Source organism: Bactrocera dorsalis, chromosome 1 (assembly GCF_023373825.1).
Source record: "Bactrocera dorsalis isolate Fly_Bdor chromosome 1, ASM2337382v1, whole genome shotgun sequence".
NCBI classification, from domain to species: Eukaryota; Metazoa; Arthropoda; class Insecta; order Diptera; family Tephritidae; genus Bactrocera; species Bactrocera dorsalis.
In genome coordinates this window covers 76,865,002-77,108,793 of record NC_064303.1, presented here as the reverse complement: position 1 = coordinate 77,108,793, position 243,792 = coordinate 76,865,002, and the positions used below count along the sequence as shown (strand labels likewise).

Here is a 243,792-nt window from a genome sequence, read left to right as displayed (position 1 = left end):
AACTATTTAAATCTTTTTAAAGTATATTAGAAGAACTGAATTTTGACCTTTCAATACCCAATAAAAGGATTTAATCCTGTTAACTCTCAATCACTAAATGTTTCTTATCATTTTCCATTGAAAACAATACTATGATGCTTCAAATTACAAAACCTTTCATCAAATACCTTTAAATTTCACAAATTTATTTAATTTTAATTGTTTTTCATTTTTATAAGTGGTCTTAAACGATGCAACAAATCCCTCCGTTTACATATTTTTTTGGTAAGATTTCAATCTGGCCATAGCTCGTTTCCAGTTTCAGTAGGTTTTGACCAGAGATAAAGAGATGTCCAACTCCTCTCTCACTGGAAGTGAGAGAGCAATTGCTAAACGTCAAAACCTACTAAACTCGATTAGCTGTCAAAGTTCAGTAGGTTTTGACGTTTAGCAATTGGAAACGAGCGATAGCCAGATGGAAATCTTACCAAAAAAATATGTAAACGGAGAGATTTGTTGCACTTACAAAAAATGTAAAACAATGAAAATTAAATAAATTTATGAAATCTAAATGTATTTGATGAAACATTTTGTAATGTCAAGCATTATAGTATTATTTTCAATGGAAAATTATTAAAAACATTTATTTTAAGAGCTAAAAAGCTTAAAACCTTTTATTGGGTATTAAAAAGTCAAAAGTCAGTTGTTTTAACATGCCATACAAAGATTTAAACAGATTCTCTTTGTATTAAATAACCACTAAGTAGTAATTTTTATTCTTACTAAATGTTAGGTGTTTTAATTTAAATGTCCAAAAATTAGTATTTTGTCCAATCTGGCCATAATGGAAAATGTTATAAAAAATGCTTATTTTGAAGCGCTCTCACACTGGAATAAGTTGGACATCCCTTTATTCCTGGTTTTGACGTTAAGCAATTGTTCTCTCACTTCCAGTAAGAGAGTAGTTAAACATCTCTTTATCTCTGGTAGGACTGCAGTAGATTTGACAGTAGAATGGAAGATAGAGAGATGAGGAAGAGTGGTGATGCCACTAATATGTAAAATTATTCAGAGCTCTAACAAACTTGACGTTATTTTACAAATAAAAGCATAAAATAGTTCTATTATATCATTTGTAATAACAATTGATAATTTAAAACAAAAATATATACCTATTTACTTATTTTTTGCATAAAAAAATTCACTTTGAACAAAATATTAAAATTTCATTGAAGTGCAAGGTATTAGTATGGCAAAATGGAGAGCTGTGTTGTCTTGTGTACATGCGTTCATGTAGTACGTTGGACAATGCCGTTTCCAGTTCACTGTCGTGCTGCCATGTCGTGTCGCGAGCATTGTGTTCAGCATATGATAGAGCTATAGTGGTTTGTTTGGCAGCACTGAAAATTCATGCCACTGAACAGATGATAAGCAAAATGAAATCCCACAAAATCCCACAGAAATCAATAATACTATGTTCAGACCGACACTTAATCACACGATTTCGGCTGTTGAATGGATTATCCCACTAATCTTAAAAATTTATCAAGATTTCGCCATACAAAAATGACAGTTCAAAATCACTTCATTGAAATGATTTGAAACTGATCCACGCTAAATCTGTCCGTGCGACTCTGTTTTTGCGCAATCTACTTGTCAGCACTGGAAAAATACTAGTCAGCACTGGAAATCTGTTACATTGTCACAGCTGATTTAGACACTGCAAAGGGAAAAAAATGTAAACAAACAAATTTTTTTTAAAGCAATGAATCTAATTTCACCTGAAAATCGACCAAACAAATGAAAAAATGCATCCATTATTTCTATTATATGGAAAATATTAAAAAAAGACGGCTTTTATTTCAAAATACTATATGACAATCTTTTCTTTTGATAAATATTAAGCGATGTGAATTCTTGAATGACAATAACAGCTGTTTTTTGATCTTTCTAACGGCAGTGAGAACACTGTTGGATTATGAAATGCTTAAGTGTAATCTAATCTTTGAAATTTTCGGTCTGAACATAGTATAAGGTTCTCTTGATAATAAAAGCCGTCTTTTTTAAATATTTTCCATATAATAGAAATGATGGATGCATTTTTTCATTTGTTAAGTCGATTTAAAATTTAATTTCAGGTGAAATTAGATTCAATGCTTTAAAAAAAATTTGTTAGTTTACATTGTTGTTTTCCCTTTGTAGTGTCTAAATCAGCTGTGATAATGTAACCGATTTCCAATGCTAACAAATAGATGGCTCAAATTTAAAGCCGCACAGAAAGATTTAGCGTGGATCAGTTTCATTTCAATGACGTGATTTGGAACTGTAATTTTTGTATGGGGAAATCTTGATAAATTTATAAAATTAGTGGGATAAACCACTCAACTGCCGAAATCGTGTGAATAAGTGTCGGTCTGAACATGGTATTAAATTGTTGAGAAAGGTAAGTTTTAAATAGATTTTATAATTCCTATTTAAATAATAAAAATTTGTTACAGTTTTATGTTAAGAATGAATTCAGAAGGTGCGCCAATTCACATTCGTCATGCGCAATAGCCATTCACAACAAATTGACCGCATCTGCTGTTCAAAGTGGCCATACACAACACACATGTGCATTCGATCAGTATGTGTGCGCATGCGGTTTATTCGTGTATGGGCTTGTGCGCATACCGATCCATGTTCGCGAAAATGTTTGATTTTTTACGATCGGTGTGCGCACATTTGTGTCGTGTATGGCTCTGTGTGCACGCAAAACCTCATTTCTCTCGTGTCGCCGAACTGTGAAGATCGCGGACGAACAATGGCAAGTGTTAAGGGGGTAGCCTACTTTAGAGGCTTCAACAAATCGTTTTTTTTTGGGAGGGAGAGAAATAATTGATTCAAACGAAATTTCTAGGCTTTATAGTTATATATTTGAACATCTTTCACAAATTTCTTGGAAACGGAATCTTTGATGTTCTGCCTTTGGGAAGCAATTGCCCGGTGCATCTCGCATGTGCATTTGTCGGACGGCGGGCAGGATGCAGGTCGCAATTTCTATCGGAAACAAAGAATTCAAAGAGATTCATATTTTTTAATAATTTATCTAGTTAACATAAGAAAATTCCAAAAATAGTGTAAAATTTTACAATTTTTTTTTTAATTGAAAAAAGTGGTTTCTGACCAAAAAAATTTACTTTATGCTGTTTAAAAATATGTTCAAACATCACTTTTCTTAGTTTTTTTTAGTTTAAATAAAAAATAATTTTATGCCAAAGATAATAAACTTTCCCCCAATTTCATACAATGTTTGGATTTTTTTTATCCTTTTCGTATCAGAATTTATTGATCTTATAAAAAATGAATTAGCAATTTGGCAAACGAAAAATGATAAATATAATAATGAAATTGAGAAAAATAAAAGTTGGAATAACTTATTAACGAAATGCAAAGAAATAGCTAAAAGTGCTACATTAGAAATAAATTCAAAGAAATTTTCCGCTTGCCTGTCGCACCTGTGCACATGTGTGTCGTACATATACGGCCCCTTTCATATATCACTAGATTCTGCAATGGGCCCTCTCGTATATTTAAAGAGATTAAATATATATTTTTATGAACAAGCGGATATTTTATTCCACAGTATTTTATTGCTTAGTATTGTTACAAAAGTAGTATTAAGTTGTATTTGTATTGCTATATGCATCCCTTATTATGAACAATAGCTGTAGGTATATGGAATAGCATTTGTCTTGTTGTAGACATCTGGCGCCGCGGCTGTCTGCTTGTCGAAACAATAGACATCTGGCGCCGCACTGTCTGCTTGTCTACTTAAACAATTGCTGAGTCTGGCGTCGTGGCTGTCTGCTTGCGTCTGGCGCCGTATAGCAGGTAATTTCCAGACGCAATATTCTAGAAGGACACGTCGGCATCAGCGAGAAGTGCGTGGCTATATAAGCCGTGGCAGCGCCAACGTAATCAATCAGTGCTAAGAGTAAACTGTTATAGTGTAGACGAGTTGTAAAATAAAGAGTTGTTGAATTGAATAGTTTTTGGTTTTATTCGTCAATCCAGAGATACGAACCTAGCAAAGTAAACCAGCAAGCAGTAAAATCGTAACAGTATTATCAAATGTCAACGTATTTACATATCGTCACCCGAAATGCAAAATAACGTATCATCAAAAAATTCAAAATTGAGTTTTTTACTGATTACGATTCACCATATCATATTACATATGTGTCACAAATTTTAAGCTTATGAGATCAAAAATACCCAAGCTATATTAAAAATTCAAGTGCTTGATTTCGTTAAACATAATAACATATCATCACTCATGTATGTACATATAACAGAGTTAGGCTGTTCACGGTAAGGTGGTTATCGGGTTATGTGATTATTAGATTAAAAATAACCTCTATGCTCCGTGAGCACCCTATGTTGTATGGTTATTTGCTTATTTTTACACAAACAGCTGTTCATTGTTTACAATTTTAGTTCAATGATATTCCAACTTATAAAATGCCTAAACAAAGTTTAAAAAGCAAAATAATCGAATTTAAAATAAGTTCCGCTATTAGGGAAATGGACTTTATTGAAGGTATGTGCTTATTAAATAATCCGAATTTTAAGGGTTCAAAAAATTCTTTGTATAAAATTTGCAGACATCTTGCATAATTTGCTGATTGTAAACAAAAAACAGCTGTTAATAGCAGAATTTCCAATAAGAAAATCTAAATGGAAATGCCATTCGCTTGGTTTTATTTATTTTTTGTGCTGCCATTTAGTAAAATTCCAACGACTTTCTAACACTGGAAATAAGCAAACAACCACATAATCTGTAAACAAGGGCCTAGGTTGGTCAACTTTGGTTATTTTGTCATAACGCATTTTGTTGTTGTTTACTTAATCACATAACCACATAACCCGTTAACCACCTTATCGTGAACAGCCTAAGTGTTTGTTTTTTTATATCGAAGTTAGCCTTCATTTATTGTTTATGTTTATTTTTAATGATTAAGTTCAATGTGCTTTGGTTAGTTTAGGCTACATGGTTGATCGGACGTGGACTACTATATACATATACATATGTAGCCCTTTGTGACGCCATAGAAAAGAAGAACCCCTGTGTTTGAACTTATAAATTAACAAAACGCTTCCCGCCAGTTTGGTGGGATATCTGAAGGTATGCGCCCCCAATGATTAAGTCTTGACCTTCCTAACGCAAGACAACCAAGAAGGAAGTGTTGAGTTGTTTCCACCTAATCTTCTTCCATACAGCTTCTGCAGGTGGCGTCTGATAGGATTCCCAGCCTTACTGTGTAGAAGCCAATAGGGCAATGACGACAGCGTGTGTAAAAATTGTGGCCCAGCGCTGACCAAGCTTTCGCGACGTCCAGCCATTCAATAATGGAATAAGATACGGGAGCACAGATCCGCTCCCATTCTACCGATAGCGGTTCTAGGGTGCTTCATGAGCAAGTTTCCTGCGATTCCACTGTGGTCTGGCGCTCATATAATTCTTATCACAAAGACACTCGATGCTATTGATAGCGAGGTTAGGTCTTCGATCAGCTTTGAATTCCCTCATTGTTAATGAGTTCAAGGCTGGAATCGCCGCCCTGCTATCTGAGCCCATGGTCACTTCTCTGAAGGAGACTGCACTCCAGGGTAGTAAATCTACTGGAGTTGATAGAGAGCTCCTGACAGCAGACCCCTCCACCTTTGACCCATCCGTGAAGAAGCTCACTGTCCCTTTTCTCCAACGGCTTCTTCCCACCGACAACTCCCTCGGTATATGGGTAGAGAAGGAGCCGCCAGAGTTCGGTTTAGCGACTCCATGATCCAAGTGATTAGACCCGTGCTTTTTTAGGAATTCAGCAGTCTATGCTTTTACAAAGTTTAACAATAACCAAAAAGAAATGGCAACGTCTGCAGGACCTAGAAGCTTTAATTCCAGCAGACTGTTATTTTTTATGATAATATACCTTTTGAATAATTAGTTATTTAATAAATAATAATTAAACATTATCCTCATATTTTAGCTTGAAATATTTAAATTTTTTCTAGTACTTACATATGTAATATTAATAATAAAAATAACATGAAATATGAAAAACTTGAAACTGTTTTTATTTAAAATTAAAAAAAGGATTAATATTCAAATTTTTCATTTTAATACAAATTTAGATTGATCATACTGTTACAAAAGTAGTATTAAGATGTATTTGTATTGCTATATGCATCCCTTATTATGAACAATAGCTGTAGGTATATGGAACAGCATTTGTCTTGTTGTAGACATCTGCCGCCGCGAAACAATAGACATCTGGCGCCGCACTGTCTGCTTGTCTACTTAAACAATTGCTGAGTCTGGCGCCGCGGCTGTCTGCTTGCGTCTGGCGCCGTATAGCCGTATGTTCTGGTAATTTCCAGACGCGATATTCTAGAAGGACACGTCGGCATCAGCGAGAAGTGCGTGGCAGCGCCAACGTAATCAATCAGTGCTAAGAGTAAACTGCTATAGTGTAGACGAGTTGTGAAATAAAGAGTTGTTGAATTAAATTAAACAGTGTTGATTTTATTTGTCAATCCAGAGATACGAACCTAACAAAGTAAACTAGCAAGAGTAAATTCGTAACAATTGGTGTCAGAAGTGGGATTGTCAAATAATCCAAATTCAAGATGGTTAAATTCGGAGAATTGAGAATTCAGCAATTAAAAAAGGAACTGGAGGAGCGTAATTTGCCGATAAGCGGGCAAAAGGCGGATCTGCAGGCACGATTACGTGAACCAATGGAAGCGGATGGAATTAATGTGGACGAGTTCGAATTTGTTGGGCCAGAAACTTCTACAAAGGTAGAAGAAAAAGTAGAAGAACAACGAACGTCATCGAGTGTGGACATGAACATGCTGTTAGTGGCTATACAGAAAATAGCTGAAAATACAGAAAATGCAGTGCAAACAGGAAATCGTCTGGCACAGCAAATCGCTGAAAATGCAGAAAAGGCAGTGCAAACAGAAAATCGTCTGGCACAGCAAATAGCCGAGAATGTAGTGCAAACAGAAAATCGTCTGGCACAGCAAATAACGCAAATAGCTAAAAATACATCACAGTTAGAGTCTCGCCTTACACAACAAATGACTGAAAATAATACGCAGTTAGAAAAGCGTTTGGTACAACAGATTACAGAAAATAATACACAAGTGCAAGAGAAATTTTCAAAATTTGAAGACGAACTAAGCACAATAAAAAATGACGAAGAAAATTTAAGATCAGAATTTCTTCAACTGAGTAATCGTATGCGAGAACTGCAACTGCATGGCCCTGCACCATCAACAAATAATCCAAGACTGAAGGCACCCACATTCGATGGAAGTATTCCATTTCAAATTTTCAAACTTCAGTTTGAAAAGACAGCAGTGGCCAATAACTGGAATGCAGTGGACAAAGTGGCGTCCTTGTTTGTATCATAGAAAGGACCTGCGGCAGAAATCCTTCAGACTATTCCAGACTGTGAACGGGACAACTATGAGGCATTGATGAGTGCGATAGAAAGACGATATGGTAGTGAGCACCGGAAACAAATATACCAGATCGAACTGCAAAATAGGGGTCAGAAGATGAACGAGTCATTGCAAGAGTTCGCAACTGAAATAGAACGACTGGCTCATTTGGCAAATGCAGATGCACCTGTGGATTACATTGAGAGGGTAAAAATTCAATGTTTCATAAATGGAATTCGTGATGTGGACACCAAACGCGCCACATATGCCTTGCCAAAAAGAACGTTTGCTGAAACGGTTTCGCACGCCCTCACACAGGAAACAGCTTCCCTACTAAGTAAACCAGCACACAAAGTACAAAGGGTTGAAATGGAACAACCGGCGCTGATGGAAGAAATGTTGAAGACTCTGAAGGCAATTGCTGCACCGCGAGTAAATACAACAAGCAGATGTTTCAACTGTGGAAAAGCGGGTCACTTTGCCCGAAATTGCAATATAAAGATAAACCCATCAAAACGGAAACAACCAACAGATAACGAGGACGGAGCATCCACATCTCACAAGTCGTTAAACTAAAACGGAACAGTTCAAAGGGGCGTGAGCTGGTTCCCACAACTATTTGCCCCGCCATCTCGATATCACAAATAGGTCGCCATGACAACAATCTTACTATCAACGGCATCGTAAATGGACGACTGTCAACGCTTACTTTGGATACTGGTGCCACACATTCAATTATCCGACCGGATGTGGCAAGAGGAACGGTTGAACCATTAGTCGGTTGCAAGCTTCGAACGGCCACCGGAGAGGAAGCAGCTGTCGCGGGAAAAGTGTTTTGCGAAGTAATGATTGGTACCCTGGAAGTTAATCACACCTTCATCGTAGCAGAAATCACGGATGAAATTATAATGGGAGTAGATTTCATGATTGATCACGGGGTTACTTTGGATTTAAACAAGCAAATGCTGTTTTGCCAGAACATGGAGATGCCTATAAACACCGGATATGTGACCAACGTTGAAAGTAAGAGGGTGATTGTTGATGATAATCAGAGTATTCCACCAAAATCTGAGGCGATTGTATGGGCCAAAGTGAATGGAGGAGGTGGGACTGAAGAGTTGTGGATTGTGGAACCAACAAAAATAGATACACTCATATTGGTAGGAAGAACGCTTGTGAAAACTAGAGAAGACGCCACCATTCCGGTCAGAGTAGTGAATGAATTCAACACGCCTATAAGTCTGAAGAAAGGAGCAGTAATTGGACAGTGCCAGAATATAAGTGCAATAGCACGATGCGAACGGTCACAACAGAAACCTACTATTGAGCCACAGCAGATAAGTCCTACACTCCTAAATAATTTGCTGAACGAACTGCATGGAAATGAAAAATTAAAAGCAGAAAAACTATTAGAACAAGTAAGGAAGGGCTAAGTTCGGGTGTCACCGAACATTTTATACTCTCGCATGATAAAGTAATAATCGAGATTTCATTATCCGTCAGTTACATATTTGTTTATTTTGGTTCATAATGTATATATTGTATTATACAGAGAAGGAATCAGATGGAATTCAAAATAGCGTTATATCGGAAGAAGGCGTGGTTTTGAACCAATTTCGCCCATATTTCGTACATATCATCAGGGTGTTAAGAAAATATTATATACCAAATTTCAAAGAGATCGGTCGAGTACTTCCTGAGATATGGTTTTTGGTCCATAAGTGGGCGACGCCACGCCCATTTTCAATTTTTAAAAAAAGCCTGGGTGCAGCTTCCTTCTGACATTTTTTCCGTAAAATTTAGTGTTTCTGACGTTTTTTGTTAGTCGGTTATCGCACTTTTAGTGATTTTCAACATAACCTTTGTATGGGAGGTGGGCGTGGATTTGATCCGATTTCTTCCATTTTTGAGCTGTATATGGAAATACCTGAAGGAAACGACTCTGTAGAGTTTGGTTGACATAGCTATAGTAGTTTCCGAGATATGTACAAAAAACTTAGTAGGGGGCGGGGCAACGCCCACTTTTCTAAAAAAATTAGATTAAAATATGCCCCTCCCTAATGCGATGGTTTGTGCCAAATTTCACTTTAATATCTTTATTTATGGCTTAGTTATGACACTTTATAGGTTTTCGGTTTCCGCCATTTTGTGGGCGTGGCAGTGGGCCGATTTTGCCCATCTTCGAACTTAACCTTCTTATGGAGTCAAGAAATACGTGTACCAAGTTTCATCATGATATCTCAATTTTTACTCAAGTTACAGCTTGCACGGACGGACGGACGGACAGACGGACGGACGGACGGACAGACAGACATCCGGATTTCAACTCTACTCGTCACCCTGATCAATTTGGTATATATAACCCTATATCTGACTCTTTTAGTTTTAGGACTTACAAACAACCGTTATGTGAACAAAACTATAATACTCTCTTTAGCAACTTTGTTGCGAGAGTATAAAAATACGCATCCATATTTGCAAACGAAGGAAACACAGGAAGAACCGGCATTGTCAAACATCGCATAAATACTGGGGACGCTAAACCAATCCGACAAGCTCCGCGTAGGGTTCCACTAGCAAAACGTGAGGATGCTAACAAAATTATTGAAGACATGCACAAAAACGGTGTAATCGAACCTTCAATAAGTCCATGGAGCTCACCTATCGTCTTAGTTAAAAAGAAAGATGGTAGCACCCGTTTCTGCGTAGATTATAGGAAGTTGAATGATGTCACAAAGAAAGACAGTTATCCTCTACCAAGAATCGACGATACATTAGACACCTTGTCTGGAGCGAAATGGTTTTCTACATTAGATCTACAAAGTGGATATTGGCAAGTCGAGATTGATGAATGTGACCGTGAAAAGACCGCTTTCAGTATGGGCGACGGGTTATGGGAATTCTCGGTGATGCCATTTGGGTTATGTAATGCGCCTGCAACGTTCGAGCGACTGATGGAACATGTGTTAAAAGGACTCAACTGGAAGACATGTTTGGTGTATCTTGATGACATTATCATTATGGGAAAAAGTTTCGATGATCATCTGAAAAATCTAGAGGAAGTCTTTCAGCGAATAGCATCAGCCGGATTACGCTTGAATCCCAAAAAGTGTTCATTATGGAAGAAGCAGGTCACATATCTCGGACATAAAGTGTCAACTGAGGGGATTCACACCGAGGAAGGAAAAATAAAAGCAGTCAAAGATTGGCCTCGACCCACCAACATACATGAACTCCGCAGCTTCCTTGGCTTATGCACGTATTACCGCCGTTTTGTACCTGGATTTGCGAACGTGGCTAGAAGTTTACATGATTTAACAAAGAAGAATCGCCCGTTCGTATGGCAGTTGGAACAAGAAAAAGCGTTTGAGCAGCTTAAAGAACTACTTTGTACGGCGCCGATGTTAGCTTATCCAATACCTGGAAAGAAATTCATCCTGGATACAGATGCGAGCGCCTATGGAATTGGAGGTGTCCTGTCTCAGCTCATCGACGGACAAGAAAGAGTAATTGGGTATTACAGCAGAGTGCTCGGGAAACCAGAGAAAAACTACTGTGTGACGCGAAAAGAACTACTAGCTGTGGTGGAATGTGTAAAACATTTCCACAAGTATTTGTATGGACAACGATTCTTGCTGAGGACTGATCATGCAGCATTAAAATGGTTATTACAGTTTAAGAATCCGGAAGGCCAAATTGCACGATGGATCGAAAGATTACAGAATTACGACTTCGAAACAGAACACCGAAAGGGGATTCACCACAAAAATGCGGATGCATTATCACGTCGCCCTTGTCCACTGGAATGTAAACATTGCTCCAAATCAGAGGGAAAAGAAGGTATAATCGACGTGCGATTACTGAATATAGAACCTGAAGATGATTGGACTCCTCACCGCATCAGAATCAATCAGCTGGAGGACCCTGATCTTGCAAAGCTGATAATAGCCAAAGAAAATGGGGTACGACCACCAAAGGAACAAATAAGTAGCGAGAGTCCAACTGCAAAAGCATATTGGGCCCAATGGAACAGCATAAACCTCGTTAATGGATACCTTCATCGTACCTGGGAAAGTGAAGATGGCAAACAGTCTCGTCTGTTGATCATAGTACCGAAGTCCATGATCCCGAAAGTGTTGAAAGAATATCACAATGGACCTAGTGGAGGGCACCTTGGGATTACAAAAACTATAGAGAAGATTAAACAACGGTTCTACTGGATCGGTTGTCGAGATTCCATAGCAGAATGGATAAGTAATTGCGTAGAGTGCATGGCAGCTAAAGGTCCTAAAGCCAAAAGTTGCGGTAGGCTACAACAGTACAACGTGGGATCACCATTTGAACGAGTCGCAATGGATGTTGCAGGTCCGTTCCCAACCAGTACGGCTGGTAACAAATATCTACTGGTTGTCATGGACTATTTCAGTAAATGGCCAGAAGTATATGCCTTACCAAACCAGGAAGCGAAGACCGTAGCCGAAGCGTTTGTAGAAAATTGGATAACAAGGTTCGGAGTGCCCGTCGAATTACACTCAGATCAAGGCAGAAATTTCGAATCTTTCATTTTCCAAGAAGTCTGTACATTATTGGGCATCCACAAGACACGGACAACAGCGTTACACCCACAATCAGATGGGATGGTAGAGAGATTCAACCGAACGCTCGAAGAACATCTGCGGAAAATCGTTGATAAAGACCAACGGAATTGGGACAAGTGCATCCAGATGTTCCTGCTGGCGTATCGTTCAGCGAAGCACGAGACAACTGGTTACACGCCGGCAAAGATTATTTTCGGATCTGATCTGCGACTCCCTGCTGATCTTAAGTTTGGAACGAATCCTTCAGCTGTAAGAAATGATGGAGATTATTGTTCTGCCTTAAAGGAAGAAATGAATGAATTGCATCTAATGGTAAGACAGCATACGCATCTGATGAGCAATAAGATGAAGGACCGGTTCGATCAAGCGGCAAATTCAAAAGGTTTTGAAGAAGGTGATCTGGTCCTGTTGTTCAATCCACTTCGAAAGAAAGGCTTGTCCCCGAAACTGCAGACAGCCTGGGAAGGACCCTATATGGTGATGAAACGACTTAATGACGTGGTATACCGCATACAAAGAAATGGAAAAGCACGATGTAAAATGAAAGTAGTACATTTGGAGAGGCTCGCCCCATTTGGTTCAAGAGGATTTGTGCCTAATCGGGACGATTAGGCTTTAGTGGAGGGCAGTGTTACAAAAGTAGTATTAAGATGTATTTGTATTGCTATATGCATCCCTTATTATGAACAATAGCTGTAGGTATATGGAACAGCATTTGTCTTGTTGTAGACATCTGCCGCCGCGAAACAATAGACATCTGGCGCCGCACTGTCTGCTTGTCTACTTAAACAATTGCTGAGTCTGGCGCCGCGGCTGTCTGCTTGCGTCTGGCGCCGTATAGCCGTATGTTCTGGTAATTTCCAGACGCGATATTCTAGAAGGACACGTCGGCATCAGCGAGAAGTGCGTGGCTATATAAGCCGTGGCAGCGCCAACGTAATCAATCAGTTCTAAGAGTAAACTGCTATAGTGTAGACGAGTTGTGAAATAAAGAGTTGTTGAATTAAATTAAACAGTGTTGATTTTATTTGTCAATCCAGAGATACGAACCTAACAAAGTAAACTAGCAAGAGTAAATTCGTAACAATACGTTAATTTGTTTCAGAAATGAAAATTCAAAATAACATAAGACACCTACTACAAAAATTGCTTAATTTTTTCTTTATTTTTTTCTAAAATATACTTATAGTTTCATGTTAATTCAGATTTGAAAATTTTGTTTCAATATCTCAAGTGGTTTTCTTTTTATACGGTTTTTGCTTCTCCTGTAAACCTACGAAAAGTGATGTTACGTTATTTTGCATTTCAGGTGACGATATATTGGTTAGAATTGTTGGAAATGTTATTTAAGCTTTGACTACCGAATGAAGTATTGAAAAATATTGGTTTATTAAATTTATAATTAGACCAGAAAAAGAACTTTACCTCATGTATGGATTATTCAAAACATTTACTACTGTGATGAAATTGAAAGGTAAATTTTTATTTTATACTTCGCGTGTTTTTCGAATCGGTAATCGGTTTCTTTCTCTAAGTTGGTAGTACTGTTAGTGACATCTATGCTAAATTTCATGTCAAAATATTATTAGTATTTGAGATACGCGTCGTTTTGTGAGGCTCTAAAAGTGAATTCTTCTATTTTTACTATGTCTGAATTTATTGAAGAAAGAAGTGCTATAATGCACCATCTTATACTGCATTGGTTATTCGTGATCAATTCGCCGCATTTTCAACTAACATCGTGCCGCAACCACCGTATTCGCCTGATTGTAACACAGCCAGTGAAAAACGTAAAATCGTGGCCGGAGTCAGCTGGCACGACCTATCTTATGGGCGCGCAATGTAACTGAACAGTGAAAAACGCTACTCCCTTCTCTCTTTGACGTGGAATGACGCGAGAATTCACGACATTTGGATTTTTGTCGCAGCAAACGTGGCAGCTGATTGCTCTCTCACAACGCAGGGTTGCCAATATCAACATACTGCAGTAATTATCAACTTTTATAGTTCAATCTGTGCAATATGTTTGCAATTTTCTTAAAATAACTCAAAATCAGAGTCGAATGATATTATTTATAAATATATAAACTATTTTTAATAGTTTGTTTTCAGTTTTGATATTTTATATTGTAAAAAATTGTAATTGAAAACAAAGATGTGCTCAAAACTATATATACGTATTGGGCAATGGCAACATTGTTCAAATGAAAACAAAGCAAAGATGGCTGATTTCTGCGTTTTTACCACGTTTTTCACTGTTCACACATTTTGCCGATGAGGAAGGAAAAGGAAGGAAGGCAGTAGCGTTTTTCAGTGGTTGTGCTATAATTCTGGCTATTCAGCAAATTCACATGACCGCTCCCATTTGACACCGTTTTGACACAGTTGAGGATATAAAAGCTGAATCGAAGAAAGCTCTGATGGCCATCCCGACGGAGGATTTTTGCAAGTGCTATGATGACGGGAAAATTCGTTGGCATAAGTGTACTGCGGCGGGAGGGGATTACTTTGAAGGAAATGAAATGTACAAAATTCACCTTTCAATTTGACCACAGTAGTATATTAAGTTCTTTAGCGACGTCATTGCTGCTTACGCGGTTATAACCGAATCACCAACAGAGCGTCGAATACTTTCAGAGCTGGAGTGTTTTCGTCCATTCGGACAACATGAGCCTAGCCAGCGTAGCCTCTGTCTTTAAATTCGCTGAACTATGCCAATGTTGTCGCATATCTCATATAGCTCATCGTTCCATCGCATATGATATTCGCAGTGGCGAGCGCGAAGGACCATAAATCTTCCGCAAAACCTTTCTCTCGAAAACTCGCAACGTCGACTCATCACACGTTATCATCGTCCATACCTCCGCACCATATAGCAAGACGGGAATAATGAGTGACTTATACAGTTTGGTTTTTGTTCGTCGAGAGAGAACCTTCCTTGTGTTTGTTGACGTGCCGATGTTAGGACCTTGAAACGTACGCACGTCTACAACATTGGGGACGTGCTTTTCGTTTATTGCAACATGATCGATCTGGTTGGTGACTTTTCGTTCCGGAGACGGCCAGGTATCTTGATGAATTTTCTTATGCTGCAATCTAGTACTACAGATAACCATATTTCGGGACCCGGCAAAGTCGATTAGCTTCAACCCATTTGGGGATATTTCATCGTGGAGGCTAAATTTATCGACTGCAGTGCCAAAGATACCTTCTTTGCTCAGCCTGACATTATAGTCGCCAAGCACGATTTTGACTCTTATAGGTGTGCTCCAAGCGCTCATAGAGGGCATCTTTGGGTTGGGCGTGGGAGCAAATCAGCGATATGTTGAAAGACTTCGCTTTGATGCGGATTGTGGTTAGGCGTTCATCCACTGAAAGAATCGTTTCAGGCCACTCCCAAGTGAATAGCAATCAGAGAACTTTCCGCACTTGCGTGGACTTCTACATATGCCTCCATCCTCCAATGACCTGATCTGTCGTTTTTTTTAAATAATTAATAATCATATCAACTCAATCTTAAAACAAGTTGACATTGATTTTAACAATTCTGGGCCGAATTTGAGCAAGCAGAGATTCTTTCATATTATATATATATTGTTTTTGTTATTATATTTATTTAAACCAGTGACAGCGTTTTAATAGAAAAATAAAATAAAATAAATTTCTGGTAGCACTTTTGGATAAGGAACCGGTGACTTAAACGATAGCATATTTGTGACTCGCATTTGGGGTATAATCATGAATTTCTAGGTATAATCCCTATCCTTTATGCCCCTTTGTTCATTTGCAAAATTAATTATCTGACTAAATGAGTTCAATAGACAATTTGTACAAATGAGCCTCCCCCGACTTTAACACATACTCCACATCGACTCAAACTTACATCACTAACACGCAACTTTCACCACAGTACGCTTACAACACACATTCTACACTACTCATGAGAGCACTACACACTGACACCTACACACATGTACACCAACAGCCATCACACCATCCGATTCAGCTCCAACGGGAACCAAGAAGGACCGATGAACAGGTCTACTCCTCTCAGTTCGTTTGCGACATCAACAGCGATCGGTTCGACACCTTTTCTGCGCGTCCCACTTCTAATTCCCCATCATCGAGATCCACACCGCAATATAATTTACTTAAGATCTATTAACAATTTTAAATTCTTGTACAATTAATACGAGTCGTTTTGAGTTTTTCTTGTCATTAAAGATCTGTTGGTGTCTCCCGGACACAATAGTCACACTCACTCGATAAACTGGGTTATTTTTTCTTTTATTTCGCTACTGGTTTTATTGGTGGTACAAAAACCAAAAAGGTGAGTGCATGGAAATCGGTCCTTCGAGCCTACAGAAAGGCACATTGATTAAAACAGTGAAGAAAGCTACAAATGTGAGTGACAGTAAAAAAAAGGTGCGTGGAGTCCCTACGCGCGGATGAAGTTATACTTCTTAGTGATATTCCAAAAAATGCATATCAATCATTTTGTATGAAAGAAAACTAGCGAGAGGGAAAGGATAAAAATATGCGTTGAAATCTTACAACGAAATCAAATTTGATACGGATACTGGAGGCTCGTTGTCGTTCATAAATGTTTCTGATAACATCAAGATGTTTGACTGTTTAAATACTCTATCTGAGAAATCATCAACATGAGTACGAAGACTTTGACAATTGAATGATATTATTGAAAAACATTTCTTGTGCTAAGAAACTCGAATAATTATTTTTCTAAGGTGATAATTGGATTTTGACGTAATTTTATCATTTCATCTCGCAAAGCCCGACATGACCTGTCATTGCTTTCAATGCCATGATAAAATTTTTTCTGTTTGTTCACTGGGATAATGTAAACTCCTCCAATGGCAACATCTCTTGACAGTGCGACAAAAACTAACTGTTGAAATTGAACTTTTTCATAATAGTAAACAATTGTCAACCAACAAGCTGGTGCCAGTGGAAAGTGATTTCTCTTAGCTGACGTTATTCATTAAAATCACCACTCAGAAGTCGTTTTATCGGTTGTAAGCGAACGATTTTCGAAGAAACATCATTTCTAATATGCCACAAGACAAAATTAGAAATGAAGTTCTTAAACCTCACGCTGTCAGACAAAACGATACACCTCGTCATCGCGGGTTAATTTCAAAAAAAATGTGATTTTTCAAAGGTCAATGCAGAGTATTTCAACCAAAAGTCACATAAAATAGTTGAGAGTTCGCAGAAATGAAAGACAAACGAAAGAAAAAGAAGTATAACTTCAATAATGCACAAGCATACAAACATAGTCACCTCGTCATCGCGGGTCGATTTGCAAAGAAAGTAAATGAAGACTGACCAGAGAACTTAAAAGTATAGAGAAGGTGCAGCTTCGACTGCGAACATTTAATAGATTCAAATTAGGGAATTCACCGCATTTGTTAACATTGTAGGTCGGAATTCGCCTCGCAATTTTAACATTTTTTACATTTCTCTCACATATTCTAACCGAGAATATGAAGAGACAGAAATATACATATGTATTTATAAAATGATTTCTTTGATATTCCATAGGATGGAAATATGTATGTAGAACTTTTTTATTTTTGATTTATTATTTTTCAAATTATTTAATGTTAATTTGATCTTATTTTATAATAACTCGTTTTAAATATATAAAAGATTTACCTAAACATTATGATGATATTTTTATGATTCATAAGCAATGTACGAATGTAAGCAATTTCGTTTTGCCGTCGGGATTTCAATTTCTCATGCTTCAATTTTTGCTTTCAACCAAAAAATCGCTTGTATGTATATGCAATATATGTATGCCTTTGCGTTTTGCCGTCGGCATTTCCATATTGACATGCAAAAGTAATTATGTATTTCATTGTTTCGTTTTGGCCCAATTTTGTATATTAAGACAAGTGTCAATAATTGCGCCAAAATCAAATAAATATTTACATATTAAGTAAAAATCTTCTTCTTACATGTTCTTTGTATATATCATATGTAAACAAGTATTGAGCTTTCTCCTACTAATATATTGGGCAAATTGACAAGTGTCGATAATTGCGCCAAAATCAAATACATACATATATTATATATTCATATGTAAACATGTTTTAAACTTTACATAAAATTGAAGTGTCAATTATTGCGCCAAGGATAGAAGATGTATGTATGCCTTTCAACATCGTATACTCTACAAATAAATATTTTTCTTACTAAAAGAAATTAAATTTATCACAGCAATATTATGTATATGTATATTATGTATATTGCTGTGATAAATTTAATTTCTATTGGTAAGAAAAAAAAGGTACATGTGGAGTCCCGACGCGCAGAAGAAGTTATACTTCTTGGTGATATTCAGAAGCATATGCTCATATGAGTGTATGTATACGCATGTGCGCGTTCAGAAATTGAAATCATATTTTCTTCACTTATCAATATACTTATTACATGTGCGCGCATTGACTTGCATGTTCATACATTCATATATACTTATATGTACATATATTTGCATACATTGCCAAACAAATAATGCACAAGCATACAAACATACATAAGTGTACACATATGAATATGTCTTCTTCTTCTTAATTGGCGTAGACACCGCTTATGCGATTATAGCCGAGTCAACAACAGCGCGCCAGTCGTTTCTTCTTTTCGCTACGTGGCGCCAATTGGATATTCCAAGCGAGGCCAGGTCCTTCTCCACTTGGTCCTTCCAACGGATTGGAGGTCTTCCTCTTCCTCTGCTTCCCGCGGCGGGTACTGCGTCGAATACTTTCAGAGCTGGAGTGTTTTCGTCCATCCGGACAACATGACCTAGCCAGCGTAGCCGCTGTCTCTTAATTCGCTGGACTATGTCAATGTCGTCGTATATCTCGTACAGCTCATCGTTCCATCGAATGCGATATTCGATGTGGCCAACGCGCAAAGGACCATAAATCTTTTGCAGAACTTTTCTCTCGAAAACTCGCAACGTCGACTCATCTGTTGTTGACATCGTCCAGGCCTCTGCACCATATAGCAGGACGGGAATTATGAGTGACTTATAGAGTTTGTTTTTTGTTTGTCGAGAGAGGACTTTGCTTCTCAATTGCCTACTTAGTCCGAAGTAGCACCTGTTGGCAAGAGTTATCCTGCGTTGGATTTCTAGGCTGGCATTGTTGGTGGTGTTTACGCTGGTTCCAAGATAAACGAAATTATCTACAACTTCAAAGTTATGACTGTCAACAGTGACGTGAGTACCAAGTCGCGAGTGCGACGACTGTTTGTTTGATGACAGGAGATATTTCGTCTTGCCCTCGTTCACTGCCAGACCCATTTCTTTTGCTTCCTTGCCCAGTCTGGAGAAAGCAGAACTAACGGCGCGGGTGTTGAGGCCGATGATATCAATATCATCGGCATACGCCAGCAGTTGTACACTCTTATAGAAGATGGTATGAATATGTCACCAAGAAAAAATTAATCTTCACAAGACAATATGGCAGCCAAATTGGCGAAGAACAAGTGTAGTAAATTTTACAACAAAAACAGGCGCAAATTCCACAAGCGCAGGCGCTTCATTCATAAAAACAGAGGCCGTAACATCTCCCCGAGCATGCCTTTGCCAACAAGTCGTCTTTTCGCGACGATGGCAAAAGCTAAAAATCATAAATTGCACAACTTTCTGTTGCTTCTCGTAAAAATCTGCGTCGATATGTATTCACGATCATACGTATACATACATACATATTTACGCATGTTTGTAGGGGAAGCTGCTACAGCGGCAAGGGGTGACAATCGGAGGCCATTACTTTACTTATGCCATAGAAATTCTATTGCTACGAATATGGAAATGACAACGAAATAATGCAAATATGCATTTTTCTAAAGGTCATTAATTTTTTTGAAGAAATGAAAGGAATGAATGATCCTGAGAAGTATAATCTTAACTTTTCAACGGCCAACGCAGAGTATTTCAACCAAAAGGAATTTATTCATTAAAATCACCACTCAGAAGTCGTTTTATCCGTTGTAAGCGAACGATTTTCGAAGAAACATCATTTCTAATATGCCACAAGACAAAATTAGAAATGAAGTTCTTAAACCTCACGCTGTCAGATAAAACGATATACCTCGTCATCGCGGGTCGATTTCCAAAAATGGAAATGAAGACACACAGAAATGATACTGTGAAGTATAGTCTTAATTTTTCAACGGCCAACGCAGAGTATTTCAACCAAAAGATACGCAAAATAGTTGAGAATTCGCAGAAAGACAAACGAAAGAAAAAGAACTATAACTTCAATAATGCACAAGCATACAAACATACATATGCGCACACATGTGAACATGTCACCAACCAAAAATGAAACATTGTTCTACAAAAACAACAACAACATAAGCATGGCAACATTGTGTTGTGTTGTTGTGTCGGCCGAACAAACGATCGCCGATTGTCACCGCTTCGCTTGCTGCTCGAACATATTCAGCAAGGTTGCGCAACCTGAAGGTTGCGTTAGATTCATATTGAGCAAGGTTGCGCAACTTGCATTTAACGCCACCTGTGAACAGCGATCGCAGTTCAAAACTGTGATCGCAGTTCGAACCTGTGAATTGCGATCACAGTTCGAACCTGTGATTTACGATAGCAGTTCGAACCTGTGAATTACGATCACAATAGCAAATAGCAGAAAAGTAACAACTTTCTTCAGGGTATTGTATATATCGTATATGCTATTTTTCGTCATAGCGGTTTGAAGTTTTGAGTGTAACGCTCTTATAATTTTTAATAATGGCAGGAAATGTATCAAGGAAAAGAAGTGAAGTATAGCAGATATTTGAAGTGGTAGATGAAATGTAAGCAAAATGGAATTATGGAATATTTTAATTTGTCTTAATTAAAGTTTTAATTTTACTTATTGTTAAAACCAAATATGAAAGTTTTTTGTGATGAAAACAAGAATTGTAACTAATTAATTTCAGAAAAAATTATGGAATAAAAAAATTACGGGGTTTTAATATTTTCCCAAAGATTAGGAAACTCCCGTTAATTATTAGATCTTGAAAATATTAAAAGCGGGTATTCTAAACAAACAAATTATCACCACACTAATGGTAATTCCTTCTAAGAAATGTGTGAAACCATCATACCAACATACAAATGAAGTATGCTATACGGTCTAAGTGTCAGGTAGCCGAACCGCTCCAACATTTGCGAAAATGTAGTGAAAAGAAAGACGGAAAAACTTGACTCGAGTTACAGGAGCCAAAAGAGAATTTGCCGCCAATAACGACAAAATGTTTTCGTCGTTCCCACGACAGTCGGGTCTACGTAAGTGGAACAGATCAGGACTTTTATTCGGCCAAATAGTGTCAAATTGGCAGAATCTGCCGCTACAACAACAACAACGATGTTTTAACGTCGACTTAGTTGCGATCGCAATAGCAATATAAAATCACAGTGATTTAAAAATAGCAATCACTGAAATCACAGATATCGAAAAATCACCATATCGCTCATCTCTAATATCGACGCAGATTTTTGCGAGTCACGGAAAAATATTTTAGACAAATATTATAAATCGACAACTTCTATATTGCCACTTTTGTCACTTCTTTCTGTGAAGAAGCATCAGAAAGATGTTCAATTTATGATTTTTAGCTTTTGCCATCGTCGCGAAAAGACGCTTGTAGGCAAAGGCATGCTCGGGGAGATGTTACGGCGTCTGTTTATATGAATGAAGCGCGGTTGCTTGTGGCTTACCCGCCTGCGTTTATGAATGAAATCGTTTTTGTTGTAAAATTTACTACATTTGGACTTCGACAGATCGGCTGCCATATTGACTTGTGATGCTTCTGCTATTTGAGGAATTGTTGTTTTTCTAGACAAATGCTTCAATTTTTTGTTGGTGACATATTCACACGTGTATGCATATGTACATATGTTTGTATGCTTGTGCATTATTTGTTCGGAAGTGTATACAAATATATGTACATATAAGTATATATAATATGAATGCATGAACATGCAGATCAATGCGCGCACATGAAATACATTGATAAGTGATAAAATCATGATTTGAATTTCTGAACGCGCACATGCGTATATGTACATGCAATCATATGAGCAGATAATAAGATTATGATATGAGAATGCATACATTGGATTCCTAAGTTGAAAAATTGAAGCATGAAAATATCACAAAGTTGGGAGATCATAAGGAGCAGCATGCATATGTTTATGTCTTCATATTCATATTCAATGCATGCATATGTTTACATATGTCTTCATATTCATATTCATGCATACATATATTTATGTCTCTTCATATTCTTGCGTATGTGAGACAGAGAACATCATGTATTTTGTACACATTTTCTGGTGTCAAAATGAAACAAAATATAAACAAGCAAATCGAAATTCTTCGTTGCGAGTCTCTTCATATTTTCTGCTTCGACATGTACATACATATGTATATGCCACTTCATCATATGCCGTGAATACATATTCTCTTCATATTCTCGGTTAGAATATGTGAGAGAATGGTAAAAAATGTTAAAATTGCGGGTCGAAATCTGACTCACAATGTTAACGAATCCGGCGAATTCCCTAATAAAAATCTATCAAATGTTCGCAGTCGAACCTGCACCTTCTCTATACTTCACGTTCTCTGGTACATACCCCGACTGAAGCCCCAAATAAAGAAGTGCATTTTCATGTGCAAAATCTGCACTATGCATAAGTAGAAAATGCGATCGCAGATTATGGCAGCCCATCCAACTGAACCTGCAATTTTGCTCTGCCTTTCATCATTGCAGGTGTAGATTTTGCTGGGCCTTTTATGATAAAGGCATCCACGCTAAGGTCTCCTACCCTCATGAAAGGCTATGTGGCTGTTTTTGTCTGCTTCACGACAAAAGCAGTACACCTTGAGCTATGTACGAATCTGACGACGGAGGCTTTTCTCGCGGCATTTGCTCGCTTCGTCGGACGACGAGGTTTTCCATAAAAAATCATGAAAGACAGTTTGTGGACTCCACAAAACATGTCTCACCTGACATTGTCCAAAAATACGCTCCTCAAGGTATCAACTGACTGTTTATCCCCTCCCCAGCGCTCCTCAAATGGGTGGCTTATGGGAATAAGCTGTAAAAAGCTTCAAATCTCATTTTAGAAAGATAGCTGGCAACCACAAATTTTGTTATGAAGAATTCACGACACTCTTAACTAGGATTGAAGCCGTTCTTAATTCACGGCCTCTCGCTGTACTCTCGCAAGATCCCTCATACTTTACTGCCCTCATGCCAGGGCATTTTCTTAAAGGAGCGCCCATTCTGGCCACACCTAAGCCAGGCGTGGAGTCGCTTTCCTTATTAAATTGTTGGGAAAGAATTAAAATTCTCCATCATGACTTCAGTCGCCGATGGAAAGATGATTATTTAAAGGACCTCCACAGAAGGTACCGATGGAAAATCACAGAAAATGCGCCTAAGCTTGGAGATTGTGTCTTAATCAATGACGATTGTCTCCCTCCAACTGAATGGCGGCTTGGCCGCATAGAAAAGCTCTACTACGGCTCCGACATTCATATTCGCGTAGTCGATCTCCGTACCCAAACGGGAACACAAACCAGGCCGCTCGTTAAGCTATGCTTTTTGCCAACCGCTGATGAAACCGAAACTAACGTAACCGTAATAAATAAACAAGGAAATAAAAAATAAATAATGATAAAATGCTCCAACATCCCTAAGTGACAACAAAAACCAAGAAAAGGGAGTCGATCCACATGACGACTCACTCGTGCCGCATTTCGTGGCACCAATGCCCATATGAATATATATATGTACATATATGTTAATTAAAATAACATCTATTAACAGATAAAAATGGATGCCGAGATGCCAACTGCGCCTACGCCCACAGTACCCGCCCTCGAAGGCTACACCAGTCGCAGCGCCGCGAACCACCCTAGCCATCGCAGCTCCCCGAGCAGTTTCAACGGCTCCGAATAACGACACGCGATCACTGGCTTCGGAACCACCACAATCCCAATGCGCTTTATGTCGCCGTCGACATCGGTTGCCACATTGTGGCATCTTCAAGGGGATGAGCCCTCAACAACGCCAGCAGGTCGCTCAGGCACATGGCCATTGCCTAAATGGTCTGGCGCCCACCCATCTTACGCAGGAGTGCGCAACGGGCTATCAGTGCCAGATATGCATGCGGCACCACCATACTCTGCTACACCGCACCGCCGTACTCGATGGCGGGCGTCAAGATGCTCCTCGCAGCCGTAACGCCATCAGGAGACCCAAGCGATGGCAACCGCGCAGGCCGGCATACTCAGCTGAGGACGCACGTTCCTAGCGTCACCGCAATCCCACACCGAACCGGAGGCGCCAGCCTAGGCCGCAATCGCGCCGTCCAACAGGCCTCAGTAACGTGGTAGCCACGTTACAGCGGCTACTAGGCTAGATACTCGCCTAGGGGGGCCAGGATGTACAAATGAGCATCCTCCCCCGACTTCAACACACACACCACATCACCACACCGACTCTAACTTACATCACTAACACGCAACTTTCACCAAAGTACGCTTACAACCCACATTCTACACTACTCATAAGAGCACTACACACTGACACCTACACACATGTACACCAACACCCATCACACCATCCGATTCAGCACCAACGGGAACCAGGATGGACCGATGAACAGGTCGACTCCTCTCAGTTCGTTTGCGACATCAACAGCGATCGGTTCGACACCTTTTCTGCGCATCCCGCTTCTAATTCCCCATCATCGAGATCCACACCGCAATATAATGTACTTAAGATCTATTAACAGTTTTCAATTCTTGTACAATTAATAGGAGTCGTTTTGAGTTTTTCTTGTCATTAAAGATCTGTTGGTGTCTCCCGGACACAATAGTCATACTCACCTGATAAACTGGGTGATTTTTTCTTTTTTTTCGCTACTGGTTTTATTGGTGGTACAAAAACCAAAAAGGTGAGTGCAAGTATTTCCACAATTTATTAGTGAATTAATACTATTTTGAAAATAATTGATACAAAATAAATGCGCAGGAGATAAATAATTGTAAAGGGTGTCCGAAAATTAATGCAAGATTTAAATTTACCGCTATTTCAGTCAATCTCTTTACAGCTGATGAAGTTTTTACACTTCAGCTGCCAAGTTTTCAATATTTTAGAAATTTTGTTCAATAATTGATACACTTCGTTTTATCGTGTAACTGTACAATTCTACTAAGCCTAAACTGTCAGGTCAACAACTGTCTAGTTGTTGTTTTTAAGGGTTGTCAAAATTTTATTAAATAAATGGCGCCAAATCTTTCGATAATTTTGGGACACCCTTTATAAGATTGAACTCTAAATTATGCATGTGTCATAGGTATAAGGAAATTTAACAGAAAATGGTGAAGTCAGCACTGGTAAACGAATTCGCAAAACAGCTGATTCCAGTGTTTTCTTTTCACGATGTACTCATCGAAACATCCAGCAAATGAAATCCAGCTGTCATCAACTGATACGACCTTGGTGATTGATCTTTTAATGCATCGAAATATTTGAATGAATACATTGATATCGAATTCGCTATATAATTATATATCAGTCGAAAAGGCAGTAAAAGTTTTCAACAAAATTGTTGCTAATATTTAACACACTTTAGCGCATAGATCTTGATAGATTATTAAAAACTGTGCAGTATGTGTAATAAATTTAAAAATGTTACGCATTGCTTATTTGATATGGATGGTTTATTACTAGGTGAGTATGTGTGTTTAAACCTTTGAAGCAACTACTACATAATTTTGGAAATTCAAATAATTAATATAATTATTTTTTATAGGAAGGGGATCAAAATTAACAGCGTAACTGAACTACTTTTTATTGTTTTATAACGACATCATTTCTTACATACATGCATTTTATATATTAGTTATAGAGACGTTATTTAATTTCGTTTGAGAAATTATTAGGTTATTAATTCCATTAGTGCGGCAAAAATAAAAAGGTTGTGTCACAATATAAATTATTAGAAAATAATCAGATTTTACCAGCAAGAGTTTAGAAGTTGGTATGTATGCTGAAAAAAATAGATTAACTACCTACCATATATCCGAGCCATTATAAAGATTTTCCAAAAATTAAGACAGAACAGGTACAGGTCGAACATATTGTCAATAATATAACTTTTTGAGCAACCCTTGATCAACCTCCCTTACTCAATAATCCATAGTATATTTGCTATTATCATCATGCTCCGAATATTTTATTTTTATATTATGCAGCCCCAAATTTATTTTTTGGTATATTAATCCTTAGATACGGAAAAATTGTATTCGCAAGCCACTCAGGAAATTCTGGATCTGTATGGTAAAACTTACACTTGGGACGTTAAAGTAAGTGTTATGGGGTTGCAGACCCAGCAAGTTGCTGAAGCTATAGTTGCTGCTTATAAATTACCTATAAGCTGGGAAGAATATGCACAAAGGCAACGCGAGCGAACAGAATTTTTAATGACAGAAGCTGAATTAATGCCAGGTAATATCCAAATCTAATCATCTATTTTTTTTTGTTGTAGATACTGAAGTGGTTTATGAAGAAATTGTAAGGCAAATAGCTGATTCTTTTCACAAGTCTTACCCTCGTGATGTGCGAATAAAAATGCTTGGCTCAACCGAGCAAAAATCGGCTGCAATTGCTGTCAATGAACTAGAATTGCCCATAACTGTCGAGGAATACCTGAAAATATTTACAAATAAATGTAAAGAAATGTTGGGAAATTCTCCGTTAATGCCAGGTTAGATCATATACGACCTTTTCAAATAGGTAACTAGATCAGCCGTTAGACATTTTACTTTCATTGAATATTTGTATAAATGAAGCGATGTTTTTTTATGACGCAGTGTTTAGATAAGAAAAATATTTCAATCTCTTCTATTGATAAAAAATATTTATATTATAAACTTTACATCATTTGTTGACTCATTGACATTTCCTTTTCGAATTGTATGCAAACCATTAACAGACATACATACGTACATATGTATGTATAATATTTGGCTGACTTTTGGCCAAACAATGTAATATTGATCTATAGTATTCAACATTTGAATTTTTAATATAAAATCAAAAATATAAAAATCATCGTTTCACTAAAAAAAATTATTTTTCTTTTATCCTTAAACCTTATTCACTAATTTGTTTTATTTTTTGCCGTTCTTTATTATTACCGGTTTTTTTGTCAATTATACACAGGAACATGCACAAAATATCAACTTAAAATTAATATTCACATAAATGTTAAATATTCTATTATTCCCTTGATGAATTCTTATCAAGTTATATATATGAAAATATCAAATAATGTTGCATGAAGTAAGCAAGTTTACCAAATAGGCAACACTGTGATAAAATGAAATACTTATAACTCCTGAGTAATAATGCTTCTAATTGTAGGTAAATGGAAAAATTCAAAAGTATACAAACAAAACGAATCTAATTTTAAACAAATATCTTTTAATCCAATTAAAATACACCTTGTGCCCATAAAATGTTTAGAATGTAAATACAAGAATATTTTTCAATGAAATTTATTAACATCTAGAAAGTTTATCCAAGTTTACATATGTACATACGCGAATTATACTGAATTAGTTGTAACCTCTTCCAAATAGTAAACCAACGTTTTCGTACCACTATGTTTACAAAACAATAATTTCTAAGTTGTTCCATCCGAATATGTGCATGAAAAATAATTATTTTCATTACAATTATACATTTTGTTTTATATATCATTATGAAATTTATTATCAACGGTAGTAATTATTTTCATACATATATACACATAAACTATCGATCGATTTAATCATTGTGTTCTTATAATAATTTATAGGTGCTGAGCGATTGCTGAGGCATCTCCATGCTAATAAGATCCCCATAGCACTGGCTACTAGTTCTGGTGAGCATATGGTTGAAATAAAAGTTACTCATCATCGCGACGTGTTTGAACTCTTTCATCATCGTGTTTGCGGGTCTACTGACCCAGAAGTTAAAGCAGGCAAACCTTCACCTGACATATTTCTTATAGCTGCTTCTCGGTTCTTGGACAAACCTGACCCATCAAACTGTCTTGTGTTTGAAGACGCCCCAAATGGCGTACAGGCAGCCTTAAGCGCAGGGATGCAAGTTGTGATGGTACCAGATAAACTAGTAACGGAAGAGATGCGCAAGGGTGCAACTCAAGTGTTAAAGTCTTTAGATGATTTTCGTCCCGAAGATTTTGGCTTGCCACCTTTTCCAACAATTGGTTAATTAATAAGTTAAAGCCATAAACTTATATTTATATTTAATAGAAGAGCTTAATAAAACTCAAATTTATATGGTTGATGTTTCTTTATTATATTTTATTATTTAGATAAATGTTCACAGTTTTGGCTTGTAGTCAAAAATATATAAATTTACGCTTTTGCTACAGCTTCCACCTGCTTTTGAATTTCTGGTGCCGATTGATTTGTCAAAGGAACGGAAGTTTCTTTACCTAGAACTGTGAACAAATAATTATAATTATATATCGTTTGTACTATCTTATGATCTTACCATATCGTGCCCATAGCCGCGGCTGAACCCCTGAACATTCTCGAATTAAAATTGGCAATTCTGGGTTGTTCTTCTTAAGATTTGGATAAAATTTCTCCACGTATTCCCTAAAAAATGATTGCTTTTTATTTATATACGTATGTATATAGAAAAGTGTGCTCTATACTAAAATAAACAATGCAAATAATACTGTATAGTTATGAAGAAATATTTACAGAATATTCGTCCCTATTCCCGTTGTCGTTTCTGAGTTGCTGTCGTTGTTATCGTTTTTCGTTCCGAAATCAAATATAATATATAGTAAAGTCAAAGAAAAGATATAGAAATTTTAAATTAAAATTAAGAAAGTATAATAACGTCCAAACGCGTCATAATAGGCCCCTATTATGAGTTGCATTCGATCTTCGACAACGATCGAAAATGCTGGTCGAACGAATTTGCATTTGGTATTACGACGCTCATTCGATGAAGATTGGCGTTATTGTGAATTGCAATCATTTTGAATGTTCACGATAGTATACATCTGACAGATAAAACTAACAAATATTTTATAAATAAAGAAAATATAAATATAAGTTAAAATAAAATATGACTAGGACTGAGTTGTGGTTTGGCGATTCTTCAGAGGAGGATGAAAGCTTACTGGAATTGGCTAGAAATAGAAAGAAGCTAAGGGACGCTTCCAACCCTTTGGAATTGGATTCCGCTACGTAAGTACAATGCTATTTGTTAGAGGTTTCTACATGTTCAACATTTAGGAAATTTTATTTGTAGATTTATAAAAAACTTCCGTTTGTCGAAAGAGGCGTTTGTTGATTTGCTGTCCGCTACAGAGGAGATGCTGCTGCGATGCAAACGAGCGAAATCTATTCCCAATATACTAAAATTGACAACAGCTTTACGATTTTGTGCTCAGGGATCGTATCAACTTAGTATAGGGAATGAAAACATGCTTGGACTTGCACAGCCCACGGTGTACTATCTGAGGTACTCGATGCCCTGGAGAATTTCATTTGCCAAAGATGGATAAAATTCAATTATACCGAGGCTGAAATGCAACAAGCAAAATCACATTTTTATAGTAATACCAGATTTCCTGGGGACTTTCGGCCTGCATAAAATTAACAAAAATAGTATAAATTAATTATTTGTTACCATAAAGCAATAAATAAACGAAAAAACCTACATTTTCACAAATTTCCATTCACTACGCTACGCTGTCGATAGGTAAATTCTGTTCGACAGCCATTTCGATGCTCAACGAAAATTTCGACAGGGTCGAATTTGACATTCGATTTTCGATAGCCAGCGAATAGCGAAGATCGAATGCAACTCATAATAGGGGCCTATTTCAACTTGTTATTTGATGTTTTGCATTTTGCGAATTAAATATAATAAGACGTCGTTTGTGCTGTCGTCGACGTCATGTAACGGGAGGCCCAGGAAACGTGCTGTTTCGACGGGGTCGGACCAAAGGGAGGAATGGTGTTAGATGAGTGGGGTTCGTAGGGTATGCAAAGAGGTGGCCAGTTTCATGCGGAGACTCATTGCATGCGGGACATACATTGGGTATGTCAGGGTCTATTCTGGATAAGTAGGAGTTTAACCTGCTACAGTATCCAGAACGAAGTTGCGCTAGGGTCACTGGGTGGCGATTTGACTCCTAGAACGCCATTCACGGGAAGGGAGTCGGTGAAGGTGTTAATGGCTCCGCTGTGAATGGCGGTCAGTACTTGTCGAAAGTCTGTTGCGTCAAAAGTCCGGTCGGCGTACTGTACGACGTCGTCGACGTAGTCAAGGAATGGTTGATTTCTGCGAAAACATCCCAACAGGAACTGCTTGGAGAGGAGTACATTATGCTCCCTGACTGGGAGCATGCGCATCTGACTGTGGAGGTGTTCAATGGGAGACATCAAAAGGCATCCCTTCGTGGTCCGGAGTATTCTGACAAGTCTGTAGTTTCCTCATCTGCGTGCCACTGCATCCAGGCGACCATATAGGTGCTGCGTAGTTAAGGACCGGTCGGCCGATTGCCTTGTATGTTGCCAACAACGTTTCTTTGTCTTTTCCCTATGTGCTGCCGGCTAGCGACTTGAGGATTTGCGCGTTGCGGCTCTGTACCTTGGCGATAATCGTATGGGGAGAGAAGGAGCATAGACTATCGAATGTTACACCTAAAATCTTAGGATTATTGACAGTCGGAATTTTGACGCCATCGACTGCAATATTAAGTTCAAGTCTATACTCCTTCGTCCAGTATGTAAATATGGTCGCTGTGGATTTGGTGGGGGAAAGTGTGAGGTTCCGTGCAGTGAGGAAACGAGAAAGGTCGGTGAGGTAGTTGTTTACCTTCGAACACATGTCATCGATTCCATTGCCCGACGTCAAAATTGTGCAGTCATCAGCGTACGAGGTTATGGAAACCCCCTCTGGTGGTTGCGGGAGTTTCGAGATATAGAAGTTAAACAGTAGCCGGGAGAGGACACCACCTTGCGGAACCCCCTGTTTAATTCTTCTCAGTTTAGATGTCACACCTCGAAATAGTACAACTGACTGACGACCGTTCAGATAGTTCATGGTACACCTCTTTAGCTCTGGAGGGAGCGTAGTTTTTTCAATGTCCTCCAATATCGTTGTGTGGTTGACCATGTCAAAAGCTTTTGACAGGTCCAACGCTGCGAGAATCGTTCTTTCGCAGGGTGGTTTCTGGTTGAGGCCACGAATCCATCCAAGCGTTTATGACGCTAAGTGCTTTTGTGGTGCTATGCACTTTTCGGAATCCATGCTGGTGGCTGGCTAGGCTCAGGTAGTGAGTGAAAGTCGGGAGTAGCAAGACCTCAAGTGTCTTCACTACTGGGGAGAGGAGAGTTATCGGTCGATAAGATTCCCCTTTGTTGGCGGGTTTCCTAAGTTTCAGTAGTGGGACCACTCTTCCGATTTTTCACACATCGGGTATTTTAAGAGTGGTCAGCGATAGGTTGAGGACCTTGGTGAGATATCTTATCCCCGTCGAGCCTAGATGCTTTTGCATTAGCATGTTGATTCCATCAGGGCCAATGGATTTGGAAGATTTTGCCTTGTTGATGACACCCTGAACCTTCTCATCGATGAAAGTAAGTGGCGCGCCGTCGTTTGGCATTTTGCGCAGCCGTCGGTTAACACATCGTTTAGCTTTGTCTACCGAAGGGTGCAGTGTAAACTGCCGGCTAAAATAGCTCGCGCACTTCTTCGGGTCCGAAGAGGCATGACCATTGAATTGAACTTCAACTCGGTCGTCATGTCTCTTCGGGTTAGACAAAGCTTTGACAGTAGCCCAAAGCTTACTCACACCGGTGGAGAGGTTGCAGGACTTCGGGTGCTCTATCCATTTCGTCCGCTTATGGTGGCTTACCGTACGCCGACTCTCCAAATTGAGATCCCTTATTCGGGGATCCCCGGGATCGGCATGGCGTAAGGTGTCGCGCTCGTTAGCTAAAACGGCTGCTTCGGCTGGGAAATTGAGGCGGATTTCCGCTTTCTTACAGCTGGGATGAAGCGAGCGATAGCTGCTGCGATCGCCTTGCGGAATTAACGTTCGCCAACGCATACATCCTGTATGTCAACATGTAACTGGGGGTGTATATATTAAATATTTCGAGCTCGACATCGCCTGATCGGATAGCTATACCCTGACATTCTAGGGTAGTATCCCTGCGGTCGATGTCTTCATCGAATAGACGATACTGCCGTTGCAGTTAAATTGAAGTAGCCGGGTTTGTCGTGGGTGTCCGTGGCTGATCCTGGGGGTGAGGGAGTGACGTGTGGGTGGTGGTTGTTGCAGCTGCAGAACCCGCAGGGGCGGTTGTCGCGCTGGGGTGTTGGTAGGCGACGCCGGGTGTTGTGAGTTGCGGGTGCAGACTACTGCAGCATGGGGCAACGTGCGATTCACTCCACTCACGTGTGGTGCGCAGGCCGGAACACGTCGGGAAGTGACACCAGTCAGTACAGGAATTGCACTTGACTGATGTAACGTTCCGACGTATGACGGTCTGACACACGGAACAGACTGTGCGAGGGACCAAGAGCTGCTGGTTGGTTCTCGCACGAAGATTGAAGCGGGATGAAGGTGAAGGGGAAGGGGGGTGGATCTGTTCATGAGCCGTTTGAGTCGTCTTGGTGGTCCATCTCTAGAAGTTAACATGATCCTCCACCTGGTCTCCCATCGGAGTGGAGGTTTTCGTCTTCCTCTGCTTCCCCCGGCGGGTACAGCGTAGAATTTCTTTAAGAGCTGGAGTGTTTTCGTGTTTTCGACCATTCGGTCAACATGACCTAGCCAGCGTAGCCGCTGTCTTTTATTTCGCTGAACTATGCCAATATTGTCGTATATCTCATATAGCTCATCGTTCTATCGCATATGATATTCGCAGTGGCCAGCGCGAAGGACCATACATCTTCGGCAAAACCTTTCTCTCGAAAACTCGTAACGTCGACTCATCACACGTTATCATCGTCCATGCCTCCGCACCATATACCAGGACGGGAATAATGAGTGACTTATACAGTTTTGTTTTTGTTCGAGAGAGAACCTTCCTTGAGTTTGCTGACGTGCGTTTTTTGCTCCACAGAAGCGGGTGCGTGTCTTGGCTGCAACAAGATAGTGCTCCGAGTCGATGTTAGGACCTTGAAACGTACGCACGTCTACAACATTGGGGACGTGCTTTCCGTCTATTTCAACATGATCGATCTGGTTGGTGACTTTTCGATCCGGAAACAGCCAGGTGGCTTGATACATTTTTCATGCTGGAATCTAGTATTACAGATGACCATATGTCGGGCCTCGATGAAGTTGGTCAGCCATAACCCATTTGGGGATATTTCTTCGTGGAGGCCGAATTTACCGATGTTGTGCAAAAGATAACTTTCTTGCCCACCCTGGCGGTGAAGTTGCCAAGAACGATTTTGACATCATGGCAGGGGCAGCTATCATAGGTGCGCTCCAAGCGCTCATAGAAGACATCTTTGCTCACATCGTCCTTCTCTTTCGTCGAAACGTGGGCGCAAATTAGCGATATGTTAAAGAACTTAGCTTTAATGCGGTTTGTGACTAGAGTGCATCCACAATGCTGAATGACAGTACTCGCTCCCACCACGAATCCCACATCAAATTTGCGCTCCTTTATATGGCCACTGTAGTAAACGCCACAAGGACCTACTCGCCTTAGTCCTTGTCCCGCCCATTGCATTTCTTGGACCGCGGTGATTTCAGCCTTCACTCTAACGAGGACATCAACCAGCTGGGCAGCGGCAATTCCCAAGTAAGGGACTGGACATTCCAGGTGCTTGCCCTTAAATCGTTGTCACTAGTGCGTTTGGCATAATCGTCATCAAAAGGGGGGTCTCTCAACCGAGGCTGTTTACGCTTTTTCATTGGTAGACTTTTTTTACGTGGCAGGTCCCAAGCCAGCATACAACCCTGTGGAGGGGATGTTTCGCCTTCTCACTTCAGCTCGCCTTCAAACGGATGTTTTTTAACTACCCAGAGAATACTTGGTCAAAGTCTGGTAGTCTGGAGCTGCTTGAGCCATATGTAAAAGAATTGTTTCTGGCCACTCCCAATTGAATGGCAATAAGAGAATTTTCCTCACTTGCGTGAACTTCTACACATGACTCTATCCATTAGATCATTATTCGACAAAACCATGAATAGGTTGCAACCAAATTTGGTATCTTATTAACTTATGGGGAAGGTCTTGTACTCCCTTAGTTATATTAACTTATTTTAATGGTGACAACGAAACTTATAACTATTAAAATGAGTTTCATTAAGGTACAATTTATATAGAGTAAAGCCGTCATCAACCTACTTCTGAAAAAAATAATTCGAGCTGCAGAACTAAACAGAGAAGGTACCATCTTCTATAAGGGAGAACAGCTGCTGGCGTATGTTGGTGATATTGATATCATTGGCCTCAACAACCGCGCCGTTAGTTCTACTTTCTCCTGTGAACAAACAGTCGTGGCACTCGTGACTAGGCACCCACGTCACTGTTGATAGTCATAACTTCGAACTTGTAGATAATTTTGTCCATCTCAGAACCAGCATCAACACCAATAACAACATCAGCCTCGAAATCCAACGCAGAATGTCTCTTGTCCACAGGTGCTACTTCGGACTAAGTAGGCAATTAAAGTCCTCTCTCGTCAAACAAAAACAAAACTCTATAAGTCCCTCATTATTCCCAACCTGCTATATGGTGCCGATGCATTGACAATGCAACATCTGATGAGTCGACGTTACGAGTTTTCGAGAAGAGAGAGCATATCATAAAATATATTTATGTTCAGATCGACTGAACGATATCAATCTAGTGCTGGTATGGAAAACTTTTGCATTTGACAAGATATATTCAGGAAATTTGGTATAGATTATTTTCTAAGGCAACAATATAATCTCCGAAGAAATTGTTTAGATCGCTTAACGGTAGCCTATAGCTGCCACATAAACTGAATGATTTGAATCAAATGCTTACATGGGAAACTTCCTTATTTGACGATATATCTTCACGAAATTTGGTATGAGTTATTATTCATAGAAATAATGTAAAATCATAAGATATTGATCAAATCGGCTCACTATAGCATATAGCTGCCATAAAAACCGAACGATCGGAATCAAGGGCTTGTATGGAAAACTTTCGCATCACGAAATTGGCATGGATTACTGTTTAAGGTAATAATATAATCTCCGAAAAAATTCTTCAGATCGGATTACTAGCATATAGCTTCCATACAAACTGAACACATAGTTACTAAAAGAAATGCACCTGTGAAGGGTATATTAGCTTCGGTGAAGCCGAAGTTAACGTTTTTTTCTTGTTTTTGCTAAAGAACACTTGATACACGTTTCATTGTGATATTTCAATCATCAGGCATCCGGATTTCAATTCTTCTTCCTGATTCATTTATATATATCGTCGGCTTAACGTGCAAAGGTGCTAACGACTAGAAAAATTGGTTAAAAAAAAAGTATATAAGCGCGACGAACAAGCTTAAGATTTACGTAAGTGAAATAGTTATAATTATAAAGTGCTAAAGTAGTTATTCAAATAATTTCAATAAAAACTATTTATTTTTTATTTTTAGGATGAATTTCAATTCAATGGATAGTGATAAAAGCAGTAACGAGCATTGCAGCGATTATGGCAATGACGCAGATGATGGAGTTTTAGGACTGGTGCCTTATGGCTTTAATAGCGATTCGGATAAATCACTTGACCTTCCTTCTAAATCACAAACGCGCAAAAGAAGAGGAAAAATGGTTAATCCAGCTTGGTTCGCAGCAAAAAATAAAAAAAACAGATAGAAAATGGGAAACTTTATCTGGGGAAAAAGAAAGAGAATGACCTGTGGAATCATCGAAGAGTTAGAAATGCAAAAGTCATTGGAGAGCGATGTAGCTGTAAAAAAGCCACTAGTTCTGCTGCTCTCCACTGTGCAAAAATTACTGAAGACCAAAGACAAGCATTGTTTAAACAATTCTGGCAAATGGACTGGAAAGAGAAACAGACTTATGTACATAAATACATTGATCCAAGTAACAACTCCTGCAAGAATGCGAAATCGCAAAGATAAACACAAGAGCAGAAGGAGTGGAACATTTCAATACCATGTAAGAGTCGAGCAAAAAAGTGTTAAAGTTTGCAGAAAATTCTACTTGAACACTCTTAGCCTTGGCAGACGTACGGTGCTAAATTGGGATAAGCAGCCTACGATTTCAAGAAACACTACACAGAACGCACCACAACAAAATTGTAGCATTGCACGTGAATCTCTAAATTCGTTTTTCAATACTCTGCCAACCATGGAATCACATTACTGCGGTGCAAGAACTCAAAAAAAATATCTTTTGCCAGAATGGTCGTCAAAAAAACAACTCTTCGAATTTTACGTAGAGGATTAGTGTAATGCACATGGAAACCCCCACTCTCTATTTCAGCATTTTATAACGCCTTTGCGGATCAAAAGCTTGGTCTATTCTTCCCTAAAAAAGGTCAGTGTGAAATCTGTGCGCGACATACTGTGGGAAATATTTTGGATGACGTCTACAATCTTCACCAGGCAAAAAAACATGAAGCTAGGGAAGAGAAACAAAAGGACAAAATCGAAGAAACCTTCGTGTTTACTATTGATCTGCAAGTGGTCTTAATGGCACCAAAATCCCAAGTAAGCAGCCTTTATTACCGCACGAAGTTGCAAGTCCACAATTTGGTGTTTTACAATTTGATAAATCATGATGCTTATTGCTTCATATGGAACGAAGTAGAAGGTGGATTATCTGCCGAAGAATTTGCTAGCATTTGGGTGTACTTCATCGAGAATAAAATAATTGCAAATCTTACCGAGAATGCAGCTGCTACGAAAATTATTCTTTATAGTGATGGATGTACGTACCAGAATAGGAATGTTTCTATGAGTAACGCTTTGCTCAATACATCTATTAAACATTGAGTAATAATTGAGCAAAAAATACTAGAAACGGGGCACACCCAAATGGAAGCTGACAGCGTACATTCAGTTATCGAGCGTGTTATTAAACACCAAATTGTTAATGTAAAGGCAGAGTATATTCAAATATGTCAGAATGCTCAAGGGCATACATTTTTTAAAAACAATTCGGCCTGGTCGCGGAAAGGGTGAATCAAAAGTCACCGATATTCGTGCGATTAAATACACACCGGAAAGGGAAATATTTTATAAATTGCGTTTTCCCGAGCCATGGAGCTATTTACAACAAAGAGTGGACAGAAGTGTTGTGCCAACGGATTGGTCTAATTTGCCACAGCTTCACCAAGAAAGAAGAAAATTAATAGCAAGAAAATACGCAGATTTGCAATATTTAAAAACTTCTTTGCCAAGAGACTACCATCAATATTATGACGACCTGCCACATGAGTGATATCTTCTTATTTTTTAATATATTTTTTTTTTGGTTTGTTTAATTTATAATTTCCAAACAGCAATGAATTAAGACTGAACTGATATATTAACTTTTTGTGATACCTTAAAGTTTAAGGCTTAAACAAAGATTTTCCATTTAAGTACTTATGTATTCCTTTAAACGACAGCAACAAAGTAAGACTGTATAATATTTTTTTGTGATAATAAAATACGCCATTTGCAAAAAAACTGCAATATTTCTTTTTCGAAAATGTGCTAAGTCCTTACTTAAATGAAATATCACAGTTGACAAAACTGCGTTAGAAAAATAAAAAAAAATTTTGAACTTCAATTTTTATTCAGTTTTTTTTTATTTTATTTAATAATTCAAAAATGGCACTTAGCACCTTTGCACGTTAAGCCGACGATATACTATGAGCAAAAAATAGTTAGGCATAATTTTGAAACTCTTAATTTATTTCTATGACGATCTCCTCAAAGTTGTTAAATCAATTTCCGAAATAGCCTTCAATGCGCGAGTTAAGGAACGTATTCCTTATAGTAGTAACAAACAACAAAACAATTTTTTGTTTCAGTAAATAGAATGCATCAAAACAACATTGAGTTGGAACAATTGAAATGCACTATGACTACAACAAACAATCTTAAACAAAGAAGTATCAAAAAAACATTGAGTTTGAATACCACGACAACCTTATATAAAAACAAAGAAAACGTATCTAAGCAAACAATATATGTTGGGGATTGTTTTAAAATGAAACGCTTTATTTTGGATTATTTTATAAAATGATTTATTTAATACACCGGTTGGAAAACGTAGGTTTAAATACTCAGTACGTATATTACAAAATTAGTTTAATGACCAATGCGCACGTCCGTATGGTATGGAGTTTCAAAATCAAGTGTCTGTATCAGAGAGCTGCAACGATCACATTTTTTTCAATCATACCCGATCATTGACTCAGATTTTTTGTGACGGAAAACTTTGCTTCAACAAAAATGAACGATCGCAAGCGAGCGTGCTCAAAGCGAACAATCAGTTTCAATCACTGTTGCTTGTTTCGTAATGATTTTTCTCGATCGAACGCCTTGTGTGAGCAGCAAAGAATGTTCGAGAATGCTGCTTGCATTCCGATCGATCACAATCATACCGTTTGGTCATACCGGGTGGTTCCTGCCAGCAGCGCAGTCGCTGAGCGTTCTTTTTCTTTAGCTGGAAATATTATAACTGAAAAAAGAAATAGGCTCGGACCATATTCAGTTGATAATTTATTGTTTTTAAATTCATTTTTTAAAAGTTTTAGCGATTAAGAAACCAAGTTTATTTTTATTATTTATTTTAATTTGTTGATCTCAATGAAGAAGTGATAAAAATTTAAAATTTGTGTTCCCTAATATTTTGAGCATTACCTTTGTTTATTAATTTTAAGCATTAATTGAATTTTAGTTTGAAGCGTTAAAAATGAAGAAATATATGCAGTAATGTTTTGGATTTTATGCATCGCAACTTGTTTCCGTTAAAACACACAAATATGTACATACAAACTATGCACATACATATTTGCAGGGCAATTCTCGATCTGATTGGTTCAATCACAATCAATTCAAACGCACAATTGATCGATGTATGAGTTTTCGTGCATCATTGGACTTGATCGTGTTTTCCTGTACAATCATTTCCAATCATCATACCGGAACAGAACAATCAGTTTCAATCAGTAAGCAGAGCAATCAAATCAATTGATCGAACTCCTTCGTTTTGAGCACGAAACTCGATCGAACAATTTTGTTGCGAACCGCTGTGCTGAGTTGTGACCGTTTTGAGCGAGGCTGATCAAACAGGATCGATCATACTCAATGCAGGTCTCTGGTCTGTATTTTCAACTGTCGCTGTCGGCGTTCATTGCAATCCCACATATATATGTAAACAAACCTAAACAAATAATTAATCTGTATGTAGACAAACTATCAACTATTTAGTAATAAGTAAATATACTAGTTAGTATAAATAGAAGTAAGAACGATGTAATAAGTTAGTCTTAAGAGTATAAATAAAGAGTACACATTTCGGTGCAGCTCAAAATATTGGGTTCAAAAAAGTCTTGCGTTCTTTATTGTTCTTTATTGAATTTTTTTTATTGAAATTGAAATGAATTTTTGATGACTCATGCCCAGCTCTTGACCGATGCTACTGCTGCTACTATGCCGGTCTCTTTCGACCAATTCAGCGATATTATCGCAATTTTCGACGACAGGCCTTCCGGAGCGTGGCGCATCTTCGACCACCTCTACACCAGAATGAAAACGTTGAAACCATCGTTGTGCGGTGGAAATGGAAATTGTATCGGGTCCATAAACTGCACAAATTTTATTGGCGCCTTGAGATGCATTTTTGCTTTTATCAGTAGTAGTGCTGTAAAATATGCCGTATTTTCTCTTTATTTTGCTCCATGTTTGCGACGCTATAACTCACGAACGACTTAAAAGAAACGACAATCAATCAATCAAACACGTGTTAGCGCGTGAAATGAGCTTTCCAAAAAGGTATAGCATGACCCGATGCGACGAATAAAACGAGAACTACGCGCTTTCAGCGCCAACTAGCGAAAATACCGCAAGACTTTTTTGACTATATGATTTAATTGAGACGTTTTATGAGAATTTTCTCAAAAAGCTTCGATATTATCGGTAGAAGTGATATGGGCCTGTAAGAAGATAGATCATATCCAGACTTTTGAATTAAAATAACATCAACAATTTTCCAATATGTTGGCACGAATTTAAGATGAAAAATATCGAAATTCAATGGTTTTATCCTCTTATTTAAAACTTTGGCATACTAGGAATTTTTTTCCATTTTAGACGACAAAATTTGTAACCGTTTCATGTCATTTTTATATTTACTTCAAATAAACGCGCTCGTTTCTATTTCGATCCCAATTACTGCAACGACTACACGAATTTAAAAAAGAATACAATGTATAATGTCTTCGGCAATGGAATTTTTGTTCGTAACCCATAATTGACGTGGACTTGAAGGCTGATATATCGAAATGATTATGGCGAAAATTGGGCGATCATCATTTGCATTCGAAGTAGCTATCACATCGTCCATCGTTTGATTCCAGCGATTATCATGTTCAAGCAATTGTAATTGTTGGCTTGCTTCTCAAAAGTTGCACACACCGTACCATTCACACTACGCAATGACTCAAATGAAGTTGAATCGCATACATTAATCAATAGCAACCGAAGGTAAAAGCAATGTTCTCGAAGCAATTCCCACGACAGCCGGTTCCACGCACCGGAATTGAATCAGATTTTATCCGACTAAGGGCGGTTTTTTCGGCGATCTAACCCCTTTGGGATCGGTGAGTATTAATTTGTGTTTGTCGTCATTGGAGCAATGCCTTGCACCAGGGTTGCTCGTGCAAAACGGCTCCATCCAAAATCCACCTCGGTCAGGTGCAATACATGCAATGGATGGAGCCATCTTAAGACCTGTTATGGCCTTAAGACTCATAGGGAGTTGACCACGCGTTACATGGCCCCATGTTGTCTGCGCAATACTGCGACAGAAGCCTCTACGGCTGTACAATCTGCACATAGTTCGCGCGCCGGTCCCCAGGAGCTCAATCAGGCAACATAACTCCCCCTCTGGCTTGTCGCCCTCCAACCTTCATCCCGCTTCAATCCTCGTGCGAGAACCAACCAGCAGCTCTTGGTCCCTCGCACAGTCTGTTCCGTGTGTCAGACCGTCATACGTCGGAACGTTACATCAGTCAAGTGCAATTCCAATACTGGCTGGTGTCACTTCCCGACGTGACGTGAGTGGAGTGAATCGTACGTTGCCCCATGCTGCTGGAGTCTGCCCCCGCAACTCACAACAGTGTCGTCGCCTACCAATACCCCAGCGCGACAACCGCCCCTGCTACTTCTGCAGCTGCAACAACTACCACCCACACGTCGCTCCCTCACCCCCAGGATCACCCACCTTCATATTGCACAACACCGTGCAGTATCGTCTAATCGATAAAGACATCGACCGCAGGGATACTACCCTAGAATGTCAGGGTATAGCTATTCGGTCAGGCGATGTCGAGCTCGAAATATTTAATATATAGTATACAGCTTCACATTTCCCGGGGATCCCCAAATAAGGGATCTCAATCGGCGTATGGTAAACCATCATAAGCGGACGAAATGGATAGAGCACCTGAAGTCCTGCAACCTCTCCACCGGTGTGAGTAAGCTTTGGGCTACTGTCAAAGCTTTGTCTAACCCAAAGAGACAGGACGACCGAGTTGAAGTTCAATTCAATGGTCATGCCTCTTCGGACCCGAAGAAGTGCGCGAGCTATTTTAGCCGGCAGTTTACACTGCACCCTTCGGTAGACAAAGCTAAACGATGTATTAACCGACGGCTGCGCAAAATGCCAAACGACGGCGTGCCACTTACTTTCACCGATGAGGAGGTTCAGGGTGTCATCAACAAGGCAAAATCTTCCAAATCCATTGGCCCTGATGGAATCAACATGCTAATGCTAAAGCATCTAGGCTCGACGGGGGTAAGATATATCACCAAGGACCTCAACCTGTCGCTTACCACTCTTCAAATACCCGATGTGTGGAAAATCGGAAGAGTGGTCCCACTACTGAAACCTGGGAAACGCGCCAACAAAGGGGAATCTTATCGACTGATAACTCTCCTCTCCCCAGTAGTGAAGACACTAGAGGCCTTGTTAGTCCTGACTTTCACTCACTACCTGAGCCTAGCCAGCCACCAGCATGGATTCCGAAAAGTGCACAGCACCACAAAAGCACTTAGCGTCATAAACGCTCGGATAGTTTGTGGCCTCAACCAGAAACCACCCAGCGAAAGAACGATTCTCGCAGCGTTGGACCTGTCAAAAGCTTTTGACACGGTCAACCACACAACGCTACTGCAGGACATTGAAAAAACTACGCTCCCTCCAGGGCTAAAGAGGTGGACCATGAACTATCGAACGGTCGTCAGTCATTCGTACTATTTTGAGGTGAAACATATAAACTGAGAAGAATTAAACAGGGGGTTCCGCAGGGTGGTGTCCTCTCCGCGCTACCGTTTAACTTCTATATCTCGAAACTCCCGCAACCACCAGAGGGGGGCTCCATACCCTCGTACGCTAATGACTGCGCGATATTGACGTCGGGCAATGGAATCGATGGCATGTGTTCGAAGGTAAACAACTACCTCACCGACCTTTCTCGTTTCCTCACTGCACGGAACCTCACACTTTCCCCCACCAAATCCACAGCGACCATATTTACAAACTGGACGATGGAGTATAGACTTGAGCTTAATATTGCAGTCGACGGCGTCAAAATTCCGACTGTCAATAACCCTAAGATTTTAGGTATAACATTCGATAGTCTATGCTCCTTCTCTCCCCATACGATTATCGCCAAGGTACACAGCCGCAACAAAATCCTCAAGTCATGGGGAAAAGACAAAGAAACGTTGTTGGCAACATACAAGGCAATCGGCCGACCGGTTCTTAACTACGCAGCACCTATATGGTCGCCTGGATGCAGTGGCACGCAGATGAGGAAACTTCAGACTTATCAAAATACTGCACTCCGGACCACAACGGGATGCCTTCTGATGTCTCCATAGAACACCTACACAGTGAGACGCTTATGCTCCCAGTTATGGAGCATAATGAACTCCTCTCCAAGCAGTTCCTGCTGGGATGTTTTCGTAGAAATCAGACCTGCAGCCATCTGCTTGGAGCGGAACCGCCTCCTAGGAGCATCAAAAGGGCTTCCTTGACTACGTCGACGACGGCGGAGCGGAGCCATCAACACCTTCACCGACTTCACTTCCCTTCTCGTGAATGGCGTTCTTGGAGTCAAATCATCACCCATAGCAGACGAAGAGCTCCAGCTGCCGCGAGAAACGCGAGTGACCCTAGCGCAACTTCGTTCTGGATACTGTAGCAGGTTAAACACCTACTTATCCAGAATAGACCCTGACATACCCAATGTATGTCCTGCATGCAACGAGTCTCCGCATGATACTGACCACCTCTTTGCATGCCCTACAAACGCTACTTATCTAACACCCTCCTCCCTATGGTCCGACCCCGTCGAAACAGCACATTTCTTGGTCCTCCCGTTAGATGACGTCGACGACAACACAAGTGACCTTTACCATCCTAACGGGGATAAGATATTCCGTTAAAACAACAACAATGTTCTCGCAAACGGATCAAAGACGCAAGTTGAGAAAAAACTCGTCAATGTTAATTTTGTACTGTATTCTCCGTGTTGAAATACACTCTTTGGCCATTCTCCAAATTAACTGCGATACGCACAACAGTCGGAAAACGTTCATGAATTGCAAAAGTAAATATCCTATAAAGCGCTTTATTGCAGTTCACGTATCGACCGTAAGACCAATATCCGCCATGTTGCTTGCTTTGACGTACTTACAAACTAAAATACGTTTGCACGTACGATTACACCAAACTGCAATACTTAACCTTGATATGACTTTTGAATGTGAACTAGAAAATAATGGTGAATATAGTACGATCCATGTGTTGTTAACTTCGATATTCACTCTTCTAAATTGAATGCTGAATGTTCTGCCATTGTCAACTTGTGAGCGACACTAAAAGAGTAGATATCCGTCATTTCTAGTTTGTGTTTTCCGAAAGAAAAGCACGTGGATAGTGTTTCGTGCATTAATTGTCAGACATACAAACCGAAGTGGGATTGTGGTGTCCGCAAGGTCCATGAACCATATTGGTTTTCACCACTTCGTATAATACTGGATATTTCTCTGTATCAGGAATTTCCGCAGAAATGATTTCATCAATTTGATCTGGTGTAACCCCATCCATCATCCAAAGAAGAATGTGTGCGTGCGGCAAACCTCTCTTTTGCCACTCAACAGAGTACATCTAGCATCTAACAGCACCACATATACGTTGCTTCAAGATAAAGGCCATCAAACATCGTAACTGTTGTTTGAAAAGTCGTGCTGTGACATCGTGACGATCTTGCTGATTGATCACGATTCAATAATTCCGTAATCTGTGACCATTTTGCATTGCAAGTGAATGCAACAAAAAAATCCGCCCGTCTATAATTTCGCACGTACATGTATGTAATCGTGCATGTGCTTTGGACTGCCAATATTTAATGTACATATATTGATGCCAAAAAGAACACCGACCGATATTAGCCCAACCTCTTCATGGCATCGTAACAAATTTCAATCTGTAATTGATCACTTTGTGTGAAACATACAGACCGAATAATTTCAATTTCACACTGAATAATTTTCAATAATTTTTCAGCCGTTCTCGAGCCTTAGCGTTACTAACAAACAAATATTCATTCGTTTGTATGGGAAAAAGAAATGGACTATTTTAGGGTTTTTCCGGCAATTATCCGAATATTTCGACGTGAAAACTATCCTTGAACTTCAAAGAACATTAAAAAAAAGAATTGGCCAAATTTGTCTAGGCGTTGTTGAGTTATGATCTTAGCAACATATATTGCGATTCATTTTTATATTATAGTCTTTTCATATGCTGTGAGTATTTTTGCGCTTCTTCTCTTTATTAGTTAATATTCGTGTAAATAACCGGAACCGTTTTTATTATTATTTTTATTTTTTTATATTGTAGATCTCTTCCCTCTGACATAAATTTCTGCATAAGTTACATTAACATTGGCATGAAAGCCACTACACTGACCTTTACTTGCCATTGAACTACTTTACTTTGACATTGAACATTATATTGATGTCCAACGGCATGACATTAGGATATACTGTTTTTGCTTATTTTTTTATTTTTATTAACTTTCCTTTTATTATTATGATTATTATTAATTTTTAATAGTATATTCGTTTAAGGATCGTTTTGGTATATCCTACAGACTGCACCAGTAAAATTTAAAAATTAATATATTGGACTTTAACAATTTTAAATATTTCAATATTAAATTAATACCATCACATTTCAACGGTTGCTTAGTAACTCAATCATCCTTCCCTAATAACTGCTGCAGAAGGTCATGTCCATTATTTCACTCCCAACGTATAGGAGCGTATTCGACATTGATTTATTGTTTGAGTGAGGGTAACAATGCCACTTAGATACATACCAGAGACCTGCATTGAGTATGATCGATCCGGTTTGATCAGCCACGCTCAAAACGGTCAAGCTCAGCACAGCTGTTCGCAACAAAATTGTTCGATCGAGTTTCGTGCTCAAAACGAAGGAGTTCGATCAGTTGATTTGATTGCTCTGTTTACTGATTGAAACTGATTGGTTGGTTCCGGTATGATGATTGGAAATGATTGTACAGAAAAAGGCGATCAAGTCCAACGATGCACGAAAACTCAGACATCGATCAACTGTGCGTTTGAATTGATTGTGATTGAACCAATCAGATCGATAATTGCCCTGCGAATATGTATGTATGTACAGTAGAATCCCGATTATCAGGATCAAATAAAACCAGGGGTATTCCGTATAATCGAAAATCCGAATAATCGATTTCAAAGCAAATCAAACAATATTTAAATTACATATAATAAAGTTTTATTATGTAATAAGTTTTACAAGTGTAGTTTAGATAATATGACGATGTATAAAAACCGAGCTATAACGATAAATAATATATTACATAATGCCTATGTAATTTAAAATTTTGGTTTGAAATAACTTGTTATTGGTTTTTGACGTAAAGAATCACATCGTTTCATTGCGGCCAAGCCCCTGATGCGTTTCAGTTGTAACAACTGAATGGGATCCGATTGACAATTAGAGCCGAGACGAATGAGTCCGGATAATCGGATATTCGGATAATCGATGGTCGGATAATCGGGATTCTACTGTACATATTTGTGTGTTTTAACGGAAACAAGTTGCGATGCATAAAATTAGCCAAAACATTACTGCATATATGTATTTCTTCATTTTTAACGCCTAAAACTAAAATTCAATTAATGCTTAAAATTAATAAACAAAGGTAATTTTTAAAATATTAGGGAACACAAATTTCAAATTTTTATCACTTCTTCATTGAGATCAACAAAAACTTAAAATTAAAAGAAGGTAATAAACTTGGTTTCTTAATCGCTAAAACTTAAAAAAAAAAATGAATTTAAAAACAATAAATTATCAACTGAACATGGTCCGAGCCTATTTCTTTTTTTAGTTATAATATTTCCAGCTAAAGAAAAAGAACGCTCAGCGACTGCGCAGTAACCACCCGGTATGACCAAACGGTATGATTGTGATCGATCGGAATGCAAGCAGCATTCTCGAACATTCTTTGCTGCTCACACAAGGCGTTCGATCGAGAAAAATCATGACGAAACAAGCAACAGTGATTGAAACTGATTGTTCGCTTTGATCACGCTCGCTTACGATCATTCATTTTTGTTGAAGCAAAGTTTTCCGTCACAAAAAATCTGAGTCAATGATCGGGTATGATTGAAAAAATTGTGATCGTTGCAGCTCTCTGATACATACGTATAATAAATAACACAGTACAACAGCTAATCTGGGGGGGTGAGAAATTGCAAGTCAGGGTGATGGTACTAGGTCAGTATAGTAAAACCCACAAAGGGTTTGGCGTTCGTATGTGTCAGTTTTTTTTATGACCTTTTAAATTTTTTCCTTATCTTGATGTTTTTTCGCTTAGTTGTAACATTTTGGCAAAAACGTAGTTTAACATAACTCGCGAACCACTTGTTCGATTTTGATGAAACAAATTTAGAAAAATTAAAATTTAAAATTTAGTAAAACAAAATGAAAAAAAAAAACGATTTTGCCAAAATGTTACAACTAAGCGAAAAAACATCAAGATAAGGAAAAAATTTAAAAGGTCATAAAAAAAAACTGACACATACGAACGCCAAACCCTTTGAGGGTTTTACTATACTGACCTAGTACCACCACCCTGACTTAGAATTTCTCACCCCCAGACAATAATCCCAAAAATGTTCCACAGTGTAATATATTCACTTGGGGCCAACAAAAACGCAACACAACTTGTGCCGACTAACTGCAGCTATATAATTGTAAATTTGAAACTTTCTATAAGAGCGGAGATGCAAAATTTTTACAAAGTGGATTTAAATTTATATGGAAAATAAAAACTTGCCAAAAAGCTACAACTAACGCAAATATAAGGCTGCACGATTTTCTTGACCTAAAAAGTACCAAAATTATAGTCAAAATTATTCACAACATATTACATGGTTGACGAAAGCAAAGTTAATCTGCTAAGCTCAAAAAATCTGCTTTGCGTACTCCATTCAGGTAATGAAAGTTTCCAGGATAAATTTGTAGTAAAGAAAACTGTCTTCTTAAAGACAAATGATTTGGAATAATGAATGCACAAAAAGGAGCCAGTGGTTAACGATTTTTTTTTACCCGCAATTGAAGATATTTATACGGATCGCCTAATCTTCCATCGTTCGAAATGTTTAAGATAAGGTTGGAAAGAAATCATGCATATATTATATGATCTATACAATATTGGCAAAATTCCCATTTCGTTGGCGCCGCGATCTGAAGGTACCGTACGAAAGAGGAAGTTCTCCTGATTAAAAAATTGATAGGTATCGCAAACGCTTAGTTTACGGGATATTCAAATTAAGGACATAAGTTTAAAGTTCAAACATTTCAACTATTAGCTATTCCACTATTTCATTTAAGAGGAGAGCCTGGTTTAGAGGCTTCAAAAAATCGATTTTTTTGAGGATTTTTTTGGGAAGGAAAGAAATAAGTGATTAAATCAAAACTTCGGGGAAACTTTAGTATACGATCCCACGATTTCAGGGTTAAAAGTGGTATGGTTGGATAGAGCTGATGCTCCAGATTAAGAAAATATATAATTGTTGCCGCCGCAAACTTATAGTTTCCGAGATATTTGCATTTAAAGTTGAAAATTTTGCAAATTTTATCTTGCAATTTCTCGATTGCTAGTAATTATTTAATTCATATTATGCCTTTTTTATGCACTTATACTTCATTGCATTGTTTCTACATATTTATTTTTTAGTAATTATTTAGTTATTTGCTTAAAATAAGCATTTTATATTTTACACAATTTTCATTCCATGCACAATAACAAAAGTATTCCGTGTTTACAGATATTAAGTGTTGCCATAATTACACATATATCAAACGAATAAGAATGGATATAAAAACTCAAACGCAGAAAACTATCTGAAATAAATTTTCCATTGTAATAAGAAAAGTTTTAAGGCTTTATTGGCGGCCTTCGGCCGCGCTTCAAAAAAAAAATAACCCTGGCCGATCCAACACCGGGGTGTTTCAAGTTTTTTTTTAAATTAAAACTCCTTTTCGCGTTGGCGGCCTTCGGCCGCGCTTCAAAAAAATAACCCTGGCCGATCCAACACCGGGGTGTATCAGGTTTTTTTTAAGTAAAACTCCTTTTCGCGTTGGCGGCCTTCGGCCGCGCTTCAAAAAAAATAACCCTGGCCGATCCAACACCGGGGTGTATCAAAAATCTTGATATATCAAGAAAAAGGGCAATGATTTATGTATTTGGGGTATAGTCCTATTTTTTATTCATTTTTATTCGTTTGATAAATGTGTAATTATGGCAACACTTATTATCTGTCAATACGGAATACTTTTGTTATTGTGCATGAAATGAAAATTTTGTAAAATATAAAATGCTTATTTTAAGCAAATAACTAAATAATTACTGGAAAAAAAATATGTAGAAACAATGTAGTGAAGTGTAAGTGTATAAAAAGTGCATAATATGAATTAAATAATTACTAGCAATCGAGAAATTGCAAGATAAACTTTGCAAAATTTTCAACTTTAAATGCAAATATCTCAAAAACTATAAGTTTGCGGCGGCAACAATTATATATTTTCTTAATATGGAGCATCAGCTCTATCCAACCATACCACTTTTAACCCTGAAATCGTGGGATCGTATACTAAAGCCGACCCAAAACTTCTAGGGTTTATAGTTATATATTTAAACATCATTCACAAATTTTTTTGAATATGAAATCTTTGATATTCAGCTTTTGGGAAGCAAATGCCCGATGCACTTCGCATGTTCATTTGTCGGACCGCGGGCAGGATGCAGGTCGCAATTTCTATCGGAAACAAAAAATTCAAAGAGATTCATATTTTTTAGTAATTTATCTTCTTGTTAAATAAAAAAGTGGTTTTACACCAAAAAAATTTTTACTTTATGTTGTTTAAAAATATGTTCAAACTTGACTTTACTTAGTTTTTTTAGTTTAACTAGAAGATAATTTAATGCCTAAGATAATAAACTTTGCCTCAATTCCATACGACGTTTAGTTTTTATTATAATGCCCGCAAATTAAGAAAAATCGTAAAAATGAAAGACCGACAAATCGCGCTTTCTGCCCAGTCGCTCATATATGTATCTGCTAGACGTTCGGTCACTATTTTCCTTCTAGCTTCGAAAAAAATTCAAATTCTCATCTAAAACTTTGAGGACACATTCTTAGATTATTTTTTTAAAAGATTTAAGAAAAAATCGATTTTTTGAAGCTTCTAAATCAGGCTCCCCCCTTAACACACTACGCCCATTTTTCACTTAAAATTAATTAAATTAAACTGCAAACATTTAAACAAATTCACATTTTACACTTTTTGCAGGTTTTTAAGTAAGAAATCAATAAAAAATCAATTTTAAAAGTACTTTTTACACTCGTTGTCAATCATATACATTTTATAATATTATAATATAGTATTACTTATATGTGTTTATTAAATATAAATCACATATTATTCATATATATAGAAAAAGTGATCACATTCTCAATTATAGCTTGCAAAATTAGAGATTTTTTTTATATTTAATAAAAAAAAATTACGTGAAAATACAAACAAAGAAAGCGCTGTCATTGAAAATTAATTTATATTTAGTTTTTAAGTTGTGGCCACTCTCATTTTCCTTACAATTGGAAACAATTTAACCTCTTTGACTATGAGTGTGCCAAGTGATTTTTAAATTAATAAATTTAGCTAAAAGAAAACAAAATAAAAGTGAAATGTGAATTTATATCAATGTTTAAACTGTATATTTCAATATACAAAGTGGAAAAATGTAGTTGAACATTGTGGTGTATCAAGTGTTATTTATACAAATTTTTGAATTTTTAAAAGCGAATATTTTGAAAAATATAAGTGTTAGCAACATTATTGTTAGGTTAATTTTAGAATAGCATCCTCTGATTTCGGGATGAAATTGGGTATGAACGGATAGAGGATGTTCTACAGATCAAGAAAATATATACATGTAGTTGCCGCCGCTGACTTATGGTTTTTGAGTTATTTGCATTTATAGTCCAAAAATTCAACACGCGTTTTAGTGTTTCTCTTATTTATAATGAATTATACACTTATATTTTTAACTTTTATATCCACTTACACTTCATTAATTCGTTTCTACCCATTTATTTTATATTATAAAGTGCAAAAATAACTTTTATTCAATATTTCACTTTCGTTCAATTATTTTTGTTCACATAATAACAAAAGCGTTGCATTCTAACTAATAATCAGTGTTACCTTCCGTACATATTTCACAGAAGAACCAAAATAAATAAAGAAAACAAATAATACTTCAATGACAGGAAATAAATAACACATTAGTTTTTAGCATATACATAACATAGTATTCCTTTCTGTATTGGCGCCCTTCGACCGCGCCTCAAAAAATAACCTTGGTCGAACCATCAGTTCTTTCAGGTTGAACTCTTTTCTGCACTGGCGGCCTTCGGTCGCGCTTCAAAGAAATAACCCTGGTCGGACCAACAACTGGTCGTGCTCAGTCCTTTCTCCCTGAACGCCTTCTGGCCGATCCAACACCGGGGTGTGTCAGATTTTTTTGGAGTAAAATTCTTTTTTGCGTTGGCGGCCTTCGCGCTTCAAACAAAAATAACTCTGGCCGATCCCACAGCGGGATCTTTGAGTAAATCTGTTTTCTGCTTTTTACTCATGATATAGCAAGAAAAGGAATAATGATTTATGTATTTGGGGTATAAACCTAGTTTTTATTCATTTTTATTCTTTGATAAATGTGTAATTATGGCAACACTTATTATTTGTTTAAATTTAAAATGCTTATTTTAAGCAAATATCTAAATAATTACTGAAAAATAAATATGTAGAGACAATGTAGTGAAGTGTAAGTGTATACAAAGTGCATAATATGAAAAAATTAATTACTAGAAATCGAGAAATTGCAAGATAAAATTTGCAAAATTTTCAACTTTAAATGCAAATATCTTGAAAACTACAAGTTTGCGGCGGCTATAATTATATATTTTCTTAATCTGGAGCATCAGCTCTATCCAATGATACCATTTAAATCGTGGGATGGTATACTAAAACCGGCCCGTTCATTATTTAATTCAAAACAAATGTGTAGAAACGAATTAGTGAAGTGTTAGAGGATATAGAGTTAAAGATTTTAGATTAAAATGCATTTACATGCATTTTATTTATTTTTTAATTATGAAATGCAAATATCTCAGAAACCCTAAGTCCGTAGCAATTATATACATATATATATTTCCTTGATCTGGAGGACCCCCTCTATCAGTTCATACCCATTTTAAACCCGAAAGCGAGCTATGCTATTATTAATCCCAGCCTTATTGGGAAGGAGAAGCTCCCCTATCAGCAAATACCCCATTTATACCAAATTCGTTTTCAGTTCCCAACCCGAAACCAGAAGATGCTATTCTAAACCCAACCCAAAATTTTTGTCTACAACTTATTTGCACTACGAGAACAAACAAATACAATAAAAATGCCTTAATAGTCCCCAAGTTCATAAACAAATTGCTTCTCTATCCGCCGATACAGAGCCTAAACAATTGTAACCGTACCATAAAGAGTATAAATAATATAAACCAAATCCTGTTATCCTGCTTTGGTTGGTTTCCCGGTATAATAATAAATGTTTGAAATATTTATGATTCGTATATATTTTGGAAGAATTGTTTTAAAAGTCTACTGATAGTATTATATTATAAAAGTATTTTTAATCTTATTAGTATTTCAGAGAAATATAAAAAGCAGATAAATCCACAACTATTATATAACTTTGAACTTGTCATTTTAGCATACCTTGCTCCTTTTGATGCTTCACCCGATTGACAAAGGTGTATACGTAGCTCCTTTAATTTTGGAGACACTTTAGTCAAACGAGCAATAGAAGCACGCATTTTTTAACTCTGGTTGTTTAAACAAATATATGTTCAATATAAATGTTATGTCTGCTTTGTGACTGCGAACTGTTGTTTATATTTTTGACATTTAGAAGCAATTTTGATTGAACAACTTTGTAATAGAGATGTGTCAGATTTATCAAGCACCAGTTTCGTATTTCAAAGAATTTTCCGATAAATCGTATATCTTGGAACTCACTCATGAATTATATCACTGCCCTGCAAAACAGTTATCTGTTAGCAAACGTGTATGCGACTACTCATTGTTCACTTTTGCAATCGTTAAACTATTTCCTTTCATTCAGAGGGTGGGAAAAATAGATTAGATAAGTAATGGCAGAAACAGTGGTGAACGTAGAATCGTGGCCCGTGTCAGCTGAAACGACCTATTTTATGGGCGCGCAATGTAACTGAACAGTGAAAAACGCTACTCCCTTCTCTCTTTGACGTAGGATTACGTGAGAATTCACGACATTTAGATTTTGCCAGTTTCGATATACTGTAGTAATTATAAACTTTTATAAACAAAGATGGCTGATTTCTGCGTTTTTCCTACGTTCTCCACTGTTCACATATTTTGCTCGATGAGGAAGAAAAGGAAGGAAGGCAGTAGCGTTTTTGACTGGTTCTGCTATAAGTGAAGTGTTACTAAGTGAAAAGTGCATAATATAAGAAAAAATGTTATTCGCAATATACAAATTATCAATTTAAAAGTTGTAATTTTTTTAACTTTAAATGCAAATATCTTTAAAACTATAAGTCAGCGGCAACTATATATATATTTTCGTGATCGGAAGAACGTCACCTTTCCAGTGATACCCATTTTATCCCCGAAATCCGGGGATGCTATTCTAAATCCCAGCCCCGGCAATTTGCACAAGAAGCTATCCACTGCTCCATCTTGTGGAGTAGCTCCTTTATGGTGTGGGGACCAACCCTTAATAAAAGGTTCCGGTCCTACCATGTTGGTGACGCTACAGAGCGGGCAAGCTCATCAGCCAGTTCATTCCGGCTTTACCTTTGTGACCTGGCGCCCAAATAAGGTGCACATAGTTACGTTCTGATAGACTATTCAATCGTGCCGTGCTCTGAATGTTCGCCTTGAGTGACGTTTGGCTATCGTTTAGTACAGCTATTTGTTCATTGCGATAGTTGCGTTGGAGGTTTCTTTCCTAAGCGGTGAGGGTCATCTTAAACTTCCTAGTGAGTTTTACCCTTTAGGTAATGCTATCTCTAGGGAGAAGAACCAGTGGTGTGATCCCACTTAGCTCATTCATACGTTGAGAAGAGATTACCTTCCCTTTGCCAAACCCCTATGCTGTCGATTGGAGTAGAATGTGTTTGACGACTTGACCGATTACTGGGTGTAGCGGGTTGAGCTCCAGCAAGACTTCAAGTGCCGCCGTCGGACATGTGCGCATGGAACTCGACATGCAGATAAGGGCGAGTCTTTGCAGCTTCTATAGTTGAAGTCCTCCCGAGCGGTGGAGCCCAAGCCACCGCTCGATAAACAAGACGATAGTTGTTTTCAACGGGTTTAATCCGGTACACTTGCACCTTCCCTTGGCCAGGCCTGGTCCCCTTTGTACGATATCGTAGAGAGTGCCCTCAAATTTTCGTCTAGCTATGATAACAATGTCGTCCGCATATCGTTGTCAGCGGCTTTCATTAATAGTTAGCAAAAAAGTAGTTCGTCCACGACAAGGCTCTACAGCAGGAGAGTGCCTAGACGAAATCAGTTGTGAGGTTTTCTCAGAATAGGGCTGTATATTTGTTACTAATTTCTTACTTTTAACAAATTCAATTCTTTTAAATAAAAATCAGTATTTTATATATTATTTTTCTTTATTTAATTGGCCATCAATGTCCAGTCGTTTTTAGTAAACTTATTTCAATCGTTTTTCTCGATTCTTTGGTCGAATGTCCTTTTAGCAGAATTTTGGTGTTCTTAACCACACCATTCTCCATTAAATAGGAATCTTTTAAGAGCGAGCGTAGGTGTGAGGCTTCATCATCCATCATAAGGTCCTGTAAAAGTTTTGTTGTGCGACACCAAAAATAGAAGTATTTAATTAACGAAGCATGCTAAAAAATTAATCGCGAACCAATGACCTATCGAAATCAATTTATTGTACAGAAAACTTTTGTATCTAAAAAGATATCTTCATAAAAATTTAGCAAGAAACGCTGAAATCTTCGAAGAAATAATCAATTTACTAATTTACGAGTCTTTCCCGGTCGATAGGTTGGTGAAATATGTTTGTGCAATCTGTTACCTCCATTTTACAAAGTGGATTGTTAAATAAAAGTCCCAATTTAATTCCTATACACTTATTTTTATTTCTAATTGGAATCTGTTTTGTTCTCGTATTGCGGTCATCCCGAACAGACATATATTCGGTACCAAACAAATAGCATTTATGTCTTTCATTTCGTCTTCTAGGATGTACTAAGAGCATTGTGCAGCTCGCACCTCAGGATTCAACTTTCGGAACAATCAGTCTTCTGACTGTTCTCTTTCTGTGATGCTAAATGCGTCCCGCGCGCCACAAACAGTGCTGATATGCTTGCATCTTGCGCTTACGTTGACAGACGCTTATCCAACTGCACCTCAATTTGTGATGAAACCTCTGCAATTTGAGAAGTTACCTGCGTCGATATTTGAATAGACACTTATGTTGACATCTGCGAAATTTGCGTAGGAATCTGTTACATTGCAGCCAAAATCTCTTTGAGAATTTGGAATTTATTGGACAATTCCACTTTTGACACCAACTTACTTATTATACTCCGGTCCCATAATTGGGAATTGCGCCACTGCCCAGCAGAGTCTTGTGGCATTTACTACACTGGCCATATAAAGGAGCGCAAGTTTGGTGTGGGATTTGTGATGGAAGAGAGACTCCGAGTAATATTATTCACTCCGGTGGAACGTCTAGCCACAATCAGTATCAAAGCGAGGTTCTTCAACATATCGCTGATTTGCGCCCACGCCCCGACGGAAGAGAAGAACGATGTGACCAAAGATGCCTTCTATGCTTGGAGCGCACCTAAGAGAGCTGCCCCCGCCACGATGTCAAAATCGTGCTTGGCGTCTTTAACGCCAGGGTGGGCAAAGAAGGTATCTTTTGCGTAATAGTCGATAAATTCAGTCTCCACGAGGAAACCTCCCCAAATGGGTTGATACAGATCGGCTTCGCCGGGGCCCGAAATATGGTTATCTGTAGTACTAGATTCCAGCATAGAAAAAATCAAAAAGCTATCTGGTTATCTCCGGATCGAAAAATCACCAACCAGATCGATCATGTTGTGATAGACGGAAGACACGTCTCCAGTATTTTAGACGTGCGTGTGCTCCGTGGTTCTAACATTGACTTGGACCACTATCTCGTTGCAGCATAGATTCACACCCGCCTCTGTGCAGCAAAAAACGCACGTCAACAAACACAAGGAAGGTTCGACGTCGAGAAGCTGCAATCACAACTGACAGCAGACGATTTTCGATTCGACTTGCACTCCTGCCCTTTGACAAACTCCTTACGTACAGCTGCAACCGAAACTATTGCTTTTTGGAAAGTGCAAAAGAACAACTGGTACAGGAGTGCCGTGTCGCAGCGGAGAGAAAACAGGCTGCCTACCTCGCAACGTTACGATCGACCACAACACGTGCGGGATGGGATAGACACCGAGAGTTGAAGAGGGAAGCGAGACGCGTTTTGCAGACAGAAAAAGAAAGAGACCGAAATGCGTGAGTACGAAGAGCTTGATAAGCTACCCGACAGGGGAAATGTCTGAAAATCCTACAAAAAGACAAGACCCGAGTTACTCTTGTAGAACCCTTTAAGGTGATCTAGTGACAGATGCCCATATCATATTAAAATCATGGAGGGAACACTTCTCCCGCGTGCTGCATGGCAACGATAGTATAACGCCAAGAAAAGGCGAACCCGAATCCCCAGTCGATGACGATGGAGCAGACGTTCCATTGCCCGACCATGAAGAAGTTCGAATAGCAATTACCCGTCTGAAAAACAACAAAGCGGCGGCCCATGGGTTGCCTGCCAAGCTATTCAAACACAGCGGCGAAGAACTGATAAGGATCATGAATCAGATTCTTTGCAAAATATGCCGAACGATTGGAATTTAAGTCTGCCCTGCCCGATCCACAAAAAGGGAGACCCCACAATCTGCGCCAACTACCGTGGGATAAGCCTCCTCAACATCGCGTACAAGGTTCTATCGAGCGTATTGTGTGAAGGATTAAAGCCCACCGTCAATAAACTGATTGAACCTTATCAGTGTGGCTTTAGACCTGGCAAATCAACAACTGAATCAGCTGTTATTAAACAAACAGCCGCCACACTCGGGACTAGGCACCCACGTCATTGGTAACAGTCATAACTAACGAAAACACTCGAGCTCTGGAAGTATTCGACGCAGTACCCGCCGGGGGAAGCAGAGGAAGAGGAAGATCTCTACTCTGTTGGAAGGACCAAGTAGAGAAGCGACTGGCGCGCTGTTGTTAACTAGGCTATAACCGCGTAAGCGTATTCTATGCCAGTAAAGAAGAAGAAGTTGCTTTGCGAATTAATACTCAGTCTATTGAACAACAATTATATTTCTAAAGCTTTATAAAAATAAGACATCAATTTGGGCGAGGTGTGTAAAGTTTCAGGAGAGACCCAATCATATCAGTTTACGGAAGGATGAGCATAAAGAGTTGCGAAAAAATCAATGAAATCCTCCGAAACTTGATGTTCATCGCAGAATCATGGTTAAATTCTCCCCTCCTTATTTTCGAAGAACTCGGACAACCACTTTTTAAAAGCCTCTTTTGAGTTCAACTTTATACCAACAAGGGCGTTCGCCATGGACTGGAACCGGTGGTAGTCACTTGGCGCTGTGTCCGGGCTATATGGTGGATGCCATAAAACCTCCATCCGAGCTCTCGTAGTTTCTGACGAGTCATCAACGAAGTATGTGGCCTGGCGTTGCCCTGGTGGAACACTACACCCTTACTGTTGGCCAATTCTGGACGCTTCTGGTCGATCGCCTGCTTCAAGCGGCCCAGTTGTTCGCAGTAGATGGTAGAATGAAGCGTCTGGCCATAAGGAAGCAGCTCATGATGATGGAAGATTCCCTTCCAATCCCACACACAGAAAAACATTCCTGGCCGTCAATCCCGGCTTGGCCACTGTTTGGGACGATACACCGGCCTCCAGAAGGTTTTTTTGCGTCAAATCGAGGCATCCAAACATGGAACTTTTTTGATGTATCCAGCCTTCTGCAGATGGTTTAAAATGGTTTGGTGACTAACTCCTATCTTTAGTGCGATGCCACATGCCGGTCTAACTCGATGTTTTCCATGATTTGATCGGTATTAGTCGTCACAGGTCTTCCGTCGGCTAGTTTATACCTGGTATCGTTTTCATTCACTCTGAATCGTCGAAACCATTACTCCGCAGTTCGAAGTAAGAGAGTACCATCCTCCAAAACACCATTAATCTCACGGAACGTTTCTCTAGCGGAAGGAAAACTTTAAAATAGCGATGGCAATAGCAATACGTTTGACTGTTAGTATTCTAAAAATTCTATCCTGTCGAGATGCCCCGTAATTAGTATTCCATATATTGTAAGCAATAAGCAATATGGAGTCTCCACAGACAATAGGCACGGCAATACAGTTAGTAAGACATAGATTTTATCAGAGATAAGGAGTTCAGTAGGTTTTGACGTTTAGCAATTGGAAGCGAGCGATGGCCAGATTGAAATCTTACCAAATAAATATGTAAACGGAGGGATTTGTTGCATCGTTCAAGACTACTTATAAAAAATGTTAAACAATGAAAATTAAATAAATTTGTGAAATTTAAAGGTATTTGATGAAACGTTTTGTAATTTGAAGACTCATAGTATTATTTTCAATGGAAAATGATTAAAAACATTTAATGATTAAGAGCTAAAAGGCTTAAATCCTTTTATTGGGTATTGAAAGTTCAAAAGTCAATTGTTCTAATTTACTTTAAAAAGATTTAAATAGTTTCTCCATATAATAAATAACCACTACATATTAATTTTTATTCGTACTAAATGTTGGGTGTTTTAATTTAAAATGCCCAAAAATTTTTATTTTGTTCGATCTGGCCATAATGGAAAATGTTATAAAAAACGCTTATTTTGAGGCGCTCTCACACTGGAATAAGTTTAACATCCCTTTATCCCTGGATTTTATCCTGTCGAGATGCCCCGTTAGAACCAAGATCTTTGTAAGTACAGTAGATTCCGGTTTTAACGACTTTCAAGGGACCGACGACTTTACGTCGTTATACCCGGAGGACGCAATAACCAGAAGGAGCAAAAAACAATTTTTTTGTTTATTTTATGGTTGCCATGTTCGTAATAGGTTTTTAAAATAAAACAAATTAATTTTTAAATCAAAACAAAAAATTTAATTCAATAACCTTGGTTTTTCAAAATAGGTCGTATACATACATATAACGGATATTCATAAACTTAATATAACTAGATTAATTTCTTTTCTTTTACTTTTTATTCTTAATTTAAATAATCAGTATTTTTTTTAATTTAAACGAGAGATGTTGTGCGTTAAACTCTCGTCATTAAAATTCGAATGGACAAATCTATTTAGCAGTTCTGCAGCCTTCAGTGCCTCCAAAACGCTAGGTGCTGACTCATCTTCATTTCAATCTTCGTTGTCGTCGCTATCCTGTCCATCATCTAATATATTTTCAACAATTCTGTCTTCGCAAGGTTCCTCACAAGTCGCTACACCATTGTCAATAAGAACATATTCAATCAAATTTTCAATTTTAAATTGCTTAGCGAAAAAATTTGCTTTTTCTTGAAGCAGTGGACCACTTAATGGGATTCCTGGACTGCGTTGCAATATGAACCACTGTATATGTAACAATGCTTTGTCCACTTGATCTTGAGTTGAAGCTCTGACGCGTTTCGGCTTTAAGATATTACTATTAAATAACGTTTTAATTTTTTCTTTATTTATTTTTTTTTTTTGATTGTGGCAATTGTTGTATGGCCTACGCAGAATTCTTTTGCCAGAGTAACGTTGCGCTCACCGGCTTCCAGGTGCCGAATAATTTGCATTTTTTCTTCAACAGAGAAGCACTTTCGTTTTTGAGACATTTTGCGGGTGTAATGCGCAAGTGTCGAGCTTAAACTGAATGACTTCCTTAATGCGCATTTTGTGCATTTTACGCATTTTGCGCATTAGCTCACATTTGGCGAATTTACGCATTCAAAAAATGGAAAATTGGAAAAAAGCAGAAAAAGCTATAAATATAACGGGACATCCTATCGAATAGACTATGTGGTCTGCACACGCACGCTGTAAACATTTGTGTGACGTCAGCATTGCACTTCGACTATCTCTCTCTAGCAGCAGCGTTGCTAAGGCGACGGCTAAAACTGACAGAGAGTAGTGAGAGTAGCTGCTATGCACACAAGCAAGGGTGCCGATCACTGATAAATACATACATTTCTAATTGCGTCGTTTGATGCTTAAAATTGTTGGCATTATTTTGCTGAATTTTTTTTTTCGTCGCTATATCCGGTTGAATTCTGAAAAATTTCGTCGGTATAAGCGGTTAGTCGCTAAAAGCGGAGACGTACTAAGCGGAGGCTCTTTCATATAAGTTTGTATGGGGACCAACCAAGCCATCGAGTTTTTGTCGCAATAACCGGACGGACACTATAAGCGGAGTCGTTATAACCGGATTCTACTGTATTTGCATTACGAATGTGCCCTAGTGAACTCGTTATAGCTCTAAGAATTTTTAACTGGAACGTCTGTATGTTGACAGTTTAAATTTACTGCTTTTATTTTCATGCTAGTTATGCAGTTGAAATGTCTGCTATATAGAAGATACGAGTATAATAGATATATAAAGAGTTACGTCTAGCTATAAGCTGTAACTTCAGCAGTTTGACAGTGCAGTTTTCATTTCTATGAAAATTTCGAAGAGGCAACATATCCCATCTGCACATAAGCCGACGGTATTTTCAATTCTGTAATATGAAATTTAGAAGATCGTGTATTAAGACGGTTGCGTTATATTATAAAAATAAGTACATTTTCAAAATAACATTTTTCCAAAAAATGAATATTTAGTTTAATATTGTTAATTTACAGCAAAATTATGCAAATTGGGTTGAGAATGAGCGAAGTCTTAAATTTAATAATCTTATACAAACATAAATCAAAATATCATTGCTCATTTTAAATTTATTATTTTAATTGGTGTATAAAATTTATGCCACAATTATTATGGTTCAAGAGTTCAAAACGTGTGCTACATCAGCTATCTACCCGACGACATTTCGCAAATGATAAAATAAATTTTTCAAGAGCTCAAAGCATGCGCTATATTAGCTCGAACCCACCTACCCTATGCCATAGATAACTTGATACGAGTCTCTTTGGTTCGAGAGAGAGCTGTCAAAACTCGCATTTTTATAACATTTGCCAATGATGCCACTGCTGAAAAAGATTAGCTTGGGCATTTTATAAACAACTTTTGGGTATTTTGCAGTTTCCACATTATCACTGAGGTATGCAAATAGCGCGTTACCGATATTATCTTTGGGTGCTCGGTTCCCCAGTAGGCCTATATCACCCATATATGTATATGAACAATTTTACAAACTACGAAAATCTAATTTTACAAAACTTCAGCAACGCACTAATTTTCGCAGTTCGTTTTAGCGGTGCTCTTCTGGTATCACGCCTTTTTCACTAACAGCTAGTTGACGGCACCCTGATTGTGTTTTGTTGCCAGCTCAGAGAACCGATCAGGGTCCTCTTCCAGCTGACAAGCGAGAGAGCAAGAAAAGAGATTCTGATCAATTTATCTTACGCCTTTGCGCAAATGATTATATTAGGTTGTCAAAAAAGTCTTGCGGTATTTTAAAGCGCGTAGTTCTAGTTTTATTCGTCGCAACGGGTCATGCTATACCTTTTTGGAAGGCTCATTTCACGCGCTAACTGCTTAATTGATTGTCGTTTCTTTTAAGTCGTTCGTGAGTTATAGCGTCGCAAACATGGAGCAAAATAAAGAGAAAATACGGCATATTTTACAGTACTACTACGATAAAGGCAAAAATGCATCTCAAGCCGTGGAGTTTATAGACCCGACACAGTTTCCATTTCCACTGCACAACGATGGTTTCAACGTTTTCGTTCTGGTGTAGAGGTGGTCGAAGATGCGCCACGCTCCGGAAGGCCTGTCGTCGAAAATTGCGATAAAATCGCTGAATTGGTCGAAAGAGACCGGCATAGTAGTCATCAAACCGTTATAAACCATTTGAAGAAGCTTGGAGTCACTAAGAAGCTCGATGTATGGGTGCCACACGAATTGATTCAATAAAAATACCGCAAGACTTTTTTGACAACCAAATATGATGATAGCAAATGCCCACATACAGATTTGGCAATGGCAATAGCAATAGATTTGACAGTTAGTATGCTACAAATTCGATTCTGTCGAGATGCCCCGTAATCAGGGAACGCGTTTGAGATAAAAATGAGAGCCAATACAAGTTTCGTATCATTTTATCCATGTCCATGGCAGAATTGTTGCAGCAATACACAAATTAAAGAGCGAAAATTTAATTCATATCGGAATTGTACAGTTGTGTGAACAAAAAGAGGTAAAAATATTTTGCAGGTCTTAGAGTTTCGCATTAATATTTGTCGTTTTCAAATGCCTCAGTTTAGTCCTCATTATGTCCCATTTAATATTCATTAAATTTGGAGCATTTTCGCCAATTTTGTTGTAAAACCTTTGGGCTGTTGGTTTCTAAAAGCAGATCGTAAAATGTAAAATGATGAAATGACACAAAATATATCAATATTACCTCAAAATGGTCCGGATTCTCTTTTATTGCGTCCACTATATTTATCAAATGGTCTTTCGTTTGGCTTTCAGACCAACGAAATGTGCCGTTTAGCCTTAATCTTTTTTTCTATTAAATAATCAATTTAATATTGTTACAAAAAGTAGTATTAAGTTGTATTTGTATTACTATATGCATCCCTGATTATGAACAATAGCTGTAGGTATATGGAATAGCATTTGTCTTGTTGTAGACATCTGGCGCCGCACTGTCTGGCGCCGCGACTGTCTGCTTGCGTCTGGCGCCGTATGTTCTGGTAATTTCCAGACGGGATATTCTAGAAGGACACGTCGGCATCAGCGAGAAGTGCGTGGCTATAGCCGTATGTTCTGGTAATTTCCAGACGCGATATTCTAGAAGGACACGTCGGCATCAGCGAGAAGTGCGTGGCTATATAAGCCGTGGCAGCGCCAACGTAATCAATCAGTGCTAAGAGTAAACTGCTATAGTGTAGACGAGTTGTGAAATAAAGAGTTGTTGAATTAAATTAAACAGTGTTGATTTTATTTGTCAATCCAGAGATACGAACCTAACAAAGTAAACTAGCAAGCAGTAAATTCGTAACAATTGGTGTCAGAAGTGGGATTGTCAAATAATCCAAATTCAAGATGGTTAAATTCGGAGAATTGAGAATTCAGCAATTAAAAAAGGAACTGGAGGAGCGTAATTTGCCGATAAGCGGACAAAAGGCGGATCTGCAGGCACGATTACGTGAAGCAATGGAAGCGGATGGAATTAATGTGGACGAGTTCGAATTTGTTGGGCCAGAAACTTCTACAAAGGTAGAAGAAAAAGTAGAAGAACAACGAACATCATCAAGTGCAGACACGAACATGCTGTTAGTGGCTTTTAAGCAAATAATAGCTGAAAATATATCACAAATAACAGAGAATGCAGTGCAAACAGAAAATCGTCTGGCACAGCAAATAGCTGAAAATACATCGCAGTTAAAGTCTTGCCTTACACAACAAATGACTGAAAATAATACGCAGTTAGAAAAGCGTTTGGTACAACAGATTACAGAAAATACTACACAAGTACAAAAACAAGTGCAAGAGAAATTTTCAAAATTTGAAGAGGAATTAAGCACGTTAAAAAATGAAGAAGAAAATTTAAAATCAGAATTTCTTCAACTGAGTAATCGTATGCGAGAACTGCAACTGCATGGCCCTGCACCATCAATAAATAATCCAAGATTGAAGGCACCCACATTCGATGGAAGTATTCCATTTCAAATTTTCAAACTTCAGTTTGAAAAGACAGCAATGGCCAATAACTGGAATGCAGCGGACAAAGTGGCGTCCTTGTTTGTATCATTGAAAGGGCCTGCGGCAGAAATCCTTCAGACTATTCCAGACTGTGAACGGGACAACTATGAGGCATTGATGAGTGCGATAGAAAGACGATATGGTAGTGAGCACCGGAAACAAATATACCAGATCGAACTGCAAAATAGGGGTCAGAAGATGAACGAGTCATTGCAAGAGTTCGCAACTGAAATCGAACGACTGGCTCATTTGGCAAATGCAGATGCACCTGTGGATTACATTGAGAGGGTAAAAATTCAATGTTTCATAAATGGAATTCGTGATGTGGACACCAAACGCGCCACATATGCATTGCCAAAAAGAACGTTTGCTGAAACGGTTTCGCACGCCCTCACACAGGAAACAGCTTCCCTACTAAGTAAACCAGCACACAAAGTACAAAGGGTTGAAATGGAACAACCGGCGCTGATGGAAGAAATATTGAAGACTCTGAAGACAATTGCTGCACCGCGAGTAAATACAACAGGAAGATGTTTCAACTGTGGAAAAGCGGGTCACTTTGCCCGAAATTGCAATATAAAAGTAAACCCATCAAAACGGAAACAACCAACAGATAACGAGGACGGAGCATCCACATCTCACAAGTCGTTAAACTAAAACGGAACAGTTCAAAGGGGCGTGAGCTGGTTCCCACAACTATTTGCCCCGCCATCTCGATATCACAAATAGGTCGCCATGACAACAATCTTACTATCAACGGCATCGTAAATGGACGACTGTCAACGCTTACTTTGGATACTGGTGCCACACATTCAATTATCCGACCGGATGTGGTAAGAGGAACGGTTGAACCATTAGTCGGTTGCAAGCTTCGAACGGCCACCGGGGAGGAAGCAGCTGTCGCGGGAAAAGTGTTTTGCAAAGTGATGATTGGTACCCTGGAAGTTAATCACATCTTCATCGTAGCAGAAATCACGGATGAAATTATAATGGGAGTAGATTTCATGATTGATCACGGGGTTACTTTGGATTTAAACAAGCAAATGCTGTTTTGTCAGAACATGGAGATGCCTATAAACACCGGATATGTGACCAACGTTGAAAGTAAGAGGGTGATTGTTGATGATAATCAGAGTATTCCACCAAAATCTGAGGCGATTGTATGGGCCAAAGTGAATGGAGGAGGTGGGACTGAAGAGTTGTGGATTGTGGAACCAACAAAAATAGATACACCCATATTGGTAGGAAGAACGCTTGTGAAAATTAGAGAAGACGCCACCATTCCGGTCAGAGTAGTGAATGAATTCAACACGCCTATAAGGCTGAAGAAAGGAGCAGTAATTGGACAGTGCCAGAATATAAGTGCAATAGCACGATGCGAACGGTCAGAACAGAAGCTTACTATTGAGCCACAGCAGATAAGTCCTACACTCCTAAACAATTTGCTGAATGAGCTGCATGGAAATGAAAAATTAAAAGCAGAAAAACTATTAGAAAAATACGCATCCATATTTGCAAACGAAGGAAACACAGGAAGAACCGGCATTGTCAAACATCGCATAAATACTGGGGACGCTAAACCAATCCGACAAGCTCCGCGTAGGGTTCCACTAGCAAAACGTGAGGATGCTAACAAAATTATTGAAGACATGCACAAAAACGGTGTAATCGAACCTTCAATAAGTCCATGGAGCTCACCTATCGTCTTAGTTAAAAAGAAAGATGGTAGCACCCGTTTCTGCGTAGATTATAGGAAGTTGAATGATGTCACAAAGAAAGACAGTTATCCTCTACCAAGAATCGACGATACATTAGACACCTTGTCTGGAGCGAAATGGTTTTCTACATTAGATCTACAAAGTGGATATTGGCAAGTCGAGATTGATGAATGTGACCGTGAAAAGACCGCTTTCAGTATGGGCGACGGGTTATGGGAATTCTCTGTGATGCCATTTGGGTTATGTAATGCGCCTGCAACGTTCGAGCGACTGATGGAACATGTGTTAAAAGGACTCAACTGGAAGACATGTTTGGTGTATCTTGATGACATTATCATTATGGGAAAAAGTTTCGATGATCATCTGAAAAATCTAGAGGAAGTCTTTCAGCGAATAGCATCAGCCGGATTACGCTTGAATCCCAAAAAGTGTTCATTATGGAAGAAGCAGGTCACATATCTCGGACATAAAGTGTCAACTGAGGGAATTCACACCGAGGAAGGAAAAATAAAAGCAGTGAAAGATTGGCCTCGACCCACCAACATTCATGAACTCCGCAGCTTCCTCGGCTTATGCACGTATTACCACCGTTTTGTACCTGGATTTGCGAACGTGGCTAGAAGTTTACATGATTTAACAAAGAAGAATCGCCCGTTTGTATGGCAGTTGGAACAAGAAAAAGCGTTTGAGCAGCTTAAAGAACTACTTTGTACGGCGCCGATGTTGGCTTATCCAATACCTGGAAAGAAATTCATCCTGGATACAGATGCGAGCGCTTATGGAATTGGAGGTGTCCTGTCTCAGCTCATCGACGGACAAGAAAGAGTAATTGGGTATTACAGCAGAGTGCTCGGGAAACCAGAGAAAAACTACTGTGTGACGCGAAAAGAACTACTAGCTGTGGTGGAATGTGTAAAACATTTCCACAAGTATTTGTATGGACAACGATTCTTGCTGAGGACTGATCATGCAGCATTAAAATGGTTATTACAGTTTAAGAATCCGGAAGGCCAAATTGCACGATGGATCGAAAGATTACAGAATTACGACTTCGAAACGGAACATCGAAAGGGGATTCACCACAAAAATGCGGATGCATTATCACGTCGCCCTTGTCCACTGGAATGTAAACATTGCTCCAAATCAGAGGGAAAAGAAGGTATAATCGACGTGCGATTACTGAATATAGAACCTGAAGATGATTGGACTCCTCATCGCATCAGAATCAATCAGCTGGAGGACCCTGATCTTGCAAAGCTGGTAATGGCCAAAGAAAATGGGGTACGACCACCAAAGGAACAAATAAGTAACGAGAGTCCAACGGCAAAAGCATATTGGGCCCAATGGAACAGCATAAACCTCGTTAATGGATACCTTCATCGTACCTGGGAAAGTGAAGATGGCAAACAGTCTCGTCTTCTGATCATAGTACCGAAGTCCATGATCCCAAAAGTATTGAAAGAATATCACAATGGACCTAGTGGAGGGCACCTTGGAATTACAAAAACTATAGAGAAGATTAAACAACGGTTCTACTGGATCGGTTGTCGAGATTCCATAGCAGAATGGATAAGTAATTGCGTAGAGTGCATGGCAGCTAAAGGTCCTAAAGCCAAAAGTCGCGGTAGGCTACAACAGTACAACGTGGGATCACCATTTGAACGAGTCGCAATGGATATTGCAGGTCCGTTCCCAACCAGTACGGCCGGAAACAAATATCTACTGGTTGTCATGGACTATTTCAGTAAATGGCCAGAAATATATGCCTTACCAAACCAGGAAGCGAAGACAGTAGCCGAAGCGTTTGTAGAAAATTGGATAACAAGGTTCGGAGTGCCCGTCGAATTACACTCAGATCAAGGCAGGAATTTCGAATCTTCCATTTTCCAAGAAGTTTGTACATTATTGGGCATCCACAAGACACGGACAACAGCGTTACACCCACAATCAGATGGGATGGTAGAGAGATTCAACCGAACGCTCGAAGAACATCTGCGGAAAATCGTTGATAAAGACCAACGGAATTGGGACAAGTGCATCCAGATGTTCCTGCTGGCGTATCGTTCAGCGAAGCACGAGACAACTGGTTACACGCCAGCAAAGATTATTTTCGGATCTGATCTGCGACTCCCTGCTGATCTTAAGTTTGGTACGAATCCTACAGCTGTAAGAAATGATGGAGATTATTGTTCTGCCTTAAAGGAAGAAATGAATGAATTGCATCTAATGGTAAGACAGCACACGCATCTGATGAGCAATAAGATGAAGGACCGGTTCGATCAAGCGGCAAATTCAAAAGGTTTTGAAGAAGGTGATCTGGTCCTGTTGTACAATCCACTTCGAAAGAAAGGCTTGTCCCCGAAATTGCAGACAGCCTGGGAAGGACCCTATATGGTGATGAAACGACTTAATGACGTGGTATACCGCATACAAAGAAATGGGAAAGCACGATGTAAAATGAAAGTAGTACATTTGGAGAGGCTCGCCCCATTTGGTTCAAGAGGATTTGTGCCTAATCGGGACGATTAGGCTTTAGTGGAGGGCAGTGTTACAAAAAGTAGTATTAAGTTGTATTTGTATTACTATATGCATCCCTGATTATGAACAATAGCTGTAGGTATATGGAATAGCATTTGTCTTGTTGTAGACATCTGGCGCCGCACTGTCTGGCGCCGCGACTGTCTGCTTGCGTCTGGCGCCGTATGTTCTGGTAATTTCCAGACGGGATATTCTAGAAGGACACGTCGGCATCAGCGAGAAGTGCGTGGCTATAGCCGTATGTTCTGGTAATTTCCAGACGCGATATTCTAGAAGGACACGTCGGCATCAGCGAGAAGTGCGTGGCTATATAAGCCGTGGCAGCGCCAACGTAATCAATCAGTGCTAAGAGTAAACTGCTATAGTGTAGACGAGTTGTGAAATAAAGAGTTGTTGAATTAAATTAAACAGTGTTGATTTTATTTGTCAATCCAGAGATACGAACCTAACAAAGTAAACTAGCAAGCAGTAAATTCGTAACAATATTAATAATACAAGCCAATAATTAATTGTTATGAATTTACTTACCGCTTCCATTTCTTTTAAAACACCAAAGTGACGCTTCCAGCTGATTGCGAATTGCGCAAAATGCTATGGTTGCCACTGAAAACGGTCTCGCATATTTGCAAGATTGTCGTAAAATAAAATGCATGTAAAACTTAATAGCTATCAGAGAACGTTTATCATAGAGAAGGTTCACGGCGCGGAGATCGTAAAAATATTTTTGGCTAACTCGGTCGAGATAGAAGAGTTTCACCACTGCCAGCTCGGCAGGAGAAATTTTAACATTTTCGCTTGAACAGCATGAAATAAAAATTATGCTCAAACTATATATTGCTTTAACAGACGTAAGTATGTTCACTCTTTTGCTTATATTTTTATACCTTTACATACATACATATGTACTTATGTATATGCAAACATGTGTATTCGTATGAATTCTTTTTGTGCATATCAATGAATGCATGTACAATTGAATACATTTGAATTAAATTACTGTTTGAAAGCAATATTCGTAGTTTATGTGAATAAAGCCTATTTTTTAATTATATTTGTAACTGATATATTCATACTTATGTGTATACTTCATTACAAATGTATGTATATCAGAAATATTATTAAAAAAATGAAAAATGTATATTACAGTAGTGATAAATGTACATTAATCATACATTTTATTATTCAAAACTTATACATATTTACATGTATGACGATCATACATAAGTATGTATGTGTTTATGTTCGCTTTCGCGAATTCAAATCATATTATCACTTATCAATAATAATATGTGCGCGCTCATTGTACATACATAAATATGTGCGTATGTCAGGGATGGGCACATTAGCCCTCAGTGGCATTTTGCCCGTGCGGGCACGAGTGCACATTTTGAGGGCTAGGTGAGGGGATCATCGCGGGCAAACATGAAGAGGGAAGTGAGCGCAACGTATTTTACCACTACATATTTACAAATGAGAGCAACGTATTTTCTCACACCATGTTTACAAATGAGAGCGCACGCATATATGGGAAGTTGCACTGTGGGTAATAATTATAAAATTGCCTCACAATTTTAAATTTCTTTGTAACTACTATAAATTTATAAAATGTAAGACAAATAACAAAAAGTATAATAAATATTTGATTTTAGTAATCATTTTTTTAATATGTCTTTATATCAGCATTTAATTTTGTTTATTTGAAATAATAAATTATATGTTTGGTTTAATCTCATTTGATATAGCTACACGCATTATTGTACCAAAATTTAAATCAGATAACCTACTTCTTATTTTAGATATAATTTTCGAAGCAAAAAGTTTCAAACCAGGTTATTTCTTTAAACTTCCTTATAAAAAGTAATTTCAATAATAACTTCAGTTTATGAACCACTGTTTCTTCAAACACATCTGACCAAATGAATCTTATGAGAGCGCAATGTAAATAATTACCCAACAACCCTTCTACCACCCGCCAATCCTAGAATTTCCAACGACATAGGGTTGTCAGGCTCGATATACTGTAGTAATTATAAAAATTGTCTTCAATATATTTGAAATTTTCTCAAAATAACTCAAATTCAGAATCGAATGCTATTATTTACAAATATATAAACTAATTTTTATAGTTTGATTTCAGTTTTGATATTATGTATTATAAAAAATTATAATTGAAAACTTAGATGTGTACAAAACTACATATGCGTATTGAATAATGGCAACATTGTTCGAATGGAAACGAGAACAAAACGCTTGCCCCTCGTAGCGAAATGAGAAGATGTTTATGCCATTAGCGTTTGTATTCTATTTGTGTGCTTAGCCACTCTCAATTAATAATGCCATACCGCGCAAATATATTTTTATTTGATGATTTCTTATATTTTTGAAAATATGTGTTCCCATTCTATAGCGCATATTATTATTTTAATACATTTCCAGAGGCAACTTAGATTTTTAAAATTTAACAAAACAATTATAGAAAAAAACCTCAATTCTTTGAATATTTTGATAAAACAACCAAACTGAAAATATCACAAATCATATATTTATATAAGCATTTTCATTAAATGGAACTGCAATACGTTTAAACACAATATATATAATGGTCATAAGTATCCTTTTTTAAACATATATGCAGATATGCATATCGCTCATTTGCTGCAAGACCGGCATAAGTCAAAAAAATCGATTCTCCAGAAAACGCGTTTAAAGTTTTCAACTGACTATAACCTTACACGGTGACTCCAACCTTACACCTCTTCTCAAGCGGAGCATATAAGAGGTATTCATATGAATTTTTCACTCAACATGATGTATGATATAACGAACAATTCTGCAGCATTAACTCAAAAATCACGTTTTTTGATTTATGCCGGTCTTGCAGCAATTGTAACTAAAATGAATTTTACATGAATTACATGAATTGTACAGTGGTGTGAACAAAATAGGAACAACCATAAGGTGTTGTGAAGTTTTAAAATATGCTGTTTTCTTATTAAATAAAATTGTTTTTAGATACAAGTATAACATATATATATTTTTTCCTAACAGTGATTAGAATTTCCAGCATCCAAAGGTAAATTAAAACAGATATTAATGCGAATCTCTAAAACGTGCAAATTATCTTTACCTCTTTTTGTTCACACAACTGTACAATTCCGATATGAAGTAAACTTCCACTCTTATAGTAGAAACACTCAAAAACGCTTCCTTCCTTCCTTCCTTTTCCTTCCTTATCGGCAAAATGAGTGCACAGTGGAGAACGTGTCAAGAACGTAGAAATCAGCTGTTCTCTTTTGTTTACATTTCATTTGTTTGACATTTCATACAATTCAACAATTTTTGTGTAAGCAGCAACATGGAAGTGGAGAATATTGATCAAATGCTTTTAGAATTGTACGAATTGTACTCTTTATATAATTTATATAAACAGTATAAAAACAAAAAACGAACGAGAAGGTACAAAATTCGCCCAATCAATCAAAACTGGGGCGTTAGCGGTTACCAGATAAAAACTTTTCTGGTAATGAAAAACAGGGAACCAGAACAACTTTTTTTGCATACAAGGATGCCGCCGGACGTTTATAATTTGCTTCTGAATTTGATATCGAAATCCTTGAAGAAGCCAAGGCAGCGGATTGGACCCGAAGAAAGGCTCTCGTTGGTATTACTGTAAGTTGATTTGTTGTGTTTTGCGAATTAATATACGTATGCATGTATATACATATGTACTTCTCTTACAATTGTTAGCTATTTGTCACAAGGCGTGTCGGTGCAGAGCATTGCATGGAGCTATAAGTTAGGAAAGTCAACAGTACGCGAAATCATATTAGAGACGTGTGAAGTAATCTGGCAGCTACTTTCCCCAATTTATGTAAGCGAGCCAACAGAGTCTCAATACAAGGACATTGCAAAAGATTTTTATAATATGTGGAACATTCCGAATTGTGTCGGTGCAATTGATGGTAAGCACGTTGCAATTAAGTGCCCGGCCAATTCCAATTCGATGTTTTACAATTATAAAAAATTCTTTAGCATCGTTTTGATGGCTGTATGTGATGCGAAATATACGTTCACAGCAGTTAGTATTGGCAGCTATGGAAGTCAAAGTGACGGAGGTACCGTATATTAAATTGATTAACATTATAATATAATGCATTTCTGTTATTATTTATGCAGGAATCTTTCGACTTACTCCATTTGGCCATGCATTAATACAAAACACTCTGCCTTTGCCACCACCTGTGCCACTGTCTGACGTGTCACCGGAACCTTTTCCTTACTTTTTTGTTGGAGATGCCGCATTCCCATTACGAAATAATTTAATGCGCCCATTTCCTGGAGCTAATCTAACACACACGAAACGTATTTTCAATTATCGATTGTCACGCGCTCGTAGAGTCATAGAAAATTCCTTTGGTATATTGACTGCTCGGTGGAGAATTTTGAGAACAACGATTGAATGTAATCCAGAAAATTGTGAAAAAATTGTGTTGGCTTGCATAGCCTTACACAATTTCATAATGTTGAATGATCACAATCGCTGGTATTGTCCGGAGAACTATGTAGATCGAGTTGAAGGACATAACGTTGTTCATGCCGGTGAGTGAACTTCAGTGCGTAGAGGTCCTTCAAGTGCGTTTAATTTACGCGAAAGACTTGCTAACTATTTTATAAATGAAGGATCTGTACCATTCCAGAACAATATAGACTCTATCACAGGAGGACCATATGCTCCTGGAGAACCTTATTAAAAATAATCACCTTTTTTTAAATTTATGAGATTATTTATTTCATTTCATTAATTTTTTTAATTAATAACAATTCATTTCATTTTTTTCATTTTTTCATTAATAACAATGTTTAAACTTATTTACTAATGGACTAATGGATAACGAAAATAAACACATAAATAAATATAAAATTATAATTTAAAAATAAATATATCTTTCTTTCTCATGTTTACTCATTCTGCACATCAAACACAGCCTGTAATGCCTTTTCCATAGCTCTCGTTTGCTTTGCCTCGTCCATTTTGTTTAAAATAGAAGCCATTAATGAGGTGAATGATTTTACTGCTGGATTTGTACTCTGTTGTTGTTGAGTCTGCTGGGTAGGTTGAATAGATTCTATTTTATGTTTGAAAACCTCGATGGCTTCAATCATCTTCTGGTCAATCTCGCTAGAAGTTGGCCCAGATGACCCTCGCTTTCTACCCCTGTTGTTTGCAACTTGCGTATAGCAGGATGGTGAGGGAACCGAGGTTGATGCCGAAGGACTCGGGGATGGTATACTTTGCGCCACGGGGAAAGGAGGCGATGGCGACTGCGGCGATATTCCTATTGGCGACAAGGGCCATAATGGTGGTGATTCCTCCTGCGCATCTCCTTGTACCACTGTTTCGTCTGTTGATTGACCCGTAGCAGTAGCAATATTGTTTACACAAATATTGTGTGAAAATCTAATCCTGTAAATTTAAGATTTTGTTTCAAATACAAGTATGTATATTCATTTAATAAACTAAAACTTACGGTCTCGGCAAAATATGTGGTTTGAGGAATTTCATTGAGTCTAATGGATGCCACTGTCTTTGAAATTCAGTCCCGCTGCCTGAGGGGGCGTTAGCCTTCCGCGCTTCCCTCCCGTACCGGTCCCTAAGTGTCAGCCATCTACGGCGACACATTTCTCCTATAAAAATATAATTATTTATTATTAACAACATAAACAATAACATAACAAAGCAACTTACCACTTGCGTTCAATTCCCTCCCAATTTCGTTCCACACGCCATCCTTTCTGGATTGCAGCTTGTAAAATTTATTGCTCTTATCGTACAACTCACTTCTACTTTCCACTAAACTAATAAGTTTTTCGTCATCCATTTTTTTATTTATACGCACAAATTAAAAATCCAACAAACTCTTTGATTTGACGTTTGTTTTAATGACGCTTGTTTACATTTGAACAATGTTGCCATTGCCCAATACGCATATATAGTTTTGAGCACATTTATGTTTTCAATTACAATTTTTACAATATAAAATATATAAACTGAAAACAAACTATTAAAAATAGTTTATATATTTATAAATAATAGCACTCGACTCTGATTTTGAGTTATTTTAAGAAAATTTCAAACATATTGAAACACATTGAACAGATTGAATTATAAAAGTTGATAATTACTCCAGTATATTGATATTGGCAACCCTGCGTTGTGAGAGAGCAATCAGCTGAGACGTTTGCGACGGCAAAAATCCAAATCTCGCAGATTCTCACGTCAACGTCACGTCAGAGTAGCGTTTTTCACTGTTCAGTTACATTGCGCGCCCATAAGATAGGTCGTCCCAGCTGACACGACCCACGATTCTGCGTTGTTCACTAACCAGCCTTTTAAATTTGTGTACAATGTCAGTATTGCCGCAACCACTCTGCGATGAACATCAAGTTACGGAGGAATGTAATTGATTTTTTTCGCAACTTTTCTCAACTTGTTATGCCCTTCTCTCCGTAAATTGATATTCCCCTCATCTAGCCCCCGTGCGCACTTTGCTAACTTTGCGGGCTAAAAATGTGCCCATCCCTAGCGTATGATATTAGCACACAAATAACGCATACACAACATACATACTTCTATGCGTTCACATGTAGATATGCTACCCGCAAAAACTACAAACATTGCTTTACAAAAACAACAATCGTTTGAAATAGCTCATACATACTTATATGCGTACACATACAAATATGTGCGTATGACCTTCCCACACAAATAATCCATACACAACATACATACTTCTATGCGTTCACATGTAGATATTTCACCCGAAAAAATTACAAATATTGTCCTACAAAAAACAACAATCGTTTCAAGTAGCATCAGCAGCGTCCCAAGCCAATAGGCATGGCAGCCAAATAGTCGATGCCCAAATTTGTAGAAAAACACACAACAACAACTTTTTCATTCATCAACGCAAGCGCACTTTCAACAGGCAAACTTGCTTCATTCATAAAAGCAGACACCATCACATCTTCCCGAACATGCCAGCGTGTTTTCGCGACGATGGCAAAAGCTAAAAATCATAAATTGAACAATTTCTGATATTTCTATGAGAAGGAAAAATTAACAACCCCGCAAATATAAGTGTATTCAAATATATTAGAATAAAATTGACAACATAGTTTATTAGTTGATTTTAAAGTCAAGAAATATGTCAAAGAAAATATTCAATATTTCTCTGATTTATGTGTACAGTGATTCCCGGTTAAGTAGTACTCCGCTGAAATGAAAATCATCTCTCTTAACTACCTATATCTTGCTGCATCTCACGGTTTGTTTTTTTTCAAAAATATAGAAATTATTGTTTTAAGTACCACTCGCTTAAGTATTCGCACTCGCTTATGTGCCATATTATATTTTTATTTTTACAAACCACAAACATTTGTATCTTTGATTGTGGCACATAACCGGGATTGACTGTGTTTGTCAAGGAATGTAAAAAATATTTTTACGCGGCTTGCAAAAATCTGCGTCGATATGTATGCAAGCTCACATACAAACATACATATCTACGCTGGTTTGTATGCGAAGCTGTTTCAGCGGCAAGGGAAACAGTGGCAATTGGCATTCGTTCGTTTGTGTTTTCGGCACAGCTCGGATTTTCTACCAACAACACAATGTTGTTTGTCGCCGCGTCGGTCCTTCGACACATTGACTCTTTTACAAAATGTGAGCTTCACCATTGGTTGTCCGCGTCAACGGAAATTTCGCATGAAGCATTGAGTGTACATATTTGCATATAGACAAATTTAGAACCATTATGCGTATGGTTTGTCATATTTGTTTACATGCACTTATAATTATATATGTATGAGCACATGTGCGACCGCTAGATCTTTTAAGATGATATCAAAACTATTAATGACCAAAGCAAATATATACATACATATTTATGTAAATAAATATATGCTTTATCAAACCTATACAAATGCATATTTAGGTAGTAATATGAATCTTTCTATATTATATACTCATGTATATGTAAAGATTTTAAGGAATTCGTCATAAAATAGGTCATTTTTAAGATATATATATGTATGTATGTATACTCATGTACTTTGATATCAAATATACATATGTATACCGATCATCTATAAATTATATGCAAAGTCGTTTGCGCATAGTAAATATGCGAATTTGTAGGCGTAAATTTGTTTACATTGGAATTAGCATTATTTTTCTCATTTAACACTGAAAATGCTCAATTCTGCTATTTTCGTGATGAAACACGCTTATAATTTGTCTGTGGTGAGACTCGCTCATCTCTGCCGACTACCCCTTCGAAAAGTTACGATATTTGAAACGTGAACCTTCTCTATGATAAACGTTCTCTGCAGCTATTTTACGATATTGCGAATTTGCAATGTTGCCATACGTTTATGACGTGAAATGAGTACCACTAATATATATTTTCTTTAAACATATTGCAGTTCCATTTAATGAAAATGCTTATATAAATATATGATTTGTGATATTTTTCAGTTTGGTTATTTTACTAAAATATTCAAAGAATTGAGTTTTTTTCTATAATTGTTTTATTAAATTATAAAGATTTAAGTTGCCTCTGGAAATGTATTAAAATAATAATACGCACTTTAGAAAGACAACACATATTTTCAAAAAAATAAAAAATCATCACGTAAAAATATATTTGCGCGGTATGGCATTATTAATTGAGAGTGGCTAAGTACAATTCATTTATTGTGGAATGGGAAGACAAGTATTTATGTCAGGAAAGCTCTGGCTGTATACAATATCAGCTACGTAAAAAACGTGTTCAGATGAAGAAATACAATATTCAAAGGCATTATGTATGAAAATATTATCGGTATACAGGAGATTTCATTAAAGAATACATTTTGGAAGCAGCTGAAACTTTAACCAAAGAACATTCTCCGAAATATTTATTATACTTTTTATATTTCTTTTACATTTTATAAATTTATGGTATTTATAAAGAAGCTTACAATTGTTAGGCAATTTTACAATTGTTACTCACAGTGCAACTACCCACATATACGCGCGCCCTCATTAGTAAACAAGGAGTGATATGTTTACATGCGATGATCCCCTCATCTAGCCCTCAAAATATGCTCGCGTGCCTGAACGGTGCAAAATGCCACTGGGGGCTAATATGCCCACCTCTGGTTAATAACAATTGAAAACAAAACCCCATCAAGCCTGCATTTAAACGAAGTCATCGATTCTTTTACGAAAACTAAAGCTATAAAAAATTGTAAATATAATTGTTATTTGTTCAGTTGGTAGGCCCAATCTTTATATAATTAACTCTTGAATCTGCTCTATTTCGTTATATCTAGTTTTAATTGTATTTTGTTGTAACTGTTTAATATTTTTATTATCTGCCACAAAACAGAAATTAAATTGCTTAGCAGTTTTAAAAGATTTGCATATTTCATATTGGGTTAGTTCGTAAACGCAGTAATTTTGTGCAACCCTGCTGCATTCTTGCCGGCTGTGGTTGCTACTGCACAATCATTGCGATTCTACTGCCTTGCCATTGCGATTGTGCTGCGAAGAATTTTTTCGCATTTACGAACGCCAGAGAAATGGAATTTTTAATTAACGTAATTATTGATAACCAGGAAACTCAGAGTGAGAATATTTTATTGAATTACAATAAAAAAAGGATTAAACAAGTAGAGAGAAGAAATCTTTTACTAAAAAGTGATTTAAAAAATTCGTGGGATCTCAATGTAAATAAGGCCTATTATTATTATATAATCATATTAATAATTAAAGTCATACATATGTAGAATTAGAAATCATTTTACTCGCTCTTCCATTTCGCCTTTGGTTCTACGCAGTTTCAAAAAAATTACTGCAATGGCTGCGACAATTTGCCGAAGTGCTGCAAACTGCATGCATTAAAAAACTTTCCCTGCAAGACGGAGGTAACAGATTGCACAAACACATTGAAACATTTTCAGCTGTTCACTAACACTGTTACATTTTCTGGAATTTTCAATGGAATGGGAGAATACGTAAGTAAGATAGAGAAAAACTATCGACATTATAAACATATTGTAATGTTAACTTGTTAGAATAGGAGAGGCGAATACCCAATATTTCAAGAAGAATAAACGAAAAGCGCAGTTTATTTTGGATTTTAAAGAGGTAAGTTCGCTATTTGATAATATGATATTTTATAATTAATTTCTAATTTATATATATATATTATTAATTTCTTTTATATAGAGAAAATGAAAGAGGTTAACAAGGAGAAAAAGGTAAGCATTGTGAATTTAATGTTGTGTGTATAATTAAAAATTTTACTATTACAGAAATCATTTGGACCATTGGTAAAATTCAAATCTATTGCGTGCAGCAACCAAATAATGGAGTATGTTTTAAATTATTAAAGTTAAATAGTGTATATTTAATTCAAATATTTGTTATAGATTGTGCATTTTATTTTTATTTTATTATTAAATAAAGAGAAATAATAAAAAAACTGAGTTTTATTTAAAAGAATTTAATTTGCTAGAAGTAACAAATGGGTAACAGATAATTTTGTTACTGCTTGTTCTTCCTAACATGCTTATATGTTAAAGGTAACAAACTGATAACCAAAATAATAACACTAACAGATATTCGGGTAACAAATACTTTTTGTTATCCATAACACATGGGTAAGCTAAGCGCTAACAAAATAATTTGTTACCCGTAACATACTGTGAAGAGATTTGCTAACAAATGTGTGTATTCGGTTAGAACAAGGCAGCATGCGATATTTGCCATTGGTTAGAGCGAGATAACCATTGAACATCAAATAGCTATGTGTTACTTTTTTCCCACTCTCTGAACAAAAGTAACAAATATTTTAACGAATGCAAAAGTGAACAATAACAATTCGCTTACACGTTTGCTAACAGCTACCCGTCTTGCAGGGTTTGACGAAGAGCAGTATTGCCGCAGGTTTTTTTTGACGAACGAGTTGCCCCTGCAAATATGCAGTGCAACCAAGTTACTGCGTTTACGAACTAACCCATTTTTATATTGTTGCGAATTTACTCCTTACTAGTTTACTTTGCTAGGTTCGTATCTCTGGATTGATAAATAAAACCAAAAACAGTTAAATTCAATTTAACAAAATCTCTTTATTTCACGATTCGTCTACGCTATAGCAGTTTACTCTTAGAACTGGATGATTACGTTGGCGCTGCCACGGCTTATATAGCCACGCACTCCTCGCTGATGCCGAAGTGTCCTTCTAGAATATTGCGTGTGGCAATTACAAGACCATAATGCTATACGGCGCCAAATGCAGCTATTGTTTAAGTAGACAAGCAGACAGCCGCGGCGTCAAATGCAGCTCTTGTTTAAGTAGGCGCCCAATGTTTATAATAAGGGATGTATATAGCAATACAAATACCAAACTTAATACTACTTTTGTAACAATATGTTAAAACCTAATCAGTTAACATAGCAGTGGGGCCCCATTTTTCAATTTGATCAAGGCCCTTGGCTGCCTACCTATGCGACTGGGTGAAGTGCTGTCAAAAACGATGGGAAGACAGCTGAAATGGTCACTAGAAATTCCGATTAGTCCCCAACATCGAACTATGGCTAAATAGAGCGCATGGTGAAGTAGATTTACTCCTAACCTGAATACTCACTGGACACGGCTGTTTCAAATCATATTTAAAGCGATTCAAACACGAAGACAACGATATATGCAATTATTGCAGAATGTAGAGCAGACATTGTGCTAAATACGATGAAGAAAGCAAATTTTGAAAAACGCTTTCGGGATAGACACAACCCCAGAAAATGTAGTGTTTCAAATGGGGGAATCACTAGATAAGTGGAAAGCAATGTGCGAGGTGGCAGCCAAAATATAGAAAGACCGAAGAGCTGGAAAGCAACAAACAACTAAGACGCGACACGCAAACCATGACTGGAGCAGACAAGAAGGGTTGGGAGGTTATGAGACAAACCAAGGTAGGGCAAAATGCAGCTTGTTACTGAGTGCATTAGGACCATCACGTACGTATGAGTAATACTCAACCCTCCTCCCGACGTAATAATTGACGGTGATACCGAGGGGATCGGTACAAGACAGTAGGAGGTTTAGTTCGGATTAAGGTTCCACACTGTTATGGGATTCAGGCTTTCGATACTTCCCTATGGTAAAAAATATGTATATTTAGTTATTTAAGATAATTTGAAAAATTGTATGTATATAAAGGCTTGAAATATGAAAATAAAATCAGAATGAAATATTTCTCACTAGATAATCTGTCTATCAATTTTAGTCCCTCAACAAAACTAACCGAAAATAATAATTCTTGATGAAGCTTGATAACTGCTTATAGTTTTGTGAATGAATGGTTATATACATATTACGAATATGCACATGATTTAATACCACCCATACACATATAGTGGCCATACCCCTTAACTGATGTATATGCTATTAGAAACCGAGTCAGACCCATAGTGGCTTAGACAAAGAAATATTTTCCGGCCTTTGGCTCCCTTTAAATTAAAAATTAAATCTTAATGCATACCTACCATTTTAAATTAATTGCATTAAGCTTACATATATCGTCACCTGAAATGCAAAATAACGTATCATCAAAAAATTCGAAATTGAGTGTCTTATTGATTACGCTTCCTACTTCAAATTACATACATAATATTACATATGCTCAACATTTTCAGGTTCTGCGGTCAGATATGAACCACTTTTAACCAATATTAAAATTTTGTTTCACTCATGTTCCATTTTATTTCGTGTTTCATTCATGCCACTGTAAATTTCCGAAAATGTTGTTACGTTATTTTGCATTTCAGGTGACTATATGCAACTACATTGTAGTAGCTAACGCTGTGTTATTCTAGACAAAACTGTTCTTATGTATTCAATATATTGGCAGTCATCATTGGGTAATACCATAACTCAATAAATAAATATTATATATTGTTTAACTGTTTCCAATCTTATGAAAAATAAATACGTAACAAAATCACACAATAGTTAAAAACTAACACATATTTGTTCTATTGTATATAAAACAAATTTTATCAAATCAAACTTCTTAATATCAATTTATATTAATATAAAGTTGCCTAACTGAAAAAATACACCGAGTTCAAAACGTTTCGAAGATCAAAGTCCCCCTTTTTCGGCATCTCTCCCAAGGTTCTGTTGAGCCTGCGTTTTGAAAGGTCGTCCGCAGATCCATCATTAAGCAGGTCACTATAAATATGTTAACAAATTAACAAATGTTATACTAAAAAAATAAGAATTTGCATAAATTTTTTAGAACTCACCATTCTCGAAAGCTATATTTCGATCTCATAAATGCTGACAAATCTTCTAAAATAGGTTGAGAATGTAAAGATACAAATTGTTCTCTGCAAATCTGATTCATTTCGGGGACTGTGCATGCATGGGTCCAAAAACAGTCATGTACAGATACAAATGTAAGCCCCTTTTGTTCGCAATAAAGGGAAGTGAGCATCATATGGGAAGAGTCTAGAGAATGTATGAAGTTGGGCGGAAATGCATTTTTTTGTTTCATAACATTCGGCTTTTCATACATATCCATAGCCATTGTTTCAGAAACTCGTGCAGCTGTACGCATGGTCTGTTTAACTTCCTGTCGAATATATGGTTGCACGACTGGTAGACCAAGCGGCGTTACCCACTCCACATTTTGTCCACAAACGCCTGATATTAGTCGAGCGCATTCCGTAAACCAATCCTGTATTTCGCGTGTTGATGTAAACATTTCTCGTAAGCTTTCGAAGGTCTTCGATGTTAAATATGTGGAAGCCGGCCATACCCATTCTTTGGGAAAACTTTCAATATCTTTTAACTGACGTGCTATTTGCAGTCGTGCACCATAGCGGGTAACTCCATACACAGTAGTCATAACAGTTTGCTTAATAACTTTGCGGCGGACAAAACCCTCTAATGCTTGCGCTACTTGGACTCCGTTTGATGCATCTGATTTGCGAGATTTCTCTACAAGTGCAGCAACAGCACTATAAACATCTTGCGGTAAAGGTGAAGGAAACAGATTAACACTTTTGGCTCCAGCTTGATCTCGCCCTAGCGCAGCATAGTGTTGCAGCCCATTACAAGAACCGTCCTGATGAATTGGAAACCGGCTTAGGAAACCTAAAAATTTTAATTTTATGGATTTACAACAAATTCATTATTAATAAATGTAAAATGTATATGTATATTCAGCGGTATGTCTACTTGTATATACATTAGGGTGCTTATGATTATTTTAGAGAAACGAAAATTAGTTGCTGAAATTTTAGTTTGAATGAAAAAACGAAAATTCCTATGTTAAATGTATGGGAACCTAAAAATAAAATAGCGACTTCTTAGAGTTAAGCTACAGCGCCTTGCTTGAGGGAGGATTTTTTGTTTGTCAATCACTAACATTTGATGGGGTAAGAGTTGGAAAAAAAAAATTCAAAAATTTTTTGAAGCACCCTAATATACATATATATATTTTCTTTAAGGTATTAATGGCGCCTTTACAAATACAATAGTAAGAGCATTGTTTCCTTATGAATAAATTTTGATTCGTGTTAGTTAAAAAGATTCTAAATATAATTTGAATCGTGTCACAATTTCGTCGAATAACGAGTCTCAAAAATAATTTAACACTGAAAATATAATATTTCCCCACAAATTGAGATAGTACGTGTTTGGTAAACTCTCTAGCCACGCTTGAGATAAACAAACTTAAAGTCGATTTAAGGGTTTTTAATAAGAAAAAAAGTTGGTTTATGAAGAGCTTTATCTTTATTTACATAAATTTCTTAATTTCGCATAAAACGGCCGATACTGCTGCATTTCACGTTCGATATTTGTACAAAGTACATCAATCGTCGCTGGCTTAATGGCATAGACAATAGACTTGACGTCGCCCCACAGGAAATAGGGCCAAAAATATTCAGATATCATTGAGCGGTACCGATTCCCATTCACAGTAACGTTCGCAGAAGGGCGTAAACGGACCACTGCCATTCCCACAAAACGCCATTAAACGAAAATCTATAAAGCGCCATAACTAAGCACTAAATTAAGACATAAAACCGTATTTGGTACAGGGGATCGCAGTTGCAAGTGGGCTACAAATTTTGAAAAAACCTCTAATAGGTTTAATGTACATATCTCCTTAGCCTCTTAAGATACCATGTTCAAATTTGCTTGGAATAAATTTTATAAAAACCCGCCCTCTACCCATATAAGAGTTCTGCTAAGAGCTCGACAAATCAACAACTAAATGCTCCGGAGTCATTAAACTTTATAGCAAGGATTGGTCTATTTGTTGAGGTTAAAAATATAAGGCGCATCAAATACAAATTAACTAACTAACTTATGATTTAAGTTCTGAAGATACGAGTATGAGTGTGTGAAGAATATTTTCTCACCTTCGCGATTATTTGAGCGATAAACTTTAGCTATTTCCATACAACAAGCTAATGTTTGCCATGGTTCATCTGATTGGGCCCACCACATTCTGCCAGTTAAAGGATTATCAGCAGAATCAATAATATCATCCATTATTTCCTCAGCAAAAAGTAAACGTTCATGGACGGAATCGCGCTTCATTAAGCCCGTTAAGTTAATACAATGCAATTTCAACCAGCTGAAACCATCATGTCCAAGAGGTTGTGCTTGATCAAAAACAAGCATGGAGCGTGCCAAGTCTGATCCCAAATGATTAAGATGAGGTGGTATCGGATAAACTCGGCCGCGAAAGTCCATATTATGAGGCAGCCAAAACACCCTATCTCGATACTAAAATTAAAAGCACAAATCAATAGTTTTTAGAAATTTCAATTATATTTAAGGATGCTTACATGAGATGCTAAAGAAAGACGATATAAGGTATCACACCATAAACTATACATCTCTCCTTGTTTTCGGCGATGTGCTAGTTTGTCTTTAAAAAGTTTCGATCGTACGGCTGTACTTAATGCTGTGTTTTCTCCATGGTATAAAGGTAATGGAGGCAGTGAGCTTGGAGGTTGAGGTACATCAAGTTTATCGTCGCCACCATTTTGAAATACTTTTATAATAACGTCGAGAATCTAATTTAGAAGGATTATAAGTTAAATTTTTTCTTTTATATCATACGCTGCACCATTTAGTTTTAAATACCGATGAAGTGGCTAAAATAAATTTCCTATATTCAAAGCAATTTTTAACTAATTCCGAGCAGCTATTGAAATAAAAATAACCAACGTCATTTTACAAAAATAACGAGCCATTAACATTTTCAAAACAAAGAAATGTAACTCAAAGTTAACAGATACACAAAGGTAGAGGAAATTTGATAGCAAATCTAAAAATTAAAATAGATTGTACATTCAAGGATTTTGGTTAATTCCTCGTTGTTGTTGTTGCAACAGGTACCTAACCCCCGTTAGGATGGTAAGGATTAGATAAGTTGTCATCGAGGTCATCTAACGGTAGGACCAAGAAATGTGCTGTTTCGACGAAGTCGGACCCTAGGGAGATGGGTATCAGATGTGTACGGTTAGCAGGGCATGCAAAGAGGTGATTAGTATCACGCAGGAACTTATTGTGCGTTGAACATATGTTTGATATGTCAGGGTCAATTTCGGATAAGTAGGAGTTTAACCTGCTAAAGTAGCCAGAACGAAGCTGCGCAAGGGTCACTCTCGATTCTCGCGCTCTTCTTTTGCAAATAGTCTGACTCCAAGTACGCCATTCACTGAGAGGGAGTCGGTGAAGGTGTTAATGGCTCTACTGTGAATGGCGATCAGTGCACGTCTGAAGTTTGTTTCGTGCAAAGTCACTGTAGATTTAGTGGCGGGGAGAGGTTCCGTGCAGCGAGGAAGCGGGAAAAGAGAGATAGCCGTTTACTTTTGAACACACGCACGTCATTATCGTACATTCATCAGCGTACGAGGAGATAGAAATTCCCTGTGGTGGTTGAGAAAGTTTCGACCTGTAGAAGTTAGACGGTAACGGGGAGAGGACATCACCCTGCGGAACTCCCCGTTTAATTCTTCTCAATTTAGAGTTGTTACGTCGAAACAGTTCGGCTGATTGTCGACCGCTCAGGTAGTTCATAGCCCACTTCTTCAACCCTGGAGGGAGCGAAGATTTTTCCATGCCCTCAAGTAGTGTTGTGTGCTTAACTGTGTCAAAAGCTTTCGAAAAGTTCACCGCTACGAGGATCGTCGCGGAGTGGTTTTTGATAGGACTCTGCTTTGTTGTTTCCAAGGTTTCAGCAGTGGCGCCACTTTCCGATTTTCCACACATTGGGTACTTGAAGAGTGGTCAGTGACAGGTTGAAGACCTTGGTGAGGAAGTTAACTCCCGCCGACACTAGGTGTTTTAGCATCAACATGTTTATTCCATTAGTTCCAATGGACTTGGAAGATTTTGCCTTACTGATGACACTCTTCTCATCGGTAAAAGTAAGTGGTGCGCCGTCTTTAGGTATGTTGCGCAGCCGTCGGGTAACACATCGTTTGGTTTTCCCTATCGAAAGGTGAAGTGTAAATACCCGATTAAAATAGCTCGCTTGTGTCCAAAGAGGTATGTCGATTGAATTGAATTTCAACTCGGTCATCATATCTCTTCGGGTTAGACATTGCCTTGATAGTCCAAAGCTCAAGGGCTTGGCCCAATGCTGGCTGGCTTTACTTGCTTTGCTGTGTCAAAACTGAATAGAACTATGTTGGAGCATATGAAACGAGACCAAATGTACTCTTGCTTCTAGCGCTTGAAGTTTCAAATAGCTCTATGTTCTATTTGCCAGCGCTTTTGACAATAGATTTTGTAACTATGGCTTCCAGTCGGTACTTTTTTCTATTTGGCACCCAACATTTTATCACATAACTATTTACGACAATTTAAAATATTTAATAAAACAAATTGGTCAATAAACTAATTTTATATAACTAAGTGTTTAATCCTACAATGTTCCGCCAGTTTTATTAAATAAATTACTTTTACATACTAAAAGAAAACTAAGGCGTTTAATTTAAATATTGTTACCCACAAGTGGTGTCAGAAGTGGAATGCTAATCCCTTCGCGTGTGCAAGTTATAGTAATAAAAAATGTTCCAGAAAGTGGCAGAAGTGTCGAGTGATTTGGACTTTGTGTAAACTGTAAAGAAGTTGTTCGAGTGAACGTGGAGCGAACTTGGATCGACCGTTTTTTTCAAAGAACGTTCCAGAAAGTGGCAGAAGTGTCGAGTAATTTGAACTTTGTGTAAAGTGACCGGTGTCGACCGTTAAGGGCACCGTTAACTTATAATACCGTTCTAGAAATTTGTACAGTGATGGGTACTCTTAACTTGGCGTGGTGTAACCGGTGTCGACCGTTAATGGCACCGTTAACTCAAGCCCTTGTGACGCCGATTCGGCGTTGTTAAGCGCAGTGGAGAGTGAGCAGCGATTCAGATTATGCGGCAGCAGAGAGTGAGCAGTTTAAGCAACTAGCATTGCCTTCAGTTGGCGAGAGCGTCGAAATAGACCGAAAGGCAAGTGTTTGGCGATACAGATTTTGCGACAGCAGAGAGTGAACAGTTTAAACAAGCAGCATTGGTACAGTTGGCGAAAGCGTCCAAATAACTGTGTTTGCGATTGAGTCGATATATGCAGAGTATATGTGTGTTATTACACACGGCAACTTTTGTTGCGGCAATTCTTGGTTTATAGGCGAGGGGCGACGAGGAGAGGAGAATCACGCCGAGTTTCCAGTGTTCAGCAACACGCTTTGTGTTCTTATTCGTAACAGTTCGCTGCGATGTTTTTCGGCATTCGTGTTCTTTCTTTCGTAGTACATAGTTGCATTTGCGTTTATTTTTCTGAAATTAATTGTTCAATTCACAACCTGTCGTAAAGCATCGTAAAATCGTGAAATTATAAAAGAACAAGTGTAAAAATTTATAATTTTACGATTTTACGATGCTTTACGACAGGTTGTGAATTGAACAAATATTTTGAATATATTTAAAAAATTTAATTTAATCTTTTGGTAAGTAATTTGCAAATATGTATACAAATATACACAATATAATATAAATATTTTAGAAAATGGAGTTTGACGAAAATATCGAATTAATTAAAGATATTGTGAAATGTATGGAGGAAGCTATACAAATTGATTTAGACGATAGTGCAAAGGGTGATATATGTGAAGGTCTGTTAAATAATCTTTGTTTTAATTTTGAATTATAAATAAAATGTATTTCTTAATTGACAGAACTGATTAATATATGTGATAGAGTGGCCCAAATACCTATAAGGAAAATGAAACGACAATGGGTTAAAGTAAAGAGTAGACAATGGGTTAAAGTAAAGTGAAATGGAATGAGAAAAAAAACTCAAACAGAGTTGCGCAACACAAATTGCTCGTGTGAATGTAGTGGGAAACAGCAAACAAGAATCGCCCGAGAATTAGCAACATAAGTTGACGCGTGTAATAACAGACTATGCGTTAGTGAGCAGCGGAGCGGTGTTAAACACTAGCTAATTAGAATCTATTCGCAAAGTTATCTATAAGATTGTACCATTTTTTTTGTTTCGATAGCCTCTAAGAAAATTATAAATCAAATTGTAAGTTAATTCAAATGAGCTTTGAATTAAACAAAATTGAACTAAGTGGTCAAAAAGTTTAATTGTGAAAATTAATGTTGCTGGCGATGGGGTATGGGCGAACGGTCTTCACTCTACGCGATCTCGAGGAATCTCTTTCAACTTTTAGTGGTACGGGGCAACACTCAGTCGAGGAGTGTCTCGATGATTTTGAATCTAATGCCATGGCAGTTCGTTGGGGGGATTTACAAAAGTTTATATACGGGAAACAATTATTGAAGGGTGCCGCGAAAATTTTCGTTCGCAGTCAACGGGACATAACTAGTTGGAGTACACTTAAACAACGTTTGTAAAAAGAGTTTGGAGTAGTAACATCGTCAATCGAAGTACATCGGGCACTTCGAAATCGGCGAAAGCGCCCAAATGAAGATTATTGGGAGTATCTTCATAGCCTTATGGACATAGGTAGGCCAATAAAGGTAGACGAAAGAAGTATCATTGAATATTTTGTAGAGGGGATCCCAGACACCAGACCAAACAAAGCTAACTTGTATCAGGCTAGTTCGATAGAAGGATTAAAAGCTCAGAGCCTTGTTTATGAAAAAGTTCAAAACAAGCGCAAAAACAATAATTTTGTTACTAAAGATCAGGGACCTAAAAGGAAAAGCTGTTGTGTGGAGAAGCGGGTCATTTGGCGAATACTTGCAAACAGCCACGACTATCAAAGTGTTTTGGGTGTAATCAGCATCGTATTGCAGAGTGCCCAAAGAAAAGGACGGAGGTAAAAAGTGAGGATGCAAGGGTAAATACGCTTGAAATGATGGCGTCCCTTAGCAGCGTAGTTTTTAAAGAATTAACTATTAACGGGTTTATGTTGTCAGCATTGCTGGACACTGGTTGCGATCTATGCCTCATGCGTTACGATGTGTTGATGAAGTTAGGGAAGATTGATTTGTCCAATGACATAAATAATCTTTGTGGAATAGGAAATAGTATACTTACAGCTATTGGCAGTTTCATAATTAAAGTTAGCGTAGATGGAGTCAAAGTGGTAATCCTACAATGTTCAGCCAGTGTTATTAAATAAATTACTTTTACATACTAAAATAAAACTAAGATGTTTAACTTCGATATTGTTGGCCCACATACATATATAATAAATTAACGTTTTACAAAAAACTAGAAAAAATTAAATTTAAAAAAATACAATTACTAATGTTTTATTTGGCGTTTTGATCCACAAGATATTAAGTAAGTGGCAACCGTGTTTTGACAGCGTTCAAAGCGCTTATTTGGTCATAAAAATATTCAAAGTATGAAAAGACAATGAAAGCAAGTAAACCCAGTCAGCATTGGGCCTGGACCTTGACTCCCGCCGTTGAAGAGGCTTCAAGATTTTAGATTCTCTATCCATTTTGTCCGCCATATGGTAACCGAATCTTCAAATTGAGATCTCTTATTCGATGATCATAGGGATCGGCATGGCATAAGGTGTCGCGCTCATTAGCTAAAACAGCTGTTTCGGCGGTATTCTGCGATTCTTCCAACCGGTAGTCCGGTGAATATGCACTCTGTAAATTCTGTGAAGCCGACCAGTTAGCTTTATTAAAATTGACGAAGGTGCGGTTGCCCACAGAAATAAAGTCGGAAGGTTTCTCGATCGAGATACTTATAGGCAAATGGTGTGATGCGAGAGTTAGCATACTATAGATCGCCAGGTTATACTATTTATCAGACCGCCAAGCAATAGTAATATCAGGTACCCATTATTCTAGTGGGAGCTACGTCATTCATTGTGCAGAATGTCGAATCGTATATCTGTTCCGCCAGCTCCATGCCTTTACGACCATTTCAAAGACAGGTATGCCAACGTGGTCGCATTATTATCGCTGTTCGAAGGAAATTATCACATAGCACTACAAAACTCTCCCATGCATTTTTCTCAGCTCAGCTTAACTTGTTCACAAAGTTAATGTCGCTATAATTTTGCAATTTTTTGATTTTGTGGTCCAATGAAAATACCTACATATATACATATATTACAAAACAATAAAAGGAACTAGGTATGAAAACAAATTAATAAATACCAGCTTTTATTTTAGCTTCACTTAATTTTGCGAAGACAGTTTTAAGATGAAGAAAGTCTTCATTTTCAACATCCAATTTCTTTACAAACTTTTTCGTGTATCCCAGCTTTAAATGTAGTGGTTTTTCCTGGCTATCTGATGTTACTCTCGAGATGGCCATGCTTGATCAAAGTGATTGGATTCCCGACTGACCCATTCACAAATATAACAAGGATATTTTGTGCAGCCACCTTGCATGCCAAATAAAATTGTCAAAACTTTTACCATAAGTCAGCGATGGCTTAGTTGATCAAGCAGAAAATTTTTCTCATTTCATACGATTCTTTCTTGTTAACCCCATATTCGATTGAAACTGATGATAACAGATTTTCATTGTATATAACACAGCTTTTAAGCCTAAGGGTGACATTATAGACTATATTAGGAACACATGAATTTATTTACTTTTTTTACAAATGTAAATCACGCATAAGATCAGCGTAATCTGAATTTGAAACCAAGGAGGTTTGCGTTGATTTTGATTTACAAGGACGGAGTTCTTTCTCTAATAAATACGTTTACGTTTATGTTTTTCTGCGATTTAAAATAGTCACCAGATAAGTTTGTTTGACAAACCATAGCAAACAAGGCATAGACAAGTGCAAAGTAATAGATTGTTGAACTTACCAATTATTTACAAATAAATTCTTGTTCGTACCGCACTATAAAACCTTTCAAAAATGTTGTTATATATTTTTACAACTGTTATTATTTTAAAGACCACGCCGATGATTTTGATCTATAACTAAGGCATAAATATAGCAATTTATAGTTTGTTGCACATTTTAGTTTAAGTTTATAACGATTTTTATCAAATTTAGCAGCAAACACACAAAAGATAAACAACAAGTGTACTTTATTGGTAAATTAAGTTCGTGGCAATTTTTTGCAAAAATTTTGTTTTATAAAAAGTTGAATAAATTTTGTTGATTTTTTACCGATTATTGAAAATAAACATTTGTTCAACTCGGCATTACACGTACTCTTTCGTATTGTATCGGAAATATTGTCAAAGTTAAAAAAGGAGAAAAAGAGTAACAAAATTTAAGTTTGTTGCACAAAAGTATGAAACATAGGTTTTTAAACTTAAGTAAAAATTTTGGGGGCGTTTGGCAAATTCCAAAATTGGCTTCTCGTTCTAATCGACAAAACCTACAAGAAAAATAACCCACATATTTCGGACTTCATTCTTTTTTCTGGCAATGTGTTATATATAAATAATAATAATATTCCTTGATCGAAACCAAGGTAAAGGCTATAGAACAACTGGTACGATGAGGAGTACCGTGTCATAATGGAGAGAAAGCAGATTGCCTACCTCGCAACATTACATCGACCACAATGCGTGCGGGATGGGATAGATACCGAGAGTTGAAGTGGGAAGCGAGACACATTTGCAAACAAAAAAGGAGAGGCCGAAATGCGTGAGAGCTTGACAAGCTGGCCAATTATGCTCGAAAATTCTACGAAAAGATGCGGCAACTAGCAGAATGTTTCAAGACGTAAACATACTCTTGTAGAATTCCCAGATTGATTCTACGCCCAGAGCGTACTAAAATTATGAACACTTCTCCAGCTTGCAGAATGGCAGTGAAATTAGAACACCAGGAGATGGTGAACACAATCCCCAATCGATGCCGATGGACCGAAATTCCATTGCCCGAACATGAAGAAATTCAAATAGAAATTACCCGTCTGAAGAACAACAATGGATTGTCGGCCGAACCATTCAAATACGCCGCGGAAGAACTTTTAACCCTTTCAGCCCCGAAGTTGCTTATAAGCAACTTTTATATATGTTTGACATCGTTTAAAAAGTCAAATACACAAAAACTTCTTTAAAATACACATCTTATAGATCAACTTCATGATCATGATTAACCCTTTTAGCCCCAAAGTTGCTTATAAGCAACTTCTATATATGTTTGACATCGTTTAAAAAGTCCTTTGGGGCTGAAAGGGTTAAGAAGCTTGCATCAGCTTCTTCGTAGAATATTGTCGGACGAAAATATGCCCGACGACTGGAAATTAAGTGTGCTCTGCACAACCCACAAAAAGAGAGATCCCACAATCTGCGCCAACTATCGTCGGATAAGGCTCCTCAACATCGCATATAAGGTTCGATCGAGTATATTGTGTGAAAGGGTAAAGTCCACCGTCAACAAACTGATTGAACCTTATCAGTGTGACATTAGGCCTGGAAAATCAACAAAGGAAGACCCTTGAAAAGAGGATCGATACACACCACCTCTTCGTCGATTTTAAAGCTGTTTTTGACAGCCGTAAAACTAATAAGGCTGTGTAAAAATACGTCGAGCTCCGTCAGGATCGGGAACAACCTCTTCGAGCTTTCGATACCAAACGAGCTTTTAGACAAGGCGATCCTCTATCGCGCAACTTCTTCAATTTAATCTTGGAGAAAATAATTCGAGTTGCAGAACTAAATAGAGAAGGTACCATCTTCTATAAGAGTGCAGAGCTGCTGACGTGCGCCAATGATATTAATCTGTTTTCTCCAGATAAGGAAGCGAAGAAAATGGGTCTAGCGAGGACAAGACAAAATATATCCTGTCATGAAACAAACAGTCGTCGCACTCACTCAGGATCCGCCTCCCTCGTCTTTGTTAATAGTCATAACTTCGAAATCGTAGATAATTTCGTCTATATGGGAACTAGCATTAACACCAACAACAACGTCAGACTCGAAATCCACGACAAAGCGGTTTCTAAGCCAATAAAGAAGAAGAAGAATCTCAATTTCGATATTCGTAGCCAAATATTTCAACTTCGAGAAAAGGATACCTTAGTCAGTAATTTGTTCATCAGTATTGAATTGATATCTCACTTACCTCTGTATTTACGCGCCATGGTACACTAGAGAGCTGATTCAGAGAATCAAGAGCAGGATAAATTTGCTGTTGACTGGTGGAATTTATGCGATTCCATTGCTGAATGGCCTGTTTGTAGTTGTATGACATTTTTGTATTTATTTAAATATACGAAATAAATATTAATGTGAATATTCAAAGTATACACTTACCTGTTGAGGCAAACGTATCAGTTCTGATTTATTGAGTAAATAGCCTCCATTATTCGGTGTACTCCAAGGTTGTGGTGGGCATAGCATTGGTACCAGACTCGAATCAAATGTTAGTGTTTGCTGACGTGACATGCGCAATAATCTTTTTAAAAAAATCATAAATGTAAAAATTTTCAAGTTGGAATTCAATTGATTTGAATAAAGATTTACTTCGCTAAAACAGGATGAGGTTTAACTTCTTCTTTTACTAAGCGTCCTTGGTTGCGGAAAAGTGTATAGAAGGCGGGTAAAAGATTCTGCTGTTTGCTTTTGGTTTTTTTACGCATAATATGAGCATCTATTTTAATGTCACGCATCAAAATATTGTACAGAAAACGCCCAACACCAGACTGCACAATTGTAGGCCAATTTACATATTTCACATCCATGGTGGGCCCACTATTTCGGTGATTGTGCACCAGCCGTTGCCACATTTGCCGCGCATTATCTTTAGTATTTCTCTTGGTTAATATATCACAATAACATCTATATATTTCCCCAATTTTTTCCAATATACCATTTTTCTTTTTCATTTCAATTTGATATCTAAATGAAGATAAAATGCATTTTATTATATTTAGAATTTCAGGAGTGAACAAACTAAAAGCTAATTCAGCGATTAACTATACTACAAATATAAAAGCTATTAAATATGCAAAGATATTTGGTAACGTTGACGCGGGAAACATTGCTGAAATAAGCCCTATTTAGATATATGTTTGATTATCGAAAATGAAAGTTAATTGTATTTGAAATATGTATGTCTGAAAGTTCATTTAAATAACCAAATACTTACGAGTACACCGAAAATATTAATAAATATCATATAACATCATTTACAGTAATACCGTAATACTATTATTACCTTTGCTGTACTTTTTGGCCAAGTTCCTTATAAAGTTGCCCTACTGTTGGGCTAAACGTTTCCGATCCCTCTGCCAACTTAAAGATTTCTTTTATTAAAATATCAGTATATATAGAGGTATTTAGAGCCTTAAGGTATGTGTAGTAATTCATGAAATTATTCGGTTTGTAACGGATTTGAGCTCGTAATGTATTTAAGTCTCGCGTGATAGCAGCATTTATTTGAACACGCCATAGCTTTTCAAGATCTTTCAGTTTTTCACGCTGAAATTTAAATTGAAATACGAAAACAAATTGATATATAAAGAAAAACAAATTGATTGTATCTTCTAAGTGTAATATCTTACATATAAAAAGGAAAAGCTATTTCGTTATTTACCATCAGAACGTCCGAACTATAGCGCGGATGTTGTGTTTGTTATACAATTTTTAACTCAATAATGGCTGAACCGGTTTAAATAAAAATTGATGAAGACGTAGGTTACAACAACCAGAGGATGGGCATAAACTAGCTACTTTTTATAGTTTTATGTTAAAAGTCAAAATAATTCATTTATAAATAGTTCAGTCATTTAAGCTTAAATTAGGTAGGGTATACCTACCATATGTAGGTTTTGAGACAATATACAAGTATTTACAGACTTACAGCTGCGTATCTCGAATTCCGAGGTAAACTTACTTAATGACTGGACTAAAAAAAAATTAAATTTCAATTCATAATCAATTGTTTAATGTTCGTGTAAAAATCATTTGAATATTTTTTTACTTAAAAAAAGAAACAAAATAACATCACACAAGCTACTACTAAGGTACAACTGTGAAGTGTGTTTAACGTAGGTTCCTACTGTCGAACAGCTTAAATCTACGGTGCTCAGAAGCACAGTGGATCAATACAATGATTTTTTTGATCAATTTAGATTTGTTGGACAGCATTTATGGGCTTGTGGTCAAACTAGCTTCAGTTTTTACGCTCTCTACAATAAAGATATACGAACATATAGGACGACTTCCATTTTAATCCGCTTTAATCTTCATATGGAATGTAGATCAAGCTCGTCTTCACGTCGGGCATACTTGATAACGTTAAATCACCTGCATTCTTCACGGTACTCATTGGCTTGACACGGACATAGCATGGACTATTAATTGGATCTGTCGCGGTTTTCATTCACCTAAGTATGCAAGCATGACACCCTGCAGAAATGCCAAGGTTGCTTCCACCCTGTTAAAACCCTGGCAGGCCTCGGAGTATGATTCGATCGCTTCCCGTCATCATTAAGCTGGTGTGGTAGGTGTAAATTGAGATGACTCCTCTTTGCGCTGGACAATAACGACGATGAAAATTCGTCAAGGTTTAAAGAAAGCAAATGATTTAGAAAATCACTTTCTAATTCATTATACAAATGAAAAACACGCAAAGTTTCAGTGAAATATTAAGAAGCAATTGAATTCAATAGCAAAGAAACTAAACAAAAGATGCCACAGTGTTTTGCACGATATTTTCTTTTGCACGCGATTTGTATAGAAATTGGATTTTTTTATACTGCATATGGATGGAGTCATGTGTAGAAGTTCACGCAAGTGAGGAAAGTTCTCTGATCTCCATTCACTTGGGAGTGGCCAGAAACGATTCTTTTACATATGACTCAAGCAGCTCAGGACTTCCGGTCTTTGAGCAAGTATCCTCTGGGTAGCCTAAGAACATCCGTTTGAAGGCGAAGCATCCCCTGCAAAGGGCTGGGTTTGGGACCCGCCACATAAAAAAACACCCCCAATGAAAAAGCAACAACAGCCTCGGATGAGAGACCCCCCTTTTGATGACGACCATGGCAAACGAAATAAGGACTACGAATTGAGGGCATGCACCTGGAATGTCCAGCCTCTTAATTTGGAAGGTGCCGCTTCTCAGCTGGTAGCTGTCCTCGTAAAAATAAAGGCTGACATCACCGTCGTCCAAGAAAAGCGATGGGCGGGACAAGGACAGAGACGAGTAGGTCCTTGTGGCATTTACTACAGTGGCTATATAAAGGAGCGTAAGTTTGGTGTGGGATTCGTGGTGGGAGAGAGACTCCGCCGCCGAGTACTATCATTCACTCCGGTGAATGAACGTCTAGCTACAATCCGCATCAAAGCGAGGTTCTTCAACATATCGCTGATTTGCGTCCACGCCCCGAAGGAAAAGAGGACGATGTGACCAAAGATGCCTTTTATGAGTGCTTGGAGCGATGTCAAAATCCTGCTTGGCGATTTTAACGCCAGGGTGGGCAAAGAAGGTATGTTTGGCACTACGGTCGGTTGAGGCTGACTGACTTCGCCGGGGCCCGAAATATGGTTATCTGTAGTACTAGATTCTAGCATAAGAAGATCGACCACAACACGTGCGGGATGGGATAGGTACCGAGAGTTCAAGAGGGAAGCGAGACGCATTTGCAGACAGAAAAGGAAAGAGGCTGAAATGCGTGAGTACGAAGAGCTTGATAAGCTGGCCGACAGGGGTAAAGCTCGAAAATTCTATGAAAAAATGCGGCGGCTTACAGAAGGTTTCAATACCGGAGCATACTCTTATAGAACCCCCAAAGGTGATCTAGTCACCGATGCCCAGAGCATAGTTAAATTATGGAGGGAACACTTCTCCAGCCTGCTGAATGGCAGTGAACGTACAACGCCAGGAGAAGGCGAACCAGATTCCCCAATCGATGACGATGGCGCAGACGTTCCATTATCCGACCAATGAAGAAGTTCGAATAGCAATTGCTCGCCTGAAGAACAACAAAGCGGCAGGGGCCGATGGATTGCCGGCCGAGCTATTCAAACACGGCGGCGAAGAGCCGCTGATATGGAGCATGCATCAGCTTCTTTGTAAAATATGGTCGGACGAAAGCATGCCCAACGATTTGAATTTAAGTGTACTATGCCCAATCCATAAAAAAGGAGACCCCACAATCTGCGCCAACTACCGTGGGATTAGGCTCCTCAACATCGCATATAAGATTTTATCGAGCGTATTGTGTGAAGAATTAAAGCCCATCGTCAACAAACTGATTGGACCTTATCAGTGTGGTTTTAGACCTGGCAAATCTACAACCTACCAGATATTCACCATGCGCCAAGTCTTGGAAAAGACCCGTGAAAGGAGAATCGACACATACCACCTTTTCGTCGATTTCAAAGCTGCTTTCGACAGCACGAAAAAGAGCTGCCTTTATGCCGCGATGTCTGAATTTGGTATCCCCGCAAAACTAATACGGCTGTGTGAGCTGACGTTGAGCAACACTAAAAGCTCCGTCAGAATCGGGAAAGACCTCTCCGAGCGGTTCGATACCAAACGAGGTTTCAGACAAAGCGATTTCCTATCGTGCGACTTCTTCAATCCACTTCTGGAGAAAATAGTTTGAGTTGCAGAACTAAATAGAGAAGGTACTATAAGAGTGTACAACTGCTGGCGTATGCCGATGATATTGATATCATCGGTCTCAACACCCGCGCCGTTAGTTCTGCTTTCTCCAGACTGGACAAGGAAGCAAAACAAATGGGTCTGGCAGTGAACGAGGGCAAGACGAAATATCTCCTGTCATCAAACAAACAGTCGTCGCACTCGCGACTTGGCACTCAAGTCACTGTTGACAGTCATAACTTTGAAGTTGTAGATAATTTCGTCTATCTTGGAACCAGCGTAAACACCACCAACAATGTCAGCCTAGAAATCCAACGCAGGATAACTCTTGCCAACAGGTGCTACTTTGGACTGAGTAGGCAATTGAGAAGCAAAGTCCTCTCGCGACAAACGAAAACCAAACTCTATAAGTCACTCATAATTCCCGTCCTGCTATATGGTGCAGAGGCTTGGACGATGTCAACAACGGATGAGTCGACGTTGCGAGTTTTCGAGAGAAAAGTTCTGCGAAAGATTTATGGTCCTTTGCGCGTTGGCCACGACGTATGTCGCATTCGATGGAACAATGAGCTGTACGAGATATACGACGACATTGACATAGTTCAGCAAATTAAAACACAGCGGCTACGTTGGCTAGGTCATGTTGTCCGGATGGATGAAAACACTCCAGCTCTGAAAGTATTCGACGCAGTACCCGGCAGGGAAGCAGAGGAAGAGGAAGACCTCTACTCCGTTGGAAGGACCAAGTGGAGAAGGACCTGGCTTCGCTTGGAATATCCAATTGGCGCCAGGTAGTGAAAAAAGAAACGACTGGCGCGCTGTTGTTGACTCGGCTATAATCGCGTAAGCGGTGTCTACGCCAATTAAGAAGAAGAAGAATCCGCCAGAAACGCCCGGATTTGTGGAAGAACAAAAATTAGCTTTTGCACCACGATAACGCCCATGCTCACACATCGTTGCTTGTGCGCGACTTTTTGGCCAAAAACAACACACTAATGATGCCGCAGCCACCGTATTCCCCAGATCTGGCCCCCTGTGACTTTTTCTTGTTCCCTAAACTGAAGATGCTCATGAAAGGACGACGTTACGCTTCTCTTGACGAGATAAAGACGACATCGAAGGAGGAGCTGAAGAAGATAAAAAAAATGATTTTTTGAAGTGCTTCGAAGATTGGAAAAACCGTTGGTACAAGTGTATAATATCTCATAGGGATTACTTTGAAGGGGACAAAATAGATATTCATGAATAAATAAATAATTTTTGAAAAAACACACAATTCGCGATACTTTTTGAACACACCTCGTACACCTAATACCCGATAAATTTTGGTAGTACACCTTAAGACAGGAGCCAGTTGAGGAAGGTGCAGAAAACGCATGAATAGAATCGTGATTATCAGGCGCATCAACTAATCTGCAGCGCTGTTTTCCCCTCCCTTTGGAAAAAACTTAAAGTGGCGCAACTTGATGCCAGAAGGCCACACTGAAGTGGAGAAAAAAAAAGATGGGGACACACCACAAGTTTATCCTCTTAAGATTATTAATATCGGTATCTTTCTTAATTAATTTATAACATAGAAGATGCTCTCTATCAACATTAGCATGTTTAGCAACAAAAGATATAATATCTTCCCCAGTGACTGAGTTCTTAAAGGAAGATAAGTGAATCCATTTCTTGGGTATGACGACATCAAGATCACGATTAGCATTAACACCAACAACAGTTGAAGTGGCTGGGGATTTTTTGTTCCTAGTACTCACTTTTAACTTCAAATTTCTATTAGCAGTAATTGAAGTAGAAGATTTCAGGTTAACAGAATCATCAACGGCGACAGATTGAGCAGCATTGACAGCGACAGGGGGGCGAGTTGGTTTAGCAGCAACTGTTGGATTGTTATTGGCTTTCGAGTGAGTGTTGATATTCCTACACTCACATATGTATTGGCATTATTACGGGGCATCTCGACACGATAGAATTTAAAGAATACTAGCTGCATTGCCGTGCACATAGCCTGTGGAGACTCCACATTGCTCATTGCTTAACGCTCCGTCTCGACAGGATAAAATCTATGTCTTACTAACTGTCAAATCTATTGCTATTGCCATTGCCAAGTCTTTATGTGGGCATTTGTTATCATAACATAATCATTTGCGCAAAGGCGTAGGATAGGTAGGTTCGAGCTGATGTAGCGCATGCTTTGAGCTCTTCAAAAATTTATTTTATCATATTGCGAAATGCCGTCGGGTAGGTAGCTGATGTAGCGCATGTTTTGAGCTCTTGAACTGTTTAAATCTTTTATGAGGAAAATAAAAAAAGGATAAAGATCCTTTACAAACGTATTTTCTGGGACAAATAAAATAATAAGAAAAGGGTAAAGATCTTTTGTTCACAAATGTATTTCTTGGGAAAAATAAGATAATAAGAAAAGGATGAAGATCCCTTTTTTACAAATGTATTTCTGAGAAAATAAGAACTAATATTTTTGGACTACTATATAATAATTCTGGCATAAATTTTATATACCAATTAAATTAATAAATTTAAATTGAGAAATGATTATTTATGCTTGTATAAGTTTATTAAATTTAAGACTTCGCTCATTCCATAATTTTTCTGTAAATTAACAATATTAAACTAAATATTAATTTTTTGAAAAAATGTTATTTTGAACATGTACTTTATTTTTATAACATAACACAATCGTCTTAATATTCGATCTTCTAAATTTCATATTACCGAAATGAAAATGCCGTCGGCATATGTGTAAATGGGATATGTTGTCTCTTCGAAATTTTCATAGAAATGAAAACTGCGCTGTCAAACTGCTGAAGTGACAGCTTATTGCTTACAATATATGGTAAACTAATTAGTTTGCCATATATTGTAAGAAATAAGCAATATGCAGTCTCCACAGGCAATAGGCAGGGAAAACCAGTTAGTAAGACATAGATTTTATCCTGTCGAGACGGCCCGTAATAGACATAGAATACTATCTAGTTTGGCATGTATAGTAAGCTAGAAGCTGTCACTTCAGCAGTTTGACAGCGCAGTTTTCATTTCTATGAAAATTTTGAAGAGGCAACATATCTCATTTGCACATATGCCGACGGCATTTTTAATTTGGCAATATGAAATTTAGAAGAGCGAGTATTAAGACGGTTGTGTTATATTATAAAAATAAAGTACATTTTCAAAATAACATTTTTTCAAAAAATTAATATTTAGTTTAATATTGTTAATTTATAGAAAAATTATGCAAATTGGGTTGGGAATGAGCGAAGTCTTAAATTTAATAAACTTATACAAGCATACATCAAAATATTATTGCGCATTTTAAATTTATTATTTCAATTGGTATATAATATTTATGCCGCAATTATTATATAATAGTCCAAAAATATGAGTTCTTATTTTTCCCAGAAGTACATTTGTAAAAAAAAGGATCTTTCTCCTTTTCTTATTATCTTATTTTTCCCAAAAAACATTTGTAAAAAAAAGGATCTTTATCTATGTTATGCTTTTCTTTTTTCCAGAAATACAATTTGTAAACAAAATGATCTTAATCCTTTTTTTTATTTTCCACATAAAAGATTTCAAACGTGCTCTACATCAGCTACCTACCCGACGGCTTTTCACAAATGATAAAATAAATTTTTCAAGAGCTCAAAGCATGCGCTACATCGAACCTACCCTACGCCTTTGCGCAAATGATTCTATCATGATAGCCCACGTACAGATTTGGATATGGCAATAGCAATACGTTTGATAGCTAGTATTCTATAAATTCTATCGTGTCGAGATGCCCCGTTAGACGAAGCAGCGATTGTAGAGTCGCTTGTACCAACTGCAGTCGCAGCAGTGAGAGGGGTTGGCAGCAGAGATAACATTCGAAGCTGGTGCAGAGAACTTGCCATTATCGAATAATTTCTTATGAACAGTGCAGATCTCTGATTTCAGTTCGTTAAGCTTAGCGATTAACGAATTACGATCATCACATAATTGCTGTATTAACGCGAGCGCCTCCGCTTGTTCACTTCTCAGTGAACTTACTTCCAATACAAGAGAATTGAGCTCTACATTTTCTTTATTATGATTGTTATGCTCCAACAAAGGTTCAGTTACTTCCTTGTTCGATTGTTCAGCATTTTGTTGTTGCGAACTTAAAATATGAGTGCACTGTGCACTGTGAATTTCTCGGAACTACCGCGCATACTTTACAATAAAAAGCATTTTTAGATTTCTGCAAAAAATCCACATCAGCCTGTGATAAATTCACACACGACAAGTGGAAGAATTGATTGCATTTAAGGCAACTGATCTTGGGCTGGGCACGGTCAACTCTATGCCCGCAAACATACGGCATTAAGAAAGATAAAATAATAAAACGCGGTGCAGAAAAAAATACGTCAGTACACGGTGACGACTGATCACGACTTTTATTCGTTGCAACAATAACTTGAATTATTGCAACAATAACTTGAATTATTATTTTTTATCAAGTATCAAATATTCCAAAGTTATAAGTGGATTATTACAACACATGAAATTAATTACGAGTAATTTACATGCGGATTGATTAGTTTATTTGCTGTCTATTTAAGCTGTTAAATCTTGTTCTTTATATATTGGCATAAGTACTTACACAATAGTCAGCATTAGCAAATTCATTTGAACTTTCAATTGACTTTATTGTTATGCAGCCATCTAATTCAACTTTCAGCTGTTCACGTGCCATCCTTTCTAGTTCAGCACTATTATAAACACATTTTGATTTCATTACATTTGTAATTGATGAAGGTACAACAGATTGGTTTAAGTTATTAAGGAGTTCGTTATTATAACTTAGAACTGGCGGTGTATATATAGGAGTAAAATCTGGTCGTATTCGTCGAATAGCGTCTAAAGCAATATCTCTTTGATCAGCAATAAACACTGATCGATCCATTATTTGATTTAACGTTATTCCCTGTATAAAAAGAAGATTTGAAGAACTATACAACAATTATTTCAATAATTCTTACATTTTGGTTTGCCATTTGTTCAAACTTTTTAATTTGATTAATATTTTCTTCCGATGTATCAATGCGCCCCAGACATTCAAAAATAGCGGCATAAGTTTGTTCATTAAATTTCAATTGATCTTCTTCGATCAATGCAAAAATATCGTTAAATCGCTCAAATGAAGCCTTTTCGGCTAGTCCATGTAATATAATATTGTAAAATTCAATTGTAATAAGACTCTGGGTTTCCAACTTTTTTTTTGCTCTTTGTCTATATGCTAACAATGTGGAGATTCCCCGATTAATCATCCCAGCTGAAACACATACATTAAGGTACGACTCCAAATGGATTTGAAGAGCTTTTTCCTTTGCAAAGCGCTCTTGCTCCTCGTTATTATGTATTTTAGACTTGAACCTAAAAATAGTCAATAGGTTAAATATTTTAATAGCTGGAATAAATAAAAAGAAAGAAATTACCTAGATTTTGGCTTTGTGATAACAATACTTTCCGTACTCTGAACGTTTTGATATTTAGAAGAGTTAGTTTCAATATTCTCTGAAGAAATATAATGTTCGCCAGACTCTAAAGGACCCAAGGGCTCTTCCACGTCATTTTCCTTTGGAACCATACAACTGTAAAGCATAGTAATATCTTAGTTTGATTGCTAAATATAATCAAAATTGCCAGAAACTCATTATTATCATTGTTTACTAAGTAAAGCCAACCAGCAACGCTTGACGAGTTCGAAGACAACAGTCAGGGCAGTATAGCCGAAATGCTGCATTGGGAGTCGAAAATTTACGTTAAAGTGTGGAGATATGCAAAACGGAGCCGTGGTGACCATTTGGTCGAAATTTTGTTCATCATATATGGGCTTAAATTATCTACCTTATAAAAAAAATAAACCATTCCATTCGACTACCGTAAAAAAAGTGATAAGTTAGAATTTCTAACTACAAGTATATCAAATAATTTACCTGAAAGTATCAATTGGTGTTTCAGAAACTTCTTGGCATTCATTTCCCATACTTTCAAGTATGTCGCGATAGCTGTTGAAACTTTTTATTATATTATTAATGTCTTCAGTTTTATTTATAAGATGTTTCGTATAGTCTTCCTTTCCGAAAAATATCAATGGCTTGTCATCATACATTCCCGATTCCAATATTGTACGATCCATTTCATCTATATTAATTTGTTTGTAAATTGTCGGTTCTATATTTATTTTGGGTCTCTCAGCAACTGTTGCATTTTCTAATATAGGTGTCAGAGGAATTTTGGTTTTCAGTTGCTTGCTTTCTTTAGCCCATTTTTCAATTATTTGAGCCTGCGTTCTAGCAATAAACTCTTGTAATTTTTTCGCTTTCAGTCTTTTAACCCGCGATTTTCGCTCACTGGCTGACATATCTGTCACTAAAGGGTAAAATAAAAAAATCATAATAATTTAATAACAAGTTGATGTAATTTTAACAATTTTAAAAAATAAAAAAAATACGTTTGTATAAAAAGTATCGCAAATTTTTACTACTTATATTCGATTTTCGATTGTTTCGTTGCGTTATGTTGGTCCTCATATCACTTACTTATACTCACGAGGTCGGGCATTTCAAATGTTTAGTTAATTTTTAAACTCTTGCAACATGATTCAACAGAGTATAAAAATTTTGTTCACGTGATGGTTGTTTGTATGTCCTAAAAAGAATCAAGTCCGTCTTGGTACACGTGTTTCTTGGCAAAACAAAGTAAGGACGAGTAAATGAGGGTAATCGGTCCATCGACACACCCTCAAAGAACAGTTAATCGAAAACTTATATAATGCCATAACTCATCTCTAAAGTAGGTAATGAAACTGTAATTTTGCACAGGTAATTTCAGGAGGAAGGGGCATCTGTGGGTTAAAAATTTAAAAAAGAAGTGTGGCCCCGTTACCTAACTATTATCTTTTCTTTTTTCAGTACAACAACCATTCCCTGATGAATATATTCGAATAAAACTTTGCGAAAATAGTACCTTTGTCTAAATCGGACCATAGCTATTCAAGTCCTTACATTCCGAATATGTGGACCCCAGTGCGCATTTCTGATTTTTTTGCCGAATGTATCGTTTTACTGTGAGTTGTGTTATTGAAATTCGGGGAAAATGCTTATTTGAAAATAATTATAATAATAATATACTCTTGTATCAAAAAAGGGTTAAATCGGTTCAATATATCTTTCAGCCCCATTTACCTAATATAAAGCTATTCGAACTTCCAGTTGACTTTATACTTCATATATACAATGAGGAAGTTATTTTAATGGAATTGAGAGAGCGTATTTTTCTAATAGTAAGGTATCTCTGTACTTAAAATTAATAAAATCGGAAGAAACTTTGCCATAGACTCCATATAACTAACAAAAAAACTACTATATTTTCATCCTGGCAAAGTTGCAAGAGTATGAAATGTTCACTCGAACTTCCTTACTTGTTTACAGTTGTTTTCTTGGAAATGTTTTGGTTCGTCATCGATTTTTGCTTATTCCAAAAAAAAAATGGATCAAAGAACATGTATAACATTTTGTGTAAAAAACAAAATTAAGTACGCTGAGGTATTCCGAATGTTGACTGTGGCATGTGCTGAAGTTACCTTGAATAAAAGCAATGTTTGTCAGGGGTACAAAATGATCTCAGAGGGTCGAGAAGATGTGAATAAAAACATTAATGAAGTGAAGAAAATAGTATATGACAATCATCACGAGTTCTTTTCAAAGGGACGTACGGTCAATAAAGAATTTGGTCCAGAAAGGGCCGCATTTACATTTTGCACCATGATAACGCCTCTTCTCACGCATCGTTGCTGGTACGCGAATATTGGATCAAAAATAACAAATAAATGTTGTCGCAGCCGCCGAATTTCCATATATGGCCCACTGTGACTTTTTTTTATCCCAAAACTGAAGAGGTCCATGAAAGGACGACGTTACACTATAATTGAGGAAATAAAAACTGGATTGAAGATCGTAACTCCTCCACAAGATCAATGATAAGATTGTTCAAAGATATTTAACATATTGCCGAGAAAAAGAAATTGTTATTTAAAATTAGTTTAGGCAAATATAATACATATACTATATAAATGAATTTTCAAAGCTACTTGAATACATTGCCGAGGGCAACAACTGTAATTCGTAGTCTGTATTTATTCTCTGTTGCTTGTAATATCGATACTTCTTCTCCTTGACTTGTGTGCTTGGTGTTACTGCAGATTTACGTCTACCTAGTTTACCATCAGCACCATGCCAACAACATAAGCAGTCGGTCGTCGTACCTCATTCTTGCTGCTTGAAAGCTTTTGTCTCAACTTACACTCAGTATCTTCACACTGTGTTTTCAACTCCAAAGCAATTAGGATATAATCATTTGGAGTAGTAAACGCGGGCTCATATACTACTGTAGGCAAAATATAGTAAGACTTTTTAATTTAAATTTTGCGCGAGCTATTCAAACACGGCGGCGAAAAACTAATAAGGAGCATGAATCAGCTTCCTTGTAGAATATGAAAGAACATTTGGTCATAAGAAAAGTGAATGCACGATTGGTTGTAAAACTACTTAAGTTTTCCGAAAACAGCTTCGCGTTAAAATCTGTGAAACAATGTGTTCAAAATTGAACATGTTCGTTGCTACCAAAAGACGGACAACAATATTATATTTAAACCTTTCATATATTTTTCACAAATGTTAAATATGATAAAAATCTTACTATTGTAATAAATTATACAGTCCACATATGTATGTACATATATTAGATAAGGTAGAGGCAGTACAAAGCGTACATAAATAAACACATAAAAATATGTGCATCTATATGCAACACACATACATATATGAAGCACGTATGCATCCATATGCGTTACGCATGCACTTAAATATACAACAATATAAACATATTAATTTAGGTTTGGGCAATTGATTACAAATGCAGATGCGCACTTGAAAACAACCCAAACCATGCAACATAAATTATATACCCTGCGAACCATCAGCGGGTAAAAAACGAGATAATCAGTGGGTAACATGGGGGTAAACGTGGGAATATTTAACCCACTCACGTACGTATACATGTGATCATACAACAAAAAATAACCCAAAAATGTGCGTTGGTGTTAGTGCACAGAGAAAAAATGTGTAGTTGCATTGAAATATTTGTCACAAGCGGGTAGCCGTGGTTGGCTGGGTAATAACACACACACACACACATGTATTGCATTGTATAGTTGAAAACAACCCCATGTGGTGTGCAGTGCATACACATATGTATATTGAATTAGATAAGTAAGACTTCAAAAATAGTATATAAGGCCTACAAATTTAAAAATAAAATTAGAATGAAAGATTTCTCACTCAACAAAAGACTTGTTCATTTCCCCCCACCAGTGATAAGGTTGATAAAATATTTGTTGAGGATGTCATGAAACGTACTATTACTGGCGATGAATTTTGAATCTATGGTTGCGACCCGGAAACAGACGATCAATCGGCCGAATATCTTGACAAAGGTGGGTCGAAGCCGAAAAAATCACGTCAAAGTAGGTCAAAAATTAAGGCTATGTTGAGAGTTTTCTTCGATTATCGAGGTTTGGTGCACTTCGAATTGCTTCCGACGGACCAAACTGTCAACAAAGAATACTATTTGAGTGATATGCGTGCTTCGCGAGAAGCTATTCGTAAATAGAGGGCGGAATTATGAGCCGACAACTCTTCGTTTTTGCATCACGATAATGTACCGTCGCACACTTTCTTGATTCTTTGTGAGTTTTTCGCCAAATTTTCAACCAATATCCTGTTCACTTTATTTAGCTCCGTGTGACTTCTGGCTATTAAGCAAACTCAAAGTTTGGTAGAAATGATACTTGTTTTTAGTATCAAGTTTTTCGGGACTTTGTACAAGATTATTTCTCAAATTGTTTAGATATTGATATTTGTCCGTAATCGCTGCTAGTGCAATTTACCAGCACCAGCAGTTAAACAAGCAACCAGCCCATCACGTGGTCGCCAATATGCTTAACTGTCGGCTACAAATATCTAGGATTCATCTCTTGATTTAGTTTTCTCCAAACTTCACTCTGCTATCTAATACAAACATATTGTGTTTGCTTCCATCCGTGAATATCACGTATTTCCAGAAAGACAAATTTTTTCCATTTTAATTGTGGACAAACTGCAATCCCAAGTTTTTATTCTTTTTATAAACAAAGGATTTATTTCGAGCAATTCTTCTATTTTGCCCATCCCTTCAAAGGAATCTTCGAATGGCGTTACAGTTTATTTTAAAATGTTTTCCCAGCATGTCACGCAGTCGAGGATCAATCTTACTATTTTTGACAATCCATCTCTCTTGACGGTCACTTTTGAGCCAATTTTCAACTCGATTTTCATTTTTAAATCGGTGAATGATTTTCAACTGTTGTTTGAACTTCTTTTTACATTTTTATAATTTATGAAGATATAAAACAGCGCAAGAACGTTCATTGAAGTAAGCAGACCAAAATAACAGAGGATTCCAGGAAAGTTCCGTTAACTATTGCAGCTCTGCTAGGGTGAGTCATTTTCACTGTGACACGATTTTTTCTCTTATTTAGTTAAAAACTTATTTCAACAAAAAATTAATGAAATATGAAAATGGTTTCTTATTTTTGTAATTTAAGTTAAACGAGCTTATCAAATTCACCGTAACTTTTGCCTAGATTTGTTCACAGTTAAGGTGATGTAACAAGATGGACCATTTTCACTTAGCCACTTTATTTGCCTTTTCTGCAGAACTATCCAATTTTTTTGGAATCTTATTGTATTTGCTTTGTGTAATACATATGCTTCTTGTAAGCCACTGATTGTGTTGTGTTTAATTTTCCCGTTAATTTTTCAAAGAAAATCGCGTATTATGTTTAAATTTCCTTCATTTTATCCCCCAGTAGGTCTTTCGTAGTGACATTACTAGTCTCATAGAATGCCTCTTCCAGCCGTATTTGAATTTGTGGGTATAGCCATAAGGACGCCTTTTAACATTTTGTTTAGCTTTCCGTTTCCACGGAATCGATGTTCGCTTAATTTATGCGAATTATTAAAATAAATGCGTATAATCTATATGATTTCGTCTTACTTTTTTATTTATTTTCGTCAGCTCTTTTTTTATGCTGGGAAGGACCAATATAACCCTGCTCGAAGGACCAATGTACAATACCTTATATCAAATAGGCACGTATTTTGCGAGAGTTTACTAGTTCTAGGCCAACTCCGCTAAATCACATTATGGTTAAGAACTCCAAATTATTTTAATTAAGTCACACACATTAACATAACCGGTTTAAAGTGAGATGAAAAGTCAAAATGGACATTAAAACGTAATCCCGCCTATATTGAGGATAGGGGATGACTCCGTTAACTTTTAGTAGTACTCATTTCCATTCATCATGAAAAGATATACGATCCAGGAACGAGTCGAAATTATTAGAATTTACTACCGGAATGCGGGGTCAGTGCCTCAACTTTAAGAGCGCTTCATCCAATTTCGTCGAGGATGGAAAAATTTGAATCCACAGCGATAGTACAAAATTGAGAAATACCCAAATTAGTTTCTCAAACGTTGGGCATCTCTGCGATGTCAATGTGGCGAATTTTGCTAAAATATATTAACCTACATTCTTACAAGATCAAATTGACGCAAGAACTGAAGCCGCTTGACCACCATAATCGTCGTATGTTCGTGAATTGGGCTGAGCAAAAACTTGAAAATGATCCGGATTTTCATTGAAAAATCATCTTCAGCGATGAGGCATATTTCTGGCTGAATGGTTTCGTCAATAAGCAAAATATGCGTTATTGGTCAGACAGCAATCACGTTCTCCATGAGTCACCATTGCATCCCGAAAATGGGCCAGCGGCGTCATTTGGCCGTATTTCTTCCGTGATGATGAAGATCGACACGTTACTGTGAATGGGAATCGCTACCCCTCAATGATAACCGAACACTTTTGGCCCCGAATTGGATGATATGGACTTGGGAAGTATGTGGTTCCAACAGAACGGCCCCACAAGCCACACAGCGAATGTTACAATCGATTTATTGAAAAGCAAGTTTGGTGAACGTGGCCGAAATGGCCCAGTCAATTGGCCGCCTCGGTCTTTACTTTTACAGGAATAAAGAATTTCATTGATACCTAATCCGTTTTTGTTTTATTTAAACAAACTTTTTTAGCGCTCTTATTGAAAAAGTGTATCCAATTTCGTAAATTTTCGTATTGGGACATAAGGATACGCCCCAAATTTAGTTGAAATTAGTCACGCCACGCGCTTTGTCTAATTTTTACATAGTTTTCTTAAAAATTCTAGGTGCCATCTTACCATAAGATCTGATGCTTCTGACGTATTTTTTAATGTCTTATCGCACTTTTAGGGACCATTTTATAGTAATTGGGCAAGGTTATTATACTATTTCACTGATTTTCAGTGTATTAGGAGATACTAAGGAAATAATTCTCAGTAAGTGTCGATACACAATATCACGTTGGTTTGAAAGATTTCGCTTGTTGAAAATTACGATCCCCTGTATCAAGTGACTGTATTACATTTATTATATTCACTAATCACTGCCGTTGGAGATTTATAAAACAGCTGACATAATAAAATCACATCGTTTAATTTTTATTACAAGAAAACATTGTAGTGTCGTATAAAAGTCTTGTTTTAAATACTCGTATTTTCCATTTAATGGAGATAATGGACGGATTTTTTTTGGTTTGGAGAGTGGATTGCCAGGTGAACTCAAAGCGTTGCCTTTAATTTCTATGTTTGCTTTTGTCTAATACCGGAATTCTGTAAGCAGTCTATAGTCAATATTTGAGAAATTTTTACGTAAAGTTTTAATTCAAATTTGAGACAGTATTTTGTGACTAAACACTAGAGATCGTGTTTACTATTCACAACTTCTTCTTCTTTGCTGGCGTAGACACCGCTTACGCGATTATAGCCGAGTCAACAACAGCGCGCCAGTCGTTTCTTCTCTTCGCTACGTGGCGGCAATTGGATATTCCAAGCGAGGCCAGGTCCTTCCACCGGAGTGGAGGTCTTCCTCTGCCTCTGCTTCCCGCGGCGGGTACTGCGTCGAATACTTTCAGAGCTGGAGTGTTTTCATCCATTCGGACAACATGACCTAGCCAGCGTAGCCACTGTCTTTTAATTCGCTGAACTATGTCAATGTCGTCGTATATCTCGTACAGCTCATCGTTCCATCGAATGCGATATTCGCCGTGGCCAAAGCGCAAAGGACCATAAATCTTTCGCAGGACTTTTCTCTCGAAAACTCGCAACGTCGACTCATCGGTTGTTGTTATCATCCAAGCCAATGCACCATATAGCAGGACGGGAATTATGAGCGACTTATAGAGTTTGGTTTTTGTTCGTCGAGAGAGGACTTTACTTTTCAATTACCTACTCAGTCCGAAGTAGCACCTGTTGGCAAGAGTAATCCTGCGTTGGATTTCCAGGCTGACATTGTTGATGGTGTTTACGCTGGTTCCAAGATAGACGAAATTATCTACAACTTCAAAGTTATGACTGTCAACAGTGACGTGAGAGCCAAGTCGCGAGTGCGACGACAGTTTGTTTGATGACAGGAGATATTTCGTCTTGCCCTCGTTCACTGCCAGACCCATTTGCGTTGCTTCCTTGTGCAGTCTGGAGAAAGCAGAACTAACGGCGCGGGTGTTGAGACCGATGATATCAATATCATCGGCATACGTAAGCAGCTGTACACTCTTATAAAAGATTGTACCTGCTCGATTAAGTTCTGCAGCTCGAACTATTTTCTCCAGCAGGCGATTGAAGAAGTCGCACGATAGGGAGTCGCCTTGTCTGAAACCTCGTTTGGTATCGAACGGCTCGGAGAGGTCCTTCCCGATCCTGACGGAGCTTTTGGTGCCGCTCAACGTCGGTTTACACAGCCATATTAGTTTTGCGGGGATACCAAATTCAGACATCGCGGCATAAAGGCAGCTCTTTTTTGTGCTGTCGAAAGCAGCTTTGCAATCGACGAAGAGGTGATGTGTGTCGATTCTCTTTTCACGGGTCTTTTCCAAGATGGTGACTATCTGGTCAGTTAATGATTTGCCAAGTCTAAAGCCACACTGATAAGGTCCAATTAGTTGACGGTGGGCTTTAATCTTTCACACAATACGCTCGATAGAACCTTATATGCGATGTTGAGGAGGCTACTTTTCTATGGATTGGGCATAGCACACTTAGATTCCAATCGTTGGGCATGCTTTTGTCCGACCATATTTTACAAAGAAGCTGATGCATGCTCCTTATCAGTTCTTTGCCGCCGTGTTTGAATAGCTCGGCCGGCAATCCATCGGCCCCTGCCGCTTTGTTGTTCTTCAGGCGGGTAATTGCTATTCGAACTTCTTCTTGGTCGGGCAATGGAACGTCTTCTCCATCGTCATCGATTGGGGAATCGGGTTCGTCTTCTCCTGGCGTTGTGTGTTCACTGCCATTCAGCAGGCTGGAGAAGTGATCCCTCCATAATTTAAGTATGCTCTGGGCATCGGTGACTAGAACACCTTGGGGGGTTCTACATGAGTATGCTCCGGTCTTGAAACCTTCTGTAAGCCGCCGCATTTTTTTGTAGAATTTTCGAGCATTACCCCTGTCGGCCAGCTTATCAAGCTCTTCGTACTCACGCGTTGCGGCCCCTTTCCTTTTCTGTCTGCAAATGCTTCTCGCTTCCCTTTTCAACTCTCGGTATCTATCCCATCCCGCACGTGTTGTGGTCGATCATAACCTTGCGAGGTAGGCAACCTTTTTTTTCTCCGCTGCGACACGGCACTCCTCGTCGTACCAGCTGTTCTTTTGCACTTTCCGAAAACCAATGGTTTCAGTTGCAGCTGTACGTAAGGCGTTTGAAATGCCGTCCCACAGTTCCTTTATACCGAATTGTTGACAAGTGCTCTCAGAGAGCAGGAGTGCAAGCCGAGTAGAAAATCGTTCGGCTGTCTATTGTGACTGGAGCTTCTCGACGTCGAATCTTCCTTGTGCTTGTTGGCGTGCGTTTTTTGCTGCACAGAGGTGGGTGCGAATCTTGGCTGCAACAATATAGTGGTCCGAGTCGATGTTAGGACCTCGGAGCGCACGCACATCTAAAACACTGTAGACGTGTCTTCCGTCTATCAGAACATGATCGATCTGGTTGGTGGCTTTTCGATCCGGAGACAGCCAGGTAGCTTGATGAATCTTCTTATGCTGGAATCTAGTACTACAGATAACCATATTTCAGGCCCCGGCGAAGTCGATCAGCCTCAACCCATTTGGAGATGTTTCGTCGTGGAGGCTGAATTTACCGACCGTAGTGCCAAAGATACCTTCTTTGCCTACCTTAGCGTTAAAGTCGCCAAGCACGATTTTGACATCGTGGCGGGGGAAGCTCTCATATGCAAGCTCCAAGCGCTCATAAAAGTCACCTTTGGTCAAATCGTCCTTCTCTTCCGTTGGGGCGTGGGCGCAAATCAGCGATATGTTGAATAACCTCGCTTTGATGCGGATTGTAGCTGGACATTCATTCACCGGAGTGAATGATAGTACTCGGCGACGGATTCTCTCTCCCACCACGAATCCCACACCAAACTTGCGCTCCTTTATATGGCCACTGTAGTAAATGCCACAAGGACCTACTCGTCTCTGTCCTTGTCCCGTCCATCGCATTTCTTGGACGGCGGTGATGTCAGCATTTATTTTCACGAGGACATCAACTGGGCACCTTCCCAATTAAGGGACCGGACATTCCAGGTGCATGCCATCAGTTCGTAGTCCTTATTTCGTTTTCCATGGTCGTCATCAAAAGGGGGGTCTCTCATCCGGGGTTATTGATAAACAGATGGCGCTAAATCGCACATGAAAATTTCGAGTAGATTAGATTGAATTATCCTCGGGGACGAGTGTCATGGCGAAATCTTGCTAAATCTAGTAGATTAATGAAATAGCCTAATTGACAGTGTAAAGCCTAAAGTGATTAAGTGTAGGTCGGAACATGGTATTAGTCAGTGCACCTTATATGTTTTCGTTTAACGACATTTTGTGGTGGGGCTTTATTTCGCCCATTTCCAATGTTAACTTCCTGAGACATTTAACTGGTCATCCTAATCATTTTTATACTCTATAACTATATCTGTTCATTAGTTTTAGTTGTCACAACAACCGTTAGATGAACAAAACTATTATACTCGGTAACAATATGGTATGTTACGAAAGAATAATTTAAGTTAAATAAGTGAGGAAGGGCTAACTTTGGATGTAATCGAACATTTTATGCTCTTGCAACTTGCAAGATCCAAAGCCCGGAAAGTTCCTTGAAGTGCTGGCAGAACTTTATGTTACATAGAAAATGTTGCGAAAGAATCAAGCAACCTTTATTTGATGGAAAAGTTAATAAATTACATATTTGGTATCTTCTTGACTTTTGGTATATTGAAGGCCATGCAGTTGGGCTTAAGCCGGTATTCTGCGAGCAGTCTCAAGTCTCTAACAGAGACGAATCTGTGGTGAAATCTATTTAGTGACTGTTTGGTATTCTGGCGAGTTTGTCTCTTCTCTAATTGAGCAATATCAGTCTCTAACTTGTTATATGCTTTGCATCAAGTCATAGAAAAACAAGAGCAAAATGAGACATCCTGACTAGCAGAGTCACTAAATTACAATTGTCTCAATTAAAGACATGAGACAATCGTGACAAGCAGAATGCCGGCATTAGTTATATTGCTATATTTTATTTCGCGTATGTGATATTAACTCGAACAATCTAATCTAACTTATTGAGCTGATATGGAACTCGAAAAATAGAGGATCGTAATTCATTACATTAGGGATATAAGGTGTAGACCAAAATCTATTCGAATTCAGCCCAAAACGACATAAGGGGTATTCTCTTGCTCTTGCAAAACCCTTGCACGGTGCAAGAATTGCATATATTTCCTCTTGGTGCACCGGCGCAACAACAAACACACGCAGAAAATTATTTGCAATGCCAGTAAAATATGTCAGACCAAAACCCATGTATATTTGCGTGCAATGTCACACAAAAATATAATTGCAACCCTGTTTTAGCTGTCATTTTACATAAAGACATATTACGTCGTTAAATTGTTGAGGACGGTAAGTTTTAAATAGATTTTATAATTTTTATTTAAATTATAAATATTTGTAACAGTTTTTTTGTTAAAAATTGTTTAAATGAGTTAACCCTCCCCCCACTCTACCCGGGAGAAACTGGCGCACCCTAAGGACGGACTCACATACACCACATCCGATGGCACCATACACTCACATCACCACACAACACCAGCACAACTCACCACACATGTACCCACTCAACAAAAAGGATGGACATCGGGATGGAAGGCTAGATTCGCTACCAACATTCGCCACGTCAACATTTCGTCACACAATCATCGCACTTCACACGTTTTCCGCATATTTACATCCATCGACAGCAATCCTGCGCGCTACGCTCAGCCCCTTTTAATAAAAATCATCGGGATACTGTTTTTGTCCGCTCGCCGTGGTTTTTAATAGTACATTCGCACGTAGCGAGCACCTTCAAATATTTTACATATTTTGTAATTAAGTGTAAAATAACAAAATTTATTTGCTAATTAAATTAACCTTTTTAAAATAAAATATGGCATTTTTCCTTGCCTCCGTTTAAACAAAAATGTATGCAGAAGGTGCGCCAATTCACAATAGCCATGCATAATAGTCATTCACAACAAATTGACCGAATCAGCCGTTCATATATCACTAGATTCTGCAATGGGTGCTCTCGTGTCCTTGTATATTTCGGTATAGTATTTTTGCAATCTGCAATCTTGCAAGAGCAAGAGAGTACCCCTATAATTTTTATGAAAACTTGTACATTTATTTTCATTAAAATATCAGGCATTTTGATCAACATGAACGGTTTAAATACTGGGGGAAAGACGGAAATTATGTTATGGTGTAAATTAGGGACAGAATGATTGCATTAATTTAGTTTATAGTCGAGAACATATTTTGAAGCAATTTTATATATAAATAGTTCTGACCGATATATTCGGCATAACACCTTTTAGAATAAATAAAATCTTTATAAGTATTATATAGGAGTTAGGGGTAGTATTGATTCGTTTTTAATCTATTTTAACCAATACTCCAATTAACAATCCTCCTCTCATACAATCACTAATCATATGGAGTAAAGTCAGCCGGATGATCGAAAATCGTGGTATTAGTTATAGGAGGGCTAGGTCATGTTTTCGCTCAATTTTTTCCATTTTAGGGGCAAGATAAAACACTATTACTCAATTTTATAAAGATTACTAACATATTGGTCGAAAATCCTTATATTAGGTACCATATATGCGGGCTAAAGGAAATATTGATCTAATTCAACCCATTTTTGACACACATACATACCATTATAAGAAAATAATTTTATTATATTATATATCTTACAAAGTCAACTATAGGTATTGGCATACACATGTTCAGTACCTAGAGCCTTGAACAGTTTGGCTTCGAATTGGACAATATTTGTTATAAGGTGGCATACTTCAAAGGCACTACTCGTGCAAAGTTTTTTCTCGTTATACTAATAGTATTTTGATTTGTAAATCAGAAAATGAAAGAATCAAAAGGAATTTAGAATTGTGTTACATGGGTAATACGGGTCCGATGGGCGGAATCGAATTCACACTGTGACATAGAATGTTAAAATAATGTCATGAACCGAGTTTGGTTGAAATCGGCCGAGCAGGTCCTTTATTTAGTTATTGCACTATCGCGCTTTTAGTTTTTTTGCACTGATTTCAGAGTTTTCCCATTTGTACAATGACACAACAACAAAACATACGCACAAAAATATTTGCAATGACTGTAAAATATGTCAGACTAAACCCCATGTTAAATTTCATGCAATTACACTTAAAAATATAATTGTACCCCTGTGCCAGCTGTCATATACATATATATATTGTGCTGTATATTTCGCCGAAAAATTGTTGAGTAAGGTAAGTTTTAAATAATTTTTGTAATTTCTACTTAAATTATAAAGATTTAATACAAATTTTAATAAAAATGAGTGGAGAAGGTGCGGCCCCAGCTAAAAAAGAAAGGCAGCACCCTAATAAGAAGTAGAAGGAGAGTGTTTAGATAAGAAAACTGTAAGATATTCATCCTTAATTTTCCAATAGCTATCAAGGTCTAAAAAAATCAAATCTTTGATTTTTAACAAGTAAAGAGAGAATAATGGAAACATGTTTAGAAGTTCACACAAGTGAGGAAAGTGATTGTCATTCACTCGGGAGTGGCCAGAAACGATTCTCGTATATATGGCTCAAGCAACTGACGACTTCCGGTCCAAGACCAAGAATCCTTTGGGTAGCCAAAGAACATCCGTTTGAAGGCAAGCTAAAGTCAGAAGGCGAAACATCCCCTCCACAGGGTTGTGGGCTGCATTTGGGACCCGCCACGTAAAAAACGCCCCAAATGAAAAGGAACAAAAAGCCTCGGAAGAGAAGCCCCCCTTTTGATTACAACCATGGCAAAAGAAATAAGGATTACGATTTGAGGGCATGCACCTGCAATGTCCGGGCCCTTAATGGGGAAGGTGCCGCTGCCCAGCTGGTTGATGTCCTCGTGAAAATAAAGGCTGACATCTCCGCCGTCCAAGAAATGCGATGGACGGAACAATTCCCACGACAACCGGTTCCACGCACCTGAATTGACTCGGATTTCATCCGACCAAGGGCTGTTGGCGATCTAACCCCGTTTGGATCGGTGAGTACTAATTTGTGTCATTGGAGCACCTATAGCAGACGAATAGCTCCAGCTGCCGCGAGAAACGCGAGCGACCCTAGCGCAACTTCGTTCTAGATACTGTAGTAGGTTAAACTCCTACGTATTCAGAATAGACCCTGACATACCCACTGTATGTCCTGCAGGCAACGAGTCTCCGCATGATACTGGCCACCTCTTTGCATGCGCTACGAACCCCATTCATCTAACACCCTCCTCCCTTTGATCCGACCCCGTTGAAACAGCACGTTTCTTGGGCCTCCCGTTAGACGACAACACAAGTGACCCTTACCATCCTAACGGGGATTAGATAACCGTTAAAACAACAACAACATGGACGGGACAGGGACTAAGGAGAGTGTGGAATTTTTTACAATGGCCATATAAAGGAGCGCAAGTTCGGTGTGGTTGAGAGACTCAGAGAAGTGAGACGCTTTGCATACAGAAAAAGAGAGAGGCCGAAATGCGAGAGTATGAAGAGCTTGACAAGCTGGCCGACAGGGGTAATGCTCGAAAATTCTACGAAAAGATGTGGCGATTAACAGAAGGTTTCAAGACCGGAGGTACTCTTGTCTAACCTCCAGAGGTGATCTTATGACTGATGTCCAGAGCATACTAAAATTATGGAGGGAATACTTCTCCCGCCTGCTGAATAGCAGTGAAAGTATAACGACAGGAAAAGATGAACCCTTTTCCCTAATCGATGACGATGGAGCAGACGTCCCATTGCGCAACTATGAAAAAGTTCGAATAGCAATTGCCCGTCTGAAGAACAACAAAGCGGCGCGGCCGATGAATTGCCGGCCGAGCTATTCAAACACGGCGGCGAAGAACTGATAAGGGTCATGCATCAGCTTCTTTGTGGAATATGGTCGGACGAATGCATGCCCAACGATTAGAATTTAAGTGTGCTCTGCCCAATCCACAAAAAGGAAGACCTCACAATCTGCGAAAAACCACCGTGGGATTAGGCTCCTCAACATCGCGTATAAGGTTCTATCGAGCGTATTGTGTAAAAGATTAAAGCCCACCGTCAACAAACTGAATGGAGTGTAGCTTTAGACCTGGCAAATCAGCAACCGACCAAATATTCACCATGCGCCAAATCTTGGAAAAGACCCGTGAAAAGAGAATAGACACTCATCACTTTTTCGTCGATTTCAAAGCTACCTTTGACGAAAAGGCGCTGCCTTTATGTCGCGATTTTTGAATTTGGTATCCTCGCAAAACTAATACGGCTGTGTAAGCTGACGTTGAGCGACACCAAAAGTTCCGTGAGGATCGGGAAGGACCTCTCCGAGCCGTTCGATACCAAACGAGGTTTCAAACAAGGCTCTTTCGTGTGTCTTCTTCAACCTACTTCTGGACAATTCGTAGGCAATTCAGAAGTAAAGTTCTCTCTCGATGAACAAAACCAAACTCTATAGGTCTAATTATTCCCGTCCTGCTGTATGGTGCAGAGCAGAGACCTGCATTGAGTATGATCGATCCGGTTTGATCAGCTTCGCTCAAAACGGTCACAACTCAGCACAGCGGTTCGCAACAAAATTGTTCGATCGAGTTTCGTGCTCAAAACGAAGGAGTTCGATCAATTAATTTGATTGCTCTGCTTACTGATTGAAACTGATTGTTTGGTTCCGGTATGATGATTGGAAATTATTGTACAGAAAAACACGATCAAGTCCAATGATGCACGAAAACTCATACATCAATCAAGTGTGCGTTTGAATAGATTGTGATTGAACCAATCAGATCGAGAATTGCCCTGCAAATATGTATGTGCATAGTTTGTATGTACATATTTGTGTGTTTTAACGGAAACAAGTTGCGATGCATAAAATTAACCAAAACATTACTGCATATATTTCTTCATTTTTAACGCTGAAAACTAAAATTCAATTAATGCTTAAAATTAATAAACAAAGGTAATGCTTAAAATATCAGGGAACACAAATTTCAAATTTTTGTCACTTCTTCATTGAGATCAACAAAAACTTAAAATTAAAAGAAGGTAATAAACTTGGTTTCTTAATCGGTAAAACTTTTAAAAAATGAATTTAAAAACAATAAATTATCAGCTGAACATGGTCCGAGCCTATTTCTTTTTTCAGTTACAATATTTCCAGCTAAAGAAAAAGAACGCTCAGCGACTGCGCTGCTGGCAGGAACCACCCGGTATGACCAAACGGTATGATTGTGATCGAGCTGAATGCAAGCAGCATTCTCGAACATTCTTTGCTGCTCACACAAGGCGTTCGATCGAGAAAAATCATTACGAAACAAGCAACAGTGATTGAAACTGATTGTTCGCTTTGAGCACGCTCGCTTACGATCATTCATTTTTGTTGAAGCAAAGTTTTCCGTCACAAAATATCTGAGTCAATGATCGGGTATGATTGAAAAAATTGTGATCGTTGCAGCTCTCTGGTGCAGAGGTATGGACGATGACATCATTGGATAAGTTGCGAGTTTTCGAGAGAAAACTTCTGCGAATGATCGCATTCCATGGAAAGATGAGCTGTATGAGATATACCAAGACATTGATATAGTTCGGAGAATTAAAGGACAGCGGCTACGCTGGCTAGGTCATGTCGTCTGAATGGATGAAAACACTCTAGCTCTGAAAGTATTCGACGCAGTAACCGCCGGGGGGCAGAGGAAGAGGAAGACCTCCACTCCTTTGGAAGGACCAGGTGGAGGAGGACCTGGAATCTCCAATGGGCGCCACCTTGCGAAAAGAAACGACTGGAGGACTGGGGTTATCTCGGCTATAACTGCGTAAGCGGTTTCTGCCTCACGGTATTGTGGTCGATCACGACGAATGAGTGACAAAAGACGCTTCATAACACCAAGGTAAAACACAGCATTAATCTTTAGACCAAGTGGGACGAACTCTCGGTGTACAATACCCTCGGAATCGTAAAAACAAATCAGCATTGTCTTTATTTTTGACTTCTGAAGACGACTTTTTTTGGCTCGACATCTGATCGTCACAGAGGTCCACACGACCTTCTTGGTATCGTTTAAACCACTCATGCACATTACTGCGGGACAGGCACCGATCACCACAAACTTTTTTCATCATTTGAAATGTTTCAGGAAACGTTTTCCCAAGTTTAAAACAAAATTTAATATTAGCTCATTGTTTAAAATGCTGCTGTCACTTTTTGATCGATATCGATTGTAGTTATCTAATTGTCTTAAAATTTTTACGAAATGTCAACAAGAGATCAAACTTTTTATTTCATATACCCACCAATAGGTGGAGCCACCAGAAACAGTTATATTGAAAAAGTTCTGTTTCTTTTGCGACAGACCTTGTATTTCTATGCTATTTCAGTACATTCAGCAATCGGTGCTCTCGTGCTCGTTTTTATATGTAGGATTAATCTTGAGCGAATTTGGTTATTTTGGATTGAATGGTTTGAGACTAGTGCGTTAAACCTACATACATATGTGCAACATGTTACAAGCGAATAATAAAGATAGACCTTTCACATCCTTATTGAGTAAGTCTACTTATATATAGTAGTCAATCCACATGTCCTGAATCTCCTCCGATTTTAGCATATGAACTTTATTTCATAAAATGTTTATATATTTACATAATTACTCACCTTCGAGAAGCTCTACATATTTGGAATAACGAGGTTTTACTACACGTTTTTTCTTTTTCCTAAGTACTTCATTTACAGTTGAAGATTGTGAACGAACTCCTGCATTGACAAGCAATTTTTGCCTCTTATTTACGCTAATACCTGAAATAATAAAATTTTTTAAATAAATAATTAAGTGTTTAATGCACTTGCAGAGATTTAGAATAAATATCCCCTAATTCAGGGTTAATATATACTATATAACACTACATACTTATACTCATATAGTGCACCTCCCACTGGAGCCCAAAGCCTCATATATGTAAGTATACTTATTTATAAATATTATAGAGGAAATTTTCCAGATAATGATATCTATTTTTAGTTTAGCTTATAGATTTTTAAATTTATCTTAATAAGGTTCGTAAATATTACAATTTTGAGAAACTTTCGATTTTAATGTACTTAACTTTATACTGTGTACTTTTTATCCGTTAACCATAGCGGAAGATTAATCAACTTTTGTCGCCCTAAACTTTTATGTTGTATTTTCTATCAATAAAACTCACACTAAAATTACACTTGGAACATTTTTGGGATTATTGTCTGGGAGGTGAGAAATTCCAAGTCAGGGTGATGGTACCAGGTCAGTATAGTAAACCCTCAAAGGGTTCGGCGTTCGTATGTGTCAGTTTTTTTTATGACCTTTTTTTTCCTTATCTTGATGTTTTTTCGCTTAGTTGTAACATTTTGGCAAAAACGTTTTTTTTTTTAATTTTTTTTCTAAATTATAAATTTTAATTTTTCTAAATTTGTTTCATCAAAATCGGACAAGTGGTTCGCGAGTTATGTTAAACTACGCTGTTGTACTGTGTTATTACAGTAAATAATTATTATAATATGAAAAATGCACAGTTTGTCCGCGTGGATATAAGTATACTATTTTTATTATTACACATACAGTTTAAAAAGAGTATCATTATACATATACATATCATTAAACATGCTTACTTATTTAGTTTTATCAATAGTTAACTTTTTAGAGCGGTACGTGGACGCTCAAGATCGGTCAACTTAGCTGAAGGTTTAACTTCCTCGCACGTTTGGCGCGATTCTACTGTAGATTGAACATACATATGTACATAAACTGGCACATGCATTTACATGCAAAGCGCATCCAATAATAATAAAAATGCATGGATAAACAAAAGTCAAAAATTTACAGATCAGATAACATTAAACACACACACATGTATTGAATTGTACACTTAAAAACATCCCATACAAATATATACACATACATATGTATGTATACACATATTTAGTTATTTAAGATAGTTTCCTAAAATAGTATACATGTAATGAAAATATAAAATAAAAATTAGAATGAATGTATTCAGAAAGATCTTTGCTTTTTCCTCACAAGCTGTAAGAATTTAAAGATTCTTTATTGAGTTCAATGTTTAATCTGTAAGAGCCAGATAAAGAGCTCGGCCACATTAAAAAGTGTTGTATTAATAAAACAGGCAATATATAAAAAAGTCCCGTCCAAAATACAGGCAAATTAAAACAAAAGATATATATGTACATTGTACAGTTGTGTTCACGAAAATAATAGTGCGACAGCACATAACACTCCAATCTTATTGCTGACATGTTCTATCTTGCAAATTGAACATTTCTACAATACTTTCGTAGAACAGAATATTGTTAACAAAAAAACACCAAAATGCCGTTATTTTTATTTTAATTTGCTTTCTTTATGATATATTTCAATATTTGCACCAAAAGTCTCTTGCTCATTAACATAGTAGTGCTTGACGGGAATAATTGAAAAAAATTAAAATTTTTTTTTTTTAATTTTAACTGACATCAGAAAGTGTATTAAAATAATATAGTAATTCTGTGATATAAATTTATTGTTTAGTGGGTTGAAAAAAGCATTGCTCAATCAAAAAGCGAGAGTTAATTGGTAACTTGAGAGATCAGGGCAAAACATATAAATAAATCGAAGAAATTATTGGTTGCACTGCTCCGATGATATTTAATGTTATTCACCATACTATCAAGCCGGAAACTTGTGGTGGTAAGCGCAAGACTACATTTCTGGAGGTCCGACGAATTGTGCGATACAGCAAAGCAAAGCCTTAGGCGTCGTCAAAAATAATTAAAAATGAATTGAATCTACTGGTCAGTGCTGTCACAGTTAGCCGAAGGCTAATGTTGTTGTTGTTTTAACGGATATGCTAATCCCCGTTAGGGTGGTAAGGGTCATCTGTGTTGTCGTCGAGGTCATCTAACGGTAGGCCCAGGAAACGCGCTGTTTCGACGGGGTCGGACCAAAGGGAGGAAGGTGTTAGATGAGTTGGGTTTGTGGGGCATGCAAAGAGGTGGCCAGTGTCATGCGGAGACTCGTTGCATGCAGGACATATATTGGATATGTCGGGGTCGATTCTGGATAAGTAGGAGTTTAACCTGCTACAATACCCAGAACGAAGTTGCGCTAGGGTCACTCGCGTTTCTCGCGGCAACTGGAGCTCTTCATCTGCAATAGGTGGTGCTTTGACTCCAAGAACGCCATTCACGGGAAGGGAGTCGGTGAAGGTGTTAATGGCTCCACTGTGAATGGCGGTCAGTACCTGTCTGAAGTCTGTAGCGTCCGAAGTTCGGTCGGCGTACTGTACGACGTCGTCGACGTAGTCGAGGAATGACCTCTTGATGCTCCTAGGAGGCGGCTCCGCTCCAAGCAGATGGCTGCAAGGGTGATTCCTACGGAAACATCCCAGCAGGAACTGCCTGGAGAGAAGTTCATTATGCTCCTTTACAGGAAGCATGCGCGTCTCACTATGGAGGTGTTCGATGGGAGACATCAAGAGACATCCCGTCGTAGTCCGGAGTGCTGTGTTCTGGCAGGTCTGTAGTTTCCTCATCTGCGTGCCACTGCATCCAGGCGACCATATCGGTGCTGCGTAGTTGAGGACCGGCCGGCCGATTGCCTTGTAAGTTGCCAACAACGTTTCTTTGTCTTTTCCCCATGTGCTGCCGGCTAGCGACTTGAGGATCTTGTTGCGGCTCTGTACTTTGGCGATAATCGCGGTCGTATGGGGAGTGAAGGAGCATAGACTATCAAAGGTTACGCCTAAAATTTTAGGGTTATTGACAGTCGGAATTTTGACGCCATCGACTGCAATATCAAGCTCAAGTCTATACTCCTTCGTCCAGTTTGTAAATATAGTCGCTGTGGATTTGGTGGGGGAAAGTTGGAGATTCCGTGCAGTGAGGAAAGGTAGCTGTTCACTTTCGAACACATGCCATCGATTCCATTGCCCGACGTCAATATCGTGCAGTCATCAGCGTACGAGGTTATGGAGACCCCCTCTGGTGGTTGTGGGAGTTTCGAGATATAGAAGTTAAACAGTAGTGGGGAGAGGACACCACCCTGCGGAACCCCCTGTTTAATTCTTCTCAGTTTAGATGTTTCGCCTCGAAATAGTACGGATGACTGGCGACCACTCAGGTAGTTCATGGTCCACCTCTTTAACCCTGGAGGAAGCGTTGTTTTTTCCATGTCCTGCAATAGCGTTGTGTGGTTGACTGTGTCAAAGGCTTTTGACAAGTCCAACGCTACGAGGATCGTTCTCTCACAGTTTATGACGCTAAGTGCTGTGGTGGTGCTGTGCACTTTTCGGAATCCATGCTGGTGGCTGGCTAGGCTCAGGTGGTGAGTGAAAGTCGGGAGTAGCAGGGCCTCAAGTGTCTTCACTACTGGGGAGAGGAGAGTTATCGGGCGATAAGATTCCCCTTTGTTGGCGGGTTTCCCAGGTTTCAGTAGTGGCACCACCCTTCCGATTTTCCACACATCGGGTATTTGAAGGGTGGTTAGTGACAAGTTGAGGACACTGGTGAGATAACCTACTCCCGCCGAGCCTAGATGCTTTAGCATTAGCATGTTGATTCCATCAGGGCCAATGGATTTGGATGATTTAGCTTTTGTGATGACACTCTGAACCTCCTCACCGGTGAAAGTAAGTGGCGCGCAGTTGTTTGGCGTTTTGCGCAGCCGCCGGTTAACACATCTCTTAGCTTTGTCTACCGAAGGGTGCAGTGTAAACTGCCGGCTAAAATAGCTCGCGCACTTCTTCGGGTCCGAAGAGGCATGACCATTGAATTGAACTTCAACTCGATCGTCGTGTCTCTTCGGATTAGACAAAGCTTTGACAGTAGCCCAAAGCTTACTCACACCGGTGGAGAGGTTGCAGGACTTCAGGTGCTCTATCCATTTCGTCCGCTTATGTTGATTTACCACTCGCCGAATCTCCAAATTGAGATCCCTTATTCGGGGATCCCCGGGATCGGCATGGCGTAAGGTGTCGCGCTCATTAGCTAAGACAGCTGCTTCGGCTGGGAAATTGGGGCGGATTTCCGCTATTCTTCCAGCCGGGATGAAGCGAGCAGTAGTTGCTGCGATCACCTTGCGGAATTGACGTTCGCCAACGCATACGTCCGTAGGAATGGGTAGAGCGTTGAAGGTGCTCTCAGTGAATTCTGTGAAGCCGACCCAATTAGCTTTTTTGAAGTTAATGAAGGTACGGTTGTCCACAGAAACGAAATCGGGAGGCTTCTCGATCGAGATAATTATGGGCAGATGGTCTGATGCAAAAGTGAGCATAGGTCGCCAGGTTATGCTGTTTATCAGGCCACCGCTAGCAATGGTAATATCCGGCGAGCTATTACAGGTGCCCATAACTCTGGTGGGGGCTTCGTCGTTCATTGTGCAGAATGTCGAATCGTCAATCTGTTCCGCCAGCTCCATCCTCCTACGATCATTTGACAGGCAGGAATGCCAAAGATCGTGGTGCGCGTTAAAGTCGCCTAGTACCATACGGTTTTCACCACGAAGTAGCGCACCTATATTCGGGTGATATCCTGTAGGGCAACATGTAACTGGGGGGATGTATATATTAAATATTTCGAGCTCGACATCGCCTGACCGGATAGCTATGCCCTGACATTCTAGGGTAGTATCCCTGGGGTCGATGTCTTCTTCGATTAAACGATACTGCACGGTGTTGTGCAATATGAAGGCTAGGCCACCACCACCATCTCGCTCGCGATCTTTACGTAAAACGTTGAAACCTGCACAACTCAGAAGATCTGAGCGGCTGTTTAGCTTGGTTTCTTGGACCGCAGCTATCGATACACGTTCCCGATTCATAAGTGCAACTATCTCCTCGATCTTGCTCTGGAGTCCGTTGCAGTTAATATGAAGGAGTCGGGTTTGTCGAGGGTGTCCGTGGGTGATCCTGGGGGTGAGGGAGTGACGTGTTGGTGGTATTTGTTGCAGCTGCAGAACCCGCGGGGGCGGTTGTCGCACTGGGGTGTTGGTTGGCGACGCCACTGTTGTGAGTTGCGGAGGCAGACTCCTGCAGCATGGGGCAACGTAGGTGACACTCCACTCACGTGTGGTGCGCAGGCCGGAACACGTCGGGAAGTGGCACCAGCCAGTGCAGGAATTGCACTTAACTGATGCGACGTTCCGACGTATGACAGCCTGACACACGGAGCAGACTGTGCGAGGAACCAAGAGTTGCTGATTGGTTCTCGCACGAGGATTGGAGCGGGATGAAGGTTGGGGGGGGGACAAGTCAGAGTGGGAGCTGTGTTGCCTGTTTGAGCTCCTGACCGTAGAGGTCCTTTGTTGGCCACTCTGATTGAGTGGCGGCGCGGCGCGCGAACAGTGTGCAGGTTGCACAGCCGTGGAGGCTTGTGTCGCAGTATTGCGCAGACAACACGGGGCCACGTAACGCGTGGTCCACTCCCTGTGGGTCTTAAGGCCTGAGCAGGTCTTAAGATGGCTCCATCCATTGCATGTATTGCACCTGACCGAGGTGGAGTTTGGATGGAGCCTTTTAGCGCAGACGCAGCAGAAAAATTCCTCCGGGCCCGGGTTGGACTCAATGCCAGCACGAGTCAGGAGGATACGGAGCAACCCTGCTGCAAGGCGTTGCTCTAATGACGACAAACATAGATTAATGCTTACCGATCCAAACGGGGTTAGATCGCCGAAAGGACAGCCCTTGGTCGGATAAAATCCGAGTCAATTCCGGTGCGTAGAACCGGCTGTCGTGGGAATCGGAATTATTATCGGATTAGCCGAAGGCTAATATAAGCTAATTTACATGCAAGGAGTCCGAGAAAAGTACCCCTTTGACGAAGAAGCACGTCAACGCAAGAATAAAAGATTGCGAAAGACCATATGTATTGGCCCGTCCAAAAGTAGCACAACATTTTATTTACGGATGAGATAAAAATTTTTTTTTTTTTTTTGTGGTATACGTATAGGCTCCAGGCAGTGTGTTCGTTGTCCCCCAAACACAGAATACCACCCAAGGTACATCGCAAAGACAGTTAAGTATGGTGGGCTAAAGGCTATGGTGTGGGCTTGTTTGTCGTATGCTGGCGATGGTCCAATCTCTTTGATCAGTGGCATTATGGAACAAGCAGTGTACATTAATACATTGAAAGATGTAATGCTACCGTATGCTAATTGGAAAATGTTAAAATGGACATTTCAGCAGGATAATGATCCTAAACATACGAGCAAACTAGCTAATCAGTGGTCTGCATCTGAAAACATCTACTTGATACCACGGCCAGCACAATCTTCGCACCTAAACCCTATCGAAAACTTATGAGGCGATCTCAAGAGAAGTGTAGCAACAGCAAAACCATCGAAAAACACAGAGCTTTGGCAAGTGTTTAAGGAAGCATGGGCTCAAATGTCTGTGAGGACCTTATGATTCCATGCCACGTCGATGCCTAGCTGTTATAAACAACAACGGATTTACAAAAAAATATTAGATCTTAGGAAACATATTAAATATGATATATTTACTGTTACTTTCATATTCTTAGTTTTATCGTCTTTTTTAATAGCCACTACTATTTTCTTGAACAGCATAATTTTCCAATTTTATTTTAATTTAATAACTGTATGTAAACTAAAAAAATGTATGGTAGATAAAACTGTAAATATATCATACATTAACGAGATATATACAAAAAATGCGAAATTCTTGGAAAAATCGGGTTTAGAGCTCCGTACTACCTCGCCGGTGTGAGTTACGACTTTGTTGCAGTGGTCACTTTTGTAGAGTGAACAATTCTGAGAAATATGCGTCTAAAGTCAAAGCGATGCCATAAAATACCTCAGATCTGTAGGAATTTAAAGATAAAAATTCACGAATGTAGTGTATTTTCTATAGAAAATTTTTACAGGCCTTGGTCCAGTTCTTAATGTTAATATTAAGGGCTAAAATTTTCAGGGATTTTTTTTAGCGTATTTCCAAGAAAATTTCGTGACGGGACTGAAAAAAATTAATAGTTACAACAATTTGAGAATGCATAATTCCCAGCTTAGTGAAAGACTTTTCATTTCTTCCCACGATCGATAAGGTTTGATAGAATCTTCATTGAGTTTATAAAATTTTTGGTCCTTCGAGCCGGATAAAGAGCTCGGCCACAATTAAAAAGTCCTGTATTAATAAAACAGAAAATATTTATATAAAAAAGTCTTCTTCAAAATACAGGCAAATTAAAACAAAAAAATCTAAAACGGTTGTATATTCCCACATATTATAATGATCACATAAGCCGTTTTAACAGAGACTAAACGCAGTGATCTCTGCCATCCAAAGGAATATTCTGCGCCTGTGAGTCGAGGCACAGCAAGGTCAACTAGGCGACCGAATCAATATACGACGACGATTTCTTTGGAGAACACCCAGCAGTTACACAAATATGAAAAGTGTTGCGGAAAAGTCATGGGCATAAACAGGAACTAATATTTGATGCCCAGGCAGATTTATCCGAAAGGGTGTTGCACACGTCCAACACTTTTCCAACAAAGCCATTGCGAAATGACATGAAAAATGACCGAATAAATTCAGATACACTTGATTTTGATCATGGAATCTCCATATTCAAGAGGAAAATTCAACAAAGTAATGGATGATCTCCACAAAATCATTACAATAAAAATGATGACATAAAACTTTTGAAATTTGTGTTTCTTCAAATGCACAATTTCTACACAAAGTACTTTAAAGAAATTTCTCTTGAAGTTGAGAAATTGTACTTTGAAATAACGGTGAGTATTTCAAGAATCTGGAACATTGTAAAACGAGATTACAAGAGGGAGAGTCCGAAATTACTTATAGTTCTCTTCATGTGTTGTTAGAAGATTTTACTATAGAAGAAGAGCCAGAAAATTTTTGGTTGACTCGGATTAAAAAAAAAAAAATACAAAAGTTCCAATCTTTCATCTATATATCTATCTTCTGAAACTGAGGAAGAAACAGCAAAAGTATTAGAGGAAGACAGAAAAGAAAATGAAGTTTTAGAATAATCCATTGAAGAATTGCATGAATCTTCAATAGCTGAGGGAAAGCCAACTGAATTGGTACCTTGGCATTTACCTCTTTCGGCAGGCTCACATTTTGGAGAAATATGGGAAAGTGAAGTCCAGATTAAATCGTTTAAAGATAAGGACGAAGCTGAAGTAATCGACCACATTTTAGAAGATGATGCTGAAGCATATGAGAAGAAAGAGGAAGTTCAGGTTATGAACAAACCAGCACAATTGCCGAAAAAGCCCAAAGATATTTTAGTTCAGCCAAATCCTAATCTCACCAAAAAAGGAAAAGATTTTGTAAATTATGAAAAGCAGCCAACAATTATAGCTCGCAAAACTGCTAAAATGCAGAACCAAGCGGAAGATGATTCAAATGATTCTGCAACCACAAACAAAACGTGCGACTGGTGATAGACGAAGTAGATGCCCACCAACATCGGGCACAAAAGTCAAGACATGGAAGCATCGATATTGAAAACACAAAAGGAAGACTAAATTTAGGAAAGTTAAGTTTACGTATTAAAATACAAAGACCACTAATTTTAAATTATTTTTTCCCTCGGCAATATGTTCAAATATAATTGATCGCGCTTACTTATTTAGTATCAGCAAAGCTGAAATACTATTAAAAATTAATATATATTTTCAGCTATATTAAACATACATATATATGTATATTAGGGTACTTCAAAAGTTTTTTTTTTAATTTTTTTTCAACTCTTACCCCCGCAAATGTTTGTGATTGACAAACAAAAAATTCTCCCTCAAGCCAGGCGCTGTAGCTTAACTCTAAGGAGTCGCTATTTTATTTTTAGGTTCACATTCAGTTAACGTATGAATTTTCGTTTTTTTAATCAAACTAAAATTTCACCAACAATTTTCGTTTCTCAGAAATAACCATCACATATTCAGAAAGTTCACTTTTCAAACTTTAAAAATTACTGCGACCCTAATGTACATAAACGGACACATGCATACACATTGTGAAGTAGACGTCTTTTTTGTGTTCTTCAAATTTCTGAGTAGATTGTTGTTTATTGGGGGAAAATTAATATAACGGGTGATTTTTCTGAGGTTAGGATTTTCATGCATTAGTATTTGACAGATCACGTGGGATTTCAGACATGGTGTCAAAGAGAAAGATGCTCAGTATGCTTTGACATTTCATCATGAATAGACTTACTAACGAGCAACGCTTGCAAATCATTGAATTTTATTACCAAAATCAGTGTTCGGTTCGAAAATTTTTTATCGACAAATTTTGTTCAGCGATGAGGCTCATTTCTGGTTGAATGGCTACGTAAATAAGCAAAATTGCCGCATTTGGGGTGAAGAGCAACCAGAAGCCGTTCAAGAACTGCCCATGCATCCCGAAAAATGCACTGTTTGGTGTGGTTTGTACGCTGGTGGAATCATTGGACCGTATTTTTTCAAAGATGCTGTTGGACGCAACGTTACGGTGAATGGCGATCGCTATCGTTCGATGCTAACAAACTTTTTGTTGCCAAAAATGGAAGAACTGAACTTGGTTGACATGTGGTTTCAACAAGATGGCGCTACATGCCACACAGCTCGCGATTCTATGGCCATTTTGAGGGAAAACTTCGGACAACAATTCATCTCAAGAAATGGACCCGTAAGTTGGCCACCAAGATCATGCGATTTAACGCCTTTAGACTATTTTTTGTGGGGCTACGTCAAGTCTAAAGTCTACAGAAATAAGCCAGCAACTATTCCAGCTTTGGAAGACAACATTTCCGAAGAAATTCGGGCTATTCCGGCCGAAATGCTCGAAAAAGTTGCCCAAAATTGGACTTTCCGAATGGACCACCTAAGACGCAGCCGCGGTCAACATTTAAATGAAATTATCTTCAAAAAGTAAATGTCATGAACCAATCTAACGTTTCAAATAAAGAACCGATGAGATTTTGCAAATTTTATGCGTTTTTTTTTAAAAAAAAGTTATCAAGCTCTTAAGAAATCACCCTTTATAATCATTCGCACTTACCTTTTGTGTTTTTTCCGCGCCAATTTGTAAAAATAATTAAAATTTTTACCGCTTACAGGAGCATGCAGTTAACTTGTATTTTTTTATTATTCTGCTTTTTTTAGTTTGTCATCGATAAGCTGTTCCCTTTTTACTTTTGCTTTTGGCATTGCCAACCATTTTCGTTTTAAGTTAGACAGTAAAGCTAGGGACTGAACAAACACATCGAGGTGGGTGTTCCCAAACTATTTTTTCGCTGAGGTCCGGCGAACACCAGATAATCCTTTTCGAAGGATTTCTAAAATTATGAGAACGCCGTCTAATGGTAAAAATGAGGAGTCCGTCGCTGATGGACCAAATAAGAAATGTGATACTGCCGAACAAGTAGGCAAGGAGAATAAGCCTGAGGAATTGCAATATGGAGAAAAGGCCAGAATTTTTAGCAAACTGGGCAAAAAAAATAGAATTGGAGAGCATGGTGGCGGGCCAAAGGCACATTAACCAAGCTATGCGCGAACTTGTGAGCAATATAGTAACGTTACACTAAAAATCGGAAAAAACCCATTGAGAAGAGTGATGATAGGAAAATCATCTCAAATCCCTATTGATAGCGATGATACCAAAAAAAAAAAAAATACGAGAGGTATAAGGCTTTTTAACACCAACAAATAAAACCAAAAAAAGTTTTTGAAAAGGCGCATTTATTGTATAGTGGAGCAGCTAAACACTCGTTCGAAATGCCGTTGGACCGTACAAAAAGCTGTATTGAAGCAGAAGGAAATCAATCCGAAAATCCATTTTTTCTGTTTTTTCTGTTAAGTAATGAGAATACAAAACAAAAATATAAAATAAAAATTAGAATGAATATAATCTCACTCTAGAAAGATTTTTACTTTTCCCCCACCAGCGGTAAGAATTTAAAGATTATTTTTTGAGTTCAATGTTTGATCTTACAAATCAAACAGTACAAGTGCAGAACAGTACGAGACTTAAATTCGTAAAATCATTTACGACCACGATCGCAAGAAATTTTATTCATTAGACGATCTTTACACACTTCTAGCAAAAAAGGCTTCTTTCACTTGAGCAATTTTTGGTGTACATATGTACTTGTATGGCTATATACGATGTTGGAAAAACGTATATGTACTAGACTTAGATAATTTCAGAAGAAATATAGCTTTGAAAATGTACGCATTCCTGAAATAAGTATGCTTCTAAGTTGTTATAATAAATATTTTCTACAAAAAAATCTGGATTGTTCTGTCAGAATTGATCCGTTGCTAGCCTCTTGCCTTTTGCAACTCTTATTGCATACGAGTTATTAAAAACTCATCGTATAACTATCAGGGGTGTTGTGGAATCCAAGACAGAATTGCTTAGCTGTCAGAATTGCAAACCAATTCTGATTTTCAATGGTGTCACAGAATCTGATTGGATTTTGTCTTTTCGAACATACGCAAAACCAATATTCGAATCAGCTGTCTACTAATATGACGAAACTAGCAAATGAATATATTTGGAAGCAATCATACTAAATTTTGTAATGAGTTCCGAATTAAAGAAAGATTTTAAGAGATAACATTTATCAAATGAATAAAAACGCATTTGGGTGTAAATTACCTCGTAAATCTTCTTTAAGGGGGGAGCCTGCTTTAGAAGCAGATATATGAGCGCAGGATAGACGTCGTATGGAATTGGGGCAAAGTATATTATCTTAACCAAAAAAACTAAGAAAAGTTAAGTTTGAACCTATGTTTAAACAACATAATGTTAAATTTGTTTGGTCAAAAACCATTTTTTTCAAATTTTATTTTTTTTTTTAGAATTTTACACTTTTTTTGGAAATTTTCTTAGTTTAACTAAAACATAAGTTATTAACAAAAAGTAATCTTTTTGAATTTTTTTTCCAATAGAAATTGTGTTCTGCATACTGCCCGTCGTCCGACATATGCCCAAAAAAAATCGATTTCAAGCCTCTAATGCAGGCTCCCCACTTAAATATCCGGTTTTTTTTTCAAAAATTCAATAATTGAGACATTTTGTGTTTTATGCTTATGTTTTCCCCTATAGAAGTAAAGATAAATTAATTTCAAATAACAAAATAATTTGATTTCTTAACTTACATTTCAAATCTGTGTGGGACTATCTTCTTGATTTGTTTCTGACAGCAAAACCGATAAAATTGGTTTCCGTGACACCCAAAACCGATACAAATTCTGTTTCGAATATCAAACCAATAATATTTGAATTCATGACACCTACTGCTTTTTTTGATCGGTTTCAATTCTGATTCCGACAACTATCAGATTCCACAACACCCCTGTATTATTCTGTAAGCAATATATAAAAGTTATGAAATAACTCTTATTTTGTAAACGGAAACTATAAATCAAAATATAACGATTATTTGGTGGAAAAAAAATTATATTTAAAAGTTTTTGACATTTTTGTATACTCCGCAAAACTACAAAAATCCGACCCTTTTCTCATAATTATTTTAGTCAAAAATGATGCAATAACTTATTTTCTAAGCCTTGTTTTTGCCAAACTTGCTTAAGAAAAAATTATAACAACTTGTCGGAAGCTATGCAATGTATGCCGTACGCTATTTCTCGTACATCTATATTTATCATACACAATCACTCACACTGAAAGTCGGGCAAGCCCGAAACAAATTTTCTACTTATAATAAATTTGTAATGAAAATAGATATTAAACTTAACCTTTTTTATTTTATTACAAAACTACAAAAATATATATTTAAGGTAATGTAGAATAAAGCGTATTCAACCAAAACTGATCTAAGGTTATTTTTGCGTCTCACATTGAAAGTCGGGCTAGACGCCAAAACAATCAATTACTTAAAAGTTTTGAAACAAAAAAAATATTTTATATATTTTGTCACACCACCTTTTTGATTTCCTATTACTTGCAGTTTTCTCGGCACTGATTTCACCAGATTTTTGGATACATTCGGACTAATCTTGTTTCTCTCTAGCTTTCTTCAACTGGTCCTTCGATGTGCATATCCTGTTCTGCTTTATGCGTCCTAATTCGTACCACAAATACTCAATTGCATTAAGGTCAGGACTTTGGGGAGGCGTTTTGATAACTTTTGGCCAGTTATACATCAACCAACTTCTTATATCAAGTCCTGAATTTTTGTGGGTAGTTGTCCCGATAAAGCTGAAATCCACAAAATGCAAATTCCCAACTCCTGACTCTGCCATACACCCCCATGCCATAACTGAGCCACCGCCGTACTTCACAATTTTCCATATATTTTTGGCATTAAGTCTTCTGTCCTATCCAAATAAATTTAATTTACTCTCGTCTGTAAATAATATTATACCTTAGAATCATAGAAGTGTTCATATTTTCAAATAGGAACCGCAAGGCAGCGGTACTAGTAACCGTCCGGTCAGTGTCACATTGACCGCACGGCGTGGTGATGGTAGGGCAATGCAGCAAAGTGGAGAAGCGGCCAGATCACGCCGCAGGAGCCCCCCAGCTCCAAAAGGGTGAGGGGCAACAACACCAAGGCCACCGGTAATCAACAATCCGGACCGGCTCCCCACCGGGTGAAGGAGATGCAGTGCAAGTATGCGGATGCCGTTAAAAGCATTCGCATGGCTGTACTGCCTCAGAACTATCCGGCGGAGGCGCTGAAGGCGGAGGAGATTACCGTGCTCCTGAGGTTTTCAGAGGAGAGAACTTCGCGGCGTCTTTCTTGGGGGTAGAGTTTAAGGGAGGTATGCTGCAGGTGGAGTGCAAGGACGAAAGGTCTGCCAACTGGCTGCGGGAGTTTGCCCCAAAGCTGGGAGGCTGGAAGGGTCGTGCCCTATGCGCGAGGAGGGCGGAAGATTTGCCTGTTAAGCATAGCATGACAATGTTCCTCACCGATGCGAGGACAGACCCTATAAGTACGCTCTAGGACTGGTGCAAAATCAGAACTTGGGCCTCAGCATCTCGTCCTGGCGCGTCGCGAGCAGCAGGATGGAGGAACTAGGTGGCATGAAGAGATGGAGGCATCGACAAACCGGCCGTGTCAGTGGCAGCCCCGGTTGCAGTGGCGATGCAGGTGGACGAGATGGCGGATCAGCCCTGCGGAAGCGGGACTGTGAAGGCAGTGCCAGCGACGACCACCGACGTCCCCGTTGACGGCCACTACGGCCAGGGAGCAGAGCTGCCCTCCACACAGGAACTCCTAGACGGGTTAGGTGACCCATTGGATGGTGGCGCGATGGACGGCGGGGAAGAGGAACTGCCCTTCCTCGAACCGGTACCATAATGGCCGTCCATACGGAGATTGCCCAGGTGAACCTGCATCACGCGGCGGCAGCTTCAGCTGTAATAACGAGCAGGTTCACGGCGGAGAAACTGGGCATACTACTGGTCCAAGAACCTTGGGTCCACAAAGGAGAGGTAAAAGGCCTTAAAACGGAGTCAAATAAAGTAATCTGGAATCTCTTTAGCGAGAGGCCTAGAACATGCACAGTTGTCAGGAATAACATTGAATTCTTCTGTATTTCAGAGTTCCTGACGCAGGATCTGGTGGCGGTGCAAGCCAGGGACTTTGAGGGCAAAGACTTCGTCCTGGCTTCAGTCTACTTTCCAGGGGAGGCATCCACGGCACCCCCGGAGGTGGTGGAAAGGCTTGTGGAACACTGCAGCAGACATGGGCTTCCCTTGATTATAGGCTGTGATGCAAACGCCCACCATCTGGAATGGGGCAGCACCGACTGCAACGCAAGAGGTTAGTTTTTTTTAGAATACATGGTAGGTAGTAACTTAGTGATAGAGAATGTTGGGTGTGAATCCACATTCATAACTATAAATAGGAGGGAGGTGTTGGACATCACCCTGAGCAATGAGCCTGCAAGAGGAATGGTCTCGAGATGGAGAGTCTCGCCGGAGCCCTCCTTGTCAGACCACAGAATTTTAAGGTTCACGCTAGAGGTAGAGGTCAGGCCCCTCCCCCCTAGGCGCAATCCTCGGAGGGCGAATTGGGGCGTCTTCAGGGATATACTAAGTGAGGAGTTAGGTAGGGGGGCACAGATGATAGCGTCTCAGGCCCGGGTCTGGAGATTAGGTTATCCGAGCTGAATGGGTCTTTGATTAACGCCCATCATGGCAGTTGCCCCCTAAAAGCGCCCGGAGACAGACGTAACTGCCTCTGGTGGTCCAGGAAACTAGCAGACCTCCGGAAAAAAGTACGCAGCCTGTTCAGTAGGGCGAAACGGGGGTCTGGGCTGAATATAGGAGCTATCTCACTTTATACAATAAGGAGATCACATCTGCAAAGCAGACCAGCTTCAGGAGATTCCGCGAGAATGTCGCCACTACGCCAGAAGCAGCCAGGCTGCACAAGGCTCTGGCAAGGGGCACAAACGATGCAGTAATAGCAATTAAAACGAACGATGGGACGTTCACGACCAGCGCAGAGGACAGAGCCACGGAGCTTCTGCGGGCGCACTTCCTGGAGACAGTTCGGGAAGACCAGTGTCCTCCCATGATCGAACACAGGCCATCCCGCGAGGATTGGAATATCGCCAAACAGCTGTTTACGGCGGACTCCATCAAGTGGGCAATGGCCTCGTTTAAGAGATTCAAGTCTCCGGGGGTGGATGGCATCTTTCCGGCGCTGTTACAACAGGGGGAGCAATTTTTATTGCCCCACCTGATACGGCTGCTGAGAGAGAGCCTCGCAATTGCGTATATCCCCGAGATATGGAGGACAGCGAAGGTGATCTTCATACCCAAGGTAGGTAGATTACTCATTGGCGAAATCTTTCAGGCCAATCAGCCTAACATCTTTCCTACTAAAAATCATGGAGAAGATCGTGGACCAGGAAATAAGGATGAAGGCGCTGAAAAGAGCACCGCTGCATGCGGCTCAACATGCCTACAGAGCGGGCAGATCAACGAGCACTGTCCTGTACCAACTGACTTCTGAGATAGAGAGTTCACTGGAGCATGGGGAAGTGATGCTTTGCGCGTTCTTGGATATCGAAGGTGACTTTGACAATACGTCGCACAAGAGTGTAGCCAGGGCACTGGAGAAAAGGAATGTGGCAGCACCGGTGTGCAGATGGATAGAAGCCGTACTGCGCACCAGGGTTGCTGAGACCACAGTAGTCGATAAAAGGATCCGTCTCGGCACAACCAGAGGCAGCCCACAGGGAGGTGTGCTATCCCGCCTACTATGGAGCCTAGTCAAGGACGACCTGTTAGCACTGCTAACGGACAATAGGATCCGCTGCCAGGGGTATGTGGAATAATGGCGGAAGGCAAATATGAAGACACTCTCTGTGATTTGATCCAAAGAGGTCTAAACCTAGCAAAGGGGTGGTGTAGGTAGGTTGTACTGAATATCAACCCCTCCAAGACGACCTTAGTCCCGTTTACGAGACGCAGGTCCCTACCCGGTCTTAGGAAACTCTCACTTGGGGGAAGTGAGATAGAGATGAGCAACAGTGTCAAATACCTAGGTTTGATGCTTGACTCCACTCTTCGATGGAAACAGCATGTAAACCTGACCGTGGTCAAAGCTACAAAAGCTTTAATGGTGTGCAATCGACTGGCGGGAAAGTCCTGGGGCTGTAAGCCAAGGATCGTTAGGTGGTTGTACACCATGATAGTGTGACCGATAATCACATATGGGGCGGTGGCATGGGCCTCAATAGCGTCTCAAACTTCGATTAAGACAAAAATATTGAAGCTACAGCGTCTAGCCTGTGTCTGCATGATGGGTGCAATGCGAACCTGTCCAACGGCGGCACTGGAGGCTTTGCTTGAACTGACACCGCTTCATTTGGTTGTCGGTCAGGTAGCCGAGCACACACTTCTGCAAATAACGGCGGAGGGGTGTGGAATTGGCAAGGTAGTCTCGTCCCGGAGGATGGAGAAGATAAGTCGCCGCTTACCGTTGGCCCTCCTCCCGAAGGACAACACTACAAAAACGGTTAACTTCAGGAAAAGATTTAAGATCTCCCTTGACAGTAAAGACGAATGGGATGATTCCAACCTCGAACTGATGCTGAGGAATAGCACGCTAAGGTGGTACACCGATGGCTCGAAAATGTCGGAGAGAATCGGCGCAGGGATTATGGGCCCACGCACTAAGCTCTCTATACCCATGGGAGAGTTCCCGAGCATTTTTCAGGCAGAAGTTTTTGCAATAAGCCAGTGTATTGATATTAACCTCCATCGCAACTATCGTAATAAGCGAATAGCCATCCTCAGCGATAGTTAAGCGGCGCTAAAGGCGATCTCTTCCTATGAGATCGAATCGCTACTAGTGCAGGGAAAGGCTGAACAGCCTTGCAAAAAAGAACCAGGTACACCTAATCTGGGTGCCTGGTCACAGAGGTATAGCCGGCAATGAACTGGCCGACGAGCTCGCCCGCTCCGCAGCCTCCACCAAGATGGTAGGACCCGAACCCTTCATGTGGGTGGGTCCCCATACCATGAAAGAGCTGCTCCATAAGGAAGAAGCAGTGGGCAAGGAGCAGCATTGGCACCAAACTCACGGTATGAGACATGCCAATGGTCTGCTAATGGAGGGTTACAACCTGAAAAGGTTCAAAACGGTGATAAACCTCCTAAGGAACATACTCAGGTTACTGGTCGCATGGTACACTGGCCACTGCAAACTGAATAGGCACCTGTATAGCATGGGCCTATCCTCTGGTGCAAGTTGCCGGTTCTGCGAAAGGGAGCCTGAAACCCCGGAGCACCTGCTGATCGACTGCACAGCGGTCTGGAGACGCAGGACGAAGGCCCTTGGATCGATATTTCCGGATAGGGATCACATTGCCTCACTAGCACCCGGCAAGCTGTTGGATTTCATTCATGCGCTGGGGCTGTGTGAGTCAGGAGAGGACACAATAGACCAAAGGTCGCAGGGGGTTTTCTCCTTGAAACTAATTTTTTCGTAAAAATCTTCTTATAATTTCTAGGTTAACCTTGGTATCAGAAGATTTATCGACCATTGCAGCAAGTTTAGGTGCAGAAGTAAAATGTCTTTGCTCGATTTATATTAAAACAAAATTTTCATCTCTGATGAACAATTTCTTAGGTTTGGACTCGCGCTGCTTATTTGAAAACAATAATAGTATCGTGAACTGTGAATTTGCTTTTCTTTACCATATTCGATTTTACAACAAATATTCAGATTTATAATTGAACTTCGAATAGATATAACAAAATATTAATTTCACTAGAAATACACTTTGCCCGCCTTTCAATCCGAGGAGAAAAAATGACGTTAGCTCATAAATAATTTTTGAATTCAGTTTAAAGTGGGCAACCACCGTGTAAACACGTCCCGTGACCTTTTCACGCGTTCTTTTCCTCTTTGCGATCGACTACGATAGTCTAGCTGATTCAGTTACCGCAGCTCCTTAAAGTTGTAGTTGTTAGTTTATTAGTGTAAACATAAAAAAAAGCTCAGTGCCGTAGTTATCATTCGACACCATAAACGGGGCTGACCCCCCCGAAAGCAATAGGTTTCGGTTACTCGATCCCGATTTGCAACGTCCTAACAAACGACCAAAATTCAGTGACTTTGTACCACTTCCTGCGCCAAAACAAAATGACGACCATATCCCTCGGTTCTTAGTGGCAAGTGCCATCGGTCCAATTGCAGATGACAAAATCCGTCCATTATCATCATACAATGTCTTTCAAATCGAAAGGGGTTTAAAACACATTTCCGGCGATAACACCGTTGTAACGGAATTAAGATCCGGTGACCTCCTCCTAAAAGTCGAAAATGCGAAATCGGCCGAAAAGTATATTAAAGCAACTCACATAGGCATTATACCTGTAAAAATTACCTCTCACAAAGGTCTTAACACCACTCAAGGCAAAATATTTTCCAGAAACCTAATCAATCTCTCCGAAGAAGAATTAGTAGAAGGGCTAGGAAACCAGAAAGTGATCGAAGTCAAAAAAATCATGCGAAAAGATGGTGACGCACTAATCTCTACCGGTGCTGCAATTGGGACATTCGACCTAATCCGTAGACCAGAAATCCTTAAATTAGGATGGGAAAGGGTTCGTGTGCAAGAATTTATCCCAAATCCGATGCGGTGCAAAACCTGTCAAAGACTCGGTCATACCAAAAATAGATGTCGAAATATTGAGCTATGTAGCCAGTGTGCAACCTCCCCGCCACATAATCCATGCCCAAGAACATTCTGCATAAACTGCCAAATTGAAACCCATCCATCTAATGACCCTGGCTGTCCCACTTTCCTTAAACACAAGTCAGTAAATAAAATAAAAATAGAGCGCCGATGCACAATTAGAGATGCATGGAAAATTTTCAACAGCGACCCCAACACACATCAAATGCAACCCCCTCAAAAAAAAACAAGGGCGCCGTCCTTCGCACAAATTGTAAAAAACACCAGCAGTATAATGACCGAACCAACAACTGTAAACACAGCACACGACTTGCAAACAACTCCAGCAAACAAACCCCATGTAGAAACTACAAACAATAACCCACAAGCAAATAACGGAGCATCCAAGAAAACATGTCATACTAAATCAATCACACAAACAACTTCAACCATATCCAAACCTCGCAGAAAAACAGCACAACAACATCCCCAGTAAGACAACAAACAGCAACTAACGTCAGCACACCAGAAATAGCGACTACAAGTAGAAATGCAGAAAAAAATTCCAGCCACACAAGTCAACCAACATAGATAAGTCATAAATATAAATATCCTTATACTAACCCTTTAATTCATATACATACAAACACACATATAATATAACAAAAGTTACCATTATTACAGTTGAACATAAACGGGTATCACAATAACTACATTGAACTTGAAATCCTAATAAAGATGTATAAACCCTCCATTATACTTCTAAACGAAACTCACCTTGCCCACAATTCCTCTGCCCCCACCCCCAAATCCTACGTATAGCTTTTCCACTACCTACCTCACATAATCTCAAAGAAACAAGAAATCGCCATTATGGTTAAGAGAAACCTTCCCCACCACCCCCTTCCTAGCCAATCCAATGTATCCTCACTATCCATAGAACTTCAAACCCACATCAGGATCACAATAACTTGCGCTTACTCCCCGCCAAGTCAATCAATAACAACAGCTGACTTTTACAATCTTTTCCCCTCCCCTCCCCAACCCTTCATCCTTGCAGGCGACTTTAACGCTTGGAGTCCGCTCTGGGGATCTGCCGCCTATAATCAGAGAGGACATTCTATAGAAAATGCCATCCTCACCTCCAACTGCATCGTACTAAACGATGGTTCCCCCACCCACTTCTCAACCCACTCAACCTTTACTCATATTGACCTTACGCTTTCCTCTCCCTCCCTTTCCAACAACTCATCATGGCACCTTATAGATGACCTTCACGGCAGCGATCACTTCCCGATCCTCATCAAAATTCTCACATCCCGACCCACCATTCCCTTCTCTCCCAGGATCAAATTTAAAACAGATAAAGCGGATTGGAACAAATTCGAAAGCGCATGCGACTTCTATTCCAAATCCTTCCCAACATCCTCCAACATTAACCAAGAAACCTCCAATATCCATAAAGCAATCCGCTGTGCATCCAACGTCTCCATCCCTCTGTCCTTAACCAAACCAGTAAAGCCAGCCCCCTATGGTGGAACAACGAAATTGCGTCCCTTAGGCAAGCCAGACAACAAGCGTGGCACAACTTCAAACGCAACCGGTCCACCACAACTCTCATTCAATTCAAAAAGCTGAACGCGCAATTTCCCCGGAAAATCAAAGAGGCTAAGCTCGACTGTTTTCAAAAATTCACTAGCAGCATCAGTGCGTCATCCGACCCTAAAAAAATCTGGACTGACATAAAAACACTCACCGGTTTACCCTCTAATCCCCAAATCTACTCCCTTAACACCTCTCATGGCAATCTTCTATATCCCCAGGATATAGCTCAAGAATTCGCCAGTCACTTCTCTAACGCCTCTTCAGACCAAACCTTCCCACACGCGTGGAAAACCAGCGCAATAATACACCTCTTAAAACCTGGCAAATCCCCTTGCGAAGTTAACAGCTATCGACCAATTTCCCTTCTTCCCTGCCTAGGTAAACTAATAGAGAAGATAATTGCTACCAGACTAACCTGGTACGCCCACTCAAACTTATCCACCACAACCAAGTAGCCTTCAAGAAGGGACAAGGCACCACAGATGCCCTACTACACCTTGATCATTTTATCTCAAACACGCTATCCAGCAAAAACCATGTTTCCCTCCTTTCCCTCGACTTTCAAAAAGCATTTGATCGGATTGGAACTCCGGTAGTACTAAGCCAACTCGACAAATGGAAGATCGGCCCCAAAATGTACAATTTTATAAAATCATTTCTCTCAAACCGAAAATTAAGTGTACTTATATCCAACACCCGCTCTTCCATTTTTCCACTCGATAATGGCACCCCGCAGGGCTTTCCCTTATCAGTCATCTTGTTCATTATAGCCTTCAATGAAATTAGCGACATCTTTAACAAGTTCCCAAACATCGAACACCAAATATACGCAGACGACGTTTTGTTGTTTTCCAAATCCAATGATCAAACAGAAGTCATGAGGACCTTTTCCAAAATCCTACGCCTATTATCCACATGGTCCCTCTCCTCAGGCCCCTCAATTTGTTCCATTACAACCAAAATGCTCCATATATGCAAAAAACGATCCTGCAATTCTCCTTCATTTATCTTCAATCGTGTAAATATTGTATGTACAGATAATCTTAAGTTTCTCGGTATTGTATTCGATCCCAAATATTACACTCATCACCCCCCCCTGGGCGGCCAGCAAAACATCCTTCATTAATGACCTAGCCTCCTTGCGGAAAGATAGCACACCAAACACCGTTTATAAAGCCAAGTTTTCCGAAACAATCGCACATTATAAATTCAACGGCTGGCACTTGATTTTCACGGATGGATCGAAGGCCTCACACACCTCCTATGCTGTGGTAAAGGAAAATCAAGAAGTTGTCGCGTACGACCTCCTTTTTTCATTCTGCTCTATTTTCACCGCCGAAGCAACCGCTATATTCCACGCTGTTTAATACTCTGCCAAAAACAAGGGTAAACATATAATATGCACCGATAGTATGTCATGTTTCCAAGCTATACAAAACCACAACAAATCAGGCAGTATCATCAAAAATATAAAAAACACACTTATTTCCCTTCCGCGCAAGATCAAAATCATGTGGATACCTGGACACTCCGGCATAAAGGGCAACACACTTGCAGATATCATCGCCAAAGATATTTCCATCACACCAACAATCACATCCGAAGTCATCCTACCTAGCGACATATACCGACTAATTCATAGTCAGAGGCAAACAAAGTTATTACGTGAATGGGCGGATTATAATCACCATTATTCGGACATTAACCCCAACCTAACAAAACCTGTATACACAACATCGATACCTACCAACCACATCACCCCCTACACACGTCTCCGAATTGGGCACACCATAATTACTACTGGTATCCTGCCCAGAACTTGCTTCTCAAAGACTTCATCATTTCGACAACAAGGACCCTCTCCTATTGTTAATGGACGCCACAGAAGAAAATATTAGCAACATTTACAAATTTCTAAAGGACACAGACCTACTCCGTCGTATCTGACCCAACCAGCCAGCCGAAAGCCTCTGCTGCTAGCGCTGCGTTTGCTTTAGTTTATATAATAAATAATTATTATGTAAGCTTTGTATAAATAAATAAATAAATAAATAAATTTTTGAATTAGCTTTATTTTGGTTTACGTACTTCGTGCTGTATTATTCGGTACTAAAAATATAGTTCTTATCCCAACATCGCGTAGTAAGCCGATCGTGCTGCACTTATGGTTCAAAACGTACTACGCAATTTCCTACGACAAATGAAATATGAGCCCTTGATTTTGAAAGTGGTATAAGTCAAAAATTTTAAAAATCTACTTTATCAGCTGTTACTTATCAAATCTTAATAAAATAACATAGTCTGAAGAGATTAGCAGCATGCCATACAAATTAACTCTTTAAAATGTGTTTATTTTTTAGTTGTTAACTGAAATACAGATATTGTTCGTTTTGATAGTTGTATAAGTCAGTGTGTTCACAAAGTAATTTTGTCATGTCTTCAGATAGTGGTTCAGGTATGATGAAGTAAAACTTTTAATGTAAAAACCTACTATTTAAAGTTAATTGTAGACATTTTACGGCGAATAAATATAAGTAATGCTCCCAAGAAATGGAAACGAATAAGAATGATATCGTCTTCTGATGAATCAGCTCATAGTTTAAAAGCGAATTCGGAACCCTTACAAATGGAAGAAAGCAAAATGAAATCAAGAAAGAGGACACGCAATCAACAGAATTATGCACAAAATATAAAAAAAATGAAGAGAAATCGTGGAGAGGAATATGAAACAAAAAACTCTAAGCTCGTGAGTGCTAAAGTTTTCGAAAATATAGATTGTTTTTGTTCCAAAAAGTGTTTAAATGGTATCGGATATGAAGACGGGAAAGCTAATTTTGATTATTTTTTGAATTTAGCATGTTTCGAAAAACAGAATGTTTCTGTATGGTTTGATTAGAAAACAATCAATAAAACAAAAACGCCCCAGAAATCACAAAGGATATATGAGAAAATGGAGTCTTAAGTTTCATCTATATGTATGTATGAGTTCGGAAGTTTCTGTTTGCAAAACTTTTTTTTTGGATACTTTCAAAATATCTAACGGAAGATTAAGCCGTGCCTTAAATTCTGAAACACCTGGAATGGATGGTCGTGGCAAAATGGCTAGTTCATCTAGAAAAACAGATGAAGAAAAAGTTAAAGTAGTACGAGATCATATTCTGAGTTTTCCAGCATGTGAGAGCCATTACACGCGGTCACATCACACTTCAGGTCGAAAGTACCTAAGTGCTGACTTAGATATTCGAAAAATGTATGGGCTATATGTGGAAAAATGTGATGAAAATAATACATCATGTGTAAAGGAGTGGATTTATAGAAAAATATTTAATACTGAGTTCAACCTAAATTTTCATACTCCTCGTAAAGATACGTGCCAAAAGTGTGATTCGATAAAACTAAAAATTGAAGCATCCAGTAATGAAGACGAGAAGTTGCATCTTATGGAAATTCATGATTCACATCTTAAAAGAGCCGAACAGGCTGGAAAAAGTTTAACAGATGACATACAAAAAACAAAAGATAACCCGAGTGAAAATTACGGATTCACATTTGACCTACAGAAAGCGCTTCCTTACCCAAAATTTTATGTTTCGGTAGCTTACTATAAGCGCAACATGTATGTATACAATTTAGGGTTTCATAATTTACACAATGGAAATGCTAAAATGTATGCATGGGATGAAACAATCGCCTCAAGAGGATCACAGGAAGTTGCGTCCTGCATCTTAAAGCACATTCGGGACATTACCACTCAAAAGCATATAATAGCTTACAGTGATGCTTGCTCAGGACAAAATCGAAACATTAACATAGCTTTAATATGGTTAAAAATTGTTCAGTCATCTGATAATAATGTTGAAACAATTGATCATAAATTTATGGTATCCGGTCATTCTTTTTTGCCAAATGATCGCGATTTTGGTTTGATAGAAACTAAAATTAAAAAATCGAATTATTTATACATCCCTGAGCATTATTATAATTTAATAAAATCATGTAAGATGAGAAACCCATTTTCGGTAGTACAAATGAATCAAAAAGATTTTATTTCTACAAGACAACTAAAAGAATCAACGAATAATAGAAAGAAAGACATCAATGGAGAAGCTGTGCCTTGGTTAAAAATACAATGGATCAGATTTCTAAAAAATGCCCCATATAAGATGTTTTATAAAACTTCCTTGGATGACAACTCCGAATTCAAAGTACTAGACCTCTCACCTAAAAAAGGAAGACCTAGAATATACGGAAATATTGATTTACTTCCATTATACACAACTATTAGACCAATAACAAAAGAAAAACGTAAAGATATGATGGATCTACTACCCTATATTCCCCCAATTTTTCTCAAACACTTTATTTCCCTAAATACTAATGAATAATTTACTTAGTCACAACGAAATGACTTTGAATAAAATGTTAATTACTAATAAAATTGTTTCATTGGTGGCATAAGTCATTTATAAAGTCATGCAGTTAATTTTGAAAGTGGTACAAGTCATTTAAACCTTTCAAAACCACATTTTCTTTTAAAAATGGCTATAAATTTCATAATCATAATAAATACTTGTTTGTTGGGACCACTTTACTATCGAAAAATCATAATCCATAATGCAAGAATATTTTTTAATCCTTTAAAATGCAAAACTCTAAATATCTCGAAACAAAAAAAATATGACTTATACCACTTTCAAAATCATGGGCACATATGTAAATGTAGAAATTAATCAAATTAGCAAATGGTATAACTTTATATTTTGTAAAGAATTTTTTTTCCTAAAATCGCAGTGGTACAAATACATTCATGTGATTCACTTAGAAAAAATTAATCGATCTTTGTACTTTTTGCCCCATGGTAAAAAAATTTGAGAAAAGTTTAGAATGTCGTACGACTGGATAAAGGAGACTTATACTTTTTGGAATATTAACGTTTCAAGTCTAAAAATTAACAAATTTAAATAAAAGTCTAAACTTATTGTAAATCGAAAATTACTTTAAATTATTGAATTCTTGCACTGTAATGGGGGTCCGATAATTTTTAAGTTAAATGTTTATAATCAATAAACCACTCAAAAATGTTGAAAAATGGCGGAGGAATCCACGTTTCAGTGGAATGTGTCGTAGCTGGTACCGTCCATTGGCGTGCAAAGTGGCACGCCTGTTGTAACAGTAAATATAAATTGTAAATACAATTGTTAATTTGTATACTTTTTCCCTCTATATGAATCTCAGAAAGCCAACAAAAACTGAAAATTAACAATTTTTGCATTTATAAAATTAAAGAAATCAAATGATGTTGTTTTTAAATCGATAGAAAACATTCGTGAAATAATTTCGAGAAATGTTGCCGAGTTGATAGTCCTTGGCAGGATACAAATCCGGGTCCGTTCCAGAATTTATACCTTTGGTTCACAGAATAATTTCTAATATTCTATGAAAATTGAATTGTGTAAGCGAATTTCAAAATATTTAGGTACATCGAGGAAAAATTAAAATAGTTGTCAGAGACGAAATTATGGAAAAATTCGTAAACTTCATTTCTAAAAATTCATGATCATTAATTATTCGATTTAGGTGAAATATGTAAGGTTTCTTCGAAAAGTTTTGGCATTTCGAATGTAATTTTATAGTTTCACTGTCATTAAAACCCTTTTCCTTATTGGCAATAAACTGGGACGGTCGACATTCATAAGGATCTACTGAAGCAAATTTTGCACCTTTCTTTAGTAATATGGTCTGACGTTGTCCCAATGGAACACAATTACATTTCTATTACTAAAAGCTGACTGCTTCTGGGCGATTTCTTATTTCAGACAGTCCAATGGTTGACAGTATAGATCTAAATCAGAGTTTTGGTAGGGAAAGAACTCAGAGAAGATGACCATACAAGTCAATGTCTACTTGGCCACATTGTTCGTCGGCTCACCTCAATTCGTTGACATTTAATTGTTTAATTAACGTTGTGGTAAGTGACCCAATCTTCATCATCTGTAACCATTCGCTTCAGAAATTGATCGGTTTTGTAGCGATTCAGCAGGGATTCACAGATGGAAATTCGGTTTATGAGGTTCTTTACGTTTACAGCGCACGTTGAAAACGCGAACACTCAAAAACGTGAACACGCTTTTTTGTGTATTGACTATTCTAAAACGTAAAAAAGGCCAGAAAGTTCTCAAACTTGGTAAAAAAAAAAAGTTTCAATGTTGAATGTGCTTGGAGTTGTGTCAGGGAAGAAACCCTAGCTAATTGCTAAAAGAAGATAATATGTCGTTAGCGGTTTCAAAAGAAAAATGAGAAGTTTAAATTCTGAGGTTTTTTTTTGCTTTTATGTGAATGTACGTTAAAGCCATTGAAATTTTCAATAAAACGCTGCAGTGGGTCATGAAAGCGTCGATCATAACGATGTGAATATTTTTAAATAACAGTTTTCCCAAACATTTCCTATCATCTTCTTTAATTATAAATTAATATATTTTCGAAACAATAATAAAATGTGAATTAACTGTGTAGGTGCTTTATTTTTGGATATGTGATAAATATATATGGCTGCGTTGGTTTTAATTAGTTCACGTTTTCGAGCGTGCGCTGTACTTGGGTGGAGCTTATATGTCGAGCTTTTTTTATATCCAGCCTTATTTAAACACTACTTAATACATTTTTGAGCCATTTTTAGCTTCTGTGTAATTTAAAAATTCTTATCTTACAGTCGAACTCGCCAATTTCCAATTTTTATGCGGTGTTCTCGATAAATTGTTTTCCAGTGCGTGGTGCATCTTTAAGGGGTTATATACAGTTAGGAGGTCGAAAAAAAGGCATTTTTCAAGATTTTTTTCTAAGCAAACTATTTGGTTTATTGATTTGGAACTTGGCAGGTATATTATGATAACCTTAAACTATATTCACATATTTTTTACTGCCAAAAATAATTATCGGGAACGGTGATATTGCCAATTTTGCAGAGGTCCGCAAAAAAAAAAGGCCTCTTGCGGTGAGCATGATATCTCTGGACTGGATCATCTAAAATGAAAAACCCAAATAAATTTTATTAATATTATAAATAATCTAGTGATTGATCGAAGGAATTAGCAAAAAAAAAAACTTTGACAAAATGGCGGCTACTCAAAGCAAAAAGTTCGATTTTCGGGTCTTTAATTGTTTATAAAAATAAGAAATTTTCATCGGATGGGGAAATCCTTCGATTAATTACTAAAAAATATAGAAGCCTGTGTAAAAATTCCAGACCGATCGATTCAGCCTTTTCTGAGAAATCTTGCTCACCGACTTTGAAAACACCGTTTCGAGAAAAACGGGTTTAAAGTTTTGAAAGCACTTTACATGTAGTCGGCGCGGCCTTCACTAATGTGTCTATAACTTCGAAAATGTTCGTCGAATCGAATTGAAATTTTGTGTGTATATGCTCAGATTTATACTGTGGCCAAAAAATAAGATGACATTTGAAAGCCTTTGGTGATGAGGCTATGTCTAAAAAAATGTTTACAAGTGGTATAGTGAGTTCCAAGCCGGCCGTGAACGTGTCGAAGACGAAGAGTGTCCATGGCGACCATCAACCTCAACCGACGAAGCTCACACTCAACAAATCAAAGATTTGGTGTTGAAAAACCGTCGATTAACAATTAGAGACCTTGCTGATGAAGTTGGCATATCGAAAGGCTCAGCCAATACCATTTTGAAGGATGTTTTGGGCCTCAAGCGCGTCAAATCTCGACTGGTACCGAAAACATTGTTTTTTTTTTGGAAAAAAGGCGTCGCGTTGAAGTGTGTGAAACGATGCTTTCCGACTACCAGGGTGTCATGAAATGCATTATAACTGGCGATGAGACTTGGATCTATGCTTACGACCCCGAAACAACCGATCAATCGAGCGAATATCGTGCCAAAAGAGAGCCAAGACCAAAAAAATTGGGCCAAAGTCGCTCAAAAATCAAGGTCATGTTGACTGCTTTCTTCGATTATCGTGGTGTTGTGCATTATGAATTCCTTCCAACCGGTCAAACAGTCAACAAGGAATATTATTTGAAAGATATGCGTCGTTTGCGTAACGCTATCCGCCTAAAAAGGCCGGAATTGTGGAAAGACAATTCTTGGTTTTTACACCACGATAATGCACCATCCCATACTGCCCTCGTAATTCGTGATCATTTCGCCAAAAACTCAACCCATATCGTTTCACAACCACCGTATTCACATGATCTGGCGCCGTGCGACTTCTGGCTGTTCACCAAGCTCAAAAGACCGCTCCGGAGACGTTTTTATACGATAGAGGAGATTCAAGCCGCAGCGAAGACGGAACTGAAGGCCATCCCGGAAAGTGACTACAACCAGTGTTTCGAAGATTGGAAAATCCGTTGGCATAAGTGCATTGCATCGGGAGGGGATTACTTTGAAGGGGATGAAATTGATTTGGAGGAATAAAGAATTTTCAAAATATATACAATATCACCTTATTTTTTGGGCACAGATTATGTTAAGAAAACGCAAAAAAAATCGATTATTTGAAAGCCCTAACTGTATATAACCCCTTAACATCACAAATTCCGGAACGGTTTGACTAGCGTTTCGCTCTTATCGAAGGAAACCTGGAAAATATACCGTATTTTTTCTAACGTAATATTTACTCAGACTAATATATAAATATTGAATTTCTGTAAAATTTTTGAAACTCTTGTTGGGCGTGTATAATGTTTTAAACTTAAAAAATCATAAGTCAGAGGCAGACATACATATGTATATATGAGTGTCCGATTTGCCAGTGTTTGGACGAATAAAAGTCCGGGTCCCTTCCAGTTACGTACACCCGACTGTCGTGGGAACGACGGAACCTTTTTCGTTATTGGCGGCAAATTCTCTTTTGGTTCCTGTAACTCGAGTCAAGTTTTTCCGCCTTTCTTTTCACTACATTTTCGCAAATGTTGGAGCGGTTCGGCTACCTGAAATTTAGAGCTTATTGCATAGTTCATTTGTATGTTGCTATGATCCGCTTTTAATATTTTCGAAGAAAAACTAATGACGGGAATTCCATAATCCATCAGAATGTTTTGAATACCCGCTAATAATATTTTCAAGACCAAATTAACAACGGGAGTTTCCTAATCTTTGGGAAAATATTAAAAACCCGTAATTTTTTTATTCCATATTTTTTCTGAAATTAATTAATTATAACTCTTGTTTTAAATTAAATAATATTCGGTTAAACGAAATAATTATAAGAGCATCTTAATAAAAGAATAAATATATATAAAACAGTAAAAGTAACTCCATTTTTATTAAAATTCATATAATTTATTATTAGGTGTTATTATAAACTTAATTTAAATATTTATGAATATTGCAACTATGAAAAGAGTTTAAATTTGTACTCTAAGCTAATTTTTTAAATTCATCACAAAAGCTTTCAAATAAGTAAAATTAAAAATTTAATTATATTAAATTGAAATATTCTATAAGCAGTTGAAGTTCTGGTTGTTAAAGATGTTTTATATGAAATTTTTGTTTTGCAAATATTGCATTTAGCATATACATATTTCCTCTACTACTTTAAACATCTGCCATACTTATCTTCTTTTCCTTGATAAATTTCCTGCCATTATTAAAAATTATAAGAACGTTATACTCAAAACTTCAAACCGCTATGATGAAAAATAGCATATACGCATATACATATGTATGTATATATACACAACCCTGAAGAAAGCTGCTACTTTTCTGCTATTTGCTATTGTGATCGCATATACTGTACTATTAAAAAATCACAGATTCACAAATTTATTGTGAACTGCTATCGCAATCGCAATTCACTGTTTCGAACTGCGATCGCAATTCACAGGTTCGAACTGCGATCGCAATCGCAGTTCATAGAAGCGAACTGCTATTTATAAAATGTGATCGCAGTTGCGATTTGCGATTTCTCAATCACAGTGAAAAAATCACCGGTAGTGAAAAATCGCTCATCACTAGTAGAAACCAATTATTGAAGGATTACTGATATTGTTAAAATACAAAATAAAATAATATGAGAGTACATTTCATCAGGGTGAGTTTTAGAATAGCATGGATTTAAACAAAAGTCAAATATGGATTTTTTCTATTACAAATATTTTTAAAACTTTAACAATGTTTGATATCACAACAACCAGTTTCAAAAACTAACAAGCGGTTTGATTTAAATAACTTAAAAACAAATTACATAGAATTTAATAATTATATTCATACATACATATATGGTATATAATTAAATCCTTTATATTTTAGCTTTCAACTAAACTATGTGGGTTTTTTCTACCTAATCGACTATAGAGGCATGTGTCTAAGAGAAAATGTCTCGTCACCTTGTTTTGAAAATATTGTATAATATTATTACTGCTATCATTGGCACATACCCACAGTTGCGTACCATATGACCATACCAGCTTGATTATTTGTTTATAAAGAAGTAATCATATGTATGGACAAGTTTGACCTTCGCCCAATTAGTCATTTAATTTTTGACAATTTCAGATTAAGTTCAATCCTTTTTATTTTAATGTGCTCTTTCCAAAGTAATCGAGCGTGATGCCAAGATATTTGGCTGTATTTGCTTATGGTATGCATACATCTAGGATACTTATAGGTTGATAAGTGATTATTTTGTTTGTAAAATTTACATGAACCGATTTGTCACCGTTCAGTTTTATTCTTCAGTTTTTAGTCCAATTTGCTACAGAGTTGATTGCGTGTTGCAGGCTTACCGCAGCTTTTTCTGCTATTTTTTCGACGCATCAGCAAAAGTGACAATCATACTGTTTGGTTCTAACAGTAAATCTCTTGTATACAGAATATATAAAAGTGGACCTAAAATACTTTCCTCTGGAGTATCCTGCTTCAATTTTATGATATATGATTCTAGAAGAACACAATGCTCAATAGGAAGACATGATTCTAGTTTTTACCTACGGCCCACGTGTCTCACCTTGTCGAAGGCTTGCGCAACGTCAAGGAATACATACTATACATCTGAGCATAGGTTTCCCTTTTTTTTTTCTTGTTTCTAAAACCGAACTGATGCGATGGGATTAACTGCTTTTCGTCAATTATGGATTTTAATCTTTGATAAATTAATTTTTAAAAAGTTTTGAGATTTGGGGAAGTAGTGAAATTGGTCTACATGACGAAACTACATGAGGATCCGTTCCTGGCTTACGAACAATAACAACTTTGGCAACTTTCCAAAGGCTTGGGAAGTGTATCAGACGGATTGCTTTATTGAAAAGAGAGGTGAGCGTCAGTAAACATTTGTATGGCAACTGCTTTAACACTTCACCTGTAATTAAATCGAATCCAGCTAATTCTTAATTTGAAGCCTTTTGATTTCACTTTTTAGTTTACAAATGGTGATTGCTGGGATTGTTGCATGATTCTGTTGAATACGAGGACTGCTATATATATTTCTGGCCTAGGCAACACTAAGTGTTGCTAGGTGCAATCTGACATTTCCATTGGAAAGTTTGACATTTTTAGCATAACATCACTCAGAACGTTTTGTCATTTAATCGTGAATTGTTTTATTTACGGGGAATTAAAAAATTCATCTCGGCCAAAAAATGGAATTAACTCGTGAACATTTTCGTGCGATAATTTTTCACAACTTTCGACGTGGATTATCACGACAAGAGTGTATCGATGAACTAAAATCTTTATATGGCTATGAAGCACCCTCCTATAGCACTATGAAAAACTGGTACAACGAATTCAATCGTGGCCGACGCTCGCTCAAAGACGAATTCCGTGAAGGTCGTCCAAAAACAGCCGTTGTGCCAGAAAACATCGATGCCGTACGTGAACTGATAATGCAAGACCGTCATGTAACATACCTTCAGATAGAGGCATGCCTATGCATTTCTCCCACCAGCATACATTCGATATTGCATGAACACCTGGCCGTAAATAAGGTTTGTTCTCGTTGGATCCCGCACAATTTGACAATCGCTCAAAAAAAGGCTCGTGTGGATTGGTGTAAAGAAAAAACCATGTTTGGGAGGTGTCTCAATCGGAGTGGAAAAAGTGCTTCGAAAATTGGTTTGAGCGCATGCAAAAGTGTATAAATCTTGATGGAGACTATTTTGAAAAACTATAAAACCATTTTCGTTGATAAATATTCCTATTTTCATTATTAGGCCAGTAATATATATAGCAGCCCTCGTATTACTGAGGAACACGTTTTCACTATTATTATTTGGACGAAAGGTTTCAGCTAGGTGTTTTGCAAATGCATTCGCTTTGTCACAATCACTTCTATGTCTTGAAAGCAATTTTTAATGGTGAAACATTACTTAGTGAACGTTTCAGATATTTGGTACTTTTCTATAGTGAGTAATAGTTTTTTTGTCAGCAGATAGGTAAGATAAATATTTATATGACTCACTTACCATTGAGCGATTTTTCGTTTCAATTCAGCTGTTGCCTTATAAACGTTGGTTTTGTCGAGTGGTGTTGTGTTTTTTGCCATTTCCGTCGTAACTTTTTTTCTTAATTAGCAGGATTTTTATTTCTTTAGAGTAATTTGAACCTATAACTTTCCGCTTTATCTCCGGATTATTATCCCAAGCTACTTGTTGAATTTCTTTAGTAAATGTGTAAACTTCTAACTCTAATTGTTGTGATTTTCGGATTCTTTATTTTAGTCTAAATTATTTGTTGGAACCAAGTCCAGTCCGTATTTTTGTCGTATAGCTTCAAGGCAGGTAGGTAGGAGTGCAGCACTGTGGTTTTTCGGGCTCAATTAGCACTGGCTGTGCCATTTTAATGCACTACACCACAGGAGCAACCAAACTCCAAAAGGCAACGAGGTAACTATGCTCAGGTAGCTGGAGACCAACTCTCCGTACCGAATCCTCCTCGGGGAGCTGGGGGACACCGCAGATATGCGGACGCCTTAAAAGACCTCTGAACTATCCGGCGGGTGTACTTCAAGAACGGATTTATGGAGGTCAATTGCAAGGATGAGGAAAGCATTAACTGTATACGGGAGATCGCTCCCAACCTAGTAGGCTGGGAAGGCCCTCCTATGCGTGAAGAGGGGGGAGGACATTCCGATCATGCACTGTATGACGGTACTCCTTCCAATATGTGCGGGGAAAACCGTACGAGTTTGCTTTGGGGGCTCATTAGGAACCAGAACAGAGGGATTAATACCTCGGCCTGGCGAGTAGTCGATAGCAAAGTGGACGACAAGTCCTACAAATTCATCCGGAAGAAGGTCTTCCATCTGAGCTATCGGTTTAGCACAGTAGTCATGAGGCCCTACAAGCCGAAACGAAGGACTAGAAGATGCAGGTAGACGAGGAGGCCACTCGTCCAAGCACCAGTCTGGCCTGGCAGGTTGCAAATGCGGAGGCCACAGTGGAAGTCTCAGCGGTGGAGCCGACCGTTGAAAAGAGGGTGCTACCCTCTACGCAAGAGCTCCTAGAGGGACTCCCGGACCTAAATGGTAATGCGAGGGACGGGGCAGATAAGGACCAGTTCCTCATTGAACCGATCCTTTAGTGCTCGCAGGTATGGAGGTTTCCCAGGTGAACCACATCACGCGGCGTCAGCATCCGCAGTAATCGCGAGCAGGCTCTCGCCGGATAACCTGGGCATCCTGTTAATACAGGAGCAAAGGATCCACAGACGAGAAGTCAGGGGCCTCAACTTGGACTGCAATAAGGTAATCTGGAATCTCTCCAGTGTGAGACCCCCGAGCTTGTATAGTAGTTAGGAGAAATATTGATTCCTTTTTTATTTCAGAATTCCTAACAGAGAACCTGGTTGCTGTGCAGGCCAAGGACAACGAAGGTGCGGATCTCATCTTGGAAGCGGCTTATTTTCCAGGACACACGCATACTGCGCCCCCAAAACACAAATTGGGGAGGGGAAGCTAGACGTACAACGGCTTTGGGACTGGAGAGCAGGCTATCTTGCTCGAACTCATTCCGCTACACCTAGTAATCGGTCAAGTTGCCAAACACACTCTGCTCCAAATGACAACAGAGGGGATTGGCAAAGGTAAGGTAATCTCTTTCCAACATATGGAAGAGCTAAGTGGTGTCATACCACTGGCTCTTCTCTGTTGGGATAGCATTACCAAAAATGTGAACTTCACTAGGAAGTTTGGTGCTATACCGACGGCTCGAAAACGTCGGAGGGAATTGGCGCAGGGGTCACAGGACCACGCGCAAAATTCTCCATATCTATGGGTAGGTTTTGGAGCATATTCCAAACAGAGGTATTTGCTATAAGTCGGTGCATAGAGTTAAACCTCCAACGCAACTATCGCAATGAACGTATAGCTATACTAAGCGATAGCCAAGCGAGATAAAATCACTATTGGTGCAGGAGTGTATAGTACGACTAAATAGGCTCTGCAGCATCCACCAGCATGGTAGGACCGGAACCTTTCAATTCCCACGACAGCCGGTTCTACGCACCGGAATTGGCTCGGATTTTATCCGACCAAGGGCTGTTTCGGCGATCTAATCCCGTTTGGATCGGTGAGTATTAATTTGTGTTTGTCGTCATTGGAGCAATGCCTTGCAGCAGGGTTGCCCCGTATCCTCCTGACTCGTGCTGGCATTGAGTCCAACCCGGACCCGGAGGAATTTTTTTGTTGCGTATGCGCAAAACGGCTCCATCCAAATTCCACCTCGGTCAGGTGCAATACATGCAATGGATGGAACCATCTTAAGACCTGTTCTGACCTTAAGACTCATAGGGAGTGGACCACGTGTTACGCGGCCCCATGTTGACTGGGCAATACTGCGACACAAGCCTATACGGCTGTGGAATCTGCACATAGTTCGCGCGCCGCGCCGCCACTCAACTCGAGTGGCCAACAGAGGACCTCCACGGTCCCCAGGAGCGCAATCAGGCAACATAGCTCCCCCTCTAACTTGTCGCCCTCCAACCTTCATCCCGCTTCAATCCTCGTGCGAGAACCAACCAGCAGCTCTTGGTCCCTCGCACAGTCTGTTCCGTGTGTCAGACCGTCATACGTCGGAACGTTACATCAGTCAAGTGCAATTCCAGTACTGGCTGGTGTCACTTCACGACGTGACGTGAGTGGAGTGAATCGTACGTTGACCCATGCTGCAGGAGTCTGCCCCCGCAACTCACAACAGTGGCGTCGCCTACCAATACCCCAGCGCGACAACCGCCCCTGCTACTTCTGCAGCTGCAACAACTACCACCCACACGTCACTCCCTCACCCCCAGGATCACCCGCGACAAACCCGGCTACTTCAATTTAACTGCAACGGACTCCAGAGCAAGATCGAGGAGATAGTTGCACTTAGTTGCTCGGGAACGTGCATCGATAGCTGCGGTCCAAGAAACCAAGTTAAGCAGCCGCTAAGATCTTCTGAGTTGTGCCGGTTTTAACGGATTACGTAAAAATCGCGAGCGAGATAATGGTGGTGGCCTAGCCTTCATATTGCACAACACCGTGCAGTATCGTCTAATCGATAAAGACCACGACCGCAGGGATACTACCCCATAATGTCAGGGTATAGCTATCCGGTCAGGGAATGTCGAGCTCGAAATATTTAACATATAGTATACATCCCCCCAGTTACATGTTGCCCTGCAGGATATCACCCGAATATAGGCGCGCTACTTCGTGGCGAGAACCGTTTGGTGCTTGGCGATTTTAACGCGCACCACGATCTTTGGTATTCCTGCCTCGTAGGGGGATGGAGCTGGCGGGATCTCAATCGGCGTATGGTTCCTGCTGGGATGTTTTCGTGGAAATCACCCCTGCAGCCATTTGCTTGGAGCGGAACCGCTGCCTAGGAGCATCAAAAGGTCTTCCCTTGACGACGTCGCACAGTATGCCGACCGGATTTCCGACGCAACTGACTTTCGACAGGCACTGACCGCCATTCACAGCGGAGCCATCAACACCTTCTCCGACTCCCTTCCCGTGAATGACGTTCTTGGAGTCAAATCACCACCTATAGCAGACGAAGAGCTCCAGCTGCCGCGAGAAACGCGAGTAACCCTAGCGCAACTTCGTTCTGAATACTGTAGCAGGTTAAACTTCTACTTATCCAGAATAGACCCTGACATACCCAATGTATGTATGTCCTGCATGCAACGAGTCTCCGCATGATACTGGTCACCTCTTTACATGCCCTACGAACCCCACTCATCTAACACCCTTCTCTCTACAGTCCGACCCCGTCGAAACAGCAGTTTCTTGGGCCTCCCGTTAGATGACGTCGACGATCCTAACGGGCATTAGATATTCCTTTAAAACAAAAACAACAACCGGGACCTTTTATAGCGGTTGGTCCCCACACCATTAAGGAGCTGCTCCGTAATGATGAAGCAGTGGGTAGGGAGAGGCATAGGCAACAACAAAGTTGCGATTGAATGATTATAACCTCAAACAGTTGAAATATGCAATCAATCCCCCGAAGGGAAAACTTAGGCTACTGGTTGTTGTTGTTGTTGTTAGCGGTTAGCTAATCCCCGTTAGGATGGTAAGGGTTGTTTGTGTTGTCGTCGAGGTCATCTAACGGTAGGCCCAAGAAACGTGCTGTTTCGACGGGGTGGGACCAAAGGGAGGAAGGTGTTAGATGGGTAGGGTTTGTGGGGCATGCAAAGAGGTGGCCAGTGTCATGCGGGGACTCGTTGCATGCAGGACATACATTAGGTATGTCGGGGTCGATTCTGGATAAGTAGGAGTTTAACCTGCTACAGTATCCAGAACGAAGCTGCGTTAGGGTCACTCGCGTTTCTCGCGGCAACTGGAGCTCTTCGTCTGCAATAGGTGGTGGTTTGACTCCAAGAACGCCATTCACGGGAAGGGAGTCGGTGAAGGTGTTGATGGCTCCACTGTGAATGGCGGTCAGTGCCTGTCGAAAATTTGTTGCGTCCGAAGTCTGGTCGGCGTATTGTTTGATGTCGTCGACATAGTCGAGGAATGACCTCTTGATGCTCCTGGGAGGCGGTTCCGCTTCAAGCAGATGGCTGCCGGGGTGATTCCTACGGAAACAACCCAGCAGGAACTGCCTGGAGAGGAGTGGATTATGCTCCTTTACGGGTAGCATGCGCGTCTCACTGTGGAGGTGGTCAATGGGAGACATCAAGTGGCATCCCGTCGTGGTCCGGAGTGCTGTATTCTGACAGGTCTGAAGTTTCCTCATCTGCGTACCACTGCATCCAGGCGACCATATTGGTGCTGCGTATTTGAGGACCGGCCGGCCGATTGCCTTGTATGTTGCCAGCAACGTTTCTTTGTCTTTTTCCCATGTGCTGCCGGCTAGCGACTTGAGGATTTTGTTGCGGCTCTGTACCTTGGCGATAATCGCGGTCGTATGGGGAGAGAAGGAGCATAGACTATCGAGGGTTACGCCTAAAATCTTAGGGTTATTGACAGTCGGAATTTTGACGCCATCGACTGCAATATTAAGTTCAAGTCTATACTCCTTCGTCCAGTTTGTGAATATCGTCGCTGTGGATTTGGTGGGTGAAAGTTGGAGGTTTAGTGCAGTGAGGAAACGAGAAAGGTCGGAGAGGTAGCCGTTTACTTTCGAACACATGCCATCGATTCCATTGCTCGACGTCAATATCGCGTACGAGGTTATGGTACGAGGTTATGGAAACTCCCTCTGGTGGTTGGGGAAGTTTCGAGATATAGAAATTAAACAGTAACGGGGAGAGGACACCACCCTGCGGAACCCCCTGTTTAATTCTTCTTAGTTTGGATGTTTTACCTCGAAATAGTACGGATGACTGACGACCGTTCAAATAGTTCATGGTCCACCTCTTTAGCCCTGGAGGGAGAGTAGTCTTTTCGATGTCCTGCAGTAGCGTTGTTAGATTGACCGTGTCAAAAGCTTTTGACAGGTCCAACGCTACGAGGATCGTTCTTTCGCAGGGTGGTTTCTGGTTGAGGCCACGAACTATCCGGGCGTTTATGACGCTAAGTGCTGTGGTGGTGCTGTGCACTTTGCGGAATCCATGCTGGTGGCTGGCTAGGCTCAGGTGGTGAGTGAAGGTCGGGAGTAACAAGGCCTCAAGTGTCTTCACTACTGGGGAGAGGAGAGTTAGGCTACTGGTCGTCTTTTACACTGGCCATTGCAAGCTCAAAAAGCATTTATTTAACATGGTCCTAGCTTCTTGTGCAAATTGCCGGTTCTGCGACTTGGAGTCTGAACCACCAGAACACCTGCTAATGGACTACACATCAGTATGTAGATGTAGGATTAAGGTTCTTGGATCCATGTTTTCAAATAGGGATCACATCGCCTCAATAGCACCTAGCAGTATACTGGAACTCATCAATTTGCTGGGGCTAGTTGAGACGTTGGGAGTTAGGAGAGGGCACAATAGACCCTAGGTAGCGATGCAATCCTCATTTAATTATCTAATTTGGTATCCATTGGTCAGTAAGTTGGTGTTCAGGTCGATATAAACTCACACTCCATTTCTTGAGCTGCCTGGAATAAGTCTCGCCCTTTATAGGCGCGATAGTAAACATGCTTCGCATTAAAGACGCCTTCCATAATAAATTTGTGTGGGTGCGTATTGAAAAGTTCTTTATTTTCTTCAATGAGGATTTTGTATCTCGGAGGGCAATATATTGCAGTAATAAACAAGGGTTAGTTGATTGCTTTAATGTAATAGTTGTGGTTTGGAAACTTTTTGTTATTTCAAGGCTTTGTTACGAATGCTTTGAAGCTCCTTGACAACAATGTATCCTCTGTAGTTTGCCGGATACTTTGACATTTTGCCGCAGAAGTTCTTTGTGAGTCCAAATGTCAGGCAATTTTTACATTGCGGAATAAGTTTAAATTTCCTAAAAGGCTCAATGAGAGCAACGATGTAAAGAATGTGTTTGATTTCATTTATTTTCTTAATGTCTTCGTTAGAATCAAAAGTAGCTAAAAACATGCTTAAAGGTTCTCGTGATTTCCACTTGAGTTAATTACGGCGATTATAACATTTAGACCTTCTCATTTCAAATCAAAGGGAATATCACTAATGCCACACGAATGATGGAGATTTTTAGTCATAACCTTTATTGGGTGGGTTTGCTTGTCTTCAAAGGAGAGATAGATAAATATTGTTAGTAAGGTGTTTAAAGGAGTTAAGCATCCACCACCTCTACCCGGTAAAACTGGCGCATCCTAATGCTACAGCGCAATTCATCACAGCTGATACCACTCAACACATATCCACATCAATCAACCCGCATAACAAAAAGGCCAGGAAAAAGGATTGCGGACACATTCGATCTATACAAGCCGCACATTTACATACATTCGTTTCTGATACATTCGTATATACACCTACACCGATATATAATTTACCGACCCAGAGTGCGTTAATTCGAATCGTCAGTAATCCAGAGCGCTATATAAAGATCCACCCATCAGCAACCACCGGGCTACATCGAATCAACAATATCTCTCGTTGCGTCATCTGGACACCGTCTCGACCTTATTTATAGTGTACATTAAGATAAATTTTAAATACTTTACAAATTTTATGCCATTATGCAATAAAGCCATTTTAAATATAAATTCCACTTGCATTCTGTTTTTAATAAAGTGGTAGTGAGTGAATTATTGAAAAAAAATAACTAGTGGATGTACACCTCTTTATAGCGCGACCTAGGGTCTATTATGCTTTGCTTATATCACACATATCGTCACCTGAAATGCAAAGTAACATAACAACATTTTCGGAAATTTATATTGGCATGAATGAAACACGAAATAAAATGGAACATGAGTGAAAAAAAAATTTAATATTGGTTAAAGCTGGTTTATATGTGAGCGCAGAACCTGAAATTGTTGAACATATGTAATATTATGTATGTAATTTAAAGTAGTGAAGCGTAATCAATAAGACACTCAATTTCGAATTTTTTGATGATACGTTATTTTGCATTTCAGGTGACGATATTCACCAAGTTCCAGCAGCCTGAATGGTTCCAGGAGCCTGGTGGACGCTACTGAGGTGACGTCCCTGTCAATGTATATGGAACCCAGGGCCTTAAGCTTTCTTCTGCAAATTGCTGTACAATCCAGAATTAGGTGTGCTGGTGTTTCCTGTTCCAAGTCGCAGAACCGGAAGTTAGCGCAGGATACCACCGCTATGAATGATTCTGGTCCCATGATCTTGAACGCTGCCGCAGAGCGAGCTAGTTCGTCGGCCCTCTCATTTCTTCTACCCCTTGATGCCTTGGCTCCCAGATTAGGTGCACCCGGTTTCACAAAGATAGGCGTTTTAGCCTTTCTATGCATTCCTATACTAAAAGCGATTTGATCTCATATGCTGAGATCGCTTTTAGTGCCGCTTGATTATCGCTGCCATGCGCTGGAGGTTGATTTCCACGCACAGACTTATAGCAAAAACTTCAGCCTGAAAGATACTTGGCAAGCGTCCCATTGGTATGGTAAATGTAAAACGATGTGCTTTTCACGTAGATCTGTAGACCCTACTTCATACGCAATACAAAACTTTAGGTTGGAGAAAGTAAGCAGTTTCGTTGATCTGGGAGTAACTATGGACCCCAAACTCAATTTTAATCTTCACGCATCTTCCACGGTTTTTAAACTAAAGGCGCTCTTACATCTTTTTTACATCTCTGGTGAGGCCTATATTAGAGTATGCATGTGTGATGTGTGGTTTGGAATCCTAGTTACCAAGTCCATTCGGATAAGTTAGAGTCCATTCAAAAACAATTTTTACTTTTTGCCTTAAATCATTTGCATTGGGATTCCAGTTTAAATCTTCCCTCTTACACTAACCGTATAAAACTTATAAATTTCCCGAACTCGCTAATCGTAGGGAGGTGCTTGGTATAATATTTCTTGTAAAACTCATAAATGGATCAGTCTGTAGCCCATCTCTCTTACCTGATATTAATTTTAAAGTTCCCTCTTGCTCTACCAGGCAGTTTAGACCCTTACTTTTAAAATTTTCTAGAACAAATTTTGAGTTAAACGAACCATTCCGCCGTATGTCATGATTTCAATTCTCATTCCAGCACATTTGATCTAACAGACTCACTCTTTACCATTAATAAAATTATTTTATCCACTCTTAACAAGTAACATTTAAATATTATAAACTTTAATTCAATTCTTAATTTTGGCTGTTGAAATTATTATTCTGAGCGGCTTAAGATCGCAACGCTTAAAACTCGTTTGCCTTTTATGACTCGGCTAATTCCGCTCGTTCGCGGATTGCGCCCCTCGCGTCGGTTGCCCGGGAGGAGGGTAATCGTTGGGTATTATTATTATTATTATCTTGGTACGCAGTCCCGCAATGTCTGCACCAATACCTTCCGGTGTTGTTGAGCCGTCAGTGTACCACTGGATGGTACTGTCTCTCAGCAGCATTTCAAGCATGCAATCCTTTTACTCTGTTTTGTTGCTTATAGTAACTCTAAAGTTCTTTATGAAATTAATCCACTTCGTAGCGTCGTCCCTTGGGGGAAGGGCTAGTGATGTGCTTTCCGCTAGTGCTTTCATCTGTTGAGACGACATTAGCTTCCCTCTTCTGCAACCCTCTGCTGATATTAGCAGCATGGTATGTTTTGCTATCTGTTTGATCACGAGATAGGTGGAAGCCTCGATTCATACTTCGGTTCATCATTTATAGCTGTGTGGTTTTCACCGTTCGATGATAAAGTATTTGCTCGTATGATTACTTCTGGTGAAGCTTCGGCTTTACATTTTTTTCTAGACCTTTTGTTTTTCTTTAAAATAGTCTGTTTTCACAGCCAATTCTTCTTTATCAGTTTCGTATTGTGGTGGACTATAATTAAGCACAAGTGGGAGATTATTTTGTTCTTTAAGCTTTTGATTTTAACTTTTTAATTATTTGCATAATTGTTATAATTCTTTTAACTTATGTTTCAACTCATCTGTTTCGGAAACAAATCTTTCCGGTTGGATTGTTGGTATTTTTTGACCCCCTCCACGGAACGGGGTACGAAGCATAATGCAGCGTTGTATGTGTATGTGGCGTTCTATCAGATGAAACTAGTCTGTTCTGGATAACACTAAAGGAGTTTAACGCGAAAAATTGACTTAGTTAGTTTTGCACTATTTAAGGCAAAACAAATGTTCATAACTGAATTATTGAAATGTGGACCGACCAGTGTTTTCTTTATGAAGCGGCCGAAGTCCGCTAATGCAGAATAGAGTTCAACGCGAAAGAACTGAGCACGCCCAGGTGTTGGTCCGACCAAGGATTTTTTATTTTGAAGCGCGACCGAAGGCCGCCAATTAAGAAAGGATTTCTATGCGAAAAACTAATGTGTTATGTATTTCCTTCCATTGGGGTATTATTTATTTTCTTATTATTATTTTTTTTTTGTTGTTCTGTGAAATAAGTACGTAACGTAACAGCGATTATTATTACTTAGAATGCAACCCTTTTGCTATTATGTGAACAAAAATAATTGAACAAAAGTTAAATATTGAATAAAAGTTATTTTTCTTTATATAACATAAAGTAAATGGTTAAAAACGGATTACGGAAATGTTAGTTGATATATAATAAAAGTTAAAAATTTAAGTGTAAAACTCATTTTAAAGGTTTCCAGCTCTCAAGAAATGTACAAACTTCATATAAAAAAACGCTTAAGAAATGGTCAAGAAAATTTTTTGCGGTAAATTTTATTGTGCTAGTATGCATCTATAAAAAATCTAGTACTAATTTTTAATGCATTTTTCAATAAAATGCGAATATGACAACGCTGGTTTTGCGAAGAAACATGAAAGTAACAATTGTTTCTTGAAAGAAATTCAAAGTAATCGTCAAATTCATCTTAAATTAGTTAAGATCATTATTATGAAATATAGTACATTTTGAAATGATGTATAAAACTTACCAATCAATAACCACATTCCTTAAATCCCAAGAAAAAGGTTTACATACTTACACACATAAGTATATTTTCTTTGTTTGTTTTACTTGATCTTCTAATGTGCATCATTCACAATGCGTAACCTGCTGTCAAATTTACTTGACTAAAGCTCAAGATAAAAGAATTTTTTTTCTTGAGCATTTACTTGAGAGCTGGAACCCAACCTTAAATCTGAGAAGCAGGTGTTTTAAATAGTTGAATTTTTGAACATTAAATGCAAATATCTCAAAAACCATAAGTCAGCGGCATCTTGGTAAAGGTTCAGGAGAGCGGCTTTTCCGAAAACGTGCACCAATTTTCACGGGAAAGGTCTTAAAATTCGTGTTTTTAATTCCAATTTACGGTAAAGGTTCAGGAGAGCGGCTTTTCTGAAAACGTGCACCAATTTTCACGGGAAAGGTCTTAAAATACGCGCTCGAAAAATAATATCCCTGGTCGGTCCAAAACCCCGGTGTTCAAAATTCTTCTGTGTCCAAATTCTTCTTCTTTCTGCAATAATAATGAATTATAAATTTTCCTATTATGTATTTCTCATTTTTACCAATCCTCGATCAGCCTCAAATATTGAGAGTATCGATAATTCGAAAACGATCATGAATCAACAGTGGCCATACGAATTTCCAATTTCTCTTATTGATTAAGTAAACAACATCAATAGATACGTGTCAGAGAACAGCATCGGCTGAATGAAAAACATTCGTACGCACTCAACAGCCGAATAATCACACTGTTCGGATCAGCCGATCCAACATGCATGCGCTCACATTTTCGTTGTTGATTTTAAATTCACTCGGATGTGTGCGATTTTTTGTTTCACTCCGAGTTTGTTCGGCTCGTGTTCAATATAATGATTTCGGACGCTTGCTCATTCGGTTCAACAATCATTGTTTTGAACAAGAACAACACTCAACTCGCGAAAATCAACTCGTATGATTTTACTCATGCGCGCAGCAAGCGGCACTTTTTCCGCACAGATGAAACGTGAGAAGAACGAAAACAAAAACAAGCTACAACAACAAGCTGCAGTTCGTGGAACGCATGGGGCTTGCATAGAAATTGTTACTGTACATGCACGCTCACATCGTGTCGTCTTGTCGCTAATAGTTTACTCATAATCAATCAACTCAAATTGAACCGAATGAGGCTTTCGTCAACACATGCTCATTTTTTTGAACGCTGACTTTTGTTCAGTGAGTTGAATTGAGTGAGAAATTTTGAACCGAAGACTCAAGATCCTCGGAATGATGTGTACGGCAAAATTAGTTGATTTTTACTCATCACTCTGGTTTTTTCAGTGAGTTAGGTTGAATGAAAAAGTTCGCGTATGAGTAAATCAAGAAAATAGTGATTTTTGCAGTTCTCTGATACGTGTATATAACTTATAGAAAGTATAATTTTAACATCTAAAGACGTGTAAAGCGCAAAAGTGAATTTATCATTTCGGGAAATACGATGTTTTTTGATAAAAACAAAGAAAATATTGATTTTAGGGGGACGCGCCTAACATATTCGTAAAGTAGAAATAAAAAGAGTATTTTAGGACCTTTCCCGTGAAAATTGGTGCACGTTTTCAGAAAAGCCGCTCTCCTGAACCTTTACCGGCATCTTTTATATATATTTTCATGTTCTGAACTTGAACAATATACAGTGTGCGACAAAACTAATGCACGGAATCAACCTCCTCGGTATTTAAATTAATAAAATCGTAAATTATGTTATAAATGATTTTATTTTTATTTTTATAACTAGTTCATTCATTCTTCTTTTTGAATTACTAAAAATTAAACAAATGAACTTATTAAGAAAATATATAAAATTCCATATATGAAAAACTCCAAAAATCTGGTGCGAAAAAACTAAAGCACGAAAGGGTTTTATGCTTGAAAAATTTATGTCTTTCAATATTTGGTTGCGTATCCCTATTCAATACAGGTGCACATCGGCGAGGCATGGGCTCAATGAATTTATTTTATGTGCCGCAGGAAATGCTTTTCCATGCTACCTTTACTTGTATGTATAAAACGGCCTTATTTTTACAATTTTCACGTCTGATTTTTCGATCTACAATTTCCTATTGGTTCTCTATGGGATTGAGATCAGGTGATTGTGCGAGTCGCTTCAAAACCTCAATCCTGTTATCAAAAAAACCACTGATTTACACAAATAGCAGTATGTTTCTGGTCGTTGTCATATTGATAACTCCATTTTAAAACCATTTCTTCTGCAACATGCGGCAGCATAATATTCTGAAAAATATTTTTATGCTTGCATATGTCCATTGTACTGTTTATATAATGAATTGGCGCAATTTCATTCTCTGGAAAACAACCCGACACTAGTACATTGTCTCCACCATGTTTCACCGCGCTTGTTTTATTGCGCTGATTTAGGCGTTGTTCTTTCGGTCTGCCTACCAGCTTCAGCCCACCTCAATCTTTGATATTAAACTTCAGTTCGCCAGAAAAAGTACAGTTTACCATTTGGTAATCGTTCAATTTATGTGCATCCTCACAAATTCCAATCGCGCCAGTGTTTTAAATAAATAATACGGCTTATTTGCACTAACTTGCTGCAGGTAGCATGAAAACCCCCCATGGACAGCTCGACGTTGTATGGAGCTCTGTAATATATTTAACCGTAATTATCTTACAATAGATATTGCCGATATAAAAAAGTAATTTTTTATTGCCCGAATGACTCCCTTATCCTCTCGTTCGCTTGCTTTCCGTGGCCGTCTAGCTCTATGCGCTGTAACCAAAGAGCTTTTTTTGCGAAATCGGCTAAATTTTCGGGAAACAATAGACTGATTTATTCCAAACTCTTTTGCAATAGTCATAACTGATTCTCTTTTCTTAAAATCCTTAACAAATTTTTTTCTAAAATGAACAGAATAGTTATTTCGAGCCATTGATATATCTTTCACTTTAATATACAACCAATCTATCGAACTGAAACTGAATATGCACTAATATTTTTCTATTTAGCTAATAACTACACATTCAACATTTTTTGATCATTAAAAACCGTTAAACAAACAATTAATGTGCAATTAATATGAATTATTGGCTATGTGCTTTAGTTTTGTCGCACCAGATTTTTGAAGTTCTTCAGATATTTGATTTTATATAATATTTCAATAAGTTAATTTGTTTAATTTTTACTAATTTTAAAAGAAGAATACATGAACTAATAATACAAATCAATAAAACATCATGTAATGCCTATTTTATGATTTTATTCGGTTAAGTACCGAGAAGGTAGATTCCGTGCTTTAGTTTTGTCGCACACTGTGTATACATACATATATATATATATATATTCTTGATTTGGAGGTCCTTCTCTATCCCTAACATTCCCATTTTAACAACGAAATCGGGAGATGCTTTTCTAAACTTTACCTAATATTTGATTAGTTTCTCGTAAGACAACACAGGTATTTGTCATGAATGTAAACACAAACTGTGAATGTTTATTTCTTATATGAAATTGCAATACAAATATCTCAAAAACTAGAAGTCTGTGGTGGGTATGTGCGTGTACATTTTTTCATCCTGAGGACCTCCTCTATCCGCCCATACCCTTGATTGTGGCGAAAAAGAAGCGTAATCGTGACTTCGAACTTACCAAATGTTTTACTTTCAATCGATATTGTAAGTAAGGAATATTTTCTGGAAATCTCAGATTTCTGTACACATTTTGTAAATATCAATTGGAAATTCTGTGAACTTGTCCACTTTGTTGGGCAAATGCGGTACATTTCTTTCTTACAATTACGAATTGCCGTAAACACGATTATTTAAAATACTACAATATCAAAAAAGTTCTTGCATAATTGAGAATATGCGAAACTACAAAGTTAACGTTGGACAGTATCACATGTAATAATATACTGAACTTAGCTGCAGTTATAACAATAATCCGATTAGATTAAAAATTATCGATAATTAATTGTGATACCCACATGTAAATAGTTAAAGAAAGTTAGTTTTATAGGCACAACTCCAATTACTTTTGCGGGGGGGCCTAACGAATTTTCGTATAAATTAGGTATGTGCGGATAGGAGAGATTCTCCCGAGAGAAATATACAAAAATAATTTAAAAATAACTTATATTTTTTAAACTATTCATGATTAAAAATCAAAAATTTGCATTAATAACAGATGATATTTCGGGTTGAGTTTAGTATCGCGCCGGTTAATTTTGGCTCACTGTACCTATTCGAGAGAACCAAATTGAAAATTTTAAACACGCATGTATGCTACAATTATCGAACTTAATTTTAAAACATATTTTATAAAAATCGGTTTACAAATTTTTCCACAAATTCACTTTAAAAAATGCTATTTTTTGCAAATTTCTAAATATATGCTAGTGTATTTTCATCTGTTGTGCATTGTACGAAACCAATTATGGATACATTTTCACGCACGTATATTACTTAAGAATTGTAAAAACCACTAGTAATGTTTTTAATTACTTTTGATTGTTAATTTCTTTGTAAATCTTTACATAAAACATTGAGTTCAATAAAGCGAAAAACCAAAATGACTGCCTAATTTGAACTGTCAAATTACCGTGAAAGCACGAACAAAAGGGAATAAATTAAACCCACTTAGCAATAAATGTATGAAGTGAACACGAAAAGGTGTTCAATGCTAAAATACTGTGGATGGCGTAGCCGGTGTTGGACCGGCCAGGGTTATTTTTTTAAAACGCGGCCAAAGGCCGCCAACACGAAAGTACTTCGGGGTTGGGTTTAGTTTAGTATCTCATTTTCACTGCTTATTCCTCTTAAATGTGTGCACGGATTTTTTTAAATTTATATAGCATGGATAGCCAATGAATTAAACTTTGGTTTAAACGTAAATTTAATGTTAAATGTTAGTTTGTTTTTTAGATATAAGTAAGCAAAAAACGCACATTTTCACATTTGCTAGAACAATGGCTCTCTTCTTTTGAAGTTTTTGTTGCACTGCTTGCAAAAAATTTAACCAATTTAACACACACACATTCTTTGAAATATTTATTTTTTTATTTTATTAAAGCTTACATAATAAAAAAATTATTATATAAACTATAGTACGCAGCACTAGCATCATAGGCTTTCGGCTGACTGGTGGGATAATAGTTGGGTTCATTAAAAGCTGAGCAGGATGTTGTTTGTTGTTTTAGCGGTTAGCTAATCCCCGTTAGGATGGTCAGGGTTGTTTGTGTTGTCGTCGAGGTCATCTAACGGTAGGCCCAAGAAACGTGCAGTTTCGACGGGGTCGGACCAAAGGGAAGAGGGTGTTAGATGGGTAGGGTTTGTGGGGCATGCAAAGAGGTGGCCAGTGTCATGCGGAGACTCGTTGCATGCAGGACATACATTGGGTATGTCGGGGTCGATTCTGGATAAGTAGGAGTTTAACCTGCTACAGTATCCAGAACGAAGTTGCGCTAGGGTCACTCGCGTTTCTCGCGGCAACTGGAGCTCTTCGTCTGCAATAGGTGGTGGTTTGACTCCAAGAACGCCATTCACGGGAAGGGAGTCGGTGAAGGTGTTGATGGCTCCACTGTGAATGGCGGTCAGTGCCTGTCGAAAGTTAGTTGCGTCCGAAGTCTGGTCGGCGTACTGTTCAATGTCGTCGACATAGTCGAGGAATGACCTCTTGATGCTCCTGGGAGGCGGTTCCGCTCCAAGCAGATGGCTGCAGGAGTGATTCCTACGGAAGCAACCAAGCAGGAACTGCCTGGAGAGGAGTTGATTATGCTCCTTTACAGGAAGCATGCGCGTCTCATTATGGAGGTGTTCAACGGGCGACATCAAGAGGCATCCCGTCGTGGTCCGGAGTGCTGTATTTTGGCAGGTCTGAAGTTTCCTCATCTGCGTACCACTGCATCCAGGCGACCATATCGGTGCTGCGTAGTTGAGGACCGGCCGGCCGATTGCCTTGTATGTTGCCAACAACGTTTCTTTGTCTTTTCCCCATGTGCTGCCGGCTAGCGACTTGAGGATTTTGTTGCGGCTCTGTACCTTGGCGATAATCGCGGTCGTATGGGGAGAGAAGGAGCATAGACTATCGAAGGTTACGCCTAAAATCTTTGGGTTATTGACAGTCGGAATTTTGACGCCATCGACTGCAATATTAAGTTCAAGTCTATACTCCTTCGTCCAGTTTGTGAATATAGTCGCTGTGGATTTGGTGGGTGAAAGTTGGAGGTTTCGTGCAGTGAGGAAACGAGAAAGGTCGGAGAGGTAGCCGTTTACTTTCGAACACATGCCATCGATTCCATTGCCCGACGTCAATATCGTGCAGTCATCTGCGTACGAGGTTATGGAGACCCCCTCTGCTGGTTGAGGGAGTTTCGAGATATAGAAATTAAACAGTAGCGGGGAGAGGACACCACCCTGCGGAACCCCCTGTTTAATTCTTCTAAGTTTAGATGTTTCACCTCGAAATAGTACGGATGACTGACGACCGTTCAGATAGTTCATGGTCCACCTCTTAAGCCCAAGAGGGAGAGTGGTTTTTTCAATGTCCTGCAGTAGCGTTGTGTGGTTGACCGTGTCAAAAGCTTTTGACAGGTCCAACGCTACGAGGATCGTTCTTTCGCAGGGTGGTTTCTGGTTGAGGCCACGAACTATCTGGGCGTTTATGACGCTAAGTGCTGTGGTGGTGCTGTGCACTTTGCGGAAACCATGCTGGTGGCTGGCTAGGCTCAGGTGGTGAGTGAAGGTCGGGAGTAACAAGGCCTCTAGTGTCTTCACTACTGGGGAGAGGAGAGTTATCGGTCGATAAGATTCCCCTTTGTTGGCGGATTTCCCAGGTTTCAGTAGTGGGACCACTCTTCCGACTTTCCACACATCGGGTATTTGAAGAGTGGTGAGCGACAGGTTGAGGACCTTGGTGAGATATTTTACTCCCGTCGAGCCTAGATGCTTTAACATTAGCATGTTGATTCCGTCTGGGCCGATGGATCTGGAGGATTTTGCCTTGTTGATGACACCCTGAACCTCCTCATCGGTGAAAGTAAGTGGCGCGCAGTTGTTTGGCATTTTGCGCAGCCGTCGGTTAACACATCCTTGGCCTTGTCTACCGAAGGGTGCAGTGTAAACTGCCGGCTAAAGTAGCTCGCGCACTTCTTCGGGTCCGAAGAGGCATGACCATTGAATTGAACTTCAACTCGGTCGTCATGTCTCTTCGGATTAGACAAAGCTTTGACAGTAGCCCAAAGCTTACTCACACCGGTGGAGAGGTTGCAGGACTTCAGGTGCTCTATCCATTTCGTCCGCTTATGTTGATTTACCATTTGCCGAATCTCCAAATTGAGATCCCTTATTCGGGGATCCCCGGGATCGGCATGGCGTAAGGTGTCGCGCTCATTAGCTAGAACTGCTGCTTCGGCTGGGAAATTGGGGCGGATTTCCGCTATTCTTCCAGCCGGGATGAAGCGAGCGGTAGCTGCTGCGATCACCTTGCGGAATTGACGCTCGCCAACGCATACGTCCGTAGGAATGGGTAGAGCGTTGAAGGTGCTCTCGGTAAATTTTGTGAAGCCGACCCAATTAGCTTTTTTAAAGTTAATGAAGGTGCGGTTGTCCACAGAAACGAAATCAGGAGGCTTCTCGATCGAGATAATTATGGGCAGATGGTCTGATGCGAGGGTTAGCATAGGTCGCCAGGTTATGTTATTTATGGTAATATCTGGCGAGCTATTACAGGTGGCCGTAACTCTGGTGGGGGCTTCGTCATTCATTGTGCAGAATGTCGAATCGTCAATCTGTTCCGCCAGCTCCATCCCCCTACGATCATTTGACAGGCAGGAATGCCAAAGATCGTGGTGCGCGTTAAAGTCGCCTAGTACCATACGGTTTTCACCACGAAGTAGCGCACCTATATTCGGGTGATATCCTGTAGGGCAACATGTAACTGGGGGATGTATATATTAAATATTTCGAGCTCGACATCGCCTGACCGGATAGCTATGCCCTGACATTCTAGGGTAGTATCCCTGGGGTCGATGTCTTCTTCGATTAAACGATTCTGCACGGTGTTGTGCAATATGAAGGCTAGGCCACCACCACTATCTCGCTCGCGATCTTTACGTATAACGTCGAAACCTGCACAACTCAGAAGATCTGAGCGGCTGTTTAACTTGGTTTCTTGGACCGCAGCTATCACGTTCCCGATTCATAATTGCAACTATCTCCTCGATCTTGCTCTGGAGTCCGTTGCAGTTAAATTGAAGGAGTCGGGTTTGTCGCGGGTGTCCGTGGGTGATCCTGGGGGTGAGGGAGTGACGTGTTGGTGGTGTTTGTTGCAGCTGCAGAACCCGCAGGGGCGGTTGTCGCACTGGGGTGTTGGATGGCGACGCCACTGTCGTGAGTTGTGGGGGCAGACTCCTGCAGCATGGGGCAACGTAGGATTCACTCCACTCACGTGTGGTGCGCAGGCCGGAACACGTCGGGAAGTGACACCAGCCAGTGCAGGAATTGCACTTGACTGATGTGACATTCCGACGTATGACGGTCTGACACACGAAACAGACTGTGCGAGGAACCAAGAGTTGCTGATTGGTTCTCGCACGAGGATTGGAGCGAGATGAAGGTTGGGGGGGGGGGGGACAAGTCAGAGTGGGAGCTATGTTGCCTGATTGAGCTCCTGACCGTTGAGGTCCTCAGTTGGCCACTCTGGTTGAGTGGCGGCGCGGCGCGCGAACTATGTGCAGATTGCACAGCTGTAGAGGCTTGTATCGCAGTATTGCGCAGGCAACATGGGGCCACGTAACGCGTGGTCCACTCCCTGTGGGTCTTAAGGCCTGAACAGGTCTTAAGATGGCTCCATCCATTGCATGTGTTACACCTGACCGAGGTGGAATTTGGATGGAGCCTTTTTGCGCAGACGCAGCAGAAAAATTCCTCCGGGCCCGGGTTGGACTCAATGCCAGCACGAGTCAGGAGGATACGGAGCAACCCTGCTGCAAGGCATTGCTCCAATGACGACAAACACAAATTAATACTCACCGATCCAAACGGGGTTAGATCGCCGTAACAACAGCCCTTGGTCGGATAAAATCCGAGTCAATTCCCGTGCGTAGAACCGGCTGTCTTGGGAATTGTGCTGAGCAGGATCATCATTGTTGATAGAGATTATATAAGCTGTCTTCCATATTGTCTTTTTTAAAAAGGCAGTCCAGATTAAGGCAAGATGTTGGTAACAAATAGTCTTTTTCTTACATATTGACAATGTTGCTTAAATGAATACTTAGAGTCTAATTTTAAGCCTATGAACTTAAAACTATCTGTACAGATTAAATTTATATTATTAACGGTAAGTGTGGGTGTATTACAATGATGTTTCTAACAAATATGTAATAACTTAGATTTAGAGGAAGAAATTGACGTGCCCGAAGAACCGAACCAATGGAATAAGAGGGATAAGATTTTAGAAAAGGAAGACGTAACAACGGACAAATCGGAGGAATTAGAAAATAATACTAAATCATCCTCATAGTTTTGGTGACTGATATTAGGGATAAAATTGTACTGATTTTGAAGAGCAAATTCTAAGGCTATATCTTGCGGATATAGTAGATTGCAACGAGGAGAATTGAGGAGAGAAATCGGAAAAAAGAAGGTTAAACTAGTGAACTTTTGAAATAACTTAAAGTGAAAGATTCATTAGGAGGGGGATATGCACAAATAATGATGAGTTTATAAAAGTTAGAGATCGATGTAATTAGAATAATGTGAGGTTATGGGAATTTATTGTTCCATCAACGAGGGTGACGGAGATGAAAGGGAGGAGGAAGTTGGATGGGTGTTATGAGCAAGAGGGGAGATGGAAAAAGATGCCAGGGGAGATAAGGTGTGTGAGGAGGGCGATGAGATGTGGGAAAGAGGAGAGAAAGATGGGGAGGGGGAAGAATCCAAGGATGGAGGGTATAGAAGAGGGGAGTTCTTTGAAGTTTCTGGAAGTTCTATGTGATGCAATGGATTGTTGGTGGAGGATGAATCGTTGTTAGTTTTTGTTGTTGTTGCGTTATTATTGAGGTTAGAGTTTTTTGATATTGAAGTATTATCTTTGTTATTAGGATTTTTTGAATTTGTATTTATATCACTGTTAGTTTGCATTTTTGCCACGTTGGCGAAGGAGGAGGGGGATGGGGTGGAAGGAAGTTGATTTTTATACATGGTAATGGCGTCACGCATGGTGCATTTGTGTATAGTTTTAATTTTTAATATTTCTTTCGATTGAATAAATTTAGGGCAAGCATTTGAGGACGAGGGGTGTTCACCTGCGCAGTTAGCGCAGTAAACTCTGGTGCAATCAGAAGGAGGAGAGTGGTTAGGAGGAAGGTTGCAAATGACACAGGAAGGAGTTTTTACGCAGTGTTTAGCGGTGTGTCCTAATAGCTGACAAGTTTTGCAGCGCGTAGGATTAGGGTAGTACGGACGGACATCAAGGGTTCTCCAGACTACATCAATTCTGTTAGGAAGTGTATATTTATTGAATGTTAATAATACGGCACCAGTAGGTACACGAACGACTTTAACTATTTTGTTAAACTTGTGTACTGCAGAGACACCTTGTTCCTTGAGACCTTCAATTATTTCATCGTCGCTAAGTTGGCAAATAAAGGGGGCATAAATTGTGCCCTTGACTGAGTTAAGGGTGCTGTGAAGAGCAACATCAACAGCACCTGCACCGGGTAGATTCTTAGTAGAAAGGAATTTATCAGCAATTTTTTGATTTTTTACAAGGAGGAGTAGGCTGCCATCGCGAAGTGACGAGACGTTGTTAATATCTTTACTGATAGATTGAATACCTTTATAAGTCGCGAAGCAGGAGATGGTAGTGATAGGTTTACTGGCATCCCGCGACTTAATAACCAGGTATTTGGGGTCATCCTTCTTTGTAATGGGGAGTTCCGGAAATGGGTCCAACGTTGTTTGTTCAGGCTTTTTTCTTTTAGTCTTCTGGGCTGAGGATAATAGGGCAAACCTATTATCACCCAGATTGTTGGCCCCAGGGGGCATTGTGAAAATATTACTTTTTATATATGCAAAAATTTATAAATGTATTAACAATAAGAAATAAATACAGCGAGAAATTAACAGTAAAAAAGTTATTTGTGCACAACTGTAAAGTAGCGTTATAACACAGACACCACTAGAATGACCGCGAGAGAAAAAGAAAAATGCGACCGTACGGTTTGACAACTCGGTTGCGACTGTCTTTGAAATATATTTAATTGAATTAATGATAAATTATGAATTTTAAGTTGCAATTTTATGTACAATTTAATAAATAAAACAGCTTTCAATTACGTGTTGTACGGTTCCTTGAAATGTAAGCAAAATTACTGAATATGAACTGTCAAACGACTCAGAAAATAAGCACAAAACGAAGACAGTAATAACCCAACGAATCAAAATGGTAGGTCTTATATACTGCGGCGCTTGTTTCAATGTAATATATTATACTGAAAATATAATGAAAATTTAGAATAAAGTATCGCGCGATTTTTTCCAAATTTTCGCCTGCGGCGCTTGTTTCAATGTAATATATTATACTGAAAATATAATGAAAATTTGGAATAAAAAAACGTGCGATTTTTTATTCCAAATTTTCGCCTGCGGCGCTTCTTTCAATGTTCTATATTATGCTGAAAATATATTCAAAATTTGGAAAAAAATCGCGCGATTAAAACCCAATTTTATTATTTAGGGGGTCTTGTATAAATGGTTGGTTGGTTATCTTGATATTTCAACTACTTGTATGCATTATTACCGATACATATACAATTTTTAATTTTCAATGGTTTTAATATTTAAATAAAGTGGATTTCCACTTTAATTCAATGAAATAATAAAAATAATAAACACAGAGTCACTCTATGCGTAAAAATACATAAATTTTATAATAATTAGTGAAAATTGTATAGAAAAACTACGATTTTACACCATTTTTAGGAGGCCGCCCTAGAGCCCCCTGTAGTTCTAGGGGGGGAAGGGTGCTATTATTCAAAAGCTCCATTCATTACCTTTCAAATGAGGGGGGGTAGCAAGCCCCCAGCCTCCTACCCCTTTGCGCAAAACCTCTTCAAAATGGGATGCTAAACTAAACATTTCCCGTACTTCGGTCAACCCGGGTATTCGCTCGAACAGGGTTATTTTTTTAGAGCGCGGCCCAAGGCCGCCAACGCAGAAAGGAGTACTACACGAAAGTACTTCGGTCACCCCGGATCCCTTTGTATCATTAATAGATGCAATTAAATATGTATATACATTGCACTGAAACATTTTGGTTTTCTTTATTTTGATTTCTTGTCCATACAAAAATGTTGGCTGGGTTGCATTGGTTTCAGTTTGTATGGAAAAATGAGCAAAAACACTGATTTTTAGCCCCCCCTGTTTTTCTCCATAAACGATACTTAACCGGCGCGATACTAAACCTTCCCCGATATTTCTTCACGTTTTTCCCTCTGTATATTTAAATATACACTCTAACATTGAAATAAGTTCACATTTCACATTTATTTTGTAATTTTTCAGCTAAATTTAGTAATTTAAAAATCACGTTTCAAATTTATAGCTGAAAAGTTTAGTGTTTAAAATTACGAGGAAAACCAGTTTGCCACATCTTAAAAATCAAAAGTGAAGGATTTTTAAGCGTTTTCTATGTTTGTACTTTCGAGTGATTCTTACTTCTTTATTAACTATAAAAAAATATAAAGAACATTTTCATGAACGTTTTTCCATATACATACATACATATATCAATATATGGCTTAAATGTGATTTATATTTATGGAGTCATGTGTAGAAGTTCACGCAAGTGAGGAAAGTTCTCTGATCGCCATTCACTTGGGAGTGGCCAGAAACGATTCTTTTACATATGACTCAAGCAGCTCACGACTTCCGGTCTTTGACCAAGTATCCTCTGGGTAGCCTAAGAATATCCGTTTGAAGGCGAGCTAAAGTGAGAAGGGAAAATATTTCCTGCTTTCGTGCGCTGGGTTTGGGACCCGCCACGTAAAAAAACACCCCCAATGAAAAATTATGTGACCAAAGATGCCTTTTATGAGTGCTTGGAGCGCACTTATGAGAGACGCCCACGCCACGATGTCAAAATCATGCTTGGCGACTTTAACGCCAGGGTGGGCAAAGAAGGTATCTTTGGCACTACGGTCGGCAAATTCAGCCTCCACGAGGAAACATCCCCAAATAGGTTGAGGCTGATCGACTTCGCCGGGGCCCGAAATTTGGTTATCTGTAGTACTAGATTCCAGCATAAGACAATTCATCAAGCTACCTGGCAGTCTCCGGATCGAAAAACCACCAACCAGATCGATCATGTTGGGATAGCGGAAGACACGTCTCCAGTGTTTTAGATGTGCGTGCGCTCCGAGGTCCTAACATTGACTTGTTGAACGCCAACAAACACAAGGAAGGTTCGACGTCGAGAAGCTGCAATAACAACAGACAGCCGAACGATTTTCTACTCGACTTGCACTCCTGCTCTCTGAGAGTACTCGTCAACAACTCGGTATAAGGGAACTGTGGGGCGGCATTTCAAACTCCATACGTACAGCTGCAACCGAAACCATTGGTTTTCGGAAAGTGCGAAAGAACAGCTGGCGTAAGTACGAAGAGCTTAATAAGCTGGCCGACAGGGGGAATGCTCGAAAATTCTACGAAAAGATGCGGCGACTTACAGAAGGTTTCAAGACCGGAGCATACTTTTGTAGAACCCCCAAAGGTGATCTAGTCGCCGATGCCCAAAGCATACTTAAATTATGGAGGGAGCACTTCTCCAGCCTTCTGAAAGGCAGTGAACGTACAACGCCAGGAGAAGGCGAACCCAATTCTCCAATCGACGACGATGGAGCAGACGTTCCATTGCCCGACCATGAAGAAGTTTGAATAGCATTTACCCGCCTGAAGAACAACAAAGCGGCGGGGGCCGATGGATTGCCGGCCGGGCTATTCAAAGACGGCGGCGAAGAACTGATAAGGAGCATGCATCAGCTTCTTTGCAAAATATGGTCGGACGAAAGCATGCCCAACGATTGGAATTTAAGTGTGCTATGCCCAATCCATAAGAAGTGAGACCCCACAATCAGTTATGAGTGTGGCTTTAGACCTGGAAAATCAACAACCGACCAGATATTCACCATGCGCCAAATTTTGTGAAAGGAAAATCGACACGCACCACCTATTCGTCGATTTCAAAGCTGCTTCCGAGAGCACGAAAAGGTGCTGCCTCTATGCCGCGATGTCTGAATTTGATATCCCCGAAAAACTAATACGGCTGTGTAAACTGACGTTGAGCAGCATCAAAAGCTCCGTCAGGATCGGGAAGGACCTCTCCGAGCCGTTCGATACCAAACGAGGTTTCAGACAAGGCGACTCCCTATCGTGCGATTTCTTCAATCTGCTGCTGGAGAAAATTATTCGTGCTGCAGAACTTAATCGAGCAGGTACAATCTTACAATCAAGGAAGCAACGCAAATGGGTCTGGCAGTGAACGATGGCAAGACGAAATATCTCCTGTCATCAAACAAACAGTCGTCGTACTCGCGACTTGGCTCTCACGTCACTGTTGACAGTCATAACTTTGAAGTTGTAGATAATTTCCTCTATTTAGGAACCAGCATTAACACCACCAACAATGTCAGCCTGGAAATCCAACGCAGGATTACTCTTCCCAACAGGTGCTACTTCGGACTGAGTAGGCAATTGAAAAGTAAAGTCCCCTCTCGACGAACAAAAGTCAAACTCTATAAGTCGCTCATAATTCCCGTCCTGCTATATGGTGCAGAGGCTTGGACGATGACAACAACCGATGAGTCGACGTTACGAGTTTTCGAGAGAAAGGTTTTGCGAAAGATTTATGGTCCTTTGCGCATTGGTCACGGCGAATATCGCATTCGATGGAACGATGAGCTGTACGAGATATACGACGACATTGACATAGTACAGCGAATTAAAAGGCAGCGGCTACGCTGGCTAGGTCATGTTGTCCAGATGGATGAAAACACTCCAGCTCTGAAAGTATTCGACGCAGTACGCCGCGGGAAGCAGAGGAAGAGGAAGTCCTCCACTCCGTTGGAAGGACCAAGTGGAGAAGGACCTGGCTTCGCTTGGAATATCCAATTGGCGCCACGTAGCGAAGAGAAGAAATGACTGTCGCGCTGTTTTTGACTCGGCTATAATCGCGTAAGAGGTCTCTACGCCAGTAAAGAAGAAGAAGAAGATTTATGTGATTATAATATAACATTTTTATAAATGTACATACTACAATTTTTTACCTTAATAAAATCATGTCACAATATTATAAATTGTTTGCTATTTACAATATTATAATTATATGTAATTTGGAAATCTAGTCCAAACGAATGAGCAGTCGTTAAAATTCTGTGAAGACTTCCAATTAATCCTTTCAAGAGATTCCATTCCCCTTATATGCACTAAGTGTAGGAATCCAATGCGGGTCGAAGAGCACAACCAATATAAGTTAGGATGGGTTTGGAGATGCAATACCAAACCATGAAGAAATAAAGGTGCGAAAGATTGTCGTCTTTATATAAATCCTGCGCAAAGTACATTTTTTGATGGTAATTGTTGGAGATTAGTTGATCTTCATCAGACAGTGCATCATCAATGAGATCCTGAATAGTCATTGGGTGAAAATGGTTTTTGGAGGAACAATGTGACCCAAATCTTCTGATTCTACAGTAGGGACTTCTAAATTTTTTAATCTCTGTCTGTAAACTCCATCTGCATAGCCCAGGTACACTTTTTTTAAGGCCATAAGCATCTCCATTATCTGAGATCCTCGACAATCCTCAATCGACAATCAAAAAGAGCCATGTATTTATGGAGAAGTTTTGGACGTTTCCGACGACGTTTAATCCCATTTTTCAACCATTGATTTCTGCATTCCAAATAGTTGATTGTGTTTTTGGGATTGCCTTGTTCAACATACTCACCAGTACTGTGATTGGTGGTTAAGTAAGTGGTATTCTCACCGAAAATTCGTTGTATGCCATGATACTGCTGGTAGTATCTGAATGAACGAATTTTTAAATGTAAGGCCAAAATCCAATCACTCGGGAAAAGCGGCATATTTTGTCTTCCTTACACAGTTATTGTCATATGTTCGGTTAAACGGCCACGATTGTACTTACGTTTCGTTAGAAAGGTCTCGTCAATCTGCACCGTCTTCCCTTTTCCACCCAGACAAAACTTTGCATTGGAACATATAACTTCGGCTACTTCCCTAAGGTAACTGTAGTAATCTACTATAGTTCCACAACTTAGGGAAGACTCTTTATTTTGTTTTATGACCATGGACAGTCATCACGTTAACTTTCGTGACAAAGCAAGAAATTATCGTCAAGATTTCCTTAGACGCTAATCTGCAACAATTGCCATCAAAAAATGTACTTTGAGCAGGATTTATACAAAGCGACAATCTTTCGCACCTTTCTTTTTTTATGGTTTCGTATTGCACCTCCAAACCCATCCTAACTTATATTGGTTGTGCTCTTCGCATTGGATTCCTACACTTAGTGCATATAGGGGGAATGGAATCTCTTGAAAGGATTAATTGGAAGCCTTCAAAAAATTTTAACGACTGCTCATTCGTTTGGACTAGATGTGAACATAGAAAAATTTTCGAGTTTTTTGTGCATATTGGGATGGGGGCCAGAAGAAGTCGTTTTAATGTTCATTAAAAATGAATAAAAATACAGTCTGAATCGAGAAAGCGTAGTCAAAGGGGACGATGTTTACGCAGTGAGCATAGAAAATGGAATGAAAGACAAATACAGCAGTTTTATTAAAGCGGCAATATTTCTTCGAATTCATAAATTCTTGGAAAATCGTTGACATGGTGCGAGTTTACACAATTCGTGGAAAGTCCACAAAATTGTGAGAAATTTAAAAATATTGGTTTCGCATCTTCAAGACTATGAAATAATATTATTATATTTAATTATTCATAGTAATCTATGGTGGCCTTTGGTCAAGCGAATACCCGGGGTGACTGAAGTACTGTTGCGTAGTACTTCCTTCTGCGTTGGGGGCCTTCGGCCGCGCTCTAAAAAAATAGCCCTGGTCGACCGAATACTCGGGGTGACTGAAGTACTTTCGCGTTGTACTTCTTTCTGTGTTGGCGGTCTTCGGCCGCGCTCTAAAAAAATAACCCAGGTCGAGCGAACACGCAGGTTGACTGAAGTACTTTCGCATAGTACTCCTTTCTGTGTTAAAAATAACAAAATATATTGAGTTTTTTCATAGAGTGGTTATATTTTTTGGTTATCATGCACACATATTGAAACAAAATTTGAGTTTTCGTTATAAAATGGCTAAATTTTGGTTATTACGAGTATGTAAATATGTATAAATAAATATACGCCCGCAATTACATATCTACATACGAATAGCGCACCCATTCGCATTATATTTGTTGGTAACGAAAATCGTTATAGGGCCCATACACGACACACAATCCATTTTGCGTTCGTTCTTCACACAGTGAACGTGTGCGACAGGCAGCGGAACATTTATTCGAATTTATTTCTAACTAGCTGACCCCGCAGCCGTTGTCCTGCCTGAAATTATGTAGTTTGAAATGAAAAGAAAGTTAAATTTATCATTTCATTTTTTTTTTCAATGTAACGCAACTTTATAAACAACATTTTTCGGTTTCTGTTCCGGTGTACAGAAAAGATGGTTTTCCAACTCGTGAGCACGCTACGGCCATGTGAAAAACATAGCATTTCCAAAATTATGCCTCACACTATGCGACTATCTTTAGGTCCTGTTATAAACTATCAGCACAGGCATTTATACTCAATAGCCTAACTGATAATTTACCCTCAAACCCCATACATTCAAAGCAGTGTCTTAAATGTTTTGGATTCACTTTAGCAGACACCCAATTCCACAAACCCAGACCCGTTGATATACTAATCGGTAGTGATATCTATCCAAGTATTTTACTCAATGGAGTACAGAGAAATATGCTAGGTTCACTCTTATCTCTAGAGACAGAACTCGGATCACAAAAGCTTGAATGACGTCTTGCGTATCGGGCCTACTTTACAGAAAGACCTTGTTATTCTGATCACAAATTGGCGACTCTTCCAATTCATTTTTAATGCGGATATTCAAAAAATGTACCGGAAAATACTCGTAGACCCTAATCATACTCGGATTTAGGAAGTCCCCGGAAGACACAATAGAAGTCTTCGAATTGCAAACAGTCACGTTCAGCATAAATTGTGCGCCGTATCTAGCGATCCGTACCCTCGTGAAGCTAGCCGATGATGTAGAAGAAATCCACCCATTAGCAGCCAAAATACTTCGTCAGGAAATGTATGTAGACGATGTCTTAGCTGGAACTCATGACCTAACCACGGCAAAGTCAGCACGACATGAACTCATTTCTTCTCTGAAGTCCCCAGGGTTCGTTCTGCGAAAATGGACCTCCAATGACCCACACATTCTTAAAGGGCTTCCACTGGATCATCTTTTAGAAATGGAATCACTCAACCTTTCGGAACCCGAGAACACCAAAACCCTGGGCTTTCGATGGAACTCCAAAAGGATTAATTTTTCTTCCTCGTCAACTCAATGGATAAAAAACCCGCACACACCAAACATGAAGTTTTATCAGCCATAGCAAAATTGTTTGACCCAGCCGGTTGGCTTAGTCCAATAATAATCACGGCAAAGATAATAATGCAACAAATATGGCTAGATAAGTCTGACTGGGATGACAGCCTAAAGCCCCTCACCCTTCATCGATGGAAAAGCTTCGTAAAGGATTATGAAAACCTAAATAAAATTGAAACACCCAGATGGACCTATTTTAACTCAACAGCCACCATCGAACTCCACGGTTTCTCTGATGCGTCAGAAAAAGTATATGCCGCAACACTTTACATAAGGGTTTTAGTTGGACATAAAATATGGACAACTCTCTTGGTGTCAAAAACAAGAGTTGCTCCCATTAAAACCGTATCCCTCCCAGATTAGAACTCTGCGGAGCGGATCTACTAGCTAACCGTGTTAACATCACTCTATCCCAACTACACCTAACGCAATATAAAAATTATTTTTGAACTGACTCAACCATAGTTCTCGCTTGGTTAAACAAACCACCCTGTTCATGGACCTCTTTCGTTTCTCATCGAGTCGCTGCAATCACCGAGAAAGTGGGAGTCGATAAGTGGAGCCATGTGGAAAGCCAAGATAATCCCGCTGACTTGGCAAGCCGAGGATGTACACCCACCGATCTATTGAATTGCAACCTCTAGTGACATGGACCCCAATGGCTAGAACATGAAAAGGAACATTTTCTAGCAACGGAGGAAACATACACCACTACCGTGGAATTCAAACCCGTTAAAAACCCAAATACACTATAAAAGTTCATTATTGACTTTAAATCCGTTCATTGACCCTTAAGGAGGAGAATTCTGGATACCCCAAGCAAAAATGCTGATTAAAACAATAATTAATCAATGAAAAACATGCATCACACATAACAAAATTCAACAAACCCAAATAATGACAGCTCTTCCAAACGAAAGAACTATCCTTACCCGTCCGTTCGCTGTCACTGGTATCGACTTTGCTGGACCCTACCACAATGGGACAGCATGTCTAATCATCAAAGGATATACGAGTATATGTGTATTTGTATGCTTCTTAGCTAAAGCAATACATCTCGAACCCGTTAGTGATCTCACTACGCAAGCCTTCCTAGCAGTATTCTCTCGTTTCTTCTCGAGGCGTGGATGTCCCGCCAATATTTATTCCGACAACGGAACAAACTTTATAGGACCTTCACATTTGCTAATTAAAGATCGGCGTGAATTCCTCCAGACACTTCGAACTCAAACTACATCTCTCCATTGTCATCAAAATATCTCATGGCACTTCAACCCAACAGGAGCTCCACATATGGGTGGATTATGTGAAGCAGGCGTAAAAAGTCTAGTACAAACCCATCTAAAAAACATCGCAAAATTACAAAAATTCTCGTTTGAAGAATTTGCCACCTTATTAATCCGCGTCGAAAGTTGTTTAAACTCTCGGCCAATAAGCCCCATAAGCGACGACTCAACAAACTTGGAACCTCTAACTTCCTTATAGGTACCCCATTGTTAACCCCTGCTGAACCCAATTTAGAGGATGCTAACTTAAGCATCGTTAACAGATGGCAGAAATTAAAAATATTCTACCAGCATATTTGCAAGAGATGGAAGGAAGAGTACCTTAAGGAACTACATAAACGATACAAATAGAAATATCCACAACGTAATGTTGAAGTTAACGACTTAGTCGTTATAAGAAACGAAAATATTTCACCCAAAGAATGGAAGCTCGGTCGAATCCAAAAGGTCTTCTCCGGCTTAGACAATAAAACGCGAGTGGTTGAAATCCGAACTCCTCAAGGCACAGCAACCCGTTCCATCACAAAAATTGTGATGTTAAGTACAGAATAACTTAAAAGTTTTCTCTTCTTTCTTAGTTAAATGGCCCCAACAATCACCAACTCATCCAAACCTCGTCTTTTGAGCTCAACAATTACGATCCGGCCCCGTAGCGCAACCCGTAGCATTACACCGATGTCGGAAGACGAAACGATGTCACGACGTTCATTCATCGTTTCAAGTCGACCCTTCCCACTATTCGTGAGGAAAAGGAATGTGATGATCACACAACCCGAAAAACGATCTCACATCATAGAAAAAATACGTCACATCGTCATGTCGCTTGCGGAATATGCAAAAAAGACCATCGTCTAGTGACTTGCGCTACGTACTCATCATACAATATAAACAAAAAATACGAAGCAGTAACAAAGCACCACTATTGCGTTAATTGCTTAGCTAGGTCGCACAAGACAGAAGGATGTACGAGCAAAAATCGATGTTCCATTTGTCATGGGAAACATCATTCACCTCTACACGGATATCCGAGGCTATACCCGGCCAAAGGATGTGCTACCCGAAGGATGTGCTTGCGTCCCACGTACTTAGTGTACAGCTGCAGCACATCGTGTACTAACTTTATAGCTGGGCTCTAAGCTACCGGGGGGTTCGGCAGGTCGCGGATAGCCGGACGGGATGTACTAGCAGGTTAGTTGCGAAATAAGTCTAAACGAATAAGCAATCCCCGTCTATGAGCGGCAGGAGTAGAGGATGCGGTATAAAAGCTAGCAGATCCGTTGAAGCTCCTGTGACGGTGGTGAACCGACACCGCCTCTTAGAAATATGTGTCCCCCTCACCTCGCACAGGCGTGATGAGTAATAAGAAAAATACCCAGGCGCGACGGACCCATAGTGGGCGGCTCCCTGGTCAGCGTCTGTTCACCAGGTTAGGTGCAGCTGTTAAAAGAACTAAAGTTGACCGGTACACAACGTGGTGCACTGGGAGTCCCTCGAAACCTTAGCAACGACTTCTCCGTTGTTAGAGTGAAAAGCGTGATGTGAGCTTGCTCTGCCGAGGTGTTAGCCACGTTGTTTGCCTGTAACCAGCCCTTTCGGACTCTGGTCAAGAAGTGTGCATTGGGCGTAGGATTAGTAGCCTGCGTTGCGCCGGGCGAGCGCTGGTCCGTCCGTGTTTTCCGGGACCAGTTAAGCGAAGGACAGGCCTCAGGGAACTGGAGTAGGAGCATAGATACCGAAGGTATACCCGTTCCTGTCTATTTCGGCCCGCCCCCTGCACATGATGCGCTGGTAAAACAAAACAGAAGACAACGAATAATTTTTGAAGAAATAATACAACCAACGCTACGAGCAACAAGGATAATAGTAGCAACATCTATGCCGCGCTGATGAGTAGCGGACGTAGAGATATAAGCTCCTCTCAGGGAACACCAAGTTCGAATATAGACCCCTTTAAACGCGCACCGAGGTTAGGTAGATCGCCCACAAACGCGCTGAGTGTAGAAAAGCCGACGAGGGCAAATCGTCACCACCAGCCTTCCAAAATAGCACACCACAGGCTAAGCAAACACTCTCATGTTAGAGTACATGAGAGAACTAGGAGAAGAGATTAAGAAGCTAACGGAAATGATGTGTCCACCACAGCGAACCATCTATAATAACATAAGGGACCTCCTTAGTAGCATAGGAGTACTATATGGAAAAGCCCAGAGTGAGCACGTAAAAATGAAAGATAGGAGAAACTTTCTGAATATGCACCCGACCACGGATGTAACACCAAAAAGACCCCGTGACGAAAAGCAGGCCCAAAGACCAACCCCACCGAAGACAAACAAATCCACCCATGCAGAGAGGTCAAGGCAGCCTAAAGAGGGAAAAAAAGATAAGCCTACCATAGGTGTTCCAAAAGATGATTCGATCGAGGTAAAACGGAAGAAGAGGACGACATATAAACATCCACGGCGACCTGATGCCATTATAATTGTGCGAACAGGAAATATGACCTACAGCGACATCCTCAGGGCAGTTAAGAAAGAAGATGCTCTCCAGAAGCTGGGTGAAAATGTAACCCGAAGTAGAAAGACGGCCAAAGGCGAAATGCTGCTAGAGTTAAAAGATGCGCAAAAGGAAAATACAAGCGACTTCACAAACGAGATAGGTAAAGTTCTGGGGAATCAGGCAAAAATTACCTACTTACCCACGAAACAGCGATAGAGATTCGGGACCTAGACGAAATAACCTCTGAAGACGACATCTGCAGTGCTATACGTGCACAAATAAAGAAGCTAGACGATAGCGAAAAAGCATCAATAAAAAGCATCAGAGCGGCATATGCGTGCACGCAAACAGCCGTGCTAAGCGTCTCTGCTAATCAGGCGAGATTCCTACTTGACGCGAGGAAAACAAAAATAGGATGGGTTGTTTGCCGGATCAGGGAGAGACCGACCCTTAAGAAGTGCTATAGGTGGTTGGAATACGGCCACCAAGCGTAGAGTTGTAGCAACCCAGCTGACAGAAGCCAGTGCTGCCTTAAATGTGGAGAAAAGGGGTACTTTGCGAAGACATGTGATAAAAAAGAGAGAGCACAGATCACCAAATTGGTAGCAAAAAATGTCATTTGTACATAGAAGTGTGCAAAAAAGCGAAAACAGCGCAAGAGTTACTTACGCAAACGGTGTTTGAGCAAAAAGTGGACATAGCAATACTAAGCGAGCAGTACAGAAATCTGGGTACTGAAAACTGGAGCTCCGACCAAACAAAAAAAGCTGCCGCGTGGGCCTGCGGGAACAAGTCATTCCAAAGCAAGCCACTATCAGGACAAGCTTGCTACACACGAGCAAAAATTTGTGGCATAAACTTTTACAGCTGCTACATCCCACCGAGCGTCCAACAAAACGAATACGAAAGAGTTCAAGATAATCTGATACGAGACATTGCAAATACAACAATGAACATTGTGGCAGGAGATTTCAATGCGTGGGCAATAGACTGGGGCAGCACCCACACAAATAGGAGAGAAGATGCGCTCCTAAAGGCGTTCTCAACGCTTGACATGGTGCTGTTAAATACTGGCAACAAGAACACCTTCGAAAAGAACGGACGCGGTTCCGTAATTGACATAACTTTTGCCAGTAGCTCCCTGGTGCGGAAGATTACCTGGCAGGTAAGCGACCTATACACGCACAGTGACCACCTGGCCCTCTTGATAGACATAGACAACCCCAAGCCCAAACCAGAGGCTGGAAGGTAGACACCCTTGATGAAGAGGTATTCAAGCTGATATTGGATAGCAACCCGAACAATGCTGCTGCAGAAACGGAACAACAGGCGGAACACTTAATACGACACATCAGCAAGGCATGTGACGCCCGCTATGTGCAGGAAAAGGCAAGGCACGCACAGAAAACCTGCATACTGGTGGAATGACGAAATTGAAGTCCTACGAAGCGAATGTCACAAAGCAAGGCATCTATGCCCAAGAAGGCGGCAATTGACGAATTACGCAGTGCTACAGGAATGCTTTAAGAGGAAGCGAAACGACCTCAAAAAAACTATTAAACGGAGAAAGGCCCGCTGCTTCAAAGAGCTATGCAATAAACTTGAGGGATAGTGATGTCAAAAGTCCGAGGACACAGAGGCCAAGCCCCAACTTGTTCCAAACTACTAAAGACTGTAGTAGAAGTCCTCTTTCCCGCGCAACCGTCAGAAGAATATCGTTTAGAAGAAAACGGAACAATACCTACACCAGTCACTGACAAAGAGGTTGTAGAGGCAGCAGAAAGGTTCGCCAATAACAAGGCATCAGGGCTGGACGGCATACCTAACAAGGCCTTAAAGACAGCCATTAAACACAACACTGACTCATTCACAAAACTGTTCGCAAAGTGCTTACGAGAGGGCTTATTTCCAAAAATTTGGAAAATGCAACGTTTGGTGCTAATACAAAAACCAAACAAGCCGCCTGGAGAACCAAACTCGTACCGACCACTGTGCATGCTAGACACGGTGGGAAAAATACTAGAGCGAATAATAAGCGTACGCCTGGAACAACATCTCGAAAGAGAGCAACCGGGACTGGCCGATAATCAGTATGGATTTCGCAGACACAGGTCAACAATTGGCGCGATTAAAAAACTTACCGACGTTGCAAGTAAAGCTATAGAAGGGACTACATGGATGTATGGCTCCAAAGAGTACTGTGCGGTAGTAACATTCGATGTGAGAATGCCTTTAAGAGCTCTTCAACTAAAGAAAACACCACTCTATTTGCTGAACGCTATATGGTGACGGGAGGAGTTCTACAAGGCTCAGTCCTAGACCCATTTCTGTGGAATATCTTATATGATGGAGTGCTGCGCCTCCCATTACACAAGCAGGTGCAAATAATCGGAAATGCGGATGACATCGCGGTGACTGTGGTAGCGAAAGAAATTCACGAAATAGAGCGTCTGTGCAATCATGCAGCGGAAAAAATCAAAGAATGGCTTATGGTAACAAAGCTTTAACTAGCTGGCCAAAAGACAGAAGCAGTACTAATCACAAGCAGGAAAAGACTAGAGGTCGCCACACTCAATATTGACGGATATACCATTACCACACAGCAATCTTTGAGATATTTAGGAGTGATGATAGACTCGAGGCTAAGTTACAAGACGCATATAGACAAAGCCTGTGAAAAAGCATCTAGGGTGACGGAGCCGATAACCATGGTAATGGCAAACATTGGTGGACCAAGTCAGAATAGACGAGCCCTCTTGGCCAAAGTGAGTCAGTCTGTACTTATGTACGCTGCACCCATATGGGGGATAGCACTGCAGAAGAAAACATACGCAGAAAAGGCTAAATCTATAGTACGACTGAATGCAATCAGAGTTGCATATGCCTACCACACTGTATCACATCAGGTGGCTGGAGTCATATCTGGCCTCATGCCACCAGACATAATGGCCATGGAAATTAAGCGGCTATTCGACGAAACGAAAAGCACTGACGACCGCTTGACGAGTGAAGAGCGGAAGCAGGAAAGACAAAAAAGCTTAAACGAATGGCAGAAACGATGGGACGAAGCAACTACGGGGAGATGGACGCACAGGCTTATTAGAAGTATACAACCATGGATAGAACGGAAACATGGGGAAACTGATTTTTACCTTACGCAGTTTTTAACAGGTCATGGATGCTATAGAGAATATCTATACAAATACGGACAAGACGACGAAACAAATTGCTCCTTCTGCAGCAACAGCAATGAAAATCCACTACATATCTTCTTTTCCTGCCAAAAATATGAAAAAAAGACTAGAAATAGAGAGTGTGTTAAACGACCGCGTGACTCCGGAGAATATAGTGCCTTACATGATCGAATCGGAGGTGGTCTGGGACAGAATGAGAGCATGGGCTGCAAGAATTGAAAAAGAAAGAGTGACAACGCAGCGAAAACAGAAGGATTAATCGGAATTAGAGCGAAAATGTGTGAATGAAGAGCCGAATGGTTAAGCTTGGTCCCACGATGTAATGCCTAACGGTAGTTCCGTAGGCCAAATACAAGCAAAGACGACGGAGTTCAGGGTTTAGTACGTAGGCGTATTGTGTCGAAAAGTCCTGCTTGGGCGTGCGGCCAATACGAATCGTACATATCGTCCGGAAAAATGAAGATATCTTTGAAGATTCCCCCTCTGAAAACAAAAAAAAAAATACCCGGCCAACGATGTAAATATTGTTTAGCAACATCTACTTGCGATAGGGACCGGACTACCATCCTTACCGGCTAAGCAGATCCTAGTAACCACACTGAAGATAGAAGTACGAGCCATTTTAAACCCTACCCTTAAATATAGCGGCCGAACTCGTCAAAAAATTCAAACTGCCAATTACATACCTCAATACTTATCGTATTTGTAGCATAAAAATTAGCTCAAATAATGATACAAAGTTTTGTTTGGAATGTAACGCAGTTATAACACACAAATTACCCAAAAAACCATATGAGCGAGACTTAAGTGACGATGTGCAAATGCGTTTTGAACACTTAGTTCTCGCTAACCCTCAATTCCATAGCAACAAAAAACTAACGTTGGAGATTGAAGCGGATATCTACCCACAAATTATCACCCTTCAAACCAGACAATGTGGTAGCGCAGAATATAGCATTTGGCTGGACCCTTACTGACATCATATAACCCTAAGTATACTTCTGCTAATTACTCTAATTAATTTCAAAATTTTCAATCAATATGTTACCCTATTAATACCAAAATTATTTCGCAGATTCTGCAAGGTGGCCGGGATGTTTAATCCAAACAAATACTCCTCTGCATTACTCCCACAAATTACACAAATTAATAGTGGCGTAATGCAGAGGAATATCAACCGCCCCAACTTCACGCAACAGGCAAAAAAGGAGAAACAAAGAGAATATCTTTCGCGAGTTTTTTGGAACGAAAAGGCATATTATCCCGCCAACACAACAATCAACAGAACTGAACACAACAAGTGAGACATATAACAAGGGATCACAGTACAAACGTTTTTAAACAAGGTGATAAAACAAATACTACCGGGGACAAGGATGTTCTGCCGCCCTTTATCTACCTACCTACAAGTTTCATGAGGTGGTTCGAACAAAAGTGAATTTTTACAAAATATCTTCGATATTAAGTATATAAAATTTAGGAACTAGAAGCCACGCAAATTCTGAAGTTCCAAAATTATCACAATACGGGTTTTGAGGAAATTGATAGTAAATTTACAAGACATCTTATTAAAAGCCATAGAAAAAACCCATTTTCGCAATATATCTTGTACACTTTTGACACAATTTGCAGGAATTTTTGTCCGAATTGGAGTTTTTAAATACCATTTTTGAAAATTTGGAGAAATTAAAGTATTTGTTACATTCAAAGCATAGGGTAACTGTGAGAGTGATACGTCGCGACGACAGAGTAAAAATAAAGATACTGTTTTTTTGTCACTTTTGAGTGTACAACTCTATATCTTTTATAATAAATTTTGTAAAAAAAATTGTTGCAGTATTTTCTGAATATTAAAAAACAGGGAAAAACTGTATACTTTACACTTTATTAGGTAATCTAATACGAGTATATAAAATTTCCATGTCACAATGTAGTTACCGTGCTCCTCCGAAACGGCTTTACCATTTTTTACCAAATTTTACATGCGTATTCAGTAGGTCTGAGAATCGGCTACTATTTATTTTCCATAGCCCTAAAAGCCGGAAAATTGGATAATTCCGAAAATTAACTTTTCAAAGAAAAATTATTTAAAATTATTTAGTGAAAACTTTATGTGTGTTTCAAATTGGACAATTCCGAAAATTAACTTTTCAAAGAAAAATTATTTAAAATTATTTAGTGAAAACTTTATGTGTGTTTCACACAAAGTGATCAATTATAGATTGAATTTTTCTATGAAGTCACGAAGAGACCGCGCTAATATCGGTCGACGTTCTTTTTGCCATCAACATATGGCAGCCCAACACACATGAACGAGTACTCCCAGGATGCGATGACATACGTGTTTTTAAACAACAGCTACGATGTTTGATGGACTTTATCTTGAAGCAACGTATATGCGGTCCTGTTAGATGCTGTATGTACTTTGTTGAGTGGCAAAAGAGAGGTTTACCACACGCACACATTCTTCTTTGGATGGTGGATGGTGGTAACACCAGATCAAATTAATGAAATAATTTTTGAGTAAATTCATGATGTAAGAGAGAAAGGTCCAGTATTATAAGAAGTGATGAAAATCAATATGAACCTTGCGGACACCACAATCACACTTCATGTCAATCAATGTTGAGTATTGCTGTTTAATTCTTCTTCTTCTTCTTTACTGGCGTAGACACCGCTTACGCGATTATAGCCGAGTCAACAACAGCGCGCCAATCGTTTCTTCTCTTCGCTACGTGGCGCCAATTGGATATTCCAAGCGAGGCCAGGTCCTTCTCCACTTGGTCCTTCCACCGGAGTGGAGGTCTTCCTCTTCCTCTGCTTCCCGCGGCGGGTACTGCGTCGAATACTTTCAGAGCTGGAGTGTTTTCATCCATCCGGACAACATGACCTAGCCAGCGTAGCCGCTGTCTTTTAATTCGCTGAACTATGTCGATGTCGTCGTATATCTCGTACAGCTCATCGTTCCATCGGATGCGGTATTCGCCGTGGCCAACGCGCAAAGGACCATAAATCTTCCGCAGAACTTTTCTCTCGAAAACTCGCAACGTCGACTCATCGGTTGTTGTCATCGTCCAAGCCTCTGCACCATATAGCAGGACGGGAATTATGAGCGACTTATAGAGTTTGGTTTTTGTTCGTCGAGAGAGGACTTTACTTTTCAATTGCCTACTCAGTCCGAAGTAGCACCTGTTGGCAAGAGTAATCCTGCGTTGGATTTCTAGGCTGACATTGTTGGTGGTGTTAATGCTGGTTCCTAAATAGACGAAATTATCTACAACTTCAAAGTTATGACTGTCAACAGTGACGTGAGTGCCAAGTCGCGAGTGCGACGACTGTTTGTTTGATGACAGGAGATATTTCGTCTTGCCCTCGTTCACTGCCAGACCCATTTGCGTTGCTTCCTTGTTCAGTCTGGAGAAAGCAGAACTAACGGCGCGGGTGTTGAGACCGATGATATCAATATCATCGGCATACGCCAGCAGCTGTACACTCTTATAAAAGATTGTACCTGCTCGGTTCAGTTCTGCAGCTCTAATAATTTTCTCCAGCAGCAGATTGAAAAAGTCGCACGATAGGGAGTCGCCTTGTCTGAAACCTCGTTTGGTATCGAACGGCTCGGAGAGGTCCTTCCCGATCCTGACGGAGCTTTTGGTCCCGCTCAACGTCAGTTTACACAGCCGTATTAGTTTTGCGGGGATACCAAATTCAGACATTGCGGCATAAAGGCAGCTCCTTTTCGTGCTATCGAAAGCAGCTTTGAAATCGACGAATAGGTGGTGAGTGTCGATTCTCCTTTCACGGGTCTTTTCCAAGATTTGGCGCATGGTGAATATCTGGTCGGTTGTTGATTTTCCAGGTCTGAAGCCACACTGATAAGGTCCAATCAGTTTGTTGACGGTGGGCTTTAATCTTTCACACAATACGCTCGATAGAACCTTGTACGCGATGTTGAGGAGGCTAATCCCACGGTAGTTGGCGCAGATTGTGGGGTCTCCTTTTTTATGGATTGGGCATAGCACACTTAAATTCCAATCGTTGGGCATGCTCTCATCCGACCATATTTTGCAAAGAAGCTGATGCATGCTCCTTATCAGTTCTTCGCCGCCGTGTTTGAATAGCTCGGCCGGCAATCCGTCTGCCCCTGCCGCTTTGTTGTTCTTCAGGCGGGCAACTGCTATTCGAACTTCGTCATGGTCGGGCAATGGAACGTCTGCTCCATCGTCATCGATTGGGGTATCGGGTTCGCCTTCTCCTGGTGCTATGTGTTCACTGCCATTCAGCAGGCTGGAGAAGTGTTCCCTCCATAATCTAAGTATGCTCTGGGCATCGGTGGCTAGATCACCTTTGGGGGTTCTACAGGAGTATGCTCCGGTCTTGAAACCTTCTGTAAGTCGCCGCATTTTTTCGTAGAATTTTCGAGCATTACCCCTGTCGGCCAGCTTATCAAGCTGTTCGTACTCACGCATTTCGGCCTCTTTCTTCTTCTGTCTGCAAATGCGTCTCGCTTCCCTCTTCAACTCTCGGTATCTATCCCATCCCGCACGTGTTGTGGTCGATCGTAACGTTGCGAGGTAGGCAGCCTGTTTTCTCTTCGCTGCGACACGGCACTCCTCATCGTACCAGCTGTTCTTTTGCACTTTCCGAAAACCAATGGTTTCGGTTGCAGCTGTACGTAAGGAGTTTGAAATGCCGTCCCACAGTTCCCTTATACCGAGTTGTTGACGAGTGCTCTCAGAGAGCAGGAGTGCAAGCCGAGTAGAAAATCGTTCGGCTGTCTGTTGTGATTGCAGCTTCTCGACGTCGAACCTTCCTTGTGTTTGTTGGCGTGCGTTTTTTGCTGCACGGAGGCGGGTGCGAATCTTGGCTGCAACAAGATAGTGGTCCGAGTCGATGTTAGGACCTCGGAGCGCACGCACATCTAAAACACTGGAGACGTGTCTTCCGTCTATCACAACATGATCGATCTGGTTGGTGGTTTTTCGATCCGGAGACAGCCAGGTAGCTTGATGTATCTTCTTATGCTGGAATCTAGTACTACAGATAACCATATTTCGGGCCCCGGCGAAGTCGATCAGCCTCAACCCATTTGGGGATGTTTCCTCGTGGAGGCTGAATTTACCGACCGTAGTGCCAAAGATACCTTCTTTGCCCATCCTGGCGTTGAAGTCGCCAAGCACGATTTTGACATCGTGGCGGGGGCATCTCTCATAAGTGCGCTCCAAGCACTCATAAAAAGCATCTTTGGTCACATCGTCCTTCTCTTCCGTCGGGGCGTGGGCGCAAATCAGCGATATGTTGAAGAACCTCGCTTTGATGCGGATTGTGGCTAGACGTTCATTCTCCGGAGTGAATGATAGTACTCGGCGACGGAGTCTCTCTCCCACCACGAATCCAACACCAAACTTGCGCTCCTTTATATGGCCACTGTAGTAAATGTCACAAGGACCTACTCGTCTCTGTCCTTGTCCCGTCCATCGCATTTCTTGGACGGCGGTGATGTCAGCCTTTATCTTTACGAGGACATCTACCAGCTGGGCAGCGGCACCTTCCCAATTAAGGGACCGGACATTCCAGGTGCATGCCCTCAAATCATAGTCCTTATTTCGTTTGCCATGGTCGTCATCAAAAGGGGGGTCTCTCATCCGAGGCTGTGTTTGCTTTTTCATTGGGGGTGTTTTTTTACGTGGCGGGTCCCAAACCCAGCGCACAACCCTATGCAGGGGATGTTTCGCCTTCTCACGTTAGCTCGCCTTCAAACGGATGTTCTTAGGCTACCCAGAGGATACTTGGTCAAAGACCGGAAGTCGTGAGCTGCTTGAGTCATATGTAAAAGAATCGTTTCTGGCCACTCCCAAGTGAATGGCGATCAGAGAACTTTCCTCACTTGCGTGAACTTCTACACATGACTCCATCCTCCAGGTGTTTAATTAAATCGATCAAATACGTTTGCAAGTGTTGTCGGCCAATGAAAGCAACATGGCGGTGATTGGCCTTGAACGAGATGAGATCAGAAATTATCAAATGGGTCGATAAATGAACTGTTTTGTAGGATAATTACTTTTTTAATTCATGAAAATTTTCCGACTGTTGTGCGTCTCACAGTTTATCTGGAGAATGGCCAAATTTGTATTTCTACCCAGGAAATACATTACAGCCAGTGGAAACCTTGACGAGTTTTTTCTCAACTTGCGTCAGGGATCCGTTTGCGAGAACATTGCTCTATTCGGAAATGCTTTGATATTATATATACATGGAATGCATCGACGAAGAAATAGTTACGCAAAAAGCAAAGTCAAACAGTAGATGGACAGTAAGGTGTGTTTATGAAATGTTTTTTATTAAGCTGCGCTACATTGAAAAAATTCTAGAAAAGTCGTAATTAAATGACTTAAACACAAAATATAAAACATTCTACTTTTTGTTAATTTCAAAACACATAATTTTACGCAAGACAACGTCAGAGGGGTCAGTTAGTATTATTATATAGTACTAGCTGACCCCGCAGCCGTTTTCCTGCGTGAAATTACGTATGTGCTTTGAAACGAAAAGAAAGTAAAATTTATCATTTCTTTTTTTTTTTTCAATGTAACGCAGCTTAATAATCAACATATTTTGGTTTCTGTGCCGGTGCGTTAATGTACAGAGAAGATAGTTTTCCAACTCGTGAGCATGCCAGGTATTTTTGGCCGTGTAAAAACATAGCAGTTCTAAATTTATGCCATGCATTTCTAGCGACTATCCTTGTGTCCTGATGATTTTTACTGGAAACGGAATCCGTTTGAACTGAAATGGCAAATCGATAGAACTCAAAGGAATTCGTAGAATCAAGCATTCTGCCCCCTTGTATTCGATAGGTGTGTCACAATAAGTCGAGTTTCATTACACAGTTTCGGCGCATGAAGATTGCGAAACATAATAACGACTGATCCAACTTTGAGACGCAAATGATGCCGTGGCATACCAAACCTCTCCAAAGAATTTAGAAATTCGATCGATCGATTTGTATAAGCGCAAGTCTCCGGAATTTCACTTTGAATCTTCATCGTTATTTTTGGCAGCTAACATTGCACGCGCAATCAAGGAATCGTAGTTAAGATAATTTGGCCAATGTTCGGATAAACATTCCTGATGAGTTCAACTTTCGTGAATCGATAAACGGCAGATGGAATTGATATCACACCACGGGATTTCAGCGAATTTTTAGCGAAGGCGATGTAAAATGTCTTCGGCAATGTCATTTTTTTTCGTATCCAATAATAAACGCGGAAGGCTGATATGTCGAAATGATTATCGCGAAAAGTGTGCGAACTTCATTTGCATTCCAGTGATTATAATTTTCCTGCTATTGTAATTGCAGGCTTGCTTCTCAAAAAGTTGCACACACCGTATCATTCACAGTACGCAATGACTCAAATGAAGTTGAACCGCGTACATTTATCAATTGAAACCGAAGGTAGAAACTATTGTCGTTTTTCGGGTGGATTATGTAAATTCGTCCTAAGGCATCAGTTGAGAAGACATCTGGATGTCCATCTACTGGTTGGCCTTGCTTTCTGCGTAATTATTTTTTCGACGATGCATTCCATGCATAATATCTAGGTATTTCCGAATGTCCTCGCAAACGGATCACTGACGAAAGTTGATCAAAAACTCGTAAATGTTAATTTTGTTGTTAGCGGTGTGTCCACTGGCTGTACTGAATTTCCTGGGTTGAAATACATTCCTTGGCCATTCTCCAAATTAACTGCGAGACGCACAACAGTCGGAAAACAGTCGGCAAAAGTAAATATCTTACAAAGTGCTTTGTTGCAGTTCACGTATCGACCGTATCGTTCAAGACCAATAACCGCCATGTTGCTTCCTTTGGTGACGTATGTATTTACAAACATATTTCATCGATTACACCAAACTGCAATACTCAACATTGATATGAGTTTAGAATGTGAATTAGACAATATTTGTGAACATAGTACGATCCATGTGTTGCCAACTTCGATATTCACTCTTCTAAATTGGATGCTGAATGTTCTGCCATTGAGTGAATATCCATCATTTCTAGTTTGTGTTTCCGAAAGAAAAGCACGTGGATACTGTTTCATGCATTTATTGTGAGACATACAAACCGAAGTGTGATTGTGGTGTCCGCAATGTCCAAATTGATCTGGTGTTACCACCATCCACAATCCAAAGAAGAATGTGTGCGTGCGCAAACCTTTCTTTTGCCATTCAACAGAGTACATCTACCATCTAACAGCACCATATATATCGTATATGTACGTTGCTTCAAGATAAAGTCCATCGAAGCTGTTGCTTGAAAAGTCTTGCTGTGACATCGTGACGATCGCTTCCTGATTGACCGCGATCCAAAATACCGAACGTATGTCATCGCATCCTGGGAGTATTTCTTGCCTTGCCTTGCCTTGGGCTGCCATACGTTGACGGCAAAACGAACGCCGACCGATATTAAGGCGACCTTTGCAATTGATCACTTTATGTGCAACACACATAATATTTTCACTGAATAATTTTCAAAAATTTTTGAAGCAAACGACAAATAATTGAAAAACAAAAAAAAAATTGTATGGAAAAAATTAACTTTTTGGAATAATACAATTTTCCGACTTTTCCTCACGAAAAGCATACAGTTTGTTTTTATTTCTAATCCTTCCCCGATTCACACAGAACATTCTCTTGAAAATTTCATCAATATTGATTCAGCCGTTCTCTTAGCGTTAATAACGAACAAACATTCATTCGTCTGTATGAAAAAAGAAGAGGGCTGTTTTTTTGGGTTTTCCGGCAATTATTCGAATTTTTTTTCTCCGCAGAAACCATCCCTGAACTTCAGCGAACATTTTAAAAGAGGAATTATCAAATTTGGTGCAGTCGTATGAAAGTTATGAGCGTACATACCTTTTGGCGATTCATTTCTATTTGTATAGACTTAATAAAATTTACATATGTACATACATGAAAACAGACTATCACATTTTTTTTTTAATTGAATTACGTTTACATTCGTTACGCGCGTTTTTCAAAATATGCAAAATGAAATGTATATTTTTCAATCTTTCTGAGAGATTTTCTTAATATTTTTTTCCATAAGAAACTTGTACAGAGTATTAGAAAACTACAAAAAAAATATCAGCCAAATCGGTTCAGCCATTCACGCGTGATGCCGTGACAACGCGTGCGTTATCCTGCTGAAATTATGTGTTAGGAAATGAAAAAAAAGTTGAATTTACGTTGTGTTAAAAATCATTTATTTTCGATTTTTCTAAATTTTTTTCAATGTAACGCTGTTTGATAAGCAACATTTTTTGGTTTCTATTCCGGTGCGTAAATGTACAGAGAAGATGGTTTTCCAACTCGGGAAAACGCCACGTATAATCGGCGCGCACCCATGCAATCGTAGTTACGATAATTTGGCATAAACATTAGTGATGAGTTCATATTTCGTTGAAGTGAATTGACGAAAGGGAGGTGGAATTGATATCAAACCACTGGAACCGAAATTTGCCAATTTCCAATTCTTAACGAATACGATGTAAAATGTCTTCGGCAATGTACTTTTGTTCGTGTTCCATAATTGACGCGGATTTGAAGGCTGATATGTCGAAATGACCATCGCGAAAAGTGTGCGCAATGACTCAAATCAAACTGAACGACGTACATTTATTAATAGCAACCGAAGGTATTAGCAATCGTAGATTTTCGGGTGGATTATGTAAATTCGTCCTAAGGAATTAGTTGAGAACAAACGTGGATGTCAATCAATTGGGTGGTCTTGCTTTCTGCGTACCTATTTCTTCGGCGATGCATTCCATGCAAAATATCAAGGCATTTCCAAATAGAGCAATGTTCTCTCAAACGAATCACTGACGCAAGTTGAGAAAAAACTCGTCAATGTCAATTTTGTTGTTGGAAGTGTTTCCGCTGGCTGTACTGTATTCTCTGGGTTGAAAAACATTCTTTAGCCATTCTCCAAATGAACTGCGAAATGCACAACAGTCGGAAAAGTCGATTTCACCAAAGTGAGTGTGAATTAGACAATAGTGGCGAATATGGTACGATCAATACGGATTGTGGTGTCCGCAAGGTCCATGCACCATATTGGTTTTCATCAATTCGTAGAATAATGGACCTTTCTCTGCATGAGGAATTTCCGCAGAAATGATTTCATCAATATGATCTGGTGTAACCACCCTCCAGCATTCAAAGAAGAATGTGTGCGTGCGGCAAACCTCTTTTTTGCAACTCAACAGAGTAAATCCAGCATCTGACTGCACCATACTTGTATATACATACGTTGCTTCAAGATAAAGTCCATCAAACATCGTAGCTGTTGTTTGAAAAGTCTTGCTGTATTATCGTGATGATCGCTTGCTGATTGACAGCGATCCATAATTCCACACATATGTCATCGCATCCTGGGAGTCTCATGTAGTTCATGTGTCTTGGGCCGTCATACGTTGATGGCAAAAAGAACGCCGACCGATATTAGCGCGATGTCTTCGCTGCTTTGTAACAAATTTCAATCTGTAATTGATCACTTCGTTTGAAACACACATAAAGTTTTCACTGAATAATTTTCAATAATTTTTCTTTTAAATAGCAGGAATAGAAAAGTAAGCGACCGAAATTGAACGATTCAAATAATTTACAAATCAAAATATTGAAAAACCAAACAAAAAAGAATTGTATGAAAAATCAATTTTTGGAAATTTCCAATTTTTCGACTTTTCCTTATGAAAAGTATACATATGTTCTTTTTTATATCTAATCCTTTCCAGATCCACAGCGAACAACTTCTGATTTCATAAAGATTGGTTCCGCCGTTCTCGAGCGTTAGCGTTACTAACAAACAAACAATCATTTTTAATGCGCTTTTATTAGCTTCACTTGTATGTATGTATGTATGTATGTATGTATGTATGTTTGTAACTTTTTTAAGTGGTACTGAAACGTAGAATATTTGAGCGACACTGTAGGAAGGCGTATGTATGTATGTATGTTTGTAACTTTTTTAAGTGGTACTGAAACGTAGAATATTTGAGAGGCACTGTAGGAAGGCGACAGTAAGTTTAAGCAGCTCACCAAAAATATGCAACATCTATATAAAACTAGTTTTGGCGACATTTGAGTAGCATATGTATATACTGAAATATACATATGTATATCCTTAAAGAAAGTATACTTTATATAGATACATATACTTACATATGTACATATATAAGTATAACCGCGCACCAGAAGAAATAATATCAAATTAATAATGCAAAACATGTGACTTTTAGGTAATAAAAAAATTAATACTTATAATAAAATTTTTGTAGTAAAAAAAATTCAGATACTAGTTTTCAAAATGCCTCCGAGAAGCAACTGTAGTAGAAAACTCCTTTTTTTAACTTTGGCTGTCACGTCGATGTGAGCTTTTTAAAAATTGTCACCGAATCTAATGGCGGAGAATACGATTTAAGTTATATTCGTTTATATTTCACAATATTGGCAAATCTCATTGTTCATAAAGATATGAACATGAAAGTTTTGTAAACTTAAGATAGAATTATATATACAAAACTATATTTTTGACACAACTACATTAATACATAAAAATATACATGTAAACAATAAATTAAATAAAAAGTATATACAGTCCACTAAATGTCAAGTGCAATGGTAAGCAACAAAATTGTAATATGAGACTTGCTCATAAAAATGTGAAAATCATTGCACATAAAAGAAAACTCATAAATTAGAGTATACATAATACTAATATTAAAATACAAAATATACATACTCGAAATATTAATGCACACAAGCAACAGATAAGAAAGTATCAAGCGTGTGTACCTACGTATGTGTATAAGTGCGTTAAATGCACTAATCTGTGCAATAAAAATACAATACATATTTACACATGTGTATGCACACTAAGCATACACACATATACATATATATAGTTAAGAAATTAGAATTAAGAAATGTATTGAGGGAAGAAATTTTAATAAAGAAAATCAGAGTCAAAAGTGAACTCTCACAGCAAGCAAAGACTGTTTTTTCTGTACATTTGGTCCTTCGATCCTCTTTTTGAAAAATAATCGAGCAAGTGCAAGTACTAGAAGCCTCTTAAAAGAAAAAGAGCATTACTTAGCCAAATAAAAATAAATGTAAGCCGGAATAGCAAAGACTACCCGCATTTATAAAAATTACTTATAGTAAAAGTTAAAAAAAAAATTTTTTTAAAGCGTCCTTGTGGCTATAACAACAAGAACAGTGCAAAAAAAAAATATATATATACAAAACCATCTATAAAGAAGCAAATATGAAGAATTTGCTAACACGACAGAAGGAGTTGGGAGATCTAGCTGCGTTGGAGGAGCAGAAAATCCTGAGCGGAAAAATAAGAAAGGCTTCATGTCTGGAATATATGGATCATATTCAGGCTGTTATGAAAGAGTTTACTGCAAATCATAATAAAATAATGGCTAAGAAGAGTCAAGAAGCTGAGGAATACATTGCGAAGAACAACTTCGAGCATGTAATGCAAACAATGGAGAATTCTATTCAGAATTTAAGAATTCAAAGTACTGCCGAAGGTGTTTCAGCAGTGAGCAGCATGTGGCAAATAGAATCTACGCCACAAACTATTCAGGTCGCACCACCTGAAGCCGCGTCTGGCGTTGAAAGAAAATATCAACGTCGAGCAAAAATGCTCAAAAGCACGATGGATGAAATACGAAGAAATGCATTAGATTCTCTCGAGCAAATGAGAGAATTCAAAACCAAGCTTCAAATACAATTTGAAAATGTTGAAGAATCATATTTGGAAACTCAAAATATCAAATTAGTTGAAACAACTGAAGATTGAGGAACAAATAGATGTATTTCGTCAAGAATACAAAATCATCATCGAAAGGATAACGGAGAAATTAAATAATTATAATTCACCACAAACAATGTATTCCAATATAAAACTGCAGGAAATTAAAATTCCGCTGTTTTACGGTGAAATGAAACAATGTTCGTCATTCCACGATCTTTTTAAAAGTTTGGTGCATGATTCGAAGCACTTTACAGAAGTAGAAAAGATGTTCCGATTGAAGACATCATTAGGCGGAGAAGCTGGTAGATTAATTCAACATCTACCAGTAACAGCAACAAATTATGAAGCTGCTTGGCAAATTCCCAAGGAAAGGTATGAGAATAGAAGGCTACAATTTACAGCACAAGTAGACAGACTACTTGATCAACCGACAGCAAATGGAGAAAGTGCACAAAGCATGAAGCAGCTTATAGATACCACCAAAGAATGCATTTATGCTTTAAAAGGGCTAAATCTAAATTTAAATGACGAACAAGCCATCATAGCTCGGATAGTGGTTCGAAAACTAGACAAAGAAAGTCTACGTTTATACGAGCAAAACGTAAAAAAAAGTAGGGATATACAAAGCCTAGATGACGTCTTCAGTTTTCTGGAACAGCAATATCAAGCTCTAGAAGCAATACGCGACAGAAAACCAACTAAATGGAACAATCAAAAGCAGCCACAGCGAACACCTACATTTTATACAGCGGAACAAAATAATTGTGTATACTGCTAGGTTCCTGGGCATCAAATTGGTGAATGCAGAAAGTTTCAGACATTGACTACGATGAATCGAAGAAGATTCATAACAAACAACAAGTTATGCTACATTTGCCTTGATGACGTATATGAAGGAAAATGTAATAATAAAAAGAAGTGCAATAAGTGTGAAAGAAATCATCATAATTTATTGCACTTCAATGAATTCCAAAAAGGAAAAAGAGGAAGTGAAGAAAATGTCACAAAAACATTTTCCACAATGATAACGAAACATTCGGAAATGGCGATACTCCTAGCAACAGCACAGATAAGGGTGAAGGCAGCAAATGGAGAGTATGTGACATTGCGAGCTCTAATCGATCAAGGATCCCAAAAAACTACTATTTCCGAAGAAGCATCTCAAATACTTCATTTACCAAGAAGAAGAGAAATAACTGAACTACAAGGTTTAGGAAATACCACAGTGGGAGTGTCCAAATTTAAAATCAACATTAAAATCAAGCCGAGATTCCTAAGCAACGAGGCGTACAATGTCGAAGCACTAATTTTGCCGAAATTAGCGAGTGCTCAACCAGACAAAACGTTTAAATGGGATGTAGAACAATTGAAAAACTACACTTTAGCTGATCCCAATTTCAATAAATCAGATCGAATCGATATTGTCATTGGAAGTGACATATATGCCGACATACTAGAAGAAGGTATATTTAAAAAGGATCGAATACTAGGTCAAGCTACGAAATTGGGCTGGATATTGTCGGGAGTTTTACAACAACCGAGAAAAAACAATACAATTTTAGCAGCGGTTACTACAACATTGGAGAAGTTTTGGGAAATAGAAGACACTACAACTCCAGCAGATACAGCAGATGATGATGAATGCCTAAGAATTTTTGAAAAAACAACAGTAAGAAATGGAAATAATCGATTTGTCGTCAATCTACCTTTTAAACAAGAAAAAGAATTGTGCGATTCTCGCAAACAAGCTATGGCGAGGTTTCTTAATCTTGAGAAAAGGTTCGCTACAAATAACGAGTTAAAACAACAATATGTGCAATTTATGAAAGAATATTCAGAAATGGGCCACATGGAAAAAGCAAGTGAAAATAAATGCGGAAAATACTATTTGCCACATCAAACAGTGATTCGAGAAGACAGTAGAACGACTAAACTACGAGTAGTTTTCGATGCGTCTGCAAAAACTACAAATGGAAATAGTTTAAATGACATCCTCTTCATAGGACCGAGACTTCAAAGAGATATATTTGACATTATAATCAAATGGAGACTTTGGCAATATGTATTAACTAGTGATATTGAAAAGATGTTTCGACAAATTAAAATAACAGATAGTGATCAAGATTACCAACGTATATTGTGGAGAGAAACAAAAGGAGAGCCGATAGAAGAATACAAACTACAAACAGTTACATATGGGACAGCATCAGCTCCTTTTTTGGCAACGAGAACTTTACAAGAAATTGCCAAACTATGCGAGCCCCACAACTATTTGCTTTCAAACATCATTAAAAACGACTTCTACATGGACGATTTAATGACAGGAGCAGATTCAATAGATGAATGTAAGGCCATTCAGTATGAAATATCGAAACAACTACAAAAATATGGATTTCACTTAAGGAAGTGGATGTCAAACAACAGAGAAATCATAGCAACAATTCCGGTAAATAACGCGAATGAAGTAATAAAAATAGCAGAAGACGAAACAATAAAAACATTGGGTATTCAATGGGATCCTACCAAAGACATGTTTGGATTTAATACGAATCTTTCAACACAAAAGCTGGTTACAAAAAGACAAGCTTTGTCTGATTTAGCGCGAGTTTTCGACCCAATGGGATGGCTTTCACCAACAACCGTTATAGCAAAGTTATTTATACAGAAACTTTGGTTGATGAAACTCAACTGGGACGAGTTACTTGACGAGAATTTTACAAAAGAATGGCAAGAGTTTATGCATCATATACCAGAGATAAAACGAATAAAAATTCCTAGATGGTTTGAAACTAAAAACAACTTTAAATTTGAACTACATGGATTCGCAGATGCTTCAGAGAAAGCTTATGCAGCAGTTGTATATGCTAAAGTTGGATCAGTTATAACAATTGTTGCTGGTAAAACTAAAGTGAATCCAATTAAAAATAAGAAAACGTTACCAAAACTGGAACTATGCGCGGCTAACCTACTTGCTTAATTGCTGCAAAGGATAAAAACAGTCATCAACAGAGAAATGAAAATATTTGCTTGGAACGATTCAACTATAACGTTAGCATGGATAAATAATTGCCAAAGTAAAGACAGATTTATTAGAACACGAATAGAAGAAATCAAATTACTTGTTTCCAATGCGAAATGGCAACACGTTGGAACAAAGGACAATCCAGCTGATGTAGCAACCAGAGGGGTACTGGCGAACAAACTAATAGAACACGATCTGTGGTGGAAGGGACCAAAATGGTTGCGAGAAGAGGAACATCATTGGCCAATAAAGAAGATTATTCAAATCGATGCAACGTATGTGACAACCTCAGAGGAATTACATTTCTTGGATAAGGTAATACTTAAATATTCTAGTTTAAGCAAATTAATAAGGGTAGTAGCTTATATTTTGCGATTTGTAAAAAGAATAAAAGGGAAAAAATGCCCTGAATACTTAGTTAAATCTGAAATGAAGGAAGCTGAAGAAATGTTAATAAGATATCAGCAAAAATTACAATTTAGAGAGGAAATTCAGAGTTTAGAAATAAAAAAGGAAATTAATCATAAAAGTAGCATTGAAAGCTTAAATCCAATTTTGGATAATAAGGGAATCCTTCGTGTAGGAGGTAGATTGGGTAATTCAAATCTTCAATTTAATCAAAAGCACCCAATAATATTAAATAAGTCACATTTGTCATCATTGATAATTGAAAATATTCATAAAATAACTTTACATGGAGGAAACAAGTTAATGGAATCAATGATTAGAAGAAATTACTGGATTGTTGGATTGAAGAATTCTATAAAAAAGACAATTCGAACTTGTAGTAGATGCGTACGTTACCGCAAAGAAGTAGCAAAACAATTAATGGGAAATCTTCCAGAATTCCGAGTATCTATGTCAATTCCATTTACACACGTTGGTATAGACTATGCAGGACCGATTCATATGAAATGTTCAAAAGGACGAGGACAAAAAACATTTAAAGGATATATAGCTGTATTTGTTTGTATGGCAACAAAAGCTATTCATTTAGAAGCAGTAAGTGATTTAACAACCGAAGCGTTCCTAGCTGCTTTGAAAAGATTTTTTGCTAGAAGAGGTAAAAGTCAACATATATATTCGGACAATGGAACAAATTTTGTCGGAGCTTGTAGAAGATTAGACCGAGATTTTAAAATGGCAATCAAAAATAATTCAGCCGTAGCTCCCATATTAGAAGCAGATAAAATTCAATGGCATTTCGGGCCCCCGGCAGCTCCTCACTTCGGAGGAATTTGGGAGGCAGGAGTGAAGTCGGTGAAATATCATTTAAAAAGAGTGATAGGCGAAACTAAATTGACATTTGAAGAAATGATTACTTTGCCATCACAGATTGAAGCAGTACTGAATTCACGACCTTTATGTGCGATAGATAGTGAAAGCGATATAGACGTTTTAACGCCTGGCCATTTTTTAATAGGATGTCCAATAATAGATTGTCCTGAAGCAATTAATGATAACCAAATAGGTTCATTAGATAGATGGAAATTAATACAAAAACTTAAAAAAGACTTTTGGAAACGATGTTGTAATGTGCAACAACGCATGAAGTGGAAAACCAAACAAGCTAATCTCGTACAAGGACAAATAGTTATTATTAAAGATGAAGAAACTCATCCAGCCAAATGGCCATTAGGAAAAATTATTGAAACTCATCCGGGAAATATAAGAGTTGTAACTCTAAAATTACAAAATGGCATACTTAAACGGCCCGTTCACAAATTATGCCCACTGGAGGTAACAAACAGCAGTAGAGCAGAGGAAGCAAATCATGTGACAAGTTTGCTGACTTCGAGAATAACAAAAAATACTGCAACCTCAGAGCGACCGAGTAAATCAAGCAAATTGATCATGTGGTTCTTAACGATACTCATGCTAGCAACACAAACTAAGTCATTATACATTAATGATACATCTAAATCAGGAGCTTCAGTGACTAAACTAAAAAATAATACAGCAATATATTTGGAACCGATTAGTAAAATGGACATAATAAATTCAAAATGGAATTTAATAGTCTATTACGAATTAGGTACTTATTATGATCGGATGCATAAAATACAAGAATTTATTAACAGACTTGAAAATCAATGCAAAATATTGACCTATTACGAAGATGCCTGCATAATGATTACTGCAACTTTAAATGACAAATATAATAGTCTTAAAGCAAATAATGAATTGTTTATGAAAAAACAAAATAGAAAAAAGCGAGCACCTTTCGAATTCGTTGGTTCAATTTACCATATATTATTCGGAATTATGGATGCTGATGACCGAGAAAATATGGAATCAAATATTGTTTAAAAGGCAGACATCGGTAGTTGATTCTACCATAAATATATTAAAAAAGACAACAGATGAAGTTAACCGTAATTTTGAGAAAATGAATCAACAACTTAATAAATTTTATAACGAACTAATAAAAGATCAAAATGCTGAACGAATGACCTTGATGTTTCAAATATTAACCATTTCAATAGGAATAGTTATGGACGAATGTGAAGAAATCCAAACTTCAATAATTAATCTTCTAATTGACATAAATCATGGTCGCATAAATCCAAAACTATTAAAGCCTTCGCAACTTAATAAAGAAATTGAATTTATTAGAAACAAACTACCACACAAATTAATACTACCTGGAAGACAATCGGGTAACGAATTAAAAGAAATTTATACATCGATGACTGCTAAAGGTTTAATTGTTGATTCACGGCTAGTCATAAACCTAGAAATTCCCTTAATATCGTATGAACCGTCAAACGTATATAAATTAAATCCACTTCCAATAAATTACAAAGGGAATATGATTATTCCAGAAATAAAGGCAGAATATTTAATATACAAGTTTGATTTGAAGCATTATTCACTTATAATCCAAGTAGATCTAGATAAATGTTCTACTAACTCAGAGAATCATTACCAATGTCCTGGAAATTTAGCTTGGAAATCAGCGACGGATAATTCATGTGAAGTAGCAGCTTTAAAACAATTAAAAAATGAAGCATGTGATTTCAAACCTTCTACAAATGAAAACGTTTGGATAAAATTATCTTCTCACAATCGGTGGCTTTACAAATTATTTAGCAAAGCAATGATATGTCTAGAATGTGATAATAATCAACAAATGCATATGGAAATCCCTAGTCAAGGCATTATGACAATAAGAGAAGGATGCACAGTCCGGCATGAAGGAGTAACTGTAACAGCATCTCATCACGTACAATCTGAAATTAAAAAAGAATTGCTATCCTCTTCTTGGGTTAAAGATATTGAAGATATTCCAGAACTACAAATAAAACCTTTTGATTCAACATTAATAAACAATACCAAAGATATCGTACATCTTAAACAACAAATAGAACTCCTCAAAACAGAAAATATAAAATTAAAAAGTATAAATTTTCATCACGTAAGTGGTCACGTTTCGCTAACATTAGTTTTGATAATAGCATTAATCAGGGATGGGCACATTAGCCCTCAGTGGCATTTTGCCCGTGCGGGCACGAGTGCACATTTTGAGGGCTAGGTGAGGGGATCATCGCGGGCAAACATGAAGAGGGAAGTGAAAGCAACGTTTTACCACTCCATATTTACAAATGAGAGCAACGTATTTTCCACCACCATTGACTGATCTATCACATGTACAGTGGTGTGAACAAAATAGAAACAACCATAAGGTGTTGTGAAGTTTTAAAATATGCTGTTTTCTTATTAAATAAAATTGTTTTTAGATACATAACATAACATATATATATTTTTTCCTAACAGTGATTAAAATTTCCCACCATGCAAAGGTAAATAAAAACAAATTTTAATGCGAAACTCTAAACTCTACAAATTATGTTTACCCCTTTTTGTTCACACAACTGTACAATTCCGATATGAAGTAAACTTCCACCCTTAAATTTGTGTACAATGTCAGTATTGCCGCAACCACTCTGCCATGGATAAATTGATCCGAAACTCTTTGATTCGAGAGAGCGCTGTCAAAGTCCACATTTTTTATAACATTTGCCAATGATGCCACTATGGAAGAAATGTGTTAGGGAATTTTTAGTAAATGTTTTGGGAGTTTGTAATTTCCACACCACCGTACGCTACTCCAAACAACATATTAAATTGGATCTATTAAATATTACAATACTATTTACTAAATTACATTAAATTTCGCAAGTATGATATATTTTTTTATCATGCAATAAATTGCATCTAAAACAATATCAAAATAGGCACAATTTATGAAAAAATATTTCTAAATTTCACTAAATAACTATATTTTTCTACTAATTAAAATTATTTACGAACCTGGATCCATCCTTCTTCTTGTTGGGGAAATTGAAAAACCGTCGCGCTCCTACGCATTCAGCCACACACTTATCTGTTACAAAAGTAGTATTAAGTTGTATTTGTATTGCTATATGCATCCCTTATTATGAACAATAGCTGTAGGTATATGGAATAGCATTTGTCTTGTTGTAGACATCTGGCGCCGCGGCTGTCTGCTTGTCGAAACAATAGACATCTGGCGCCGCAGCCGTCTGCTTGTCTACTTAAACAAATGCTGAGTCTGGCCCCAGCTGTCTGCTTGTCTACTTAAACAATTGCTGAGTCTGGCGCCGCGGCTGTCTGCTTAGCTGCATTTGGCGCCGTATAGCATTATGTTCTTGTAATTTCCAGACGCAATATTCTAGAAGAACACGTCGGCATCAGCGAGAAGTGCGTGGCTATATAAGCCGTGGCAGCGCCAACGTAATCAACCAGTGCTAAGAGTAAACTGCTATAGTGTAGACGAGTTGTAAAATAAAGAGATTTTGTTGAAGTGAATTAAACGGCTTTTGGTTTAATTAAACCAAAACTAAAACTAGCAAGGAGTAAATTCGCAACAATACGTTAGGAAAACATAATATATTTATATACATGTATTTACGATGGCTTTAATAATACACTTACCAACTTTATTTTTAGTAAAAACACTTATACACTGTATTTTTAATAAAAAAAAACCTAAACACTATATTTTCATAACACAATTACTTATGTACTCCACAATGAAAAAAAACGAACTGATTTTGTCAGTCATTTTTAACGGGATTTTGTCTGGCAGTTCATTGTTTTGCTTGTCACCTGATTCGTAGCCCATGAACTTTCAGTATTGCCATACCAAACCGTGAGATCATGGGCTCTCTCAGAAAGCGAAGAGAGGAGTTTCGGATCAATTTATCCATGACTCTGCGATGAACATCAAGTTACGGAGGAATGTAATTCATTTTTTTCGCAATTTTTCTCAACTTGTTATGCTCTTCTCTCCGTAAACTGATATTCCCCTCATCTAGCACCCGTGCGCACTTTGCTAACTTTGCGGGCTAAAAATGTACCCATCCCTGGCATTAATCATTACTATTTTATATATAAGATCCAAATGTGTAACAAGAACTGTGACTGTTCCATTTGAACTTCCAGTTAGACATAATTAAAAAATATTAATAATAAAACATAATATACAAGTAAAGTTAAGATACAACTTTGGCCCCTGGCAGAATGTTCATAAAGATATGAACATGAAAGTTTTGTAACCTTAAGATAGAATTATATATACAAAATTATATTTTTGACACAACTACATTAATACATAAGAATATACATGTAAACAATAAATTAAATAAAAAGTATATACAGTCCACTAAATGTCAAGTGCAATGGTAAGCAACAAAATTGTAATATGAGACTTGCTCATAAAAATGTGAAAATCATTGCACATAAAAGAAAACTCATAAATTAGAGTATACATAATACTAATATTAAAATACAAAATATACATACTCGAAATATTAATGCACACAAGCAACAGATAAGAAAGTATCAAGCGTGTGTACGTATGTGTATAAGTGCGTTAGATGCACTAATCTAAAAAACTATAAAATATCAATGCGTTGGTATCTGAAAAATGCAATAAAAATATAATACAAATTTACACATGTGTATGCACACTAAGCATACCCACATATACATATATACATAGTTAAGAAATTAGAATTAAGAAATGTATTGAGGGAAGAAATTTTAATAAAGTAAATCAGAGTCAAAAGTGAACTCTCACAGTACAGACTTAAGCAAAGACTGTTTTTTCTGTACACTCATAGAAGAAAAACTAAAAAATTAAAAATAAATATAGTTTAAAAAAACTAAAAAACACGCTATTAAAGCATATCAAACTAAAAAGTGAAAAATAATTCTTTGTATAAACTAACAATAATAATGAAGGAAAAATTCTCGATATATGAAAAATATGTCACAAAGCAGCCCACGCTTTTCTCACAATAATGCAGGAATTTTTCCTTCATTATTATTGTTAGTTTATACAAAGAATTATTTTTCACTTTTTAGTTTGATATGCTTTAAAAGCGTGTTTTTTAGTTTTTTTAAACTATATTTATTACTTACAGATGTACATACATATGTATGTATGTATGTATGTATATACAAAATAAAACGTTTGTATGGGAAAAAGGAAAGGGCTGTTTTTAGGAGTTTTCCGGCATCTTTCGTAATTTTTTCTTACATAAGAACCTTCTCCTAATAGTAACAAATACAACAAAAAAAAATCAGCCAAATCGGTTTAGCCATTTACGCGTGATGCCGTGACAACGAAAACGGTTTCATTTTTATATATAAGAAGAAGATAAACTCTCTTTCCAAGCATATGGATTTTTTGTCATTTGAATTTAAGAAACAACTATTATATAAAAATATTACGAAATAAAATACTTAGTAGGAGAACTACACAAAAGTATTTTAGTCACCCCGAGTATTGGCTCGACCAGGGTTATTTTCTAGAGCGCGCCCGAAGGCTGCCAACTCCGAAAGGAGTATTACAAGAAAGTGCTTCAGTCACCCCGGGTATTGAGAAGAGTTTTTTTTCAGAGCGTCTTGATCTTATTATAATATAAAATTTTAACATATTTTTGAATTTTTAATCGGGAATTCTTTAAAAAATATAAATGTTTGTAACAATATTTTTGCATATTCCTCCTCTGGAGAAACTCCCCTATCAGCACATACCCCATTTATACCGACCGTACTTTTTTTACCCGACCATCTGTTTGTTAAGGAGTTACATGAGTTCCTGGGTTTCAAAAAAATCCAATTTTCCTAAATTTTCAAGTTGATCCGAGTAATAGTTTCGTAGATACAGCTTTGAGAACTTGTGCTCGAGGTTAGCTAGGCTATGTGCGCCGTCTTTAAACGCGTTTTTCTCGAAACTGTGTTTTTGAAGTCGGTTGCCAAGATTTCTCGACACCTGCTCAACCGATCTTTATAAATTTTACACGGGTCTTTGAGATACAATTCTTAAAGATTTCAACGAAAGTTTTTGTTCGATTACAAATATTTAAAAAAAAAGTTTCTATCTATCGCGAAATTCAAATTTTCTTTTAGATCCTGTAAAGAGTTATCTCGCTAACGCGGGCGCATTTCTTTCCGAGGGGTCACTGGAAATGGCGTCGTAATGGCCGACTTTAAAATATTAGTTTCAAAAACTTCAGAATTTCATTGTTATTAGTGTATGTTTGTAACATTAAGAATTCTAATAAAATATTAATTTTTTTATTTGAGAAATAAAATGTTGAAAAAATGCTGTTTTATCCTAGGAAATCCATGTAACCCCTTAAGTTCTGGTTAAAAAAGAAAAAAGAAGGTTAAGTTAACTAGAACTTAACTGACAAAAGGCTACTAATCAGGCATTGAGAAAGCGGCCCCAAATAAATTTTTAAAAACTAGTTAGTGATATGTGAGGGGATATAATCTTAATATATAAAAATCACGTGTCACATTGTTTGTTTGCGATGGACTCTTAAACTACTGAACCGATTTTAATGAAATTTTTAACACTGTGTGCAGTTTGGTCCAACTTGAAAGATAGGATAGTTTATAACTCTCCTTATAGTCGCATTATTTATTTATTGCAAATTATTTGTTTATTATTAGCAAAGAGCTATCCACCAGTTTGGCGCTAAGAGAAACATTAAAAACATTAAATGAAAATGCGTTGTTTGAAGTTTATATTATTTGTGGTAAAGTTATACGAGTCTATGACTTCCAAAAAAAAATAAAAATTGGGCGGGGCGAAGTTCGCCGGGTCAGCTAGTCTTATATATAAAAATGAAACCGTTTTCGTTGTCACGGCATCACGCGTGAATGGCTAAACCCATTTGGCTGATTTTTTTTTGTTGTATTTGTTATTATTAGGAGAAGGTTCTTATGTAAGAAAAAATTACGAAAGATGCCGGAAAACCCCTAAAAACAGCCCTTTTCTTTTTCCCATACAATTGTATATACTTACATACATACATACATATGTATGTACATCTGTAAGTAAAAATGATTGTTTGTTTGTTAGTAACGCTAACGCTCGAGAAGGGCGGAACCAATCTTTATGAAATCAGAAGTTGTTCGCTGTGGATCTGGAAAGGGTTAGATATAAAAAAAAACATATGTATACTTTTCATAAGGAAAAGTCGAAAAATTGGAAATTTCCAAAATTTGATTTTTCATACAATTCTTTTTTGTTTGGTTTTTCAATATTTTAATTTGTAAATTATTTGAATCGTTCAATTTCGGTCGCTTACTTTTCTATTCCTGCTATTTAAAAGAAAAATTATTGAAAATTATTCAGTGAAAACTTTATGTGTGTTTCAAACGAAGTGATCAATTACAGATTGAAATTTGTTACAAAGCAACGAAGACATCGCGCTAATATCGGTCGGCGTTCTTTTTGCCATCAACGTATGGCGGCCCAAGACACATGAACTACATGAGACTCCCAGGATGCGATGACATATGTGTGGAATTATGGATCGCTGTCAATCAGCAAGCGATCATCACGATAATACAGCACGACTTTTCAAACAACAGCTACGATGTTTGATGGACTTTATCTTGAAGCAACGTAAGTATATACAAGTATGGTGCAGTCAGATGCTGGATTTACTCTGTTGAGTTGCAAAAAAGAGGTTTGCCGCACGCACACATTCTTCTTTGAATGCTGGATGGTGGTTACACCAGGTCATATTGATGAAATCATTTCTGCGGAAATTCCTCATGCGGAGAAAGGTCCATTATTCTACGAAGTGATGAAAACCAATATGGTGCATGGACCTTGCGGACACCACAATTCGTATGGATCGTACCATATTCGCCACTATTGTCTAATTCACACTCAAAACTCATGCCAATGTTTGATATTGTACTTTGGCAGTTCATTTGGAGAATGGCTAAAGAATATTTTTCAACCCAGAGAATACAGTACAGCCAGCGGAAACACTTCCAACAACAAAATTGACATTAACGAGTTTTTTCTCAACTTGCGTCAGTGATTCGTTTGAGAGAACATTGCTCTATTTGGAAATGCCTTGATATTTTGCATGGAATGCATCGCCGAAGAAATAGGTACGCAGAAAGCAAGACCACCCAATTGATTGACATCCACGTTTGTTCTCAACTAATTCCTTAGGACGAATTTACATAATCCACCCGAAAATCTACGATTGCTAATACCTTCGGTTGCTATTAATAAATGTACGTCGTTCAGTTTGATTTGAGTTATTGCGCACACTTTTCGCGATGGTCATTTCGACATATCAGCCTTCAAATCCGCGTCAATTATGGAAAACGAAGAAAAGTACATTGCCGAAGACATTTTACATCGTATTCGTTAACAATTTGATATCAATTCCACCTCCCTTTCGTCAATTCACTTCAACGAAATATGAACTCATCACGAATGTTTATGCCAAATTATCGTAACTACGATTGGATGGGTGCGCGCCGATTATACGTGGCTTTTTCCCGAGTTGGAAAACCATCTTCTCTGTACATTTACGCACCGGAATAGAAACCAAAAAATGTTGCTTATCAAACAGCGTTACATTGAAAAAAATTTAGAAAAATCGAAAATAAATGATTTTTAACACAACGTAAATTCAACTTTTTTTTTCATTTCCAAACACATAATTTCAGCAGGATAACGCACGCGTTGTCACGGCATCACGCGTGAATGGCTGAACCGATTTGGCTGATATTTTTTTTTTGTAGTTTTCTAATACTCTGTACAAGTTTCTTATGGAAAAAAATATTAAGAAAATCTCTCAGAAAGATTAAAAAATATACATTTCATTTTGCATATTTTGAAAAACGCGCGTAACGAATGTAAACGTAATTCAATAAAAAAAAAAATTGTGGTAATCTGTTTTCATGTATGTATGTAAATTTTATTAAGTCTATACAAATAAAAATGAATCGCCAAAAGGTATGTACGCTCATAACTTTCATACGACTGCACCAAATTTGATAATTCCTCTTTTAAAATGTTCGTTGAAGTTCAGGGATGGTTTCTGCGCAAAAAAAATTCGAATAATTGCCGGAAAACCCCAAAAAACAGCGCTTTTCTTTTTTCATACAAACGAATGAATGTTTGTTCGTTAGTAACGCTAAGAGAACGGCTGAATCAATATTGATGAAATTTTCAAGAGGATGTTTTGTGTGAATCGGGGAAGGATTAGAAATAAAAAAAACTGTATGCTTTTCGTGAGGAAAAGTCGGAAAATTGTATTATTCCAAAAAGTTAATTTTTTCCATACAATTTTTTTTTCAATTTTTTTGTTTTGTTTTTCAATTATTTAAATTCAAATTTGTCGTTTGCTTCAAAAATTTTTGAAAATTATTCTGTGAAAATGTTATGTGAGTGTAAATGAGTTAAGCTTCCACCCACTCTACCCGAAAAAACTGGGGCACCCTACTAAGAAAGCTTAATTCACCACAGCTGAGAACACCACAACACAACTCCCCAGGCCTATACACCAACAAACTCATCAAAATAAAGGAAGGCAAACGGGAAACATTAATCATTTCATTTTATTACTTTTCGTTTTGTGACTCCTCCCGCGCGTTTGCAATAACATCGTTTTACAGCTAATTCGGTTGTTACACCGCTTCGCACGTCTGTTTATTCGCATGTGCATGGTTTTATTATACTCGATCAGCTGGAGAAGAATCGGGATATTGGCGAAATTTAAATTGATATACGGACGTATTTCGTAATTCGACCACACTTCGTCACATAAAGTGCGCACAGCAATATACATACGCTTTTTCGTCACCGATCTCGCGCTGCAATCAACTCTCGCTTATACACCATAAATCGGATCAATCTTGCATGCGGCGTACAATAATTAATTCGACCCGGAGCCTGTACATCGACTAATATTCATCTAGATACGCGTCATTTATTCGATCGTATCTTTGTAGCGAATGTCTCTATGCATTTTTAATATTCTATGAAGTATCAAATTTAATACTTTTAATAAATCAAATTTTATTAAAAAATATAAGAGTACTTTTTTTTCATGCCCCCGTTTAAACATGGTCCTTCGAGCCTTACCGATAGGCACCTTCGGATTCTAAATAAGAAAAAAACTAAAATTATTAACAAAAATAATATTTGATTGCATTTACAAAAAAGTGAAGTGAACAGAAACAAAAATAAAGTGTCATTATAAAATAAAACAAAACAAAGTGCAGTGGTGAACAAAAAAAAATATATATACTTAGATATAACAAACAAAAAAATGCAATCAAGACAAAAGAGCGCAGTGTACTAAAATGAAAAACAAAAAGTGCAGTGGGTCAAACAAAAAGGAAAAAAAGAGAAGAAAAAATATAAGTTTTTATACTTGTATACAAGAAAAAGACAAAAAATTAAAAAAGTGCAGTGGTACGAAAAAAAAAAACAAAGCTGCGGTGACAAGATCATAAACTTACAAAGCCAAAACATACAAAATTTTACAAACACAAAAAACACATAAATCGGGCGCGAAACCCCAAATTAAAAATATATACATTAGTACAACAAACATTCGGGCGCGAACTTAAAAACATAAACTTATGTACAAACAAACAACAGCGCAGGGAGGTAGCCAGCTGGAATACAGCACGAAGAACAAAGCGCAGAAGGCAGGCAACGCATACACCCTACAAATCTAAGTGAGCGTATTAATTTCACTTCAAATTTAGTATATGCACATATCTATATACATATGTTCTAAGTTTCCTACTTAAAAACCTAACGAAAAATCAACCTAATTGGTTTTAATATTTACAATATTATACGCCTTAATCATCCAAGAAAACATAAACTCAAATACTTACTAACAAAAATTCTCTGGCAATACCTCTTTTGTTTAACAAGAACAATAAGCAGGGTTGCATAAATTAAAAAACGAAAAGAGAAACAAAAAACAAACATACATACATATATGCAAAATTCCGTACTAAACATAATTATAATATACATATATATATATATATATATATATATATATATATACAAAAATATATACATATGTAAGGGCAAAAGGAACATACCTGCGCATATGTACATACATATATTTGTACATATAGAATTGCATAGAATCTGCCTGTAATTTTATTTAAATTATTAACATATCCACATAAATATATTATTGGTGCATTTACAATTGTCTGTACATTACTATACATACTATACATTACTATACATAACCGCAAACATATGTATATTCAAAGCACAAATTGGTTCGCAATACCTTTTGTTCTTTGTTAAGGATGGTACGCAGCTCTCAAGTTATTGCTCAAGAACAAAAATACATTATTTCTCAAGTAATTTTGACAGCTGGTTACGCATTGTGAATGATCCACACTAGAAGAGTAAGAGAGAATAAACAAAGTAAACAAACTTTGTGCGTATGTATGTATGTGTATGGTAACACAAATATTTTCATTGAGATTTAAGGAATGTTGTTGATGATTGGTTGGTTTTATACAACATTTCAAAATGGAACATACTTTATAATAATGATTTCAACTAATTTAGGATGAATTTGACGATTACTTCGAATTTCCTGCAAGAAACAATTGTTGATTTGATGTTTCTTCGCAAAACCAGGTTTGCCATATTCACATTTTATTGAAAAAAAGTATTAAAAATTAGTACTAGCTTTCTTAAGAGCTGCGTACTAGCACAAGTAACTTTATTGCAGGAACGTTTCTGGACCGTTTCTTAAGCGTTTTTTTATATGAAGTTTTTACGTTTTGCGATGACATACGTTCGGTATTATGGATCGCGGTCAATCAGGCAGCGATCGTCACGATGTCACAGCACGACTTTTCAAGCAACAGCTTCGATGGACTTTATCTTGAAGCAACGTACATATACGATATATATGGTGCTGTTAGATGGTAGATGTACTCTGTTGAATGGCAAAAGAAAGGTTTGCGCACGCACACATTCTTCTTTGGATTGTGGATGGTGGTAACACCAGATCAATTTGGACATTGCGGACACCACAATCCCCCTTCGGTTTGTATGTCTCACAATAAATGCATGAAACAGTATGCACGTGCGTTTCTTTCGGAAACATAAACTAGAAATGATGGATATTCACTCAATGGCAGAACATTCAGCATCCAATTTAGAAGAGTGAATATCGAAGTTGGCAACACATGGATCGTACTATATTCACAATTATTGTCTAATTCACATTCTAAACTCATATCAATGTTGAGTATTGCAGTTTGGTGTAATCGATAAAATATGTTTGTAAATACATACGTCACCAAAGGAAGCAACATGGCGGTTATTGGTCTTGAACGATACGGTCGATACGTGAACTGCAACAAAGCACTTTGTAAGATATTTACTTTTGCCGACTGTTTTCCGACTGTTGTGCGTCTCGCAGTTAATTTGGAGAATGGCCAAGGAATGTATTTCAACCCAGGAAATTCAGTACAGCCAGTGGACACACCGCTAACAACAAAATTAACATTTACGAGTTTTTGATCAACTTTCGTCAGTGATCCGTTTTCGAGGACATTCGGAAATACCTAGATATTATGCATGGAATGCATCGTCGAAAAAATAATTACGCAGAAAGCAAGGCCAACCAGTAGATGGACATCCAGATGTCTTCTCAACTGATGCCTTAGGACGAATTTACATAATCCACCCGAAAAACGACAATAGTTTCTACCTTCGGTTTCAATTGATAAATGTACGCGGTTCAACTTCATTTGAGTCATTGCGTACTGTGAATGATACGGTGTGTGCAACTTTTTGAGAAGCAAGCCTGCAATTACAATAGCTGGAAAATTATAATCACTGGAATGCAAATGAAGTTCGCACACTTTTCGCGATAATCATTTCGACATATCAGCCTTCCGCGTTTATTATTGGATACGAAAAAAAATGACATTGCCGAAGACATTTTACATCGCCTTCGCTAAAAATTCGCTAAATTCCGGTGGTGTGATATCAATTCCATCTGCCGTTTATCGATTCACGAAAGTTGAACTCATCAGGAATTTTTATCCGAACATTGGCCAAATTATCTTAACTACGATTCCTTGATTGCGCGTGCAATGTTAGCTGCCAAAAATAACGATGAAGATTCAAAGTGAAATTCCGGAAGACTTGCGCTTATACCAATCGATCGATCGAATTTCTAAATTCTTTGGAGAGGTTTGGTATGCCACCGCATCATTTGCGTCTCAAAGTTGGATCTGTCGTTATTATGTTTCGCAATCTTCATGCGCCGAAACTGTGTAATGAAACTCGACTTATTGTGACACACCTATCGAATACAAGGGGGCAGAATGCTTGATTCTACGAATTCCTTTGAGTTCTATCGATTTGCCATTTCAGTTCAAACGGATTCCGTTTCCAGTAAAAATCATCAGGACACAAGGATAGTCGCTAGAAATGCATGGCATACATTTAGAACTGCTATGTTTTTTACACGGCCAAAAATACCTGGCATGCTCACGAGTTGGAAAACTATCTTCTCTGTACATTTACGCACCGACACAGAAACCAAAAAATGTTGTTTATTAAGCTGCGTTACATTGAAAAAAAAGAAATGATAAATTTAACTTTCTTTACGTTTCAAAGCACATACGTAATTTTACGCAGGAAAACGGCTGCGGGTCAGCTAGTATTGAATAAAATATATGTCAAATTCATAATGCGTAGAAAAATAACGTATTTTATAATGTGTACTTTTTAAAAGCGAATATCTCGAAAACTATAAGTCTTTTTTACAAATTCTTCACCTGGAGAACACGCTCTATCCACCTAGACTTATTTTATCACCGAATTTAAGGATTTCTATATTAAAGCCCAGCAATATTTATTATTGAAGTAACAATAACCGAAACTTGAATTAAATTACAATTTCTAAGTTTGTTTCATAACTGCTTATAGCTATAAGAAAAGGCTAGAATGAAAGTTTATCCACATAAATATTCAATAAAACATAATGGACGTAGCTATAGTGTTGTACAGCCAATCCATATTTTGTTTGAAGAGTACAACTTTTGACAATGGCTTCAATGTATTCCTCGTTTTTTCCTTCAATATAAGGTTTCCATGTAATGAAAGGTTTCTACCTCAGATGAGTCTAAAGCCTGGAGGCGGATATCTCCCATTCGTCTCAGTGGTACCGCTTGAAATTTAGTAATGAATTCAGTTCAAGTGGGTCAATGGCATCTATTCGCAAAAATGTATTGACCGTGTTACTCACGGTTTATTAGGAAAAATAAATTGCGTATTAACGTTAAAAATAATGAATATTCACATTTTCAGAACCAAAATAATTTAAACTTGAGCCTAGGAAAGAACAAGTTACAAAATTTCATGATTGACAGAGCGGGAAAGTTGATTATGCTTATGTAATTGTTTTTGTCTCTGGTCGAGCAAGAAATCATTTTTCTGCACCACATACCGGTAAACAACAAAGCGAAACTTATTGTTTTCTGGATAAATAAAAATATTTCTTGCTCTAGACCACGTAGTTTTTATAGTAACTTTTAAAGGAAATTGTAGACTTTTGAACTGGAAGGGTAAGTTTTTGGGTATTATAAAGATTCTGGGTATCAATATCGTCTCTCCTTTGGCTTCTTCGGTAAGAATGGTGGCTTGGTCGATGTGCCGTCTCAGCAATGGAATACGTAACCTAGTGCCATTGCATAGTCGGGGTGCATCCAGGTTACGCAACAGTATGACAGGCATGTCACCTTTGACTTTTTACTTAAGGAAGGATACCCCTGACAGGTCGAGGGATTTTAAGAACTCTACAGGGTATATAGCCGCGTCGTCAGTTTGCACGATCTCGTCTAGTCAAGATGTTTTTGGGCGATATGATAGCTCTTTTCATTTAGGTTACGCAACAGTATGACAGGCATGTCACCTTTGACTTTTTACTTAAGGAAGGATACCCCTGATAGGTCGAGGGATTTTAAGAACTCTACAGGGTATATAGCCGCGTCGTCAGTTGGCACGATCTCGTCTAGTCAGGATGTTTTTGGGCGATATGACAGCTCTTTCTCATAACCACTCCTCGTTAGCCAGGTCTTCTTGTAAACTCGGAAATACCTCAATAATATTATATTCCGAGCTAAAAAAAATTGCTAAATAGGCTGACAAAGCGTATTTGATCATTAATATTCGTTCTTATGCTTCCATTCCTGGCCTCGAGAAGTTTTTTTGCGAAGAGTCCAGCCTCCTGATGATAGAAGAGCTGGATTCTTATGTTAGCTGTAATCGCTCTGCTTTAGCCCACAACGGGGAAGCTTTGAGACATGCGCTTATCTCATATGTCGCGGTACCTCGCTCAATAAACAGCAAGTCTGCCGAAAATCGATTGCCTCGAATGTTCTGCAAGCTGCGATCCAGTGCTTTCATCGCTCGCTTGTACGTCAATGTACATTCGTAACACACGATCAATTTGCATCATTATAATAGAGCACCGCGACTGCTACTTTTGCTAATGGTCATTTCTTCACTTGCAAGGCTCAGCAGGAGTTTGAATACTGAGCGATTCTGCCAATACTTAGCAAGGTTACAACGGTCATTGCTAATTAGGTACTTTGTGGGAGGTATAAAATCCCAACATGGAGGACTAAAAAGAGACGAAGCAGGCTGGGATATCACTCCATACGTCAGTGAGAGACGACTGCTACTACAGGCGGGCACAGAGATCTTAGGAACTGTGTCGCCACCGGCCACATCTCCGCTGCAATGGGAGGAGATTGCGGTGATTGTAGTACTACTACCAAACCAGCTTTACAGCGTCAAGGACAAGTCCAGCCTGAATGTAGAGGAGGTAAAACGGCCGACATTGGTGTAATGCTGCGGATCCAGCGTATGCTGTTTGCAGGAAGCTAGATGTCAAGCACGCTGACAAACCGACAACGTCTAAGGCAGTGGCGGCAGCCATTGAAATAGCAAAACGGCATTTACTCATAGATCGCAGTAAGCCGCTAGGACAAATGTCACAGGAGCGGTAGAAAATAGTGAGAATGAAGCTATTGGAAGCCCTCTTCTCGAGAACTGAGCGCACCCGTACCGTCATTTTATGGAGCAGGACAGCTTGGCGGTTTAAAAATTTTAAAATGTAACGACGACCCGACGTTAATATGGGTAGGGAAAGTGGGAAGAAGTGAAAATGGAGGTGGTAGACCCCACATGGTCCACATGGTGGAACAATGAGCTTGGGACTTACAGATGCAAAGTACGGGATTGCTTTTACTGAGTCACGCTAGCATACGGCGAGAACTGTTGGAACGAATATAAAGATCTTCTAAGGAACTACAAGAAGTTGGTGCGCAAGACAAAGCGAGAATCCTGGAAAAACATTTGTAGTCCGGAAATGTCAACGGCAGAAATTATCAGCAACTATATATTATTGCAAAATCGGAAGCAAAAAACAATTTTACCCTTAAACTTTTAAATAATGAAATATACAATGTAAACACTTTCGACTATAGTTATATCTATCTTGGTATAGCTTTAAGAATAAGCAAAACCGGGCAGTTATATTTTACATAAAAAATTTGCACAATTCTTATGATCCGAAATCTATCATTAATGACTTAAAAGATCAAAGATTAAATATACTGAGTTCAGTTAATCGACTTCTATGGAAAATTAAAACTCCCCTCGACAGGTTTTTGGTGACGTTCAAACCCATGGAAAAATATAAAAGAGCTTTATTAAAACCAAACACTATATTAAATTTAATTGTTTCTATTGAACCGGTAAAACTGCCTAAGATCATACAACAATTAAAACATTGCCAGTCATTTGGGCACACACAAAACTACTGTGGCAAACAACCATGATGCCTTAAATGCGCCGGTAAGCATAAGACATCTAAATATTCAAAACTAGAGAAACAACAGCCTAAATACTGTAACTGTGGCACATCCATCCAACAATCGAGGGTGCCCTTAATGCTAAAGAATTACAAAAAATACGAGCTAACACAACACAAAAAAGGTGATGGTAGAAGGTAAAAAATCCTGTAGATTTCAGAACAAAAAACAGTAAGCCTCATCAACATGAATCTCTTAAATTTATGGCTGAAACATCAAATAAATCTACTTTTGCTCATGTTTTAAAAGAAAATAATAATAATATTTCCAATAACAGCATTTATCACAGATTTTACAGAAACTCAACAAACAAGACGAATTCAACACCTCCTTACAAAATCGCTTATGCAAGCTTGAAAAAAATATTTTTAATACCAAAGATGTCTTAATTAATAAAAATTCTTCTATGGATTTCAAATCAAAGATAAGATTGAAATTGAAATTGTATTGTATTGTATTGATTTTACGTCATAAATCTATTTTAAAAGTAAAAATGAAACTTAATATACAATTCAGCCAAGCGATTTCGCCCATTGTGGAACTGCAACAGTACTTAAAAATACGATTAAACAAAGAAAACTTGCAACTGATAAGTTTCAAGCTACAAAAATGGCTATTTACGCAGTTAAAAGTTCACTCTCACTTACCTTTATGTATAGTCTTCCAACGCATCAAATCAAATTTGAAGAGTACTAACACTTAATAAACAGACACATTTCAACGGAAAGAACACGTACTGGTGTAGGCTGTAGGCTTAGGACTACAAAGGGGAGAGAACTCTATAAAGCACTGCAATCAACCGGAAGTTATACATTTTCGACGAGCTAACCATCATGTTGGCCACCAGATAGCCAATAATTCTAAACCTGATAGATTCCATTTTCGCCAAAATTTCCCGGAACTAATTGTCGATCAATCTTAACTCGGATCATTCTTCAATATATTTAACCTATAGAGAAATCGTCATCTTTAAAAACAAAATAGCGGAAACAATTAAATTAAAGAGAAAGATAATTCTTTGCATAAAGTAACAATAATAATGAACGAAAAATGCCTGCATTACTATGAAAATAGTGTGGAATGCTCGATATATGAAAAATATGTCACAAAGTACCCCACGCTTTTCTCACAATAATGCAGGAATTTTTCCTTCATTTTTATTGTTAGTTTATGCAAATAATTATTTTTCACCTTTTCGTTTGTATTTTAAACTAGCTGACCCGCAGCCGTTTTCCTGCGTGAAATTACGTATGTGCTTTGAAACGAAAAGAAAGTTAAATTTATCATTTCTTTTTTTTTTCAATGTAACGCAGCTTAATAAACAACATTTTTTGGTTTCTGTGCCGGTGCGTAAATGTACAGAGAAGATAGTTTTCCAACTCGTGAGCATGCCAGGTATTTTTGGCCGTGTAAAAAACATAGCAGTTCTAAATTTATGCCATGCATTTCTAGCGACTATCCTTGTGTCCTGATGATTTTTACTGGAAACGGAATCCGTTTGAACTGAAATGGCAAATCGATAGAACTCAAAGGAATTCGTAGTATCAAGCATTCTGCCCCCTTGTATTCGATAGGTGTGTCACAATAAGTCGAGTTTCATTACACAGTTTCGGCGCATGAAGATTGCGAAACATAATAACGACTGATCCAACTTTGAGACGCAAATGATGCGGTGGCATACCAAACCTCTCCAAAGAATTTAGAAATTCGATCGATCGATTTGTATAAGCGCAAGTCTTTCGGAATTTCACTTTGAATTTTCATCGTTATTTTTGGCAGCTAACATTGCACGCGCAATCAAGGAATCGTAGTTAAGATAATTTGGCCAATGTTCGGATAAACATTCCTGATGAGTTCAACTTTCGTGAATCGATAAACGGCAGATGGTATTGATATCACACCTCCGGAATTTAGCGATTTTTTAGCGAAGGCGATGTAAAATGTCTTCGGCAATGTCATTTTTTTTCGTATCCAATAATAAACGCGGAAGGCTGATATGTCGAAATGATTATCGCGAAAAGTGTGCGAACTTCATTTGCATTCCAGTGATTATAATTTTCCAGCTATTGTAATTGCAGGCTTGCTTCTCAAAAAGTTGCACACACCGTATCATTCACAGTACGCAATGACTCAAATGAAGTTGAACCGCGTACATTTATCAATTGAAACCGAAGGTAGAAACTATTGTCGTTTTTCGGGTGGATTATGTAAATTCGTCCTAAGGCATCAGTTGAGAAGACATCTGGATGTCCATCTACTGGTTGGCCTTGCTTTCTGCGTAATTATTTTTTCGACGATGCATTCCATGCATAATATCTAGGTATTTCCGAATGTCCTCGCAAACGGATCACTGACGAAAGTTGATCAAAAACTCGTAAATGTTAATTTTGTTGTTAGCGGTGTGTCCACTGGCTGTACTGAATTTCCTGGGTTGAAATACATTCCTTGGCCATTCTCCAAATTAACTGCGAGACGCACAACAGTCGGAAAACAGTCGGCAAAAGTAAATATCTTACAAAGTGCTTTGTTGCAGTTCACGTATCGACCGTATCGTTCAAGACCAATAACCGCCATGTTGCTTCCTTTGGTGACGTATGTATTTACAAACATATTTTATCGATTACACCAAACTGCAATACTCAACATTGATATGAGTTTAGAATGTGAATTAGACAATAATTGTGAATATAGTACGATCCATGTGTTGCCAACTTCGATATTCACTCTTCTAAATTGGATGCTGAATGTTCTGCCATTGAGTGAATATCCATCATTTCTAGTTTGTGTTTCCGAAAGAAAAGCACGTGCATACTGTTTCATGCATTTATTGTGAGACATACAAACCGAAGGGGGATTGTGGTGTCCGCAATGTCCAAATTGATCGGGTGTTACCACCATCCACAATCCAAAGAAGAATGTGTGCGTGCGCAAACCTTTCTTTTGCCATTCAACAGAGTACATCTACCATCTAACAGCACCATATATATCGTATATGTACGTTGCTTCAAGATAAAGTCCATCGAAGCTGTTGCTTGAAAAGTCTTGCTGTGACATCGTGACGATCGCTTCCTGATTGACCGCGATCCATAATACCGAACGTATGTCATCGCATCCTGGGAGTATTTCTTTCCTTGCCTTGCCTTGGGCTGCCATACGTTGATGGCAAAACGAACGCCGACCGATATTAAGGCGACCTTTGCAATTGATCACTTTATGTGCAACACATATAACATTTTCACTGAATAATTTTCAAAAATTTTTGAAGCAAACGACAAATTTGAATTCAAATAATTGAAAAACAAAACAAAAAAATTGAAAAAAAAATTGTATGGAAAAAATTAACTTTTTGGAATAATACAATTTTCCGACTTTTCATCACGAAAAGCATACAGTTTTCTTTTATTTCTAATCCTTCCCCGATTCACACAGAACATTCTCTTGAAAATTTCATCAATATTGATTCAGCCGTTCTCTTAGCGTTACCAACGAACAAACATTCATTCGTTTGTATGAAAAAAGAAAAGGGCTGTTTTTTGGGGTTTTCCGGCAATTATTCGAATTTTTTCTCCGCAGAAACCATCCCTGAACTTCAACGAACATTTTAAAAGAGGAATTATCAAATTTGGTGCAGTCGTATGAAAGTTATGAGCGTACATACCTTTTGGCGATTCATTTTTATTTGTATAGACTTAATAAAAATTACATACATACATGAAAACAGATTACAGATTTTCTTCAAGAATGATAGAAACAAGATTGCGCATTGCGCAGGTCCGTTATAGTTGCAAAATGTAAACAAACAATTGCTTACGTCACATGGCGCAGTAAAATATTTGACAGCTATAAATTCGTGGTAGCAATCAGCGTGAATAGAGTAACAATTTATTTTTAAAGTATAATTTTGTATTTAAATATCAAAATGAAGTGTGTTGTGAAGAACTGTGTTAACGATAGAAGGAATAAAAATCTGAAGAAAACATTTTTTATGTTTCCAAACGACAAAGCGCAGCAAAAGAAGTGGATACAATTTTGCAGAAATACTCAAGCATTTAAGCCGAAAACATGGCGAATTTGCATGGACCACTTCAACGATGAAGACATTATTGGAAACGGGATGTTCGAAATGGGTAAGTTGATAAATCACTTTTGTTTTAAAATATTTTAATTTTAAACTTTTCATAGGCCTTGCCGCCAAAAGGACTTTGAAACCAGGAGCTATTCCCTGTCGCTATAACGTTGCAGCTTGTGAAAATTAGCAGCGAGCCACCAGAGCTAAGCGCAGGGAAAATAAGAAAATAGTGACTTCGTTGCTGATAAATGTTGACCAGCCTCAAGAAGTGGGAGTATAGTGTATACCTGCTGAAGATTTTAACGTGACTGAGGATTGTGCAGACCTTTCAATGGAAAATAGTTTCAATGAATTGTGCACTGAAGACGCTGCTATTAAAGAAAGTTCAGACCAAGGAGACAAAATAAAAATGCTAGAGAAAAAAGTGTAAGTGAAGATTTTTTTCAAGATGTAGCATTATATATGTATATATATATATAAACTTTATGCTTTTTATCACAGAAAACTACTTCAAATTGAAAATAACAAACTTAAAGATGATTTTTCGCATGCCAAGCGCAAACTTGAATATGAAATAAGCGAGTTAAAAGTAAAACTAGCTAAATCTGAGTTTTACTACAAAAATGTTGAAGAAAAGTTAAAGAGGATTTTTACGGACGGTCAGATAAAAAAATTGAAAAACGGATCCAAAAAGCAAATTTGGACGCAGACTGACATAGCCAACTCCATTACACTATATTCTGCTAGTGCAAAAGGATATAAGCTTTTAAGAAGAAGCAATTTTCCGCTTCCAGCAGTTCGCACGCTTCAGTCATGGGCTCAGAAGGTGGAAATAGACCGCGGCATTTTAAAGCCGGTTGTTCAAGTTCTTAGTGAAACTAGGCATATGACCAAAGAACAAAAACTTTGCGTTTTAAGTTTCGACGAAGCCAAGCTGCGAGAAGTTTTTTGTTACGACAAAGTATCTGATACTGTCTTACCACCTGTTAAGAATGTTCAAGTCGGAATGCTTAGAGGTTTGTGGTGTATAAAATACAATCAAATATGTACTTTCCTTTACATCCTGTGCAAATAGAACTTACAATATTCAAATCGTTTTTGCAGGTCTTATTGGAAATTGGAAACAACCAATTTTTTACGATTTTGACCGCAATATGACGACAGATATTATTAACGATATAATTAAAACAGCGAAAAACTGTGAATACAACGTTGTTGGTATTGTTTGCGATTTAGGTGGGACCAACAGAAGCCTTTTAAATAGCTTAAATATTAGTCCAGAAAAACCATGGTAGGTGCATTTATTAAGCTGACTATTTGCAATTCTTTGTAAGAGATTATAGTATTTTTTCTTCGGAGTTTTTCATGTTTAAAGAGATTGAAGTATAAGTATTTATAATTTCAGGTTTATATTCGAAGAAACGAAGATTTACGTGTTTGCTGACGTTCCACATCTCATAAAACTATTACGAAACCACTTCTTAGATGAGGGTTTTTTGATTGATGGCAAAAAAGTTACGAAAGATATAATATATCATGTTCTCCAGCTGACGTCTGGTAATACCCTTTCTATCACCCATAAAATAAGCTCCCGTCATTTAGAAGTATCTGGACCGGAGCGGCAAAAAGTTAAATTGGCAACAAAATTATTTTCTCATACTGTTGCACAGTCAGTGTCGCGAGCGGCGAGTTTGGGTCATTTAGGTGAAGAAAATTGGCGTGAATGTTTCAAGCTACTAAAAACAGTAAATATTGATTTATTTTTAATGCTTATAATTTTATTCATAACTGATTTACTTAACATAGACTAACGATTGGTTCGATGTGATGAACCTCAAAGTTCCACACGCAGATAGTCGCAATCGAATGAGTGCCTATGGGCTTGCGCTTACAGAGCAGGACAAGATCTTGGACGATATGACGCAAATGGTAACAGAAATGCGGGCAATAAATAGGAAATGTTTGTTGCCATTTCAAAAAGGTTCGAGTGATATACTAATTTTGAATTATTGAATTTTAACTAAACTTTACTATATTAGGAATTTTGCAATCAATCAATGCTCTCAAATTGCTGCGTGCGGAATTAGAAAATTGTTTTGGTATTAAGTACATACTTACGTATCGACTAAATCAAGATGTACTGGAAAATTTTTTTGGGGTGATACGCGGTAAGGGCGGGCTTCATGACCATCCTGATCAGCAGGAATTTAAATATAGGCTAAGATCGTATCTTTTAGGACGTAATCAGGGTATACTGTCTACTAGCGCCAATGTAGAAGAAGACGATACACCTGATCTTGAAAGTCCCTCTTTTCCTTTAACAGGTAATTTTATTTTGTATTTACTTAAAAAGACTTTAATTAATTCATAACGTTACATTTAATAGGAACTGTTTTATCAAAAGTTTGCGATTCAAAATCAGACGATACTGTAAACTGCGATGATATTGACGAAATGGACCAGCTGGAGTATGATGGTGTGGAAAATGTAGCTGGCTATTTATGCCACAGGCTGAAGAACGTGCTGCCGCACATTGTTGAATCGGATCAAAGCAACAATTCATACACATGGGTTAACCATTTGAGTGAAGGAGGTTTGACGAAGCTTACACCACAATTTGTTGAAAAAGTGGCACGGATGGAAAAAATTTTTACGGACATCAATAAAGATTCTCTTTATACATGCAAAGGTTACATTCAAATGCTTATCGACAAGGCTAGGGACATTGATTGCGATCAAGAGGCTAAAAAGTTGTTTTTTAGATCTCGAATGTTCTTTGAAATTCGAAAACTTAATGCCAATATTGCGAAATTCAATTACCAAAAGAAACGTAAAATAAGCAAATTTAAGAAATAAATGTACAGATTATATAAATAACTTTTAATATGACTAAATTATAATTAAAAATGTTTAAAAAGAAAATGTTTGGTGCGTATTTTAATAGAAAAATTAATAAAAATATTTATATTGCAAAATAATAATTAATAAATTAATAAAAATCTAAAATCTCGTGGACATTCAATATTTTATTTCATTTTTATAAACCAAAAACCAATCAGTTATTATTAACAAGCAATATTTACTTGCTACTCAAGCTATTTCACGAAATTTATGAGCCGTGTGACGTAGATGCGCAGAACGAAAAATTTTTTGTCTCTCATCTGCGCAATCTTGTACTCTATCATTCTTGGATTTTCTTAATATTTTTTTACATAAGAAACTTGTACAGAGTATTAGAAAACTACAAAAAAATATCAGCCAAATCGGTTCAGCCATTCACGCGTGATGCCGTGACAACGCGTGCGTTATCCTGCTGAAATTATGTGTTTGGAAATGAAAAAAAAGTTGAATTTACGTTGTGTTAAAAATCATTTATTTTCGATTTTTCTAAATTTTTTTCAATGTAACGCTGTTTGATAAGCAACATTTTTTGGTTTCTATTCCGGTGCGTAAATGTACAGAGAAGATGGTTTTCCAAATCGGTAAAACGCCACGCATAATCGGCGCGCACCCATGCAATCGTAGTTACGATAATTTGGCCAATTTGGCATAAACATTCGTGATGAGTTCATATTTCGTTGAAGTGAATTGACGAAAGGGAGGTGGAATTGATATCAAACCACTGGAACCGAAATTTGCCAATTTCCACTTCTTAACGAATACGATGTAAAATGTCTTCGGCAATGTACTTTTGTTCGTGTTCCATAATTGACGCGGATTTGAAGGCTGATATGTCGAAATGACCATCGCGAAAAGTGTGCGCAATGACTCAAATCAAACTGAACGACGTACATTTATTAATAGCAACCGAAGGTATTAGCAATCGTAGATTTTCGGGTGGATTATGTAAATTCGTCCTAAGAAATTAGTTGAGAACAAACGTGGATGTCAATCAATTGGGTGGTCTTGCTTTCTGCGTACCTATTTCTTCGGCGATGCATTCCATGCAAAATATCAAGGCATTTCCAAATAGAGCAATGTTCTCTCAAACGAATCACTGACGCAAGTTGAGAAAAAACTCGTCAATGTCAATTTTGTTGTTGGAAGTGTTTCCGCTGGCTGTACTGTATTCTCTGGGTTGAAAAACATTCTTTAGCCATTCTCCAAATGAACTGCGAAATGCACAACAATCGGAAAAGTCGATTTCACCAAACTACAATATCAAATATTGGCATGAGTTTTGAGTGTGAATTAGACAATAGTGGCGAATATGGTACGATGCATACGGATTGTGGTGTCCGCAAGGTCCATGCACCATATTGGTTTTCATCACTTCGTAGAATAATGGACCTTTCTCCGCATGAGGAATTTCCGCAGAAATGATTTCATCAATATGACCTGGTGTAACCACCATCCAGCATTCAAAGAAGAATGTGTGCGTGCGGCAAACCTCTTTTTTGCAACTCAACAGAGTAAATCCAGCATCTGACTGCACCATACTTGTATATACTTACGTTGCTTCAAGATAAAGTCCATCAAACATCGTAGCTGTTGTTTGAAAAGTCGTGCTGTATTATCGTGATGATCGCTTGCTGATTGACAGCGATCCATAATTCCACACATATGTCATCGCATCCTGGGAGTCTTTTGTAGTTCATGTGTCTTGTGTCTTGCCATACGTTGATGGCAAACAGAACGCCGACCGATATTAGCGCGATGTCTTCATTGCTTAGTAACAAATTTCAATCTGTAATTGATCACTTCGTTTGAAACACACATAAAGTTTTCACTGAATAATTTTCAATAATTTTTCTTTTAAATAGCAGGAATAGAAAAGTAAGCGACCGAAATTGAACGATTCAAATAATTTACAAATTAAAATATTGAAAAACCAAACAAAAAAGAATTGTATGAAAAATCAAATTTTGGAAATTTCCAATTTTTCGACTTTTCCTTATGAAAAGTATACATATGTTTTTTTTTATATCTAACCCTTTCCAGATCCACAGCGAACAACTTCTGATTTCATAAAGATTGGTTCCGCCCTTCTCGAGCGTTAGCGTTACTAACAAACAAACAATCATTTTTACTTACAGATGTACATACATATGTATGTATGTATGTAAGTATATACAATTGTATGGGAAAAAGAAAAGGGCTGTTTTTAGGGGTTTTCCGGCATCTTTCGTAATTTTTTCTTACATAAGAACCTTCTCCTAATAATAACAAATACAACAAAAAAAAATCAGCCAAATCGGTTTAGCCATTCACGCGTGATGCCGTGTCAACGAAAACGGTTTCATTTTTATATATAAGATTTTTACGAATTCTTATTTTATATTGAAAGAATCTAATTTTTCTTTTATGAGAGTTACCAATATTGTGAAAAAGTATAAACGAATGTAACTTAAATCGTATTCTCTGCCATTAGATTCGGTGACAATTTTTGAAAAGCTCACATCGACGTAACAGCCAAAGTTTAAAAAAAGGAGTTTTCTATAGCAGTTGATTTTCGGAGGCGTTTTGAAAAGTAGTGTCTGAATTTTTTTTATTACAAAAATTCTATTATAAGTATTAATTTTTTATTACCTAAAAGTCACATGTTTTGCATTATTTCTTCTGATGCGCGGTTATACAGTATACGAGGTGTGTTCAAAAGTATCGCGAATTTTGTGTTTTTTTCAAAAATTATTTATTTATTCATGAATATCTATTTTGTCCCCTTCAAAGTAATCCCCATGAGATATTATACACTTGTGCCAACGGTTTTTCCAAACTTCGGAGCACTTCAAAAAATCATTTTTTTCTATCTTCTTCAGCTCCTCCTTCGATGCCGTCTTTATCTCGTCAAGAGAAGCGTAACGTCGTCCTTTCATGGGCCTCTTCAGTTTAGGGAACAAGAAAAAGTCACAGGGGGGCCAGATCTGGGGAATACGGTGGCTGCGGCATCATTAGTGTGTTGTTTTTGGCCAAAAAGTCGCGCACAAGCAACGATGTGTGAGCATGGACGTTATCGTGGTGCAAAAGCCAATTTTTGTTCTTCTACAAATCCGGGCGTTTCTGGCGGATTCTTCTTCTTCTTCTTCTTCTTAATTGGCGTAGACACTGCTTACGCGATTATAGCCGAGTCAAAAACAGCGCGCCAGTCGTTTCTTCTCTTCGCTACGTGGCGCCAATTGGATATTCCAAGCGAAGCCAGGTCTTTCTCCACTTGGTCCTTCCAACGGAGTGGAGGTCTTCCTCTTCCTCTGCTTCCCCCGGCGGGTACAGCGTCGAATACTTTCAGAGCTGGAGTGTTTTCGTCCATTCGGACAACATGACCTAGCCAGCGTAGTCGCTGTCTTTTAATTCGCTGAACTATGTCAATGTCGTCGTATATCTCGTACAGCTCATCGTTCCATCGAATGCGATATTCGCCGTGGCCAACGCGCAAAGGACCATAAATCTTTCGCAGAACTTTTCTCTCGAAAACTCGCAACGTCGACTCATCAGATGTTGTCATCGTCCAAGCCCCTGCACCATATAACAGGACGGGTATTATGAGTGACTTATAGAGTTTGGTTTTTGTTCGTCGAGAGAGGACTTTGCTTCTCAATTGCCTACTCAGTCCGAAGTACCACCTGTTGACAAGAGTTATCCTGCGTTGGATTTCTAAGCTGACATTGTTGGTGGTGTTTACGCTGGTTCCAAGATAGACGAAATTATCTACAACTTCAAAGTTATGACTGTCAACAGTGACGTGAGTGCCAAGTCGCGAGTGCGTCGACTGTTTGTTTGATGACAGGAGATATTTCGTCTTGCCCTCGTTCACTGCCAGACCCATTTGTTTTGCTTCCTTATTCAGTCTGGAGAAAGCAGAACTAACGGCGCGGGTGTTGAGACCGATGATATCAATATCATCGGCATACGCCAGCAGCTGTACACTCTTATAAAAGATTGTACCTGTTCGATTAAGTTCTGTAGCTCGAACTATTTTCTCCAGCAGCAGATTGAAGAAATCGCACGGATCGGCTCGGAGAGGTCCTTCCCGATCCTGACGGAGCTTTTGGTGCCGCTTAACGTCAGTTTATACAGCCGTATTAGTTTTGCGGGGATACCAAATTCAGACATTGCGGCATAAAGGCAGCTCCTTTTCGTACTGTCGAAATCAGCTTTGAAATCGACGAAGAGGTGATGTGTGTCGATTCTCCTTTCACGGGTCTTTTCCTAGATTTGGCGCATGGTGAATATCTGGTCAGTTGTTGATTTACCAGGTCTAAAGCTACACTGATAAGGTCCAATCAGGTTGTTGACGGTGGGCTTTAATCTTTCACACAATACGCTCGATAGAACCTTATATGCTATGTTGAGGAGGCTAATCCCACGGTAGTTGGCGCAGATTGTGGGGTCTCCTTTTTTATGGATTTTTATGCTTTCGTCCGACCATATTTTGCAAAGAAGCTGATGCATGCTCCTTATCAGTTCTTCGCCGCCGTGTTTGAATAGCTCGGCTGGCAATCCATCCACCCCGCCGCTTTGTTGTTCTTCAGGCGGGTAATTGCTATTCGAACTTCGTCATGGTCGGGCAATGGAACGTCTTCTCCATCGTCATCGATTGGGGAATCGGGTTCGTCTTCTCCTGGTGTTGTGTGTTCACTGCCATTCAGCAGGCTGGAGAAGTGTTCCCTCCATAATTTAAGTATGCTCTGGGCATCGGTGACTAGATCACCTTGGGGGGTTCTACTTACATGAGTATGCTCCGGTCTTGAAACCTTCTGTAAGCCGCCGCATCTTTTCGTAGAATTTTCGAGCATTACCCCTGTCGGCCAGCTTATCAAGCTCTTCGCACTAACGCATTTCGGCCTCTTTCATTTTCTGTCTACAAATGCGTCTCGCTTCCCTCTTCAACTCTCGGTATCTATCCCATCCCACACGTGTTGTAGTCGATCGTAACGTTGCGAGGTAGGCAGCCTGTTTTCTCTCCGCTGCTACACGGCACTCCTCGTCGTACCAGCTGTTCTTTTGCCCTTTCCGAAAACCAATGGTTTCGGTAGCAGCTGCACGTAAGGAGTTTGAAATGCCGTCCCACAGTTCCCTTATACCGAGTTGTTGACGAGTGCTCTCAGAGAGCAGGAGTGCAAGCCGAGTAGAAAATCGATCGGCTGTCTGTTGTGATTGCAGCTTCTCGACGTCGAACCTTCCTTGTGTTTGTTGGCGTGCGTTTTTTGCTGCACAGAGGCGGGTGCGAATCTTGGCTGCAACAAGATAGTGGTCCGAGTCGATGTTAGGACCTCGGAGCGCACGCACATCTAAAACACTGGAGACGTGTCTTCCGTCTATCCCAACATGATCGATCTGGTTGGTGGTTTTTCGATCCGGAGACTGCCAGGTAGCTTGATGAATTGTCTTATGCTGGAATCTGGTACTACAGATAACCATATTTCGGGCCCCGGCGAAGTCGATCAGCCTCAACCCATTTGGGGATGTTTCCTCGTGGAGGCTGAATTTACCGACCGTAGTGCCAAAGATACCTTCTTTGCCCAACCTGGCGTTGAAGTCGCCAAGCACGGTTTTGACATCGTGGCTCTCATAAGCGAGCTCCAAGCGCTCATAAAAGTCATCTTTGGTCACATCGGCCTTCTCTTCCGTCGAGGCGTGGGCGCAAATCAGCGATATGTTGAAGAACCTCGCTTTGATGCGGATTGTGGCTAGACGTTCATTCATCGGAGTGAATGATAGTACTCGGCGACGGAGTGTCTCTCCCACCACGAATCCCTCACCAAACTTGCGCTCCTTTATATGGCCAGTGTAGTAAATGCCACAAGGACCTACTCGTCTTTGTCCTTGTCCCGTCCATCGCATTTCTTGGACGGCGGTGATGTCAGCCTTTATTTTCACGAGGACATCAACCAGCTGGGCAGCGGCACCTTCCCAATTAAGGGACCGGACATTCCAGGTGCATGCCCTCAATTCGTAGTCCTTGTTTCGTTTTCCATGGTCGTCATCAAAAGGGGGGTCTCTCATCCGAGGCTGGTCGTTACTATTCGCTGGGGTTGTTTTTTTACGTGGCGGGTCCCAAACCCAGCGCACAACCCTATGTAGGGAATATTTCGCCTTCTCACTTTAGCTCGCCTTCAAAAGGATGTTCTTAGGCTACCCAGAGGATACTTGGTCAAAGACCGGAAGTCGTGAGCTGCTTGTGTCATATGCAAAAGAATCGTTTCATGTACACGAAGCGAACTGTTTTCTTCAAATCAGCGATAGAGAACAACTTTGTATCACTAGCGATCGGCTTATACCTGATTTGTTTTATGAACGTTCGTATCAGCAGAAAATACCCAAAGTGATGCATACTTATGCTTCAATGATTGAAATGATCGACAGCGTTCGGTTTGTATGTCATCCCCTAAACACTGATTTAGTCGGGCACTTCTGTTCTATTTCAAATACATATGTTTATATGTACATGTATATATGTATATACATTGATATATGTATAATGGAAATTCCATCAAGTACATACATATACTATATACAAGAAATGTATGTATATGTATGTACATACCAGAGTCCTGCACGAGTAATTAAAAAAGTAGCATGTTAGCAAGCGGCGATGCCGATGCGGCGAGTACACGCTACGTAACGGTACTTTGGCATCGTGGGCATCGGCATCGAGGGTATCGGCATCGCGGGCATCGCGAGCATCGCCGATTACTAACATGTTACCAGTGGTCGGCATTTCTTAGAACAATTGTGGAAACTAACTTCACACGTACGCTTACGCTCTATCGCAGAGCCGCTCAAAATTTTTCATGCCTATACTCGGAGTATAGGCAAGCAAATGCAGTCGAAGCATGTACGCTATGACGCTAATTCTGCCAGCGTCAAAAATACACTCGAAATACAGGAATTCAGTTTCGAATAAGCATATAGAGGACTTAATGAGAATCAAAACTTACGATCTTGAAGTCGATATGGAAAAAATCATGGAAAGTTAAAAAAATTAACTTAAAATTATTGTTGTTCTTAATTGCTTTTTTAATCAAAAACCATAATTTTTTATTTTTTTCTAAATTTTTAATAACAAAATAACCAAATAGCACGATTTCACTCAGTGTACTAAGCAAGCAAGCGCACACAATCATACGCTGGCAGATATCAAATGTGTGATTGTATGCGTTGGTAAATAAATTGCGCATTATTTTGAGCGGCTCTGCTCTATCGTTCAGTCGTTGTCGAGCCAGCAACGAATTAACATCATGTAAGACTATAGCGTTTCATTTGCCATTGACGATACCAGATAGTAATCGTACGATGCCACGATGCCGCGATGCCGATGCGCAATGTTACCTTCGCATCGTGGTAATCGTCAGAAGTGTTACTTAGTAACGTAATCGTACGATGCCTACCTTAATCGTGCAGGCCTCTGGTACATACGTACACGATGGAATTTCCATTGTTTACGCATCGAAAATTTGTAAAAGCGCACATTTTCAAAGCTGATACATTTTTTGCCACACATGATTCAAATCAGTCCAGCAGAAAATTGTTGTTGTTTGCTGTACTTTTAGATTTACCCATAGATTTACTTGTAGTTTACCCAAAGTTCTATGAACTGACATGATACGATTGCAACCGAAGCCAGCCATACGTTTACACGATCGTGATTGCCGAAGAATTGATTAACAATGTTGTCTATGCTGAACTGGGCCCGAATCGCGGCATTCGTGAACGAGTAAAATTGTTCGAAATTTCCAGTTTTCGGATTGCGGCACTCGTTATCGAGTACACTCGTTCGAAATTTGACATTCTGTCATTCGATAACGAGTTGTAATTCAAACGAACGTAACGAAATGTCATTCGATTGATAATTTGCAATCGTTAATTCAAAAGTTTTCAAACGTCGTGAGTCTACTCAGAAAAAATCAAATAAAATGTAAGTTAACGTTTATGTTATTGACTATTTTATAAATAGAATCATTTTTTTAGGATAAATGTTAATAAAAATCAACATGAGACAAAAAAATTTAATGGCCGAATACATGCTTCGGCATCAAGACTTGGCCAAAAATATGTTGCCGAATTGTGGTCAGGGCAAAGCTGCTGCCAATAAATTGTGGGACTCCTTGGCGGTTCTGCTTAATGCGGCCGGTCCACCAATGAAGGATGCTAAGTCTTGGCGGAAAGTACGTAGATCTCCATGCATTTCCTCTTTTGATAAGTGTCTTAACAAATTTACTAATACAAATGTTATTTTCTATATACATATACACTTAGGTATTTGCTGATCAAAAGCACAACGTCAAAAAGAATTTGTCTTTCAACAAAGCGTCGAAGCAGCGAACTGGTGGTGGTCCTTACAAAGAAAAGTACCTAACAACAGCAGAGGAGCAACTGCTTCAGGCTACCGGCATGGACGTTGCGGTAGAAGGCCTGGGAGAAGTAAGAACTTTTGGCAACTCCACTCCTGAAAAACAGCCTGTCGAATAGCTTATGGTTAAAGTAAAAGATTTTGTATTAGTTAAGAAGGAAACGGAAATACGAAGATGTAATTTGTCAATGGAAATTATAAGTTTAGATGAAAAATTAGAAGTTAAATTTGAATAAAATTTTATAAGTTGATTGAATAATAACATAGCATTTTTGGTGAAATTGCATGAGGTCGTGTAATGGTCAGGATGGATGTGTCGGCGCGCCCTAATAGTGTGTGGAAGTTGGTATGCGTGTGTGAGTGTAAGTGTATACAGTTTAGGGAATTTCATTAGAAAACTAAGTTCCTCATTATTGCATCTGCCGTTGATTGTGCTGTGATTGGTTGTCAGCATGTTGTCACTTCAAGAAGTACCGTTTTAACGAGACGACAGCGTGGCGTCGCTATCGTCGAGTGTGGTTTGGTGGTAAGCATAAAAAGAAGAAAACGACGTAAGGTCAATTGAGTAGAGGTGTCAAACTATCGATAGTCGCACCATCGATAGTTTCAAAAGTAAAAAAAACTATCAATACTCATCGATAGTAAAAAAAACTATCGATACTATCTATTCGATAGTACTATCGTACTTCAAAGATTCATAAAAAAATATTTTGAAAAAAATCAATTGCATTACAAAAAACCTGTCTTTCCAAGAACAAAATAACTCATATTTATTTTCATAATAAAAAAAAAACATTAATAAATTAATTTACAACATAAGTTGAAAGCTTAAGTTTACGTTAAAACGGAGATCAAAGAGCCACTCAGCGGTTTTAAAGAGATCAATATTAGCACATTTCGTGATTTTTGTTGATAAATAACAACATATCTACATTTTTTTCCTTCAGTCTTGTTCGTCTGTCTGAGACTAATTCTCCAGCTTTGCTGAACATACGCTCAGACTCCGTTGAAGTTGCCGGAATACACAAATATTTGCATGCCATGATTTGCATTGACTTCATTTCAGTCGATCTAGTCTGAAATTGATATAAATGTTTATTTATATAAGCGTTACACAAAATGTCATTGCTACCTTCCAGTATTCCAATGGGTCTACATCTAGCGGCTCATTGGGTTTTTCAGTGTATTCGCGTAGTGTGATGATAGCATCCGCTCTGTTGGATTTGACTTTGCTGGATAGCTTCTCTGACCGACGGTTCCTCCCTGTTGTCATTCGATGACGATGCTGCAATTCTGTTGATTTCAACCAATTCGTTTTCCAGCAACATAGACGCTTCGGCCGCATTTTGACCTGACTGAAACCCTTCTTTTTTAAATCGGGGTCTAGCAAGGTGGCTAATCTAGTAGCACTTCTGGATTCATATGGAAACAGCCTCTGTTTAATTTTGTCGCATAAGTACAACTATGCTTCCGATCCAACAAAAGTTTTCAATTTTGATTGAAGCTTCACTAACGTTGAATGCAATCCCCATGCAATGGGAATTATATGCGAAATCGTCACATATTTATTACCCGATAAAATGCTTATATATGTGTTGAATGGTTCCAACAATAAACATATGTCTTGAAGTTGCTCTATTTCCTCTGCTGTTAGAACTGGTGGCGCTTTTGGTGTTCTTAAAAGCACTGCAAAGATGGCATCCTTAATAAGTAAAATTCGCTGAACCATAGCAAACGCGCTATTCCATCTTGACGAAACTTCTTGGATGAGGTTATACTGTTTTTCACTACCCTGTTCTTTCTTTAATTTTGCATATGCAATAGTGCTGCTTTTGAAATATGCTACAATGCGTTTGCAATTCGACAATAATGCTTTTACTTTAGACAAAAGGTCTTGTACTACAAGATTGATGGAATGAGCAAAGCACGGCAGATGCCTCATCTGAAGCAGTTCACAGGCTTTAATCATTGATGCGGCGTTGTCTGTAACCACGTAGGTGACTTTTCCATATATTTTTCCATTTTTGCAGGCACTCAAGCAACGATACTGAAATGTTTGCAGCTCAATGGTTGAGATCATTAGCGAGCTTTGATGTCGTTAAAACTGCCGATCGTATTTTGAAATCGCCATCAATGAAATGACACGTAACGGTCAAATAGCTTTCATTTGCCTTCGATGACCAACGATCAGTGGTTATAGCACAGCTTTCAATTTCATTAAGAACATTCAGAATGGTATTTCCAGATGGTAGTTCATATGGAGGATAAAGACACCGAACGAGCTCTCTAAATCCTTGATCTTCGACAATGCGAAATGGTTGTACATCTATAGTAACCATTCTTGCCAACGTCAAATCAATGTCTGCTTTCCGCGTGGAATTATTGCCGTAGATGTCATCTTTTTTAAAAAAAATTTTCAATGTGCCACCGGGCTTCGCCTGCTCGGCGTGCAGAGAATGAGCACGCTTAAGGTGGTCCATTAAGTTGGATGTATTTCCACTAGTTTTATATAATTTTTGGTACTTAAAGCATTTTTCATATTTTTTGTCAGCATTTAGTTGGAAATGCTTCCAAACATCCGAATTTTTTTGTTTTTTGTTCGCTGGCGCATCAGCGTACGAAAAGGCGCTTAGTATGAGAAATCATTTTTAAGAAATGTACCCACCTGATGAATTGCTGTCCCCGATTTCCATTTTGGAAGGAACCGCCACTTATGTAAATCTACAGCTTAGCACTTTATTGCAACTAATACTAATTTGACTACAATATTTATTTTTAATAAACACGAAAAATAGCAAACTGACTCGATGTCGTTATTTCACAATGCAGAGTAGTAATAAGCGAGATGTCAAACTATCGGTAGTCGCATCATCGATAGTTCCAAAAGTTAAAAAAAAAACTATCAATACTCATTGATAGTCAAAAAAAAAAAAACTATCGATGCTATCGATAGTCCCATCGATAGTTTGACACCTCTACAGTTGAGTATAGAACTTAATAGTATGCAGCCGAAACTCGCTGCGCTACAACAATGGCTATAGAAGACAACGGTATTCCTGCATAAGTATATATAAAATTGCTCTGGTTGACGTATTATTAGTATTATTAATTTTTTTAATAGTAGCACCTAGTAGTTGTTGTTGAATGTTGGACGTTTCAATGTGTTGATTACGACTATTATTATATTTATATAGTAGTAAATACTTATATACATATGTACGAGTATGTATATATTTTCGATCACAAACTGCGGCAGCTAGAAAACAACAAAAAATACAGTCAGTTATGAATATACACATACATACATACTTACAATGCATTAGCATTTTGATATTATTGATACTGCATTGTCAATCGATGCTCATTTGCTGCAAGACCGGCATAAGTCAAAAAAAATCGATTCGCCAGAAAACGCGTTTAAAGTTTTCAACTTACTACAACCTTACACGGTGACTCCAACCTTATACCTCTTCTCAAGCGGAGCATATTAGAGGTATTCATATGAATTTTTCACTCAACATGAAGTATGATATAACGAACAATTCTGCAGCATTAACTCAAAAATCACGTTTTTTGAATTATGCCGGTCTTGCAGCAAATGAGCGATATGTACATATGTATGTAGATACACCAGATTTATTCAACGAAAGTTAAGCTGTTGAAAGTTTTCATAAAACTACACCACTGGGCTATTTAAATTATATTTGTTCAAATGGATTAATATA

At 38.6% G+C, this 243,792-nt stretch overlaps 5 protein-coding genes, 1 long non-coding RNA gene and 2 pseudogenes across 7 annotated transcripts; 2 read left to right on the top strand and 6 right to left on the bottom strand.

Moving 5' to 3' along the window:
- Positions 1–17,075: 17,075 nt before the first annotated feature.
- On the bottom strand, positions 17,076–17,263 carry LOC125775942 (small nucleolar RNA U3; annotated as a pseudogene).
- Positions 17,264–20,061: 2,798 nt separating this feature from the next.
- LOC125775872 (small nucleolar RNA U3) lies at positions 20,062–20,260 on the bottom strand (annotated as a pseudogene).
- Positions 20,261–25,544: 5,284 nt separating this feature from the next.
- On the top strand, positions 25,545–28,463 carry LOC105223704 (probable pseudouridine-5'-phosphatase). 2 transcript variants are annotated; one of them, XM_011201502.4, is made up of 3 exons: positions 25,545–25,847; positions 26,406–26,624; positions 27,979–28,463. In XM_011201502.4, exons 1-3 carry the CDS (start codon positions 25,787–25,789, stop codon positions 28,395–28,397), a joined length of 699 nt encoding a protein of 232 aa, XP_011199804.1. In that variant the 5' UTR covers positions 25,545–25,786; the 3' UTR covers positions 28,398–28,463. The 2 variants fall into 2 exon arrangements, with proteins under 2 accessions (XP_011199804.1, XP_011199796.1); XM_011201494.4 differs by lacking the exon at positions 26,406–26,624 and adding an exon at positions 26,665–26,883 and having other exon boundaries at positions 25,549–25,847.
- On the bottom strand, positions 28,460–53,033 carry LOC105223694 (NADH dehydrogenase [ubiquinone] 1 alpha subcomplex subunit 2). Its single transcript, XM_011201483.4, has 3 exons — positions 52,789–53,033; positions 28,683–28,789; positions 28,460–28,629 (listed from the first exon to the last, which is right to left on the bottom strand). Exons 1-3 carry the CDS (start codon positions 52,884–52,886, stop codon positions 28,544–28,546), a joined length of 291 nt encoding a protein of 96 aa, XP_011199785.1. The 5' UTR covers positions 52,887–53,033; the 3' UTR covers positions 28,460–28,543.
- Positions 53,034–60,419: 7,386 nt separating this feature from the next.
- Positions 60,420–69,360, bottom strand: LOC125777070 (uncharacterized). Its single transcript, XR_007422083.1, has 3 exons — positions 68,875–69,360; positions 62,784–62,891; positions 60,420–62,725 (listed from the first exon to the last, which is right to left on the bottom strand). It is a non-coding gene; the product is annotated as an uncharacterized LOC125777070 (long non-coding RNA).
- A 2,141-nt stretch (positions 69,361–71,501) lies between these two features.
- LOC125776985 (putative nuclease HARBI1) lies at positions 71,502–73,285 on the top strand. The gene is made up of 3 exons (XM_049450639.1): positions 71,502–72,015; positions 72,094–72,461; positions 72,523–73,285. The coding sequence occupies exons 1-3, from the start codon at positions 71,702–71,704 to the stop codon at positions 72,951–72,953; spliced, it is 1,113 nt and encodes a 370-aa protein (XP_049306596.1). The 5' UTR covers positions 71,502–71,701; the 3' UTR covers positions 72,954–73,285.
- A 20-nt stretch (positions 73,286–73,305) lies between these two features.
- On the bottom strand, positions 73,306–76,776 carry LOC125777017 (transcription factor Adf-1-like). The gene is made up of 3 exons (XM_049450789.1): positions 74,093–76,776; positions 73,875–74,031; positions 73,306–73,810 (listed from the first exon to the last, which is right to left on the bottom strand). The coding sequence occupies exons 1-3, from the start codon at positions 74,223–74,225 to the stop codon at positions 73,306–73,308; spliced, it is 795 nt and encodes a 264-aa protein (XP_049306746.1). The 5' UTR covers positions 74,226–76,776.
- Positions 76,777–81,326: 4,550 nt separating this feature from the next.
- On the bottom strand, positions 81,327–168,848 carry LOC105228012 (DNA-directed RNA polymerase, mitochondrial). The gene is made up of 14 exons (XM_011207619.4): positions 168,586–168,848; positions 120,917–121,057; positions 103,419–103,854; positions 102,918–103,073; positions 102,462–102,855; positions 102,083–102,406; positions 94,048–94,310; positions 93,354–93,728; positions 93,144–93,285; positions 92,953–93,060; positions 84,260–84,490; positions 83,828–84,197; positions 81,701–82,553; positions 81,327–81,626 (listed from the first exon to the last, which is right to left on the bottom strand). Exons 1-14 carry the CDS (start codon positions 168,716–168,718, stop codon positions 81,497–81,499), a joined length of 4,056 nt encoding a protein of 1,351 aa, XP_011205921.2. The 5' UTR covers positions 168,719–168,848; the 3' UTR covers positions 81,327–81,496.
- Between the last annotated feature and the right edge of the window lie 74,944 nt (positions 168,849–243,792).

What these genes read in the sequence shown, in the direction of transcription:
- LOC105223704 (XM_011201502.4), top strand. Translation starts at nt 25,787, where the DNA reads ATGTGTAATAAATTTAAAAATGTTACGCATTGCTTATTTGATATGGAT. An exon ending in TATGGATGGTTTATTACTAG is followed by an intron (nt 25,848 to 26,405) that starts GTGAGTATGTGT and finishes ATTAATCCTTAG; the next exon opens with ATACGGAAAAATTGTATTCG. An exon ending in AGAAGCTGAATTAATGCCAG is followed by an intron (nt 26,625 to 27,978) that starts GTAATATCCAAA and finishes AATAATTTATAG; the next exon opens with GTGCTGAGCGATTGCTGAGG.
- LOC125777017 (XM_049450789.1), bottom strand. Translation starts at nt 74,225, where the DNA reads ATGGATGACGAAAAACTTATTAGTTTAGTGGAAAGTAGAAGTGAGTTG. An exon ending in GAGGGAATTGAACGCAAGTG is followed by an intron (nt 74,032 to 74,092) that starts GTAAGTTGCTTT and finishes ATATTTTTATAG; the next exon opens with GAGAAATGTGTCGCCGTAGA. An exon ending in CCACATATTTTGCCGAGACC is followed by an intron (nt 73,811 to 73,874) that starts GTAAGTTTTAGT and finishes TTAAATTTACAG; the next exon opens with GATTAGATTTTCACACAATA.
- LOC105223694 (XM_011201483.4), bottom strand. Translation starts at nt 52,886, where the DNA reads ATGCGTGCTTCTATTGCTCGTTTGACTAAAGTGTCTCCAAAATTAAAG. An exon ending in GAAGCATCAAAAGGAGCAAG is followed by an intron (nt 28,790 to 52,788) that starts GTATGCTAAAAT and finishes ATCATTTTTTAG; the next exon opens with GGAATACGTGGAGAAATTTT. An exon ending in GCGGCTATGGGCACGATATG is followed by an intron (nt 28,630 to 28,682) that starts GTAAGATCATAA and finishes ATTTGTTCACAG; the next exon opens with TTCTAGGTAAAGAAACTTCC.
- LOC125776985 (XM_049450639.1), top strand. Translation starts at nt 71,702, where the DNA reads ATGGAAGTGGAGAATATTGATCAAATGCTTTTAGAATTGTACGAATTG. An exon ending in AGGCTCTCGTTGGTATTACT is followed by an intron (nt 72,016 to 72,093) that starts GTAAGTTGATTT and finishes TACAATTGTTAG; the next exon opens with CTATTTGTCACAAGGCGTGT. An exon ending in TGGAAGTCAAAGTGACGGAG is followed by an intron (nt 72,462 to 72,522) that starts GTACCGTATATT and finishes TTATTTATGCAG; the next exon opens with GAATCTTTCGACTTACTCCA.
- LOC105228012 (XM_011207619.4), bottom strand. Translation starts at nt 168,718, where the DNA reads ATGTACCGCATTTGCCCAACAAAGTGGACAAGTTCACAGAATTTCCAA. An exon ending in TTGCTAATGCTGACTATTGT is followed by an intron (nt 94,311 to 102,082) that starts GTAAGTACTTAT and finishes TTTAAATTTCAG; the next exon opens with CGTGAAAAACTGAAAGATCT. An exon ending in AAATATAGCTTTCGAGAATG is followed by an intron (nt 81,627 to 81,700) that starts GTGAGTTCTAAA and finishes ACATATTTATAG; the next exon opens with TGACCTGCTTAATGATGGAT.